The following is a 243,928-nucleotide window of genomic DNA, read 5'->3' as shown; positions in this document are numbered from 1 at the left end:
TTGTCATTTGATAATTGATAATTGACAAATATTATGGTCTTGTAAGCTAAAAAATATTACTGTTAGTAAATGGTATTTGACAGTAGTAGTAAATAAAAATTGTTCTTAAGATTCTGAAAAATAATATTTATATTTAATGTTGACTATAATTTTATTTATGTACTATATTAATTAAAATTCAAAGCCTCAAAGATATATATTTTATAAAATAAAAATTATCACTTATTTATTTTTACATAGTTGATGCAAATATGACTTTATAGAAATATTAATCATTCAAAATTATTGTTCAACATATTATTTTGAAGTTTGTACAGGATTCAGTATTATTTACTATTTGGTATTCGAATAATTATTGAATTAAGATATTATGTATTTTAAATTTACATATAATATTAAATATTAGGTACTTTTTTAAAAACATTTTATTAGGTACCTGTAACCTGCATAAGTAAAAACTTTTATAAATTATTTCAATTAAAATAATGAAATTTTCAACGTTACCAATAATAATAAACTGTAATAGTAATTATGTAATTGTAAACATATTATACTAATATTTAACATAAATATTAATGCACCGGGAACAATATAAGTAATTTATTATTTTTATATTTGTAATAATTTTTAACTATAATCCACCTGATAATATACATTACTAAAATATAAAATATAATAAAATAATATTTTATAATCAATAAAATTATCGAATGAAAGTCATAACATTGGCCTTTAATCTATATAAACTATGCGTTTCGTCATCTACTATTCATAAAACAATAATTATAAATTAATACATAATGATACCATCAGAGGATATTAAAAGTTAATACTATATTGCTGGTATCGATCGATAAGTCTCCCAGAGAAGTGAGAGATTATAGAAATAATGATATTATTTTACAATAATTATGGTTTAATTACCCATCAATACAAACTTTCTAGAAACACTGTACAGTAGGTAGTGAACACTCAAGTTTTTTTATACATGTATTTAATAACTGTTACTCTTAATCAAGGACAATATTTTACCACTATTGCAAATATTATAATTTGTTTTAAATTCGTTTAAATACATAAACATAACATAATGTAAAAATTGTAAACAATCTCATTGATGTTAAATACTAATTACATAGACACATAGTTAATTTTAAGGAAATTAATTTTTTTTTATTTATGAAATAAATATTTACTATATGCAGTAGGTATCTGTAAAATATACTCATATCTTATAAGTATAATTCAAAACTTTAATAAATCATATACTTAATATATTACAAATTTAGGGCTTTTAATTCCAATAAACAGATACAAAATCGCTTTACTTCGATACATACCAAGAAAATATGTAAGTAAATCAATTTATCTAAGACTAAAGCGTGTTATTATATCAATGAATGTCATATGAGTATAATTGATAAAACTGTATAAGTATATTATAACTTTAATCTATTCAAAATCATAATATTGTAGTAATCTAATAAATAATTATCTTTTATAGGTAGATTCTTAATAATAAGTAATAATACTTATATGATCATACTAATCTATTTTTATCCAATATTTTTTTCCTTCGTCGTTCTCCCTGACAATCCATCTCGTTTAGCTTATGCGTAAATAGCTCAGAGATTGCATATTAATAAATACATTCTAGAAAGTAATAATAATGTCAATGGACATTCTATACTCATGTTTTCGTGTGTCTAATAATAATATCTTTCTTGTATATTTACTTATTGTATTCATTTTATACGGATTGTATACAATATTCGTTGTATAATAAATACAAGAAGATAGATCTAACTAAACTAATTTATTATATAAATATATACATAAATTATTAACTGATTTATTTAGTTTTATAACAGTTAAAGTTTTTTTTTTGTCTAATAATTGGAGTCATCTTAAGAGGACACTATATATATGTATGTATCTGTGTGTGTTAAAAACGTACAATATAGCAAATTTGTTTTCAACTTTATTTGGAAGCTGGTTTTGTTTTCTAGCAATCTTAATTTCTCTGTTGTATTGTTCGTTGAATTGTATATTTGTATTTAGTTAAGTAAATACGTAATTGTCAAGCTAAATAGTATTGTACTGAAAGTTTTAAAAAAAAAACAAATTTAAGTTAATCATAAATCGATTTTGAATTGACCCACTACTAAGCTTTAAAGTAATAGAACATTATCTATGTTTGTACGTTAGTTTTTATGATATTTTAATTTTTAAGCGAGTTGTGAGCACTTTTAAACTAAAATACATATTTTACATACTCATAGCTCGCATCAAAATTAAAATATTGTGTAAAAACCGAAGTATTGCGTATTTTCACTCTTTCCAATATTTATTTTAACGTAAGTATTCTTTTAAAATACGATAAACAAACCTTAAAGAAACAAGGTCAAATATTCATAGTTTTTCTGAAAATTAATATCAAGTTACCAAATACCAACAACAATATAATTATTTTATTGTTTTAAATGTATTTTTAATGTATTTTATTTATTAATTATAAAATATAATCAGTTATTACTTATTAGTTTATTAGTTATAAGTTATTACCCATAGCCCATAGGTTTATGTTAATCAAATAGTATGTTATTTATATTTATTTACAAAAAAATAAAATTTACCTATTTATACGAATAAAAAAATAAATTAAAAAATGTGGATTTTTTTTGGTGACGTCTATATATCTAGTATTTACACGAATATATTTAAACCCTTCCTATTTATTGTTTATCTTATTTGGTTAGTTATTGGCAAGTTTACAACATAGAGTCCTTTAAAATTATTGTTTATTTATTGAAATCAGTTAAAGAAATTATAAAACTGTTCAACTGTCAAGAGCAAAACATATTCATTCGAAGATTTATATGTAAAATTGAGATTAAACATGAGTAGTTTTGTAATAGATTTCTATTATTTTTAGATTTGTTTTTGTTATAATGAGTATTCCAGATTCCATTTACCACTAATTAATATAAACTATTCAACTATTAGTTATTACTATTGTTTTCAAAGTAATATTATATAAACAATAAATATATTTAAATACCATAGATGAATATTATGATGTGCTCACAATTTCAATGAACTATAGTTTACTATTTGGAGGAGAGATGTATTTTCGGTAGAGCTTTTACGTCCTCTCGAATTGGTTACAAAATTATAACTTTTAAATATAATAGATAAGTTAACTTAAATACTTTGCATCCATGGCAATTTTTAATATATAAAAATTATTATTAAATATTAGCACAAGATCTGTTACTATATAATAGCCATAATTATGGTAAAAGTTTAAGTACAAATTAAATACACATATTATTTTATTAACCGTTATTTTATTGTCACGAAAAAAAGGGTGTTAAATGATTCGATATTTGATAAGTTTTAATTTAGATTTTTTTTCATAAATTTGATGAAAATAGTATCGATGAATTGATTCAATAATCGTTACTCATTACAATGATAGTTCCTAATTTTAAAGTAAATGATTTTATATAACATTACAGTAAATATAGGTATAGATATTGGAATTAAATTACTCGAGCAGCTGTTTTACTTAATAATTTAACTATAATTATTATGCTGGTTTTATTAGTTTTATAATTAATATATAAATATATTATAAAACACAATTTAAAAGAATCCATAGTTTTAACGTTTAAATTTTTTTTTATTAACATATGAAAAATACATATTAGTACTATATTTTTATTATTTATTGCCGTGTCATGTATAAACTTAAAAGATATAATATATTATGATGCATTAAAATGAATTATATTATAATTTCATTTATCTACGACCATTTATTTAACAATAGTAATAAATTACTGTCCTCGAGGACATTTTATTAAACAAAAAATATAAAATAATATCCTCTATTTAATATATTTATTTACCTATGTACTTGTATATAATTCCAAACAATAAACTTATATCACAAAATTATGATTCAAGTTACGTTTTATCTAAACGACTGACTAACGGGGTATTGATTGTTGTATTAGTAGGTAAATAATTAGGTAAAAACAAAAATGTTATCCAATAAATATCCATTATTGCCTACATTCTGTTATATTTTTGAAATTTTATCGAAAGTTATAAATTAATTTTAAAATCTTTTTTTCAAATACACAGTCAAATATTTCAATCTATATTCATTGTTAAATCTGAAAATCATAGGGGCACATAACATTACTCAGGAAAATGAAAATAATGTAACTTTGATCTAATAAATAAGTTGGAAAATTAAGTTTTGGTTTATTTAATTTTAAACATATTCCTTTTTGCCAAACAATTAATTTAAGTTAACTAATAATATTATATTGCATTTATATAACTATAATTATTTTATTATCTAAGTTATTTTAGTATATTTTATTATTTCAGAAGCATATCTTATTTGCAATGATCAAATTTATGATTTTATATACCTCTATGGGCATATGGCTATATATATATATATATTATAATTTCAAATTTGTAATGACTCATATTTTTAATATATTTTTGAGAATATATAATATAGAAAAATTCTTTTATTAACCAAAAAAAAAAAAAAACTAATGGCGTTTTTTTTTTTTTGAGTAGAGGAGTTGGTGTTGATTTCTAGAAAATTAATAACCCTGAGTTATTTTTAATTTAATATGGTTTTCTTTTGTCAATTTTTAATTTATATTAATTACATCTGTAATTGTAAATATATATGTCAATGATGTATTATAATACGATAAAGTATTATAAATTGTAATAAGTATAATAAGTACTAGCTATCATAAAAGTAAAAAATTACTTAAATATCAATAATAATTTTAAATTCAATTTAATATTTAAAATTTTTTGTTACATTACATTATGTTAGAAGACAATTTCACTTTTGAATCGAAGAGATTTTAAAAATAAATTTAGTAAGTATTTAGATTAATATTATTACCGTCTATACATTTACCCATATTATTAATATATATATAAACACATAAATTATATTTTGTTTTCAACACCCCATAAACCAGTACCTATACATTTTATTATTAACTGTGAAACTGTTAATTGTCTTAATCAATATATATTTTTGTGCATATAATTTATTATACTCCGAATGTCAACGTATAATGGCAGACTAGAATATCAGCGAGCAGTCTGAAAGGGCCGTTGGTCATAATAATAATATAATAATAAATGTTAGGCCACAAAATAATAACCAACATTTATTTTACTTTATCACTGCATAGTGCATATTATTAGTTACATATAGTTTATTACCAATAGACAGACAGTATAACTTATAAGTTATAATATATTAATTAAGTAATAAGTATCTACAAAATGTATAGACAGTTTGCATTAATTGTTATTATGGAGTAGCATAAGTCTCTAGGATCTAGATGAGTTAAGCTCAGTGATAGTTTATATAGACTGTACAAGAAAGACGCACAATTCAAAATTCAAAAAAGCATGAATATAATGTCATTACTGCTATCAATGTTAAAAGTAAATAAAACATATTATTTTTAGATGTTAACGATAGGTAGGTACAAATGGTACAATACATATACCATGTATGACGTATGTTATTAAATATCTACTATGTATTTTGTTTTATTTATAATGTTTAGCTTTGAATTGTTTTTTGATTGTTAATTAAAAACTTTTGATGGTTAACTGTTGTAAGTACCTATCTGACATATTATTGTTTTTAAATTTTTCTTAACTAATAATAGTTATGAACTACAGTAAAATTTAAAAGTATTAATTTATAAAGGAAATTAAATAAATCAATATTTTTTTTATCCTATCTGGTAAGTGGTAATATATTTATATTTAACAAAATAATGATATTATTTTCTATATGAAAAAAAGTATATAATTTATTTATGATGTGTAATACATTTTGTATCTTGCATATATTTTTATAAAAATACTTGTAATACTATTATGCATAAATCATAATTAAAAATATATAGCAGATGATAAAATTAATTTTTATTAAGAGATACACCTACACTTTAATTTAATACTTACATCTATCCAACATTCCAATACGTAATAAATAAAAAACTATGTTTGTATACATCCTTGACACCTTTGTTGTGGGGCGTTATTAAAAATTAGTGTAAAATAACTAATTTAAAAATCAGAAAGAACAACTATATTATACAGGTGGTAATCTAACAAAATATTGATTATCTTTTTTTTGTACTTCAGTAATATTTATAAAAAAAATAATTTTTAGAATTGCATTTTGTATCTTGAGTGGATTATTCTGAAATAATACTAATAAGCGCGTACAATTTTCGTAACTCGCGTTTAAGTTGTAATTGTAATTTCACCACATTATAAGAACGGCTTGCGATGAGGAGCAATAGTAAAACACATATCTAACCACATGGTGCTATACTTTTACTCAGAATATCGTTTAATTAGTTTAATTATTATTTTATTCTCAAGAATGAACAACATTATTGAGTTATTTCTTCCATTTATTGGATAAGTAATAATCGGGTTGTAAATATAGACTGTATAGAAGTTAGTAGGTATCTCTCTAGAATACAAGTATGAAGAAGGTATGAAATGTACCGAAGTATAAGTAGGTACTTAATCTGTCAAAAACTTATTATAATAAGGGAACTATGGATCATAATACGCTAGACTTTAGTAATTCTTTGCTGAATGTTAAGTTTAATGTTAATTTTTGTTTTGAAATAGGTTAGGACAGTCTGGTCGTTAATATTTTGGTACCTAGTTAAACGTTAATAACCAATCTATTTTCATAACTTCGTCTCGACCTCGCGGTCCACTCACCCCTAGATTTAATATCGACAATAAAAGTTTGTTGTGTATTATGCACAATCGGACGTGCTTGTTGAAACTTGATTCTTTATACTTAGTTGATATTTTGAATAAATGTGTGATTTGGGTGCACCGAACGCCTATGGTAGCATGACGACGTGTATATATATGTATACACGCAAAATCACTATACAACACTAAAAAACTGCGTGAAATATATTAGATTGATATAATTATAGAACGGATTCGGATATCGTCCACTTCGCGCGCTGCTGGTGTCCTGTCCATACGGTCGCCAATAATTCGTTTGCCAATATCGCGAGGAGAGTTTGCAAGTGGGTAGGTACACGAAGCAGACCATAATATTATTAATAATATTATAGTACAATGATATTGTACAGGCGTTATAGATCGTCGTCACCCGAACGCACTCGACACACGATATCGGTTCGTCTGGATTCGAACGCGCGCGCGTTGGACTTGTATTATTGTATAATAATAGTTGTAACGTCGTATTATAAACATTAATATATTGTATAACATCGTAAACATAATATTGTAATAATTTGATAAAAAAATAAAGTAAAATAACATAAAACAAAAAAACCGATAGTGTGTAGAGAATATAATATATAGTACAGATTACCGCGGTAGGTGAAACAATACGGTTTTCCTACATGCACTACACACGGTTATAGTATTATACAGACATACCTATAATATATTATTAAATAATATACGTACACGAATGTACACTACTATAATTTTATGATATTATATATTGTTTTCGAATCACCCGGACCAACACACCGCCGACGTCGCAGTCGGTCGTTGCAGACGACGACGGCGACGACGACGACATAATATGTATATAGTCGTATGCACAGGTCCGGGGTACATAATAATAATAATAATAATAATATTATTATTATAATATACACATATATTACGAGTCATATAATAATGTATATACCTATATACGGGAGAAGGGGACGGATGGATTCCACCGGTATTAAACCGCCTATATATATATATATATGTGTGTATATAAATAATAATAACATATATGCACATACAGAAACAAAGATAGAAAACATGCATTAGTAATTACTATATAGCCTATACGGAAAGCTATTATATTATATTATATATATATATATATATACATTTAATGTAGAATAGTGTATGGCGTCGTGGCCGTTGTGTGCGTACGAAGAGCGAGCGCGCCGGTGTATAATATTATATTGGGTATGTGTGTGTGTGTGTGTGCGCGAGCGCTGTATTATATAAATAATAATATGTGCATGTATATAATAATAATAATAATAATAATATATAATAATGGATGGAGCCGTTTCTGTTGTCAAGGCCGGACCCCGCGCGCGTCTCCACCCATGTGTACGTGTGTAGTACGTGCATGTGTGTGTGTGTGCGTGCGTGCGTGTGTGTGTGTGTGTGAGCAATGCGTTTGAAATTATCCCCCCGCCCGTCGTAGACGAAGCGGCGGTGGCGGCGGCGGCAGCCGCCGCCGCCACCGACGCCACGATGGAGCCCCTTGGGAAATTCTACCGTGCTTTGAAAATCGTTAGTCACATTTGCTTATATTATTATTATTATTATTATTATCGTTATTATTATTATTTATCATTATTATTATTATTATTATTATTATTATTATTATTACTATTATTATTATCATCTGTCCTGTCGTCTCTGCCGCCGTCGTCGCCGCTACGGATACGGCGAGACAACGAGTTGCTTTTTATATACATTAATAGACGACAACGGATTTTTTTTTTCAATCATAATAATATTTAAATAAAATAAATATTACTTTACGAAAATGTAAATAGTCGAATATCTAATACTATATCGAATTCTCAAAAATCATCACATTTACAATTATTGTTCACTTATTCTTCATCAATAAATTGAGAAAAATTAAAATAATGTTAATTAAATTATTATAAAATGATTTTGTCAATACCTATATGTATAATATGTGTAATGCATATAAATACATATTAGTATATTACGTCTCTTGTCTCTATCACACATTCACACTTATCCAGTATTTGCTGTATCCTAACCTTTAATTTCAAGTTAAAAAGCAATGATATCATATAGGTAATTAGAATAAAATAAAGTATTTTGTTTCTGTTAATAATAATAACTAATTCTTAAAAAACAAAAATAGTACAAATCAATAACAAACGAACTTTTAACGTTTCATTTGAAAAAAAAACATATAACTCACGGACTTAAAAATTTAAGTTCTAGTTCAACTAGAATAATTCTGTGATAAATAGCTTTAATTATTAAGATATTGGAGACAGGCGTAGAGAATAAATTATAATATAAAATAATAAATGGAATGTCCCGCGTGTAAAAAGGAATGGGAAATAAGAAATAAAAAGAAACTAAAATATGTTCGAAATATATGTAAAAAATAAATTGTTTTTATTTTATATTTTGTATAAGTATAATAAAAGATTGAACAACGTATAGCCATTGGTGTCTGTTAGATACAAGATTATATCAAAGAAAAATGATTTATATAATTTATATAATTAAAATATAGTTATACCAATTTGGCAATTTACGCATGTAAAATTGGTGGTTTTATTTTTATAAAAATATTTCTAAAGGTTAATAAATATAATATAATTTATTATATCTTAATGTATACATTGGTCCTTGACACGTAGGTATACAATTGATAAGAGAGTTATGGAAGAGAATACATTATTAATTTTACTATATACTATTATGACCCTAATCAGGAAAATTTAAATATTTATTTATAAATTTACAATAATCGAATAACTTTAAATTTTAGGTAACATATATTAAAAAATTATATTTTCATAAATAAGTAAATAATATAAGTATAGGTATATGTATAGTTATTTGAAATTTTTTTTTTCTGAATGAAAAAAAATTATATATTATGCGTGTTGTTCAATGATGTTTGTTTTTTCAATTCGTATTTATTATAAAAAATGTTCAGGATAATCTTAAAACTTAGTATATAGCTCAGTATTGAACAAAATCTGTAGGTACTTCGAATACTAACAAAAATACAATTATTTAAAACTAAAATATTAATCATTGAATGTTCTATTAATATTTCAGCCTCTAATCAAATTTTACATTTTATTGAAAGAAATTAAAAACAATTTGAATAGAAAAACACACAACTGCGGGTATTTATGATTTATATTTAAGGCAATGGTAAACCATCTAATGCAAAAATAACTTAAAGATACTAAAAAAAATATAACATTAATTTAAAAATAAAATAAAAAAATCATAATTTATTATACCTAATAGCCAATAGGTTACATATAATATTGTATAAATAATTGTACTTACCTACGTAGAAAATTATATTAATTTAATAATTTTTAATTGAATTCAATTTTTATTTTAGTATAGAATTGTAATATTGTTTTAACTGTTATTGAAATCTAAAATAAGGACCGGGATCAGAAATTCAGAACGCCAAAAATTATATTAAATTTAATATTGGATCTTTTGTAAAGGTTTATAGAAATAAATTGGTTATAAATCGGCATAATTAGTGTTATTTAGGTTTAATGTTAGGTTTAATTAAAAACATTAATATTTATGATCATATTAGATATACAACACTATAATATCTAAAATATTTTGGATACTAATTACTCTTTGTTATTAGTATTATTAATACACCAATAAATAATGAATTTAATAGAATAATTACATTAGGTATACATTAGGTAAATTATAGTAATAATGTCATATTCCCCAAGCCACGTGTTCGTATATAGTTACCTAACATATAAATGTCCATTTTAAAACGTATGTGTTATATAAATTCGATTGAAGAGAAATAACAACATTTCAGTAAATTTTGGTTTTAACAACATCATAAATCAATTTATGTAGAGCTGTACAAGTAAACTTTATACTTTTGAGTTTTGGTTGTATTATAGGAAAGTACCTACCTGTGTAATTACTTTTTATTATATTTTTAAACAAGATTGACTACAAATGAGAATTCTTCCGCATATTGCAAAATTCCGAGGATTATCAATCAGTTAATTAAAATATTATATTTTCATTTACACGTTTTTGTATACTGCCCACACGAACCTCTACTACTCTACGAGGTGATCACGAGTAGGATATGTGGCAGTGGCTTCATTCATGATTACTATAATATGTATGAAGTACTCATCACTCGTGTTAATAACATTTGGTTATTTTTTCTTCCTTTTCGACAATTTAAACATTCAATTATAGTTAGTAATTATCATGTGTAGGACAAGTGGGTACTCTATAGCCCTTGTCTGGTTTATTTGTGTAGGGACATTATGAAATACACTTTTTGTGTGTGTGTGTGTATGTGTGAATAGTAACGAAATTAAATTGAAATATATACAATATACATATATAGACTACTATCTTTGAAGTTGAATCCTTATTTTTGTTTCTTACATGGCTGTATTCAATCAATAATAAAGAACAATACTATCAAATAACTGTTCCAACGTATGCATTTTACAATTAAAATTTCCTTCATTTAAAAATACAAAGTTTTATTTTTTTAGACACACAATAGGTTTAATGATTATGGTGTATAATATACATACGTTGTATAATACTATCATCATCGAAGCGACACGAATAACAGAATTTATTTGTATAGGTAATATAAAATACAATACTCGGTAAATTGTAAATTAATTGCTTGTGTCATAGGACAAACATTTAATAATAATGTACATTATCCGTCAAAGCATATACTGGGACTGACCCTTTATAATAATTATTCCTTCTGACATATTTAGGAGAAAGAAGGACTTTCTATGTAGTACATAAAATATCGGTGCGCCATGTAAACGGTTGTGTTATATTGCAAAACTCACTGGTTATATATTATAATGTCTCCGTTCATTAGGCGTTATTTACCATTATGCGGTAAATTAGGCCATTAGGGAACTGACTTTATGAGTCATGTTTAGATATAAAATCTACAAGAAACATTTATTATGTTATAATTAATGTAGTTTTTCTCCTAAGTAACAGTCTCGGTTATCAGTACTGGTAGACATTTTTTCAATATTTTTTTTAAGTTATTTGAAAAAAAAAATATTATTTTAACTAATAGTGATATCTATATTAATTTTAAAAAAAGGTTTTAATTAATTATTAAAGAGCAATTTATTTTTTAAAAACGAATAGATTATTATATATATATGTTTATATATAAGTTTCCAAATATGTATGTATTAATGGCTACAATATACTTAATTATTAATTGTACAATTTTTTATCTTTTTGTCAGAAGGTTAGATTAATTTAGAAGAAGAAATTTTGGAAATTATTTTTGTATATTTTCAAAAATGTCAAGTAATTTTTTAGGGGTAATATTGTAAAGGTAATATGGTATTTCAAAATATTTAAATATTAATAAGTTTAAAATTGAAAGTACTTAACTAGAATTCAATACAGTTACATTATTCAGCGTATATAAGTTATATTAGAAAATCATTACAAGTTTGTAGAATACTGTTGTATTAAAATATATATTATGTATAAACAAGGGTAATATGATGTTGGTATTATTGTATTATACACTACGCAGCATGCAATATAAAATACCTAGATATATTAAGAGCCATGAAAAATATTTTATAATTTCAAATTTATTTGAACTAAGAAGAAAAACTATTTATTTTTAGAAACATTTTTACAGCTTTAGAAGCATTTAGCTCATCTCTTAAATACAACTGTATAAAAAATAAATGTAATATGAAATGTTCATTAAAAATTTAAGTTTTTAAACTTATAAGATACATTATATAAAAACAGCGATTCACGCAAGTAAAATTAAAATTTTCATATAAATTACTTAATATTATGATTGATTGTCCTGAATTACTGCAAAATATAAATTTTAAAATAAATTCAATACATTTTTAATCTTCTATTTAATTTAATTTAAAGCAGTCTAATACAAATTATATATTATGTATAATATATAATTCACAAGTCAACATTTTAATGCATGCAGGTAATTCAATAAAAATTATTGATTGTTTTATTAAATCTTTTAATGTTTTTATGACAAATATATTAAGAAATGCTTAACACACAACTCCTCTTTATTTTGTTTTCTCCTCTCAGGAATATTGTATAGCATAAATACTTATATTTTTCCCTTTTTATATAATTATTATTATATTACTGTTGTATATATTTATATATATATATATATATATATATTTGTGTGTGTGTGTGTGTAAAAAAAAACTGTAATTGGATATTATTTCCGTAATAAAGAAAATATTATTATTATAAATAATATATTGAATAGGTATATTATATGTGATTTCACTTCCCATTAAGTTCATGACACTTTTAATTAAATCTAGAATTTTAAGTAAGAAAAATATTTTTTAAAAATGTAATATAAAAATGATATAAATAATAATTATAGTATTAGGTACTGTAAATATAATTACTTATAAATTATGGAGTATTAATATATACTATAATATATATAATAAAGTATTAATCTAATAAATTTTTTTTTAATTTTAACAGTTTAGGTCTTCGACTAGAGGAGAATGGAATTATTTTGTGTACATCTATTATAATTTATAATATATATATATACACCGTGAATACAACGAGAATTAACAATGTTATTGGTGATAAATAGACTCAGCACTCATCGATTTTCTTCACTGTATAAAATAACGGATATAATACTATTAAGGTAGGTGTAGGCTTTATATTTATTCTGTCTGGGACGTAAGATTTAATTAGTTTTTGCCTTAATGGCTTTTCTTAATCATCGTTCTTAGTTTAATATTGTTATAATCATACCCAGTTTTTCGAATGAAAGAAATGTGAATTACAAAAAAAGAAATATTTATATTACCTAAAATTTAATAAAAAGTAATTAAAATTTACTTCTCAAAGCTTAACGGAAAAAAAATTATAGAACGTTAAAAACATAGTAGGTATAGCTTTATAAATATGATTATTTTTGAACGATTCAATGTGTATGAAAATTCAATCGTACAAAGTGTTTACAATTTGTGCTAAATATTATATGTTCTTTGAAATGGCATTTTATGAATATAAATTATAAGAAAATTGTAAAATTAAACGATAAGTGATACTCTTGACTTAAGAGTAAGAGTATTTTATGTAATATTTTTTAAATATTATAAAATCTATAATAAGAGTAATTAATCAATAAAGTAAAATTAATCACAGGAACTATATTATAATGTGTGAAAAATCGGAGAGAATTTCTTAATGAAAGTCAGATCAGATTGAAAATATTATTAATAACTATTATAATACCCAAACAGATTAATAAACGTTTAAAATATTGTGAAAACTGAAAAATATATATGATACAAAAGTTTCAATATCATTTTAACCTATTCTATATTTTAACTCTTAAATTAACGACAGTAGACAAGGGGAAGGACTAAAGGAGTACCTGTCTACTCAGTACCCACAAAATATGTTGTTAAATTCTCGTTAAATAATTAATTAGCTAATAAGTGATAAAGTATCAAAACTTTCAATAAAATAATCAGGGAACTACCTTCTATTGTATAGTTGGTTTTGAGCGTTCCTCGTCATTGAATTGGTTACTGTAAGCCTGTAACAAATTTGTCAAATATTTTAAATCAATGATAAATCATTATATCCGAAAAAACGATTCTGAGCACATTATATGTGTATGACGTACTTTTGATTAATAATAATTTCGATACACAAATTGTTTTAAATAATACTTACAGTAGTTAACTCACGTCATCTATAAATGACATGTTTTATTATAATTTAAATAAATTTAGCTTCTCGAAAATGTTATTGCATTTTTATTAATCTAAAAATGTACATTTAAGTTTTGCTCAGTAATAGCTAATTAATTATGTTTTGTGTGTACACCTTCACTTTTGATTAAATATTTGTAATTTTTTAAACAAAGTATGATTAATATAGGCAAAGATATTAGTATTATAAAACAATAATTATATATTAAATAAAAAAAAAATTAATAATATTGAATTATAAACATTTATTTTATACAATATATAGCATATAAAAACAATGAATTCAATTTTAAATTCATTTCCTGTAGAATGTTTCATCATTATAAATGTATTGTTCTAACTGTGATTTACATTTTATTTATCTTTTATAAAATTAAATACCAACAAATATTAAAAACATACAACCTTGTATCGAATTCAGTATTATAATCATAAAAATAATTATAATGTTAATATAATGTTTTTTATTATGTGCCTACTTTTATATAATTCAACCATAAGTAAATGATAATGATTATGGTTAAACATTGCATGCATGCTGAACTGATTGAGAGAGTTTTTATATTGAACTTAAATCAAAACACCGTAAAATCATGATCTTACTATAGTGTTTTCGAATACACCATTATTAAATTGAACTTATGAATTTACGAAAAGCACATATCCGGATCAAATTAAAACAAACGGATAGAATGGTAGACAAAACCTGACTGATGGCCGATGGGCACTCGCTTTGCTTCCTTCGTCTCGTTGGATAGTAGTTTTTTGGCATGTTATGATAAAAATGATTTAAAATCAATAGTAAATGATCAAATTCAAATGGGTTATTAAAACGGTTTTAAGTGGAGTAAATACCACGTTTGTTGATTAACTATAATCTATTTTTACGTACATATATAATAGGACCTTTAAATCATGTGGGACTGAGGTGTTGGTGTGTTTAGTTAAAAACATAGTAACAACATCGATGAATAATTTTCGCACATTTTTTTAAAAATAATACTGTCTATAATTTTTTAATTTGTTTTATAGTTTTCCTAGGTAATATAAAATCTTGAATATTTTAGAGTAAGTCGAAATTAACTAAAAATTATTTTTTGACATTCAACACGTATTTGTATTATAATTATTATAGTTCGATATAGAAATATGATGTCTTTATAAATAAAATAATTAATATTTGACAAAGTTTTTATCTGTTTTATAGTGAAAATGTATATGTCAAATTATAGTCTTGAAGCATATTACTATAATATACAACATATTAATATTATTATTTTGTTATTTATTTTGATTTCAAACATAGAACATTTTAATATTATAAGAAAAAAATACTCAAATTGTTATGAGATGTAGCAGGCATTAAACAATTTATACTAATATTAAACAGTTTTTCCATTCAAAATAATCAAAACTATCTACATATATAAAACTTATATTTCCTAAAAATTACCTTTTCGTTCCCAACAAAAAAATATCATAACAATTACAAAATTAGACAAAAATATAAAATTATTATTATATTCATTCCATTCTCAACCAGTAAGAATTATTATAAAAAATAGGAAAACTAGTATTCGATTAGGTAATCATTTAAGAGTACGCTACCCTCACATGTGTTGTTTCCATCTTACAAATATAATTTAACATACCTAACAAATTTACATTCCGTTGAACTAATTGCATGTTTTTAGTTTTAATATTAAAATGAATTGACTTATTATCAAAGTTCAAGGTAAGAACATTATATGTGCTTAAACTTTAGCTTTTTTCGATATTATAAATTTTAAGCACGATACGAATACTGTAAATATTACAAATTAAAATGCTTATTTCTAGCTTAAAAATACAAATATTGAAATAAGCCGATTCTTAAGCACAGATAATGTTCTTACTTTTACCTTTAGAGTCAATTCACTCTAATATTAAATATTAGATATATTTTCATCCTTTAATAGCAAATTTATATTTAAATTTTAAATTTTTAAATTTTTAAATATACTTATTACTTACTACATATAGTTTAAAATGCTTATATTTTTTTATATTAATTAATATAGGAGTATTTTATCACAATACAATTTATTTTCAAATGGAACCTACCTTATTTGTTGCAAATTTTTAAGTATATGATTTTATTAAAAACTTTGAAGCATCAAAATCAAAATTCAAACGACTGGTACAATACTTTATTAACTTAGGATAATTGTCTTTGATAATCAGTTTTGAAGATTAAGTTAGGTTATATTTGAATAAATAGTAATTTATATTACTTTATAAAACATATAATAAATATTTTAGACTAAATATTTCATATATTTTATACTTTATGTTAAATCTTCATCATTTATTAGGACTATACATTATTATTCTTAGTAGGAATATAAGGTTGAATAACTCAAATACTACTTTATACTGCTATATAAACAAACTTTTTTAAAAAAATCAGCTGCACAACTATTTACAGTAAAAAAATCGAGATGGGGGGTCTCATTAAAAAAAAAAGTATTTATATCATTTCTTGAATGGTATAAAGGATCTAACTACTAAAAAATATGGATTATATTAATCCAAAAATCATATTTTAAATAAATTCATTTTCGAACATAATAAATGGAGTGAATAATGAACATGCTTGATGAAATTTATATTAAATAAATTTACAATTTACAATAATGTGTATTTATTATTTGACAACATTGTTAGAGTGATTTATATTTATCAAACGGTTAAGTTTTAACTATCTGTTTATTTTATAGTTAATTATTTTTATGATATAGGTATTTGACATTATTTACCCAATTGTAAATAATTATAAAATTTGATCAATTTTATTACTTATCAACCCATCAAAAGAGTTATCTATCTTCATATAGACATAATTTAATGTGGTTATAAGTTATAGTCGTTATTACTTAATTTGTTTTTAAAATTGTATCTATAAACTTCTTCAATCATTCTAAACGTTTTACTACAATAAAAAATATTATTAACATAAAATAAGCAGTAGAAGTATATACCTAATATGTCTACCAACAAATAAATAATAATATACGTATGTAACAAATAAATGTAAAAAATAAAAAGCATCATTGATTTCCATAGTTCCAAGTTTTGAAAGAATGTAGATCATACAACTAAGCATATTATCATAGCTTATTTCAGAAGAGGAAAAGAAAATTCAAATATATTCATAAAGCATGCCAAACAGAACAATGTATACAGAGAATGAAGTGTATAGGTAAAAAAAAGGTAAGCAATTAGGTACCGCTCTACTGTACATTAGGTGTCAAGTGGGTCACTGTTATGGGTGAGTTAAATTTGAATTCAATGATATATCATTATATACGAAACACGATTCTAAATGGAAACAGTCTGTTAGCTTATATCACTGAGTTTATTTTGTGATATGATTTTTTTTTTATTAAAGTAGTTTATTTTACTTTTAGTGTATTAAAGTAAGTAGATACAATTTTTTCCGAAAATATTGCGTTTATCATATTATTAGAATTAAATTATTATCTTGATATGTATTTATATCATATTGTATCAACTTCTATAACTCAAAATTTAATAACGTCTTTCTGTAAATACCGTAAATTAGTAAAAATAGATAATATCTTAAAATAAATAAAAAAATCGCATTGTGTATAGTAAAGTTCATAATAATATAACATACATTATCATTTCAAATTCCCACGAATAATGTTTTTAAATTTAACATAATAATTATCATTGTTATTCATCGTATAAATAAGTAGTTTCGTCCAAATTTGAACTTAATGTTTATAAAAAATAATTGTCTTTATGTATTTATTAGATTTTACGATTTAAGTATAAGCTACTTGCGAGTAATTTTATATTACATTTTTAAATGTTAGATATTAAAAAAGTGATTATGAATTTTTAATAACAAAATAATTATCAATTTTTTGCGATTTTAATGAATTTCATATGAACATTTTTATATTCTACCCGTGCATTATAAACAATTTTAATTTTTATACAGGTATAACTATATAAGAACAACTTAAGTATTACATTTTCAAGAATTTTGACCTAACGTAAAACTTGTTATCAACAATTATAAAAAAAAAAATTGAAAATTTGTCATACCTTTAAATAGCTCAAAAAGAGTTAAAATATTTTAAAAATAATATCATATAGTGAAAGTGATAACAAACATTTTGTGAAAATGTCAAGTATCTATTGTTATTTGTTTTTGAATAATAACGAAAAATAAAAACTGTTTTGGGAAATAATAGTTATTATAAGAGTGAATATATCCAATGTCATAAAAATTTGAATATTTATTTATTTTTAAATCCAAAATATAAAAATAAAAATGTTTCTAAACAAAAAATAGTTATTTTTGAAAATCGCATCAAAATTTTAACTTTGATTATATTTAATAAAATAAATTATGCCTATGTAATTTAAATATTTATATATATATGTGTCACTTATATTATATAAAAACAAATTATGGGAGATCTTGTATACAATTCTTTAACTTTTAACCGAACTTTAACTGATCGAAAAAATATTTGTTAAAAAAAACAATTATAAAAGTAAAAAATTTCAATTGCTTATATATATATTCTACGAAGAGTCAAATTATAATCAAATTAAATGAAATGGAATATGAAAATTATACCATGTATAGAAAATTATTATAAAAATGTGGTGCATTTTTCTAGTGTCTGCGGTAATTTGTTTTTGAATTATAACAGAATAAAGAAATATATTTTAATGAAAACTTTAAAAATATCCGTTTTACCACAATTTTGTTGTTGTTGTGTTTTTCTGATTATTAAGAAGATATTTGTAAAACTTTTATTTTGAAACACATTGCATGGTGCTTTTTTAACTTATAATAAAAATATTAATTCATTTTATAGTGTCCGTAAGTAAATTTATTGGTATAAATCTATCTATTCATGGTTTGATCTTTACTGTTAAACAGTCCTATTTTTTTATTGTCTTATATACAAGGTGCAGTAAAATACCCTCCCTGGTTCACCTATTCACCTCCATTTCTGATAAAAGGTACTGTTTCATACCCACAATAAAAACGAATTTTCGAATCGGGAATACTTGCGGCAAGGGGAAATTATAAGTTGAGTGTGGAACGCACGCAGGGCAATAGTTAAAGACTCGCAAACATAGGTTTCTACAGCAAAAGCGCATTGCTGGTTTGTCCACGCCTTGGTTATGAGTGTTATGACTGCTTGGTTATGACTTTATGAGTGTTATGACTGAAACCTGTCGTACCATATAAACTTCCAATACATCTGCATGAATCGATACAATCCCCACCATTATACGACTTTTAATAGTTGTACAATGTCATGTTGAAACTAGGAAGGGAGTTGTCTGTACAATAATATTATTTCCCCTTTAATCTTGATCTGCGAGTACAGTATAAATACATGAATTTTGGATATAAAGTAAAAAAAAAAAAGCTTGACAAGAGACAGAAACAATGTTCGGCTTTCGTTCAGTCTTTCGCTTACCTCACCGCATAATAATAATAATGCAGGACTGTAGTGATATTTAATTGGGAAACACAATAATAAATCATCAAATTCGGAAAACAATTTTTAGAGTAGTTCAAGTAAAACCCTGCTTCTAGATTATTTTTAAATTTTTGGATATTTTCAATAGTTTATTTGACAACTATTCAGGAAAGGCAAAAAAAATACCTAACTTAAAATACTTCCTTGTCTCAATTTTTATAATGCTTTTTTAAGATTTCAAAGAATGTATTTTATTGAATTGTTATTTTTTTGTTATCTATTTATAAAGCATAAAATACCCGTAAGTTAAATCATTACAAAATGTTTTGAAATAGTTTATATGTTTACATGCTTTCTTTTTTACTTTCATCCTATTTACACGTGGTCATAAAAATTAATAAAATACATTTATGAAAATTTATCTAAATATAAAATAATATATATCATATGGAAATATGTAGTTAACTTCACGATAAAATTTGGTAAAATTTGTAAATATACATTTTGGTTTTAATGGCAATGTAATTAAATAGTATTTTTAAAATATGTGTTTTATAAAACACATTTTAGTCTCATATTTTAAAGGCATTATAGATAAAACCTAGTTAAAATATATTAAAAAGTTTAACTTATGATGACTTTGACAACTTTAAATGTTATAATTATGTCTTTATTTAACTCTCGTAATCCAAATAATAATGTTGAGTCTTTGACAACGCTTATAATGATTTCAGTATTACAATATAGTTATAGTTGTTATATTCATTATTTTTACAAATTTTTAAAAACAGACTATTATTGTATTGGGTATAAAACAAAGTCGAAGATGCTGAAAAAATATGTATTCTATAATTTATTTTATTGTATAAATAAAATAATAGGTAAACATATATATTATTAAAATATAGCAAAACAAACATACATAGATACAGCTATTTGTAAATATTTTCCAACATTTTAAATAACTTCGAATACTTAATTGTTGTTGTCTACATTTAATCTAACAAAAGTATTCATTATAATTTGAAAGTTGCGGGAAAAGTATCCAAGTTGCGATTGTTCAAAACTTTTTCTACCTAAATTGTATTGTTTATACCTGAAAAGTCGATCATTTCATCCTTTTGTTTATATTTTCGTAATTTCATATATTATCTTCTTATCGCCTTTTGTAACAAAAAAATTCAAATTGAGGATAGGGATGAAAAGGACGAGGTTATGAGGCAGTTATACGGGGGTGACGGAAAAGAGTATAGTGTAAGGGGTGCGCGGAAGCGTCAATCGGCGCGCATGCACTCTCAAAACAACTCCGCCATGTTGCCAAACTAACTATTAATATAATATAATTAATAGTAAAGACCGGGTGGGACGAACGTCGGGTAGAGTAGTGGACGGTAGGGAAGAGCGCCACGGTCGTGATAGGGGGTGGTATGTACACCGATAGGCGAGTGAGAGAGGGTGCGTGAGAGGAATGGGTGCAATGTGAGAGAGAGAGAGAGAGAGAGTGAGTGAGAGAGAGAGAGAGCGAAACTCTTGTTAACATTGTGTCCAATTATTGATCTGCGTAAGTATGTAGGAAGCGTTCACACTGCCTTTAAGTAGGACATGTGGGATAAGGAAATATCTGTGTGATCGCGGATCGGTGCCATTTTTAAACGACGACGAGGATGACGGTACTTTGACAGAAAATGGTCATTTTTTTGTATTTTGCACAATACAAACTTTACAATTTAAAATATATATATATATTTCTGGATAAATAAAATATATGAACAATTCAGAGATATCGAGTACTTTCAATGATTAAAACGCTTAAAATTAAAATTATTCAATTAATCTAATGTTGAATAAAAACTTGCAATTTTACATAATTTAAATATTATGATTATTCTATAAATGAAAACATGAGATCATCTGTTTGGTTAGTTTTCTTCTTCTTCAAAAAAAAAATATATATATATAATGTTTTTAATATTTTTTTGATTTTTAAAATTTTATTTAAAACCAAACCAGATTTTTCTTATAATGAAGACAATACTATACTGTAACTATTTCCTTCCCTATTAAAATTATTCATCGCTAACATAGGTGTAATAAAATAAGCTAAAAAAATTAACCTAATATCAAACAGGTATGTAAAATAACTAATTTTTGTCAAAAGTTTCGAGTTAGTTCTTTCGTGATTGCTTATTGAAGTTTCAGTTGTAAATTATTTATACAAAAGAGAAATTGAGAATTTAATTCATTAAAAAAAGTGTACATAAACGTAAGAATAAGAATTGTTTGTTTATGACTTTTCATGGTCATGAGAACAGGACTCGTTTTCTTAAAACACTGTTAAATAACATCTTAGCAAATTGTAAAGTTAGGAGACGATAGTAAATTTATTTTTAAATAAATCAAAAATTACAATTAAAATTTTACTTTCTGTTCAACTTTTTAAATATACCATACAACACGTCAAAAAAAAATGCGTTCATCTTAAATTTACGCATTTTTTTGACGTGTTATATAGTATATTTAAAAAGTTGAACAAAAAGTAAAAAATTAGTTTAATAATAGATACCTAATTGTAGTCATTTTATTAAAATATATGTATATAGAATAATATAATTTATCAATAATCGATAAAATGTAGGTTACATAGAAGAACATTATTAAACATGTACTCTAAAAAAGTTGATATAAATTTAAATTAAGTACTAAGTGTAGTGTATTTTATTTTCTCAAGTGAAAACAATGTATAGTCTTGAGAGGACACCACAACAACATGTGTTATCTTTTTTTCTTATACACGTAATACCTATTAGACCATTTTGTAATTTTATAAATGTAGGATTTAGATTAATATATTATTAGCGATTAACCTATTATAAAATACACTAAAGAAGAACTAATTATAATTAGATTAATATATATATTTTAAACTTATATATATATATTAGGTTACTTTTTAGATATCACAGATAATTAATACAATAGTAATAATTTAAACTATTATCTTATAATAATAAAATAATAAAATATATTTTATAACTGTTTTAATTATATTAGACAAAAACCAGGATTTTACTGCTGTGCTGTATAGTAGATATATCCACTCGATACTCGATAGTGTACTTCGTCAATCGTCGTAGAGTGCGTAGGCCAATGTAATGTATTTTTAATTTAATCATTGCATATTATGAAAAACGATTTTGAATTAAAATGGTATATTGAGAAACTGTGTTTTAAAGCCTACATAAACTATAACAAATTAAGATTTGACGATTTCTTACCTATACTAAAACTTGCAAAATAGTGTGATATTGACAACATTTAAAATTCAAACGAAAAAAATTGTGCTTTTATATTCTTAAATTAATTTTTTTTTTATTGTATTATTATCATTATTATGTATACTAAATATTATTATATCATAATAATATGTTTATTTATTTTTGAATTTAAACAAAATAACAAAATAAATTTGGTTGAAAATCGGTATTTCCTAAATATTCTAGTTTTCTTGTTTTTTATATAGTTTTTCTCAATTATGCAATTATTTACACATATCATTGAAAACCCATACATTAATTTACCCGCTTAGAATCTAAACAATAGTTTATACATGATCACAAAATATGTTAACAACATTTTTCGTTTTGCATATCGCAATAAACCAATAATAATTGGTATCTATATGATGATGTACTACAGTTTTAGAACTGACAAAATCTTAAGCTTACAATACTTAGTTCTAAAATAAAGACAAACTCCGCTTTTAAAAATTTCCATTAGTGTTCAAAAATATATACTAATTATGTTAATTAATAATGTTAAATACAACTTAACCATCACATACTTTTTTTTTCAAGAATAAAAAATAAGAATATTGTATTATTAAATAGTTTTGAAAATCAATTTTCTATTGATTTACACACTTAACCATATTCTTTACTTATTTTTGGGCTTTTGAAAAGTTTTTTCTGCATTTTTTTACTGAATCAAATTTGTGTAGAACTAAATGAAAATATTTTTTAATACGTTTACTACAGACAAATTTATTCCACACATATAGTTACCATTATGGATTTTGTTTGATGTAATAGTTTGCCTTCAGAAAGAGATATTATCGGGAATTTTAATTTGTACCTATATTTTTTTTTATTTGTTCATTTACAGATCACTAGACAATTCACTTTAACTTTAACTCCATTTAGGGTCTCACTGCTTGATATGGTACAATATTCTCAGTTAGGCTCATTATTACTGTCGAATACCATTTTTGAAATAGCACGCAGTCGGTATAATATATTATATAATATGCATAGAAGTTCCTTGGTACCTATACAGAGACTTTAATGCAAAAATTATGTAATTACACCAGGGTCTCCATATTAAACTTCGAAATAAGATAATTGGCTGGTAGATTTGTTCTAAACTAGACGTTTTTATTATAGTTATACTGGTTGTATTACTTAATGAGGGATTACTATTCTTTCTATTGTTTTCCGTTTTGGAAAAAAAGGAATCAATTTGTATAACTTTTATTATAAATGGCTCAGTAATAATAAACTAAATAAAGTCTATAGTGTAACACAATCAAAAAGTTTGGAATCCGAATTCGAAAATATTTTAAATACTGACCATCATGTGAAACCTATAAATAGGCATATCTATACAGCCGACTGCAGACTGCCGAAAGAACACCGCAGTCTGCAATGGTTCTTAAAGTCTTTTTCGTGTTCCGAACTGAAAATACTTTTAAGATATTTTATGAAAACATCTCGGTCGTAACAAAATATGTGAGTACTTAAATATCGTCTACCATATGACATTAGGTAAGTATACGACTTTTCCGTCTATTGTTTGCTTATTGAAATTATTAAGATGTCTCTAACATTTTCCATCATTGGCATATTATATTATCAAGTATCAACTATATACTCGTATTATAATTAATATGTCTATTCGAACACGCTTTCAATTAATGTCATCTGGTTTTCTATTTCATTATTCTCATGCCGAATTAAACTATTTACAAATTAGTCTACAAGTTTGTGTAACACCAAGATTTGTGATATTTCATCCAAATGTAGATGAGTATGATGCCTAATAAATAATTATTACGAACTTTTATAAAAACAATTATCGTTGATCGCATTACAACGTTATGTATAATGTATAAATATTATTATTTATTTATATAGTTAAACATATACGATTGACTATACACTTAACGTCTAACTTCATACTTTAACAGGGTTTTGAGCGAGAGACGAGAGCTGCAATTTTCGATTTCAAATAAAATGTAAAGTTATGTCATTTTCATAAGTGAAAATTACAATCATTATTATTTAATTTCACGTGGTTAAAGAACGTCAATATTTATGTATGACAATAGCAACACAATATATATTTATTTTATTAAAATTATTATTATTCTATGAATGGAATGTGATGAAACGCGTAAAAGCAAACGACTACGACCGCAAGGACGCTATCGGGTTGTTTTGGGATCGTGTATTTTATGCATTGCGCGTTCGGGAATAAAATACTTGTCTGAATCGTTTGTCCGTAGCAATAAATAAACATTTTAGATCACCTACCGAAAACAGTAGGAAAAAGACTTTCGTAAATATTGACTCTTCCGGTGAAACCTGTGCCGTATATATTATAGAGTGTGGTGCTTAGGTATATATCGTGTGGACGCTTTAGCACATCTTCGTTGCCTCTCCGAACTAGAAATACAGATTTTAATGGAAATATACCGAACAGAACAAAATGTACGAGTTAATTTTTATATACTTGAATATTTTGTTACGACTATTTCTCGTATTACCCTTTAATAGTTTGTTTGTTTAGTTATATAATTTTTTTTATCATTAAATTCAAAATTTAACACTTACGTTACAGTGATCTACTCGACGATCAACGATGACACATACTTAAGCAGAACAACTTTCCTAGTTTTTCGTATTGGATTTTATACCAAATAACTATTTTATTATTATTATTTTCTAACGCGAAAACAGAAAACGTTTTCTCTATTTAAATATGTCAAAACATACAAATTATGACTATTTTACTTTTTAAATGGTATATTTATAACTTCTATATAACGTAATTTTAGTAACAATCCCTCTATTTTTTATTTTCAATTTTACACAAATGTGAATGAAAAAAATAGTTAAATGACAAAAATTTGGTGTCAATTTCATAAGTTTTGGTGATTGGCGAGTTCTAACAAACTCACAATCATTTTTATAGATAATTACTTTTTTATAACTAACTAGATGATCTTCCATGGCGTTGTTTGTGACAAATTAAATAATGCCCGCGATTTAAATTCGTCTTAAACTCTATTAAATGTAAGCTACACAGATTTTTAATACAGTAATTTGGATGGTTTTAAAAAAGTTTGAATATCGCATTATTTTTTACTTTTGTGGGGGACTGGAGACACTTATACACAGCCCGGCTCCACCTAATTTTTAATACCACGCCTGACATGTTAATTAAGTGCAATATACTAAATATTTATAAAAAAAAAAAAAAAATTAAAATTAAAATGTTTGAATTGAGAAAAAAGATTGGAAACCACCTACCTACGTAGGTATTTATCAAACATAAAATGTTATATGATGTATCCAATCATACAATAATTATTTTCTTTTTTTGTACCCAATGAAAACTGTAACATAATATATGTAAAAAAATCCGTTTTTTGTGAGCTTACATATAATAAGTGTGTGTTCTTTTTTATAATATAAATTTTGGAAAAATCCCTTTTTAAGCACTGCATAGTGGTATGAAGTTACCATTTCAAGTCTCTAACTATATCATAGTTTAGGCTGTACGTTAATTATGAATTAGTCAGTGAGTCAGCGAGTCAGAACTTCTTATTTTATATATACTCATCGTATATAGATTAATTTTATTCAAGTGTTATAAGAATTTTTAGTTGAATAAATTTACCATAAAATCATGTTATTTTACGTGCCCACTCCCTCCATCGTTACTCATGATAATGAATGAATAAATCACGTGAGCAGTGCAACTGAAATTTTCTTGTCTCACTAGCAAAAAAGTTCATGTTGCCATGGTATACAATTTAAATTAATTATAAACACACATGAACATAAATATATTTACATAGAATCACAATATTAAAATATGATGCTGGTCAGTATTATTTTAACGAAAAATATATTTTTCATTTGTTAAAATCATTTCTTTCAAAATCATAAGAACGTTATATAATAAATTCCATAAAATTATTTTATTTTTTTAATAAAAACGAGTATATGTGACAACAAAATAATGTATGCTACAAACGGATAACACAACGGTCATATATTATATTGCCCCCTCCAATCATAGATAATATTGATTGCATTATAGATTTTCATCAATCCCTTTGTTTGGTTATTAGTACACACTCTCAGATCAAAAATAATACCACACTAAATTAAATTGTTTTATACACTAAAGTAACTAAAAAAAAGTTTAATGAAAATTAAATTATTAAAATTTAATATGCCTAATTTAAAATTGCAATGTTAATTTCAAAACACATATATACACTTATTTATTGTAATTCGTATTTTAAATAATATTTACATAACACTATGTATATCTTTATATCTAATGCATATGCATTGGCGTATCGTCGCCGATAATGAAAGTAATTCAAATTGAGTCAATGGCGGCCAAAGAAGTCAAGCCATCAAGGCTATAATAAAAAAAAATGAAAAAAACAATTAAATATACACATTATATTTTATAATATTAAATTGCTAAAGCTTATTAAATTGTAAAACTATTAAATGTAAGATATCATAGAATACAATTTTGCACAAGCTCTTAAATATTATAGGTACCTATATAATATGTACACGTGATTAAAATATCAAATTATTGTATTTTGTAACGCTATTAAATGCGTGGACACTTCATATGACTAGTATTATAGATTCTGAGCAAAGCATAGAGTGTATAATAATATGTTTTAGAATGAAGTATTAAACATTTTTTATTTTTGGAAAGAATGCTCAAAAATGTTCGTGTTTTAAAAAAAATATATCTAGTTTAGCTAATTAAGATAATACATTGAAAAATTTAGATTCTCTTACGGCTACCTCCAGATTACGTTTAAAATAAAATTATATATATTCCGCAACAATTAATTGAATGCGTCAGCGGTTCCTCGGCTATAGGTCCGAATGGCGTCGGCAATAATTGTTTTTCGAGATAAATAATTGAGAATCATTTATGTTGTTTAACTGCAGGGATGGCTTTTCGGTATTTTATCTGTAGATATCACCGAAGTATATATTTCTATACAGCTGAAATTAATTTTGTATTTACGTTTTAACAATTTAAAATGACACTGCAACAGTGATATTTTAAACTTTTAAAATTAAAATTTATTAATTTATAATGAAAGTTTATGAAATGTTTATTGAAAGAAATAAAAAAAAAAACAAATTATATCATACTATTTATATATATAAATATGCTTTTAAAAAGTTTTTAAATAATAATATTTAAACATGTTTGTGTACAAAACTTACATGTAAATCTTATATTTATATAAATAATAGTCCTCAGTCTGTAAAAATGAGAATGAAAATATAAAATGTTTTAATTATACGACAGAACTTGAACTTTTCATTCTAGCATCAAGGAGAAATGGTTAATTGAATTAATATGATCTCAATAGCAAATTGCAGGTTAGGATAGGCTAACCCAAAGCCAATAATGTAATGTATTACATATTTTATTTAATTAATTAACGCTAAGTGGCATTTTTAAAAGTAAATAACATAATTACATAATATTTAATAGAATTAGACTTAGATAATAACAAATAACCGTCAAAGTGCAATTATATACGATAATACTATTATTACAATAACATTAAATTAAATTTTTAAGGTTAAGACAGATATGAAGGCTCGTTATTAATAATGAAACGAAGCTATGACATAGAAGATTATTATGATCATAATAAGTTGAATAAGAAGGAATACAGTAAAAAAAGTACGATTTCTGGCACGGTAAAAAGGGATACAAAATTTCATGTTCAATAGAATGCCATTTATTACACAGATGTAAGCCGTTAAGAACAGAAGAAATTAACTTGAATTCGGCATTAAAACAACGAGATGATAGTAGAACATATAGTAGAGGTATATTTTAATTTTAAGTGTGACCAAATAAGCGAGTAATCGTGGAGCGAATGATCAATTTTTAGTATATTCGAGGCATAAGAAAGGAATCTATTTTGTACACGTTCTAATCTTTAATAATCTTTGACCAGATAAGGATTCCAAATAACTGAACCATATATATTCCAATGTAGACCGAACTAGAGCAAACTAAAGTATATGAAGACAATTATTAATGAATGTAAATATAATGTAATATACAATATTATGCAGTGTCAAACATTTTTGTTTGTTTGGTTATATATTTAAATACAATAATTGAGTCATTGAACTAATAACTTTTAAATAATATTATTTAAATGAATATAATTATATTTTAAAAACACAGAAGTTAAAATAAAACCAGGTAAGTGGCGCTGCTGTATAGAACTGCAACGAAATAACTAAAACCGTTATTTTTTGTTTTAGTCGAAGTAAAATTATTATTAAAAAATGTGCACATGTATTTTAAATATTTTCAACCTTTGTAAATTACTGTAAGACTAATTTATGACAAGTATTGTATTAAATTTTTAAATTCTTATGTCAATAAACTAAAATTATATCAAGATAAATTTTAAAAAAAAAACTTTAAATTTCTGCGAATATCTCAAAAAAGATAAATTATTTTTAAAGTTATATCGTTTCTAGAACAATATAATATAAAAATATTACATGAATGAAAGTACAAAAGTAATCCGTTGCTCATGGAAACAATATACATACAATAAACTCGTATGTTTTAAGTACAAGACAAAAATAATACATTGTTAAAAAATATAGCCATTAATGAATAATATATGAATTATTTAAATAAATAAAGTAATACCCATCACACGACTATAATATTATCGATGCCATGGGTTACCTACCATATTATTATTATTTAAAACATTATTTGTATATAGTATATTTTATATGTATACATTAAGGTAACCGTGTTTTTCCATTTAACTTTTCAGATTAACAATAAATAATTATTGTTCTTAATAATATGTATACAGAGTTCGAAGAAGAATCATCAATCAAAATAATCAATATACCTACATTTTATCGTGAATTGAAATTGTTAGTTTGATTTAAATTTGGTTAAATATTAGTAAATTATTTATAATAATAATAATTGAACACATTTTTATATACCAATAGAATTTATTTATTATTTAGAAATATAAAACAACGAGGAATAATATTTTGCATCAATTGTGTTAATATTATTGACTTAAAAAATATTCACATGTAATCTCTAAATTCATTAGTGTGACAATGAATATGAGTGTTATCATTATCAATAATATTGTTGACGGTTTAAATAGTTATGCCTGTAAACCAAAAGAATCGTTTTAAAAACATTTTTGAAAACAATTAATTAATTAGATATAAATAATTCAATTTTCGTGACTATCGTAACTATAAAATATTACATTATAGGCCATATAGGTAATTCAATCTTTTGTTAAACCTCAAATCTTAATAGGTATATTAAATTTGTCTTAAATTGTCTTTAAATAATTTTTTTTTAAAAAATCATAAATTATTTCTAACAATCTTCTAACTTATTATCATTTTTTTTTAATTAAATTATACAGATTAATATAATAGATTCATAAATGTGTTAACATAAATTTAATTGTTTTTATAGTTTTTTAAAAATATATCGGAAACTTTTCAATTTAATTATAAATGCCCATACATTTAATTTCTAAAAAAAAATGGTGAAAATATGTTTTTACTTTAAAAAATGAATAAAAATAAAACATAAAGCGAAACCTACAGCAGAGTACAGTATATGGTGTGGAAGAATAATTTTATTTTGAATTGAGAAATTGAATTAGCTAGTTTATTATGCTACATTAGTAAATTACAGAATTAAATACATAACGGTCATCAGCAGCCGCCTTCTGCTTTTCTGCGTGCCATCTATATCAGCCTCAACGTGTCATCGTATCGCTCATTAGTTCTTGTCCACGGCTGCATAGCATGTGGAATCTGAACATTGTACGAGTACTCTCAAACGTTAAACCCAGTATTTCAATGTTTTTTCACCGCTATTTGTTTCCAAAAACAGTAATCTAGAAAATATTTGTATACCATACCAAAATTTGCTAAACATTTTAGAAATATAAACAAGTCTTAAGCCTAACGGAGTCCCGAGCTGCATAACGGAATGGTACACATATATTATTGTAAGTTGTAACATTGGAAATGAACTAAACTAATGTTACTGTGCATGCCTCGCAGGGACGGCTTTTAGGGGGGGCCATAGGGGCCATGCCCCCTCACCCCAAGACATCTCACTCTTTATTTTGTCAAATATTTTCATTAGTTTAATTATGTATAATTTATATAATATTAATGTAAAAAAATATTGCTCCCCCACCCAGGCAAAGAACTAAAAAGTCGCCTTTGATGCCTTGTACTAATAACCTGCTGTTACTGGCCGTTGTGTCTTCTTGATAACGTGGCAAAAATCATGGAGCAATTACAGTAGTAATCTCAAATCTGTCTCAAATAAGTTGAGTAATTTCGGGTGGCGACAAATTTTCGTCTTATCCGGTCAGGCCACATTTATTGATTAAATCAATGTTCGTTGTCAACTTTTGTTTTCGAAATTCGGCCACCACCTACAAATTGCTTTCTCCTGTGTTAAAGTATTAGTGAAAAAGCTTACATAGTAAGTGTTATGTAATACAAGAAAAATACAGGGGATAGTTGTAATCTTAGATATTAGAAACTCCTTCACTACTCTAAATATAGTGAGTTATAACACGTGTCACACGGATTTAAAAAGGATTATCCAATCGTATCTGAAAAATCGAGCTGGAGTTATTCAAAAACACTAAAAGAGGACAACTGGTAAGTAGTGACAATATAAGCTATCTGCAGAGTACCACAAGGAATCATTCCAATAGAACATCGCTTATGAGTTATGACGTGGTGTTCGAGTTTCTCCATCCCAAGAGAATGGTAACAATTGGCTAAATTGTCTGTGGGCGGAAACTGAAATAAATTAATGCGACAATGATTATGATTACAGATCAAAATCGGTATCTGCAGGAATATAGTTATAGCAGCGAATAAATCGGAAGCTGTTACCAACCGATACGAAATCCAATAACTCAAATTAGGACGATATTTTTGAGGTAGGTAACTAAATATTTTTAAATTAGAACTGTTTATCGATGACAAACATAGTGCGATATTCTGTAATTTATATTTACTCATTTTCTGAATATTAAGGTTATTATTATTATTATAATTAAGTATTATATAAACTATAGACTATAGTACCTACGTCTTGTCCTACTTACATATTTACAGATAATTCAATGATTGCTTATATATTTCAAAATAAAAATCCTACTACTTAGGATATATTGTTTTAGTAAACACTAAACATTATCTTGTTATATTTTTATATTAACTAATAGATTAATTACTTAAATATTATTAAGATTAAGCATTACAAAATTAATATTTGAAATATTATTAAAATATGCTGCATTATTTATTTTTACTTAACTCTTAAGCCTCTTAATTATATATACAATTAAATACCTTTATAATATCTATTACTTACCTAAAATTATATTTAACATATTTTATTTGAAATACAGTTAATTAAAATAATTTTTCAACAAAGCGAAAAAAATTCTATTCTCATTATTAATGAAATTAATGAAAAATTGCCGTATCTAAAAAACTATTCACTTGTTATAAAGATTAAAAGATTAGAAGTGTGTATTTAAAACATTATTTTTCGACGTTCTGCGAATGATAGAAACTAGTATAGACTATATAGAGTTAGGAACTATTAAGTCCAGTAATTAGAGGAGTTACTCCTTTTAAAATTTTGAGTAGCGTGACAAGTATAATATATTTGGATAATGTTATCAACAATTTAGAATTTATCAATTTAAAAACATCATTAGCCTCACTATATAAATTAACAAAATAAAAAAATGATAATTATAGTTTAAGAAGGGGGAAAATGAAAATCTGATTAAGATAATTATAACAAATATTTTTACACCACAAGGCAATATTTTTTTATTTATAAAAAATGGTCACAATTGTCACTCGTCTGTATTAAAACCAATTATCTCACCTATACGGACGGCTATACTAACCTAATATTAAAGTACCCACACTTCTCTCCAACTCGTTTGTTATTATTTTTTTCACATACACATATTACAGTGGGTTAGATATATTATTATTATTATTCTGATAATCATTTTTTTTATAATTGGATTGACACCGGTAAAAATTACAGTTTACCAATTGTTCTACACGTATTCGACGATTGAAAATTTATTTTAATGAAATTAAAAGGTAGGAAAGTGAGAAAAAGAGGAGAAATTACATACAAGACCCCTAGACGGAAGCTGATTTAATTGGAAATATTATAAACAAATTGAATAATCGCCAATATATGAAAGTTATTACATTTTTAATATAAACTTTTCCATTTTATTTAGGCAGATCTGAATAATACAAAATAATAACATGCTTAAATAAAATATAATAATATATATATATATTATTATTTATATAATAACAAACAATATATTGGAAATTGAAAAATATCGTAGGTATTGCCGGTTTTTAAACCGTTGATATATTATATCTACGTGAAATTAAATAATATATATATGTATATATAATGGTAGACAATATTATGACATTGTTCCACAGAATATTTTTCAATAATAATTACTTTTAATATATAGACAGATAAAAATTTAAATTTAAAGTAGGTTTAGGCGTCTATAGTATATTTTTATGATGCATAAATTAAAATATAAATTATTCATATTCTAAATTGGGTTAAATGATGTATAAAGTTATAGCATATAATGAGTTATATTTTAAATAAAACAATAATATATTACTTTTTAAAGAAATGATGTCATTAATTTAGTATTAACAAATATAACATATTATAACTATATAGTATTTACACTCATTATTTATATTAATAGTAATAGTAATAGTTATAGTGTCATTATATACGTAATCAAAAACTATAAGTATTAAAATTTTTATAAATTAAGTTGATATGAAATTTATAAATTAAACGATTTTTTTTTAAATGAAATTATTGTTTATATTTTACAGAAATTTTATACCTTTATGACAAATAGTTTATATTATTGAAACAAATGTCTAATTTAATTATCACATCAAAAAGCTAGATTAAAATTGTCAGTCTTTTGTGAATTTTTATAAAAGAATTTTCATTCTTCTATCTTTAAAATAAAAAATGACAAAGAAAATTTATTTAAGCTAGAAATACTTCCAATAAATAGAACAAAATTAAACCAATTTTTAATAGACCATTAAAAATATAAACTTGAATCAAACAATTTGGATTAGGACTAAGGGAAAAGTGTAAATTATTTATATGCAATAAAATGCATTTACTTAAAATAGATGCAAAATATTTAAATTGCTTAGAATAATTATATAATAACATATTGTTAATTTCTAACTAACTGATGTATGTGGACAAATTAAAATATTTTGTATAATTTCTAATACATACAAATTAATAAATTTATAAATAAAAATTTAGGACCATCTACAGCAAACAATTGCAATAAAAATATTAAAAATTTAATTTATAAAACTATACTAAATTGAAATAGACACAGAAAATTGATTTTTTACTGTTTTACATAAAAATTCCATCAATCTTTGGCCTTAACCATTATTATTATTTATTAAGGTATTATTGATTCACGTGGTTTTTATATTTTAAACGTCTCTTCAAGGCTTACATTCGTATAACTTCAATACTTATCAACATATTATATTATTTTAATTAATTATTCTTTTTTAAGTTATTTTAAGTGCATTGTAATCAGAAACTGTTCTTTATTTTTAACGGTTTAACGTTTAATCAAAATATAAACATTTTTCTATTATTTCGTTTCAAATAATTTTAATTTTTGAATCACAAAGCAATAAAAAAAGATATTTCGTTTTCGTGGAATTATATAATATGTGATTGATTATTTAACCTAACCTACGCGATGTTCACCAATATTAAATAATTTGTTTATTCATAATAATGTTAATAGAATAATATTATTAGAATGAATAGCTCGAGTGTAATTGATATTAGCACAAAAGTAATTTAAAAAAATAACATTCATCTGTACATTTAACACAAAATTTGAATTAAATAACACAAAAATAATAATGCATAATTATTATATTTTAAATTGAATCTATAAAAAGATTATGTTTATATGAAAATACTGCATGTAACTATATATATATATATATATATATATATATATATATATATATATATATGAAATATTGTTAAAATCAAAACTGACAAATAGTTTGGAAATAATTTTTATAAAAGATCGATATACCTACTTGGCTACCTACGGTATAGTTCTAAATGCATATAAATAATAATACCCAACGTAGCTAGGTAAGAAAAGAATAAAATAGGAATGACATACTCATACATTATTATATCGAGCGAATCGAACATCATACAAAAAAAAATATTATGTTTTGGAATTACAAATACGACATACACCACGCCGTATTATGCATCTATACTATTCTGTATAGTTATAACTTATAATATAGTACATAATGTTATATTAGTGTATATTCTTAGTTCTTACTCATTTAAATTTCAAGGGAAATATCAAAGTTTTATGGTCTATCAAGGTCTTAATTAAAATAACTATAGGTCTTCATTTTTTTTATAATATAATATATACATACTTATTAATATATATATATATATATGTGTGTGTGTGTGTGTGTGTGTGTGTGTGTGTGTGTGTGTGTGTGTGTGTGTGTAAAATAATTATTTTTTTTTTAAATTAATATGTACAATTAGTTATAATTTAAAATTAATATAGGAATTATATTATGTAAGTAGTGGGTTATAAGATTATATTTAAATAATATTTTATTGGTGTTTATTTCGTTCTTTGAAACTAATTATAAGTAAGTACCTACCTATATTATTATGGAAGCTAAGAAAAACTCATTCTTCTAAATAATATCCAATAACCATAGAATGTACTGATATCCGTAGGGATAAATTGTACTTTTTTATTGGTGATGTTAAGATTAATGTAATAATACAATTTTGTTTTATCGTAATTAAACAAGCACTTAGTAGTATTGAGTAAAATACAATAGTTCAACTTATTGTACCATTTTTATATAATAATGTTCTACAAGATAAATACATTTATCTTTTATATAATATGTTCAAGTTTCACTGAAAAATATTTAGTTATAGGTACTTATAATATTATGTATACTATCATTATCAAAACTTAAAATACCTGCAAGAATTTTAATATTTTAAATTATATTGGGCGTAGAAATATTTTTTATGCAAATTACATGTATTAAACACAATTTGTTCAGAGATAAAGAAAACGGTTACTAATATCAGTTATTATATTACATATTAATATGTACCTATAATATTGACATTGTTTATAATATAGCTTGATACATGTAATGATGTAACCAAAATAAGTTTTCAGCGTATGAAAAAAATGACTCAAAATACGTTTAATAATAATTAATTATTGTGATTTTATACCTTTATCTCTTCTATACTTTAAATATGTGTAATAATAATTGTGCAATATAACTTATTTTTTATGGATATAAAATTATATTTTTTGACCTTGTATATTTTATATTATTTAAAACATCTTATATGCCTCATGCTTGAATCACCTCTACGTGCAAATCTTACTAAATGTGAATTATTTGAAGTCTTTTCATGAAAATGTGGGTTTTTCTGTTTTCAACAACACTACGGTATTTTATATTAATGATATGCCACCATCGATTTTAATAAAATTGTACAACGATTGTGGCACTAGAAAAAAAAATATTAGAATAATATAATATGAAAACTATTTGATAGAGACCTAGAATTTTTTAATGTAATACTATATATTTAGTTGAAAACGCATAATTTTTATTAATAAAATATAATTAATATAATGGAAAGTATATAGAATTGAAATGTATTATTATAACATGCACCTATTTTATTATGTAGTGTATAACATAATTTTACAATCAATCTATATTCTTTATTATTCCGACATGTTAGTCATAAAAAAAAATAATTACGTTAATATGTATTGTCTTGAATATTTAATTTATTATAGACTATAGTATAGGGAGCATTGTTATGGTAATGTGTTAGGAACGCTAGTAACGGATTAGAATATATTAATATGAAGGTGTTTGGTATATATTATAAGCACACACACATACACACACACACACTGCACACACAAACATAATATATTATATGTATAAAGCATTATAGCCATATAGGTTGTAGATACGAACATCCGAATATACAGAGTGTTTCTCGTGTTTAGTAACTCTTTTTCTAAATAATATTTTGAAATTTTTTTTAAATACTGTAGTAGAAACTCACAATTATTAGTATACCAGTTTTTCAGCTTACATAAACCGAAAAAAACTTCAAATATTTGGTTTTATTTATTTTTTTTTTAAATATGAGATTGTCAATTTATAGACAAAATATTTACAAATATTTTAAAAATGTATGTACTGATTTTCATTAAGTATTCAATTAGGTTATTTTTATTTTAAAGTTTAGACAAGTTGTATGGTTAGAAGAATAAATGATATTAGAAAACCTACTAGGTATACATTTATTCAGTCGTCGAGCTTGTACCTACAATGAGGACTAACTTGGCCAGACACTCTGTATAATATGCTTGTCAAAACCTTTTTTTTTTATCTTCGAAAATAAAATATTGTTATACATAGATGACTTATTCAATAAATGTGTATCTGCATTCTACATATTACATTATATTGACTTTTATTATTGTATAATATGCAGTTATTTCGTAACTGTGTACTATGTTAACTAAATATAGAAATAGATTTTATTCAATTATTGTCGTCTATAATATATTATTAAAATTAAAAATAAATTCAAAACACTATTTTAAAGTTAGTACTCTTTGTTGTAATTTATGCAAGTATAACTATATGTATAGTAATTGTTGAAAAATATATACCAACTATTAAAAGAAAAACTTCACTGAAACACGTTGTTTATATTTATTATTATTTATTTAAGCTTATAAGTAGGTATACAATATTTATTTTTTTTTATTTTTTTTTTTCAAAATTCAAAACTACGATGAATATTGCAGTAATAATAACAATATCGACAACGAGGTGGTCACGTGTCTTTCAGGCCGCTGTTGTCGTCCCGGAATAATATTATATGTATACACCGTTACTGCTCTGTATAGTATTATAGTAGTTTCAGTGGTATAATATTATACACGCTCACACACACACACACACACACACACACATACACACATATATATATAAACAATATAAAATATGATATTATATGTATGTATACATATTATATATAAATGTGCACGTATATATATATGTATAGCCAGGGAGGAGGGATCGAGTAAGAGTAAGGTGATGGGGTTATAGTGGGAGGAGGTGAGAGACAGTTTGAGAGAGCGGGTGGGGGAGGGAAAGCGAGTGAGAGAGAAAACTTCAAGTGAGCGCACAACCGACGACGTCGACGGGACTGTGTGGCCGGAGGGGGCTTGGACCCCTTATTTATTTAAGTTCGGCGTATACATAATAGATGTGCGCGTTCGCTGGATATAGAATTTTCAATAATAAACGAGATATCTTTTAATTTATTAAATAACCCCCTCTTGTTTCGGCTCGGTTTCCTTTTATAGGACACGGGCGAGGCGCTAACAGCGAAACTCCCAGAAAAGAAGCCCATCGCGATCTCCGTCCAGACCCCGCGCGTCCCGGTGAGGTCTCATAATTTGTTTTGGTTGTTTATTTTTTATTAAAAAAAAAAAAAAAAAAAAAAAAAAAAAGAGGAAAAGGAAAAAAAGAAAAGAAAAAAAAGAGAATAAAAAAAGAAATCCAGAGGCGACTACTACGATATTCAGACTTTTATAAGTAATTCATCGAGTTGGACGAGTGTTGCCCGTTTGCAATATTAGTGTTAAAATATTAATACACATTTATCCCCTAACAGCTGCACGGGGTGTAGCGTAGGGGGCGAGTGGATGTAATATGTATACGCCGATGCATACGCATATAATATATTTATATATGTATGTGTACGTATAGCGTATACGTTACATTCGCCATGTACTTAGGAGGATATTGTGTGAGAACGTTAAACATACACGCGCGTGCATGTACGATATTATTATTACTCGAGGTTCGTTTAAATTATAATGTGCGCGCCGGAGGATTAAATACGCCATAGGCCATTTCAATATATATAATAATAACAATAATAATAATAATAATATTGTTATTTCCCGGAAATCCAGTTTTAATTAAGTCGGCCGCTGCCACGTGATGGCGAGGTGGGGGGGGGGGGGGTACGGTATACCTATACGTGATGCGGATTCCTATGTACACACAGCGCGGGTGCATACAGAACTACCCATGTGTCGAAAAAATAACACCACTTATTGTAAAACATATTATATTGACCACCGTTCAGGAGCAAAACGTTTCATTGGGTATTAAAATATGTAATCGATTTCATCGAGTTGATAATAATAATATCACCAACGATAATTTTAATCTAAAAAGCTCGAATCGTTTCGTACACACAAATAATAATATTATAATGGCGTTGATGACTAATGGATTATTGGTCGATTTGGCATCGAAATTAGTGTCAAAAATACCACCAAATTTGTAATATTTTTTATTCAATAAATAATTGTTTTTGTTTTGTTTTTTTTTTAACGGTGTTAGGGTACATAGCGGGTACACGGTAAACATTTTATAGTTATTCGAATTTATTAATAATATTTATTAAAACATGACAAACATTAATTAATACACATCACTGTAGTCTACAGAACATGATTCATGATTAAATTATTACCTACTTTATATGTAAACGCAAATATTACAATATAATTAATTCTGAACAATTGATATGTAATATTGTCAAACATATTATTAAAGCACCTATGCTGTAACTTACTGTATAGGCTATAGGTAAAATAAATAATATTTGTAGGTAGGTACCATACATATTTAAATTTATTTTTAAGTCATTCTCTTATTTTTAATTTATTCATTAAATTGTTTTGGTATAATATCATGAACATTGGTTAGCTAATTATAATAATAAATGTATACAATCGAATAGCATGTGATATTAATAAGAAAATAGTTTTTTAGTAAAACTGGAGTGTTTTACTCAAGCGAAAAATAAAGCATTGAAGGTATAATTGGTTGTATATTTTATAAATTCTGAATTGAGCAACGAATATATATCTAGTGGTTTTAAAATAATAGGTAAAATCATATTATGTTAATTTATTCTTAATCAAAAATGAAAAACTGAAGAGACTAATTTATATCAGCGTTTCTTTGGGTATGATATAATTTTTGAAATATTTTAATTCTTTTTGTGCTACGCAATATTTATTCATTATTGTGGAGATTTGTTTAGATTTTATTCAATTTATTTATGATAAAATGTTTGTTTATAAGTGTAAAAGCTTGAAAATTTAATTCAAGTTCCTCTTAAGTTTCTCTTAAAGCTATTTAAAAATATTAAGAATACATTAGGGCATTTTTTTTTACAGACATTTTAAGTTGTAAATTTTACGAAATTGGAAATTTAAACAAAAAACAACATTATTCTTTTTAACGGTTATGCTATTGAGTATTGAAATTCTTAAAATATTATCTTTGGAACCCGAATCATTCAACCATTACAAAAATAATATTATAATTATTATATTATTTTATTATAATATTGTTATTTTCTATAAACAAAATACAATTCTTAGAATATTTAGACTATATTCACATCGTTATTCGATGCATCGGTGTTGACTGATTTATGCAATGTTTTTGAAAACTATTAAATCAATCTAGAGCCATAGGACTTGAATTTTACTAAAATTAATATACCTAGGTAAGTTTTAAGATGTACTTGAAATAGAAACTGACATACACCATTTTCGCTCAAAAAATGGTTTTCGTATGCAATAATTTATCTAACTTATTCATTATATCTCACATCCTTGATTCTATGGTCACTCAATGACGAGGCACACACTTGGAATCTACATCGACTTCTCCGGTTTTTAATCATGTGATATCTTCTTCGGAGAATCATTTTTGATACTGTTCAAATGTTCCTAAATGTTGATATTATCTATATAGAGTAGTCATTATTGTACTCGTGTAACAATAATAAATATTGTGATGGTACTGATGGTAGATACTTTAAATGAGTAATTTCTATTAACTTGTTAAAATTCTGAATTATAAACCACTTTTTAGTCGAAAAGGAAACACAACTTAAATATATTATATGACATTGATTGAAAATTTAAATTTATATAAGTATATATATATATGTATGAATAATGAAGATTACTAAAATATAGCAACATTATTATAATTTTGGTAAATTTTCGAGATAGATTATGAATTTAATTATTCATATTGAAATGTATATTAATTTTACAACGGTATTATTGTTATATATTTATACATTATACATTTAACTCATTAATTATTATATTAAACATCATAAAGAGCAAATGAAATATACAGTTAGTACCTATATTAAAAAGGTATAATGTATATTATCTCTATATTATATATTAAAAAAATAGCCAACTATAAGTACATTCAAAAAAATTCAAACACTAATTCGTCAACATTTTTTAAAAAGTGTTTAAATTTTAAAGAATATAAAGCGACATAATCGCTTTAATAAACTAAACTTTGCTCATAATTGTCTTTCGAATGCGATAGTAGTTGCTTTTAATTTTAATATGATAAACACGGCAGTTCACTTTGCCCATTCACATCATAGCCCTCACAACAAACGAAAAATATCCTCTTTTTTTATAAATCTAATCTATCTTCTGGTTTTTTCTAAACTTTTGTTCTGTTAATACTTAAATTAAGCGATTTTAATTATTAATTGAATTATTGTTTATTATTCCGTATTCTGAAAAACAGAATTAAAAATAAATATCATTATGTAATCTTATAAATGTATATATATGTAGTTTGTATTATGTTTAAACAACTAACTATATTGTTAATAATTTTAAAATCAAAAATATTGATTAAAAAATTATGAGTGGTAACAAGTGTATATCAAGAACACTTAATTTTTTATTTTAGAAAAATAAAAGATATATTAAACAAAGTTCCAACTATGATATTTAACAGATACTATCACTATCCCCAAAATATTTATAAATTGGTTTTTCTTTTGCTCGAGTCTATTGCGATTTAGGAACTATATTGCTTCTTCGATTTTCGATAATTTTCAGGAAAATGACTATAATATTTCAAAAATTACATTTCTAAGGTATCATCGCTGCATCGAATTTTCAATCTACAGGGTTATTGTTGAATAATATTTTATATGACATTTTTTTTGTGGAACTTCTCTTTCAAACACAAATATTACACATATTATACAATATTAAATAATATTGTAATAATAAATCCAAATCATTGTAAAGCTTCGCGCTAAGAAATAAGAATATTAAAGTTATTTTACATCTCAAATAATAAACTATAAACAAACAAAGTTTCGTTCTTGTATCTTATCACGATATCGAGTGGATGTGTGTCATTAAAATATTATTACTGTTATTATTTTATAGTTCCATCTAGAACTGTTTATTCAACCTGTGTAATTGTGTTCTAAGAAGTTTCATTACCTGTATAATAGTAATTATTATTATTATTTTTAATCTTAAACAAAATAGATGTAAATAAATACACGTCAAAACATACTTATCTTCTCAGTTATATCTTTTCAAAAAGTATTTACTCCATTAATAATTACAAATAAGTAAAAAAAACAGATGTATTATTTTCTTTAATAATTAGGTAGGTACTTTGTTTTAAACAAAAAGACAAAAACTACAATGATAGTATAAGCTACCTATATATTATACTATACACCTATATTATAATATTTCTAGTACAGTATAGTAACTATTCAATTAAATAATCAAAAATTGTTTAAAATTAGACAATAATGATGAACATTTACAGGAAAAAAATGTATTTAATACTCTTGTATCAGTATACTAAATAATTTTAATTTAAAATATTCAAACATTTTCAACTTAATAAATATTATGAAAATTTAGTGTATCGTGTAAAAATACGTAGGTATAGCCGGTAAAGGTACCACTATATAAATTTATAAAAACAAATTTCTGTAAACATAATTAATATTCTATCATATTTACTTTAACTTTACTAAAACTTAATTAAATTTATAATTAGTTATGAAAATAATTAATTTAAATTATATTATTATAAACAAAATTGTTTTAAAAATATTTTTACGCAAAAGAAGTGATTAAAAGATTAATAATAAAAATACTTTTAAAGTATATACGTTTGTGTGTATGCCATAATAATATTTATTAAATTAATTTTGATTTTTAGGGATTATTCATAAAAATAAACTATTAAATAATATTATTACTTTTAAGTTATAATCTATATAAATATATTATTTTATGTCAAAATAATAATAAGAAATCAAGAACAATAAAATATATTTTAGATTTGTATTTTTAATACTATAATTTAATAGTTTTTAATTTATTAGATTTAGAATAAATTATTTCAAACAGCTCATAGGTAAATATAATATTTTATTTTAATATTCAATTATCCAGTATCTATATGGTTATACGAAAAATAGAAATTTGATCTTATAATTTTAATTTTTAGTATTTTTTTAAGGCTATTGATGGAAAAACTGCTATTAACACAAAGCCATACAAGGACAATTATATATTATATTATATATAATATAAATAGTATATTGTAGTAAGTAATAAGTGTTATGTAATATAAATCCTTGACATTCAGATAATAAATTGTAGTAAAAAAGTCATTATCATTACATAATAAAATATATAAGTAATCATATAATAATTTTTATAATTTTTATTAAGGATGATGATAATTTGTAATTTTGTATACCTATTTATGTTTTTTTTTCAACTTTAATAGTTATTACGTAGGTATGTATCTATATAATTTTGATTGGTTAATCAAACGGATAGAAGTTAATATTATCTTCCAGTGCCCACAATCAGTTCAATAAAATTCAGTTCTTGAAAATATCCATGCGTTAATCCGTGAGATACTACATTAAGATAATACAAATTGTAGGTTCCTAAATGTCATTAAAATATGGAAAGTTATAAATACATTCATAAAAATCCATGCAATATATACGAGTATACCTACCATTGTTTAACTACAAATTATTAAGAAATCTCTAAGAAAAATTCTCAAATAATTTTTAAAATATATTATGGTTTGATCATACATTTACATTATTTAACCAAATACAACAAATTTCTATAATATAATATATAAAAAAAATGCAAATTACCTATATATCTATAACAATTTACAAAATAATAAGGTAAAAATATCATTCCTCAATCATAAAAGCCCCATGGTTTAAATAAATAAAAGATTTGTAATAACTATTAAGTGCTTAGATACAGCGATGACGCACATAAATCAACTCAACTTTAGATATAATAAATAAATGCTTAAGACTCTGAAAATTATTAATTATTTTATAATAAGGTTTATACTAACCAAAAAGTATAAAAATAATTTATATAACTCAAACATGTGTATAATTTGATTGCATTAAGTCTTTCTAAGTATATATATATGTAAGATATTCTAAACACAATATATAGTTTGTAGTAACAATTGTAAGTGAAAATGGTTATCGGTTTATCTTTACTATTATGGTAAAATAAACTATAAACTAATCTAAAGTAATTATATATTGTCAATACTTATAAGTTATAATAAATATAGGTATTTATAAAATTTATAGTGTATCAATCGTTAAAATTATACATACCTACGTTTTTACAGTACCTATATTTTAAATTGTATTTCTTTCATATCGACTAATAAATATTAAATAATAAAAAATATATTCGAAAAATGTAAAACCTACAAAAATGTTTTCATTGATTTGATCATGATCTAGAAAAAAAATGGAAAACGCCCCATACACAGAAATCACGTAGGTATGTATTTTTATATTCCATGTCTACAATAATATTCCGTAATAAAAATAATAATATAACACATTATTATTATGAGTAATAATATAGTGAGCCTTACAATAGTATATTACAAGAAGGTAGGGAAATAGAAACGTGGCCGCCAGAAACGATTTCTTTATGTCTCTGTGCCCTGTGTTATTATATTTTGATTACAGTTGGCTTGTACCCTTGTCATTACACAGCAGTTACTAACCACACAGGTCATATATTTTACAAACGATTTCCTATAAAAGGTACCAATAGAATGTTATATATTGTATAACGAACAAATAGTTTATATGTAATTTAAACATAGATACTTGTGCACCTTATATAAAATAACAACATATTTATTCATAATATGCAAGAACAACTAATAGAATACTTTTATATTCGTCCAATATTTTAGCAACAATTTATATTTGATACAAAAAAAATAATACTGAAAAATTAACAAAAAAAATTAAACTACTCGGGAATACATTTTTACAGTATTTTAGGCCAATACATTAATTGCTATAAATTTATTATATTATACAAAACTGTTCAGTAATATAATTATTAACAGGTATATAGTTACAAAGATAAAACTCACAAATAGTTTGTCATTTAGAATTACTGCAGAAATGAGCGAATAATTTTCGTTATTTAAACACTTTTGAATTTTTCTTTAGTAAAAAAAGTAGATATAATTTAAACTTTTAACGGTAATGATAAAAAATATAAACTCTTTTAATTTAATATTCCAAAGTGGAATATTTTTCTAATCATTTAAATACATAAAAATGTAGTTTCAAACGTGTAGTTAATTCCTATAACTATTATAAGTATTTAAAGTAATACAGCGATATAGTGGACATTATATTGGGTACCTTGCTTTGTGCCAGTTCACTCCGCTCATCGAAACTTATAATACTTATAACTATAGCCCGAAAGTTGATGTTTTTTCATGTTTTTACTGAATATACCAAAAAAATAACTAAATCGACTACACATTGTAATTATAATTTAAAAAAATACCTTTTATAAATAACTACACTTTTGAAATTCGATTTTTATATGATGATATTTCTCATAAAAATATTCTGATAAAAACATAACATTTAAAATGCATGCCATCAATTAAAAAAAGTAAAATATTTAAAAATTATAACGAAAAAAAATAGTAAAAATACTATAATTTTTTAAAAATGTTTTTTTGCAATAACATTAAAATATTATACAAAAAAATTTAAAAACGTTAATACTTCTTAGGATAATTAATGTCTACTAATAAAAAAGTACATATTATTAGTTCAACTGATTTTCTAGTCATGTATAAATGTATAATGATATTCTATTTTTTTCAATGATTATATAGTATGCAGTACAGTCGTATTCGTATGGACAATGCGTATATATATATATATATATATAACCTAATCACTTGCAAAAATGCTCAAATGAGAAAAAAAAGAAAAAAAAAGTGGTCTCCCAACTTTAGTCATTACTAATATACCCACCAAATTTTTATATTATAAATTAAATATTAATATATAATATACAATAATGTATAATATATATGCATACTACGTTTTAATAATAATAACCTAACTAAAGACGTTTTACAACAGAAGAAATAACCTATAAATTGTTATATGAACAATTTAGTTCCGAACCTTATTTTAAGTCTTCAAGTTTTTTTATTTAGAAAATTTTTATCAACGAAATCAAAAAATTAAATTAAAAATGTTGAAAATTTTAAATGTACCTGCCTATATAAAAAAATAGCTCAAAAGAGACTCAAAGTATTTTGAATATCATTTATAGAAAATGCTAACATAAATATTAGGTGAAAATTGTCATCATCAACATCTATATCTTAGTTTTATTCATTAATGACAAAATAACAATATAGATTTTATCGAAAACTAGTAGGTATTAAATAAATATTTCCTTTTCTAAAATTTTTACTTTTGACCTCACTCAAAATACAAACTAAATCCACTTTACTACCAGAAATCCCCCCCCGACCTTAAAAATCAAAAATATTAAGAATTATAAAAAGTGACACAAATACAAAAACAATACATTCGTCGAAAAATCAAAACACTCAAAACCATTAAGAACCTAAAATGTAGATTTTCTAATAAAATATTTACCTCTAAAAGAACCACTCTGTATATTGTATAATGTACAATGTTTATCTATATACTATCTTTCAGTGGACAACGATTATATATAAATTCAAATAGTCGAAGGATTATTTAGTTTGACGAATATTATTATAAATATAATATGATCATTTGGTCATATATAATTGTATGTTATTATAAGTAATTAATTATTACCTATATGGTGTATCCATTACGATTTATGAAATTCCAACTGAAATTAGTGCCACTGGCAGCAGGAATGTTTTATTAGTAAATTATCGTTAACAAAATATTAACTTAAAAAAGTGTTAGGTAATGTGATTTTAATCGAACAATGTGAAATCGTGTATGTGCAATATTGTAGTATTATTATATATTACCTGCTAAAATAATAAATTATAAATATTTTTGTCAATTATTATTTTACTAAAGTATTTTTTGACTAGAAAATCGTAAAAATAACCATATACCAATAACGGATTTGTTTTTATATAGGTATATATATAATATTATTAAATCATTGATCAATTCGAATAAACGATCTGCATTGCCTACACACTGCTCCATGTCATTTTGTACCTATACATTGATCTGTCCGAGCAAATACATAAGACAAGTGCCAACACCTAGTGTCTTTGCTGCTAATAAATATTAACTTAAAAAAACCGAACAAACTGAGAAGCATAATAAAACATATTGTTTGTATTTTTTACAATGATGTACTTACGCTTTATTTTTGTCATTAAACCTTTTTTTCAATCAAAATAAAAGTTTACAAAGTCTTGTGCACCACTTTGGGAACTAAACACTGTAGAATAGAGTTAATACTACCAAATAGTCTTTTTCAATTATTTTTCCGTTGGTTTTCAGATAAATTATGAAAGCATAAAAAAACACATCAGGTGAATCAATTAAAACTAGTTACCGTTTTTAATACATCAATATATAGTGTTGTCGTGTTGATCATTTTTGATAAACCTGTATTTTTCCCAAATCGTTCATATAAAAATAATGATTAAATAACACAAAAAGTATGTGTGAACACCTCCGAACATATTAATATATTAGTAGGTACCTATATAATGTTATGTACAGTACTTATATTTTATGAAATGTGTCCGGTGTCAGATATGTATAGCATGAGTGTTTATTGTTGTAAAGTATAAAACAATTACTTACGTAACTATTGTAGACACTATTTTTTTCACGAATATCCAAGACATGTATTGGGGCATTGTTAGAAAGCAATGAATTTTAAAGAAAATTTTTTTCGTAAAACAGAAAAAAAAATATAAATATTTTTTTATTTTTAACAAGAATCTTCATCTATTATCACATACGTATCTATACCATTGGAATAATAATATGGTAATCTAAAAGAATAGCATTTGGGACTCTGAATAAATCCATTTCATTCTTAGTAATTAAAAAAAAAATGTATTTCTTCTAATTTTTGTATAAAATAGGAGATATATAATCACAGACTTACGACAGTATCACTGACATACGTCTAACCAGTAACCGTTAGTATATACATTTCTGTGAACGAAAACAATAATAACTTACGGTTCATAAATTCAACTCGTGATATAATATTATTATAAATATTATAATAAAATTCTTGTAGTGTAATTAAAATTCGAAATGTTCCGTACTGTAATAAAACCCAAAAACCCGTTTTACGGGGCTCTTAAAAACAATGCGCTACCCTCCCACAAGCACCCCCTCCAAAAAGCGCAGTGTAAGTAATGCGGCTTTTAAAAATTATTTTCAAAACAGTCTGCCTAGCCAACGTTTTATATTATTAATATTTTAAACACCATTTTACTGCTTTCATTCTCGTTTTCGCCGTTGTTATTTGGAGGTTTAACCATTATGACACGAACGTTCCGTTACAAAATTACATTTGTTCGGGAAATCTAATATTAGGTCTGTGTAATTAAATTTTACAAGTTTTGTTTTCGGCTCTTATATAACTCCCTGAGGACATTGATTAAGATTATTTATACCCCTGCCGAAAACAATAAAATACATTTATACTACAGGGTTGAACATATTTACAAACACACAGGCAAATTATCATTGTTATCGGTAAGCAGTAAAAATTTTAATATGTAGACAAAAAAAAAATAATTTTTTAATAGACATGTAAATAATACAAACTTTACTTACAATTCAAATATACATTTGACTATACACATTTTTTTTATTTAAACATTTGAAGAAGGACTAATTTTGAATAACGTTTAAAAAATTCTAGTTGAGATTAATGACATTTGTATAAATAGACGATGTGACAAAAAAAAAATATCTTGTTCTTCGTTAGAAAATGCTATTAGTTTCTATTTAAATCACACTACTTATAAACAATGATCAACGATTAATTTCAATTTTAATAAAAGTGTTGTTCTTTATTGAAAATATATTAGAATGAATTATATATTTTTTTATAAAACGTTGAACCAACAATTGTTTTAGTTTTAAAATTAATAAAAATAAATAATATATATGCTGAATAATATTAATTTATACATAATGAAAGTTTAATTTTTGAAATTTTTAATTAAACTTACTATAATAGTAAGTACTATATTTTCAAATATTTAGATTTGTATACTGTTTAAAGTAGGTATGTTCTTTTTCATTTGAAAATAAAAATTGGTATCGCCATAGGAAACTTTTTTAATAGTATAAAAATTTAAGTATCTTAAAATGTGGATTTTAAGTATACTTATAAAGATCAAAAATCAGAGTTTTAATAAATGTATAACTTAGAAAAAATAGGAGTGATCATGTTTAGTGAATCACTCTGTATACTCCTATTCAAAAAATTGCATAGTTGTTTATTATTTGTTTAACTCGTTTTACAATTTATAAATACAATTTATAAGTATGATCAAACAAACTAGGAAGTCGGAAATGAGCATTAAATATGAATACTAGTTAATCGAATTCTACATTTATGACTTGCGTGTGCACACACACACACACACACAGACACACACTATTACTTGTTCACTAAATATAAATTTATTTATTATAACATAAATATGCTGATGTAATAACAAATTAAAAACAAAAATACTTGAAAAATTTAAATTAGTATTAATTAGATACAATTTTCTAATAATTATATGAAATCAAATAATAGATCGACCAAATTATTTATGTGTTATGTATAAATGTGTAGTAAAAATATATTAATTTGTCCTTAGTTTTTTATTATTATTTATTTAGGAGTAGGTTCATCAGGCATCAGAATAGCAAATTCCTGGTATTGTGTTATACATTTTTCCATTTTGACGTATATTATGTACATACTACTCTGTGCTGACTACCAAATTAATTATTTTATAACTGATTTAAAAGCGATAGTTATGTGCTCAAAGGGCATTAAATTTGATTTTAAATGCTATTAATTTATATTCTGGTGTAATAATTTTAATAAAAAATACAATTTGACCAAATGTGCCTCATCATAACAAATAAATAAATTTTTCATAAACATTAAATAAACCCAAAGGCCATAATCACTAGTAAAATAAAAAACAAAATTATACTCCAGTGGAACAAATACTATGCTTAATAATAATTTCTCATTCATTTTTTAATTTTAAAAATTAATCTAATTCATGAATATAAAACTAATTGTCTCGTAAAAAATAACTTTATGAATATGGATAGTATAAGTATAATATTATGTATATCCCGTAGCAATGTCAAATATATGCAATATGCATAAACATGCATTCATTTATTTTATTTTTGTTTAGCAAGAAATCAATTATGTCGAATAATATTATCATACCTGCCTGAAGTGTAATTAAAAAAATTCTGTGAAAAGTTCTTCTTTTTAATGTATAAAGATCTAAAAATATATATATTATATTTTAATTATTATATACATTGTTATTATTATTTTTGTTATTTAAATAAGCTGGCGGCAACAATGATTATTGGATGATGTTGAATAAATTTTTTTCACTATTTCATTGAAAATTGCTTACGTATATTAATATAAGTAGGTATTTGTTATTAACTTTGAAAATGAATGTAACAAAATTGATTTTGATAGAACAATTATAAATAATTACACTATTTATAATATAAAGAAAATTTAGAAAATAATATCTTATAAACATATTATGTTTATGAATTTTATAGCCTTTTATTAGAAAATACATTATATATCAGTTAAATTAAAGAAAATTAATTTTAACTAAATATTATTACTAAAGAAATTATTTATAAAATTATTAATTTTAAGTTGAGAAATTGTAAACAACTTTTGTTAAAAATGAAAGTAAAAAATATGTATTGTGATATTTAATTGTGTAACTAAATTAATAATTCACAGTTAAACCAAGCAAATTAATTATTAAATATTTCAAGATTTGAAATTTTAATTTCAATCAAGCATCAAGCTTTAATTATTAATTTATTTTTGATAATTAAAAACAGATATAAACAATAAATTGTCAATATATTCTTTCAGTAAAACTGTATTACTGTAAAACTGTATTGTGTTATATAAATACTTATACTAGTAATAAACTTATAACCTATAGCCATAATGTCATTCAAAAGAGAATAGAGACCAGACGCATATATTTAGGCACATTAACTCTTATGTTTAACCGTAAACTAGTTACCAATAATGTATATTATCGGAAAAACAAAATGTTACCTAATTCAAAATTTCACTATATTTTAGTTGTAGTTGATATTTTATATTATATTTATTGATTTCAATATTTTAATAAATTATTATATTTGGGTTCTAGTATAGCGTCAAATCATATTTGATGAAATATGCATTTAATTTTCAATGACCATTTAAATTTTAAAAATGGTGACATATTATTATACATTACTAATACGACTAGAAGATACAATTTAAATATGAGTTTTAAAAAATATAACCATAAAGCTAACCTAAGAATTGCCCAAACTACTATTCATACGTAAGACGTAACATAATCTTCTTATCTATCATATTTTTAACGCAACATAAAGGTGTTGACATATAACTCATTCATATCAAGTTTTTCACGTTTCATAAATCTATAGGTACTTCCTATGAAAATCCTATATTTTTAAGATATTTATTTGCGTTATAAAATGTTGAATGGATTCACGTTTATTTTGTTTTATAAAACCGTAGGTATTTATATTTTATTGTTTTGATTTTTTCTTAAAAACAACGAGTTCTTATTTTTCATTCAGATTAAGAAAAATACAATAATTTTTATATTACATTATTTTAAATTTCTAACATGTAATTTCATAACTGGCTTAAATTTATAAAATGCATTCTCTAATATTCATGAAAATATTCAAAATATAAACAATTTAAAAAACAGAGGCTTAAAAATATAAAAGAATAATATACCCGACCGATGCACTCGTCACTATGGATACATGTTTTTAATAAACTAATGTACATTATATAATATTATATTATATAAGAAGAGTATAATGACGCAATAATTTAATAACTTATACGCCAACTATTTAAAATTAATGTAATAAAATATTTTGTTAGCTATCATAGGTTTTACTAATAGCTAATAAAAAAAACATATATTTATATAAATATTGTAGTATTATAATTCAAATTATACAACGCATTAAAATTATGAATATGAAAACTATCTGAATAATCTCAACGTTTGCCTAATGGCTAATGGCTAATACAATAGAACTTTGCACCCTAAATCAAATAATGAATTCAGGTATCTGAACATCTGGTATCAGGGGTTAAAGATAAAATTGAGTATTGAATACTGGTACTGTTGACGTGCTTTTTAATATTTTGGATACCAACTGCCTTTATTAAATCCGGATATTGTGTACTTTAAAAAATGTTTGAGTATATTATTTTGTAAATTTGTAATGAGATTCTGGTGCCAATTTAATAGTTTTACTGTTTTGGTTGTCATTTCTTGTAGTTTTTATTACATTTTGTAGGTGAGCACCTACCAAATATATAAAATACACTTGGTAATAATTAAATATTTTTTTTCAAAGATTATTGGAAGTAAAGTAAAAACATATTGTTCATAGTTGTAACTTTAAACTAACTAATAATTTATAACAGATACAAGTGTTATATTCTGGCATTGAAAAGAGTTCACATTGAAAATCTTAATTCATAATGGGTTTTGACAATAAATTGACTTCAAATTTTCTTAGCACCGGTATTATTATTATATTATTTCTGTTACTTTGACGGTATCGGATGAATTCTAGTGCAATGCCTCAGTCTAGAATAATACCTACTACCACGGAGGCATTTCGTAGATATAGATATGTAATTTCTGATCGACTTTATACATAATAATACAATTCTAAACCAATGTCTGTTGCATTTAATTCGGTAAAATCCAAAAATATTTTAAGAAAAATAATATTAATCCATATATATGGATCGTTTACTTTCTAATTTCATTCGAGATTACAAAATCCATACCCAAGTGACATAAATTAAGTATTTTCTTTAATCGTGAAAAGTGCGCATCGTAATATTTAATAAGAAATGTGTAATGATTAAAATTCCAAATAATAAAGCGCGTATCACCGGTCTGCATAATAATTTTCGTCTCGTTTTGTAAGATTTTAGTGACTAAAATTTATGTGTTTTGATTGATCGACCCCGGAAAGCAAAACAATAACAGTGGTGTTTTCGTACCGGAAGGAAACGGCGGGCACACAGCGCGGCGGCGTCGGCGGCGGCGTCGGCGGCGGCGCGCGCAGTACCAATTCATACTCGTTTATTCTTACCGCCGTGCAAGTACAAGTGCATGTCCGGAACGATACAGGTTGAAGCCAAAACCCTATTCAGACACACACAATGTAAACGGCTCTAAGAAGAATATATTAGTATATTATAGCAGTTTGCAGACAAACACGAATATATGGAATTACATTTCTTAATTGCATTAAAACCATTATGCTGATAAGGTTTGGAAAGTGTAAAACATCCAAACATCGTAAAAACAAATTCCATTAACTAATTTTGCTTTTGGAGTATGTACGAATACGAATCGTATACAATATACATGCAAATTATAAGCACGCCATCAAGACGACAAAAATGTTTACACACGCGTATATATTATACTGTACAGTACCGCCTACCCGAGCATTATTAAATAATATTATTATATTTTTAAATTTATTGTGTACGTATTATATTGTAATTAAAATTATATGTACCTACAGGATTTGCACTTAATTTTCTCCTTTTTCATATAATATACAAGATAAGCGAAAATATATTATAATATGTACACGTCTATATACCGATATAGCGGGTAAGTATAGTATATTTTAATTATATTTGATTTGGTAAAACTATACTTTATTAAATTGGCGGTTTTAATAAAATACTGAAAAACGATATATTAAGGTCCCGAGAACTTACGACGTACAGATTGTCTTGAATTTTATGTTTAATATTCTTGCACATTGATCTGTGCAGGTTGACCGTATAATATGAAAATTACGAGGACATTTTTGGACAACAGACCGTAGAAATATTTTTGAGAGTTTTCGTAATTTTATGGTAAGACTATAAGGAAAAATAATTATTTCCCGAATGGTTCCAATACGATTCATTTTACCGAAACCTATAAACTCTTTGTTTCTATTCAAAATCGCCCTGTACGCACCACACAACGTTTCTACCCTTTGCATAAATTAATTAATGAATGCAAGGATAGACGGAAAATGGATGCCATTATTATTTATTTCTACACTCACACACATATAATATATACGTATACAATATAATAATTATAATACAATATATATGCGAAGGTATACAAGTATATATTATCAAGTATGATAAGGTCATAAGGCTAAACGGCTAGTTATAAATTATTTAAATCTTTAAAATGTATTATTATGTGTTTGTAAAACAAACATGAATGTAATTTGAAATTAATTTTATTTAAAACGTTCTATATATTTTACAAAATAAAGTTTGTTACCGTTTATTCTGACGAATAGTATTTACACATATGTTGTGTTAGAGCGTATAGTAGTTGTTGTTGGCTGTCAACGTCATACAACTAATAAAAATAAAAATCTCACAACTTAATGTTTTTCGAGGTTATTACATTTAGGTATACAACAACAATTACATGCAATATACTGTTAAATGTGAAATAAAAATTGCCGCTATTTTCTAAACAAACCGTTAAAACTTGGTTAATTTTTCATATTTACATAGGCATTCGTATAACTCATACCTAAGTAATGAACAAGATACATAATTAGTAATTAGTAATTACCATTATTAGATACTGAAATAGTTGTCACTTATCGTCGTAACTACTTAGTATATTATATAGGTAACAATATAATACAGTTTTACCAAGAATATAATACATATTAAATGGATGTCTGTGTACTTGATAATGTGTAAATTTAAGTTGTATTTGCTACAGTTGTTTTTGAACTCATAAAAACTCATTTTTTATCAATAGAAAAATGTATTAAACAAGTTTTTTTTTAATTTTATTTGTTATGTTTTGTACTTACTAAATTGTGCACTAAGAATCATAATATGTATTAAACTTGTATATTTAATAAAAATAACAACAGTATGTCAGTATGTTTATTATAAAATATTATACGTATTTAAGTATTATATTATTTGTTTTATACTTTAATTTTAGACAAGATACAGGAAGGTTATTCAGATCTATGTAGTAGATAATAAACAATGAAAACCATTTGTATAAATTAAAATGTAGATAATTTACAGGCACTAATTTTATCTAAAATAGGTGTATTACATAATATATTAATTTAGCTAAAACGTGTATTATGTAAAAACATTATAGATTATATATAAATTTCATATTTAAAATGTGGTTTGGAAATGTTAACCCCGAGTTTCATCATAATTTTTTTTAATAAAGTTTACGTATTTACTTTCATCCCTAGTTATTTAGAAATGGTTAAGAAAAAAAATAAAAAGAAAAATTTTCTGTAGTTTTACTATCTGATTATAAAATGGATACTGAAAAAAGCATTCCAACCAACATTTTGTTATTAGTTTCAAACAAAGAATAATAATATAATAACTGTTATTAATTATTATTTTGTTATTATACTTTTGGTATAATTTGGGATTTGGTGATTTAGAGACATCACGTTTCAAAAGTTTTACAAATTTGTTGTTCTTCCTCTGTGTATCAGTGTGTCCATTGTATAGTGTATACTGTATGTTACATACAGCATTATATACATAATATACACATACACTATATTTCGTTGTGAATACAGTTTGCTGATTTATTTCCTTTAATAATGTAGTCAGTTTCGAATCATTTCACACCATAACCACTTGTCTGCTAAAGCATCAAATGCATGCAAAAAAATAACCCCTAGAGGTTTATACAGGAAATTCAGACGAGAAAATTACTTACAAGGGTGTCAGACCCCCTATAAGGAAATTGATGGTAAATTCTTTCTGGTCCACCCCTTTTGACCACCACCAATCGTTCCCCCATTTGCTGAACCGAAATATCACCGATTTACCGACTCACCACAGTCAACGCCCACATGCTGGTTTTTTATATTATTTATGACAATATGAACAGACTTTTATAGTACTTGTATTATTTATTTTTATTCAAAATTTAATTCTAAATTGTATATACGCTAGAATCTTATCTTTATTTCATATCCCCTTTGCCTTTTTAAAATATTAACACTGTAATATACATATTTTTTTTTTTTTTGATTTTACAATTTAAATGCAAAATAAGATATAATATGCATGCAAATAAATTACATACTGTTATAGCTACAAATCTGAAAAAATGATTGTAATTACAATCACTTTTCAGTATAACTAAGTTAGAATATAAATACGCCGCTGTTACGACAACAAAATATTAAATGTACAGTACACAATTACTATATTAATGCATTCAATCGATTAAATAATATGCTACGTAAAATAATTGGGTCACGTTAACTGCCAAAAATTACTTGCTGAGAAAAAAATATAAATAAATATTTTAATACCAATATTATGTTTTCGTACCGCCGAGAGCATAAAACACAACGGTAGTGAACGTGTAGATGCCATGTTTAAAGTATCGTAAAGTATAACGCAGTAAAGAATTACTATTGAATATTACGCATTAATTTTTTTTTACCCGACGACATTAATTTAAATTTTTATTGTTTTAGATGTATAATTACGCAATGAACTGCTCTAATGTTATAGGTATATTATATGTAATAACCAATAATATATTTAAATATATTCTGTACCTATAGACGTAGTCATTGGAATTCATATCTTCCGACATTAGGTTAACAATAACTATCATAAAAATTATAAAGATGCCAAAAAAAGAAAGATAAATAGACATAAAGGTATATAGGCAGTATAACATAATACTGTGTGTGAACTGTGAAGTACATTTTCTTTTTTTTATCCGCTGTATAACTACAGGGCCGGAACTTGCCAGGCCCATCCCACTAGGTATTTTATTATTATTATTATTATTATTATTGTTTTATTATTCCTTTTCGCCACGAAACGTCTATTAAATCGAAAATTACGCCGTACAAATAATGACTACAACATTTATATTAAAATTATATACCACAACGTACACCGACTACAACTACAATAATATCATTCTGGTATAAGCTATATACATATACATAGTCACTATTTTTTTAATACTTATATTCGTTTCAGTAAAGAAAAAATATTTGAATACTAACTTACTTACAAATATAAAAGACAAACGAAATATTGCATAACATATACGAAGAATAACATCTATAATTTACCATTTTTTTTTTTTTTTGAAAGTTTATTATCTTATAACAATGTATATACTTATTCACAGTTAGCTATATCTACCATGAAATAATCAATAAACACAAAATGTCTTAAATATAAATTATTTTCATAAAATAATATTAGAACGACTATGATAAGAAATTAAGTTATTATATATAAATATTTATATTTATTACTGGTTTAAATTGTACTATTTATTAGATTTAATAAATACCAAAAATAATTGTTGAAAATAATATTGTGATTTTTATTAAAAAAAAATATATATATAAGTTAAAACTATAACTAATTTTTGACTAAACGATTTTAAAATATAATTATTTATTATAATGGGTAATATTAGTTGCTGCGTTGCTATATCATCAGCAAATAAAAATAAAAACAAAATAAATCAAAACAAACCTAATACGTATTTTTTATTTTATTTTTAGTCAATATACGATATTATAAACTATTATTCTATATTCATATTATGTATTTATGTATACGTACTATTAATAAATTATTCTCTTTATTAAAATAAAAAATGGAAATAAAAAGTAATAATAGAGTGCTAACAATATTTTAAAAAAAAAACCCTTAAGAATATTGTATGATTGTAATGTTATGTCTAAATACATGTATAAATATTTTAATAAAATCATTCGCTTCACTAGACGTGCGCCGTCACTTTTCTATGCTCTGCAAACTAAAATACTTTGAAAAAAAAACATTTTGTTGTTAGGTGTAATAATTATGTTTTTAAGTTGGGTGGTTACTGTTTTCTATTTTTCCTGTTACTTTATTTAACCATCATACTATGGAAACTAAAAACCACATGTGTATAATACAATTTATGCACAGAAACAAGTGAAACAACAAAAGATTTTTTTTTAAACAACAATTTATTTTGACTAAATATTAAGATTTTCAATTTAAAATGTTTATCACGACATGAAATTGATCATTAGAATAATTATTAAATTTAGTTAAGGTAGACTTCAGCTTTGAAAATATAAAATAAAAGTTTAATATCATTGTTGGAAATATAGACAGATCGTAAATTCTATAATAAATTGTTCACTCTCAATACAAATGTAAATTATAATTCCTCATTTTATTTTAATATTATCGTTTGTGTTGACAATTGAGACAATTGAGTTTGCCTAAGGCTAATAATTTCAGCTGTTCCATGACTAAAGACAACAGGTGTAATAATCATATAATACAATATTAATTAACAGATTATTTAATTTTTAATACGTGTTCTATAGTTCGGTAGGAATATATTCATTAAAATAATACTATGTAAAAATTATGATTTGTTTCTTATAGGTGAAATATACAGTTATTATTTTTTTAGATAGTAAATAGAAAATTAATATTTCAATTCAAAAACGAAAACTTAAATTTGATAAAAATTAAAATGTATTATTTTTTAGGTTTAAATATACTTACTTATATTACATGATAATATATTACATATGTATTATATAATAATAAACATATTATACCTAAACAAAAATAGTTATATTTGTATTTATATATGAATATAAATACGAAAATATAAATTATAACTTTAATATAGTGACTTATAAGTAGTAATAAATAATTATTATTACAATTATTTTCAACCTAACGTCCTAATATCATAAAATAATAAATATATTTAATATAGGTATTTAATACTTATAAATTATATTTATATTTCTAATCAAATAACCGTTACAATTAAATTATGTACATGGATGATTATTTTCCTTTAATTTAAATAAATTATTTATAAACAAAATGCATATTAAAAATTAAATGTAAATAGTTATTTGAAGAACTTTTTGTATTGTTTACACGTGTAAAATTACAATAACAAATTATTCGAATAATAATGCATTATTGAAAATTAAGTATTTATGAAATAAACTTAAAGCGACAGAGATTTCATAAAAAATAACGAATCCGCATTAATTTTTCAAACAAAAATCAAACACTACCATATATAGATTAGGTACGTACAAATAAATAAACGTATCATTTTAAACATGAAGTGTAAACAATTGAAATGGTTACTCTTATATATAATAACTTCCTATATAATATAATAATCTAATTAAAATTACAAGTAAAACAAATGCATATAAGTATCATATATATTATATATAATAAATATTATAGGTATAATATTGTTATTTATTTGTGCGCGTATCGAATTTATATTGTATATATTATAGGTATATATTGTTTATTATATATTTCAAGTAAAGGTATCTATACAATTTCAAAATACAATTCTGCATAAAATATTTTATTCTATAATTTAATACTAACTGTCTTTGACGTTTGAAATTTAAATATATTTATCATTTAATAATTTAAATAAATTGCTATATTAAATTTGTTTTCCATATTTTGGAATATTCTTGGTCGGATAAAATGAACGGATTGTAAATATTCCGTTGTTATTTTTTCATTATTATTTTTATATTTTTAATTTTGAATAATTTATACTGTAATAAAAACCGTATATTAATGTAAACGACCCGATCGTTGAACTCCAAACATGATATAAAACCATGGCAATATTTCGTTACTTTATGTTTTATAACAGTTTACTAGTGTCCTCTAAATAAAACTATATCTTTTGATTTTATTAAATATTATGTCATCATATTTTTACTAAAAAAATAACATTACGGCAATCGAAGTCAATATTTTAAAAACATTTTTGGGGTGGACAGTTTTAAAATTGTTCATGTATTTTATTTATATATTAAAACTAATAATAATAATATATGGGGATGGTTAGTATACCATTAAATAATACATAATTCATAATATTATATAATATTCAGAATGTTGTTATTGTTGTATAGATTAAATCTTCAAATATACATAATAATACCATGCGTTGTCAGGTAATGTGCTTAATAATATATATAGTATGTAATTATTATTTCATTTTGAATGATACAAGCAACTAAAAAAAATAAAAAAATAATCTAAGGTTACAGTCACAGAGACCAAATACCTACCTATATTTCTTCCCGACATAATATTATAGAGTTGTGTTATACCTATTTATTGTGATATTGAAAGTAACTTCAAATGAATTTGAATAGCGTTTATAAAAGTTGCGATTTGCATTGAATTAATGAGTAAACATTTCAAAATGTATTTAGTGATGAAAACGATATTATAAGTACCTAATTTGTGGTTAGTAATTAATTACCCATGTATACAAATTGTAAGTCTTGAGATTATTAGTAAATATCCAAAACGATCAATTACGTTACATTAAAATACGTAGAACAAGTTATAAAAATAATAATATTAATATTCGTTATTGTATATTTGTAATAATCAGTAAAAAATTTTAAAAATTTAAAGTACAATTTATTTCATGGATATAATTCAAACTATAAATTTATTCAAAATTAATTTGAATCATAATTTTAAGCCAAGGTTCTAACCTCTAATTTATAAATGAGAATACTTATAATTACTTTAAATTAGAATACATGTATAGTTTAACCTATACTTAATCTATTAATAAAATGTCGAGCCTAAAAGTAAAAATTTAGTGTATAATATTTTTTACAAGCATTCTTTCTACTTAAAATAGGAGATCACTAAATTATGCACGAAAAAAAAATATTAAAGTAAAACCAATAAATTTTGTTTGCTATTTTTTTTTTTTTTTTTTTGCTTCACTCAGAATCTAAAATAGGTAATCTAAGTATTGTTTTAATAAGTAATCGAATAAATAACAATGGCATTGGTATGCAACATAGAAAAAACGTTATAAATGTTCTTAAACAATATATATATATATATATATTTATATAATAAATAATAATTATTATGAGAATTAAATATTTAATGTATAAACAAATAATTTATAGAAATTTAATACCTATGATGCATTTATATTCTGAATATTTTTATAGATTCTATAAGTATAAATAAATGTTATAAATAGCAAACATTCAGATGAGTCCTCTCATAGAGTCTTATTTTTTATTGTAATATTCATAATTCATATACTCATAAAAGTCACTTAAAAATTGAAATATCGTAAAATTCCATAGTACAAATAATGCACCTATATTTACTTTTAAGTTTGATAATAGGTTAATTCACTCTAATATTAAAGCTAACAACAAAAGTTCGTACTACTGGACCAAAATTATTATGTTATAATATAAGTTTGTAAAATGGAAATACACGTTGTGCTGATGTGGCGTCATCTTAATAAAATAATTTTTTCGCCAAACTAATTAGTCGAAAAAAAAGTTAATTGAGGCATTCAAACACAAGATATACAGCACCATATACGATATACTATATGCATTAGCATGCCTACATAAAAACTAAAGTGTAGCCAATGTACTTTTATTATATTTGTTAGATAAACTATAATATTATGTATTTGAAAATCAGAAAATTAGAAAATACAGGAATATATAGTTATATATAAAATACAATATTTCAATTTGGTCGCAGTTATCAATTTCCTTAAAATATATCAGGTGATATCAGGATGTTCAATCTCATTTTTACACAAAATTATTAATATCCAGAATTATTTTCCGATCGGCGTATTACAATTTAAATTATTTATTTTCGCCGTCTGGGTTTTGGATTGGATAAGGGTACGAGTTCAGTTCAATTTAAATCAAAGAAGGAAATTAGAATCAAGAGGAGGGACGTATACGTTGATCAAAAAATACAGTTTTGGGGTATGGAAACCGTCCAATGATGGCACAGGTTTATTGGAAATATATAACCTCATCTTAACCATTGCAGGGAATTTTCCCTGTAGGAAAATAAACAATTTTTACACGGAAGTTCACGCATTGCTTGTCGTTGCATTTCCTTTCTCATGCCAGGAGAAAATTGAAAATATTTATGATTTTTAATTAAATACTAGCATAGCTTACATGCGATTTCATTATAAATACATTATTATATGAATGTATTCGTATGTACGTTTAAATTCAGGATAAACATTATCTAATAACATATACTAAGTATATTAATGATATATTTTTAGTTATGTACGATATGTTATATAGTTTATTACATTTTTTGTTCAATAGTTGTACATACTGATAATAAATAAATCTTATAGATCACACAAATCACGGAAAACATATATTATTTTATAAAAGATACTAACTTTCATTTTGAGAAATAGTTTTCAATTAGCTAAGTATAAATGTTGAAAATATTTAAACTAAATCATAATAATAAAAAGTATAGAATAATATATGAACACGGATTGTTATTCAACAAAAAAATGTAAATGTATAGTATCTTTCAACATTAATAAATTATAATATTTAATGTTATCGATTTCACGAACAAAAGTATCATTTATATCCTTCAATATAATATCAAGATAACATATATTTATTATTGGTATTCAATGAATTTTGTCTTCATATTTTAACAATAGTATAAATAATCCAGAATAAAAAATGAGGTACAAGAGTTGGATGGATTACTGAGGCGAAGATTTTTAAAATGCAATTATAAATTATTAAATTCAAATAACAAATATTAACAGGATTCAAACTTTGTCAATATTTTATTATAAAAATGGGCGCTTACCTTTACAATTTTTACAAAATATACTGTGGAATTAAAAAGTTAAATATTTGTGTTCAATTTCTAATCTACAGAACATTTTTTTTTAATAGTATTATTAAATATTTTATCGATTTATTTACTGAAAAAAACTATATAATATTTTTAAATTGATGAATATTGTTTTATACGCTAATACAGAAAATCTTAAATTGGACATGAACACCAATCTGAAATTTCAATACCCTCAATTATTGGAACAAAAAAATTATACTAATGTAGCTATCAATAATATAAAAATAATATATTAATACCTACATAATTCAAGAATATAATATTATTTTTTAATCGATAAAATTAACATAAGTTAAAAATATTAACCCAAATATGAAAACTGTACGCAATAATTTTCAATAATTTTTGTTTAATAGAAATAACAATTTAATACTCTTTTATGATCAATAATATTAGTATGAAATATTATTGTAATAGATACCGAAAAAAAAACGATGACTATTGCCAGTATTAAATTTAATTAGTAATAATAATAATATAAGCCTAAACAAATTATAAGATATTATCATTTTAGGTAAATTAATGTTTATGTACCATAAATATTGCAACTATGCCCACAGATATAAACATGCATTTTTAATGTTTATATGTATATAAAATATATACAAATTACTAATTGGACATGAAGTAAATACTATATACCTACTTGCACGTATAACGCGTGAAAAACTGACAGCGATGCTATAACCATATTTGTTAATTATTAAGAAGATGTCACACCAAAATTTGTTATTTTAATCTCTCAGGGGCCCTATATTCTTGTAAGCATACCTGCACTATATACGAATATACGTTCGCCATTTATATTTATATTTCAAGGTTCATTTACGAATATTATTCCTATGGTTTTCACAAATAAAGGCTTATAGACGCCATAACATATACTAACAGAATCGTACTATAGTCCTACAACACGTCATTTATATAAATTACAATTTATTAACCTGTTATAATAATTAAAACCGAGAAATCTTTTATGCTAGTATTGATTTTTTTGTTACTAGAACATAATGTTAGTTGAATCTTGAGTATCTAATATAAAATTACTGGTATAAAATACCCAAATTACATGATAAATATTCTATTTCAATATCATGTTAAACTAAGCTCATGGCAGTAGTCAATTTTTAAAGGTTATAACTTATAACTATATAGAATATAATATACAAATCACTAATTGGACATGAAATAAAAATTACACAGGTACCTTACTTACACGTATAACACGCGAACAACTTACAGCAATAAGTTTATGAATTATTAAGAAATATTTTGAATAAATACAAACATTTCGATTTCAAAAAATATAGGTATATCTCATGTCTGTTACTGACAGTAAGGTTATTCGATACTTGATAGAAAAAACTATATTAGCTAGGATAGTATGAAATTAAATCTTATTTGATATTGCGAAAAACTCATACTTAGTATTTTATTTTTATCCTCTAACTTATTCATATTTATTTTGTGATTTTTCTATAACCGTTAAGCTGTTAAATTAATTTACAATAAAATTGTCCAATTATATTTTATTTTTGCTTCCATTCACCGAAACATAATAAAAGTGAAACACTTATTTCTTAATACATATAATATTTGTGCAACTATTATAAGAATTCGATAAGATTTCACCACAGTTCAACGGTGGCCGGGTGACTTGAAAAATGTATTTACATAATATTCTATGAAATGTAGTAGATCATTACACCATGAACATTCCATGATTATACTCGGGTAACGTAAAAATTCTGATTTTCGAACAATGAATCAATCCCGTTTTGTCAGTCTCATGACTTACGAGGACCTCTGTAGCTTTGTATTCTATATTTATAAATATCGATTCAATAATATTATCAAATTGAAGTCCAGATGTGTTGTCGGTTTATGCTTTATGCTAAGTTCTTTTAGTAAAATTTCTAATAACGCTTTCAGATATATTAGTATATATACAACGTATCGTTTTAGCTTGTTCCGTGGTTTATGTAATCCTATATCTAAAAAAATAATATTTTCGTATAGCGAAATTAAGCTATTATACTTATTATTGTTTATTACCTACGCAGAGTATTAGATGTCAAAGTAATACATTTTGACGATGAACTGATGATAAATTGTTTCATAGATTATTAATTAGCAATAAATAAACCTTATTATAGGTAAATACCTACTATTTATAGTATATATTGAATATCTATATATTTTAAGTACGATTAATTTAAATGTCTTTAAAAAAAAAATTTAAGTATATAGTAAAATCTTTTATTTTAAAATTTTCTTTAAATTAATTGTGTGCATTGTTATTTGTTATAACTTATAATGTTATGAGTTTATGACTTATGACTTATGACTATAAGTAAACCAATATATAAATATAAGTATGACAAATATAGGTAAATAGATAATTGGAATTTAATGTAAAGAATTTAATTACTGGTTAATAATCACGTAGTCGATGCCTTAAATAATTGTCGTGTCACATGAAGTTATAAAAACCAATAAAAATAAATAAATGTTATGACTTACCTGCTTGCTACCCAGGGCCTGATTTACCAATTCGTGGGCCCTGTACAATTTACAACTTTGGGCCCCAAATTGCCCATCTTTATTTTCTTCAAAGCTAAAATAAAAATGTACGCATAATATATTTTTAAACTAATGCTGTAAGTATCTTATTAGTATATGAGTAGTTGGATCATAGAAGAGTATGACTTCATATTGTTATTAAAAATGTATTACCTGGCGATTGTGCGCTAGTAGATAAATTAGTTCTAAATGTAAATTTATCCAAACTACCGTGTAATTTTTTTGTTTCTTGATCTCGTTTATATTTTAATTTTCTCTTCATTAAACCACTTAAATATTATTTTGATATTTTAAATTATTAAAAATAATTCACAAACGACTAATAAATATACAATAAACATGATTGACGTAAATCGCAGGACTGAATACACCACGCAACTACGCAAAACAACGTATTACGATTATTAGTTATATATTATTATATTATTATTATATAATATTACGACGATAATAACGACAATGAAATTTTGTTATCGTCAATGCTGACTAAAACCGTCGTTTTCGAGAAATCCCCATTGGCCATTATACTATATACATACTGTATAACCCACCAAAATATCCAAGTAAAATTGTGTTTTCTCAAAATATTGTGATAAAACGATACCTATATAATTAATTTTATATGACTGAAGTCGGTGGGCCCCTCTTACAAGTGGGCCCAGTGCAAATGTCCCATTTGTCCTTGCATAAATATGGCCTTGTAATGCTACCCTTAGTTGCAGTCTACTGAATAACCGTTATCTCAACTAGCAAACTACGCTTTTTAGTGCTGTGTGATCTTATGCATATATGTAATGCATTCTTATATAATTTTCAATTTTTGATTATTAATACGAATTTGCTTATTTATTTGATGTGTGATACAATTAACAAATATTAGTAGATAAATGAAATTAATTTGGATTTCAAATTGCATATAATGTCTACCCATTTTATGGGTGTAGAAAAATGACGAAGCCAATATTTAAAGTAGATACTCATAACTCGTAATAAAAAAAATAAAAAAAATACGATGTCGAAATATTATTTTACATTATTTATCTTTTATTTATTTTAAACGTGATATATACCATATTAAAAAGTACAATTATTTGGATGAATATAATTTTAAGTTGTACGCTGTCTTAACAACTATTATAAACACCAGTCACCAACTATAGAAATTTTATGCGTTCCTATGCACTTAGTGTTGAGTTTGATGATAATTTCATTATATAATGAAATAATATTTCTACCTATAAATTTTCATAATTGTCACTGATGTCGGTCATCAAAACAGTTCAAGAATATTTTTTGTTTTTTTGTCGACAAATTGATTGTCATCGGTTAAAATTTATGAAACACCATAGAATTTTGTCGTATTAATACAAAAACTGAAGTCTGATGTATTTATGAGTTCTAAAGTATTTGTTCGATAAGAAGTTGATTTTTCATTAGATATTTAATTTCCTAAGCGAAATATATGATGGTTAACAATTTAAATTAGAGTAAAAGTTTCAGCTCTAATTTTTTTTTCGTTTTTTTTTCATATTTACTGACTATGTTATTTGATTTTCGGTTAGTTAAGAATGGTAAGATTATAATATACTTCTATAATTTATAGTCTTGTTATTATTGTATCTATATCATAATATACTGTTGATTGTATTTTGCTTTTAATTGACACTTGTTTTCATATTTAGTAATACCTGCCTTGGTTGACTATGAATGACAACAAAAAACGAAAATTGCAACGCCACTATCATAGAAATATTTTTTTTTAATGCATGTCTGTTGTACAAGTTGGTTATTTGTTGACGATTAAAAATAATTTCACGAAGGCTTAAATTTGTGGATTGTTTTCGTTAGTTCTTTGTATTACGTCCAGTTGTAAAACAAATAATATGTATATAGGTTTCAAAGAATTATTGATTGTCGACATAATAATTAATAAATAATGATTGTAATCTTATTTTTGTATTATATAATGTGTTTGTTTAAATCAATTTTATTATTTATTTATAAATTATGGTTAATGTCATCGATCATTTATAATAATTTGGTTATATTATGTAGATATTTTAGTCCAATTACTCATTAGTTATACATTTAAGAAAATATTTATATAGATAGATGGAATAGAATAACCAAAGTTATTTGAAGACGTTTTTCTACTTATTTTGTAATAGACATTTTAGTTTTAGACACTGTAATTTCTTATAGTCTACGAATATTTGCCAACATTATAGGTACCTATTATCTACAACAGAATATAACAATATACTTGTATATTATATTTAATATATAACTATATTATTTAAAAATGGGATAAAAATATGAATGTGATAAAATACACTATTTAACATTAAATATTGTAAGAATAACAAAATAATATTATTCAAGTAATGTTCCATTCAAAATATATGAACTATGACATGACACATTCTACAGGCAAGTCAAAAAATTGTGTTTTGAAAATAATCATAATATAATTTAATTCAGGTTTGATGTTGTTTTATATTTGTCTAATCAATAACCATACAATACAAAGCGAATATGACCGGACGACTTATATCTAAGTATGTATAGGTATAATATGTTACGTACTGTTTCAGAATAATTATAATAATTTTAACTATAAGTATACAGACATGTATTAGGCAGATGTTATTTGTATTAATATTCGCATAACCATTGTACATTTCTATCTATTTAATATATAAATAAATAATATTGCTAGTAATTGAATTATATAAATTATTCATAATTTATAATTTATGTTTATATTTGTATTCCGTAATCGTATTAATTAAACTGTTCGTATTAGTATTTAAACGCAGTTTCACAGTAATTCATAATAATATAACGTAAACTATATCTATTACCTACCTACTAGAAATGTCAATAAAAGTTACATCGTTCTCGATGTCACATACTCGGTAATAAAAATAATATATATTTTCTTACTATACGGTCGAATACTGTTATACTGTTTTAATAACAGTAATAATAATAAACTGCAATAGGAAATTTAAATAAATAGCAATGAGGTTTTAAAATAAAATGACTAATGAATTGATGAAAAACAAATGTGAATAATAACAGTTATGAGTTTATGACTAACACAACTAATATGTACATTTATAATTATAATTATTCTTGGAAAATAACTCGTAAAATATTACACGTAAATGTAATTAAATTATAATATTGTTATACAGTAGGTAGTTGTAAGTTGTAACTAGTAAAAACTAAGAACATTAATTTTGTTTTTTTTTTTTCAAATTTCAACCTACTTAAAATACATTTTTAGTTTATTCATTCATAATACGAAATATCATTAATTGGTTTAAAAGTTAAACTTGCACCGTTGCACGTGTTAAAATAAACAAAAACATAATTATTCCTTCGGTTCGTAAAATGGTTATGCCAAGATTACGTTTTTGATTATTTGCCCAATAAAACTCATTTAGCTATTATATAAGTAGAATTATAATAATTACATTTACTTCCAAGTGCCGTATATATTTTATAAATAACTCTGAAACATAACATTTTGGTATGTAAGTGTATAACAGCCATAGGTCTGAAACACTCGAATTCATCATCAAGCAGCCGAAATAATATACAAGATTAAAATAACTATACTGATATTAGGCTGCCATCCTATTATGAAACAAAATTGCATATTGTTACTGTAACCAACCTATACCTTACACAATGAATACATTTTTGCTAAAAATAATATCAATACAATATCTAAATTTAATTACAATATAAACGATCTGCCTATATAGTATATACCAGTTGTTATCAAAACTAACGCACATAGAGAAAATATAGTACATATTGAACATTCTAATATTTATTGAACATTTCAGAAAACAAGAGAATTTTTTATTTTTTATTAAAATACTTTTTATATAATATATAAATTTTTAGGTTAAGTTTGGCCGATATTAAATTCTCAATTATATAATTATAATTTATGTACAAAAATAATTAATTAAAAACATTTTTAATTTTAATCAATAAAATTGTAATAAAAAAAATAATGTATTAATACAATAAATTGTTACTTTTAAATTTGTTTTTATTAGCTATTATAGCTCTACCGTTAATAATTCGAATTTTTTTTTTAATTATAACTGTAAAATATAAATGCCTATACCTATACTTAGTTCAATGATAAATATTTGTATACACACTACACAATTGTATATGTTGTTGCATACGATACATATGTGAATTAAGCGACAATTCGATGTTTTTACAATATTTCATTTTCAATACAATTATTAATAATATTCATACGATGAAGGTAATAAGACCTTAAAACCAAATCTACCGAATGATTATTTTTAGTACTGAGCTAATATTTATAGCGGAACACCCCTGCGTGTAGGTGCTACCACTTCAATCCTCTCAATTAACTTTTAAATATTGATAACTATAAATAATTACTATTTGAAAACTTTTATTTATATAAATCAAAATTTTCAGATAAATATTTTGCTTCAAAATAAGAAACGAAAAAAAAAAACAAGGAAGTCACTCTACTGTATAATAACTGTTGAGTAAGAGGTGCATTCATTGATTAGGTCATCGCCGCGCCGTGATGGATGTGGTAGTTCAATGATAAATTATATTACATACGAAAAATGATTCTAAGCGGTGTAGATACCTATGTCTATGTCATTCTATTTATATATTTCTGACTTTCTGAGAATATTTCATTATATATTTATATTTTATATTGCTATTAGTAATTTATTTTTCTATACATAATAGTAATAATATGGCCACTGGGTAGGTTTAACAAGATATTGCCAAAAACGAATCGGTATGCGATTTATATTATAAATTATAATATAGTAAATATTATATTACTAAAGTTATTTATATTAGTATTACTAGCTGTTCTTAACTCATAAGTTAATACCGTTTATGGTAGTATAGTCCGATGTGAATAGGCTAGTGGTATAAATAACTTCAAAAGAATCTAAATATTTTGAAAATGACATCGTGTAAGGTAAATAATCATAAACGTAATGACAAATAGTCCCTACGGATAATTTTTTTATTAACAACAAAATTATTATTTATTATTTTTCACTTAAGTATCGAATTTCGTTCAAATTTTAAATTTAAATGTTAACATGAAAAATCATACAGATATATTTTTTTTAGTTTTAATATGATCTACTTTAGGAAAATCTTATGTTAAATTAGCTAGGTATATATTATATTACATTAGCCATAGCAAAAAAAAATTAACATATAATACATTTTTACTATATAAACGAATTTGAAAATTTTATCTTCAAATATTTTTTAAATATTATAAGTACACTTGTTTTAAAAATTCAAAATTTTTTGGATGAGATACATTTATAGAAAAATACTTAAAACAAATCGTAAATTTAAAATGCTCCTAAACCGTTCAAAATGTGTCTAAATATTTTAAAATTTTCTTTGTGTATTGTAAACAAAAATTTATGAAATGATAAAATGTTAAATTTTTTAAATTTACCTATATTTATAAATATAACTATGGCAAAATAACAAAAATCGTTTGAAGATAAATCACCGTTGTACAATTGAATATTTGATTTTTTCAAAATTTGAACTACAATCATCCATTAAAAACGCTCAACATGTTTTTTTGAATTGTAAAAAGAAGTTATGAGAAAACTATTAAAATTACATTCATAATTAATTTCCAAACGTTAACTTTTCAAATTAAAAATTTTATGAATTTTAATTTTAACTTTAAAATAATTTTTATAAAGATCGTAAACATTTGACATGAAATTATTTTTAAAAAAAAGTTTAATTTTATAATTTTGATATTTTTTAAGAAAAACTTACGAGAAACATTTTATTAAATTTTCAATTATTTTACTTAAAAATAAAAATGTTATCATACATTAAACGAAAAATTAAAAATGTAACAAAGAATACCAATTTTTTCAAACAATTTTTTTTTTATAATATATTCAAAAAATTTTAAAGATTTACCTATTGTTAAAAGAATCATCCTGTATAATATACTTTTACGTTTTACCTTGATCATTACTTCATAAAATATATTTTATACATTTAGTTGAATTTCATTACACAAGTGTTTTTATTTAAAAAAAAATTGAATACTGAAATACAATATTGTGTAACCTACTTTACGTTTATATCATTTATGTATATGTCAACTTAAAAGATGTATAAAGCAAGCAACTTGTATAATTATTATTGCACTACTTTTTTTGCTCTAACTTTCAGAAATTTAATGGTATATAAAATATATCTCATAAAAATGCTTATTAGACATTAGTGTGTCCAATATTGTTTTTATATTAGAGAATAATTTATACCTAATACTATATAATAACTATTATTAAAACAAAACTAATAGTTATTCATTATTTTTGAGTTAAAAAATTTAATTATACGTGTAAATGCATTTAATTTTTCAGAATTGTATCATAAAAAATTATTTATAAGAAAATTTAAAAATAACACATTCACGTAACGCAAACGCTATAATATAAATACCTTCTATATAATATTCAAATTACGAACAAGTTTATCTATTGTGTTAAACTTCTAACATTAAATTCATTCGAGTTGCCGTCTTTTTTTATGGAATAATATGCAGGGTACCTATATATTTACCTATATTTTAAATTCACGTACGATGCACTATTACATCAAATAGTATTTGCAATAACCTATGCTGAATATCTAAACATTAAACAAACAAAATCCTCGTCATAAAAAACTGAAAAATATAACTGACATAACACTGTTTACTTATGGTTATACTAGTTCGTTAGTATGTTTATTTTAGTTTGATAAACATATTTTTAAATTAAATCACATCTTCAGAGTTCTTCAACTCTTTATAAAAAGTTAAATAGATACCAGATTGTTTCTCCGAATTGTTGTTTTAAATAATTTGTAATTTAAAATACATATATCAATATTATTTAGGTATCTAATATAAACCTACCTTATTTATATTTATGAATAAATTGTAAAACAAATATGTATAGAATGTACGTCAATCTATAATAATCATTTTGGTATATTTTTAGATTTTGATTGAAGCTATTAATGTATTGGTTTTACTATGACGCGTGTAGCGTGTGTGGTTTATTTTATGACGGTGTGAATCATTCATGGTAGACTAGTAGTTTAAAACTAGTCTAAATATTTTGAAAATTTCATTGTGTATAGAAAATTATAACTTATGAAATGTCAAAAAGGTTTCAAGTGCTTATGATATAAGTACAGTTTATGAGGAACATAGTTTTAAAATTGAATATGTGTAACTATAAAATAATTTTTAAATAGAAATTTTTTTGAAATTCTAACTTCAAACACTAGTAAATAAACTTGTAACCACTAAAAAATATGATTTTTTTTTATAGAAAAAAACGTGCAATGCAAATACTAGATAGATATATAAATAATTTAAATCTTCTCGTGTCAACACGAGTGCTAGAAGAATAATTTAAATAAAACTGATTCGAAAAAACGGATAAAAATAAACAATAAACGTAATATAATTTATAATAAAAAAAACCAACTATACTAGATATAGGTAAAATTAAATTATTTGATTTACCTATTTAATTTTTTTCATTAATTGCTATATATTCTCATGAAGTAACATACAAAAATAAACTAATAAATCAATTCTCATTGAATGTTGAAACATTAGTATTACACAATTATTTTTTTTGTAAGTTTATTTTTATTATTACCTATATAGTTGACATAGAAGGTATAACAAATTTAAAATAGCGGGCCGATCAAAACGCTACTTGTAGTATTTGACTCCATATAATCCGTCCTATTGGTTTGTGCTAGCTACTAATTCCATTGGATTTACACGTAGGTAACCTGTCCAAGACTTGAAAGCATCGCGATTTTAAAATTACTTAGGATGTCTTCACGATGCAATTTGCATCGATTATTTGAATTGAAACTATTCAACTTGTATATATGTGGTAACGTGTTACCATAATTTTGTAACCAACACACGCGTCTATTGAGAAAATTATTATTTATTACACATACAAAAAGACACGATATGATACCAGACACAATTTTCTTCTGTAGTTTGAAAACCTCTCTCACGCACCTTTTAAGTGAGAGCTGTTAGCTACCAAGATTTAGTACAATGGCTACATTTTCCATTAGCAATTATTATGTGATGGTAATAAGACATATCACATGATTTTACAATTAATGTAAATGACTAAGTCTTGTGATAATATTGGTGATTAAATAAGGTGAATATCAATATAAATCCTAACTACTACTATGATGCATTGATGCTAGTTTCCTTGATGATTTGATAACCTAGCCAATCGAGCTTCGGCGCTCTTATTATACACTTGCTCTACGGCGGCACCATACCACAAACATTAAACATGAATATGCAATAAAGTATAAACAAGTCTACTATAAGAATGAAAATCGTCTATAATATTATAAACAATCGAACACCGCGGTAAATCATCTCAAACGATATCAACAAATAAGTCACAATAATACAATATTATAAATACACTAAACTCAGTGAATATTTTAGATTGCTAAGTATTTAATAGGAATAAAAAAAATGTATTATTCAGAGTAACTGTGCGAGAACTTTTCTGATATGCTCATTAGTCACTATTAGATATTATGTTTTGAGTTTTCTTTAGTATATTAATTTATTAATAATTTTCAGTCATCTAAACAAATAAGTGTAGAAATTATATGATTTATAATAATTATCATGTGTGATATCCTACCGACAGAGACATATGTCGCCATGGAAACGCAACATCAGCAAACTATATTCGTGCTATCGTTACCGCTAGATGGCAGTATATATTACATAATATTCTAAAAATATAGGTTTATATACAATAATAATATTATATTCATAGTTGATTTATTATTTTATTGGTATTTTCATTTCCAACCATCTCGTCTCCTCCGACGTCAATATTTTGGCATTTCCTCTTAAGCCTGAAATAAGCCCTCTTAAGCGACCCATATTTTGAGCACAACGCAATTCATAACTTATTAATATTATAAATATTATTTTAATTTATTCCGAAATTGAAGTCGACCAGGTTAAATATAATATATTATGTAAAATTGTATATAATTTATGTATAGTGGGATCACTGACTCTAAACGCGCATAATTATTCCGTTAAAATATTATTATTTCGTAGAAACAAAATATCCTATTCAGTCCCACATGAATAATACCTAATTCTTTAATAGGAATACCATTCAATGTTGGATTCTTATATATTATATAGACCAATAAATGTGTCATATAAGTTTTACAATTTGTATGTTTTCTGTGTGGATGGCTAACAGGTATTTAATTACAAACACCAATCGGCTATCATATTTTAACTAAATGTGATTTGTTATGATAAAAATTACTAATTAATTGTGTTAGTTAATTTGTACCTATTTTGTAGCATTCCTGGTTACAATATAATATGTAACAATAATATTTAGTCTTTTTACATTTCTGATTTTTAAGATAAAATAAACCCGTTATGATCACATAATAATATTGTAGTAAAAATGTATATAACCAAACACCTATATATTTATTAAAGTACCTACCTATACCTATAAATATAATGCTCTTTTTTAAATAAAATATAGCTCAAAATCTAATAAAGTAATAACATATTATTATGGTGACATGATGTATTTATCACAGTAACCGTGGTAATAAAATAACCAATATTATATTATTATATCACTATGCTAATATAGAGGTACCTACACATTTAGTCAGTTTCAGTTTTCAGATTTCGATAACATTATTGGTGTGGTTGATAATATGAACTGTGATTATTATAAGCGGCATCCATTGTATTTATCCAATCACATTTTAGGTTTAAGGAGAGAAAACGTAATATCATTCTCCCTCGCCCTAAACGTGACTCTGTACAACATTAGCCCCAAACGATAAATTTTTATTGAGCCTACTCTACTAGCAATTTCAGTGTCGACAAAATGTTTCCTTCGCTATTTTTTTTTTATCGTCAATAAAATATAAAAATGTTATTTTTATGGTGGGTAGGTATACAATTTATAGTTTTGTATTGTATATAATATATAATATTAATTTCTCGTGTTTATAATTAGTTCGTTAAACATAAATATTCAATAAAATATACACGTGGGAGATATGTAATAAAATAAAGTTTTGCTTAATTAACATTAAATAATTATTAATTTAATAGTTTCTTTGAGTTTTTATCGTCAACAATGCATTGACAATAATTTATTGTATTAAAATAAAGTTTTATTAGATATTGCATTTTTAATTTATATATTTATTTGTACAAATTATTTTATTTTATAGTTAATAGCTATAATAATTAATATGTTGTAGGATAGTAAGTATCAAATACCTAAACTTAATTAATTTCAGTTTTGTAGTATTAAAAATGTATGTTCTGTAGGTATCCTTAAAATATAGGCTTATTCATTATTTAATTATTAAAATACAGAAAACTAAATGTATAGCTAATAAAGAAAATAAAGAAAAATGTCTTAAAATACAAAAAATAATTTTGGAAAACTAAACATATGATAATTATTATAGCAATGAAGTGTTAGCACAATTCGATTAAAAATCCAAAAAGTACTATATTGAATAAACATAGTACAAAATATAAATAATAAAATACAATAATATGATTCGTGCATATTACACGAATGTCGAATAGAAATAATTTTTTTTTTCTAATACCTAGTAATTTTATGATTTACATTGTCATCATTATATTATTATCTTCTTAATAAAAATGAAATGTACAAAAGTATATTAATGTTTTTTTTTAAATTTGAGTAGTATTTGGAAACATGAAAAATTTCAAAAGGTATAATGATTAATGAATGTCAAAATGCATAGTTAGATTATGTCGAAGTCATACACAAAAAAAAATAATAAAGGCATACAATTATAATATATTAAATTAGCCTTCTCGTTTCGTCTATAGTAATTAATTACAAATCATTAGTTTGATCTCTTGTATAAAACCACACACGACGCAACGGTCGCAACGTCTCGTTTTATTCTCGAATAGTTGATAACATATTTCCTGTATGTTTCTCGATAAGTTTCCTTCGATAATAAAACTTCAATGTGGTAAAACTCGTAATATTTAATTCCCAAACTTAAATTCTAAATTATTATTTTATGTTTAATATTGTTTAAAATTATGGAATTCAAAATAAAACACTCGTAAAAACAATAGATATAAAATATGATATAACATTAAACCAATGGTTGGGCATTATAATAAAAATCCAGTTAGGTTAAAGTTTAAACTTTGAAAAACATACTGTACAATTATTTATTTAATACAAAAAAATGTTAAATAGGCGGTAAATCAAATCATTTAAATGCCCTATATTTTTAAAATGTTAACCCCCACTTTACACATTTATAGAAATAAAATGTATGTATTTTACAATTATTTCTATAAAAGACAAGTTTTGTTTGTTGGTTTATTAACTATATATATATATATATATTGTATTTATTAAATAATGAATAAGATACCTATGTATCTATTTTTATTATTGAATTACTGACTTCACTAATCACTAATTGTTTGACATAGGAAATTTGTAGGTACATTTAATAATTTTGAATAATAATAACATAAATAACGTTCCAAAATATATTTCTTGATTACTTAGAGCTCTTGCGTTGTCTTGTTACCTACATTGATTTTTCTAAAATGCATTATAATTTATACCTAATTAATAGCTATAGGTACATAATTTTGTTAAAAATACGTAACATATTCCTACTCATTCATGAATATAATTTCTTGTGAAAAATCAAAACGATACATACTTAAATGTATTTATTAATATAGCGTACAATATAATAAATAATATAGTTCTACATTTTGTATATAGAAATGTTTAAATGGTATTAATATATTTAATTTTTAAACGATTGGAACTATTTTAATATAAATATTGTAAACTATAAAATATATATGTTATAATAATTCTTTATAAAAAAAATAATCTCATAAGATTAAACAGATTGAGAGTAACCCTTGTGATTGTGCATGTATATTTTGAGTATTTTTAGGCTTATATTTTTGGACGTAGTATAGAACATAATATAATACTGGGCTACTGCAGGATTCCAACACGTGACAACTGTTTTCAATAGACTCTCGGAACACCGTTCCGACATCTGGTTCTACAAATAATAATAATTCTTATAGAAGCCATATCTTGTTTGTTGAAGAAAAAAAGATTAAAATGCATTGCGAAAAAGGACAAATAAATGGAACGTTTGTGCTCGAGAACCAGTATTTTGCAAATTCATAGTAAATACTAAATAGTGTACAATAGTGCCCAGTTTACACTTTCTGCACTACACCAGCCTTGAATTATCGATCAACTGTAAACACTTGAATGAACCACAATAACTACCCTCATTCTATGGCTCGAAAAGTGAAAGGAGTAACGAACTGTAACAACAATTAATTCACGATATTTCACGATAATATTATTGAAATAATGTTGTAATTGAAATTGAATTGTTTGTTTGGTATTTTTATCCCCATTATAATTATATCAACAAAATAATATTGATTATACGTATCATATTGTGTATAATAGTATTCGTTATAAAATGTATTCCTTATATTTATTAAAATATCCTAGGCCGTTTGTAAAAATTAAAATATTATTTAAAAAACTATTATACAATTTTACTGTTCACTATGTAGTCAAAATAAGTTTTATTTTTCGGAAGATCATGTGGAGACCAAATGTTTGTAAATAATTTACAGAGGACGTATTTTAGGACAAGTGCTTCTCAAATAGTCTCATCTGGAGGGTGAACCCTACACTGAGTTGCTGAGCCAGTTTTTCCGCACATATGTTTTACATGATTAACTCTAACAGTCCAACCACGGGAATGTATACAATATTCATAAATATATATATATATATATATATATATATATGTATATAAATAGAGAGAGAAATATTTATCGATTTTCTTTTGTATATTGAACACCATAGTCGATAGCAAAAAGATATATCTAAAGTTTAGAAAACGGAAATGTGTTTCTATTTTGCATAAGTATAATATATTATATATATAATATTCATAACCTTTGTATTATAACATTACATAGAAGTATAACATATATATAAACTGTTACAAGATAAAGTGTGCCTGTAGAGGTGGCGTTGGGTGACGAAGTGGAGGATGACGAGGGTGGTGGGAGGAGGAGTGGCTGTCGGGTTTAGGGACCACTGGCCGTTGGCGGCGGTCATGCCATGACATGTGTTCCGATGATCGGGAGCACGCACGAGGGATGAGTACCGGATTATTATTATCATCACCGCACCGGTCGGTGCAGCATCACCGCGCGCAATATTTATAATAATACTATGCTATACAGCCGCAGTGCACGTCCGTTCACGCAACACGTTTAGCCGAGTTACGTTCGTCACGTACCGCAGTCCGTCGTCACGCACAGCTCGGCGATGCATGCGATCGCCGTCGGCGCTTTATGGGCCCTAGTGGCGCTGCAGCTGGCCCGCCCGGTTTGGCCGGAAGTGCTGACACCACCTTACTTCAACTTGGCCGAAGGCCGCCGGATCACCGCCACCGCGACTTGTGGCGAGGGTTTGCAGGGCCCCGAGCTCTACTGCAAGCTGGTCGGAGCCAACTCGGAGCGCAACGTCGACTACGAGGGCAATCTCGTCATACAGGGACAGGTGAGCGGAAGAGACGATGGAAATGAGAATGTGGCGAGGCGATAGCCGCGGCGGACGGGACAGAATGAGAATAAGACGTACCACGTCACCTGTTATTAGACGTACAATTTTCAGGATTTCGTTCGTCCGGAAACTGCCCCGTCGCCTATTCTTATGCCTATTTAGTGGCATACTCAAGTGTACATTTTGGGAGGGGAGTAAAATTTAGAAATTGGGTAATTTTAACTAACCGAAAAAATTAATAATGAAAAATTCTGGGAAAATGTCCACGTCTAAACATTATCGGATAGGGTGGATTATTTCACCATCTCATTCCTTTCCCATCAGTACACCACTTAATTATATATATATATATATATTATACTATACTTATATACTTACCTACGCAATATCATTCATGTAAATTGTACACTCAACTGTGTTTGTGACGCGATCGATATTCAAATTATGGTAGCCTATATAGACGCGAACGTGATATGGTTTATTGATTTTTTTCTGTAAGCTTATATAAAACAATTTTTTTCTTAAGAATTTGTAGATCATTTTTTCATACAACTCTATAGTCTACACCGCATATGAATTTCAAGTTGTATGTGCCTTAATTTTTTACCACGTTTTAAGTCAAATGTTGTTAAATACCATTCGGTTTCCTACTTATATTACGTATATTATATTATATCAGGATAAATAATATTATTTTTCAAACATTCATTCTGTGGATTTTAGGATCTTTATGGTTAGTACGGATTTAAAACAGTTTCTATAGAAATATCAAAACAAATATCGATCCCTAGTTCTGAAAAATTAGAAAATGTGTAATCGGTTTATCAAAATTAAAATGTTTTGCTTCGGTTAGATATAAGTAACTTAATGACGATTGTAACCTGCGATTCCATAGAAATTTATAAATACTTAAAAAATTAACTAATCAAAATTATAAAGCCAGTAACATAGGAAAATATCTTTACAGTACTTTCGAAATATCGGTGTCAGTATCTAAAATGTTTAAATAAGATCTTCGGTGAGTTCGGTTTTCAATATTTTCAAAGGGTTCCAGTTGTAAAATCCGTTCTTTTTTCCATGATTCCGGTGCACCAAACCATGGTTGTAGTTATTTTTTTATATCTAATGATAATCATGGACAAAATTGCAAATAAAATCTTTAAACTAATCATGGTATAATATAATGGTATAAAGTTTTTTAGATTCAATGGCATTTATGCGGTAGTTAGCAAATTCAGTTCTAAATTATCTATATAAAAATAGTTTAATCTCAAATAAATAAATATTTAAATTTTATTTTAGTCATTTCCTCAAATATATAGTCCAATTATAGTGTATATATATAAGTCCTTAATTATTAGTACAAACTACAAATGCTCTAATAAACTAATTTTTAAATAATATATAATCTGAATTGGAAATCTTACGATTATTAAAACAATTATTCATAAGAAAAATACGAGTCTTCAGCATTCTGCGTTAAAAGTAACTTAAACCCAAATCTAGTTAAAAACTTTGAACAGTCTGTTACTTCTCTGTTAATCCAATAAATTATTCACTCTTAAAATGTCAAGTTTTCCAAACTTCAGCAAATACATGTTATACATATTTTGGGTATTGTCCTGTAATGTCTATTTTAATGTTTTCAATTATCATAAATAATTTTATACTTGTGTAAATAAATTATTTACATGTTTAACGAATTTAAAATATTGCTGGCCTTATCTTTAAACTTTTAATTTCATAAAACCTGTAAAATCTTTAAAACTAAATAATAACTATGTTAAATTTAATTTTAAATCATTATTTCTAAAAGATGATATTGAGAAAAACATTCTTTAATTATTTAAAATTCTTGTCCAAGTTACATTCTAACACTGAAAAATATCATACTGCATACCTTAAAATTTCAAATGTTTATGCCATATTTTTCAAAACCTATAAATGAAGTTTTAACCTAAGGTTCATCATAATTTAGTGATTTACACAATATTTACTATAACTATTTAGTTACCTACTAAGTTAGTTTATAAAATTTGCTCAAGAACAATATTAAAACTTTATTGAAAATATATTTTAATATCGTTCAAAAAGTAGAGTTTTAATTATCAATAAATGTATAATTTTTATTCTAAAATATAGCGTGACTAAAAAAAAAATATTTTAAAACTATCTATAGTAATTTATTAATAGCATGGAATTATAGCCATAGAGTCATTAATTATCGTGCAACATAATTGTATAGTCTTTCTAATTTCGCCATGAATATAAGAACATTTTAATACCCTTTTTATTTAAACATGTGACTACCGACTAACCACCCTTGATGTATATAATATTATACGTTACAACCTGTGTTTAAAACCAATATTTACAAAAATAATTACCCTATAAAAAAATACTATTATATTCTTACAACCATAATTTCATCACAAAATTCAATAATAACGCATATAAATTAAATTGGTTTATAAAGAAGAGTAATTTTGAATAAGTTCTATGCAAATTATTAAATATTGATTATAATTTTGAAAACTCGGAATAAATATTATGAATTATATAAATAACAATTTCTATATTAAGTCTTATAATTATAAGGACAAATGCGCAATTTTACGCATTTCTTTTATATTGTAGAACAAATTCATGCCTAATGAAGTTTTGTTTAAACTTTGCTGGTGTAGTGGTGTATGCCATCTATTGTGGTAAACTTTTACTTTCATCTCATACAATTATTAACCACGCGAAAGTTAAACATTTTGCGGAGGGTCATGATGGGATAGCGAGTAGAAGGTAAACAATATTCCAATGCATTGTATTACAAATTAACGTAGTTCTACTATTTCAGACCTGATTCAATTAAAAAGGCTGCTTTCTGTATATATAGTTGATCAAACTCGATATGTTGCATTTACACCGGAAGAAGTACCTGAAACCGTGTAACCTGACTTAATAAAATTTAAATAATTTACAATTGAATATGTATTAAAATTCGAAAGGCAAAGGATTTTAACTAATAATTATATTCACAACTCAGAACAATAGAATGAGTATTATATTGCTTATTGTTACTGTCGCCAGTTATAGATTTCATACATATTACAACGGTAATACTAATGTCCAATATGGACGTCGTATTTTACATGTCATCACTCATCATAAGAGATGTTTTGACCTCAAAATTGTTGAATAAGCCTTTTTTATTTCAACACCTCTTTTGAAATTGTTCTGTATACATTTTTTAGTTATATAACAGTTCATTTTATACACGGTTTGTGCTCAACTTTTGCATGTTGGATGTTCATAATGTGTTGTATAAAAAAAAAAAAAAATACTAATTGGCATAGGTAATTAATTCTACACAAATAAAATATTTAGTCATTACGGTTAGGTTATGAATCTAACTGAACTTAATAAAGTAAGTGTATAAAATGATTAAAATCAAACAAAACATATTATATTTATACGTTAATTATATAGACATTTATTAAATTTGGTTTTATAAAATATTCTGCAGGAAAAAATAATAAAAGTATTATTATTATTAATTAATTAATTTAGAACAATAGTTTTTTGTGTGTTGTTATAATATATACTTAGTGATCGTACTTAAAAATCATTAGATTTTTAATATAAAATAAAAACATAATTTTTAATAATAAACAAAATACATTTTAATTTTTGATATACTCATTAAATTATTAGGTTTTAATGTTTTATAATTTATTCAAATACAATCGATATTAACTCAATCATGAAATACCTAAATTTAAAATTTTTTTTTTTTAATTTATATTCATGAAAATCATATATACATAGATTTATCCTTATAATTAATTATATTAATATACCAGAATAATTATTCATATTACAATATATATATATATATATATTTTAAATATTAATTTATTTCTGGTTTTATCTAGTCAAAAATAGATTACTTTTACCTAAATTGTATTACTGTTGACAAAATTAATTCAGTATGGTTATATTATTATACACTGTAAATGTTTATAAATTTATACTTAAATTTTGCCAAAAATTGAATGCATATTTGTACAAATATACTTAGGCTATATTAAGGAACCTATCTTCCTCAACAGCAGAATTGAGGATATTTGATTGTTTTTTATATACAATTTTATTTGTAATAATATTTATACGATGAAACATTTAATAGGATAATAGTACAAACATGAGACATTCCCGACACTAAACTTGATTTTTTCTTATTATATTATTTTTTTTTTGCGTTGATCATGGTCGATAAATATTTTACATTTTTAAATTAATTTCTGTTATGAATAAATAATTATATTAGCAAAAAGTCATAACACCACTTCTTTTGAAGTCTTCGCCAAGGGTTTTTTAGCAATGTTATCTAGAATGATCATTTGTTAGGGAATAAAATTAGTTTAAAGTCAACGACGAAAACACGTATAGAAGATGTGCGCTTTTTCATCAATAATTTTCAAAGCAAAATCATTAGAAAGTGATAAATTAATGATAAATGGTAGCCCAATAAATATTAGCTGAAGTGGAATTGTCTAGAAAATTTGAATTTTGTTTAAATTTGATGTTTTGCTACATCCCAGAACTAGCACTATAGCTGTAACTGCAAGTCTAATAGGCTTAAATATTTTTAAGGGGGCTCTTTGATTTAAAAACGGTATATGGTGTGTATTCTACGATAATCAGTAATTGAAATTAATATAAAAAATAGTTCACGTTCATTTTCTATTATGCAATATAGTTACAGTAATGGTATTAAATGTTGCTAAATATAAATGTTATTATTTCTGAACTGATGACGTTGATAGTCGATAAACATATATTTTACTCATTAAATATTGTCACTTAATCGTTAGTTGTAAAACATTTTAGGTATTTTATCCATTACTTTTGTTAACAATAATTGGTAAGTTTTGATATGTACCTATTGTATTTATTCCGTAGGACATTTATTAAAAGTGCTTATGAAAATTACTTTAAAAATTATAATTTTATTTAAAGGATATTGAATATTATATTAAATTGTTTAAAAATACATATGTCTACCTAGATGAAAATCAATTTACGTCATTAACACAACATCACTAATAAACATTATCTATGTAAAACATATTTAATAGAAAAATATATCTTAAAATTGTTTTAAAGGTATCAAACAAACAAACAATTTAGCTTATACCTATTGAAAAATAAATAAATTATCTAAATCAATTACCTAACTAAATATGTAAAGAGTTAAGAAAAAATATATTTGCATTATAGTTTTGCTTATTTATATATGTATCTATTATAAAGAAAGGTTAAGAATCATCAACTTCAGAATAAGGTTTAATTTTAATCAAACACATTTTCTGAAATTAAATATTTTAACACGTTGGATTTGCGTCTTGTGTCAAGCAAACGAATGCACCATAAATTATAAATACAAATTGTAATTTTCAATTTTAATGTTTGACACTAGTTATAAATTAGCAATTATATTTTAATATTAGTACTTTAGAGTTTCTGTGGAAATACTTAATAAATAAAACATAATTGTTTTTCTCTTAACATTTAGCCGCCTTTGTAAACGTATTATTTTATTTTCTAAATGCATTTGTAAAATATACATCTAGATTTTAAAACTATAGTTTATTTTTGTTACAGAAAAAATGAAAAATGTAAAATATATTTTACTAGTTAAACGAATTAATCTAATATGATACCTATGCTATATAAATGGTATCGTACTTAAAAAGGAAAAACAATAGATGAAATTTATAAAAATGTTATTTTAATTAAAAATATTTTTCTTTATTTATATTGTACCTATACTAATTCTTTAAGTTTTTATTAAACAAAATAATAAATAAAATAATGTTTGATCTTTTGATAAGGAACAATTTTTTTTTTTTAAGGTATAATAATTTATTTTATTTATGTGTACCTAATATAATACATTTATATTCTAGGTGTGCGATCATTGTGACGAGAGTCGTCCAGACAAATCTCATCCGCCAGAATATGCAGTTGATGGACAAGAAACATGGTGGCAGAGTCCACCTTTATCCAGAGGAATGAAATATAACGAGATTAATTTAACAATCGATTTAGGCCAGGTATGTTTATTTATAAGAGAACAAATAAATATTGATTTAATTTAATTTTAACTTATGCTTAGCGGCAACCTCATTTTAAGTTATACAATTTCATAAAATATGTATTATCAATTGATAAAAATTAAAAACACTATTTATCAAGTGACATACAATTTTATGTTAAATAAAACAAAGTTTATGAATTACGCGGTACCTAATAATTGCATTCTCGAATAATTCGGAAAAATATATTTTATCAATTCAGAATTAGGTAATATGAGTATTAGATTCAATATGTTTCTTATTGTTTCGCTTAGATATAATAATTTAAAAATGATTATTATAACAGTTATTAACTCGATATTGGCTATACCTATACATAATATATTACTATGTATATTGTGATGAACAATCAACAAGGCCGTCAAATGTGCATAGTTTTTGACATTTCGAACTTTTATGTAACGATTTCTTAGGAAGTAGATAAAGTTATGCCGTTATACTAAAATAAATGTACATATTAAAAAACAAGGTCGTGAATATTTTCTAATTTGCTCGAGAGCAAAATTTAAAGCCTATGCATCGAATGTCCAGGTGTACCATGTGCAAGCGTATATAAACTATAAAAGGTCGTCCGTGGTTATCACACTTGCCACGCTCGTGCGGTTCAATATCCCAGGAACCAGATAAGTACGACCTACATGTCTGATAAATTGATTCGAGTTCGGTTTGAATACTAGTTTTTTGGAACACTACGACAATAATTTCCTTATGCACGAACTTATAATATAATATTAGATTATTTAATTATTATTATTAAAATAATATACTGCCGACTATTTAAAGAATGTTTTCCATTTTATAAAATACGAAAACCCAGTAAAACTAATTTGTAATTTCATAAATTATTTCTTAATATTAACGCTGTATTGCAGCGGTTTGATATTCGAGTTTATAATGTAATAAAAAATATTTATATTACAACGAAATTTTGTTTTATAATATCTAGCGTTCTTGATATGCTTTTTTATTATCAAAATCACTTCCGCCGGACGATTAATAGACTAACAAATAGATAATATTTTTATGAATGCCAACTATTTAAGCTCATTGAACAACAACTACAAAATATCGTTGTATTAATGAACTAAATAATAGATTATATACAAATTAAGATGGTATACAGAGTGATAATATTTATAGTTATTTCTAATTAAAATTGATTAAATGAATACATATATTAATTGTGATACTGTATATTGTTAATATACCTATTATATTTATATTTATAAATAAATTTAAACTAATATAAGTACTGATGCACTCCCGATTACATTTAAATGATGATCAAACACTTAAACGAGTAGTGTCTATTATAAAAATAATATTCATACAAATTTGAAAATAATTGTAATGCAACACTAAATACAATATTAATAATATTATATTAATATTATTTAATTATGTATTTGAGAAAAAACCTATATAAAGTAATGTTTTCTTGTAATATGCATAAAATATGTATTATAATATATTTATATTATACTATCCGTACACTTCGTTGCCCGTACAAAATGTATCCGTGTTAAAAATTAGGTTAACCAATACTAACATTTAGCGTAACGCGTATAGATAAATAATATATTATTTGGTGTATAGATGATATTTCCAACATATTAACTTAACATAGCTATCTCATCCAGCGTTAATTTTTCTTTTTACCATTTAACAGCATCATTTTTTAAAAATTATTTTTATTTGTTGAACAACCCAATTATGATTTCCTTTTCATTTTGGACCAAAAACCAATAACTCATACATTTTTAATAGTGTGGACTAAAAACAACGAAAATGTTTTGTATTTGTACTGTAATACTACATCAACTATTCACTAAAATAGTAAAATATTAATTTCTATTTTTTAATAACTGATAATTAGTAACACAGATGAAAAAAATATATCCTTATGTGCATAAAATTTGCGTATTCGCCGATTATTTAAAAAAACTAATAACTTTTTTTCATAAACTAATAGAATCAAAAATAAGTTTAAAATCTGCTCCACAAAGTATTAAGTAGTAATTTAGTAAATTAAAATAATCGGGTGAGTAGTTTTAGAGAACATTTTAGAGAACAGTTTTATATTCATAAATGAGTTATTCTTATTATATAATTTTAGTTTTATACTACATATAATAACATTTTATATTTTTTTAGGAATTCCATGTCGCTTATGTTGTTGTTAAAATGGGTAACTCCCCTAGGCCGGGTGTTTGGGTACTTGAAAGATCAGCGGATCATGGACAAACATACCATCCGTGGCAATATTTTGCTGACACTGTTGCGTAAGTAATATTGTAAGTGGCTATTAAAGAAATTGAATATTTATCAATATCTATATTTTTAGGGACTGCGAATCATATTTTGGAAAGGAAAGCATTAAACCCATTACAGCTGATGATTCAGTTATTTGTGACACGTCGGTTTCAAAAATTGTGCCATTAGAAAATGGAGAAGTTAGTATTCATAATTTATATAAATGACAAGTGTTAATTTTAATACAAATATACCAGAAAACTAAATCGGCGGAACCTATTAGAAAGATGGATGAAAAGCCTTTTCTAAGAAATATAATAATATAATATCATGTATTATATACCTATATATACTTTTTAAACTTTAATTTATATAAACTATTTATTTTATTATATTATATAAGATTAACAATACAAATATTCATAAAGTATTATTATTAAACAACGTATGCATTACATGTTTACAGATATTTGTGAAGCTTTTGTCTAATAGACCTTCAGCAAATAACTTTTTTAATTCTTTCGCATTACAAGAGTTTACCAGAGCTACTAACGTACGATTCAGATTGCTGAGGGTAAAAAATCTTCTTGGCCATCTCATGTCAGTGGCCAGACAAGACCCCACTACAACAAGACGAGTAAGTAAACAATTTCACGACTAATATTTTGTTCGTTTAATTCATTTGTGAATGTTTGTTTTGTTTTTAGTACTTTTACTCGATAAAAGACGTGAGTATTGGTGGTAGATGTCGTTGCAATGGTCACGCAGATCTATGTGACATAACTGATCCTACAGATTCTTATAAACTCATATGTCGTTGTCAACATAACACCTGTGGCCACAATTGCGAAAGATGTTGTCCAGGTTTTGAACAGAAAGCTTGGAGTCAGTCTAAATATGATAAGTTATTTGAGTGTGAACGTAAGACAATAAATTATATAATATTTGAATTAACTTAAAACTTTATAAATAATAATAACGAAACAACTGGTTAATTTCATGTCAGCGTGCAATTGTTATGGTCATTCGGAGACTTGTGTTTACGACAACGCAACAGACGCGTCGCATCTATCGATTGATATTCATGGGAAATACGAAGGAGGTGGCGTGTGTCAAAACTGCCGAGACCATACAACAGGTATCAACTGTGATAAATGCGTTTTTGGTTATTACAGACCCGTTGGAAAGTTGTTAAATGAAACGGACGTGTGTCAACGTAAGTCACTTAAAATTATTATGGACTAGGTATATGATTAATTTTAATTAATATTTTATTCCTTTGGTTCTTTTTAATTTTTAGCTTGTAATTGTGACAACTTCTATTCAACCGGAAATTGTACGGAAGGTTTTGGTAAGTGTGAATGTAAGGCCGCTTATGCTGCCCCCGATTGTGACCGATGTAGTGAAGGATATTACGGATATCCGGATTGCAAGCCTTGCGAATGCTTCTTGGATGGAACTAGAGGAAGACAATGTGAAAATACTGGCGGGCAATGTCCCTGCAAACAAAACTTCGGTGGGAAATTTTGTTATCAATGTGCTGATGGCTTTTATGACTTTCCGCAATGCAAATGTAAATATATATTTCTAATTTCTAATTTCTATACTCGTAAATACGTGAAGATTAATTAAAAAAAAACAAAATTTATTAATATTATAAAATACAATTTTTCACATTTGATCTTTTATACAGCTTGCGAGTGCAACGAAATTGGATCTAGAAATTCGATATGTGACCAAAATACTGGTCAGTGTTCTTGTCATAGCAGTTACGGAAATCTTTCATGTGATCAATGTAACCACGGCTACTATGGATTTCCCACGTGCTCTTGTAATTATTTTAATTTTTAACATAACAATATGATAACATTTATTAGCAAATTATTATCATTTACATTTTTTTTTTACAGATTGCAATTGTGATTTAATTGGCTCATTACCTGAAGTATGCAATAAAACGAACGGGCAGTGTTTGTGTAAAGAAGGATATGCTGGTCCGAGATGTGACAAATGCTTACATAGTTATAACGGATACCCAGACTGTAAGCCATGTGGCTGTTCAGAACGGGGAAGTGCAACATCTATTTGTGATGCATCAGGAAAATGCCCTTGTTTGCCTAGTTTTGCTGGAAGAACATGTGAACAATGTAGTCCGGGATACTATCAATATCCTGAATGCAAATGTAAATGCATTTATATCATATATAACTTTAAATTTAACTAAAATATTTACCTAATTATTATTTCAGTCTGTGATTGTAATAGCCAAGGATCGATTGGAGTATCATGTGATAATGATGGAAAATGCAAATGTAAACCTAATTTTACAGGAACTAGATGTGATAAATGTAAGGAAGGTTTATACAACTTTCCAATATGTGAAGGTAAAAATTATTAATTTGTACAAGCCATAACACATTTTTTAACTTGAAATATTAAATTTTGTAATATATTTTTTTACAGAGTGTAATTGTAATCCTGCTGGTGTTCTATCAACTTTTGTTGGATGTGGATCATTGCCGCTGGGTGAATTATGTCAATGTAAGCCGAGAGTTACTGGTAGAATATGCGATGAATGTCGAGAACTTTATTGGAACTTACAACCCACAAATCCGGACGGTTGTCAAGGTATAATTAAATATTTTTAGAAATATAAAGTAAACATGTAGTTATAATAATAAGTACCTAATATTTTATTTCAGAATGTGATTGTTTCATGCCTGGGGTACTTAGTGGTGTAGGTGTTTGTAATCCAAAATCTGGTCAATGTGTTTGTAAACCATCTGCTACTTCTAGAAGATGTGATGAATGTTCAGAAGGATTTTATAGTTTAAATGAAAATAGTTTGTTTGGATGTACAGGTAATTATTACAGATGAAATATTGTATTTAAAAATGTAACACAAATTAAAACAACAAATTTTTATTTAGAATGTGGTTGTAATGTTGGTGGTTCAATAAATGGAAAATGTGATAAGAATAGTGGACAATGTTTGTGTCAACCTAGAATTGTCGGAAGAGCTTGTACTGAACCAATGCAAGCACATTATTTCCCAACTTTACATCAACTTTTGTATGAAGCTGAGGATGGTAGAACTCCAGCATACACCCCAGTTAGATATGGGTTTGATGAAAAATTCTTTCCAGAATATTCTTGGAAAGGTTATGCTGTTTTCTCTCAACTTCAGGTAAATTTTTTAATTTGTCTTTGTAAATATTAAATTATTTTTAATTGTATTTTATTACACATGAAATAGAGTGAAATTGTTCAAGAACTAAATATAGAGAAACCGTCAATTTATCGAATAGTATTGAGATATGTAAATCTAAATAATGAAACCATATTGGGTTTAATATCTATAACACCTGAAACACCAAATAACATCAATATCGAACAAAAATTTATGGTAAATAAATTATTTATATTTATTATTTATAAAATAACCATTTATTAATATTTAATTTTATTTGAAGGTACAACTAAAGCCTACAAAAACTCCAACTTTTGTGACTGTATCTGGAGCTACTGGAAATATTCCATCACCATTTGTTATGAATCCTGGACGTTGGGCTGTTACTATAAAAATTGAACAGAATTTGTTTGTGGTTAGTTTTAGTGTTAATAAATTGTATAGGTATATATTTGTTTTAATATAATACTAAGTGAGTAATATATTTGTAGGATTACTTTGTGATTTTGCCCGCTGAGTACTATGAAGGAGATATACTTGTCGACAAGGTATTGAATCCATGTGTTATTGATAACATTGAAGTTGGTCTATGCAGACATTTTGACTATCCTAGTACTTCTAAATTTGATCAAGTTAAAAGTACTACTGCATTGACTTTTGATGGTGAAGAACCAATTGATTTCTTTGATGATTTAAAAGTAAAAAAAAAGTGCTTAAACCTTAATTTATGGAAGAATAATTATATTTTTATATTTTAGCAATTGGACATATTAGGTGTCCCAAAACTACCAGTCATTAGTGAAGCACAACCAGAACTAAAACTAGAATTATCAATTATAAATCCTGGACCCTATGTTATCTTAATTAATTACATGACACCATCTTCTATTCAAACAAAAGCAGTAATAGAAATTGAAGTTGACGAAAAGATGAATTCTGGTAAAGCAATATTATACGCGTGTCATCATACTACTCTATGTAGACAAGCTGCAGTGGATGCCACCGGAAAAGTGGCTTTATTCGATATAAATAAACCAGTTACCAAAGTAATACTAAAAGGAGGAAAAGATCATTCAAGAGTTGGGATAGAATCAATAGTCGCTTTACCATTAGATAAATGGTCTTTAGACTATATAAATCCAAATCCTTCATGTGTAAAGAAAGATGGAAAATGTATTCAGTCCTTTTACCCCACACCTCCTGACACAAAAAAAGTAGAATTTAAAACTGGAAATGAGGCTCGTCTCTCCACAACTGCACCTAAAGATATATTTGACAACACTACAGCTTTGATTATCCTTGATCATGAGGACAGTATTGTAGATTTGGCTGGAAAAGTTCCTAGTCCAGGAGCTTATGTTTTTATTGTCCATTTTTATCAACCTGATTTCCCAGGTAACTTACAATTACATAATTTATAATCACCATTATACAAAAATATTAAGATACTTAAATTAATTAACATAGTAACTTGGTTTTACATTATTTAGCTTTTGAAATGAATGCATTAATACATAATGGTCAAACATATGAAGCAGTTTTGCCAATAAAACATTGTCCATCAAACTCTGGATGTCGTTCTGTAGTAAAACAAGCTAATGGAAACATCAATTTTCAACTGACAGAAAACTTTTTACTAAGTTTAAAGGTAATTATTCTTTTTAAATATAAAACTGATGATAATCAAATATTCATTAAGTAGTTCTGAGAGTAATTACTATTTTTAAATTCTTATTTTACATAGTTATTACATAAAATAAATAAATTATTTAAGACTATCAATAATTAAAAATATTAAAATATACATTCAATTAAAAAAGTTATACATTATTGAAAAGAATGAAGTATAATTTAAATTTAAAATGTATTTACTGTTAATACATTATTAAAATAACTATTTCACATGTTAACATAATTTTAGGAGCCAAATCATAAAAGTGTTTGGTTAGAGTATGTTTTGGTTGTCCCAGCTCAAGAATATAGTGATTCTATTACAGTAGAACAACCGTTTGACTATACTGGATTATTCATATCAAATTGTGGAAGCAATCATTTTTACATCAATACTTCTACTACAGGTATTTTTCCAATACATTTGTTTTTATTATTTATTTATTTGTACATTATAATCAATTATTAACAATTTTACATGTTTTGGGCTTTATTAGTTATAATATATTTAACTGAAACCCCTCAGTCCTTATCATGCTTACTATATTATTATTATATATTTTTAAATGGCTTTTATATTTTAATATATATTAAACATTTAAATGTGTAAAGTACCCCTTACACAATTTTTGATAGTTATAAAATATTTAATTACAATCCCCAGTTGTTATATTTGTAATTTTACATGATAACTTTATTTTATTATATTTTTGTTTGTCTGTAATTCTATATCATAATTATTTACTATTATAACCATTAGATTTTAAAATATTTTCATAGGTATATATTATGTATGTCAATTAATTAATTCTTAACTAATTAGTATGAATAAATTTTATACTCTTTACATCAAATTATAACTTTTCAATAAACTTATTAACCATGGAAATTTATTTTAGGTTTTTGTAAAGAAGCCACTTTTTCATTAACAACTGCATATAATAGTGGAGCACTACCTTGTAATTGTAACTCTGATGGTTCATTAAGTTATGTGTGTGATCCTTATGGTGGCCAATGTCAGTGTAAACCTAATGTAATCGGTAGACGATGTGAAGTTTGCAAAACTGGGTATTTTGGATTTCCGGATTGTAAATCATGTAACTGTCCATCAGTTGCTACATGCGAAACTTCATCAGGAGAATGTATTTGCCCACCACGTGTAGTTGGGAAAAACTGTGATCAATGCGAACCAATGACATATGGCTTTGATCCAATAATTGGATGCGAAGAGTGCAACTGTAACTTTTTTGGCGTGGAGGATAAAAATCGTCAATGTGACTTATTTAATGGATCTTGCGAGTAATTACTATAATTTATTTTTTTATTTATAGATATTCACTCGTTATCTATTAATCTTACTATGTTAACAGCTAATAGCTTTATATTTTTATAGTATTTGTATTAATTTATTTTATATCCTGAGCGGAGCGATAAATGTATTCATTTTACAATGATGTATTTCTTTATTTTCTGTCATTTTTTTGTTGAGGCATTAAAAATGCTTCAATTTTAAACTTTGGGGGTGATTTATGATGCAAAATTGGCTCTAGTTGGTACATTGGGGAGTCAAAAGTAAAAAATTCTAATTTTTTTCAAACTAACTGGGAGAAATAAAAAAAATTTAAGGAAAAACAGTCATTTTTACACAAAACTAATACTTCATAAAATCAATTATGTTTTTTGAGAGTAATTTTAAAACAAAATAACCATAGCTATTTGAAATCTTCACAAAATGTTTTTGTTTGTATTTCTTATACATAACATAATTTTCTAAATATTTTTAATTTTGATCTATTTGTAGGAATTTTCAATTTTTTTTTTTGTATTAATGATAATAAGAAATTGTTTGTTTTGACAAAATATTTGAAAATTGAATTCATTATCTGAAATAATTAGTTCATACTAAAACTAAAAATCTAAAAACTATACAAATACAATTATTTTTATAAACACTTGAAGTTCAAATTTGGACAATATTATATATTTTAACGATGAATAAATAAATAATTTTTTTTCGGAAGAAATTAAAACTTTTACGTATATTATGAATTTTACTATACGCATTGGATGTTTTAAAAATACGTTGATTAATTTTAAGATATAACATTTTAATAGTTTATTAAAAATTTTATACCATGAACCTATTTTCACTGTTGTATAGCAAGGTGGTATTGAAACTAAAGTTAATAAAAATAATAAAAATATACCAATATGACATAAATATATTACTATAATAATTAAATACTAAATATGTAATTAATACAAAATTGTTGGAAAAAATTAAATCAACCTGCCGTAGTATTAATTGTAAAATAAATTAGTTCAATAGCAATTTCAATAAACATATCTTCAAATTTACTTAGTGATTTAAACCGACCATCTGTGCTCAGAATCATTTTTTGTTTATAATGATATATCATTGAATTTAAGTTTAACATATCCATTACAGTAACTCACTTAACACCTACTGTACAGTAGAGTGGTACCTACTAGTCCACCTTTTTTTTTTGTTAATAATATTCATTGTTTAATTGGCAAATTCTATTATTATTATTATATATCATAAATATAACTGAAAACATCTATAATAAGTATAATAATTATTTAATTTATACATTCTTATATTTTATAATTTAGGTGCAAGCAAAACATTGTTGGCCGTTCTTGTGACCATTGTCGTTCTGGACATTGGTCTTTCCCTCGTTGTTATTTGTGTAATTGTGACTACAGAGGTACAACATCTGAAATTTGTAATCAGGTTTGTTTTTCATTGTACATTTCAAAATTATAGTAAATTTTACTGATTCATAATTTTACTTATTTATCTATTACAAATTTTTAAGAACAACTCTGAGTGTTATTGTAAATCTAATGTTTATGGTCAAGCATGTGATTTATGTAAAGATGGGACATTTAATATACAAGAAAAAAATGATGAAGGATGTTCGAAATGTTTCTGTTTTGGTAAAACTACCCGATGTCAAAGCTCCAATCTTTACAGAACAGAGGTATTTATTAAAATACTTGTAATAGTATATTTTTAAAAACATTATGTGTATTATAATTGGTTTTTAGATAAATGATATGGAAAATTGGTTGTTAAAAACAGTCAATGTAACAACTAAACCAATTATAATTGAAGATGTAGAATTTTTACTTGAAAAAATAGAGGATGATGAACTTGGAGTTGATTTAACACCTAAAGAGCTACAAGGAAAAATTACATATTTCTTTGCTCCAAAAAAATACTTGGGAAACCAAATAAAATCATATGGAGGATTTTTAAACTATTCCATTCAATATACTTCAAATCTTTTTGGAAGTGCTGTTGGTGGTCCTGATGTTATTTTATATGGCCATGATACTTATTTGTTTTACTTTTCATTGGAACAACCAGCATCAAATACTTTGTTCCCAAGTTTTGTTGAACTTGTAGAACAAAATTTCATACTAGCTAATGGATTACAGACGACTAGAGAACAAATAATGCAGGTTTTACAGAACTTACATGGCATTTACATCCGAGCTACTTATTGGGATCCAACAGTAACAACTAGGTTCTTATTTAAACATTTTAATTTTCACTTTTTTTTTTTACAAAGTATTTAAATTAAAAATCTACATCATTTTAATGCCCATATTAATATGTAGCACAATATAATAAGTAATAACATTATTCAGGGTATCAAGTATATCATTGGAGACTGCTCAAGAAGAATATATCCAATCAAAAGAAATTGCATTGTCTGTTGAACAATGTCAATGTCCTGCCAACTACGTTGGATTATCATGTGAAGATTGTGCTGATGGTTTCTATAGAGCACAAACAGGACCTTATGGAGGTTTCTGTGTCCCTTGTCAGTGTAATGGACATTCAAATACTTGTGACAAGGCTACTGGAATATGCAATGTAATCTCATTAAGAATTTAATTTATTTTTAATTTAATTGCTTATGTATTCTTGAATAATTAATATTTAATTTATATGAAATGTCTCATGATGCATTCCATCCTATTTCTTTAAAAAAAAAATAAATCATCAGGTTTGCATAAGGATACTGTTTTAATATAAATTATGAGTATTGCTGTACTAAAATAGTTAAATAATTTTTAAACTATTTACATTTTTTTCAAATTATTGCTTAATTACTAATTAGTACTATTATAGCTAATTAACTAATATATATCTATATAAATAGGTGGCATAATAATTAAATAAGTTTATTTATTAAATACTGTGATATTTTTTTTTATTAGAATTGCAAGCATAACACTACAGGTGATCACTGTGAAAAATGCATTGTAGGTTATCACGGAAATGCATCTATTGGCACTCCTTATGACTGTCTTATATGTGCCTGTCCACTACCAATAGCTTCAAACAAGTAAGACAATATGTAATTTATATAGTCTTTATGATATAATATATTATTATAAGATTAAATAAATAATTCAATATGAAAACATGTCATAATAAAATGAAAAAAATCAATTGTTTTAATAGATAATATATATTTTATTTTTAGTTTTGCGACAGGTTGTGAAGTTAGCCCAGATGGTAATAAAATCAGCTGTGACTGTTTACCTGGTTATTTCGGAGCAAGATGTGAATCTTGTAATGCTGGTTTTTATGGTAGCCCTGAAACTCCAGGTATACATTTTTTTTCAAAGTTTAAATTATTTACTCAATTTAACTTACATATATTTTTCTGTGATAATCATTATTAAACAATATAATATTCATAAATAGTATGATTCACCAAACATAATTACCCAAATTTTTTCTTCAATAATTAATTTATTCAAATTTTGATTATTGGTAAGAATAACGACCATATTTTCAATTATTCTTAACTTTTATACTAAGAAAGGAGTGTCCTGTGGTGATACAACTTCGGTTTTTATTAGAACCATGTTTTTTATTGTTAATATATATTATTTTTTAAATATTGTTGTGTATAAATTAAAATTAGAACGATTAGTTTCTGAGTCCTTATACACTTTAAGTATCTATATTTAATATTTCCTTAAATCACTAAATGTATTAATAAATTATTAAGAGAAAAAATGAGGGTGAGTATAATTGGTAAATTGCCCTGTTTATAATTATTTAAGTACAAAATTTATATTAATTTAAGAAATACACATTAATTAAGACCAGCGTTTCTCAACTATTTAGTCTCGCGACCCCCATAAAAGGTACAAAATGTGCTCAATCACTTTGCGACTCTTCTTCCTATCTATATTAAGTATAAAATTGTATCATATCATAGGGAAAGTCAAATTTTAAACAAAAGGTTCATTTTGTAAATCGGTGTTTTAGTATTTTTGACCACCAAGACTCCCAGCCAAGACAATCGGGACCCCCAGGTTAAGAAACGCTAATCTAGATATATTAAACAGAATATAATTACTTGGTTTATTATAAAATATTATTTAACTTCTTTAAAAAAAAAAAATTTACTTTTAAAACAGCATTTATAATTCCTAAATGGGATTTCCTTGTTTATTTAAGTTAATTTATTATTTAATGTTATTGTATCAAATTTAATAAAATATGAATTAATTTATGTTTATAGGAGAAGTATGTAAAGAATGTCAGTGTTCTGGTAACATAAACAAGGAAGATCCAGGATCATGTGACTCAATTACTGGAAAATGTACACGTTGTTTAAACAGTACCTTTGGTGAATCATGTCAATATTGTAGACCTGGGTATTTTGGAGACGCTGTAAATTTGAAGGATTGTCAAGCATGTGATTGTGATAAATGTGGAATGGAAAAATGTGATAACTATAATGGTCTATGTGTCTGCCATCCAAATGTAGAAGGAGAGAAATGTGATAGATGTGCTGTAAATCATTATGGTTTCGAAACTTGCAAGGTAAACTTTTAAATTATCAAATATAATTAAACAATAAATATAGTTTAATCAACAAGTATTTAATATGTAATATTAATCTGATAATCTATAGTTATGCTAATAAAGACACCACGTCATTTTAAAGTTAAATCAAAATTACTCACTTTTTAAATTAAATTAATTATAGGTACAAATAATTAATAATTACTGATTAGATGGTTTAAAGTTCAATATTTAAGGAAATATAATATTAGAACAGCGGTTATCAACCTTTTTATGCTCATGGCACATTTCTTATAACCATACATTTTGGATGGAACACTATAGTAATAAAGTAATACTATACGCGTGTACCACGGTCACTACTTGCGGAACACTGGTTGAGAAACACTGTATTAGAATGTATTATGAATTATATAGTTCTTGAATTTAATATATTATACAGAGTGAGACACTATAGGTTTCTGTTTTTTGTGTTGAACTTGCAGAGAAACTAGGATACAATATCAATATGTATATAATTATTCATAAAATATTCCAAAACAAATAAAAAATGAATATCTAGCTTTAAAATCTAAAACTTACTAATTCATAAAAACATTTATTTTTCTCAATTGCATTTAGGGTTGTAAGGCATGTGAGTGTGCTTTAGCTAGTGAAAGTTCTCAGTGTGATGATAATACAGGATTGTGTAGATGTAAGCCTGGTGTTGCTGGCAGAACCTGTGATCGATGTAAACCTGGATATTGGAATTATACTGAAGAAGGATGCATATGTAATAAAACCTATTTTTAATTTATAGATAATTTATTAAATAATTCAATATATTATATTATATTTACAGCATGTGGTTGTAACTCTGAATACAGTGTTGGTGTTAGTTGCAATCCTCGAACAGGACAGTGTGAATGTTTACCTGGTGTAATTGGAGATAAATGTGACCATTGTCCTCATCGTTGGGTATTAATACAACCTGAACCAAATATGGATCAAATGACTGGAGTTGGTTGCTTTGAATGTGACACTTGTACACATTCTCTTTTAGATGTAACAGATAGTTTATTTACTAAACTATACTACGTCTCCAATGAATTTAAAGTATAAGAAAGAATCCGATAAAACAATTTTGATGTTAATAATTTAATGTTATGATTTTCTAGAATGTGGAAAATGGATATTTCACTGCTCAACGTTTATTATATTTAAATGATACAGTATCAAAATTGAAACCAAATTTAACTAACCTCATATCAAGTAGTACTGATTTGTTCCCCCTAAATAAAAATTTGACTGATTTCCAAAAAGACATCACAAATCTAAATAGAAAGGTAATTTTATTCAGTAATACAAATAACAATATTAATTATTTAATACAAAAAATATGTATTGTTTAGTCAAAGTCAGCTTTATCAGATGCATTAGTATTAGAATCAAAAGGTGATATAACAAATAAAATGACGATCGAAGTGGGTTTAGCATTAGATGAGGCAGTGTCACAATCGTCTAAAGCTGTCAGTGAAGTAACCAATTTAGCACAAAGTCTTCAAGATGGCGCAGGTCCACAAATTGATACAGCATTAAATGAAGCACAAACATTGTTGGAAGACATAAAAAAATCGCTTCCAGACATGACAAATAAAAATAATGAGTCAGAAAATTTACTTATTAAATCAAATGATATTCATGACAAAATGATACAATTTGCATCGCCGTTAGAAACACCTTCCCAATCAATAAAATCTTTAAAAAATAAAAAAATAAAGTTCTTTGATGACATTATGGATATTAAAAACTATACTAATATTGCTAAAGATAAAGCAATGCAAACTGGTGTACTAAATGATGCAAATCGGTGAGTTAAAAATAATTGTTATTTAACTTAACAAAAAAAAAAGTTCAATACTAATTTATATTGATTAATTTCAGTGAATCGTTATCAAAAGAAAATGATCGAATAAATTCATTGACAAAACTAAAAGATTTAGCAAATGATGGTATGGAAATGTTAATGAAAACAGTAAAAGAGACTGTTGATGACATAAAACAATCTAAGGATGCATTTGCTAAGCTTAGTGCAGAAAATGAATTAATGAAAGCCACTAAATTTAAAGTAGAAACAGCAATTGAAAAAGAAACACGAGTGCTGGAAGAATTACAAAGAGGTTTAGATAAAGCGAAAGAACATTCCAATAGACTTAAAGAACAGGTATTTTAATTTTATTTTGCAGAATGCATTGGTGTATATATGATTTAGTTTTACATTGGCAATTAACTGGTGATAGGAATAATCAAGATAAATTATTCAAAATACTCGATTGTTAGATTTAATAAAATATTTCGATTGTTTTGAAAATTCTTGACTGATTTTCTTGGTATTGAAATCAGCTGAATAATTAAATGAAAAATTATTTGGCTAGTGATTCTCTCGAAATTAAATTGACTATGTTTAAACTCTATAATATAAAATAGTCAAATGCAAATTAGTAATTACTAAATTCTTATAATATACCTAAAAACCTTTAATAACCTATCTTATTTATCCTATTTTATTACTTTTTCGCACTTCTCGCTCATACTTTCGAAGTATTTGCATTCGAATTATTCATAATCATTCATAGTTAGGTAATCAATTTATAATTTTTTTGGTAGCATTACACAAATTAAGTTATTTTACAAGTCGTACAATCTAATTTTTTTTTTTTATTTAATCATATTAAGTAGGTACCTACTACCAGCACAGATATTTTAAAAATAAATAATAAAAAATAAATTTTAATTTTTTTTATACTTTTTGAATTTAAAATAACTTGTGATAAATTTTAATAATTATGAATTTATAAAAAATATTGAAAAACCAATTGAATGTAATATGTTATTCTATTTTTTTTCATATATATTATATTAAAACAAATCGTATACTTGTGTACCTACACGTTATTATATTTCTTTTATAAAATGTCTAATCACAATCATTAATTTAAATACTAATTGTCTACCGAATATTTAATAATGTGAGTTGTACTGAGTGTCGAGTAAGTTCCCATCACTATAATTAACAAATTGATAAACAATGGGTAATCAGTCAATTACTATTTACTAGGTATTGATTAAATGCATTATGTATATTTAGACAAATTACTATCATATTATGTTTGTTTTTATACTTGAAACCCTAAATTTATTCCAAAATATAGAATATAGAATAAACACTTGGATCTAGTTAAAAAATAATAAAATTTAATTCTAAAAATATTATAAGAAAGAGGGGGTAGTATGTCCCAGATACATTACTCCTCACACGTATATACACCACCGTTGTAAAGGAATTTAATTATAATTGTTTTAATAATAAAATATCTATCATTAAAATAGGTATAATTATAATATTATATTAATATGTTAATTACAATGTAAATAATAATTTTGTTTTTTTCCAAAGGCTGATTTGATGGAGTCTTTAGTCAAAAATTCAACCTCTGCATCTGAAACAGCAATTGCAGCTGCAAATTCATACAAAAATATAGTAGCAGAAATAGAAAAATCATTAAATGCTGCTAAAAATGCAAGTAATGCAGCCAAAGAAACCATTAATAAGGTATATATCATGTGTTAAATTGTATGACCAAGATAAATTCTAAAATTATTTTCCTTACTATATTTATTATTACTGATAAATATTATAAAAACTGTTTTAGTCAAAAGGACTTGATGAAAGAGTTGCTATAGCTGACCAAAATTCAACAAAATTACTGCAGGATGTTAGAATGGCTTTAGAACAAGTACAGGGAGGCTTAGAAGAATCATTAAAAGATGCTAAAGATAAATCATCAATAGTTTCAAATTCAAAAAATCAATTTGACCAACGAATAGACGAGATATTTAAGTTAGTTACATTTACTCGCTTCACATAATTGTTATAGTATTAATATAGAGCAGATTCAGTTACAAATTAATTTCTTATAATATAATATTGACTTTCAAATAATTTTTTTTTCATAACATTTAAAATTGCTCATTTTACAATTTGTGTATATTTTGTTATTTTTAGCTCTTATAGCTTCTAAACCTAGTAGCCTATTATTTGATAATAATTTAAAATTTATATTGTTTTTTTTTTAATAGACAATTAGAACAGATTGCATCCGAAACTCCAAAATCAAAAAATAACATGGAAACTGTTATGGCCAATGATGAAAAGTCTCGACAATTAATCAATAGTCTTGATAATGTTGTTAAATCATTACCAAATCATCTTATTGCAGCCCAACAACTCAATAAAGACACGGACAAAGCTATTAAAGATGTCACACAGTCAAATAAGCAATGTAAGATTGTTTAAGTAATATAATAAGATTCTTCATTATTTAGTTAAAAATTTGGTAATTTTGTCATTTAGTGGATAATGCACTATCACTTTTACCAAATGCAACTGATTCTGCTAATCGCCTGAAAAATAAGCCAGAAATACTTCAAAAAGAAATAGAAAAGTTGAAATCTAATGTGAAAACACTTCAAACTAAGGTTATTACGTGCAGAAATATGGTGAACAGGTAAGTTCTCAACATAATTAATTTTATTAATATTTTTGTAATTTAATAAAATATGTTTTCAGGATTAAAGTAGGAGTAAATTTATCAAAGAATTCAACTCTTGAACTTCGAAATCCTGAAAATTTAGCTCAACAAAGTATTAGCACTCTTGCATCGATATATATTAAAACAGATCAGCCAACAGGTCTCATATTGTATCTTGGAAACGAAGTTGGTACTAGTCGTCGAATGAGAAGATTTAAAACTGTAATTATATCATCATATTTAATTTAATATAATTGAAAATAATTTAAGTATATAATTCATATTAGGATGATTTCATGGCATTACAAGTTAATAATGGATATTTAGAATTGTTAATGGATATTGGTTCTGGTACTACAACACTTTCTAGTGATAAAATAGTATCGGATAACAAGTGGTATAAAGTCGTTGTTGAAAGGTACCTAATTTAATGCAACTATTAGTAAAATAAAATTATTACAACAATTTGAATGTTTTTATAGAACTGGTAAAACAGTGAAATTGGTTGTACATGAAGATGTAGGAAAAGGTTCAAATTCTAATGAAATAACTTATTCCAAAGAAACAGTTCTTCCCGGAAATTCTTCTAGTTTGAATTTAGATAAAGATCATTCAAAGTTATTTGTAGGAGGGTTACCTGCTACATTCCAAGCTCAAAACGATATAGTAGATCAATCGTTAGAAGGTCGTGTTGAAGATTTAATGCTTGGAAATACATTTGTTGGCCTTTGGAACTTTGTAGATTCTTCAGGTGTAAATAGTGGATCAATTGAAAGGTACCTATTTAAAAATACATTGCTGTTTGTAGATAAAAATGTACAAATATTTATTTTATTTTAAGGAATAAATTTATGAACACATCTAGTTCTGGGCTTCGTATGAATGGTGAAGGATATGTTGTTATAGAATCTCTTTATTACCAAATGAAATCTAAATCATCTATTCTTTTAAGTATAAAAACCACATCTACTGATGGACTGATATTTTTAGCTTTCAAAGACAATACTTTTATGTCTATTGAACTAGAAGGAGGAAGTATTGTTTTTCGAGTAAGTATTTCATATTAACTATGTAAAATATGAGTACTTATTAAATTTGTGAAATTAAAACAGCTAAATTTGGGTGCCGATACCACATCATTTATTTCTCCTCTTACGTATAATGACGATAAATGGCATACAATTGATGCAACTAGAGTAGGTAAAGAAGCTATACTGAAAGTTGATGATAAAATCATAGAAACAGGAGAATGCAATGGAAAAGGAACCGATCTTCAGGTATGTATCACATTAATTACATTAATTACATCTATTGTAATTTATTTACATGTTGTATATAGTTTCATACCCTAACATTTAACACGTCATGTTCAATAGGTTTTAAATAACAAAAATAATAATAATTAAATATTTGAAAAAAAAATCTTGATTACTAGGATTATAAATTAAATTTAAAACAATTAAAAATATTGTATACACAGGTTTCTGAACATTTGTACATTGGTGGTTATCCAAAAGATCATGGAATTAGAGAAGTAACTAAGTTCAAGTACGACGGATGCATAGACAGTGTACAAATTAGTACAGTCCAAGTAAATCTCAACAAGTATGTCGATGCCCAGGGTATTATTTCAGGATGTCCAGAAAGGGTAAAATGAAAATATTTAATTCATATAAGACTTATTTAATAATTTGAGTTAAATTTTTAGATTACCAGCCTTGTATCATTTAAGGCAGGCAGTAGAGGCTATGTTAGATCGCCAAATTTGTTTGTATTAGATAATTCAATTGAATTGATATTAAGATTTAAAACTACTCAATCAAATGGTTTACTAGTATATGGTAAAGATGGGTCATCTGTTTTTTCATTGCGTATTAAATCTGGAATTTTAACGTTTAAAAGTGGGGGAATTCATGTTTCTTCCACACAATCTACACGATATGATGATGATCAGTGGCATGATGTATTTGTTGCACACACAAATCAAGAACTTTTGCTTCGTGTTGATGATTTTGATAATTTCCAGTAAGTATTGTCTATTCTAAGATTAAAAATTGAGAAAAAAACTCAATGTTTTAAATGTGTTGAAACTCAATTATTTAGATCTGAAAATCCTCCGTCACCAGTGCGGTTCCTTTACTCTGACTTTTTCTTTGGCGGTGTTCCACCGGAAGTCGATGCTGAAACTTCAATGTCCGACTCATTTGTTGGTTGTATTAGTGATGTAACATTCAATGGGAAAATAATTAATTTTGCTCAGCTTACTGATGCACCAAGAGCTATAATAGGAAGATGTACAGAACCATCACTAACTGGATTTAGTATACCAGAATTCAATAACACAAGTAGTTTAAAATAATTAAATAAAACCATGTAAACATATTTTTTTTAATTGTAATAATTCTGATATAGTGAAACCAAAACCTCCGCTAAGAGATGAATTAGACATGAGCATGCTGGCACCCATTTTGCAAACTACCGCCTCTTCCACACTTGTCCCAGATGAAATAACCACTAAACCTACTCTCCCGGTAGGATTATGTGCACTATCAGTAAATCCACAAGTAGATACTGATATAAATAAAGATAGTGGATATAGATTTGGTATGTTAATTCATTTGTAATATTGAGTCATATATTTCATAATTATGATTTTTTCCAGGAAATCAAGTGGGAAGTCGTTTTGAATATGATTCAATGATGATAAAAACTAAAAATGACAGAAACGAGATTTCAGTTGACTTAAAAACTTCTAGCACAAATGGAATAATATTTTTTGCCTATCAATCCGATGGGACGGACTTTATGGCTGTTTATTTAGATTATGGAAAAGTAATATAACCATATATTACAAATAGGGTCAACAATATTTTATTGATCAATAATATTTATACATTTTAGGTTAACTATCATTTGAGCTGTAACTCTACACCAATGACAATTAAAGCTCAAATGCCAGTTAATGACGGAGATTGGCATTCTATTAGTTGGACCAGGTCTAATGCAAATGCTGAGTTATTCGTAGATAGTACACCAGTTGGATCCAGTTTGTCAAGCTGTAAAAACACAAATTCCATATTCTATTTTGGAGGCACTAATCCAGCAGCTTATCAAAAAGTCATTGAATTTATAGTAAGGACAAAATATTTGATTAAAACTATTATTAAAAATGTGTTTCTTTCAACATTTAAAAAAATATTTTTTAATTCATAACTTGGATACAATTATTTTTAGGGAATGAATGAAACATTTGTTGGTTGTTTACGCAATTTCAAAGTCAACTCTAAAGATTTAGGAAGTCCTAGTCGTAAATATGGTGTAACCAAATGTTCCGAAAAAGTTGAAGAAGGAGCATTTTTCTACGGAAATGGCGGTTACATTAGATTATGTAAATTAATAATATTAATTTGTTCATTACAAATTTTATTTTACATTTAACAAACACTTTGTTTCAGTGGAAAAATTTGTTATTGGTAGAGAAATTGAGATTTTAATGGATATAAAACCAAGAAGTGTTGATGGAATTTTGATGTCAGTTCAAACAGTTAAGAAGAATTTATTAATATTGGAAATGAAAAATGGAACAATATCATTTTCTGTGGATACTGGTAAAGGTCCGATTTCTGCTTCCTTTACTCCAGCATCTCCTTACTATCTATGCGATGGCTTATGGCATAGAATTAAAGGTTAGTTTAGAATTACTAGTATTTTAGTATTGAACGTAGATCTTATATGGCGTTGTGTGGTTTGGTGTTTTACATATTTTATCTGATTTTTTAATGAATTAATTGAACTGGTGGATAGGTCTTGGTTAGAATTGTATTAAACTTAGTGCCTCTAATGAAGGATATTGATTTAATTTTTAAAACATCAACTAAAATATTCTATTTATAAAATGTAACTAGTCAATGATTTATTATTATTATTATTTATTTTTGTTAAATTCTTTTACAGCCGTGAAACTGAAAAATGTTGTACAATTGGGTGTAGATAACATGTTTGCAACACCAGACCAATATGGTAAAGGAGGAACATCCAGCAATACACCAAGCAAATCACTATACCTTGGTGGTAATCCAATATACAACAATCGCCAATCCAATGGATACTTAGGATGTATACGGAATGTTGAGATAGTTAACAATAATTTACATGATAAAATTTTATTTAAGAAGTTCCCAACCCAGATGGTGCATGGCAATGTCACATTAAGTGTTTGTCCAACAATTTAGAGTTACTATTCCAATATACTGTATAGATAAAAAGCAAATATCATACATAATTTTAAATTTATATTTTATATTTTTGTAAATAATATTTTTACTTCATGATAATTAATAATAATAACTTGGTCATTTTTATATTGTATAATGTAAAAACATAACCGATTAAAATATAAAAGGTAATTGTACAAAATATGAGTACCTACTTTTAAATCCAGTAAGACTTAATTCCATAAAGTTATTGCTTAATAGTATAATGATTAGTTAAAAATTATATAATAACATATTACTTACAATATATTATATTATATAGTACAAAAGTGTATTACACACTGTATATAAAAATTCAAGTATATTATAATACATATTTTAATATATAAAAAAGTATTTTTCTTGTTTTTTTATATTATATACAAACTAAGATTTAATAGGTAGTTGTATATTTTAATGCTTCAATACTGTTATGGGATTATAATCAGTTGTATTTTTCAACAAGTAATCTATAGTGTGTAGTATTAATGCCGAACATGCATAATATTACACATGACTAAAGGGTATCCCATAAAGAACGCTTTTTTTAAATTGGATATAAAAACACTATATTTTTTAAACAAATACAAAAAGAAATATATATCATTCAAATGACCTCCCCTGTCTTGTTGACAAGCTGTAATGTGGTCAAGAAAATTAGCAACAACTGCATCAGTTCTCTAACGTGAATTTTGCAATCACACGTCAAATTTCTTCTTTCAAATTGTTGTATAGTTCTTAGTTTTGTTGTATAAACCTGAAATTTAACAAATCTCCAAAGGAAAAATTCACAAGGAGTGATATCACATGATCTTGCTGGCGAGTTCACATCACCTCAAAGTGCAATGAGGCCATTAGGAAACTTTTAATGCTACAGTGTAGCGAAAGACGCTATTCTGCTGTAACCACAGCATTATGGAATCCACATTATAAAGATAAGAGACTTTGCTCTCAAATCTCAATACTTCAATATTCTCAGCAGCCCCACTTACAAAGTAACAAATCTAATCCAATTAGCCAGCATCGAACTGGTTCCAAAAGGCCCCATCAGCAATATCTATAATGGGCCCCCAAGCCATTTTTTAGATAAAAGTTTAATCTGACACATTTTTAGTATGTGTCCAAAACTTTCATGACTTTAAAACATGTTTCATAAAAACCATTTTTTTTAGAATCCTTACTAAACTTAAGTATTTGTTGTAGTTGTATAATCAAAAAAACAATGAATTTTCAAAGTAAACAATTAAATTAAATTAATGTTTTGGAGCTATAAGAAAATGCATTTTTTAAATTATTTTTACAACTTATTAATCTTACTAACTACTTATGTTAAACTATACATAAGTAGTTACTATCTTACATTAATTGACAATAGAACAAATAAGATAACATTATATTATACCTTCTAGTTTTATACATATTTTATTCTAGAATATAATTTTTTTTTAAAACAAGTCAAATTTGATCATACTTTTTTTTAATAAAAAAAAACATTACATAGGTATTAAGGTATTCATAACAAAATTTAAAAATATTTAAAAAAATTGCCATGTTCAAAAATCAAAACACTAACGTCTCATCTGAACAATGAACTTAGCAATTTAATATCTTCAGCTTTTATAAGTTGTATTCAACACTTAACAGTAAACCGTCATAACCGACATAAGCACGACAGCGTGCGGCACGTGAAAGATCGTTTCCTTCGAGTTTACGTCAATTGGTCGTGGACTCGTGGTATATTTTCGTCGTGAGACGTGAATATTGGTTTAATAAAGTTATATAGGTATAAGTGGACAATAATAATAATTATTATATATGTACATAGGTACACGTTTTGCGATAAAAAGTTTAAAGTTGAATAACAGCATGTACAAATGTACAATCAGCATTTTAACACAAATGCGATTATGGTACGATAATAAATGTTATCAGATGCCACTTATCTGGAATCCAAATATTATGTTTAATAGTTTAATATACAATAATAATTTGCTTATAAATATTTATTAATTATTAGCGACGTTTGCTGGTAAAATATTATTTTACAATTTTCAAAATAATTAACAGATAATTATTATTAAAACAAAAAATAGTAATATAATAAATTAATAACATTTAGAATAGAATTTTGATTTTTGAGGTCTAATGAAATATTTGGGGGGGTATGAACTATAAACATTCCAGGGTTACTGTGTAAAGTATTACTTTCAAGTCTTTGATGCTGCCGATGCTGGTGGTGAAGGACAGTTTTGTGACCAAGACCAATTACATATCGTAGTACATTAGTACCTACGTAATATTTATTAATGGATGCAGCCTGGTTGGTAGATACATTAATATATCAATAAAAATAATTAGCTAAATAAACCTCATCTCATACTTAAAAACAATTTTATAAAAATCACTAAAAATTGTCTCCGACAATACCACTTGATACTGCATCAGTTTACTTCATCATGTTATACAATAAATGATGCTTACCTACTTATTAATATAATGATTCCACATACTTGTATTAGTTGTATATTAAATGAACACTAGGTATCACTATTTACAATTGGATGAATTTACCCAAGTTGAAGTAATCCATTTGTCAAACTAAATCATCCTCTTTTATAACTTTCTAGCATCTTATATTTTAATGTCTATAGGTACTCCATATTATGTTGTTAGATATTAATGGAAATTACTTAGTTGTGTACTTGAATTCACAATAAATACGCCACACACATGGAAAGTAATTATTAATATGATAATTAAGGTAATTATCAATAGATAGTCTCCTAATGAGCTTTTGGTTGAAAAATGTTAATTCTGTTACCAGTTTATTGCCTTCAGTGTGTTCATCCATTTATATTATATATAAATATATAAATTATTAAATGAACATTGAACATATCTAAGTGACAGGGTCGTGGAAATTGACGAGGCTAATGGATTTACATTCACCCACATTTTTACGATTTTTGCATCAGATATACCTAACCTTCGCTCTTCCATGACAAAATTGCCGTCTACGCCACTGATGTAAAATACCAATTAATACAACGTGAATGAGTGTTTCGCTTTCTCTCATCACATTGTTTGAAAATTTAAAACGAAAACGCTTTATTACAACATTCACATATTGTACGCTAAATGCTGATCGACGGAATAGTAGCATACTCGTACGATTACTGCATATTATTGCCGTCTGGCGGACACGACTAGTCTAAAATGTGAACCAATATTATAATACATTGGTCAAAGCAAATACTGTAAATGATTTACAGTATTTGGTCAAAGTGTTGAACGTCCTCGTAGGTGGGCAACACTATCCATTTGACACGTAGACCGCCTTATACCCTTATAAGTTATAAGCAATAAGGTGGATCCACCGCACTTATGACGTCTATGATTTAACACTGACGTCTGACAAATTGTCACCGTATTCCATGTAACCTGTTACATGTTAACCTGTTAACACGTTACCATAGTCCGTAATAGGTAGGTATTAATGTATTATATACCAAAAATAGTTTAATATATTCATCGTATGTATACTTCAGTGGTGCGAGTAGGTCGTGCGGCTTTTTAGCGTATAATGCGACTTAAGTGATAAAGTACGACGCTTTTAAATAACAATAATAAAAATAATAAATAATGATTTGCAGTCGTCGTCGTCTGCAGCAGTGATCGGACTCGGCGGCGGTCATTCGCGCGAAATCCGAGCTGAGCCGTCGATGGACGAGCGGCAGGTAGAGGCGACGTTTGTTTTGCTGCGCGGCCGGCCTGTTGTGCGGTATTATAATACATGTATATACATATATTTATATATAATGTTCATCTCTTGTAGTAGTCGTGTAGGTATATACACACTTTATTGGCAACGCGTCAATATACCGCAATGGCGGCGGCGGCGAAGGACGCGTAAGGGTACTCTCGTATACCCGCGCGTAACTCAGTGCCATTTCGTCCATCAAATCCGCAGCGGAAAACTACGTTTTTTGCTATATAGGTAACCGCCGCCACGCAATACACGTCGCCGCACAGCACGCCTATACCGACGGCCTTTGCGCTTTCGTCACGAGGTGAGTCCATCAACTGCACTGTACACGGTACCCGATTTATAATAATATATTATATAATATTATCGTTGTTATACATTGAAACGCCCTACTCTGGCTACTCTGTAAGTCGGCCGCGGTCCCGTCGATAACGTTCGGTTCCCGTACGCGTTCCAAAATCGTTCCTACATAATATATTATAATATGGTCGTACCAGAAGCGGTTTGAAAGTATATTACATACCTGACATTATTGTGTAGGTATATTTAGTGGTGCGAATCAACCCACTCCGTCAATGGAATTTGTGATAAAAGTAGTCGTTAATTGCGTTAATTGATAACTTCTATACAAGTGAATTTCGACCACGATTATCATATCTCCCCTTTAAAATCCTTATAAATTGCTCATTTATATCATTGAAAATTGAAATTATACCATTGCAGTCAGCAAATACGCAATAATCTACCACCATTCCTACCCCTTTCCTGCTTTCTATAGTAAAAGTTCAAACTGTGTATTCAGACCATCTCTATATAGTCATTCCACGTATATTAAAATAATTGTACAACGTGTATCATCACATTGCGTTCATCTTGTTCGTGATGCTTTTCTCATTTCTCGCAACGGTTCCATGCAAGCGCGACATCGACTCATTAGTCATTACTCATTATTATCATGTACCTACTGTGTAATACGTCGGTCACGTCTTTAATTATGTAGTAAGTACGTCGCTTGGGCATCTAAACAATAATCAGCAGTGTATGTCACTGTGTCCTCTACGATTTCGCCGCCGCCGAAATACAAATATATTTTTCGGACCACACCGGTGCACTACGTATGATGTGTATAAAATATGCACATATATCACCCGGGTGCGGTGTGGCCTACACCGCACCAGGGTGGAGGATGTTATTTTTTTATCGTCGCGTATAAATAGCATTCTGTATACTAGTGTACACGCCGCCGCTGCTGACTGTTATAAATTCGGACTCGTGCGCGAATTTGGCAAACTTTCCGGGTCAAATCGCAGCTGCGCATCCTCGTCATTTTAAAACCAAAACTATTCAATTCCGCGAACACACGGTATAATACTTCAATGCACATAATACAGTGAAACCTCCCTTAACGGTCACCTCTAAATAACGGACTCTTTCAATTATAGTGGACATTTTTTTGGGAACGAGAACGTTTTCATTACTTATCTATAGAAAAACCTCTAAATAACGGACACTCATGGCTAGATCCTGATAATTAATATTAATAACACACAGGTATAAGTAAATTCATACATTAAAATATTATAAATATGTGTGTAATTTTTTTGATAATGTTTATTTTTTCATTTCTTCTCTCACTTTCTAAATAGCAGATAAAATTTCGTCGAGAGTGTTCATTATTTAGAGGTTTTACTGTATTATAATATTATTCTATATATTTCCTACTAGCGATTTATATAGGTACATTCGCACTTCAGTATACTGCTATAGCGCCCCCAATCATTTTTTGTATGTATAGCAAGATAATATATGTACTTGTATTTGTGTATAGTTTTGCTCGCTAACCGTTTTTAAAGATAATTTTTTCCTAGTTCATAATTTTGTTACGGTAATATTAAAATCCCATATAGACATAAAGCCTATATATAGCTAACAATCAAATTAAATATGAATGTGTAAAATTACACAAAAAAATTAATTGTGAATCTGCTTTAGCTCGGAATAGTTAAATGAATTAGTTTAAGTTTACTGAAGCACAATGCACATGGTTACATGGCAAGTTTTAATGACTATTATGCAATGCTTATTTCATGAAATATTCATAACAATAGAATTACGATACACTACAATCGCTATCATTCAAATGTTAGAGTTTTAATTAACGTATATGATTTAAGACTAAATTGATCATTAATAACATATTTATTAATTATGATCAATATGTCGACTTGGCGCTCACAAGATATTTTAATATAATACGTCATTAAAACCAGGTTCATACACAATGATGGTTTTAATTTTAAAGGTTGATCCTCCCCCTCCCCCTAAAAAAATGTTAGTAAATTATTAAGTATGTTTTTATAGAATAAAAGTGATTTCTGTCAACGGACTTATTATATAAATATGAAAATGTATAACCTTAACCACCTCCTAAAAAATATAATATAATTTATATACGCCCTGATTAGAAAAAAGTCTGTCATTAAAAATGTTAAATTATGGCTGTAAAATGTAGTAGTTGTTACACCTATAATAATAATGTTGAGCGCCACTGATTTCGCAGTATGTATTGTGTTTTATTTATAGGGTCACACGTCAGCCACGCGACCATAATATATATGTTGTGTATGTATAAATATAAAACACGAATCATTTGACGACAATTAACTATAACCGATGGATATATAATATATTATGTAATGCGTTATAGACTAAACATAATATTGTTAGTCGAGCATATTCATGGCCGTACCTGGGAGGGGGGGTTCAAACCCCACCCGAAATTTTTTCGTGTACCTATAAAATATTATAATAAAATTAGAACACATTTTTTTTTAGTTTAACCCCCTCTTCTTTCAAGGGTGGTATTCTTTGAATCCTGTCTATAATGTCTATATGTGAAAATATCACCGGTCCTGGGTATTTTATAAATTTAATGTAATTTTCAAATTTTTCATTTTAGAGTACAAAAATACCTATTGGAAAATCAATGCAATTTAAGATCTAGTTTGTAGATATAGAATAAATTCTGATTTGATTTTTATTTGATACAGGTTAAAATAATTCATCATAGATAGTTTATTAAAATGTAGATTTATATCAAACAATAAATTTCGATTAGATTTACGCATGTATGCATTTTAGAGACCGTATTGATTTTTTTTTGGTTTTTGTTTATTTATATTTTAATTATAATAAAAAAGATATTTTTGACCCATCAAATTTAAATATTTTTTATACATTTTAAAAACTTAAAATAAAGTTTATTTACATGAATGCAGCTTGTAAAATTTTTAAGACGTTTTTTGAAATTGATTCCTAGACATTTTACCAAGATAAGTGTAGATAAGATCCCTACAGTATCTGAACTGTTTTGTATTATTGTTATTATTGTATTCAAATATGAATATTACACTTTTGTTTATCATTTCTGAATAATATACAACAAATTTATGTTAATTTAGTATTTTACTATTATAATATTACCTACATATTTATAAATTTATAATATTATATAACGTTTTAAGGTTAGGTAATCGTTTAAAGATAATATGTTTTGGATGTTTTGGTTATTTTCTTCAATGAGTTTATTCATTTTAAAACATAACAACACGTTTATTATATCTAATACTTTATCGGTGTATTAACATATTATAGTGTAATTATGTTCTAAAAATGTTTAAAAGTTATTTTCTTGAATCATTAACGCATATCAATAACCAATTAAACTTTAACGCACAAATGTACCTATTATATACTATATCACTCCTTGTGATGAAGTCGTGTTTTGCGTGTTACTATCATATTTCATTTTATAGGTACCTACACAGTAAAATGGTATTTTAGAACTATCGTGATAAGTCTAAAGTTATTATATAAACATATTATTATATAAGATACGTTGTTTAACATGTGATAACTCATTATAAATCTTATAAAGTTCATAACATATACATTAATGCATTTTTTAAATATCATATAATAAAAAAGTGAAATAAAAAGTTATTTTAATAACTTTGTATAAAACTTCATATTTAATGAGGGCTCTATTTATCTGTACATACTATAACTTATGATACTTAGTACCTAATAGTTAGTATATTTTTATAATAAATATTCCAAAGTATAAGATATAGATATTTTTTATTTAAAGTAAAACATTAAGAACATCATACCCTAATAATATAAGAATAAAAATATACAGGTACATGTTGAAATAAAATTACAATGCAGGGTTACAGTATATACTAGTAGAATACACATTAGAAACGGGTTTTTGTATAAATTAGAGAGAAAAAGTGGGCTTGTTAATAGTTTGTATTTGTTTTATTCGTTATAGGAGTATACAACAGTATTAGAGTAGGTATAAACGGATAATATAAAAACTATACGGAAAATAATAGATATGGCACATGGATATGAGACCAGTGAAGTGTGAAGACTGAAGATATACTAAAAAAAATAGAAGTATACAAGAGAATCGATTTTACCAGACTCCAGTGAGGATATTGGATATGGATGGAAAATTAACCACATGTTTTTCGTGGTCTGTACGGCTTGAGAGGCTTGGGAGATATTGAACCTACTGCAAGGATGTAATCGTTGGGAAAATAAGGGATGTTGATTCTTGATATTAATGATACTTGATGTTATATCTTGCGTATATAAGCGAAATGATCTTTGGACTCTAAACCATACCACTTTCATATGCAGTACAGAATGATTACAGGACCCGATACCGTTTTGAAAATAGGGTAAAATTATATTTTAATATAGTCAAGGTCAAGTGATAAATTATTATTTATTTGTTTCATATAATACATATTGGCATAACATTATTCTTAATTTTTATATTCAATATAAAAACCCTTAAAAAATGATCCTTTATTTGGAAATTATAACTAATAATTTAAATCTTCACGCATGTACAAAAATTACAGAATTGTAAAAGAAAAAAAATCTTTAAAAATAATATAATATTATTATCTACTATTAATTATAAACTATTAACCTTGAATAGTTGAATCTTGATTAAATAAACCGCAATAAAGATGTAAATGTAGGTTTTTTGTGACAGCTTGAAATACGCCATACTGTGTTATACTTATAACAATGATGTAATATATTACAACAAATTATTACGTTGATGGTTTAATCATAATATAATAGAAAATACACAAGTGCCTGATTTAATTACATATAACTTAAGTTAACCAACTAAAACTATTTATTATTTAAAGATCTATACAATAATAATTTATTTGTCAAAATAATAAAACTTTTATAAATAAAGAGATATCCAATTTATTTTTATTTACTTTTCTAAGTGGTGTTTATACAAATATTTTATCTAGCTTAAATTTACAATTTATTTCCTTTTACCAAATTGTACACATTTTCTACAGCCATCTTATCTTACATCCATCTCATGAAATTATAATTTTTTTCTCGAGGCATAAAATTATTGATAGTTCTAACAATTTACCACATCATATTACAATTAAATATTAATTATACTGTAAATTATCTTCTAACAATAATTATATAAAATAAAAACACTTTGTATTATTATAAATATATAGCTACTATGTATTTAAATTAATATCTATATACATATAGTTCTATAACTTCTATACTAGAGTACTATAGACAGTACTAATATAAATAATTTAGTGACTACTTACATTATTCGTTTACAAAAAATTAATAGACGTATAGTATTGAAAAAAAGTATTTTGATATGTTTTGAAAAATATCCTCAAATTTATTATATAATTATTATTAATACTCGAAAAACTTTTAAACTCCTCGATATATAAAATTAAGTTCTTATTTAATTATATAATCCTGTATGGCTGTACGCCATTACTCATTATAGTTTTATCGCTTATTTAATTCCTACAATAATAATTTAATTTAAAATATTTTATAGTATATAATAGTAGTCTTTTTATTTTAAATAGGTAATTAAATACAGAATTTCAACGAACAAAATATTAAATTAAAATGTAAACTGACACATGGCTTATAATAAAATGTTATTGGTATAAGTATAGAATTTAAATTATGCTTTTACGTTTCAGTGTTTTACTGAAACTAAACGTAGCATTTGTAGTTTTTGTTGCACTACACTACTGCAGTCTACACTACTGTAGTTAATCGTTCGAAGTATTCGAGTAAAAACACACAAATAGGCAATTGAAATACTGGTGTGATTAATTTATTTTATTTTAACTGTATAAAATTGCCAAACAATTAATTTAATGATAATGACGATAATAATAAGTTATTTTTAAGTGCTTGACCAATAAAATTAAATAAATTAAGATAAGACTATACCTATTATAAAAAAAATGTATGTATAGCTTTATATCAATAGACGGAGGATATGGCTATACATTTTGGCTATGGACCAATTAGTTTAAAAATTCGTAAATTTTATTAATTGTAAATACATAAAATATAAATTATAACTATAAACTAATTGTGGCGTATATAATCACGAGTGGTTATTCAAAATAAAAAAATAATGAAATATAGATAGTATAATCGATAGGTATCTATTTATTTTATATATTGAATTTATGCTAATATTTATTATTACTACTATCACTATTCACTACATACCTTCTTCACCCACGCTCGCTACCACAGATTTTCTTATTTTATGTTTATAGGACTTAGGACTATAGCCAAGGTGGATACTGGATATATCCACCATTATATAACAAATTGTAGATTTATCAAAATAAAAAAAAATATATGATAATAAATCGATAATTTCATAATATTTTAACATATTCGTCGCTATTGTGCATAAAGCTATATATACATTTTTTTTTATAATAGGTATAGTCTTATCTTAATTTATTTAATTTTATTGGTCAAGCACTTAAAAATAACTTATCATTATCGTCATTATCATTAAATTAATTGTTTGACATAAAATTTGAGTCCATTTCAGGACAGCTTTTTAATTTTTTTTATTGATATAATAATTTGCAAGTAGTTTTAATAGCCTATAGATACCCAGATTATTCAGTATACCTTACCTAACCTATATTACTGAATATTTCATAATTGTTAAAAAATATATATATATTTTTATACTGTTTAGTAACAATTAATTAAAAAACACTTGTTTTTTAATAAAATAAGTTTGTTATGTATAATGCTATATATTTATTGTTCACACAGTAACCTACATACATCAGCATGTCAGAAAGACGGACACTTTTGAGCCGTCCCCGGACCCGGGTGTACGACTGCAACTATAACATTGGCGAGGGTTACTATAAGCCAATGATGGACCACCTAGACCGCAAGTACTACGGTTCTTCGACCACGCCGGCCGCAGCCAAACCCGCTAGTGGATTCTTCGACTCTAGCCCAAAAAGCCTATTTGGTACGTCCGGAACATCGGCCTTTGACGAGTACAGATCTTCATCACCGATGCGGTCTCGGCGCAGCGGATCCGATTCCAGATTATCATTGCCCGACGACGAATTTGAGCAAGAGGTAAATTTTTCTGATAATATTATAGATATAGTAATATAGAATATAGAATATAGATCAATAAATTGTTATAATTTAAAAACGATTATTTTATTCATTACATTTGTGGCATTGATTACATTTGGTGCTTGAGGGGTAGTGGTGGATCCAGGACTTAATTTTGTTTTGGGGGGGAGGCCGCCCATAGTCCAAAACGCAAATCTTAAATTTCTTCAGTAATTAACAAATACATACAAATATACAATAATTTTAAATGTGTATTTAACTTATGACAATGGGGGGGGGGGCGAGGCCCTTCGGGCCCCCTTTAAATCCGCCACTGTTGAGGGGCAATGCAGTGGAGTCCCCATTTTATAGGGGAAGGGGTGAGCTTCATATATACATATTTATATAAACACACAAAGTACTAGGTAGGTGATATAAATTACGAAAATTTAAAGGAAAAAAGGCCATGGGAAATTTTTATTTTTTTGAGTTTTTCTGTATGTCAAAATTTGAAAATTTATAATCAATAACGAAAATAACAATTTATATGATGCACTATACGTTTATAATAGGTCCACTGGTGAATTTTGGTAACTGGAATGTATATACGTATACCGATATACTGTAATTTTATACCTAAATTACGAGACAAAATCTTATATATATATTAGTCAAAATAGAAATAGTTTAAAAAACCTTGGCTTGTAAGAAAATAGTAAACTGATAATAAAATCGGATGATTTAACTATGCAGCATGTACATATTACATAAACGACCATATAGGATATAGCTAATTGTATAATTTACACCTTGGCGTTTATCCAAAATTAAAGGATGTCAAAGTATATGAAAATCTGATATGTATTTTTAACATCTATTTTTGGCATTGTATTTTTTCAAACATTTAAATGAGAATAAAAATAATCAAAGAATGGCTTACATTGTAATATAATGGATGTAATTTCAATAATATTTCTTTATATCGTATATAATAATATTAATATATATGTACCATTTAAGTTGTACTTTAACATAGACTTTTACTATACTAGAGTGTTGGATAATACTCACTCTTAATGATAATACTTATTAATATTATCTTCTATATTATTTTAGTGGATAATACAGATGATATCTGTACAATATACATATGTAAATAAATTTAAATTATAATTAACTGAACTTGGACTTTTGTCTTAAAATATGTTGTATACTTCTATGACTTTGTCTTATATTTTAGCTTATCCTTTTTATAGATACTAATATACTTTAGTACCTATACAGTGGCGTAGCTAGGGGGGTGTTGACCCCCCCCCCCCTTCGGCCGTATTTTTATCAAAAATATAATGTTTATAATATAGGAATACAGTCATTTATTCGTGGTGGAATATATTCTGTTATGCCGTATTCACGTTATCGTCTGCACTGGTGATAATAATCATTATCATTCAATTATTTTATTATTTTAATTTTCTACTTTGTTTAAGATATTTAATAACATTTTATTTTCTATATCAAAAAGTCTATGATTGTAATACAAAGTTTCCCAATAGTATCCATACAACAATTAAAAAATTAAAAAATATCAATAATACGAGACACGAGTATTGAATCCCAATTTTTTTTTATAAGTGTTATAAATATTTATGCAAATTTTTGTAAATGGTGCATAAAATAATGAACATCTTTTTAAAGCTTTAAAGCAATTAAACATATGTATTTTAAATACCTAAAGTACCCATAAGGGCCATATGCAAATTAATAAGGTTTGTTAATAATTATTTAAATACGCATAGTATTATATACTATAATATATAATTTAATAAAAATTCAATTTTACAGCTCAAATTCTAAATTTCTATTTTTTCTTTAGAAAAACTCAAAAACGGTTGATTACTTCCTCGGGATCGACATGAATATATAACTATGTACACTAAGTAATGCTAAACCGGTTAGTCTATTGTCAGCAGTAGCATTTCGCGAATAGCTCTTCATTATTTCTAAAGAAGAAAATGTCCTTTCGGGTACTGGGTAGTATGGTTGACACTGGTAAAGTGATAAACACTTAATACAAATTAAATAACTAGTAAAAAGTTTTGGCTACAGTTAGAATATGCTTCAATAAGTACTTCGGTAGGCCGTTCTGGTATGAATTTATTTAACCACTTTCATTATCAAAGATTTAACTCGGTTAATAGTGAATCTAAATCCGAAAAATCTGAGTACAAATTTAAATCACTTGTCTTTATCGGTGAATTATACATTTATTCGATAGTAATAAATATAAAGATAACATAATTTTTATGATTTGTATAAAGTGTTCTTTTAATTGATTAATAAAATCATAGAAAATGGAATCGTTTTAACTGTTATAAGCGTTTTAGCAGTAAGTATGGAAATATTTTTCAGGACAATTAGTTTTAATATTTATACACGATTTTGTTGACAACTGACAAGCAATTATTATTTTGGTTTTTATTTTTTTTTGTCTATCAAAAATTTAAAAGAACAGCTTTAACTAATTTAAATATTTGGTCCATATTTTCGTGTAAATTTTCAAGCTCGTTTAACATTATTTTTATTTGTTTATAGGGTCAACTTAATCACAATTAATTCATTATAGATTTTTATTTATAGAGGTTTCATTAAAAATAGAGTATTTATATTCTATTAATTCTCATTTACTCGTTATTAACTTATACATTAATATTCATAACTTACATTTTTATTTAAATATTGTCCCCAATGTCATAAATTTTAAAATATTTTCAGATTTATTAGACGTGTGTTTACTCTAGCTTCGTACACACAATATTTAATAATATATTTTATCTTTTAGCTATTTTATTTGAAAAAAAACTCCGTGAAATAAATAAATTATTCTAATGAATAATTATTATACAAGTACGCACACGACACACGACACAACCATCATACTACAACACATAGCATAGATACATTTATCAATTATTAATTATTATCATCATTCATCACACTACATACCAAATATTATGATGGCATGATGTACTATTATGTATTTATTTATGCCACTATCATTAATAATAATAACAATATTGTCAATATTACTATAATATTGAAGGTAATAATACCCATATGATTAGAGTAGATTCTTTAGAATGTGATTAGTAAATATTATCATGATTATTTTTTATTATTATTATAACACTGGCTCGACAACTGGGGCTATTGGCTATAAGAAATTTAATTTACATTGGTAGGTAGATTCTTACATTAGGTTGAGACTTATGACTAAATTTATAGAGAGAAAAATAAATACATATAAAATTAATATTTAATAGTAATACATTATAAGAGAATATATTGTAAATTTATAGTATCAGTATATTTCTAAATTTTCGTATGGAGTTCACTATCCGACTATCCTTGAGGATACCGCATTGAAATGTGAGAAAATTTTGGTGTGAAGGTTGAACCCCTAATCCCCATCCTAGGTACGGCCTTGATTACAATTAATAATAATATTATTATATAATTAAATACTTTTAGAAATAAAGGCTAACACACTGTATCCGCTCGTTTTTCATATGGTATGCTTTAGAATTGAATTCAAATTCAACATACCCATTAAAGTGATAAATCAATAATGAGGTATACTCGAAACTAGTATTATACAGCAATGCAACTTAACTGTTTTTTTATATTTTATCTTAGTAAAATGTATGTCAATTTTTATAATATATTGAGTATCTATATTCTAAATATAATATGGAGTCTTAAATGATTTAGTAATAATAATAATAATAAATAACCTATACATTTAATCAACCATTCTAGTTATTATGTTATACATAACTTATTGTCTCTTTTCACTTGGTAAATTATATTAATAAGGTGTTCATTATCTTATTTAGTCCTATAAATCTAATACATAGATACTGATTACTTTAACTAATTACTCATTAATTTTACCATGTATAAACATATCACATAATATATTAATATACATAACGTATCTAATATGGTTATTATTCTGATAATTATTTTTTAAGTTTAACACATACCTATAAGCCATTTATATAACGACACTAAATATCCTACTATTATTTACACATACACATCCAACTATCCAATAAATCCACAGGAAAAAAATGTAACTTTGTATAAATATAGTACTATAATTAGACAGTTGGTTATTTAATAACATTAATGTCCAGGACACAATAATATAATTTATGAAGAATAAACAATAATATACGAATAATTGTATAATGTATATAGATACAGTGAACTCTGTGCAGTGGTGCTCAGCTATTGGAGTTCAAAGGCAGATGTGGTGCAAGGTGTTCAATATAATATTTGTTTTTTAAAAACAATCATATTGTTATTACATAAAACTATAAAAGTTACACACTTAAAATCTGTTTTACTGATTTTCGATGTTTACCTTAACACGTCCAGATGTTTGGAGCGTTCTCGAGGTCATGTGTTTGGGAATTGAATGAGTCGTCACTATATAAAGTACAATCGTATACTACAATTTATGTATAAAATATAAAAAAATTGTATGTTGGTCACTCATATAAAATTGGATCTAATTGATACTAGAACTATAAGGGAATTTTATAAGCTTGTAGAAATTAACAACTGTAGATACTTAAAATATTCACCAAATGTTTATATTAGTATTTTCTACACATAGTAATAGTATAATACATATAATAAATAAATACTTTTTTTTTTAATCTGATCCTTTTGAAGTATTTATACTTACAGATATTTAAAACTGTTGTTTTTATTTTAGTTTTTTTATTTATGTTACTGATAATATTTTATTTTCTTAATCAAAAAGCTTGAATATATAGTAAAGATAATTAATTCAAAAACATTTATGCCGATTTAAAAATATTGATAATAATTAAGTACTATAAGTCAATACAATTATATAATGAGTGAATTATAATTTTGTTTTATGAACGCTTAAAGTTCAAATTTAGACAGAAATTATGAATGTTTTGCAATTAAAAATATATCAACTATAAAATATAAAATGTTTATAGCTAGGATTTGAAAATGTTAATGTAGTACAAGATTCTTCATACTTTATTTCTATAGAGTGATGAAAATATAAAAAAATACCTAACAACAATTTTTTTTAGACACTTTAAAGTTTAGTTATAACATAACGAAATTTTATATTTAGGTAATCAAAACATAACGATATTTCCTATAACAATTTTAGTTATATGTTGTTACTAAAAAATATATATTAATCGTAGGAACTTAAAACATTTTTCCATTACAAAATACAAATTCATATATTATATTTTCAAAAATTTTATCTGATAAATAGGTTAGTTAATACAATATTGACAAAATATTGATACTTTAAGACAAAATAAAAATCATGATTCATATTCGAATGTGCGTTATTGGCATATTATGAATGTACTTGGACCCGGGTCTTCATTATTTTTTTCAGTCATATATATTAGTACACTAATGATCACTGACTACACAGTACATACACATTAATACGATACGCACTTATACTAACTGTCTGCGACGAATTCCATTAACTTATAATTTATTATTACTGTCGTATAATTTATTTAAAGTTATAATATTGGCGTAGTAAAGTCTGCCTACGAGAGAGGTACCCTATACAAAATGTTGGTCTATACTATTTCACTCATTCATAAAATTTAAAAATACTTATACAATTACAAGTACCTACATACATATATAGTAAGTTGGAACGAATTATAAATTTGTTTGAAACTATATGGTTTTTATGTATACCGACGAGTAATACGATATTTCCCTTACTATGTATGATTTAAATATAATGTATATACTATATAGTGACGAATGTATGTCGGTTGTGCTTCAGGTAGCTGCAATGCGTCGGGCTCGGGCCGCAAAGGTGGCAGCCGCCCGGACGGCGTCGCTGGAAAAGGAATTTGAGTCAGCGTTCAACGGGTTCGCGTCGGACGGCAAGCCTAGGGCGCGACTCAACTACACTGAAAAACTGTTGGACACGGTTGGGCTAAACAGCAAGTCGCAGGAGGCGTTAGAAGATGAAATCTACAAGAAGCGGACAAAGTCCTTCTTCCAGGATGCGGAGGACGTGGTGGCCTCAGCCGAACTACACGCCAACAACCGACGGTCGGCTGCATTTAAAGCGCAGTTACAGGATGCAGCTGACGAGCGATCCGCCGATCAATTAGCGGCCGCGGCCAGGGCGCGCAAGTCCAAGGCCCGCTTGTTAGATATACAAAACGAGATTGACGGCATCGCCGAGCGGGACGCTGCCCGCCAAAAACGTTCGGCCGACCTGAAAGCGTTGTTCGCTGACAACGAAGCGCTCACAGAATCGGTCAGCACTTACAAGAAGAAGTCGTCGAAAAAAGTGTCGTTTTAACGGAATTTAACGTCTTTAATAATATTGAATAATATTGTTATTAATATAAATATAATTTATTAACAGAGAGAAAAAGTGAGAAAAAGAGAGTCGCATAAATTGGTACTGAAGCAAATCAGACGACACGACCGCTCGCCATCATCTTTCATCATTACATCTGTTCTCTTTTTTCCCTCTCTATCTCTCTTCTCCTCTCCTATCTCTCTCACTCCGGTATAATTCTCATCTCCTGACTCTTTTTCTTTTTTTTTTGGTGTCTTACAATTATTGTTTATCCTCCATACTAAAATCTAATTGGTCATTAGAAATTGTTAAAATAATGATATATTTTATCTAGCGTTGGTTTTTTTTTGTATAGATATTATAGAAATATAGAACATAACTATTTTGTTCGTCAGTTTTGTAGGTATTTGAGCAGGATAAAACGAAATTTAATCAAATTTATCTTAATATAGTCTAAAACGATTTGCGTTCAAATGTTGTTCGATATTTATTTATTTTGTTGCATTTTTGTGTTATTATATATTTTACGAACAACTGAATATGTATTATATGTATTACCTTTAACGATTGGTTGTATCTATATCGTTCAAATATATACAATGTAATAATATATACGTTCAAATCACAAATAATATTGTTTTGTAAATACTATACCTATTATTATATCTTTCGTTTTTCCTAGTATATTGTTTTCTTAAAGATTAAAATGATTGAATATTATAGACAAGAACCTAATTTCATGAATTAAAAATTATTACAAGTTATGTTGAATAGTCAAAATAATTATATTGAATATAGTTAAGGACTTTTTATTGAATTGCATAACATTATTTGGTTGACAACTCAATATTTTTAATTGTAGTCAAGGTCGTAATCGATGGGAGGATTCAAGCGTCCAGACCCCCCTGAGATTTTTAAAAGTAGAAACATTTTAGTGGTGAATATAGTTTATTAACTATACATTTTCACTTTTCAGTATTTTTGTTAAAAGAAATGTTGGACCCCTGACATTTTTTTCAATTACAGTTTTGATTGCAGCTGCTCAGATATAAATTGTAACGAATCTCCGTTTCGACATTATTTAATATAATGGTCTACACCAGCGTTTTTCAACCTGGGGGTCGCGGTGGTCAAAAATAATGAAACACTGATTTACAAAATGAACCTTTTGTTCAAAATTTGGCTTTCCCAACGATATGATACAAATTTTTACTTAATATAGATAGGTAGGGGGGTCGCGAAGTGATTGAGCATATTTTATACTTTTTTGGGGGTCGCGAGACTAAAAAAGTTGAGAAACGCTGGTCTACACGGTTACATCCTAGTATCCTACCAGTTATTATTACTTTAAACAGTGAGTCGTGAATTCTATTTCTATTATTCTATACCTTAGCTACTTTGTCATAGTAATAGGTATTTTTGTTATCAAAATTATACGTCAATTTTTTGATACTGCTATAATTCATACGTTTACAATTAATACAATACTACTAGTCTAGATAGGTATGGTCTAAATAGGACTTCAATTTTTAACTAGAAAAATTAACTACCTTTTAATTAAAAAATAATTTATTACTTCTCAATTATTTAGGTATTATTATAATTATTAAAAAAACATAACCAGTAATGTTTTTCATACTTTTTTTACAATTGCACACATAAAATAGAAAATAATATACTTTATAGGAAAACAAATTCAATAAATATAAATATTATTTATTAAAATAGTATTTTTTAAATTAATAATTTAATTTATTGTTATAAATTTAATAATGTCTTCTTAAACAAACAGGCAAATTAGAGGATTTAGATATTTTTGGCTTATTGAAGATATCTTCAACATAGATATCTGTACAGCCAATTGAGCCAATAGTTTTAAATAATGCCTTTAAAATACATATTATATGTTTCATGTCCGATGGGGGAGATCCCATTAATTATAGCCACTGTTAATTATACTGATTCACAACAGGCGTCTACGCCAAATATTTATTTTATACACGCAATGTATTTCATTCGTGATTAAGTAAATATTATTTTCCGATTTTAAACAGGAAATTATTACTAAATCAGTTTTGAGTATAATAGTTTTAATATGACACACGGGCAAGTAACAACATTATTATATTTAAAACCAGTGTTACAGTATTGCGCTTGCCTTTTTGTTGTACAGACGTAATCATGAATATATTTGTGTTCAATGTAACTCCATCAAAATTGAATTTTCATATATATTTATATTAAAATAATTGATAATTAAAAACTTATAAATTAGATTTGACTATTTGAGGACCCTATTTACTTGTATGTAAATAATATTATTTAAGAGTCAAACGCTATTATAACTATTAATTTACCAAAATATTAAATAGGTTTATACATATATTTAATGCAAAATTGAGACAGTACCTATGTCGATGTGGTGTTAACATTGATTATATAATATATTTATAAATCAATGACGTTACCTATTGCATTAGTTAGTCTACAGATTTTACAGCAGTAAGCCGTATTAGATGTACAATTATATTATTATTTTCAAATTTTTAATATTATTCATAATAATTTGATTAATTAAATATTATTATAATTTTGAAAAATATAATTTCATAAATGCCATTAATGGTATTGTCTTCATTAAACCACAATCCATTCAACACCAATCGCACAGCACTCTCACACTTTTGTAAGTAATTATTTTATAGATAGTAAATAAATAATAAATATATATACAAGTATATAATGACAATATTAAAATAATTTTTTAATTTTTATTATACAACATATTAATGATTAACATGAGATTGTAAACTTCGTTGATCATTGTGGTAGCCGGTAGGTCATAAGTATCTATGTGTAATGTGCATAATATATTTGAAAAAAAAAATACTGTAGAAATTCAGTTTTATTGGTTGATGGTTCTATAATACATAATATGTATATTGTACAGCAGAATTTGTTGTAAGTCTAATTTGTCTGCAGCATCCAAAATAATAAATTTAGATATTTTGAGCATGCAATCGGTCTTTAATGGTTGGCCGTGGTACACTCAGCATATTAGGATTACGACCTAATGTTGACAACGTAACCCTGAAATAAGAATATTAAATAAATAAATTGATCTCAATAATAAACAGATACAAAGAATAAACAAAAATCGTATAATTATTTGGATTCTATGAAATTCTAAAACGTATAAATCAATAATAAATTTATTAATATATGTTTGGTATGTTTATTTTGACGATTTCCGATTGAACAATAATGATAAATGTAATCTATGAATATTATTATTAATTATTAAATTTGGAAAAAATTCTTAATTTTGTGAAATTATGTATGATTATAGGTATACAGAATTAGATACATACCTAATTCAATAACTGATTAAGTATGAATAAATTATAACAACCTATATAATTATATATTACCTATATTTATTTATTTATTTATTTGCATATATGACCTACATTTTTGGGAACTGATAAAAGAAAGGAAAAAAAATATTCAACTGTTACAAAAGTAATTTCTTATCGTCTTCTCCAGTGACAAAATAATTATATATATATATAGTTATTTCGGTTTATGCATTATATATACTAACTCCGTAGGTATATTCTGTACAAGTGTACATTATTTCTACAGTGTATATATTAAATTTCAATATCACTGCAACTTACCAAGGTGTACCGATGAGTTGGTCGTAGTACTGTCTGTAGTAGTAATGCTTGTCGTGATCAGCCCGGCACACGGATGGTATTACCATGTAGTCGTTGAGCTTGGACTTAACCAGCGGGAAGTCAGACGACGACAGACGGCGGCCGTCTTTGGTACACGTCCTGAGCACGCGTTCCTCCCACGTCTGCGGCACGGGCACCGGGTCATACAGTCCCCTTTGTCGCCTGTTCATGTACGTTATGTAGTCGTCGTAGTAATTACTCTGGTAGTCGTACAGGATTTGATACTGAAGCCTGGTCGGTCGGGCCCAGTGTCTGAAAATCTTGCGCCTGTCTTTCTCCTCGATCTGCACAATCAACAATGCGATCAATATCGATATTGTATACAATATATATATTATATATATATATATATATTTAGCGCCACGTATAATAATATATAGTTAATAAACGTAATGAATTATTGGTTAAGGTTATACCAGCTGGTACACGGATTAAGTATAAAAGAGACGATCAATTTTGAGTAGCCATAAAAGTATAGTTATGCACAATACGAAAAAATAAGAAATTGTTATGATAATAATAAATAAATTCAATTGTTTCGAACATGAATATCTATATTCAATTATAATTATTTGAATGAAATAATAGTAAAACGTGATAACATAATTTCGAAAATGTGTATTATTATTATAATTATTATTGTTATTGAATACATTTAAAATCGTTACGTCTTACGTTAGTTGTAATGATCAGATTTTTCAATTCACGTGAAAATAATTGTATTAAATTACTTACAGCGAGCTTATAAGTTTTCCTCCATTCAGCTGGTGGTTTAGGCGCTTCGACTTTTTGGACCGGTGCAGTATCCTCTTCGACGACTTCTTCATCACCACCGACATTAGTAGATTCGTCTGCGACGTCATCGTCGAGCATCCAGGCAGGTGCATCAGGATCAGCCATGTTAGATGTATGTAATTTGACTAAAAGAGAATAAAAATCTTAAGCGTTTATAAAAACTAAAATGGAATAACACAATAAAATAAATACTGTAGTTTGAAATGAAATACAAGTATATATACAACACAAACCTTAACTGAATTCCAATCTAATAAAGTACCGACTGAAAGCTTAAATGAATCGATCACCCCTTTGGACCATACAACTTATAATTTGCTTGTGACCATGAGTATGGCTCATGCCCAATATTTCAGGGATCGCAAAATGTGCCATTGAATTCCTGTATAAAGCGCCCCCAAATACGTCCGGGAGTATGGTGACTGTATGTAAATAGTGTACGTATATTTCGTATCTTCGATTGCAATATTTGGAACCATTGAGAATTCAGATCAGATGTGTGTCTTTCTTGGCGCCGATACACTTATAGATATCTCATTGTGTCCTAATTGTCATTGTCAATGGTGAACAATGCCAATATTTTGTGATGAAGAAACTTGTAACGGTTTTTGTTTCATTGAAATTTTTTTTTTTTAATTTTAAATTATAATATATTGCCATATTGGTTGAGAAATGTTTGTGTACTACCATTTACCTTGTGTACATGTATAGCCTCGAGTGTTGTATGTAAAATTATGTAAAAATATCTCCCTGGTATGGGGTGTATTCATCAAATGCAAAAAATATGTAATTAGTTTAATTAATAAAAATAATAAAATTATTTAAGTATGATGACAAATTAATATTCATAGTTTGGCGTAACTCATACGATGTCTAAGTACAATGAATAAACTCAACAAGAGGAATTCCTAAAATATGTATGGTAATTTATTATTTAAACACTGATAAATAAATAATTATATTTTATTAATACATAATTTCCTTTACATTTGGCCAAACAAAATGTTCTTGACCCCTTTATTCATTCATTGCCATATTGAAAAAAAAAAGTTGGCCCCGGTGGTCAATCTTATATAAAATTGTTTTAAAAATAAGCTGTTTAAAAACAATAATTTGGAAAATATGAAACTAAAGTTTTTGATACCATTTATCTTTCTTTTCAACGTATTATTTAAATGGTTAAATATAAAATGTTTAATAATCCACTTTTGGCAAATTTTGTTTGAAATTTCAAGTACAATATTTATTATTAATGATATAGATTTATTTAAAACTACTAATATTATAACTTAAATTGAATCTTATGATGCAAATAATTAAGTCGAATTTTCTGATTTGATAAAAGAAAATAAACTATTTTATATAGCATTATAAGTTGAATTGTGGAATCTGCGTATATCTAATACAATTTAGGAAAACGGCGGAAGCACATGAATTGCGTCCCGTAAAAAAAGGTTTTAGTACATGAATTACTTCCCACTATATTGGATTGGAAGTAGAATTTTTTTTTAATTTACATGAGTTTTTCATAGTAAAATAAAGGACAAGGGGTCCTGGAGCTTTGATATTATTTTTTGATATATTGGGTATAATATTATAAATTACGATAATGAATGGATGTTTTTCTCGATTCCTGGTTGATAAGTAATAATAAGTAAGTTGTCGTTTATCGTCATCACTCATCACGTTCTTTACGCATTTATTTTGATTAACCGTTTTATATTCAGTTTTTTCATTAAGTTTTTCGTCAAAAACACGGTTTCCTCAAAAGTGGCTACTTCAGTATCTTTTAAAATTAATCGAATGTTATACCGACTGTCTGCAATGAAAATACGAAAAAAATTTTCTTCCATTACCTTCCATGTATTTTCTTATGTATTGTAATCATAAAAAACAGCTATCATGTCGTATGCGCTCAACCCTCTCTAAGGAACATATCCAAAGGATTGAAATTTGAAAGTTTGTGGCGCCCGAATGCCGTCGCAAATCGTAATGCAGTCGTAATGTTGCCATTAGAACGCATACGACAAGATAGCCTAAAAAACTTCTGCCTTTAAACCTGTGTTAAATATATTTTTTTCTAATTCACGTGATCGTGTGGATTGCACCGTGATGATAAAAAAAAATTATTGGTCGTTTAAATATTTTTTTTGGGGAATCAATTATATTTTGCTTTTTCGTTATGCGGGGTTAGAATTAGAAATGTTATTAGAACGTAGGAATATATATATTTTATTATCCATTAGTCAATGCCAGCCGACAGCCACGACCTGGGTATCTGACGAGTGATGACTGTCGTCTGGCGCAACAGATATAAAAACAATAAAAACAAAGATGAGTCACAGTAGTCATACAGATTCGCACAGAATATAACAATTAATATTACTACAGAGTACAGGGTAATGTAATATTACAGTATTACATGTAAAAATGGTGGGCAAGTGGATATTGCTCATGGAGATGAGTATAGGTCACTATAATGGATGTGTTAAACTTGAATGCAATGATAGGTATATCATTGTACACGAAAAACGATTCTGAACAGAAATGATTTGTCGGATAATTAGTAGGATATATTAAGATTATTAGCTATATTTAAATTGTAATACGTAATACGTATATTGTGTTATTTTACGCGATTTTGTAAAAAATTAAATTTTTTTTTCTATTTTGACGCAGGAGTTTTTTTTTTACTGTTAATTGAAGAAAAAGTTATGGGGAATCTTGTGTTAAGTTTTTTAACCTTAGTTATAAATAACAAAAATGTTATGAATTTTCAACTTCAAAATTCCTTGCAAATTTTTGCGATTTTGACATACTTCGTAAACATTTGAACTTTAAATGCATATAAACAAAAATTGTGACTAACGATTTTTGATTTATTTTTACTGCGATAAGTACAACTTATAATAAACCTTGTATTAAATTTTAAAGATTTTTTGAAAAGCCAATTTTTTTCAGCATTTCAAGAAAAAAAATTTAGAAAAATCGAAAATTTAAATTGTCTACAAATAGCTTAAAAAAGTCAAAATATTTTTTTAATTTAATCGTAAATAGATAACGCTAATATAAACATTTGGTGAAAATTTCAAGTATTTACAATGATTCATTTTTGAGTTACAGCAAAATCAAAAAAATCGATTTTTTCGAAAAGTGGTTATGCGTAAAAATTCCCGTTTTTCAATTACTTCTTCAGGGTTTTTCCTGACGCTTTGAAAACTACTGGAAATTTTATACTTTTGACCCCCCAAAGTACCAACTAGATAAATTTTCCTTTTCAAAGAGGGACTGAAGTCAAAAATCAAAGCACTATGTCTATTACTACTCCAAAACATGATGACAGACACAAAAAAATAAAAAAATAAAATACATCATTGTAAAATCAATACATTCATCACTCCGTTTAGAATCTAAAAGGTGAAATAACATTGTAATCGTAAACAGACACATCACAGTGAAATCAATAGAAAAATAAATAGGTAATGCATTAAAATATTATAATAATTTTATCAGGATGGTAGACACCACTACACCTGACGGTAATGACTAATGACAATTGATCGGAAAAGATGAAAAGCGATTCGCCACACGCGTTGACTGCAAAACAAATTATATTATTATTTTTATATTTCTTATAGTTGTATCATTATTATATTATTATTAATATTAATGTTGTTTGAAAATTGTAGTTTTGTTTAACGGAAGTCAACGTTATCGGTTTTAGCAAATCCGTGGCGGTAGTGCTATTTTTAATTATTATCATTATCGTAGAACGAACCGGTTTCGATAACGTACGTCGAGGCCTTGGCGCTTGCGCCACTGCCGTTGGAATTCAACTGCACCGTTTCGGTGTCTCACTAGTCAGTACCTCACTGTCCTCTGTTCAGTTGAGTCAGTTGTCTCACTAGTGACTACTCGCTAGTCGCTAGTGTTTAGTGATTTTAAATAATTTCATAAAATTCTTTTCCGTTCTTCAAGTACTATTTTTCTTTTATACAAATGCATTAATTAATATAGATGAGCAGGCGAACATTACGTTAATAATACAATATCTTATATAATAATTAATAACTTGTAAATTGTAAATTTAGAAAAAAAATTACAATTTTAAGTAGGTATCTAATTCCTACAAAGCATAGTAAAAATGATCACATCTATAATAGTTATTACTTAACACCACGATTTAAGATATCTATTATTATTTATTAGAGTATTAGACTATCTTAAATCGTGCTTAATACTCATCATTTCATCAATTATGACGTTATATATTTTACTATTTTTGAGACTTCATAGAATTTGAAATACAAGCGCGCTATTTTTAATACAAAAATATGAATATGGCGTCTTCTTAAAAAAAACACTGTTGACTGTTCCATAACATGCAATTTTAATTTGTAGTAAATACCTATGTAGTAATTATTCATAATCAATGTTATTACTTTATGAAGTTTAAATATAGATTGCCTAAACGACGGTATAACCACAGAATAGTTAAAATTGTTATTATTTTTAATCTATTCTGTGGTATTGTATAATAATATAACAGCTTGCAACACAAACGTCAGAAACAGAACCAGACAAATTTATTAAATATTATAATCTTTAATCATTACAAAATTACATAACAAATAACTAAAATAATAATATAATAATAGTAGGCTACTACAATGATCCCGATTTTTATTTCTATATGAGCATAGGCGTCAGTGAACCGGTAGATAGCGTTACGGTTGTGTGTGTTTTAAAAGTCAATGGTTTACTCCATGAGCCGTCCAACGGTTTTTTTCGACCAGCTGCAAAATTGAAAATTTATCGTTATTTGGATTTTACTGATTTCAGTGATTTCAGACATTTCAGTTGTCAATAACTACTGCTTATTGCGCTTGTCGTTTTCGAGTTCATACCGCCTATTTCCAACTAACAGTGTGATTAGTGCAATAGTTCGACAGTGTACATCATCTATACTACTCTATGAGGTGGACGACCATTTCGCGATGGAACCGGCAGCCGAATCAATATCGGTGCGATCTATGCGCATTAGCGAAGTGCTAAGTGGTCCGACAATTATGGCCACGACAGCTCTAAACAAGGAACTGCTATTCGACGCCATCATATTGCTGTTTGACGAATGCAACAACGAATTTATGAAAAGCGATCCACTGATCACAAATTTCGTGAACAAATGTAAGCACCCCCACACTGGTTGTTGGTACATTAGAGAGCGTACTATGTAACATCGTCGTATAAAATCCGGCGATTATACTTATATGTATGTGCATCTGTTGATTGACATTATTTTACATTATAGTTAAAATGGCCATACCTGAGTTGAAATCTCTCAGAGTCAATCGTTTGGATTTTGAATCTAAACAAGTGATCGGTAAAGGGCATTTCGGAGACGTAGAATTAGTGGTAGAAAAACATACCAAGGATATTTTTGCAATGAAAGTGTTGAAAAAGGATAATTTGCTTAATCACAGAGATGTAATTAAAATAACTATTACTTAGTGAATAGTGATACCTATATCATATTATATTAAAACATCTAATAATTTATTATTTTAGATTGCTTTTTTCGAGTATGAAAGAGATATTATGGCATCATCAAGTTCTCCATTTTTAACACAATTGCATTATGCTTTTCAAGACTTTCAAAATCTTTACCTGGTTATGGACTATCACCCTGGAGGAGATTTTGCAAATTTAATTGATAAGTTTAATGGTACATTACCAGAGGAAACAGCCAAGTAATTGTCAAATTGATTAAAATATTTTATTATTAATGAATGTGCTTATATATAAGTATTATTTTTCTAAAGGTTTTATATCGCTGAACTCTTACTAGCTGTTAAACATCTGCATACAATGGGCTTTGCTCATCGCGACATCAAGCCTGAAAATATGATGTTAGATCGTGTTGGTCATCTGAAATTGGTTGATTTTGGTTCTTCAGCAAAACTTAATCGTGATGGAAAAATTTGTGTCCGTATGCCTGTTGGTACTTCTGAGTATTTAGCACCAGAAGTTTTAATAGTAAATATTTATTTTTTAACTTAAAAAGATATTTTAACTAATGAGCATTTCTGCATAAATTAAATATATAATAAAAAAATTAGTTTTTAAAAAAGAATTTGAAAGTTTTCATTCTAAATTTGTATATATTGTTTTACACATAGTTTATGCAGTCAAATTCAAAATCAATGGAGGGTTATGGACCCCAATGTGATCTATGGTCTGTTGGTATTGTTGCGTATGAGATGGCAACTGGGGATACTCCATTCAATTCTGAACAACAAGCAGTTATTTATTCAAATATATTAAATTTTGACAATATTTTGAAGTATCCTCCTTATTTGAAAGTATCTTCATGTAAGTACTTTAAAATTAAAATTAATAAGTATTTTTATCACTTATTAACACTGAAATCAATTGGTTTATAGTAATAAATAATATAAAAAAATATTTTTTGTTTCAACATTTAATTTATTTACAATTTTCAGCTTATAGACAGATGATTGAGTCTTTAGTATGTCATGTTGACAAAAGATTTACTGTTGACATGATGCTAGATTTGGATATTTTTTCAAAAATAAATTTCAATAGCTTACATGACCAGGTACCCCCTTATATTCCATCACTTTCGTCTGATAATGATGTTTCTAATTTTCCAATACATGAACGTGTTCGTCCAGCATTGAATATTAATGATTTTAAAGTAAGTTGTTAATAGCTTTAAATTTATACTGTTTCATAATATTACTTTTTTGTTGTGTAGAAACAAAAACACTTCTCTGGCAGAGATCTTCCATTTATTGGTTTCACATACAGTATGCAAGTATCGAAACGAAATCAATCTTATTTTATGACCAACAATCCTGAATTAGAAACATCTATAAGAGTAAAGCGTAAGGAATTAGAAGACGCTCAAGTTTTAATTCAAGCATATGAAGAAAAATTAGCAGAATATGACTCATTATTTGTTGAAAATGACATGAAGATTAAAAAAATGGAAGAAGAAAATGTATTATTACATGTAGATGTGACTTCCTTGAGTAGTGAATTAGGCAGATTAACCAAAATCAGTGAAACTAGTGATACTAGTCATGAGGATATTAATATTACACAAAAAAAACAAGCAGAAATGGTTAAAGTAAGTGATTAGTTAGTACATTTTTGTATATTTATTTTAATAAACAATATTTTCAGAATGAGATTGATAAATGGGAAATCAAAACAATTAATGAGTTGTATAATATAGAGGAATTAAAAGTACAAATTGAAGATTTACAAGCCCAGAACACTGAATTACAATCACAGTACAGTTTTAATTTTTAGACTTTAATTAATTAAATACAAATATTTCATTATTAATATTATTTTTCAGACTATTTAAACACCAAGATGATATTAAAATATATCAAAGCAACGAAGAACAACTTAATAAAAAAGTAATTAAGCTTAAATCAAAATTAAAGCACATGGTTCGTCGATCAAAACAGTTGACCGAAGAAAATAGTATTGATAATCATGTTTCTGCATTAATATCTGAAATGAAAATTAAAGAAGATGCATTTGAAGTTGAAAAAAATAAATTAAATACTGATAATCAATGTCTCAAAAAAAAAATTGTTGTCATGGAAAAAGATTTAGATAGTTTAAATTTCAAAGTAAGTATTGCTAAGCGCTTAAGTTTAGTAATCATAAGCATTATTTTTGACTACTTATAATTTTGCTTAAATGTATTTTTGTATTCTTGTTTCTTAGATATCTCAGTATGCTGAAAAAGAACTTGCTGTATTATCTGAACATAAAAATATTTGTAAGAAAATGGCTTCTGATTTCGAATCAAAATTGAATTGTGTAACACAAGAAAAAGATAATGAAATTGAAAAGTTACATTTGCAAATAGCTCAGCTGCAACAACAAAACTGTTGTCTAAACAGTGAATCTTTACTTTCTTTTGAAAAACATGAAACTGCTATCTCTGCAAAAGAAAATGAAAAAGAAGTAAATATTTTAAATTTTTATAATTATATTATCTTAAATAATTTAAAATACTAATTTGGTGTGGTTTTAAGTTGCTAAAATGATTTTTCATAAACATTTTGAAAATTGAGAAATATTTTTATAATTTAATCATTGATATTTAGCTAATATTTTTAATAAAAATATAAATTAACATCATTATTAATAATTTTTAATTTCTATGAGTTTTAAACTATAAATTAATTTATTTGTTCTAGTTTGAAACAGAGTTGCGAAATAGAGAACAAGAAATTCGTGATTTAAAATTAGACTTGAGAATACTGCAAAGAAAATATAAAACAATGGAAGATAATACAAGTAGTCTTAGAGTAAGATTAACTTTCAATATTTGTTCAGTGATATTTCATAAGTTTCCTTTGTAAAAAAAATATATCAATGTGTATTATATTTTAGGAATATCATAAAGATGCACGAAATAATTTCAAGCAGGAAATTGCTAAATTACAAGAAGAACATAATTTGCTAATTAAAAAAAAAGAAGATGAACTGAAGTTATTGCAGGATAATATTACAAATCTCAATCAAGCAATAGAATCATTACAATTAAAGTATGACAAAGAAGTAGCTGAACACCAAAGGCTAAGTAACGAATTGAATAAGATAAATAATGAATCTAAAGTCCAGATTAGTGAAAAATCTTCTCTTGAAAGACAAGTAAGTTAAATAATCATAAGATACATTGCTTTCTATTAACTAAAAATAAACTTTGCATTTCAGATTCTTGAGTATAAAACTAAATTTAATAAAAGTGAAACAAATATTAAGACATTGCAAGAACTAGTTACTGTTCAAGATGAACAACTTGAAAGCTTTGAAGAAACCGTTTTAACTTTTAAAAACAAAGAAAAACAGTTTTTGGAAGATATTAAAACCAAACAGGTGTTTATGTGTTTGTTTTGGATTTCACTATCATTAATATAATTATATAACATTTCATATTGTAAGTAATAATAATTAATATTAACTTATTAAAAATGTATTTTTTTTTTTTTATATAGAATGAAATTGAAAAAATAAGAAACGAAGTACGTGAAGCAAAAAAAATGTATAATGAAGAAAAATCATTGAGAATTTTAGCTGAAAGTAGAGGAAAAACATTTGAAAGTGTACAAGATAATGTTAAAGCAGAATTAAAATTATTGACAGATCGAGTTCATGATAAAAATGTAGAAATTGATACAATGAAGAAACAGGTATTTTTTAAGCATTAAATTATTTGGAAATGTATAATATAGTTCTATGATTTGTGTTATAGTTAGATGAAGTTAACTCTGATTTAAGAGATAAAAGTACAATGTTTTATACATTACAAATTGAATCCGAAAAGGTCATTAAGGAGTTGAATAGAATGAAAGCGGAAATATCTGAAACTATAAGTCAAAAACAGTTATTGAAAGAAGCCAATGTTCGGTTAACTGCTCAGTTAGAAGCTATGGTTGAAGACTCAAATGTTTGTTCAAGATCTAGTTCATTTATGTCTATACTTTGTATTATCCCACTTATTTAAATTAACTTAAAATGTATATTCTTTTGTATTAGGTTATGCAAAATGTAATTTCAAAATATAAGAATGGTTTAATGGAACAAAAAGTTTATTACGAGGAACGTTTAATAAAGGCAGATGCTACTATTCTCCAACAAACCAAACTTATTGATTTCCTGCAAACAAAGTTTGATGATGTGACCAAAAAGAAGAGAACATTGGGTGATATGTTGTTCAGTGGTAAAAATAAAGAAAATATTGATCAAAAAGTAAAGTAATTTTTTATTTCTTTCCTCTTAGTTATTATTTTACTAAATGTGTTATGAATTTATATAGGAAATTGAATTTCTATTGAATTCTGAAAGGAGTAAATCTAAAGATCTTGCGAATAAACTTTATCAAACTCAAGCTGAACTGAATATGGTGAAAACCCAAGGTCCATTGACACCTTTAGTCCCCACACGTCTTAATTTTGAAGCTAATTCGCCTGCCTATAAAAAATTAACTTCTACTACACTATCACAACTTCAGTCATTTCATAAGCAAGTTATTTATTCAAAAATGCTTAAAACCACAACATAATAATATTTATTATTTTATAAAATAAATTTAGATTTGAAGTAAAGATATGCAAACGTGATGGATTACAATGTTCACATTGCAAAACTGAAATTGTGAGTAGGCAACAAATAAGTCAATGTCAAGAGTGTAGGGTGTCTACACATGTAACATGTTCACATGAGTTATTACCTGATTGTACTCCAATAAAAAAAGAAGAACAAACTACTATGCCTGTTCTAAGTGACAGTAAGAAAAAAACCGAGATTGAATCATGGGTTACTATTTGGGAGTAAGTATTTAATTTTTTTAATGTTATAAAATTAATTATTTTACAACACTAAATACTTGTTATTTGATAAGTTTTACTAATTAAATAATGTAATAATTACAAACTATATAATAATTATGAAGCAATTACTAACATATGTGTAAAGAGTGTATTATTGCTCATTGTGTTGTTTTATCAGATTATTAAACCTAAATAGTCGTAATATGTACTAAGGGAGGAAAAGATAGACTCAGACGATAATCAAAAAGGGAACGATTCTTGTAGAATATTATATTATACTATTTCAAATCTAATATTATATGGTCACTATGACTGTTTACAAAGGGATCTGTCAAAAGAGTTGAGCAGAATTGTTGGCTTTGTACCACAATTATCAGATGCCTGTTACATAAATTTCTAAAAATTTTTCTTTTTAATTATATTATGTTTCACTCTTGAGTTCTTAAGTATATTGGTAAGACTACAATCTACTTTTAGTTTTTGATTAATCCATTAAAGTGATGTTATTAATAAACATAAGTTTTCAATGTTACCACAGTGAGCAAGATTATAAAACCATTTTTTTTTTATATTTAAACCCTGCTAATAAAGTAGCTTTTAATGATTATTATAGATATAAATGTTCCTTTAAAAATATTTATAGTTTTTCTAACTATCTTTATTCTTTTAGCAATACAAAACAGATTTGGGATCGAAAGTATGCAAAATTTGATCAAGGGGTGCTACAAATTCTCAATGACAAACATGATACTCAACCATTTTATACTCTACCATTGATGATGTCATCAAATATTGTTAAAATTGTTGATGTAGCAGAATCGAATGATTCAACATTTGATAGAAATTCTAATGAAGATTATGATCAGATGTTGAAAATTGAAGTGTACAACTTGAACACTGGATGGATGACCTTATTTTTATACATTATTGTGTCTAGCGTGTCTGAAAAACAGAATTGGTTGAGTATAATTAAAGAGTTCTTAGAAAATTGTGAATGTGTTGCTCAATCACAACAAAATCATGACTACAAAGATAATATATACACCTTCCATAAAGATAAATTACTTAATATTAACTGCATTCATCAAATATCACAAAGTGTAAGTCTTTAGTATACTTTTATGAATTATAAGTTTTTAACCTGTTATCTTGCATTCTGTAGGTATTCTTATTAGGTGCTGTTGAAGGATTATTTTCAGTCCACATAAAATCTGAGAATGAACAAGTTAAACATGATCTCGTCCCTATAGTTGGACCAAAACTAGTCAATGACTTTGTCTTCTTGCCCAAACTTCAATTAGTTTTAATGATTGCTGGTGAGTGCTTAGATAACAATTTTATTTTATGCTTTCTCATTAATTGTTGTGTGCATTTATATTATGTTTTCTGTATTTCAGGAACCACAAAAGAACTATTGAAATGTAATATGAGAACTGTTGTTCTAAATTCAGAATTAAGTCAAATGTCAAAGCCAGTTATTGAAGTGGTTCGTATTGTAGATGAAATACGTAACAGTCAACCATCCAAAACGACTATGTCTGAATTGAAAGAAATTAACTGTATCGCTGTTTCTCGCTGTAATGAATTGGTAGTTATAGGATCTGAACATAGTGTTACGTAAGTATTAAAATTATTAATATGTTATAATATAATCATTAATAATATAATTTGTTATTTCCATAGTGTTTTAAAATGGCAAGATACACAGTTTGTTGTAACTAAAATATTAAAAACCAATGTTCCAACTAATTGCATTTGCTTTACACCCAGTGGAATTATATTTACTACCAATAGCTTTTACAAAATTGATACAGAAAATTTTAGTTGTAAAAGTAAGCAATTTTAAACTTGTCCAGTATTTTGAGTAATAAATATTTTTGTTTTTTAGGATTTTTCACAGATTCACTTGCTAAATCACATGACTATCGACCGATGTTTGTGTGTGAATTGACGAGAAATAAGGAATATCTTTTATGTTACAATGTGTACGGAGTGTTTGTTGACTCTGATGGGAAAAAAAACCCGTGGTGGTGAAATGAAGTGGCCATACAGCCCAAATAGTTTTGGTGTGTATAATCCACAAATTTAATTTTGATCAATTAGTTAATTTTTAATATTTTGTTTTATTTTTAGCATTCAAAAAACCATTTTTAATAATTGTATCTGAATCCGAAATTTGTGTTATAAAAATTACCCAGTCTTGTTGTGTGGATGAAGACACATGGAGTATCACATCAACTAAACAGCCTAAAGACAAAGCAGTTTTGACCATAAATCGTCCTAAACTTTTAAGTAAATAAAATATTAGTTTGTGTTACTTAAATCTGAACCCTAAAAATAGATATAATTTTTATTGATTACATTATTTTTTTTTTTTAGGAGGTAGCGATATATGTTTGACAAACACAAATGATTTCCAAGGTACATGTAGTGTCTTTCAGTTGGATCCATCTAAAATTATTAGAAACTCACTAGCTTCAAATGATACCTTAGACACATGTGGCACACAAGATACATGGTAAGTGTTTGTAAAAACAATATGTTTTAAATTTTAAGTGTACATGCATGACTTAGCTTTTTTTTTTAAATACTCCCAACATAAATCTAATTAAATTCCAAATTGCAGTGATGAATCAGAGTTTAGTTTCACTTCTTCCATGTTGGAAAATTTAGATGAACCAGAAGAAAATCAAAGAAAAGTTTGCTTCAATCCTAATATACAATTTAATAGTAATTAAAGAACTTGTTTTTATAAATATTCATTATTAATATTTTGATAACTGTTTTTAAATCTAGATTTATTTTTGTATTATTTATTCTATTTACTATTTATAAGTATTCTTTGTTTTATCTTATTAATTAACAAAACTGATTAAGTTTTGTTTCAAAAGTATTTTTCACAATGATAGTGAACCATTTGTTTTTCGTTTTTTTTTTATATATATGTAACACACATATTTAAATTTTTAAGTAAATCACGTTTTTGTAATAAACAAATTAATTCTTTTTAAAAAAAGTTGCTGTTCTCTGTTTATTGAACTAATTGGTAATTACTTGAAAAAACCTGATGATATAATGAATCAAACAAATCACTGTTTTGATCTAACAAAATTAACAATTTTTGAAATAACTTGCAATCTAAACATTCTAAACACTGGAAATTAAATTACTTTTCTAATATTATCGATTATTATACTTTAAATATTACAAGATATTACAGAAATAAAAATAAATAGAAAATCAATATTATTTTACTTACATTCAAATATATTTATTACACAGTATTCAATAGCATACAACAGAATTAATACTAAATTATTTTGTATGAATTTCGAGAGCAATAATGAGATAATAATTTTGGATTTGAATACAAATCAAAAACAATACAATACAAAAATATTTAAATTTGTACAAAAGTAAAATCAATTACATATTGAACATTTTATTTTTGTTATTAGTTTATGTAATTTTAAAATCAGTACTTTAGTACGATCAACAGAAAGTGAGCTGTGATTGCCATTAACCTATCTGCTATGTTGTTGGGACTACTTCAATTATTTTGCCACGTAAAATAAACCATGTATCACAGGAGAAAAAAAATAAAATGTATTCCTAAATTTAATGAATATTATTAATGTAAAATGATGTACACATTATTGTGTTTATATATTTATTTAAGATGTATGGTAAGTTAATTTCGATCACTTTTTATTGACTTCACTAAAATTGAAAAAATGTTAATTAATGATTATTTTACTATTAAATGGAATTTGAACTATAAATAACTATTCCCTTCTAAAATGTATAAAAAATAATAAGTTATGTTTTATACACAAGTTGAGAATGCTATTAATTGATTGTACAACTAAAGTTATAAATAGGTATCAATTAATTTTTTACATATTATAGTTTAGAATAACAGTGGGTTCACAAAAATAGTATACTAAACATGACGCAACATGGCAAGTTGTAAGAGTTAAGTGAATAAACAAAATATATCACTAACAAACGGTTTTATTTAGATAAATAAAATTAAACTGTTTTAAAAATTTGTAACAAATTTTTATTTATAAGAGAATTACTAAAGTAATTAAAAAGTCTTATGATTTAAATAGGTTAAAGATCAAACAAAATCAAAAAATTTTCACTTATAAATAAACTTTTTAATTGTCCCACCGGTTTTTTTTTGGCTTTTCGTTCTTTTAATGGACCCGTGTGCACTTTTACCGATGAATTTGAGCCGACTGTTTGTTCCCAAGTGTGATCTTCACTGGCTTTAAACTGTAATTACCATAATAAAAAGTAATATATAAAAAAAAGCGTTAATGAATTATAAATAAGTATAAATATTTTATTACTCACTTGATTTTGGTATTGCATTTTAAATGCTTCTTTCAGTGCTAATAGTCGTCCTGATCCAGGACCACCTTTTGGTGCTGGCGGTGCTGCAGCTGGAGGTTTTGGGCACTGATACGAACTCGCTGCCTACAATTTATAATTAATACTTAAATTAATAATTAAAACTCATTGAAATAGAAAATTACTAACGGAAAAATTATTGGAGCCCGATGGTTCCCGATATCCTAGTCCAGCACCTCCGGCATTGACTGATTTACCCTTTCCACCTTTGAAACGACTTTTTCTGAACCAAGAGCTCTAGAATAATATAATATGATTGAATAATAAATCAATTTAATTTAATTAAGAATCTTAATAATATTTTAATTTAAGATGCTTTTTTACCTGCATGGCAAGATCCATAAGTGGTTTGGGAACTTCCTGTCCCACACCTTCAAGACTTCGTACCAAGTGGCCAGCAAATTCATGATCTTTTGGTGTGACTAGAGTAAATGCTGTACCTTTTTCTCCCGCTCGACCTAAAATAAACATTTTAATATTAAGTAAGTATTTAAATCTGCTAAACAAACAAATTATGAATATCTTACCAGTTCTTCCTATACGATGTGTATGTGTGTCAATATCTCTAGCTATGTCGTAATTCACCACTGTTCTAATATGAGCTATATCTAGACCTCTGGCTAAACACAAAAAACAAAATAGTGATCAAAATATTAGTTATAAGGATATTGATATTTGAATCAATCTTTAGAGAAACCAATTAGTCAAAAAAAAATGGAATCATGTTTTATTGCAGTTTTTAATAATTCATATAATGTACATCTAAAAATTTCAAGAGAATACCAACTTGTTAATCATTAAAAATAGTTTTTTAAGGGGGTACAAACTGTAGAAATTAAGAGAAACCTTATTAATTCAGGACGATATGTTATTTTCATCAAAATTGGGGTTTCGACACAAAAATCTGGTTTCACAAACTATTGATTCTATATTTTATATGTATTATTATAGACAGTAATAAATATGATCTTACCAGCAACATCAGTGGCTACCATTATATTAACTTCTTGTTTTTTGAATTGTGTTATTACTTTGTTCCTTTCGGCTTGGTCCATGTCACCGTGTAACAGTAATACTTCATACTCTTTTAGAGCAAGTGTACTGGCTAGTTGTTCTGCATCCAACTATAAATTATGGTTATTTACATTAATCATATTTTTTTTTTTTTTTTAATATATTATTTCTTATCTTAATTTAACTGACTTTTTTAGTAACGAATACAAGAATTGATCCATTTGACGTAAATTGAACTATATTATCCAACAACCATTGGCACTTGTCACTCTGTGGCATCACCAACATAATTTGTGTTACATCAGTGTTTGCTTCACCAATATCCCCTTGAACAATTCTTATAGGATCAGTAAGAATATCGCGTGCCAACTTTTCTATTTTCTTTTTAAATGTTGCCGAAAACAGCAATGTTTGACGATCTGGTCTCACGTGGTCACAAATGGAACGCACTTGAGGTTCTGAAATCAAATTTTTTAGTTAATAAATGTCACATTAATACTTAATAAAAATCACATTCATACTTACCAAAACCCATATTAAACATTCTATCAGCTTCATCCAATACAAGGAATGTTACTCTAGTTAAATTGGTTGCAGCCATCTTAACTAAATCAATTACTCTCCCAGGAGTACCCACTATGATTTCAGCACCTCCTTCAAGTGCCTTCGATTGTTCCCACTTTGAACCTCCACCATAACAACATACTACTCTCAAGTTATAGATTTTTCCAAATTTTTTTGCTTCTACATAGATCTAGACAACAAAAAACATTTAGAAATAATTTCTAATAATCGATTTTTGACTATTGATTTATACTTGTTGAGACAATTCTCTGGTAGGCGCTAATATCAAACCAACTGGTCCATCACCTTCTTTCAGTTCTGGCTGATCCATTATGTGTATCAACATGGGCCAAATGAATGCTAACGTTTTACCACTACCAGTTTTTGCAATACCTATGCAAAATCATAGATAGTAAGTTAAAAAAATTATTTAAAAATATTACTTTTATAAAAAGTTTTTTTGAAATATTTTTTGTTTACCAATGATATCACGCCCAGCAAGTGCAGCAGGAACTGCTTGACTTTGAATTGGTGTGGGTTGTGTATAATCAGACTTGCGAATAATTTTCATTAGTGTATCGTCAAAATTAAAATGAGCAAATGACGTGACTGGATAAGGTAAATCAGCACCATTTACTCTGAGACCAAGAGTCTTACGTAATTGAATAACTTTATCCACAGTTAAAGATGATATTTCACTGTGTGGAGAGTAAAAGTTCTTTTCAAAGTTTTGGTATTTGATTAAAGAATGATCAATGGGAGGTAATGGATCTATTTCCTTTGGAGAAAAAAAAAGAAGAATATTATTAGAATAATAAATAGATAATAAAATGTTTAAATAGTTTTAAAATTAGTCAATTAATATTTGGTATAAAATATAAATTAAAATGTAACTAAGGCTTTTAAAACAAGTGAGTACAAAATTGTTATTGAATGTAAAAATTGAGTTTGATTAATGGTTTTATTTTATTAATGAGTTAACAATTAAAAACAAATTAATTAGATATTTTTAATGGGCAAAATAAGGGGTCAGAGCTTAGTAACAAGTAAAAATCACTTGGAAACTAATGTGTTATATAATAATGCATGATTCCTATAAAAAAAAAATTAACTTCTAACTTTTAACTAATATTTGATTAAAATAGTACAAAACCAATTTTAAAAAAATAATTACATAAGAAAAATATTAATTTGTATGCTTCAGATTACTTATTTTAAGACATCGTAGATACTCTACAGCTCAAAACTTTATGATTGTAATATTTTTTTTTGATGTATTGAAAATTTAAATACAAGTATATTATTAGTTTATCAAGCAAAGTAGATTTGTTTTTAATGATAATTGTGTTGAAAATTGAATCACTCATTATGGTACCAACTTTTTTCTTTGGTGGAGCTATAGGATTACCGTCTTCGTCATAATCAATTTCAATGTCTGAAGTTTCATCGACGAGACCTGCTGTTGGATTTTCTTCCATATACCTAACAGTATATGAATAAAAATGATTATTTCTATATTCCGGCAATGTTAATTCATATTACGGTAAGATATAAGGTAATGTTACACACCTGTAGTATGATTCTTCTATGTCCTCTTCTTCAATATCTTGTCTAATACCTTTTTCATCTTCTCTTTTTTCTTTTTTGTCAGAAGTTTTTGCCTTTTTTACCTAAAAAATGAATTTTTTTTTTCTTTATTCTGAATAGGGAATCAGATTGGAGTATCTACATGTTTTTCTACATACTCAAGTGAAAAAAAAACAATTTACATAACATACTTCTTTTTCTAATCCTTCCATGAACGCATCCAATGGATCTTCAGACGAATCAGAATCGCAGTCAGATTTTTTATTAGACGGACTATCGGGTGCAGGAATGTACTCGAGTTGAGGTTGTTGATGTTCATCTTCGTCTTCAAAATACCTTAAACACCACCAAAGTTCACAGTCAATCTAAATGGTACAACTACAACCAATATGAGCGCGAGTGGGTGCACACCACTTACTCTTCTTCGGTTTTCGCTCGTTTTTTTGGCACGCCCCAAGTCGAGGAGATTGCCGAATGGTTTATGGCGTTCAAAGTGGAGTAGCCCTGCTTACTGAGTCCGCTGTTTGACGGTGGAGGAGGTATGGCCACCGACCGGGACGTCGACGTCCGTCCACCGGAATTGAACGAAAACGATATTTTATCATTCGTCTTGTTGTTGTGCATGGTGTTGTGCGGCGGATTCACCAGATTACCATAACGGGCCGAACAAGATTCGGTAACAATTAATTATTATTGAACCGTCAAACGACGATAATTTTTAATTTAATTGTTTCGTCGAGTAGTGTGAATACAATCTAATACTAAATAATATAATATATATAGACAGTCTGTTAACACAGTAAACGCATATCGCCGGGACGAATCGCGCATACTGTTTGACAATACTGTTATCACGGAAAACAAACGAGTTTCTAGTCCGTTATCATCACAGACCTTGTAAACTGTAAAGTAACTACTAACTTGTATTTAGTTGTAAGTTTGTAACACGGAAGACCGTGACTATACAATATATTAATATTTATAGTTACTTTATAGTTTGTAACCTTTGCCATACATTTCTTTTTAAGCGTAGAATATTTTCAATCTATGGCGGTGGCTGTGGTGTATTGGAGTGGCTAAATCTACGGGAACGGTGTCTTCATTTTCAAGATTCATTAAAATTGTATAGGTAACAATTTATTATTCATTCTTCTGCATTCGCACTTTCACGGACATAATCAAAAGTCCTACGTTTGTTCTCATACTTTAAACAGTTAAGCAGTATGGTTTTTACTTGGTTATCAATTGAGCATCATACTAGTAACTTTGAATTAAGGTTGTTACAACATTAGATTTCTGAATACTATGTAGGTATTAATTAATTATTATAATAAACAATGGTATATTTGAAATAAATTACATATTATTAAAAAATAATGCAAAATTGTGATATCCTAGATACCATAAATACCACCCTTATTATGTTTTTTTTTTAAAGTATATTCATGTCAATCAATTCTTTTAAATTTGTTATTTTAGTTGATTTTTTAATTATTTTATTAACTAAAAAACACAATACACATAAAATGAGAATTAAAATTAAAAAATTATATTATTTAAATAATAAGTTAGGGTAGAATAGAACAGTTAAAAACTAATAAAAATAATCCTACTAAATTTTATTAAATCTTATTATAACCTCTTGCTAGCATCATTAATCCAAGACCATAATTCAAAATACATCAATGTATTTAAAATTCTTTCACCATCCCCAGATTAGGTAAATTATACCAATTTGGAATTTCTAGTAACAACCATAATAATATAGATTCATTATTTGTTTACTAATCTTAAGTGAAACAGCGAAATTTTAATAATAATTATTACAACTTCAATTTTTTAATTGTTGAATGTTCACATTATATTTTAAAACTGAAGTATTTATTTCAAACCCATTACAATAATATAAACAATATGTTATTTATCATGATTAATAATCATGCATTTAAAATTTTCAATCAGTAGCTTCTAAGATTTAAAGTGAAACATATTTAGGGTCAATAGGTATTAGAAATATTTAACTATAAGACAAATCACAAATTGTATGAGTTATGATTATCTGTTAGTCATTAAATTGACATTGGTTTTATTTCATTATATTATTATTAAATTAAAGTTATTGATTATATTTAATCTTAGTGAATATAATATTAGGTAGTATTTACTTTTCTAACATTATTGAAATGCAATTAAATTTTAAATACTACATAATATTATGTAATTAGTAAAATATTTTAATGTTTGTATATTTTATTTTTCAGAAAAAAAAATGTTTGTAAATAAGTAAAATTTGTATCAATTAATTTATAAAATGGATAATTTACCAGGTAACTAATAACTATTATGACTTATAGGGTTACCATACATCCGGATTTTAAACATCTGTCAGGATTTGAGAAATATCTGAATTTTAAAAAGTTAACCGTTTAACATGGTTGAAACAAACATGATACAAAAAGTTATGTCAGGTGACAGATTGTTGTGTTCACTCAATATAATTGTATAATATACAATTTATATTTTTATTCATATTTTTTCCCGGAATGTTATGATAAGCGACTAGGTCCCCATTATTATCACAAAAAAATCATTAAAATAACATATTTAACCTGATCACTCTTATGCAGACATTTTATTCATAGAGCTAAATAAAATAACAATATTATTTATCTTCAATTTTACTCCCCTACCCACTAAAACAGAACTGATGTTCGGATTTGGTCTAAAAACATTATGGTAACCCTACTTATAGTTTAATAAAAATAGTTATAAATAAATTACGCAATTATACATTTATAGAAATGAATGAAGAAAATGCAAAAACCTCAGTAAAAGATGAAACATTATTGCGATTTGAACCATTGTCATCTTGTCTTGATCCTAATTTTTGGTTCAAAGTCTGTCAATTAAAATTAGAAGTTGATAAACTAGATGAAGTCCATAGACCGTTGATTGGATATTATACTTCCAATAATAATCCATATATATCACTTGACTGTTCTTCCTTTAACCAGTATGTAATTATATTTTTTATTTTATAACCTTTAATATGTATTTACCTAACATTTATTTTATAGAGAAGTTAATGATGAAACATCTTTTAAATATATTGCTCGTGGCTACTGTTTAAATAAAAACACAATAGATTCATTTAAAACATGTGATAAAAATGAGTTGTTAAAAGGATTTGGTGAACGGTTATTAGATGATTTCCAATCTGGTAGAGCTATTGAAGACCCATCCATAATTCTAACTTTTGATGTATTAATGTTTACGGTGAGTTGTTTTGTTATTATTTATAATAATTTTGTTACTTAATTTAATTTATTATTAATTATTTTAGGATTTAAAACGATATATTTTTTACTATTGGTTTGCTTTCCCATCATTTTCCGGGCCAAAGTATTGTCTAAATGATGCTCCTACGTTGCTTAAAAATATATTTTCTCCTACACAGGTGAATATTTATAATAGTATTTTATTCTATTGTTAATATTATTATTATATTTTAGTTTGATTTATTGGCTTTTGGATTTAAAAATCTAAAAATTGACCAAAGAGGATTTTTTGGAATTGCACTCACAAAAGAAGGAAACCTTACTGTTATGACTCTAAAAGAATACATAGATTTACTCAAAAATAATACAGAAAATGATTCAGTAGGTTATTTAGTGTTTGCTGATCCATCTGATTTATTAAATAATCCTGGATGGCCATTACGAAATCTTCTGTATTTAATTTTATTTCACTGGTAAAATATATAAATTGAAATATTATTTTAAAAATGTAAACTCTTAAGTGGACATTATACCCGCATGTGTTGTCTCTGTCTTACTAACGTACGTCATAGCAAATTTGCGTTAAGCAGAACTCAATTTTTGAAATTAGCTTTAATATTAGAGTAAATTTACTTATAATCAAATATAAAGGTAAGAATATTATCTAGACAATGTCATATGCTTTTATTTATATTATCATTTTAAAGTGAAATAATACAACTTTAAAATGTTCATAATTCCTTTTAAAACGATAATATCAATAAAAGCATTTGACATTGTCTAGATAATAATCTTACCTTTAAATTTTATGATAGGTAAATTTACTCTAATGTTAAATCTAAGATCATAAAATGTGTTCTGCTGAATGCAAATTTACTATGATATACGTAAGTAAGACAGAGACAACACACGCGGGTATAATGTCCTCTTAATTAACATAATAAGTGACCCGGGCAGCCAACTAGTATACACGAGTGAGTCTTTATTATACAACTGGCCTACAGGTGATTAACTCAGTGAGGGTGACAAGCAGTATGATCTTGGTCACATGGGTTGCTTAGAAATGCTATACTAAAATAGTATAGTAGAATATTAATTATTAACTAATCATAATGTATTTTGGTAATAAAATAAATCACTTTATGATATAAGACACAGATTAGTTGAAAGCATTTCTTCGTTGCTGATATCATTTATTAAACTCACTAATAATACATTTTATTTTTAGTCCCTCTATAAGAACTTCAGTGTTGAGAGTAATAGCATTACGAGGTTCTCCTACTACTAAATTTTCAGCAAGCATGTTATTTAATATAAAACTATCTTGTAAGTCTTAGTAATATTATTATGAAATAAAAAAATTTCTTAACTTGTTTGAATTTGTTTTTTATTTAGCTGAAATGGTTCTTAATCAAGATGCTATTAAATTTGTGGGTTGGGAAAAAAATTCTAAAGGAATTTTCTGTCCCAAATATGTAGACCTAAGTAAAACCATGGATTCTACAAAGTAAGTATATTTAAAAATATGTCAAAGACTTTTCTTGGTACTTTATTAATTATTATTATTAATTTTTTTTTGTAGACAAGCAAAAGCATCTGTAGATTTAAATCTTAAGTTAATGAAATGGCGCATTGCTCCTGACTTAAACTTAGATATTGTTGCTCAATCAAAATGTTTAATTATTGGGGCTGGCACACTTGGTTGTTGTGTGGCTAGAAATTTAATGGTTTGTATAATATTATTTATAATATATAATATTGATATTTAAATAGTATATGATCTAATTGAAAATTTACTCTATATTGGATAAAATTCCATAACTTTTATTAAAGTCTATATTTTTTTAACTAAATATTAAAGAAGTATAAAATATGGTACAACAAACAAATATAAATATGAAATTTTTATTTTATAATATATGTCATTGTTGATGTAAACAGTATTATTGATGCCAGCATTGGTGTGTAGAAATCTGATAAGAAAGTTTAGTCAATATCAAATTGGTATGAATATTGATAACTTATTATTGTTTCATATTTTATAAGTGCTTAAAGTCTGATTAGTTGAGTGTGACTAGTGTGAGTACCTCAAAATATTATATTTTTTTATATTTTATGTATACATTTGGTAATTCCATGATTACTTTTTCAAACAAGTTGTTATTGATCATCAACATTTACAGTAACCTATTTTGTTTTATATAAATAAAAAAATTAAAATAATGAATAACGAACAGTTTTTAAAAACTATTGATTTAAGCAAATAGGTAATGAAATTTTATTAGATTCAAACAAAACTAAATCTCTGTACATCTCTAATCAAATAATATTTTGTATAATATATATTTTCTTATTGTGGTTTTTATTCTTTAGGCATGGGGTGTTCATAACATAACATTTATTGATAATGGGAAAGTATCATATTCAAATCCAGTAAGGCAGTCATTATACAGACATTCTCATTGTATCAATTCAAATACTTACAAAGCATTAGCTGCCGCTGATGTATTACGTGAAATACATCCAGAAATTGTATGTACTAGTAAATAATAAATATTAAATAATTTAATATTGAAACTTGAAATCACTGAATAGAATTGTGATTATTATACTTAATATATTGATATTAAATTTTTAGAATAGTACTGGTATTGTCATGAGTATTCCAATGCCTGGCCACGCAGCAAACATTGATGATCATAAAAATGTAGATTTATTATCCAAATTAATAGAAGATAATGATGTTATATTTTTGTTAACTGATTCTCGAGAAAGTCGTTGGTTACCTACCATGTTATCTACATTGCACAATAAGGTAATTATTTTAATTATTACATATATACATGTATATATTATATATTTTTTGATCAAAAACTTTTTTTAAGTACAAATATTACAGTAAGTTAATTTATTATTTATTTTCTAGCTTGCCATAACTGCGGCATTAGGATTTGAATCATATTTAGTACTCAGACACGGAGTTGAAGTACAAGATGTTTCTTCTGTAGAAAAAAAGTTAGGCTGCTATTTTTGTAATGATGTCACAGCACCTGGAAATGTAAAGCTTAATTATTTTTTATAGAGATCATTAATTGTTTTTTTTTTCATTATTTTTTTATAATAAAAATTATTTTAATGAAGTCACTTGTAGATAAGACACTTGACCAGCAATGCACAGTTACCAGACCTGGTGTTTCCAACATAGCAGGAGCTTTGGCTGTTGAGTTATTTGTATCGTACATTCAATTGAAGTATGTATATAAGAACAATAATAATTAAACAATAAATTATTCATGTAAGATTTGTTTGTTTAGGTATAATGTGTTGGCAAATGCTAAATGTTGTTTGGGAATTGTACCTCACTCCATTAGAGGATTTATATCTGATTTTCAGCAGATAATACCATTTACTTCAAGTTTTTTTCAATGCATTGCATGTTCACCAACAGTAAGTTTTAAAAAACATTTTAACTATTTTGCAGTTTATTCAGTTTTATAGTTTTATTTTTATTTTTTGCAGGTCATTAATGACTTTTTGAAAAAAAAAGAAGAGTTTTTAAGCAATGTATTTACAAATCCTAACTATTTAGAAGATTTAACTGGACTAACAAGTCTTAAAAATGAATTTGAAAACATCCAAGTAAGTTAATTTTGAAGACTATTCAACAAATATTTCATGTTAATTATATTTCTAGATTTTTGAAATGAATGATTCGGATGTTGAAGATTCTGGAACTTATAGCGAACGGGTGTGATATTTTTTAAAATTTATAAACTTATTTTGTTTTATTGTTTTTGTTATTTTGATTATTTATTCAAGAATTTATATTTTTAATTTAAGAAAGTAAAAAAAAAGTTATTGTAATTTTTAAAATAAAATTGTATTCAAATTTTTTATATTTTGAATAGTGTGTAAGTAATAACTAATAAGTATATAATTATTTCAAATTTTAAGATTTGCATTGTTTTGAATTTCAATATAATAATATTATATCATATAAAATAAAAACATATTGAAACATGAAACTAATATTATTTATTATTTTATAGGTACAAATTTAAATTACAAAATAGACTTGAACAATTGTACGCATACTAGTTTTATATTTTAACAAGTTAGTCATTTTATATATCTACAAATAATTATATAAGGTACCTATTAACTACATACAAAATATAAGCTAAACTGTAAAATAATTAATCCTTTTCATAGATATCTGTTATTTGAGTTATTTCTATGTATTATAGGTATTATATTTTAATTTATAAGGAAACTAGTTTCAATAGCGCTTCTAATTTACACAGTAATCAAAACTCTTAAGTCTTAACGACTCATTACTATTAACCATTAAGTAATTTTTAAAATGCTTTCTTTTTTTTTTAAATTAATAGCGTGATTGTGTATACACTTATGATTTATAGCGGTAAAGATTTCAATAAATTGTGTTTCATTATTTCTATTTATTTGAAAATAAGATGGGCTCTGCGTCTCTGCCATCCTTTATAAATATGTATAAAAACAATTGTTGATGTACCTATTGATGATTGCATAATACATATCGTACCCATAAATAACAGGTATCGACAGAGACGTATTTGGGGGGGGGGGAGCAGACGGGGCTTGGGCCCCGGACGCTAAATTTTGAATTTTGTAGAGCATTTTGATGTAATACAATACCTGGGTCGCAAAATTCCTAAATACTTCTTTCATCTTTGGTATCGAATTGAATATCTCAGCGGTGATCTCTCGCTACAAGATTAAGTAAATTCTATACAACATAATATATACTGCTGCGGACCACATAACAAAAACATATTCTTTTACCTCACTCCACGCAGAATTTATTGTATCATACATTCATACGGCTATAATTTACTGTGCTTAAACAGTCAAACCTATCTCGTACTCGTGTCTCTAAGCATCTCTTTGAACGCATCAACCATCAAGATCCGTTTATCATCAAACGTCAACATCATCAACCACCTCCCCCCTTATTCGCCCGTTGTAGCACCCTAAAATTTTCATCTGTTCCCAGCGTTCCCTAAATCGAAAGGATTTCTGGGTGGGAAACGGCATTCCAGTGAGTAATGACGACGAGGTTAAGCAGAGGGCGGAGAAATGGCCGCGAAGGAGTTTTCAGTCGGAGAAGCAGTCTATGATACGGACATACATACAAAAGCTGGTCACCCGACTACGAAAACGCATTGAACTCAAAGGCGATTGATTATTTCGAAAAACAATTTATTATATTTATGACCAGGGCTCTCGGGACTTTATACACTTAAAATCATAAAAATATATTCGCATAAGCATAATAAAATATTAAAATATGTGCTTAAATATGTTTATTTGAAAAAAAATTTAAATTAATTAAAAAAATAAGGCCAAACTATTGATCTCTTTGGATTTTTTTAACATTCAGCATCTCATTATATATCTAGCAATTAAAATTAATTAAATTAATTACCACATTTAGGCATATTTTTATGTTTAAAAAAATAATCATCATTTTATAATTCTAATTATGTGCTTACTGTGTTTACTCTGGGTTATTAAATGTTTTTTGATGTTCTTGACTTTGAACGATCTTCTATTATCTGTTAGTAACGTTTTATAGACGAAAATGATCTTTCTATACTTTTACCGATGTGATTAAATAGGGCATATTTAAAATGTGTCAGATCATTAATATCCAAGTCTTCTGGTAAGTCTTTCATGTCAATTAATTCACCATTAAGAATGTTTTTAATTTTCTTTAGTATAAGAAGACCAACATTTTTCTATTCATTTTTCCCTAATACGGAGTCACGCTATCGATTATGGACTTATCAGATTTATTGCAAACAAAATCATATAGATAAAATTAATTTAGAACGCGTCAAAAATGAATATTTTGAATATTTATTATTAATCGTTAATAAAATTAAAAAAAAAAGTATAGAATATGCAATAAAAACGAATAAATCTTTATAATCTGCATGTGAAGGAAGAAAAAAAATCAAAAATATGCAATAATATGCAAATGCATAAAGATTAAAGACCAGAGCCCTTTTATGACATACCTTATATGTTTCATTAAAATATATGCATTTTTTAAATTCTCATACATTTTTTTACCTCACGTTGTGGATTATGGTACTCGTGTGTGCATGATATTATTTTTTTTGTCACTCAAGTCTGTTGCCATTTTTGTTGCCCACAAGCGTAATATATCGTTATTGTTATTTGTTTTTATGTTCGCACCACAGCATGCAGATATTATTATTAGTGATGTAAATTTTCATGAAAATTATTTTTTGTGAAAAAACATAAAAATTTTGAAAATTGTTTAATTTATCATAATAATTTCTTTTTAAATAAATCTTTTGATATTAAGTGCCTATATAGTTATAGTTATAACTTATAATTATATTATTATTCATATATTCATAATTATATTTTAAATTATGTACTTTTATTACCATTTATACCCATTTTAATATTATTTTGATGTTATTATATTGAATATAATAATATAGTAAATTCAAAATACAAATCATTAAATATATATTATATATTATACATTATTATACCTATATCAATATATTATATTATATAATAATATTTAACTCTGTAATAAATGTGCATTTTTTTTCTTTTATTAAAAATGTTGTATTTTTACTTCATTATACTTTTTACTATGTAAATAAAAATGAAACACAAATTTTATAAAGTATTTGAATATATTAAAAAAATTAATTAAGTTAAGAAAAGAACATTAGAATTAAAATTTTCAAAATTTTCAATAAAAAAAAAAAAATGAAATTGAAAATGTTCAAGCTTACATCTCTAATTATTATATTACAATATTATACAACCCATGAAACCACTAAAAAACCGTGTACAATATATACGTTTATCGTTACGTTATTGTCGAGGACGCGTGATGCTTACGATGAGTAAAGGTACGAGTCACGAGGTGCGTGCGTTAGTCAAATAATATTAAACATTTAACCATTACGTCAAGTTTGGTGTTTATGTTGGGTTAGCGCAAAAATATTTTATTACTTTATGATGAGTACCAGCAGATTAATGCATTTTTGTATTTATTTATTTTCACTAACGGGATCAGCTAGTTTTCTTATCGCCAAACGTCGACAACCTATATAATACGCAGTATACCCGCGTTTTAAAACATTAAACTGTACGTATACCTAAATAGTTGTGACAACCCTTAGGCCAAATGTTTATAATTTTGTATCATTAAGTCATAATTGCTGTCGTGGTATATCGGTATTACATATACCTACAATATGTGATCTCGTATGCACGAGTGTTACAGTGATGAAAATTCAGGTACATAAATTACGAAATCGACATTTTTAGCATATTATCTCACTTAGATAGTTGAAGTTGTGTATGAATAGGTACAGCAAATAGATTTTTTTCAACATTGACTGCGTATTAGGTCCTTTAAACAGTGTTTGCGTTACATAATAAGAATGTGGTTATATTATTAATTATTATTTCATATTATACGTAACGCGTACTAACGTTATTAGTTCGATCGTTTTGCACTTTAGTGGCAACCCATACATATTATAGTGACATAACATAAGATCATAATTCACGATATAAAACAATTATTGTCTTCGAAATATCAACTAGACAAAATAATTAAAACTAAATTAGGATAAATAATTTTAGTCGAGACTTAATTAATAAGAGGAATAAAATACCGTTTAACACTGCGGGATAAGCGAGTTTAAGTCGTAGGTGGACAAATAATTGTCAAACGATTAGGTATATACTCGCAAATTTGACATATTTTTGTACATTAATAGTAGTAACACCTCTGATGATATTTCCTAAATAGGTTTAGTCAATAAAATCGATGTCGACAATGTCCGTCTATACGATCTTAATAATTTACAAATATTTTTAACTTTGTCCTCTTAGGCATATAATTGTAAATAATAACTAGTCAATTAAGCAATTGCCTTAACAAATAATACATGAGACATAAATTGTCTAGGTCACCAATCTGAGAAAATTTTGGCAGTCTAGTAGACTACAGTCTACAGTGCGTGCAGTGGTCATCAAACTTTTTACAGTGGATCGTATCCGAGCTACGACATCGCGGGCCGGTATATATAGCTTGGGAGATGTCGCGAGATTGAAAAAAGAGAAAAACTATTTTATCATTTCGTAAGGAAAATAAATCTTTTACCGATTTCCACATATATAATAACTTCGAGTATATCATAGATACATAGATATGATGGCTTGGTCGAGATTAAAACATCGCAGTCAGCTTGACGGGCCGCAGGTTGGAAACCCCTGGTCTACAGACAAATCTGGACATTACCTATATTTGTGTGGATCGCCGTGGATCCGCCCGGCCGCAGTAACGTAGTCGTGTACAGGTTGATGCGGTGGACACGGACGGTCATCATCGGGTGCGTAAAAACCTATACCTTAACCTACCCACAATAACTTGTAATTTTCTCGTAGAGCGTTGATTATTTTTCGAATCGTCTATTACCGTAAATAAAATCGCAATACAATTTATTTACGAACGGTTTAGAAAAATAATTATCGTGTATTTGTGAAACATAAGAATTTCGTAATTACGCAGGTCATTTATACCTACCGCAATAACGTTATAATAATATTATCATGTGTATGCCAGCAAATTTATAATCAAAAATCTACTGCGATAACGAGTACCAGGTACACCAGGTGTTATCATAATGCGTGCCTACAGCGGCATAATGTGGAGTGCGCGAGATTTCGTTTATTTTCCAAATTCGCAATATCGAGAATATACGAATATTATATTATATTTATAAATATAATATTCATATCTGAAGGCTACAACTGCACTGGTGTGGTTCAGCGTTTAGCGACGGAGACGTATTTTTTATCTTCCTTAAAACATTCGTATAATATAATGTTATTATAAGTAGTATGTTCTATAATATGTTATGCGTTCATACAGTGGCGAGTCTATCGGGTCTGAAAGGTTGGCGACCACCGGTCAAGGATAGGTACACATAAATATGTTAGCTATGATTGCTTTTCAAATTTCATTGGTGGCAACTCCGCGAGAACCAATATACTGTCCAATTGTAGAGTGCAATCATATTAGAGACACCGTAAAGGTACCTACACAATTAATTCAATTGTGATTTTGTGATTGAAAAAATTTAAATACTTTTTTACACTAATAGTGAAAGGTATATATTATTAAAATCAATAACATGATAAACTAATGGTCATTTCGTGTATATTCAATATTCATGCAAAACAATAACATTTTTGGAAATAATTATAATTTGACAACAATGTTATGTATATATGAAGTTCATATATATATATTTATATAAAAAAAAAAAGAAAAAAAAAAGAAAATCTTACAGCAGCCCTGACCCATACGTTTGTTTTTTTTTCAAACAAAATTACAATTAGGTATTATATTTTATTAAAGTATTATAAAAAAAAGTAACTATTCACAAAATATCAAATATGATCCTTAGAACAAATACCTTAATATTCTAAAGCCTAATTAAATAATCCTATGAAACAATAAGCGAGCTGTCAATAATCATTTAAATGTCTACAAATAAACATTTTTAAAAATCAACACTTAATTGCTAAAAAAAAATAATAATAAAGAAAAAGATAAGTATCTAATCAAACAATTAAATAATAATGGTAAAACTAAACATATTAAAAACGCTCGTCAATCATAATGAGGAGGAAGGATAATTATATAATATATATATTATATATTTAAGAAATCTATACATATTAAAATAAAACAATTAATAATTAATTTGTGATGATCTTATGAATTAATTGACATGTTATACAATATTGGAAGCATAAATAAATAAAACAAATCCCCACGCAACGATATAGATGTAAAACGAAAACAGATCCCTTAAAACTTCACTAAAGAAATCATATCGTCCACTACAGTATATTAACAATGTAATGAAATAAATTGCATCTTTAGGGTCAATTTTCAATATATTTTAATGACCAATGCAACTGATAAAAAAAAAAAAAGAATAAAACGAAATTAAATCCTGTTTTTTTTTTCTCAATTAGCATTATATAAAGTCTTATCTTGTACCTATGAATTATTTTTTTTACGTTTATAATATTTTTTTATACTTATCAAGACTATATTAATATAATATGTCAGGTTAACACGCATTTCATTTTTATAAAAACATATAAATAGGACGATTTATAATAATAATAATAAAATAAAATAAAATAAAATAATAATAATATAATTAATAATTTAATAATTGTAGACCTATTTTATATACAGAACAACAAAAACCATGTACATCGACTTAAAAGCTATTGTAAGTTTATACTCGGGGGAAAATTAACTTTGTTTTACATGTTATTATAGTATCCAGTGTTGTTGTATTGACAAATTTATATATTGTTCTTGAGAATCTGATCAATTGTTTGATGATATTGTGTGTGGAATTTCTTTCGTATTTGGAATTGAGATCAGTTGCGTTATAGCAATAATATTCATTACATATTATTGTATACATATATATGGTTATACGCATTTTTAATTTTTTTGAACTATAACGTAATAATAATATAACTCATTTCTATACACAACTCCTTTATAGGCGACCACCGCGGTGCGTTAGAAGAGTGATTGCAGTTTATTAACGAGCTGACTGTCAACGGTGCGGTAAATAGTAACGATAATTTGGGTAAGGTATTTCTTTTTTCGAAAACACAGAGGGTAAGGATACTATGGTGCATACAAATCCACGGGAAATATTTTAGATCTCGAACTTTGAAAGACGATCTCGGAGTGCTAAATTTTCTTTCTTTAAACGTTCCATCTCTTGTCGAAGGCCCATGTTCTGTAATGTACAAGAATACATATTTCATTATTTTTATACTAATAATCGGTTTGTTGTTTTGTTAGTAAAGCATAAATACGATTAACCACCCAAAAATTTAAATATACAGTTTAGGTAAATCTACACAGGTTTAGAGTCGAGTATATTAGCAGTTTAATAGAGATGATTTGGTGTCTTAAACAAAACGCTAAATAGTTCAACATATCAATAATTAAGTAATAACAGAGTAAATTATATTAATAGCCTAATGAGTAATGTAATGAATAATGATCAACGAAAAATATGTATTTGATTATTTAAATATTAGGTACAGTGTACACTGTACACCATCATAATATATACATATACGTATAGTGTCAAATTACAAGATTGAAAATAAATTAATAGGTATTTATATCAATGATGATAAATTATTAGGTTATATGGAGTATAATGTGATGTAACATGATTAATTAAATCATAAATGAAATATAACTTGGTATAATGGTTTTTTTTTAATTTGTTATTTCAATCCTACTTAGTTGTGGTAACTCGATTTTTAAAACGACGAGAAATCAGCACATTGTTTTAGTGATTTTCATACAGCGTTATTATTATTCTATATTGGCAAATATTATTAGATGCCTGAAAATATAGGTACTTTGAAATAGGCCAGATGAGATTGTAAGTAGATTTATTTAGATTCTACTTTAAATGTCTGATCAATTCGTCCTATCAAACCTACTGCATTTTATAAACTTTAAAGGTACTCTTTTAATAATAATCGTCCCATTGTGCGAGTTAAATAAGTACCTCTTTTTCTAAAAACCCTGCTCTCAATGCAATTTGGTTCTCTTTCATTCGTCTCGCGTCTCTCGATCGCTTTGCCGCCATGTTGTTTTTTCTACGTCTTGCCCAGTATTTCTCATCTTTCAGCCCATCCGGTACAAACTAATGAAAAATTATGGTCAATGGGGTGTCACTAGAACCGCGACTAAGTTCGCGGTATAATGACATTATAATGAATAAACCAATCAAGTTAACGAGGCCCTTCTCACCTGTTTCCTTGATTTCTTTACCATTGGCTGCGGCTTCAATTCTTCGTCGGAAAACGGCCTTGTTCTCGGGTCGAAGTCTCTGCTGGACGACGCGAACGACAATGCTGTAAAAACAAAACGCACATCATAAGTACACGTAGGACTGGGTTTAATAATAATATGTAATGACTGTGTTATGTATTGAGTCATACAGTTTACATAATCATAATATTATCAATGCGACAGCGTTAGGAAGAACATATAGGTATGATAAACTCGTATAGGTTAGGTAAATCGGATTTTTTTTTTTAAATTATAATTCATATTTTTTTTTTCTTGCCGTTCCACCGCACACTCGCAACGATGATATTATGATATTAACAATATATTAATAAAGTATAAAATTTTAAGACGAAACTCACTTGAATCTGCTGGTGATGCCGGGTTTATGGTGATCGGGCTGAGCGGTTCGCTGGGCGACGGAGACGGTTCGCGCTTGGTCAGTATGACGCCCACGCCCGCCACACCATTTGTCTGCAAGTGTTGTATCGGATGTATGGAAGCCGGTGGCGGCGGCGACGACAAGCGGTTGTTGGCGCCTGGCATGATGGGCCCACCCTGGTGGTTGACCGCCACTACGGTGCCCGGATTGACGTTGCCCGCGGTCGTTCCGTTCTGATGGTCGCCTTCCACTGGCAATCCGTTTTCGGACAGGAATTCGTCGAGGTCGCAATACTGAAACCGAACGCGTCACAAGGTTATAGATACGCGCGGGCACAATTATAATATATACAAATAATACGTATATGTATACGTACATGCACAGTGTACGCAATACAGCGGGATGGTCCACTGTGTTTTCCCGTTTTATGAATTCACCAATGCGAGAAAACGGGAAATCGCGATGGGCCGCCCTGCGCGCATGATATATTCTTATAACTTAAGTCTTTAATTACTTTATACGAATATGTGTGACTCAGATGAAAGTTTCAAATAAAATTATTAAATTTTATAACTCAATATTTTTTTCCGTATTAATTTTAAAATTTAAAGTGTAGTTTGTTTACTAATTAACTTAAAGCTTAATATTTACAACGATGATTTACTTTCTCACCTTTGAATATATCATGTATTATACGTATAAGTGCGTATAGTGACGAAACGAACTGATGAGTGGCGGTGTGAAGCGTGGTTTAAATCCGATTTTTATGAATTAAAGTAGGTGATGGATGTAAATATTACATAAGTTATTAGCTTATCATAAATGCCTAAACGTTCGTTTCGCCAGTGCTGAAGATAATGACTACTGATTGGTCTTGTAATATAAACGGTATATATAACATATATACATACAAATCATAATAATGATCTAACCGGTGTTTATAAACGCAATTCATATAGAGTTTTGGTAAATCAGTAAATTTAATATGAAAAACAAGTTTATTTTATATATTTAGACTATTATAGACAAAATAATTACCTTGAGGTCATTGTCGTATGGTATGGTTTTGTTGTCCCATAGGTTCGGTCCCAAAAATGCTGACTGAGATTCTACGACGTTAGTCCACAAAAGCTCAGTTTCTTCTTTTTTATCGGTATTGCCATCTCTGGGCACTCCACAAGCTTTACCTGAAAAACGAAACAAATCACCCGTGAAAACCTCGTTAGCAGAAGCATAAAATAATACTAATTGTCTTATTGTATAAAGAAAGCTAAATTGGTGATTAATTAATGCCGTTTTCGAACACGAGTTAATGAAATAATATGCGGTATTTGGATCACAACGGTGTAAGAATTGGCCTTCAGCGTAATCCAAGGTAACTTCGAGTTGACAATTAAAAAAGCAACAGACATCAAAATAATATTTAAAAAACTGTACGAATTAGCGTGATGTGGGAGGAAGATGTATACCTCCGTTTGAAACTATAACGATCACGTACATCATATTGTATAATATTATGTTTATATGTTTTACGCATACAATTATTAATAAACGAGATTTTTAAGATGAGAATAATTATCGACTTTCTGAAACTTGAATCAGGAAACACAGCGGAATACAATGAAAACACATTAGTTCTGTCATTGAAATTCATTAATCAGCTCATGGTATAGACTTAAAACCGATTTATAGACATAGATTTTTGTAATTTTGTTCTGTATACAATCATGCAATACGGGAAAAAACTTTGAAATTTATGGAATCTACGAAGTTATAGTATATACTTATCGGACAGCTTTAAAAATATAGAGTAGTCTGATAGATATTTATATTATATTATATATGTATTATAGTATATAGGAAATGCCGTAAATGGATTTATATCATTACAAACGACTATATCAGCAAATGATGGATAACCACTCAAGGCTAAACACCGTACTTATTCGACGCAATTAAACGACAATATCGTATTTTTTTTTAAATGCTATTTTCGATTCGCTTTTAAACATTTTTGCATCGTTGGCGAGTATTGTAGAATTAAGTAAAATATGGATTTATAGTCGAATCAATCTACGCGGGGGTTCTAAAATAATTTTTTTTTTTACCATACATTTAATGTTCTGCTTAATATAATATTATACAGGAATAATTATCGCTGCCAAGACTGTCGTCTTCAAGTAGGTATAACATGTATCTTAATCTTAAATATATATTATATATTTTAGATGATTCGTTTTTTTTCCGCTCGAGATTAGTTCGGTTATTTAGAGTTTCTATAACATGTGTGTATTTGTTTATTTTTATCATAAGGCGACAAAAATTTAAAAAAAAAAACCACCGTCCTTGTCGATTACAGAAGAAAAAAATGATTAAAAACAACCAACGACCGCAGGCCAAGCCATCAAAAACACTCTCGCATAAAAAAAAATAATAATAAATAAAAAAAAAACGTTAACGAGATACACGCGCTTTGGTTTTGGTACAATGAAATAATAACAAGGTGGATACAATTATTATGCATGTATATACCAATAAGATACAATTGTGCGAAAAATACATAGAACCAAAGAGAGACTGCGGACAAACCTACATTTACCGGTCTGATAATTGCACCGCTACCGCGGTACTAAAGAAGAGGTATTATACCTGAACATGTACAGTTGTGATCGTTTCGTAATGCAGGAAGTAGGAAGCCGTAACAGATTTGACACGTTTTTGCTTCCATTACGATTCGTTTTCACTTTCGTCTTCATTTCTCAGACATCAATCTGCGCTTTTCCGATTCGTCTGTCTCTTTTTACTTTCCTCCCTCTATCGAAACGCTGTAGACGCCCAGTATATTATAATATATTCTATTATGTGTGTGTGTAATTCGATTTACTTTTTTCATCCTCAGAAAATCAAACCGATGTACGGGTATTGATACTCCGGTGTACCTACTTGTGTTTCCCTAATATCCGGACATTTATTACTGGAGAAATTATACATTATTCACTTGGAGTCGATAATACAGTGTGAAGGCAAAAATATTTTTGAAATAAAATTAACTAGAATACTGTGGCGGATTCATTGTCGCTTATTACACTGCTGTTCACCGACTATATACCGATACACTTGCATACGATATATGTAAATAGGTTTATCACTTATTTTCGTAACACAATAGATCGCATTGCATACATATTTTACTTAATATTTTTACCGTTTACTTACCGAATTATATACCATTGATGAGAGATTGAGAGATATATTATGTAAAATTTATTTTAAATATTTATAACACGTTTTAGGCACATTCGGTATATATGGTACCACCGTTAACTGTCTAAAAGTATTTATTTGATTAATATTTGATGATGTTGTATAGTACCTACGTTTAATATTGTTATAATTATAAACGGACTAATAATATATTATATTTTATGTGTACAAAATTATATGAAATATTATAGTATATAAACGATCATTATTCAGACTCCATCTACAAAAAAAAATAGTTTATTCAGAAATTATGCATTACTTTATATTTTATCAGTGTTGAACTATGACTGAGATGACTGTATAACTAAATAGATTCGACGTATTACTGATAGATGAATGATTTTATTATACATAAATTATCATAATTATCTACACACATAATAAATTTATTCGATTATTTTGTTTCAATTTGATGTATAAATTAAACATATTTTAATATTTACACTACAGAGGTAGACGATGGATTTATCAATCATTTTTTAACATCATTGACCAGTGCAAGTCTTGCAGGTGTTGAAAGATTGCTGTGTGTAATATTATTATTAAAATATAATATTCATTAATAACCTTTATTCATTATAGTATATCGCAGTATCGCAGTGTTTTATTTACTCGATAATTAATTACCTAGGTATTTAGAAAACAGTGCTAATGTTATAAAATATATCGTATATAATAAACGCGGTGTAAATTACAAGTGGTGACAGTCACTGGCCAGTCAATTTTTCGATAAATAAAAAAACCATCGTAACTTATGCGCATATAATAATGAAAAATGTTTATAAGATTAGCTAAATATAATTTCCATTTTACGAAATTGGCATGCGAAGGTTAGGTATATTTCAAAGTGATAAACTATATAATATTAACATAAACTAGTTTGGACGATGATAATAATAATATGCAACGAAATACCATATTTTTTGCAGGATACATCCGATTGGGATAAAGTCGTTTAGTATTTTTTTTAAAAGGTTCAAATAATAAGTACACACGGCGGCATATGAAAGTGTAGACTCAACAGTGCCGTTTATAACGGTATCTATATACATAATAATTAATAATATTGTACAAACGATAATAATAAATTTTATAAATAATTTCAACCGTTACACTACGTTTACTTGTTTATTATTCCGTGTTTAATATATCCCACGGGCCATTCGAAACTTTCTATTCAAAGTAGATTTCGTTCGAGTCGACGACGCGTGTGCAAAATTTTGAGATTATCGCGTCAAAACGTGTGTGAAAATTCAAATTCCATTAATTTGTTTAATATATTATTTGCTGATAATCCGTCTAGATAAAGCCGGTCGGAAACGGTCGGGCGCGTTTCTTCTGAAAAATGAAATATATATCGTCCGCGAACACGTATTACGTTTTATTTTATTTTTTTATCTGATTCGCAGTGTTCATTAATAGTAGCGGTATATCGGCGTGCAGTATTATATTATTATATAGTATAATGTGATTATATGCTGTACTCGCAGACTACGGCGGCGGCAGTTTGCGCGAAGTGAAAGTGCTGCTCGAGAGTCCGGATATATAATATTATTATTATTCCGATTGCGCAACACTCTGCAGAAGAGCAAGTCGTTCGGCCCGAAGAACTTAACTACGTCGCTACTATTATCATCATTAAATATTTTTTATACATCTTTTTTTCGCGTTAACTGGAAGTATAAAATTATCCGTTAGCCCGTCAACAATGGGTTTTTGACTTTCTCGCATCTTTATTTTTTTTCGTCGCTAAAAAAATCCAAACCAGTTTTAGAACAGAAATACTATAGGTACTACTTGTAACGCAAATATCGAATTCACTAGGAATTTGGATGACGAATATCGTTTCACTCATTTATCAACACCAGTTTCTTCGGTATATGGCTGTTTGTTTTTTTGGTCAATATAGTTTTTTAGGTTGCCATAATTATTTTATGTTAAGCCAATATGTGAAAATCGAAATCATCATGTGCTTTAGATCACAAAAGTATTGGCCAACAGGTTTTAGATATCCAAAAAAATGATCAAAGTGAGAAATACACGTCATTCGTAATTTTCACTAAAAATTGTTATTATTTTCGTACACGAGTACATGTCAAGTCGTCAATATAAATATATCATTATATTATATTATAGCTATTAAGCATAATATTACTTATTAACTATTGTTATCGAGTGTGTAGTTTATACGTCTTCGTCATTAAAATGCCAAAATAAAGAAGTCGTTAATAACAATACAACGAGTAGGTAGGTATATTAGGTATATATTGTTTTAATTACATCAAAATAAATAAATAATTCAAATTGTGCAATACAAATATGTACAATTAAATAACACAACAGTTGCAATATTGTCTGGACGAAGCTTCGTAGATAACAACAAAACTATCATATAAAATACAATATTATGGGCAAGAATGGATAGCCACATGTCAACATTTTCAAAAATACACCGTAAAAATGTGTCTTAGCCACCCTCCGCGAAAACTATATGTTTTTGTCCCTAATTGTAACATTTACATCGACGTTAATACGTCGTATAACGATGTACTTTTAAGTAGTTAACATCGTCAGCGGTGCAATTATTATAATATATACCATATAGGTCACTTTGGTGCCACTCAATATTGAACCTCGTTACTACTTAATTGTTATAAAAATAATAATTTTAGTCGCATATTTATTTTTAATTTGGTAGTGTGTACTTATTATAACATTAGTACTTATATGAATCGGCTATTATATTATATTATACCGACAGAAAACCGTAGGTACTTAACATTAAACCCGGCGCCTATTTTTCTATCAGTGGCGATACACAGAAGGTACAAAGTGTGTACAAATGCATTCAATTTTCCGGAAAAGTGTTTAAAAGCCGTTCGCCTCCCAACGAGTTCGAATTTTGTATACGCAGAGGGTGTCGTTTCATGAGTATATGGCGACCGCGCGTCTTATACATAGGCATAAAGGACGTACAAAGCATACGATGAGAGTATATATATATATATATATATAGGTATATCATGGTATTATATCGTCGGCCGTGACGAGTATATCTATATAGAGTCTGAACCGCGTGGCAATTATTTTTACCGTTGTGTTTTCTATTTACTGACGGCAGTGAAAAAAAAAACTGTTAATAACGATTCCGGGCTCGGTAGGAGATTGGAAAAAATAAAAACGAATCACGCAAGGCGGCGGCATGGATTCCGGAAGGACACCGGTTGCGTCGGCGTCGTCAAGCGGGTATTTCCCGGCGAAAGTGGTTCCCATCTCACTTTCACCCGTCGCGCCACACCGCCGCGTGCGGTATAGTGTGACCAACGTACCAAGACCGACCGAACGTCTTTCTCCGTCACCTTCCCCTCGCATCTCACCGGCGGCCGAATGAAAAAAAAAACGAACGTCCCGTTATTTTCTGCAGCCGCGTTTTATTACATTACTCAACCGCCGGCCGTCCGCGTCCGTCCGCCCCCCCCTACCAATTCGGAAAGTTCGCGACGCCGACAACGTTATAATATTAGTACATAGCGCGGTAAACATTATTATTATTATTTTTTAATAATATCTTTACCGCTTATCCCGAAGACCGGGCCGAACTGTCCGCCGCCGCCTCTGCAGCCGGACGGTGCGGGATTCGCGCTCTGGTTTTCGCGCGTGGGCACACAGATAAAGCGAAGAAAGTGAGAGTTTTCGTACGCGCACCGATTTACGAGCGGACGTCCGAGGGGATATACGATGTAGACTAATATAATATTTTAGCAGTGCGTGTGCGTGCGTAAATACACTAACGGACATACCGGCGCGCGCGTGCATAAACGAAATATATATACCTATATAAAAATACACATATTTATAGACGAAAAAAAATTAATAATAACACTTTCACTTTTGCGGTGACGGAATCGTCAATATCACAGACGACTGTGTGCTGCAGGTCCGTGGTGGGCGGCCATTTCTAAGTAAATGTATACACGCATACATACATATATATATATATAATATTTATATATGCACGCGCGTATACGCACGGGCACGATCGAATCTCGACGTATATTATGATGACAACGTCGTCGGATAATGTATATAGAAAGACGAATATTTTAAGTGTATTATTTTTATTATTATTAAAAAGTGACTGCGTTTGCGTGTTGGTCGCGACAGGGGAAATCGTATAATAGGCATAATATTATATTATATACACCACCAGGGCATAGCTATAAATATTATTTTACGCTGCCCGCGCGTGCAGCGTTATCCCGATATTACAATATATCTATACGTGCAGCTACACATTGCTAAGTATATAAACAGAAAAATGTAGATGAGTATTTTGCCATCCATATATGTCACATTGACAGTCGTCAAGTATTCCGCTTTAAATATTACTATACGTTCGGGTTTCGTTTAACAGAATTTAATTTAATTATTGCAAACGCCAATTATTACGATTGAAGAGTTTAAAAAATGATTGACGTCCGGAGTAGAGTTCAAAACAAAATCTTGGTATATATATAATATTATTCTAATTGGAGATAAATATGTTAGATATCAAACATAATAAAAGAAAAATCACAAATAATAAGTATTATAATAAAGTGCTACTATGATAAATATAATATAATACTTATATTATATATCCTCGCGTCTACATAATATACGTGTTGTACATTATCGTCGAAAAGTAATTTGTAATTTCTATTCCAGTAATATCGATCTTGAGAAAACAAACGAAATGAAAAAAAAATGTAGTTTATTCTATGCCCACGTCGTTGATTTGTTTTTTCTTTCTTTAAGGCGCTAACCGGTCGAACAAACAGGCTACCCCGGAAATAACGGAACGACGCGCAAGTGAAAGTAGATAATACAGTCGGCTGGCTCCTTGGCGTGCAGTAATATATGACTACAGCGAAATACTGTTCGAATTTAACGTTATTTCTGCACGTGACTACAAATATAAAAAAAAACCGCATAATAATACAGGTATACTTTTCAATAGTATTTTTGCATTTGTGGTCTATCGTTAAAGTCTCCAAAAAACCTATATATAATTTAATATTATCGTATCCGTTGAGTATGAGCCGTTATAGGAGAAGAAAAAAATCAAAAAAACCAGAGGTGTACTCATCTACACACACATACACGCATATACATTACAACGTTTATTCTATACGCGTTCTGACGTGAGCGAATATATTATTATATAGGTAATAGGTTTGCTTTTGTTGTCGCAGTGTTAAATATCGCTTTCTGTTTTCATTTATTGGCCAGACAAAGGTGTGAAAAGCATATGAATAAAAAATACATCGAGAGAATAACGTGTATGCGTACATCATAAAATGTATATTGTGTAATAATAAATAAATTGATTAGCGTCTTAAAATCCCTGCGATCATTAATGACGATTATAAAACTTTCGAATTTCACTCATTAAGATTCGTTAAGGACGTTCTCATGTGCATATTATGTATTATACAAAAGTAATTAGCTGACCATTGAAATTGAAAGTGCGTGCATATACCGTGTATATATGTATATATTTTTTTAAACGGCATATCATAGAATAATTGTCGGCAGAAAGTCCAACGGATTTAGAATAAATAACTGAACAACTACACGTGTCACTGTGAAGGTGTGAATATTTTTTACGCAGGGAATGGGAAAAAAAAAATTTTTATTACATTTACATGGCGAACGCATTAAGTGCTTATTGTTATTACTATATTCTTTTTTTTATGATCACAAGTGATATCTATTTAATAATCTCGAACAATGTAAACACCGAACGGATTAGAAACTTCAGTAAATGTAATTCAAAGATAAATTACAATAAATTTCGTTAGCCGAGATAATATGACACTCTGTACGTTACTATTTATTCGTTTTTTAAGGCGATAAGTGTATCTACACAAATAGTGAATAAGACGTGTTTACTTTCATATATTCAGTTTAGTTGCAGCGGGAAATGTGCTGCTCGCCCGCGTTCATGGATAATTCACTCGAATCTCAATAAATTTGTCGCGACGTACAATTATATTAATATATTATTGCATGTATGGTGTACACGGACGTATAATAAATAACATGGCGAGTAGGGGTTGTAGAAGAGAAGAAAATCATTTGTAATGACCCAAATGTATTGTTGTTCATTATGAAAGCTTAATCACGTGTGCGCTCGAGAATCGAATAGAAAGTGGTGTGCGTCTCTTTCAAGGTCGTCTTTACAGACATTTCACTTTTGGGTATTCAAAATGTGACGATACAATATTATCATCTGTTTCGTTTCGTTGCGAAAGAAACTCATCGGTTCTTTTTCAATTTTTTCTTTCTTTTATAGTATTCGTATATAATGTAGTTTAATGAATATGGTTTCATTTTTTCAAAGGTGTATTTATGTTGATAACATTATTGGATTATAGCTTTGGAAAAAAATATACATTTGATGTGTTACCTAATGTTACCAGCAAAATGAAAAAAAAAAATATCTACATTTGCTGATAGATAAATAATCAAATCGTTCACTAACAAAAACTTTTTTTGTTACGCAAATGATAACTTATCGCACTGTCGACCTTTAGTAAATTTTTTATGTTTAACCCTTAAAAATGTCACCTTGAGGTTTGAAACGTGGTGTACGTGACCACAAAAACTTATCCATCAATATGGTGTAACATGGATATCATAAACTATAATATAATTTAGTCATCATTAAATGAACAATATTGGAATTTACTTTATTTTTCTCTCCAGTATAGTGTGGAAAATAAATATAATAAAATAAATTAGTATTTATTATTAGATTGTAATTTTTATAATAAATTTATATAAATACAATAATATATACTTTGAAGTTTGACGGTATTAAGTAAGAGTACTTCACACTAATGCGTTAATAATTATAATAAAACCTTTTTTTTTTATAAAATACACTTATAGAGATTTTTAATATTCAATATGGCGGAGTTTTTTCCCACCCAACTACCCAACAAATAAATATAATATAATATGTATTATTCTATTATTATAATATATACTCGTACGTTATTTTAATAATAGTTATAATAAATATAGTATGTAGATATATGACGGGGATAATGAAAATCATAAATTCAGAAACGCATCGCATATGTTCAACTGCGTTCAATATTATGCTGTGCGTATATGGTAGCATTAACATAGTAAATTTAATACGATACACCTGTCCCGCAGTTGTAGAAAACGCGTAACATAATACATAATAATCGTTCATATAAAACACTGAATACCATTCATTAGCATCTGATGTCGCCAAAACTGTTGGTACTGGTTCCATCTGGTCGAGTCCGGAGCTAAAGATTGGAGTTGCTGTAGGTGTTGCTGTGTCTGCGCCTGTAGTTGAGCATTATGGTGCTGGTAGTCCATTACAATACACTTCGCTTCGTACATTTTTGGTTTATATACGCGAAATAATAATAATTAAAAAAAAAAATCGAAAAAAATGCGAGCGTAAAACAGTACGATATTTTTTCGGTGGACAAGGAGGACAACTTTGTCAAGACTTAAAAACAATAATTGCTCAATATCCGTAAAAAAAATCCGTCGGAATTCGAACGTTCAATCACAACATGTTCACGTAATAAATCGGCTTTGAAAACAAATTTCGAAAAAATAAAATAACAACAAAAATAAAAATCGTCTTTTATTTAATATTTCTGGAAACGTTTAAGCTTTACTGTGCTTCGACTACCGACGGGGGCACGCGTGTTCTCGGGGGAACTGATCTCGGCACGCAGCACCGGCGCTGACTGGCAGTCCCGACGCCGCCGGTACCGTCTTGGCGCTCGCACACCGCACGGCCCCCCACATCTGCGGAACCACGGTACCCCTCTCCACGCGGCTTCTCACCAAACATTATCATATCAATTTCGTTCCTTATCTGCTTCTCATAAATAATAATAACGATAATGATGATGATAATAATAATAATAATAATAACACGAAGAAAAAATGCATGTATAAATCGTTCCCGAATTTACATTTGTCCACCATTCATATCCGGACCTTTCTTAATCGTCAATTTGAATTTCGAACAGTTTGTCGAACAGCCGTCTATGCTCTATTGTGTCCAATTTAATATACGATATTGTTTCCATCGGGTTCATAATATTATGCGAGCTGCAGTATATATTATAGCCAACATATTATTATGCAGTAGTGATGGCAGACACCATTATAATATTATAGTATTAAACGAATATCGGAAAAATTATTAGTTAGTACCTTCGACCATAATCACGCTTTAAATACAGTATATATATATATTTTTTTAAATTTGTTTGTTGCAGAAACCAAAGTTATATTAATTAACCGTCTAATAAAATAAATAATTATTTTTTAAAAGATGCATATAATACAAGTATACTATAGGTCCGTTAATAAATGTTTTAGTACTTTTCACGTTTATATAATATAATAACTATTTATTAAATTAAAATGAACTAAAAATCAATAATTTATAACCCTGGAAATTTTATATTTTTATACATGCAATACATTTTTTGACTATTATAATTAAAATTTAATTCAACACAGAAAATTACTAATTTTGGTTCCATAGCACGTAATATATCAATATACCAGCTATTATAATATTATATAGTTTTTTTTACATTACTCATTTAATATTTTAAATTAATTTTCTTCATTTCCGACGTAATAAAATATTAATATAGCTGTAACGTATATAAAACGTATAGCTATTATTTATAATACGAAGGTTTTTAACTAGGTAATATAGGTAAATCTATGTGTAGGTTATATATTATTATTATATTATATTACTTATAGTACATAAAGAGTATAACAAACAAAAAAATAAGAAAAACAATTAATCACCGTTTCAAATTTAAAATAAATTGCATCTGTGGGATGATTATTTTACAACTAACTCTTAAAATCACGAAAAATATTGTTTGTAATATGTATTTTTGAAATTTTGTTTTTTTGTTTCGAAGCATTAAGTATTTAAAGTTTAGATTAACTGAGTAGCGGACATATATTTAACTAAGTATTCCTAGTACTTTACTTACATCTAAAATTTAAATACTTGTAACTTATTAGTTATTAACTATTCGTTTGAAATTTAACTGTTATACTTCGAAATTCCCAGAAAAATTTTCTGCATTGAAATATGAAGTTAAATATAAATGTTGTCATATAAAAAAAATAAAACAATTAAAATTATGTTTATAAAATATTAAATACTTTTCGAAACGAGTATCGCCCTGTATACTTGCATTATACTTTTATCACGATAACTCAGTGAAGGGTTTTACGTTAACAACAGTAATTATATTTATAATGCAAATGAAATATATGTAAGTATATCAAAGTTCAATGGGAAATTCGACAATTATGATTTACGTTTATGTTGACTTTAGTATGACTTTATCGGTAGTAGTATATTATAGTATTTTACGCACATTCATTCAAAAACATTAATGCTAAGCTAATAAATGAAATAATGCTATATTATGTCGAGATATGTTGTAATTGATTCATTAATACAAAACATTTTATTATTTACACATTTATAATCATGAAATAGTTGTATTGTTGAAGTTAAACAGACTGTTAGAGTACCACATAGTAATGTACTAATGTGTTGATTTGGATAAATGATAAATCTAACCTAATTTTACATTTGAACCATCATTATATTAATATAAATGACTAACAATAGTTCAATAGTTCCATGTACACATATATACTCATAAATACATATGAAGTTACAAAGTATATCGAGTAATTAAGTTTGAAAGAAATTAGGATACGATTAGTAAATACAAATAATTTGTTACAAATGGTATAATATCAATATAAGTAATGGCCGTTACAAAATATGATGCTTTTTAATAAAATTGTTATAACATTTAGCAACGTGAGGCAATCGTTTAATTTTTCTTCGTCGATCTGATCATTAAAAATGTTTATGTTAAAAAGTGAAATTGTTTTTCTACTCTTACAAATTGAACAAGTCTAAACCGGTGGTAAACGTGTACCGGCGAAAGAATGGCGTGCGGACCGTTAAACAAATTTACAATTCCAGTTTAGCGAAACACATAATAATAATTACTACATTGAATTTTGTAAGGTGTTTATTTTTGTCCGCCTTGTTTTGTTTATATCCTAATGTCAACTCATATATGGTGTTGACGGTTGTTTAACGAGTTTTGATGTATCTGCTGTTAGCGGCATATAGGTAAATAGCCAATATTGTCCTTGTAAAATATAAGAAACTATAAATACTATAGGTACTATTATAGCTTGATCAAGCTGTATAATGTTAGAACGTATTCCAAAAACGAGTGCATTTTTCCATAGTGTCATAAAAGCATACACGGAAACAATGGTCTGCAAGTCATATAGGTAAACTGCCGTATAATTCAGTTGTGCAAAAGACTCGCACACAATATTATTATTTTATTTTTCAGTTATGTTCGGCGTGCCAGCATATAATATTAAGTGCGGCTAAATAGCGTGGGCAAATCGTCACGACATGTTCGGCTGGACACACTTGCACTCTCTACTGCGAAATGCAAACACGATATCTTGTTAGACCAGTTCGCCTTTCCTTTGGTGTACCGTTTTTTTTAGAGAAACCTCTTTACGCATATCTCGTTTACCAACAATTTGGACACCCTCTGAATGCATTTGAAACACATCCGGTTTTAAGTCGAGTTAATTGAAAATTTACATTGCCAATATATTTAGATATTGGTTCATACCTATATACGTATATACCTATTATAGTCCACAAAGTGTACATATAATTATAATGTATATTAATATTGTATTTGTTTTATTTATAAACCTACTATATGGTTTAGCACGCGCAAATGTTTTTCGTACGTGAAAGTGAAAGAAACGAGAATAATGTAATAATGTAATCTAAAAAAACATCATTAATAACACGTGGTTTTTTTGGAATTATGCAGCAATAGTTGGAATATTTTTTTATTTTAAATCCGTCTTGTAATACACAAGTAAAATTGACAGTTAAAATTTATAATAAATAGATAGGTTGTAACGGTTGTTTTGTATTAATTGTATGTTTGTGTATTGACAGAATGTCTGATATAATGCAGTAAATCATAAATTCAGTTGGTTTACAACACGATGACCACATTTGCTTTACTGTTTTGAGTTTTAGAAAACTGACTACAAATCATCTATTATACCTGGTGGTTATTATACTACCTAAAGGTGACTAATATTGTAATAAATGCGTCAAATCGTGTACGTTATACGATTTAATCATTTCGTCAAATAGATATTAAAGATCCACAGGTATTAATAACACAGTAATGAATTTTAGGTATATTAATGAAAAATGAAAATTTAATCAATGTTTTAAATGTTCAAATGTTTGTGATAAACGAATCAAACGACCGAATTATAATAGTTAAGCTAAGCACAGTTGAAATTATTAAGATTTTATTAAATACCGGTTTTAAAGATCAGCAAATAATAATAATTATTAGGTATTATATGTAGTTTAGATATAAATTGTATTGTCTAGTATTTCGTTAAAACATTCAAGTTGATGTGCACGACCGTTGAAATCTTTTATTTGTGACAAGCCCGCGTTATTTGTCGAAAAATTATAATTCTTAAGAATATTATGTTCATTCCTTTTCATTTCCGCAGACAGTTGTCACAATTAGAAATTAAGACGTGTAAACGTATTTTGGTAACCAATAGTTGCGGAGAAAATTACACGACGCTTGATAACAATCACGCCGCACACTCTAAAACAGTTATATTCCACTCCACAGTCCACAGACAATCTAATACGGAAGTGAACGGTATATTCGCGATGTAATCCGCAGACAAGCAGCAGTGCGGTGGGAAAATAAGGATTCGCGAAGATCCTTCTTGTGGTGTTTTAGAGCTAATTACCTAGAGATTCGGAGGAGCGAACCAATTGGTACAGGCGACATTCAATAAAGTGTGGCTGTGCACGGTAGTTTTGCGTAGCAAATACAAGATCAAGGATTTCCTATACCTATACATCCATGAACAAGTGCGCGCGGCCTCTATAACGAGATACCGGCCGAGAACAAGGCTGTTTTGAGTCATTTATAAGAAAGAGAGAGAAAAAATCCTAACCTTGTGCAAAAACGTTTAATACTAGAATTTATATTACAAAACTCATCTCCATATTGACATAAATTTTCACAGTGATTTCTTAACGTATTCTAATAATTCAAACAAACGAGACACTAGGAAATTATAAAACATAAATAATAATAATCTTCGAAGCTGTCGAGTAGACACTTTTCATGGAGGTTTCCATAAATCAATTGTTTTAGCGAAATGTGAATTATAATGATAAATAAAAATTATATGTATTAACGCTAAATAAATCTAAATTCAATATAAAAATTTAAACGGTATTTTAAAGATTATATATAATCATGTATAGTGTATACAGTCGTTGTAATAGTAGAAGTTTTATAAAAAAATATTGAAATAATTATTTATAGGTACTTATTTTTTGATTAGTGCACCTAAAAATTAATAATTCATATCAATTTAAATATGTAAATACACAAACAAAATAATTTGTAGACATATATACTATATATAAGTATTATAATATGATCGAAACGTATATAAAATGATACTTCTTAAATACTGAATATTTTTCTATAAACCATTAATGGAATTTGTGACATTAGTCTATTAATTCCTATATTACAGATACTTTAATTGTAAAAAAACTAATAAAATAATCAAAAACATTTCCTGTAAGATTTTTTTTTTATTAATTTTTGAATCATTATAAATGTATAGATAATTATGTTCGCATTCAGTGAAGATGATGTTGAATAGCTATCTATTTCCCAATTATTATAATAACTATAACCAGGAAAAGAATTATCGTGTCAAACGCAGTCACCGTTAAAAATATGCATTATATGTGTAATAGCGGAGTAGGTAGAAATACAAAGAAAGGAAAAAACATTTTGGAAATTCAATCTTCAAAAATGAAAATTTTCAAATTAAATACCGATATAATATGTAAGTTTATATTAACTATACATTATATTGATAATTAAAATCACTTTAACAAAAAAAATATATATATATATATATATATATATATATATATAGTTAAAACTACATAAATATACAGAGTGCTCAACTTATTTTTTTCTTTACATTATGAATTTATATATAATCTGATTCCTGGAGTTTCAAGTATAGTAAGGACTATGTTTTCAATTACGTATTATTTTTCCACCTTTAATAGATTAAACTGTAAATAAATTTATTTTTATTTAAACGTTGATACCTAAGTTGAAATTTAAATTCAAGAATTCAGAATTATTATTATAAAATATAAATTATAAGTATAATATTTAGTCTAATAATTAGTTTTAATAATCCAACCAAGTGGCTTAGTGGGAAATTTGGTGGCCCTAGGGAGACTCCTTATAAATACAAAAATTAAATTAACGAACAGCGATATTAGAACCAAATAAAAAATATATACTTCTAATAATTATATTAATTGTTTTACGAGTATCACTAATGAATTTATTTAAACCTATAACGTTTTATTATACATAAAAACGAAACCTTGGTTGATTTTAAAATCATCATGGCTTCCTAACCTATTATTATGGATATAATGGATATTATCTTAAATACGTTCGAAATATCAGTTTAGATATATTCGGTTTTTAAAATTATCTGTTTAACAACTTATAGAAAGTAGTTCTCATAAAAAAAGTTTTTATCATCATATGATACTCCTATTTTATATTAAAAATTTAATGCCGGGTTGCATGAACAATTGATTAATTTAATGAACCAATCACAGGCCACTAAATTATGTTAATTAGAGATCATTAGCTTACTAAATTGATTTATTAAAAGTGTTTAGTTGTTTTTACAACCAGGAAAAGTACTAAAAAATTCCAAAAACAGAATTAAAAAAAAAAATCATTATCAATGGATAAATAATAGGAGGAGCATGCTTACTATATAAGTAAATATAATAAACTATTATTCGCTGTATTTTGTGTGGAAATATTATTATTCGTCGTCTAGACTTATACGTTTTAAACTGTTCAAATTAAAAAAAAAAAAATCTTACTAAATTTATTTAACACAACTAAAAGTATTTTAAAAATAAATAGTATGTATTGATAATATAGTACGTAGTATGTAGAAAAAGTTATAAATTGTACCAAACCAGAACGATACAAATTAATTAACTTGTACTTGGCACACATCTACATTATGTTTATATAGTGATTTGAACACAATCCAAGTCCAAGTGTGTATTTAGTTTAGTGTAGGTGATTACTGATTTCGAATTTAACAACATGAATACGTAATCCGACCAAAATTATAAAAGTGATATGTTTTATGATGAGAGATCCACTACACTAATATTAGTTAATATTAATTTCGAACAAAATACGATTTCATTATATTTAATATCGTATTCGATTTATTCAACAGCTACATATAATTGCATTCGATACGTTTATAGTGTATTGTAATTAATTTATAACTTTCTCGCGCTTAACCATTTTTAAATTGTCATTTTCGAAGTAACGATTAGACGACGCTCATAAGAACATTGATATTAATGGAAATATACAATGTGTGTTATGATAACACATCAAACGTGTACAACATTTTTATGGTCAAAATCATAACGTTTGGAAGTGAATTTAAGATCGTGCCATATGATTTCGTATATTAATTAATACTATGTAGCTAATTTTAATACGTAAACGTATATTAAATATACTTTTTTAACGCGGCGATTACAATTAAGAGTTTAAAGCGTACGTACGAGTGACCAAGTAAAAGGATAATACAATTCTTCAATAATAATGCACATTATTTGTCGTTCATTTTTAGAAAGTACTCAATCAGTCACGACAGTATAAGGGCCATACACTCGAATTACAGATATATATATATATCATCACTATTCAAACTCAAAACGTACACATTCGGGAGAAAAGTAACGTCGACCATCGAATTATTATTAAATAGTTTGATTACTTATAGATAGAACTGTTTAAAATGTGAAGTTTTCAATTACCGATATCAGTTATTGTAACGTTTAGGCAAACGAAGCACAATTGACGTGTGGTTAGTATAATGTTAGAACCTATGATATGCTATGGGAAAAATACCTGAAGATTTGCGGTTGACTCTTTTTGGGACGTTGGCCACTGATTGAGTTTTCTTACCTGTAACAAAATATGTGGAAATTATTAACATGCAATTAAATTTGAAACTATTAAAATGATAATATAATAATAATAATAATATATCTAATAACTTAATTTTATTAATAAGTAATATTGTATAAATAATTATTATTAAAGCTAATTATTATTATAGTGCAATACACTAAAAATCATAATTTATAACGATCGAAGTGCATAAAGAATGTACATTATTTTTGCTGTCGTCCGATCGTTAATTTACTCCTAAAATACTTTCAAGTAGTTAATTCGTCGAACAAACAAGACAGTTGTGTTGCTCGCGCGTTCGAGGGGACATCGAACAATCACCACTGACCGGTTACGCGTTTCATCAAGCGGTTTAGTAAAATGTCTCATATTTTGTACCTTTGTACCACACTTGCGTAAAAATATTATATATATCAGATGTTAGCAATCCTACCAAAATACAAAACACTAATGATTTTCATTTATTTGTTACAGTTCTAGTTTGCAGCAATACCGCGATGATGTCATGCAATATTATTATAGTAGGCACATTTTGTCTACTATATATTTCAACATTTTTGTCGTCAGTTTGACACAAAAATATTAATTTCCATACATTGTGTAATATTGCTTTGTATATATTTTTCTTCTATACGCGCTTATTGCATTATTATTTTGAATAATTTGTCCCTTTTGAAATAATTTCTGTCCGCATTACACGACGTGCAATACAACTACTATATGGAACGGCCATTATATACGCATAAATGATATATCTTTTTCGGTTAAATGTTTTATAATAATAAAAATAATACCTAATGGTAACAACAACGACAACAACAACAACAACAAGGTATTAAGTACTTTGTTTACCAAACCAAATGTTCCCGTATACAGAAATATTACACTTGTGACTAGTTATGTGGTATATTAAAAACGATAGTTTATAAATATATATATATACATGTCTGTTTTACATATTTATAAGACGTTCGCCGCTCCGTATCATGTCGCAATCCATTAGGTTATTAAAAACATGTATTATGCTCGCGCGATTTTAGTACATAAGTTGTGTGCGCTGGAAAAAAATCGTTTTCTTTTTCCCTTCGTTTAGGGTTCCCGGGTGCGTACGAACGAATCGAAAAAAATGACAGAATAATATAATAAAAACCGCCGAGGGGATTTCACTCGGTGCTCGCAACGTAGAAAACGGGCCGGAATACGCTTCGCCGGCGCCCGCCGTACCTAACCTAATATTATTATAATAACGACGGGCGCCGGTCACGCCAATCTCGGGGGACGAACGTATCGTTTTTTTTTTTTTTTTTATAATATTTTTCTCCCGTGTCCAATAATATATATGTATGTACATATATACACGAGCTGGGCCTCCAATGGCCGATCTATCCTAGGTAATATAGGTACCTTCGTTAATTTGTCTTCGTCGTCACTCGTCAATCACTTAAAAACGTAATGTAGTTTTTTTTTTTTGTTATATATTTTTCAATGTTTAAGGGACGACCAAGGGCAGCGTGAATGTGATGTTTCGTATATTGCTATTTAATATTAATAAAACCTCCGCCGCGACATTATAGTTTTCGTATTTTACTAATTTACTATAGCCCCGCATGTGCGGTCTCCGTCTTACTAACAGGCAACAGCATATAAAGGTAATATAACCATGCAAGTCTTACCTTTAGAAGAATTCATTTTACTTAGTTATTTTTAATATTAAAGTGAATTGACCTATGATTATATCAAGTTTAATGGTACGAATATTATTCAAGGCTTCACGAATACTCTTTACGTTATTTAAAACTGTAACTAGTATTGTTGTACGTATTAAAATGTCTAAAACTTTTGCTTCAAAATTATAATATCGTAAAAAGCCTGCGCCGAAACCCTGTACAATATTCTTACCTTTCAATTTGATAATAGGTCAATTCACTCTATCGTTAAAAATGACGGAGTAAAGTAGATTTTTCCGATCGTAAAATTGGCCATGTTCTGCGTTAGCGAGACGGAGACGGAGAACATATGCGACGATGCCGATCCGGTCGACCAAAGAGGAGTTTTCCCGTCGGTTGTGATGATGAACGCACACGTTATAAGCGTACAGGTTAGGATACCTGCTTGCTTCACACACAACCAACACACACACACACACACTACCCGCCTTACCCGCCAATCTACACGGCACTGCCACACACATCACCCGGCACCCACTCTTCCCAGTCCGACACACCGACCGCCCGACCGTTCGCTAACCTAACCAAACAGGACACGTGTCCCGTACGCACGCATCATTGTCTGAGGAACCCCACCCCCCACCCAACACCAATCGGGCCAAAAAAATGTCGATCGGTTCGAAGAATCACTCGATACAATGCATAATGCACCAGCCGGATTATTGCCGTCGTCGTCGTGTCGATAAAATAAAATTATCGCCGTACATATTTTGTTGTGCGGTAGGAGGCAAGAAATTTGTTCGGTTCTGAAACGCTGTATAAATTATACATTGTACCCGCTATTTGTCGTGTGTCGTCCTTGCAGCGGAACGCTTTTCGAAACACGTGTCGCCCGGAAACTCATGATGCCACACGCACTACGACGCGCAGCAACTAGCTGTTGATACGATCCGGAGGAATGATATAAATTCAATTCTGATTCGAATATTTTTTATTGTCTACTTTAATAGTTAAACCATACTTCAGCCATTTTCTGTACATTCTGTGTTACGATATCAAAAAACTCCCGAAACCCGAGTTAACCGTTGTACATTATTAAATTTACTATGCAATGCCGTTAGGGATGTATTAGTATATTACTATGGATAATATAATATACTATTGGTATACACCACACTACACGGTATATGAAATAAAATAATTGAAATCATTTTTGGATCAAAAATTTGTTGGATCTATATCATCGCAATATTAAAGTAATTGATAGTACATGCACCTATAGTAGGTATATATTATACATTATAAGTGGCACATATTTGTAATATTATTAAAATAAAAGAATGGTTTTGTCAATTGTACTGGATAATTGCTGACTAATGTACAGTTATACTCGACAAAAGAAAATGTCATTATTTTAATTTTAAACAAGCACTGTCGTTATTAAGTAATACTGGCTTATGTTATACTCATAATTTATTACAATATAGATATTTCAGCATCGATAGGCGATTACTAACACAGCACATCTTACCATGTATCTTACCATGTACGACTAATGAAACACATTTATAAGTTAATACCGGTTGACACCTTAAAATTAATAAAAAATGTTTAGTTACACAATAAATTTCAACCATGATATTGTTGGTTTGAGAGATTAAAATTTATTTCTAATTATGCGAGTATTTTAGTAAACGGAATAAAAATCCCCAAGAAAAAAACCACCAATAAAGAATCCAGAAAAAAGATCCTCGAAATAAAATATTATGTTTCCTAATACTTTAAGAACTTTAAACTATTTTATCGAGGTGCACAGTGTAGTATGTAGGTACATTTGATAATATAATATAAGGCGATATTACGTACACCACCCATATTATCTGTAATACTCACAAATACGATTTAGATGCTCACTATCTTTAAATAAATAGGCATCACCATGTTTTTAAATATTGTACAGTACAATAAAAATTAGCAACGATTTTAAGTAGATCACAATAGGTAATCACTACTAATCAGTATACATTTTTGTTATACACGACACACAAGAACAAAACGACAAGGGAAATTTTAAAAACGAATAATAAAAATTTTAAAATTGCACGGAAAGGATATATATTACCATTTTCAAAAAAATTTCCAATTTTATACATTAGAGATATTCTAAATTTAACTCTTAAAAGTACCCGAGTGTATTTAATACTTGTTTGAATATTTTAAATCCAGTATTTGTTGGTCTTGTTCATGAGTTTGTACATAGTACTAATAGCTGCGGTGGTAACTATAGAGTTAAAAATATAATGAATGTAAAAGCACAACTATCCTGTACAAAAACTGAGTCAAATTTAAACTAAGGCTGTGAATAATGTACCAAATGAAGTATTAGTTTAATTACCTAAATACCACGTAAGACGGACAATTCGAGACCACCGAAATTACAAAGATCGTTCTAAACCAGTGTGCATAGAAAAGATTTTAGTTATTGAAGGTGACTATAATAATATTATACATAATGTTAATTAGTTAGAATTAATAGTTTTAATTTTAAATACAATTTATACCATATCATACCAGGTGATTGACTTTATATGATTGACTCACTATTTATATAAAACTATTAAAATTTTTGAAAATATATTTTTTTTTATTATAATTTTTAAAATATAACATTAAAAAAAAATATAGAATATTATTCTCATAATTATTTTTCTATTACAAAATTATAATAATATTATAATTTATATAATATATAATATACTTTCTTCTGTAGTTTTATATACACTATGCTTTGTTTATAATATATTTGCATTTATTTGGAAAAAAGTAAAATTTATAGTTATGTTATTTCAAATACAAAGTTAACTATTTTTTCTAAATTTAAAATTATTAATCATAATACTATGTTTAATCTTAAATCAAATAAAATAACGGATAAACATAAGAATAATTATGTATAAAAAATAATTGAATAATTGTAATAAAAATTATTTAAATTGCTTTTTATTGAAATAGAACGCCCTAATCTGCTACCTATAAATTTGTTATTAAATATTAATAATATTTTAATAAATGCAAGTGTTTAAAACATTTTTATTCAATAATTTTCATACCATGGTTGTGTGATATTGTATTTTGGGGATTTTTTTTCAAGGGTCTAGGATTTTCATTCCGCAATTCTAATTATGCGAGTATTTTATATCTATATTATATTAGCGATTATTGAACATTTTACCGTGTAAATTTCTGCGTCAAATCATGTACAGCCAAATATAACATATTTATTGAAATACCAATTTACTAGTTATTAATACACTTTTATTCGATACGTTTGTGGCATAGAAATTTTAAAATGATAATTTAAGATCTGATATAGGTGCAAGTGATTATAGACTATAGTGGAGTTATATGACTCAATATTAAGGTTACATCTTTAAGTTCTATCGCAATATCAAATAATTTCAATAAGTAATAATGCCGTCGTAAACATCCAATTTCTTTCTATAACGGCTAAACAACTCAACGATTATTAATATTTTACAGTACCAACGAAAACAATTGTAGTCCTATGTATTAATTGTGTATAATATAATTACAACATATTAGGCTTAAGTTTATTTATTTATGAATACTAAATGGAAAATTTAAAATTGTAATAACATGGTAATACTGTAATAATAGAGAGTATTACATATAATAGTGATAATAATAACAAAAATAATTGTAAAATAAAAAATGGTAGATAATTTAGTCCAATTTTAAAATATTACTTATTATTATGTGTATTTAATAAAATAATCATGTTTAATTGTTTTTATAACAAATAATTATTGATACATTTTATTGATACAAGTTATCTATATACTATAGATTCTATGGGATAATAAAGTAATAATAGTTTTTAAAAATCTAAATCACAACCATAATACAACTGGAGAAAGTAGTTGAAATTGCCAATGACTTCATAAATTAAGAAAACAGTTATAATATAAGCGATATTTGTCAAAAACCGGCAAAAGTTATTCATTAAGAACTTTCCAATTATGATATATTATATTTCCTACACTAATGATATATAAATTAAATTAGAAAAAACCATCTGTTGTGAAAAATCATTGGCATTATTAAATTTGCCTACATTATTTTATGGCATTTTTAAGTGATTTTAAAAATATAGTCATGATGTAAGCATATATTGAAATTGTTTTTTATTCTAAATAATCATCGTATATTACAAACTTATAATTTTATAAATGTAAATCTAAAACATTTTCAAAAATATATTTTTTTTTTTTTTATTAAGATTAATATTTAATTATTATAATAGTACATTTAAAATTATTATACTGCGGGTGATTCATCATGCATGGTTGCTCCCATATTTATTTATATGATAATGAATTTATAAAATTATAATTTTTGAAGTATTTTAATTTGGACCATTTTCACAAATTATAAATGTTGATGGGTTAATATTAACTATTAAAATGTTTTCCCATACAAATCGTGTAATATATATATATATATATATATATATATATATATATATATATATTATTTTAAGATAATCACTCTGCTCAGAATTGTATGAATTTGGACGCGCAATATAACTAACTTTAAATGAATTAATAACAACAATTAAAATCAAAATACATAAAGCATTTTAATATTATTATTTTTGTTTGTATTTAAATTAATTTTTTTAAATGTTAAATTACAATTGATTAACTATCACAAGTGTTTTTCTAATAATGGAAAACATAAGGTCAGTTAATGTATGATTACTAAGTGCTTTAAAATGGTAGATACTATAATATCAATTAACAATTATTGGTCAATTATTTTTTTCAAATTTATCAATATGTTGGAATTATTATCTATATATTGATAACATATTTAATAATGTACACATTTTTAGAAATAAAATTAAAAATAAATAATAAACTAATAGTTTTAACTCTTAATACAATATTTATGACTAAATATATAATATATAACTTAAAAACTTTTCATTCATTATTCTTTTATAGTACAACTTATAATACCTTTACCATATCTTTTAGTGTAATTTTTATTTAAAAATAAGTTGTAATAAAAATGGTTTTATTTAAATCGAAAATATACTTTTTATCACTATTTTATAACATATAAATTATAGTGATAAAAGTTTATTTAAAATTAAACTTAAAATATTATTGATTTTATGATATTTGAAAAGTTTATAAATCCCGTGGGATATTTAAAATTATAAACGCCGCAATTTGTTCTTAAAAATATTATTTTTATACAACTAAAATGTGTAAATATTAATTTATTAATTATTATCTATAGTTTATCAATTAAAGTCAATTTTATTTTACATAAATAGCTGTATGTTCAATGAACTTATTTTAGACAATAGGGTTTTATTATAAATAAATTATTTATGTACATAAAATATTATCTGTACGTGTGGATTTGAAATGATTTTGCTTATCATTGGATACTTAATATTATACATTCTAATAATTTTAATTACCAATCTCGATATTTAAAATGGAAATAAGACGCCAGGACGGTGTATCTGTACCTAACTGTTTTTCTAAGTCTTTAAAAATCCCATTACTTCTTATAATAGTATTCCTATTTTAAATATACGCTATGCTTGTAATTGGGTTACAGTTTATTACTATTCAGTGTTAATTAGCTAAAAAATAATGAAGTACGTACCTATGGGTACTATTATAATAGTAAATAGGAGAATATATATATATATATTATATTTTTATATATGGGATAATAGTGAATGATTATTAAATAACATTATTAAAGATCCAAAATAGTCAAAAATATTTAAAACATTTCATTTTATGTAAAATATGACTCATAAATTTTTAATTAAAAACTATTCAATAGCTTACAAAACACAAATACTAATTAACTAAACAAATACAACTGAAAACTGATCATAGACTATATAGTAAAGTATATAGTATATACTATGTTATAAATTGTAATTAACTAATTAGATAAAAAAATAAATAAATAATGTTTAACGTTTATAGTCCATCTATTACAGCATAGTTATTTTTTTATTAATCATAATACCATCATATTTATTTTTAATACTTAAGTACCTATATGGTTACATTGATAAATAAATAAATGGTATATGTAGAATTTTAGATATATACGTATAAATAAATAATAATGAGTATGTAACTTGTGTAGATTAATATCAAAACAACATAATATAGTTCTGAGATTCAAACGTTTATCTGATATATTTAGGTTTAGTTTCCTATGTGATACGAATTGTAAACTAGTTAGTTTTTAGTTCTGTAAAAGTACCCGCGGGACTGTATTATAATACCAATCATACTAGTGTCGGGCCACACTATCCGTTTTCACCGGTTCGGCGTCTTATATTATGATTAAAAAATAATATTATGAACAGAAAAAATAAAATGTCTATACCTAATAACCATAAAAAAATCATTTATAAACTTTTTGAACTGCGTTAAAAAAAAAAAATGTATACATTATTATTATATAATATATCGTGAGGCAATTATATACCTGGTATGGGTATGAGGTAAGTTTTTGACGGGTAGTACTCGTGATTGGAAACGGTCCATTGGTTATTTGACATCGGTGACTGTTGTTTGACTTGACGGTTTTGTATCATTTCGAACGTTTTAATCAAACATTAAGAACGACACGTAAAACAGCTTCCGATCGTATAGATGATTGTTCGTTTTGTACAGAATATGTATTTATAATTACGGTAAACGCGGATAACAACGAAACCAACAGGGAAATATATTGAAACGGCAGACGACGAACGCACGGTGTGTTTAGACTGGGCTACGGAACGTCAATCTGTGCGGGACAAAACTATTCAATTAATAGGTAATTATATTGTTACGCGTATTGGTGTCATTGGTGATATCCGTATCGGCCGATTCAAGTGCGCGTATATGTACAAAATGTCGGTGCCGGTCCTAAAGTCGACGCACAGACGAGATTACAAAAAAAAAAAATGTATAACAAAATTATTTTATTATATCGACGCGTGTTTATTTCGTAGAGTAATGCTGCTGTTTGTGCGGATGTCTTATAGGATAAAACGAATCGTGAACGCGCGCGCCAAAGAATAATATTTCGCTAGAAGAATATCGGAAACCGACCAAAAAAAACAAAAACAAAAATAAGACGGAAAACCGCGACGGATAAATGGGTCGTCGATCGAGTGTGATTAGTTATTTCGTAGTGATATATGCGCGTGCGATGTGATACGGGTGCCGCGGTTTTTTTAAATGATGCAACTTGCGTAAGAAAATGATATCATTGCGTGTCATTCGCCAATTGTTACGATTGATATTCTTTTGTCGCAGGAAAAAAATATAAACTCAGCGTCCGTAAGCGCAGTGTACATCCATCGCATGCACACAGACTTGACTAACTATTGAACTGAAAACCTGGGCTGTATATCCCAAATGACAGAGCAGGGTGCACGGACCCACGTGCTGTGCCGTTATGTCACGTGTACGCTCAACGTGAATCGTATTCTAAGGATACAGACTTTTCTTTGTCGACAACTTTCTATACTGAGTATCGAACTTAAAAATTCAATTATACGGTTTATGAAAATACGATTTCCCATACCGGGTATTCATAACGTTTTTCTTTGCGATTTCGCGCTGCAGCCCGCAGACTACATTAATTAATAGCATAACAATAAAACAAATACTATCGACTGGTACACTACACAGCAACGCTACTATATTATTGTGGTACACGCTTTATACGGGTACACTGCTAAACACAAGCGGCCATATAGATGCATTACAACGGCTTATAGAAAAACTCTCAGTAGGTATTCGGATACCCGTAACGCAGTTCTGCCGTTTAATTAACACTGCTTAATCTCAAGCACAGAATTGACGTTCAAACGTGTATTTTATTTTACACACTCGACGCTTGTCGTATAGTCAAAACGACTAAATATTTCCGTGCGTTATTATTGCGATATACGTATAACCCGGTCACCAGAGGAGATGTATATACCATATCACGTATTATTTTATTTGCCGTTGGGTCGGTTGACTCGGAGAGTAATGCACCTTTAACTGCGATGATGCAATGTTTCTCATCATTACGTAGGACATACATTATTCTCTATTGAGTTTTTTTTTCTCCGCCAATAACTTTTGTTGTTATATTATCTATATAATATTGTGTAGAAACATTATATACAATTTATAACTAAAATCAATTCGGCGTTTATAATTTAAAGTAAATATAACGGAATGAAAGAGACTGCAGTTGAAGCTGTGTCATATCCAACAGTCTTCCCAATAATCTATGTATATACATATATATATATATATATATTCTTTAAAGAATAACGTGTATAATGTTAAAACTGACAGGTGCACATCTTTTTTTTTTAAATCGTATCGATATGCCTAAGACTGTTTCAGTTTAAATGTCGTATTCGTTAAATACTATACTCCCACGCTGTAAATTGTATTACGGACAAGTAATTTTCGTGATATCAATCATCTTCTTAATAATAAAATCTAAATTTCTATTTTTAGGCTTATATACCAGTGTCTGATATTTTGTACAATTATTACATAATTAAATAACTTATTTTTTTTTTTAAAAAACAAGTCAAAATGATATAAAACAATAATTATCCTAAACTATTAAATAATTTTGGTTTCTCGTTTATAAACATGAAAATATTGTGGAAAAAATCTACGTCTTTTTCATTAGATCGTTGTAATAGTGCGTACATAGTACCTACATCTACATATTACATTATTTCAGGTCAGCGAGTTACAAATATGACATTACTCATTATTATTTATTAATATATACTCTAGAATAAATAAATATTATGTTGGTACCTATACGTATGCAACTGAATTTGAATGTATCCATACTGGATAAATGGATTGCGCCATTTGATGTCGAAGAAATTTAAATATATCGCTATTTAAATTGAACACAAAGGGTCAATATTCTTTGTTAGTTGGGGAAAATAATGCCAACACCCCCTTCCATCACTACACACATATTGGTAGCAATAACACAATAAAAATATATATTTTAGGAAAACATTTATTAACAGAGATACATTAGTATTGCCTTTATGTTACATCTCATATTATACATTTTCACGAAAATATACATATCATAATATATTATTAATTTAAGTGTTCACGAATATTTATTTTCTCTGCAGACATGATAATCATAATTCATAAATATACAATAGTATAAATAGGTATACCACACGCGCGATTTCTAAATGAACATGGTATAACGTAATATTATTAAATTTTATCCTATTATGATATGCTTGGTTAAGGATGTTGTATTATCAATCACTATAGTTAATAGAAGAATACACATTTTGTATCAAAGTATCAATAAATACGAGTAGTGCGTGTACGCCTAAACTTAATTTGAGTAATAGTTGAACATTTTAAACCTGTCATAAAATTGAAATATTCGTTTCTTTGAGTGTAATTCGAATATAAAGTATATAATGTATTATAATGTTTCCAATGAAAATATTATTCAAACGTATTATGCAGCCAATATACATTTGTCATACACTCATATGTATAAGTTAATTCTTATCCAATGATATAACAATATAATATATTACAAGACGTATGCGTGTATGTTTCTGCAACAAATGCAACCTTATCACAAAACAAACATATTTTAAAGCAAATAAACGTTTATTTATTTTATAATAAATAAAATGTTTGGTTTCGAATTTTAAACGTAAAATTAAACATTATAGTAATTTTATTGTAGGTATTTCAATAAAGTTGACCGTATAGAAACTTAAAAATATCACTTCAACTCATATTATCATTTCAATATACAATACAATTTTCAAAATATTTGGACCAATTTTAAGTTATTGATACCATTTTACGATACTTCAGATCTTCGATATATTGACTATGATAAGTTCTATATGATATTTTAGGTATAAATTAGTTCAATCTACCGAATTAAGAAAATTCGAATAATAATATACATAAAATACACGATTTTCAAAACGCTGATTTGTTAGATGACCTATTCTGATTGATTTATTAAGTAGTCAGCTATAAAATTTACATTACGTTAACACAGTAGTAGTGTAGTTTCTAATGACTACATTAGAGGTAGTATATAGGTATTTATATTTTTGGTTGTATGTTTTTAGTACACAAGGTCTTATAGTCTGTATACATTTGGTTGTATTAGTTAATAGTTAGTAACGCCTATTATTGTAAGAATTATAATTTCAGTACTTTGTTGATTTTATAATTTAAGTCTTTAACAAAGATAATCAATAACCATTGTAAGAAAATTATTTATTGTATAATATTATGTACCTCTATCAAAATAATTTTTCAAACATAAAGTTACTCGGTATAATCATTCAAATTCGAAAAAAAAAACAATAGCCTGAACACTATTATATTGAAAAATATATTATTTATCTCATTGACTAAGGATAGACATACTATATTTTTCAAATCTTAACGGTTACCGGGTGCCAAGACGAACTGGACCGGCTATACCTACGTCAACTGACTCGAGATATGGTTTACATATTTTCTTTTATTTAAATTTAATAGAAATAAAACTAAGTTGAATCCAGTTTTATACACAATAATATTATGATACATTTATTTATTAAATCATAACTGCATACGTCATAGAAATTAATATTTTTTTCCTAATAATGTTATCATTAAAACCTTACTAAATTATATGTTAATGTACATAATTTCAATGTACCTGTATTATGTATTTTGTATCTACCTATACTTCTAATCATAATATTATAATGTATATAACCTGTTTATTTTAATCAATTATAATAGGCCTGTGCGTTTGTTAGATTATCCATGTAATATTATAAAAGTATAGGTATATTGTAGTTTTATGTTCATTTCGTTATACGTGATATAGATATAGTAGTTAATGACCACGATAGTGTATACATTTTTGTAATCGTGAAAAAATAATATATTATGTTGTTCGATGATTTATTACTTGATATTAGATTTTATACCCGACATGTCGCTAAACTTTAAAACCAGCTTGGCCAATATATCTATAGTAGAAATTGAAACGTATGCAATATTTATTAATTGTCGGATATGTATACAGAATGTTTTAGTTGAATAGTGTTCGATCTTACATGGAATACCTGGAATTACCTTTTGTTATTTTATATTCTGTAACTTGAGTGTGATTTTCACATTGAAGATTTGTGTGGTTAGATTATTATACTAGTAACATAATATTCTTTATAGTAATTTATCATACTTTGGAAAAATATTCTATTTCGTCTATATCTATTTCTATTAAATAGTTCTTTTTATACAATTTATTGTGTATACTGAATACAATATAACCAGTACATAATGTCTATCTAGCTATTCAACTAATAGAGAACGTGTATAAGATATTTACATTTTACTCGGATGGTTGAAATATTTTTTAGTACCTGTTTATAATAATAAATTATTCAGTATAATTGAAAAAATTTAAATAATCGTTTCATAAAATTAGCTTACTATATTAAAAACACATAATATATTATGAATATAAGTAATAATATATACATAATATAGTAAAATTTTAATAATATTGATGCTTTACTACTTAGTACAACTAAAATCGTGTATACGAAAATTTAATTAACAATTTTTTACTTATAAATTTTAATCTTGCAAATTTAATAAAATAGAAATATATTCTTTTAGTTATATTTGATATTTTTAAAAGTTTAGCATAAAAATTATTTAGGTAGGTAAAATAATTATTATAAGCTATAAAAAAAAATATATATAAAACATTTTAAATCATATAAATCGATATCATAGTAATTTATATTAGGCATCTACCCAAGTCCCACGGTATAATATTATGAGTTTTATAATGCGTATCTCAATGTCTAAACCTGAACACGTTGTATTCTAAACAAAACTATTATCTTACACATGCGAATGAAAAAAATAAATAAAATACGCATTTAACAGTTAATGTGGCACGGCTAGTTTGCCTTGAAAATTATTCTGGGCCATAATATCGTCATCGTATGTTTGGCCGTTGTATGCCGTTGATCTTCTTTCATGATTTTTTTTTTTTTTTATAATTCATACAAATGTTATTTATGTGTTGTATAAATTGACGTATGCTATTACGAAAGTTAACATTTTTAACAGTGTATCGCAGAAGTATAAATTATGCATGTACTCTGTACATATTATAGGTATATGTATAATAATGTGTAAATCCATACAACATTACAATGTACAAATATTATACACGTATAATGCAATATATATATATATATAGTTAATCACGACCTGATGATGTTGGACTGCAATGTGTAGGAAGAGAGAAACTACTATAGAGGCATAATATATATAACGGCCAAACGATAAAGATTTATTCAGTAATCTCAGAAACAAAATGTGCTCTCTCTCTCTCTCGCCCATATTACTGGAAATCAATATTATATGTACATACCATTTGCGTGTTGATATGTGAAAGAGAAACCCCAGACGTACAGAATGTTTGACACGGCGAGGTCAAAATTGTGCTATTGACTACGGTATCATAATATTATATTATACTATTATATTATATATAGGCGTATACATTTTAACAATATTTCCTATAAAGAAGAATATATCTCAATACTTAATAGTTGTGTCGTTATAATGGTTCGGCTGATACAGTGTAGGTGCGTTTAAAGGGCATAGTGGTTTTTTTTTAAACATATTTAAATTATTAGTACAGTATATATGCATTGTATGGGCGCACAGGTAAATAAAGTGAATCAGTAGGTATAGTCAGTATTGAATATGTAAATATTTAAGCTGTACAATGGAATATCGACATCCTTAGTACTTGTAACTTGTCTAGTGTTATTCTTTAATAGCTATTAAACGCTTTTGATAGATTATTTATATTTATTAACATACTCGTCTTCGTCTAATAATAATGATCTTAATTTTTCTTTTTTATCTTTTATAGTTTTATAATGATGCCTTGCGAGTGTTACTTCGTTAACACTCATAGTGTAATAGGCAATAACTGATGAGAAGGAATTAAAAAATATATTATTTCTCCCGCACTAATCACTTAATCTTAGTTATCGTTATTACTTATTACACAGCGGTTTTCACATATTCACCGATAACGCGTTGCTAAATTGGCATTTTTTCTCAAACCATATATATTACCGTGTACTAACACATAAGTAAATAATACACACATACCAGAATTGATCATAATCTAATAAATAATAATCAGAACTTGTGTTGCGCCAAATATTTAGATTTTAAGACGGTACAGGTATGAACAATATATTATACTGTAGTGTTTTGGATGGTTGAAGGACTGGATTAAAGCCTATTAGCCGCATGATTTTTAATTGTCTATTGTAAGGCCATCTAGGCAAAATGTTTAAACATGTTAAGCTTTTAATATTTTTTCTATATAATTCAACATAATAGGTACAATCTAATATTTTAAGTCTTTTAATTTAAAATTAAAATTATAGGTACAATATGTATAAAAAAACATCTAGTGCGCTACACTTCTACCTTTATAATATGTGAAAAAAACTGGTAATAATTCAAATTATTTATTTAATTATATTTTAAATATCAATTATTTAGCTTTTTGTGAACTATTAAGTGATTTTTATTTCATTAAAATTAATGGTATCTATTGATAAATCATTATAAATTATTAACAATGTAAAGGTATCTGACATAATAGATTGCAAGTACCGCGTTTTATTTGTTCATAAAATTGTATTATGCATTATAGTTTATGAAAAATGTTATTGGTTAATATTATTTGTGTTTCCAAATCATATCTAATAATCGATAACAATATACTACTAATAATACTATTTAAATCAGGGTTATTCTTTAACTATGACTGGTATTATTGTCTGCAGGTATTGATATATAAAATAGCCTATGATAGTAATTATCGATTGATATACTTACGCTAACAATTATACAATTTAAAGATGTTTAAATGTTACGTTTTTGAGTATTTATTATTATTCACTACTAGAAAAAAATTCTCCATTCGCACATTTTTAAGCACATACCTACTTCGTATATAAGCGTTAATCCAGCGTTGTACACAGTTGAAAGTAAGTGTATGTGTTTGATAATCGTTATGAGTTATGTGTACATGTGTACAATATATTATTATATATTTATACAGTGTAATTATTTGTTTAGCTAATGTTTACAAGAAAGGTAAGGTTAGCATAAAAAATAGCATGATATACTTAGAAATTGGTGTTTTCTTACTTTTGAAATATCTAATGCTAATCTTGGTGAGGCTATGAGAGCTACAACACTCCATAATATTATATACATATTATATACGCGTAGTTTAATAAAATAAAAAAAATACATTAGTTATCTATATGCTATTATTTTTATAATATTTTACATGTTAGTTATTACTTATTTGTATAAAAGGGACAATGATTTTTAATATTTATCAACAAGACGGTTATTATAACGCAATTCATTAGATATTTCGTATTTAAAACATATAACTTTAGTAGTCGTGATTGTGTACTAACCCAGTCAGTCAGTTGCAGGTAAATATTAGATTAAAATGTAAATTACCTATCTTTGAATTGATATAAAGTAGGTAATATTATCGTTAAACATATAAATATGTATATTTATACTTATAATTTCAGTCAACATACATTTTTATCGTATACCTATTAATATAATTGTTTTTAACAAGACTTAATGGAATTATTCCTTATTAACTATTTTAAGTGTTTACGAAACCGAGTTACTCTACCTACAGGCTATGACCATATTGTGTAAGGTAGGAGAAGCGTATTAGTGTATTACCAACATCATTATAATATAAATTTTAAAACGAGTACTCGCATTACATCAGTGTTAAGTGATCAAAATATTATTGGTTCGTTCTTGACACGTTGTCGCCACTTACCATTACAATATTATATTATATTATAATGGACCCATTAAAAACACATAGTAAGAGGAGGTTCATAACTATAAAATATCGTATACAACTCCTCACCACGCGAGTATTGTAGAATCATTTTCTTTAGAAAATTATTATATCATTCAATTCGTACATGTAATATAATTACCTATGTGAGCGACGTTATAACCTATATATTATACGAGGTACGTTTTGATGATCTTACAAGTGACTAGTTCGGCATAATTCGTTCGGTTTAGCGAAAAACCACCAAAAACGCATCAAGGCAATAATCATTCTCTATATACTCTCTTATCACTCATCAGTTATCAGTAATCATGAGCGCGTGCAAATGATATTTATTGAACGAGCGCCGCCGTTCACTCTCGACACTCTCGGACTCAACCGACCGACATTCCGGTTTGCGTGTGCGTGCGTATAAACGTGCGTATGCGCGTGCGCGTGTACGGCAAGGCTGATGAAAAAACATATTATAATATACAATGTTGAATGTACGAATGTAGGATGAACGATGACAGTCAGACAGTAATAAAACGACTAAATCGAGGCACACTATCGCAGCAGACTGACAATTTAGACAAATCACGTCATGTTTCCCGCTATCATAATCCACAAATTATCCACATTATATAAATATTACACCGTCGGGTTCGAACACCATAGAAACCACAGTGTAATTTTCATACTTCATTTTTCTCTCGTCGGCCGTTCGTCGTGAACGTTTCGAACCAAACTTAAAGCAGAGTCCACGTGTCGTCTTTATTAACACGATATATCTCACCGAACCATCATCTTACACATACGTCAGTGTCTCGAGTGACGCAAAGTACACGACGCAAAAAACGTTGTAGTACACAAAAATTGTTTTTTTAAATTATAATATATTACGAGACGTTTATTTCTTACCCATTTCTACCGTTTCTTCAACGAAACCTTCTCTTAGACTCGGACGGTCCATACATTTATCGTCGATGTTCCCGGCAATCGAAAAATGTAGTAGACAAAAAAAAAAAACCGCACGGATATATCAAATGATGTGTATTTTTTTAGCCGTACACTTTAGACAAATGAATTTAACATTAACAAATCATTATATTCAATTATTATTATTATTATTAATGAGTTACGATAGAGTGTGCCGGTGACGATGACGACAACGACGGGCGGCGGCGGCGGCACGAACGCAACACTATCTTGAAACGAGAAAACGCGCGAGGAAAAGAGCGATCGGATCGCAATGTATTCGGCCGGGACGACGGAACACACGGTGCACGCAAAACGACTACACGCGATAGTCGCCGCGTAAAATATTATCCGGACGGACGACAGTCAGGCGCGTATACCTATATCTATAGTGTGCAGCACGGCACGAAATACGTTCTATCAAATATTCTTATTTCGTCACGGCTAATTAAAAGATAAACACGAAAAAAAAAAAAAATGGAAAAAAAAAAAACCAAATAAAACCGGTTCGATCGAGAACCAGATAATATTTTAATATTTTATACACGTTTTCCCCGCGCCGGCCCCACACGTCCACCGCAGCGGTACGCCTAATATCATTGAAAAAGCGCATACACGCGTTGTATTATGTACTACTATTATTACTATTACTATTATTACATTATAATAATATGCTATCTTTACGCGCTCAAGGACTCTTCGACGCCCATTATATTTGCGTATCGGTGGCTGGCGATGTGCGATGTGCGCGGCGGCGGCGGTGACTGCTGTGCAGTGTTGTAGTACACTGTACACAGTTTGCGTACTGTATACGTATATATACATATATATATATAATAATATTATAGTATACTAGTCGTTGTTCAAGTTGTTATACGGCATAGACCATAGAGCGATGATAATAATTAATAATTATTTCATTGTTTTTGACAATAATAACGAACGCACACGTACGCAATGCAATACAAGTGGTCATATTATTATTATTATTATTATATACGCGTTCTGCCGGCTACGATAATACAGTATTGCATGCACGCATATTATTATTTATTTTATATCCCGTCAGAGTAGTAGATTACGATGATGTAAACCCTCGTGCTGTAACAGTAATAGTAAAAATAATCATTATGGGACATCGTCGAAAACACTCGTCGATCAAGTCTGCGCCAAAGTCTACCGTTGTAATTCTCGACACCGTTTTCATTCCAAAACGAATAAACGCTGTGCTGATGACTTTTTTTTTAGAACATTTTAGGCCTCACCAAACACCTGCCGTAAAACTCTGGCCACGCCTATATAATATGCAAGTGGTAATAGCGTTTGCGCGTGTACCCGGCGACGTGTGGCGTCACAGCGGAGTATAATATTATTTTAATATAATAATAAATTCTAAACGAATGTTAAATATTTATACGCCTATAGATTCGTTTTTATGTGGTACACACAAACACTATCGGAATTTCTTCAAAATGTTGCCGTTGATACAAGGCCGCCGACCTCCGTGTGGCGTGTAATATACATATATATATATAGTGGTTCCAGTGAAGTGCGAATAATATTATAATATTTGTTATTTGGAATGATATCCACAGTTGTTTTTATAATGAGATTTTAGATTGTTTATATCTCAACAATTATTTGAAGACAAAATGGCCAGAACAGCAAAAATATTAGCAAAAAAAAAAATAATTATAATCGACAACAGCTGGTGAATATATAGTAATAATAATAATATAAAGAAAAAAAAGATAAACGACTTGCGTATAAAGCTCATACAGTTAATTTTTAATGCAAATTCAGAGAATAAAATTATCAATGGCTTTTCTTATGATGCCGGCAAGTGAATTAAAGTCGAAAAAGTTGAGATTAAGAGGAGAGAAGAGGTAATTAAGATGAATTCTATGGGCGTGAGAAAGAAGGACAATAGTGTTTATGCATTCTATCGTCCACAATTTGTATAGGTAATAAATATTATTATAAATAATTTTACCGATCATATGCATCTAGGGGTGGTTTTTATTATTCAAATTATATTATGGTCAACGCGTATTGTTGTGGGCTGTCGGCTGTCATAAATTAAAATTTAGTTGTGACAAGAAGTAGTATAGTTATATTATAATAATATGCACCATAGAAAGATAGGTGCGTAGGCATCGAAACAACACACAAGCCGTCGATGGTATACGTATATTGGCTATTAGGAATAACTGATTATTATTTTTTCAAATAATTATTCAATAAACTCGCCTTGTACAACACCACTTTAGAGTAGTTTATTATTTAAATTTGAAACTGGCGTTTGACCATGAGTCTATATTTATCACATTTTACTAAAAAAAAAGAAGGATATTATAATATGTATTCAAAAGTAAAATGGTTGTTTTAAATATGACCACCATTTCTTATTTATTATTATTATATTTTTATTATTGATTCAGCATTAACAACTAAGGTGTTATATACTATAACTTATTAGGTTTTATATACTATTGGTAAAAAAAGTTTTAAATGGTTAAAATATACATTTTAATAGATGTACAAGTTATACGTGTTAATAAATTTTATAAAAATGAGTATTTTTTACAGTTGTCCTAATACGGGTTAAGTCATGTACAGGTTATTCGGAGTTTCAAAATGTACTCAGGTTTGGATAGTGGACATCAAGAAGGCGTTTTAGTATAACAATTATGAACAAACTTTAGTAGATTTCGTCTTTATTACAGTGGTACAGTCAGGATTTGAAGTCTGAACTAAGACGGCAGTTAAAGTATTAGGTCTTGAAAAACGCATTAGATAATCTTCTGATGAGACGGTTATTAATATTTATTATTATACTTCTTTTGAATTAATTTAAGTCGCGTTTATTCAGATGAAATCTATATTATTAACATAATATTGCCTACAGAATATAAACTTAATAATAATTAATAGAAAGATCAGTATCATAAATGGTAGGTAATTTATTTTTATTTACTAATTAATTATTTAATTTTTCTTTTTGTGGTATTAGCGGTATTTTGCTATAATATATAATTATGTTATGTATAATATATAGTATAGAAGTTTTGTATGTTGTATTTTACACTAACGTTGAATGTTTAACTTAACAGTAGATCAAATTTCATTCTTATAAACTAAACTTAAATAATTATTAGCACATTTGAGAAATAAATGTGACGAAATGGAAAACGATCAAAGGAATACATAATACATTATGATTCCTGCATCATATTTACCATAAATATTTTTGATAGATAAAAAACAATATTAAATGGATGTGAAAAATCAAAAATAATCTGCAGTAACGTATTTAAAATTAATAATATTTCAAAATAAATAACTGCATTCTGTGGAAAACGATTAATCAGGATTACAAATTTTTCAACTAGTTACTATAGAACTACATACCTGTAGGCTATAGGTAATTATTAATTAATTATTATATAGGATGAGTATTGAAGAACATATAATTAGTTTTTATTTAGTTAATTCTCTTAGATTATCTGTATATTTAATAATACATTTTAACAGTTTTAGGAAGCGAGAGAAAAAAGTATAAGGACACATTGATATTTTGTAACCGCGGAGTTTTAAATAGAAACTAATTAAATCTCCATGGCAGTATAATGATGGCATAATCAGATATAATATTATATTTTTATAATTTATGTTGTATTCCACAATAATTGCATTTTACATACAATAGGTACACACAACATATCAACAGTACAAATATCCTTGGAATAGCTCTATGTATTCACAAAAATGTTAAAAATTATATTTTTGTACTTCAAATAGTTTGATAGTTAGAGAAATTAATTAGATACCTGTTTTTAAATTCAAAAAACGGGTAGTTAAACTTCCGTAAAATAACACAGGTTCTTATACCACTTATCACACGGGAATTATAATATATTTAAACATTATATACCATAATCTGTCAACTATAAAATAAAATGTTAGATCTTTAACTAAGATCACATATTTAGCCATTTAGGTATCTATATACACTTAATGTTTGTGAAAGTAGTGAAATGGTCGACTGAAACGACCTTTGTTTCAGAAAAAAAAAAAATGGTGTCGGCTAATAGTCTAATATCATGTTTATGAATAACGTTTTTTAAAACCGGAAACCTGTTTATTGTGAAAACTGGTCATTTTTTAATTCTCCTCGAGAGGATGCCCAAGAGTCTCACAAACTTCATTTTAGTGTTTAAACTTGTTTTGATCGTATATTTAATATCACAATACATAAATCTATTTTTAAATGTTAGAAATCGTTTTTAAAATACATAATAATAGAATATCTATCTATTGACGTATTTTAAATAATACTATCCTCAGAGAGAAAAACCCTAAAGAGGCTAATAGACCCTTTACTCATACGATACCGAAACCCATGAATTCAAATCTGTAGTAGTGCAAACAGGAAGAGGTCTATAATTATATATTAAAGAATAAATATATTATAACTGCGTGCGTACATATCATATTGTGTCAATTAATCACGCCCTCTCTAGGCTCATGGTGCATATATAAAAATTGATTCATTTATTAGTTCAATCAGATTTAATAGACCAATCATGAGCCACTAAATTATATTTAAGGGAAACTATCTATAGTTTTTTCTAAAGATCATCGTATTTTTAAATTATTTTAATAACTACGATCCGTTTTTGGATTTCAACATTCATTTATAGGCCCTTAGCTCATCGAGTGCTTTTGCCACAAACATTTGGTAGCCAAGTGTGGTTTTGTAGTAAAAGACGTTTGAGTGCAACATCACTAGACTTGAGGTAAAATAGTTTCGTTATTGTCACATAAGACATAAGTGTTCATCGAGATGTTAAGTTCCTATCGTTGTTAACGGTTGTTCTTTTATTATAATTATTACTTATGTGTTCTATTCTATAATATAATCAATTAATGTGTAAATACTATATTATTCTAAAATTCATTATACAAACGTATATCATCTCCAATGATTGAATTATTTCTCTGAATATATTCGACTTATTAATTTAAACATATACATATCATAATAATGATGACGATTATAACAATTACATTTTTAATCATTTTATTAATATTGAAAAATTCAAAATTTTATTACGTTACTAATAAGAATGCTCCTTTTTTATTCCTTTATAAAATAACTTACTTTAGATTTTGGGCACATGACGTTTCAATGTCATTATCGTTTGAGTTTTGACCAGATACATGTGCGTATTTCTTCAAATTTTAAATATTACATTATACTATAAATTATAATATAAAATTGCAATAATTTGGAACTATAATGGATACATATTTATCGGAACTACACTAACTAGAGTCTAAGGCGAAACCTTACTCTTGCAAATGATCGGAGACGAAGATACAACTAAACAAGAGGTATTTTTACTGTAGTCTCGATAAATGTAAAAACGTTGTATTAATACTTTTTTTTTAGATAGCAAAAAATAAATACTTGGTTTATAATATAAATAAAGAATGTATTATGTATATCAAACTTGGAGAGTATTTTAATACCTTAACTAAGAACGGTTCATAAATGATTTTTCATCCATTTTAGGATTACTAGAAGCCACATCGCTGCCAAGAGTGTCTGCGGACCTTTACAAAATAATCCTAACATCTAGTGTTTTAACAATAATATACGTATAATTTTACCAATACATTCATGGTACATGAAAATATTGAAAACCATAAAATTAAAATTTGATTTAATGATCAAATTAACTACAAAAGTTGTTCTTGTCGTTTTTTACCTACTTTTTTTTTTACCTCGTTTTTTTGCCGATTAACATAATTTTCGAACATTTTAAGTACTTTATTTATATTAATTTATTCTTGTGTATTATTATTATTATTATTATTTTTTTTTATTCTCTTATAGTTAATATTCCGAGTTTGCTTCTACTAAATCATTTTAAATTCAAAAAAAATAATAATATTTTTTACATTATGAATTATATACTTGTTTTGATTTGTTTCAAAGAAAATATGAATGTTAATAATGTTTACATAATAATAATAATAATATTTGAATCTTACAATTTTTTTATATCTATGCGAAATCCTGAAATATTGAGGACGCTCTTTGCGCCCCAGAGGACATATATCATACTCTCGCACGTGGCATGTATTGTCTCAGTTTTAAAAACGTACGATACCAATATGATAGTATACTTGCGTTTACAGAATATATTTTAAATTTTATGTTAGTTTTAATATAACAATAAATTGACATAGTATATTATCAAATTTAAAAATTGTTCTCTCGTTGGTTTTTTTAGTTATTTTAATATTATAAAAGAAATTATGAGCGTTTTAAAATATAATATTTTGCTTACTTATAATTCGTTTTAAAAAATGAATACATATAAAAACTGACGAGAGAACACGGTTAATATTCTTACCTTTAAATTTGATAATTGGTCAAAAAAATAAATATATTAAAACATTTAAAACTAACAACACATAATGGATTCTGTTGAACGAAAATTTATTGTTGATCGTTTATAAGACAGACAGTACCGCCACATACAGGCATCACATCCTCCATCGTGTTTTCTCAAGTCCTATCTATTTAACCATAAATCTATATTGCCATATTGTAAGTAATAAGTATATGTGTGCTCATTAACTAACAGAACATATTATTTTAAGATCTTTAAATCATGCAACGTAACATCATATTTTCCACGCATCATTTCTCAAACAATGTATATTTGGTGTATTTCAACTATAGAAATACATTTTTTTGGTAAATATATTTTAATTACAATGTAAAGGGGAGACGTATTTGTGATGTTTTATTCATTGTGTTAATATTTAATTTTTCCAATGGCAAAGTGCAGTCAATTTCACAAAGTTATTTGCTATACTTTTATCATACCGTTGAAGTCGATCAGATTAAGTATGTGTGAACTCGAACTTAACACCATTAAATGAAAATAAATTACATGAAATGTAAAAAGTATTGGCTAATTTTGAAAACCGATTTGCTATTATTATTAGCTACTTTTTTGGCACACATTTGGAGTCAATCAGACGAGTAGACGTATTTTACGTATCATAAATTTTGGGTTTAAAATTAACAATAATATGATGTGTTAAATTATATATATATATATATATAGAATGATTGACGTACAAAACGTTATTAGTTTTATCAAAATGTAGTATAGCCACGGCTATGATTTTTATTAAAATGTGCCGATTGAATGATATGACAAGTAACTAAAATGAACTTGTACATTAATTAGAAAATGATCGGAAAACAATTTTTTACGCGATTCCTATATGGTAGAGATAAAATCAAAAAAATAAATAATTCATTCACGTTTCGTTCTACAAGTCATATAAAATGTTTTTTTGTAATCATACCGTTTCTCGGTGTAATATTTTCGCTACGGGGCAGAATGATAATTATTAATTACACTTGTTAGGGTTTTTATTATTTCTATCGAATTTCAAAGTTTCTTTCCGCTCCTGCTTTAAACGTTTCCAAACCGTAATGACCACACGTATTTATCGAATAACGCTGACTCGACCCTATAATATGTTTATATTTTCTACGCGACCCTACAACACGCGTGTGTCAATGTACGCGTGTCTTTTTTTTTTCAAGGGAGGATTTAGTTCTGTGCGTATATTACTTTCACTAGCTGCATGTTCTTTCCGCCCGGAGAAAAAACGGGGGAAGCCGGAGAACTGTTGTTTAAAAAAAAATTTTTTCCTCATAGGTACACGGGGGGTTAGGGTCACTGAACGATTTGTCAACTGTTGGGAATATAGCTATGTACATATAGTTGTATCGGGTGCGCCACATATCGACGACAGCAGACACCCAGCCGGAGAAGCCCGACACCAGGTTTCTGTGGTCACTATATCGTATATCACCACGCTCTGCGGAAATATACCGGCTGCGAACACACGCGTATATTATGCGGTATAGGTACTTGTCGAGATACTCGTACACACACATAATAATAATAATAATAATAATGATAATAATAATATGTAGTTATAGTCGTGTAGCGTAGTGTACTGCAGGTATACATATACACTGCTTTTTATCAACACGTTCCTACATGTCGTTTAATTATATTGTACAATATCATTATATTTAATTTATATATATTACGCGCGTCCTCTAATCAGCACTTTACTGGACATGAAATAACGAGGGAGGAGAGGGGAAGGAGAGAGGGGAGTCCACCTTGCCGATTTGTACCCACCAGACCACCGACAATGTAACTGTTATACTGTTATTATTTTGTTTAATAACATATAACAAATGTTTAAAGTAAAAAAGTTACGGTCACTAAATTATTCTTAGACTTTGTGATAGCAGGTTACAAGTCGAAACGTTTTAGAACTTTTACAACTTTTTTTTGTCAGTCCCGTGTAAAAACGATAATAATATAGGAATTCATTTTTAAATGTATATATCTCTAACTACTTAGGTATAAAAATATATAATACAGACCAACTCGTTATGACGTATAGACATAAGCATACGTGCATAATATAAAATATATAATGTATAAATAATGCAAAACGTTGGTTAGAAATAATTCTAATTATTATAATAATGTACATATTTAATGTGTCTTAACATAAATATCTCAGTTAATTAGAGTTTTTTTTTGGAAGCCTTACAATATAAAAGAACCGCGTTTATTAAAACATATTTTATGTCCCTACTGTTTTGATTCACCTCAATTGGAAATGAAAAAATATTCATTTTATTTTATGTTAGACACTAAAACCATAAGAAGTATGCCTAATTGTAGACTGTAGTATTCGTGGTTCTGTATGCTGTAAGACGTATATTTTGGTAGAAGGCGGGTAAGACATAATATATTTATACACATACATATAATAATATAGCGGGAGATTTCGGCTGGAATGCACGAGGACAAACTCGGCAGACATCCTATTATACGTATTAAAATAAGTACTGTATATAGGTAGTAAATATAAATGTATATATTCTAATGTTCAGTTAACCTTGAACGTTTTTCTGATAATTGTAGTTTATCATTCTGAACTTTGATATTAGCATATTAATTATTATGTACATAAAAATAAGTTGTTAGATGTTGTGTAAAACATAAAATAGGCAACAACAAACTCCATAGTATACGCTGCAATCATTTTAAGAAAAAAAAGAACGATGGAAGTTAACCTACAGGACACATGATGATGTGACTATTGGATAGCGATCAGTAAAACGTGCGTGGCGCAGTAAAAGTGAACCGCATTCAAAAACTATTAACGCGTAAAATAATAATTATATTACAGTAATAGAAAATTCAATGTTTTTACGACATTCTGATAATAAAGTAATATGTTTTTTTTGTTTGCGCTCAAGGTACGGCTTTTCAAGATATGTATTCGAAGACCGCTGCTATTACTGTAGTACACAGTGTACCTACTCGAATATCATATCTAGAAGACCACTTCATTAATCCGTCCATATGACTTAATACTATCTACTATTTATTGGGGTCCATAGCAATCGCTGGGCCGCGTTCGATTCATTTGGTTCTATAATTATTAATCTTAATGTGATTTGTGACGTACTGATATTGAATTGTCAAAAGGGTAATTTTAATAGATTATAAGACTAGTCTTAGAGTATTAGAACAATATTTCAGTTAATTTGTTTTAAATAATATAGATACAAAGAATTATAAATTAATAATCGACATTTAAGAAAATAAGATAAACTATAAATTATTCAATCATATTAAAATCACTTACAAAATATAAATTACTATTTGTTTTCTGCAAACGAAGAACACGAAGTATTTTAAATTAAAATAATTTTAATAATTTAAATATTGAAATTTAAATTGTGAGGGGAACGAACCTTTACAGTGATGTGTATACGATAAGTGGTTGAAAAAATACATGGATTTTCAACTTTAAGGGTAGTTTCTGATAAAAAATTAGATCTAATTTGTACTTTTTTTCTAACATAATATGCATCATTTTCAAAATTATTCGACCCTTGAATTTTTTTTTTCATCATTACATTTTTTAATCATTATTTTGATATAGTCAAAAACGCAATATTTTAAGCAAAACTCAATTCAGCCTACATTATATTACTAATAGTAATAATAAATTACTTTTTATAATAGCAATAAAATAATATAAATATGAAATTTATATATACTTAGTGATATAGATTGATAAACCGCCTCTACGCCTACTGTACAGAAGAACGATATCCACTTGACCGCCTCTTTTTTTAGTTGTATACAAAGATAAATTTTAAATGTTAGTACAATAGGTTAACTTATATTTTGTTTTATTTTTTCTTTACGTTACATGCAAAATATATATTATATAATCTGCAAAGGTTAGGTAAATCTGGAGTCTCGAGTAAAGAAATCGTTCATCGATGGAACTTCATGGCATTAAATGGTTGATTTATATTTTATAACAATGTAAGTAATATTGTAATTTATAACTTATAGAAATGTGTATTTATAGTTAACATTATATATATTATTTCATTATCTATGTATTATCCGTAAATTCAATTTAAAGTAACTTAACAAAGCTGGATGATAAGCACATACTATATTATAGTTTTACGACTAATATCAACAATTAAATAATAGTTTTAAAAAATAAATGGTTTAAGCCGAGTCAGAAAAGCATGACGAGTAATTTATTATTATAGTGATTTTAAAGAACATTTCGTCGAGATGAAATATTTAAATAAATGAATAATAAAAAACCAGGGAACTCTCTGTTGTATGTAGGTTTTCTAGTGTACATCATAATTATTGAGTAATGAATGTGTTAAATTTGAATTCTATGATAAATCATGAAAAACAATTCTAAGAATTATTATTGGTAATTTAGTTTTCTATTGGTAATACGGTAAGTTAACCTAATTTTTGACAAAAATATTGCATATATTACACTATTAATTACTAAAATATATTATTGTTGAGTAAATTATTAATTAAATTAAAATAATTAAAATTTTATTTTCAAAATATGATTTTTAATATAGAAATCAATAATAATCAGCATTTACCACTTGTGTGACAAAATAATTTATATTTAATAATAAGTAGGTAATACCTAAAAATTGTTTTTAAATGAAAAACATAAAATATAGACTATTAGTAGGTACTATGTTTTCATTTAACCTAACAATGTACACTAGTTCTCGTTTTATAATTTTTTAAATATATTTTAAATATTATGTTACTAAACATTTACCTCTGGTAATAGTTTATATTGATTTACAAATCAAGTGTAAAATTTACACGTACCTATAAAAATGGCAATTTAGTTGGTAAAATTATTATATTTTCAAAAATGAACTTTCGTGTATTATTATTAGTTTTATTTTGATGTTATTTGTTACTTAATTGTATTTGAAATGCAATTTAAGTATGAATAATTATTATAATATACGTTATGCAAATTAAAAAAGTATATTTGTAAGTACTAAAATATATTTAATACGGATACTTGGTTAAGCATGAAAGCGGAGTGATAATAATTTTTAAATAGTTAAACATTTTGACTGTGCGTTAACCTATACATTTATTTACCACTAATTATTGGAGGTTGGTGCAAAAATTGTGCATACAAAATACCAATGACCAAAAAAATAAAAAATACATCATTTATTTTGCTTATCATAATTCATATAGGTCAGTATCATTATTTTATCATCAATATCTTATTTCATGTGAAATAGTAATCAAGAAGTTGTGAATATCACGTATGCTATTTTAATAATCATTACAATATACATTTTTTTAATTGTTTTTAACTGTTTCCTTGTCATTTTGTTTGTGGCACTCTGAGTGTGATTCTCGAGATAAACTAGTTTCATTAGTATCTAATTTTTAATAAGAAAAACCACATCTGACACGAATTAGCTCCAGAACACTAGCTACAGACTCTTTAAAGATTTCAATTTTAACTTGTTCAGCTAGATGCTTATGTGTCGCTTTGAGTGTGGTGTCAGTTTTATATATTGTAGAATGGAAAATAGCTGGACAGTTCAAATAACTTTTATACGTCTCTATGTGTAATAGTTCTTTCCTAGGTAGGTACGTATGTTTAAACGTACATACAACCATTGAATATTAATTTGTCTTGACTTAATTTTATGTAATAATTTCCAAGATAAAATAAATCACAAACATTTTAGAAAATAAAAACTTAAGGCAGTTTTTATGTAATAAAAAATATATAATTTAGATGATTATTATTGAATTTGTAACTATATAAGCTAATATTTAATAAAACCTACGAATTTCGTTCTTTTTTCGTGATTCGACTTCAACATAAAATATATAAGTAGTGCATTATAAACTATCTACAGTATAGATAACTTTGTTGTCCACTAAGGGTCGACATTGATGACACCCATGACACAAATGCAATCAAAATAAATTTTGTTTTGATTTCAGAAAAAAAAGAGTAATGCCTATATATATTTGATATACCTATTATGAAGAAGTTTGATGTATTATTTTAACATATATACTGGGGCATGCTAGTTTATTTTCATTATTTTAAATGTACGGATTCAAAAACTAATAGAGACTCGAAGCCTCTGTTGTTTATATACCTACAACCTACACGATTTTATGTTCTCGGATTTCTTGAGAATTGGTGTAGAAGTATCGTGTTTCGTGGGAATCCATTGATGGCCGACCAATTATACACACGTCATTCGTTTCGTTTACGGTTAAGAGGACGTTGTACCTACATGCGTGTTGACTCCGTCTTACTAACGCATATCATGGCAAATGTTAGGTATGATATCCTTTCAAGAAGAAGTAAAAAACACTTCTCTACGCAGAGGAGAACCCGCGTATAGGTGTTAAGTATACAGCTAAAAAGGTACGAATCGCAAGTGCCTACAGAGTACGTATACTGAAAGCCAAAAAATAACAAATAAACCTATCATACCATACTTGTCGAATGCGAAATTTAATCGTAATATTCCGTTCATATTTTATTGATATATATAATAAAGAAGTATAATCACGTAGCCGTGTTATCAGTCAAATTATTTCGTGAACGAAAAATATAGTTTATGCTGTTCACAGTATAAACATATTATCAACATCGCCGTTGGCCTGTGATTATACTCATTCGCCTTTGACCCATTTAAACGGAAATGGTTAGGCTATCGGATTATTTTGTATCAAATAACCTCGGTTTTCAATTAGCCTAAGCCAGCATTCGACCAAAATAGAACATTTTGTCGTTATTTGTATAATTTACTCTTTGTCTTAAATATGTCTATGTATTATAATGCGAACATTTTATAATATTATTTGTATTTACATTCATTTTTTCATTACAAACAAATATTAAATGTAAAAAACATCGTGTTACTCACCATAGTTACCCTTAATAGGTTGTATTCTCCAATCAATCGTAAAATATAAACAAAACAGCTCATACGTCTACTCGACAAAATATATTGTAATACGTCATATACCTATATAGTGTCGGAGAGTGGTAGATACCCAGAGGCATTATTTCAGAATTTTGCATTTAATGCTAAACAATTTTATAATCATAATCAGAACCGCTCTAAGGTTAGGTTCAGATTAATAAAACTATTATTAAACATAACAAAATTTTAATAATTTATTGTTTTTTCTTTAAAAAGAAAGATCAAACAAAGTAAATTCAAAAGATAATCAGAGATGATTAATATTTGAGTATATATAATAATGTTCAATAAAATATATCCAACAAACAATAATGAAAATTATCATTAAAAATGTAATAATTTGTATTAAAAAACCGTCTAATAATTTCAATGAATAATCTGTAAAATATATAGTGTCCGTGGAAGCAAATGCACATCCTTGTATATATTCACTATATTCCATAAATTACACAAATGGCTGTACCCTACTACGCCGCTTTAGATGACAATTTACAACTAATCCAAGTTTCGTTTCGACTGGCCGCTGGCGTATACTGTAGTAAACATTAATATTATAAACTAATAAACATTCCTTGTTTGATCGAGTGAAATTAAAAAGAAATGCACGTTGTAGGTATACGCGCATAGTTTGTAAACATTTTAAAGTAGTCGTTGACCATTGTTTTAAATATTATACTTTAATACTTAACGTTTAATATTTAAAGGACATCTCGCCCGAAATTGACAACATCTACACGTGCGTAGCAGTTTTCACTTAGATGCGTTAATTTTAAGACTACAGGTTACTGGTTAGATTCATTAGGTTAGTGTTCAATATAATTTCTGTGGTTTATTAAATGAGAATTTTTCGATATTTTAAATTTTTAAGCAAATTATATAATAAAATATAACAATTTAAAAATGTTCACAACTCACTTCAAAATAACTTAAATATCAAAAAAGATATTTGAAACGAACCATGGGAAATGAAAATGTTTTTAGTGTTTTTTTTACGTCGAAGTTAAATAATAACAGGTAAATTAAATTTAATTATAATACCAATGAATCTAAATAACTAATAAGAATTACATTTTCTGTTACGCACTTGTAAGACATAGAACAAAATATGCAGATGATTTGTCCTCATCTTAAACGGTATTATAAAGACTTAAATGATAAATTATGTCAATAGTTCGAGCTGACAATGAGCGAATTCTAGTATGTTTTATAAAATGTGTTTACTATTTTCTAGTCTTCCATAGGATTGCACCTCATGTATTAAAGACATCTATGATATTAACATAATATTATGATGTCTACCTAATAATTGTTAAATATTTATATAAATATCTAATAATTACGTCTATATAAATAAAACAACAAATAAAAAAACAAAAATTGAAGGTAACTGCGTAATAAAAAAATGTATTCGTATATATATATATATATATATATTATATATATTAAAATATTGCTATACACGACATGCTCACCTAAACTTAGACGTAGGTTGATAACTTCCTATTTATCGTTATTTAACTATTATATTCTTCGTTGGTTCAAACTGGTTTTTAAATAAACGATTCCTGCAGGCAAATGGATTTTGCTATTGCGAAGTGTTTCAACGACAACATAAATAGTATTGTGGTGTAGCATACTAGCATATAACATATTATATCTACTATCCATTAGATGTGTATTAGCAATAGCCAAATATTTTTCAATGAACTAGTTTAGGCATAATACGGTACACAAATATTATGAAACATCATAATCATGTGCAATGTCTAATGTAAAATTTGGAAAAAAATATACTTTTAGTCTAAACAATTACATAGTTTTAATACGATTAATACATATTAATCAATTAAATTATAGAACACAATTTTTTTTTTTTAAAACCAATATGATAGGTAGAATAAATTAATTTTAGACAGAGTAATAATATGAGAAAAAAGATAGCTTACTGATTTATTGGTATATTAAAGAAATTAACTAAAGCGAGAAAACTTGGGTTGAGATAAAATTGATGGACCTTTAAACATAAAGTGTGGAATGTTGCTGATTGGATGGAAAAATTAAAATTAAATTTTTATCTGTAACGTTTAGCGTGTAGACAGTTTAAACGGTTAGAATAATTCAAGTGCTTCCTATACAATTTTCGATTGTGTACCTATTAGAATAAACAACAAATGTTTAAAATCTTTACAAATATAAACTAATTACAAAAACTTCTGTGTACAAGTGTTAATAAATATTATTAAAACTGCTATAACATGTTATGGTTTAAACTTTTGCATACACGTACGTAACATTATAATTATTAGATTAGGGCCATTATCCGTACAATAAAATAAATTATAATCAATTTAGTTTGTTATTAGATTTACATTTACGCAATTTGATAAAAACGAAATCGGTAGATAATTAGTTTTTATGGTGTACCTTTGGTTTAAGATTATTTGAAACGTAATTTTGTATATTAAAATACAGAACAGTACATTACTCAACTATATATTCATTGGCAAAAATATCAGTGTAGTCAAGCGAATTGACTATTACAAATTACGATGCATATATTAGAATCAAATATAACTATTATAATTGAAGTACAAAATTAAACGCAGTTTACCGTGTAAGCAGTTAACAATAATTATTAATTATATAAATAACCTATACCTCTATACAAATCACATATAAACTTCAGTTCTAAGAATATTATTGTTGTTATTGTCAAAGGTATGTAATGGGCGTTTTAAAGATAATAGTTATACCTATTTTTGGTGTTCTAAGTATCGAATTATACCTAGTGTTCACGTACGATCGATGGGATTTCAAAACCAGTACAATTATGTTTCGGCGTGTATAAATGTATCAAATTAAACTAACTACCATTATGTATGATTTGCCCATGTTAGAACAGCATGTACAAATATTGTATAAACTATAACAAGGCAGTTATTTTTAGGAGTAAACATAGACAGAAATTAGACGAACAATTTTAATTGGATAGCGAGACATTGAGAATTTAGGTGGTTGTTTCATCGAAGTGATAATATTTTGTTCTTTTTGGTTTTCGTATTTTTATTATTAAGATTACCATTCGAACTTTTATTTTATAAGATAATATTGTTATGTAACAATGATCATAGTGATTAATAAATAGATATCAATAACTATTTTCTTATTCGATTAATGCTATCATTAGTTGCAGAGCCATTAAATAAATGTATTTAAATCAAAGCTGATGACTTAATGAAGACAATCGCGCACCACGTGGTTCATAAGTTCACAACGTTCATACAATTTAAGTATTCCAATTATAATTTTCAAAACGCGCGATCACTTTTCGCATTACAATAGTTAACATTTATATAAAAATCCTACAGAATTTTTTATTATTAAATACATTTTAAGAGTACCTACTTATTAAACATTAGAAAACCTTTATATAGATATTAGTACTTATATAAAATATCAATATTGTTAAAACTTTAGTATTATACTTAGAACCCAACTTTGGAATATGTATTGGATTTTAATTATTTTTTTTGTATAATAAACTAATTTAAAAATTATAATAATATTCGATCAATATATTTAGATTCATTAAAAATATACAATTATCTATTATACAATACAATATTATAATTTATATCGTAATAATATGTTGAAATTAGAATTTAAAAATATGTAAGAAAATGTTTTTACTTACCCGGGAAAAATGGATGGAATGATTCGTCTAGTATAGACTTAAGTCCCATGTCAATGTCATCGAACATGGACTCTCCATTGTTGGTTCGTAAATCGCACATGTTTATATGATGATTTATATCCTCAATGTATGAACAAACAAAATTTAATCAAAAAAAAACCGTCGTCACCAACATACAAAACGACTGTTGTGATCACGTGTGCGAGACATGAAAAACCCGTACAATTGTAAAAAAAAACAACGTATACTGTATTAATATTATTTTATGTCAGTAAAAACCACTTAATGTTTTAAATAAATTTGACGATTTATGCGTGTCCGTTGCTATTACAATTAATAATACTGTAAATTAACTTCGTTTTTGTTTTGAATGAAAATTAAAAATTAAAAACAAAACAAACGAATGGACGAATACAACCGAGTGTAATAATACTTTTAAATAAGTCACACACACGGAACATCCGACACTTACCAACCTACTGAACGGCCGAACGGGGCGATGGAACGAACAGTCGACGGGTCGACGTGCAGAAGCGTCTGGTATATCTAGCTATGACGTCATGCTAATTGGACCGGTTTGTTTTTGATATTTTTCATTAACCGTGTTTGGTCAAATTCAAATCATTGCTCAAACGCCAATAACACTGATAACTTTACTACGAGACGGTTTGTATTTTAATTTGTGATTTCTGTAACACCAATGCATACAACTTAACTGTGTAAACACGTATTCCGATAAGGTATATATAGGTACTTACAAAACATAATCGCGATCGACGGAGCGACGATTGCAACAGCTGCTGTATAATATTACTGTTACGATTAATAGCAATCGTCCCAAAAAATAAATTTTTGATAATTTGATGATGTAGGGATCTAATTGATTGTAGTTTCAAATAGAACGTACCTACATGTGAATTATATTTTAGGATTTATAGGTACCTAATATATTATTAAGTATCAAACCCGAATTATTGCGTTTGATACCTATGTAAAAATAATGTCTTATGATTAAATGCACAGCGGCAGTTTGACAGATTTTGACAAATAGGATTAAAACTGGTCAATAATAAGTTACTTTTTTTTCTAGAAATTGTTCATATTAACGATACTATTTTTCAGCGTTGACAGTGTTGTATACATACTTAAAACTCGCATCGACGTGTAAGTCAAACGTGATATAGACTGTAAAATATGTATTAACATAACGTTTTTTTTTTTACTACCTATATGATTTATTAAAATGTATAAAATCTAATGAACCTGATATAATTTTTAAATTGTTAAATCGTTATTTTACATATTAGTTAATACATTAAACATTAATCAACCCATACGGCCATACATGTATTTAATTTTAAATTGATTTATTTTTTCTAAAAATATAAAATGTCGGATCTCACTGTTGTAGTGTTGTCTGTTGCTAAAAAATCGTCTATTGTACTTCATTTATATCTATAATAATATGATATTTAAATTGTCAATAAAACGTTAATGCTAAAATATTTTTATGGGATGATGGAAAACGATAGCGTATTAAATTTATATAAAACGCATTAAACATACATATATTTCATAATTAATTTTTCGAAAAACAGGAGAAGTCCTTCAATTGTATTCTATAGAATAAAAAGTATATCGTTCTTGACTAGGTGTTTATCCCGGCTTAGGTCACTGATAGGAATGTATTAAATTTGAATAATCATAATCATAAATAATAATCATTGAATATGGAAAACAATTCTGGACGATTTGTCTATTTTTTTAAATATTTTTTTAATTTAGGTTATATGTATTATGCATAATAATTAATAATGTATAAATGTATATAATAAATACAATTATACTACTTAAAGTTATTTTTTTTTCTTTTATAAATTGTTCTTCTATGGGTTCAACTAATTTTTATATAATATATTGAATAACTTATATTATTAATTATTATAATATTAAATATTTATATCATGTATGGTTATTATTAACTTTAGTTAGTAGTTTAGTACATAACGAATAGCAATAATATTGTAAATATTACAAGTAGGTTTTCGTAGCTAATGAAAGGTATTAGTTTAAAAATAGTTTAAATTGTCATTGTATATAAAACATAAAAATAAAGTATGAATTTAATTAATTGATATGTATATTAAGGAAGATTTTAGGATTTTGTAATTTTAATTTATTAAATTTATGTTGAAATTATGTTCATATCATAATTAGGTTAGAATAATTTAGATCTGACTCGTTAATGCTCATTAGTTATCAGTTTATTTAAATTAACATAATATGTTACACTCTTAAAAATGATTAGTTTTTTAAGAAAAGTAATTTAGAAATGTAAAATTATTAACAAAATAATTATAGTACAGTGGCTTCTTAAACTTTGAGCTGTGGATATATTATGTGATATATTATAAATATATAATATATACCTTCTCATAATCCTAAAATAATTAATGATTTTGATTAACGGAACTTTGACAGTTTCAAATTAAATTTATGACAAAAAATTTTGAGAAGCATTGCTTTAGTATGCTACTAAATGCTGCTATGGGCTATGGTTAACACATTGCCTCTACTGAATGACTCTATATTAACAGTAGGCATAATCATTTGTTTCGAAAAGTATACAGCTTTATAAAATTATTTCTTTTACATGTTTTTAAGTTGTTACAAAATATATAATTTAAGAAAATATTTTTTAATATTTTTATATTATATATTTTTTTGTTAAAAGACTAATTTTTATTTTATACTAGCTTATATCTTACACGGCGTTGCTTTGATCGTGACAAATTAAATGTCCGTGGAAACTTCGTTAAATGGCATAAATGTATAAGCTGCACAGATTTTTAACACTATTATTTGGATTGTTTTAACCAATTATAAAATACAGGTCTAAAATTATACACAGTTTAATAACTATTTTATTTTTTTTATAATCAGTGGGAACCCTATAATACAAACAAAAAATATTCATTTTTCGTGATTCAATTTTTAAAATTGTTTAAAATCTTCTAACGATATAGATGAAGCTGTAAATCTCCTAACCAAGTCAATACAAGAATGTCCTTGGTCCTGATGTTCCCCGATCCCAACTACAAACCACACTAAGAATCTTAATATCGGAAAAACAAAGAGCCCGTGTGACTTGATAGAGAACTAAAGATTCCTCAGATATAAAAGTAAACTCAACAATTTAACTAATAAACTCAAAAAGACTCCTATAGCCTGTATTGGCTGTATTAGATCAGAAAATTTTACCAAACGTCTCGTCCCCCTCTCATTTACTGACAATAGTTTCTGGCAAACAACAAGGAAAATCCTTAGGACTCAACAATCTGTGTGGGATTTACTGTCATACTTTCCTATTCTACAGAAATTCTCGATCATCATTATGATCCTCAAGCCTGGTTAACTCCCCGGCTATTCCGAATCATTTAAGCACATTAGTCTTCTTCCACTATTTTCAAAGATTTTTGAAAGAAATACTAAAATGTATCCTTTCTATCATAGAAATTAGCCTATACCTAATACCCAATTTGGATCATAATTACTCAACAATACATCAAGTCTAGTAGTATAGATAAAATATCGTATATACACTCTAGAAAGATATTTTGTTAAAATAAATTCCTATATTTTTCCTAGAATTTCAAACGAGTAAGTAATATAATATTATAAATGTATATAAATATAAATATTTGGTAAAAATATCAAGTCTGTGGTTATTCATTATTTTTTCTCGTTTATTAAAAAATGAGCATTTTCAACTACTGATTACTAATTACAATATTTTATACTAGAAATCACGCTCAAATATGAAAATTGAGTAGTTTAAAGAAGCAATGAAGGACATAATAAAAACTTATATTGTTAATTAAAATTAATGAATTTGTCTTAAATATACCTAAGTAAATGTTTATAATATTTGAAACCTTTTCTTAACTCTTAATAAATAATTAAATGTAAAATTCTATTATTACTTTTTGTTCATCATTTTTCAATTAATTAATTTTTATACTAGAAAAATATTACCATTATTTATTGCCCGTAATTCGAGCAAGTTGATTTAGTCGATTGGGAAAATCAACATAATTATAGGATGCCTTAATTAACAATTAATACACACGCATAATAATTATTATAGGTTTTTCAAAGATGAATTTAAAGCAAATCATAATACTTATTCAAAAATGAATATTGAATAAAATAAAATTAGTCGTTTTATATGAGTTAAAACTAAGACCTTCGTCCTTCAGACCTTCAGTGAATGATTGTCTCCTATCAATCCTATTATACATACGTTATTCTTCAGTATATTATGAGATATAATTTATAATCATAAATAATTGTGAAATCAAAAATTATGATATGTACCTACGCTTAAATTATTTTGTATTTCAACAAACATTTTTCTAGTTTTCACAATCAAATATAAACCAATTATAATTGTGCGATGTTATCATCGTAAAAATTGTATTATTCTCACACATGTCACACGCGACATAGGTACGTATATCAATGTTTCATTATTCTACAATCGTCAACCATGTTGTTTTTTGAAACTTTTTAGGGAACATAATCCCATTATACATACACGATATATACAAATAAATAAACTAACTTGCAATTATATCCACGATGGTCTTTAAAACTATATAGTATACATTTTATAAAATAATTTAAAATCCAAATACACTATATTATACAATGTTAATATTTTATAAATATTATTATAATGGTAAGGTCGACGTATGCTGTTTTGAATAAACAGAAGATGTTTCTGAACTTAATTAGACTGTTTTTATTTTATACATATTATAATCAGTCGTCTAGGTTTACGTTTCGCTGTGTTAATTAGTTACCATCACGGTTGCCATATTATATGTAAATGTTATGCTTAACACAAATATTGAGTTGTCTAGTTACTTATTAGTACCTAATCTAAACACCTTATTATTTTGTACATTATATTATTATATGTTTAAGTATTTAACTAATTCAAGATTCTACTGTTATTTACTTAATTTATAATTATATTAAATATATTTTTACATTATACAAATATATTATCCAACACATATCTTATGTAAAGTTAAAAAATAATTATTTTTTAGATTCTGATGTGTTTTTTAAATTTTTATAATTTTTAAAGTATAAACTTCAGATATTTATAAAACAAATATTTACGGTATTACGCTTTACTTTTTGCTAATTCTAGTGAATATTTAAGAGAAACTTTAAAATAAATTTTCAGCGTTTTTTAACAGAACAAAAATGTTTTGACAGAAAAAAAACCAAAAATTTTAGTCTATAAGTATCTCAAAAAGAATCAAATATTTTACCAAAATTGAACTATGTGTAAAAACTGCCATTCAATGAAAATTTCACATATTTATACGATTATTCGATTTTAAATTACAACAAAATTATAAAATCGATTTTGTAAAACGATGGGGTAAAAGTACTTATTTTTATTTAAATATTTTGATTCTATAAGTGGAGTGATTAAATGTATTTATTTTATAATTGTGTGTGTTTTTTACTGTCTGTCATGATATTTTTATGATTCAAATTTGGACCAAATTAGATATTTAAACAATAATAATGATTTTAATTATATATTGTTATACCTCATTCAAAAATATTATTCGTGGGAATTAGAAACTGTTATGTACCTATAGCATATTCTAGAATCTAGATAAAGTATAATGTTTTTGGGCTAATTATAGAGATATTTGCAATTTTCAACTTTTTTATTTTAAGTTTAGTTAAGCCAAATACATTTTTTATAAACGATGAAAGTTAAATTTCGACGATATCAGCCATTAGATAATCTAACATAATATTCTGTATAACGATTTCTCCTCAAACAATTGTTGTTGTTTTGTTATTATTCCTTAAAAAAATATCAACCGTAGAATCTTTATACATTTAACAACTACTTAAATTATAATTTTTTGTATACAACGAAATTTTAAAAATATTTAGACTCATTTTAAATTATTTATATTTATATGCAACGAACCAATTTACGCCATTCTACGATACGTCGAAATTGACTTTTGAATTAATAACAGCTAATAATATTTTATGAAATAAAAAAAATTATAATATTATAGGTACAATTTTATTATGTAAAAAATATTTTAACCTACCATATTACTAATAATATAATTACATTAAAATATTCTTACACGCAGGTTAACAGATATAGACTGATGAGCCGTTTCCGTATAGTATCGTTTTTTTTACAAGTACTGATTTATCATTAATTTAAAATTGAACATACTCATTACCTACTTAATGACCGAAGTGCACTGATTACCTGTACTAATACTGTACTATTTACAGATTACAGAGATAAATTTACACGGTTTTTAGTAGTGTTTTTGTTTAAAATATTCTATTCAAATAACATAAACATATAAAAAGACTGTGAAATCAAGCATGAATATAAAATTTGTTTTTCTATACTTTGATTTTTTTCTATATTATTGTAGTTATAAATAACCGAATAATTAACTTCCTATACACTTTGTTATGCGATTATTCATTGAATTGATTGTTAATTATAAATGCGGTGTGATAAGAGATCGTTTTGATCTTGAAAGTCTAGTGAACTCTACGCGTTCATAGTTGCAGATTTCAGACAATTAAATATATATAAAATATGTTCAATGCACTTATTATTATATTAACACATATTATTCAAAATATGGCTACATAAATAAAACTTAATAGTTTATAATTATTACATTTAAAATGAACATTACATTACATAGCTGTATAACAGTTTTATATTATATGGAACTTTCAATTTTAAATGGTTAAACTATTTTTCATTTATATTATACTATTTTATTATTCTGTTCAACATGAAATGACTATATTTTTGTGATTCTATATTCTATTTATATATAATGTTCTAGATAAACAATGCGACTTTGATTTACTAAATTAATATTTATTTAATATTATAGGTTCACGTCAATTCAAAACGTTATTCGTTACTGATTGTACCTTCATGTTTATTAAAATATTCGATAAAATGCTGAATCCATTTTAAAACGAACTTATTATCCAGCGTAGAATAATATTACAGTGGGTACGATGTACATGAAAAAATACGGGCACGATTAACAATATTTTTGTCGTGCCTGTATGCAGAAAGTCAATAGAGTTTTCGATATCGGTAAAAACGGTGATAAATATGACCTTTTCAGTCTTCATTTTCGATTCAGTTATTCCAGCGATACAGCATTGGGAAAAGTCAAAGATACGGTTTCCCTGCTACGTCTAGCGTCAACTACCGGTCTATCAGGACCATAGGCGGAAATCGGGGGGGATCGAGGGGACTAAGCCCCTCAGAAGTTTAAAGTTCAAGTCTTAGCATTATATAGGTGTAATGAGCATATATTGCTCGCCCCCTCAGTAATTTCACCAAATTTCCGCTTATGATCAGGACACACAAGTAGGCGTCTAGATGCAGCTTCGTGACGTCTTGCAGCTTACTCTACTGTTTGACGCCGCAGTACCCCCGGACACCTATACTGTTCAAATCGGATTGATGTATATGAACGAATCGATGCATTTTATTCTGATAAGTATATCAAATAATAGCTGGTAGGTACTTGAGTTATCCCTGTGCTGTTCTATGCAACTGCAGTGGTGAACCGGTGAATCTGAATATCAGTAATAGTAAGTATAGTATAAGAACTGTTTATTATTCTTAAAATGTTGTTAAAGACGGTTTCGGAGGCGTCAGATGCGTGACAAAAATATAGTGTGTGTGACTCAGTGGCTCGCGGGGAAAGTAACTTCAGGTTTGGCCGAATTGCATGTTGCCCGCGACTTAAATAGCTCACTATTCTTCCTTGCTGCACAATGTTATATAGACAAAGGTGATTTAATCAAAAATTGTATCTATACCCCCTACTAAATATTTGATCTAATAATAACCTGCATATTTATAAAGGCCGCAAATGACTGGCGTAACATGGACTCTTTTCACGTGGGAGCAAAAATAATTTTTACGAATCTTTACACATTTTCATAATCATATTTAAATTTAATTTTTATAATAAAACTGTTTTATCATTTTTACAACCATTTTTCATTTAACTCATTTTAAGCAAACATTTTTTTATTATTATTATATACTATAAGTTGTATACCAAACAATAATAAAATTATTACTTTTTTTTAGAACCATAATTACTATTTATAATTATATAAGAATTACAAAGAAACTTTATGCTTGCAGTTAACTAATAGTATAGTTCAGATGGTGGGGACAATTGCCCCCATTCGCCCCCACCAAGTTGCGCCTATGGACTGGTGTAATGGACTTATTGATAGTTCTTTTGTAAGAGCAGAAATTTTATTTTTTTCTATAGAAAAATCGTTTATCAAGTATTTACAATCTATAAGTCTATATATTCTACACAATTTGTAAATTTGAGAACAATTATAAAAATACAGTGATATCGCTTATAGGAAGATTTTCAAATCATTTTTATATGGTAAAGAAATACGTACATTTATTTTTATGTGATGATGGACCAAATGGTAATTTAAATGTTTAATATTGAGTCAGACCTTCCCAAAAAATTAAAATATGATATTAAAAACAAATTTAGTTTCATAAAAACTAATGAAAATGTGTAATATTTAAATATTTATTTAATTATTGTACTTTTAATTAAATATATACCTATATTAACGTAAGAATTAATACTTCATTTTTATTTATGCAATATTAATACAGAATTAAAGAAAAATGATAAAGATTCAATTATATTAATAGTTATGCCATGTAACTTATAAACTAATGGTAGTACTTAGTATTATTTATGACCAATGGTACTCTGATACCAACGCTATCAAAGGTAATCCATACCTTACCTTTAGCAAACATCTGCGACCGGTCTTGTGTAAGGCGTCGCAGTCAGCACGTGCCATGGGTCGGCCTCAGGGCCTTTTGAGTTCAAGAGGTTTTGATGTTCGTATAGTGAACCGCGGGCTGCTGTAAGTACGCTTTGCCGACGTGGGCCGACAGAGATCTAGAAATCCGAGCGCGATATGCTTTGTTTCGCGGGGTTGACCTTTCTAAACATTATCGACTCTCCAACATTTCTCTTCGAGGCGCATAGTTGTTTTGCAATATGGCAGAGGACTCTCGCGTCGTAAGAAGCAGCATGAGAGAACAATAGAGGCGGAAACAAGAGTCAATTTATTGAGGACCGCTCTAGCCAATTGAACGGACTTTTACAGAATTAAGTTTCAGTCGAATGAGAATCCAGATAGGTAGGTCCATGTGACACTGATCCACGAAGATCATAAGACTTGGTTCACTCGCTGAAATTATATAATATAATAATACATAAATTTGTATTCAATTTATTTTTGTTAATTTTGATGTTTTTATTTTATTTTTAGTTATACAATAGCTATTTATGCTTATTAGTACCTATATTTATACAATTTATAATTTTAACGGTAAATCAAAATAGTTACAAGTATGTCATAAAATGGTAAATGGTTTATTTTATATTTTTATATAGTTATCGTTCCATCATTAACTAAATTTAGTGTAGTTTTATCGTTCATCTATATGATGTTCTGCATAAATGTGCCATAAAGAAAATTCATTATTTTATCAGAAATTGATTAAACTTATATAGGTATTATTCAAAATAAATAATATTTTAACTATAATTAGAAGTATTTAGATCAATTAAATAGTAGTTAAAATGCCTTAAAATACCTATTACAACTTATAAGTAAGTAATAAGTAACCTACTTACTATGTATAATAGAGTACCTACTACTCTAATAACAAAAATATTTTTTATTTTTTCGACATCTTATTCAAATTAAATGTACCTATAATATTGTTGAAATGGCCCAACACAGGCGACTGTACGTTATATCTTTTTTCTACTTAAATTTGTAATCAAGAGTCGAATTATTAAAAATTAGAATAATACCCAAAAGGCTATAAAGGGAATTTTCTTTTAACGTGAAAGTAATATAATTACTTTTCGTGTTAAAAAATATAATGTTAATTTATTATTTATATAAATAGTAGCTTAATAATTTTTATCTCTAAATAACGAATAAAATAATTTAATTACTAGGTTGAGTGACGGGTGGCATATATCTGTGCAAAATACTATTTTAGTCATAGATTTGCTGAACTAGCCAATTATTCTCAGTCAGTCATAACGTTCCATACGAAAAATAAATTTTCAAAAGGAACTTTTTCAATATCGTTGTTTATTTTTCTTTATTCAATTTGTTTTCCCGTTCATTAATCATTTATACAACACTATATCATAAAATTATTTTTTTTTATAAAAAATTGACATTTATAAGGTGTTGGACAGCAAAAATAGATAAAATGAAATATATATTCTTGCACAAATACATTTGTAACTTAAAATCGTATGTTTGACGAATTATAAGTACCATAATATGGCATTATGTAATATATATGTATTAATAAATAGGTAGATTGTTTTATAGAGATTCTGATATCTGATTCAGTTTCAAGTATTGGCTTCGTACATAAATAATTTAAATTATTAGATATGGAAAGTTTGGTTTTAGATTCTGAGTGGAATCATGAATGTATTGATTTTACAATGATTATGTAAGTTTTTATTTATTTATTTTCTGTGTGTCGTCATTTTTTGACATGCTTCGATTGTCAACTTCAAAGGTAGTTTCTAGTATAGTGAATTTTATCTAGTACCTATCCAGTAGGTGCCTTTAAACGTCAATAGTAAAAATTTATAATAATACATGTTTATTATTTTTCTTAAAAATTAGGACAAAAATGAAATAAAGTAAGCGATCATTTTGACGCAAACCAGTTTTTGACAAAATATTTTATTTTTTTTATTTTGCCTCGTAATTTAAAACAAGCTATTGTAAATACTCGAAATTTTCACTAAATATTTAAACTATCATTTTTTATAATCTATACATAAAGTACATTTATTGTAAAATATAAAATAAATTATGTTGACTCTTTTTAAGCTATGTAAGACATTTAAAAAAAAATATATTTTTTTTTAATATTTCACTACTACAAAATAATTAAATTGAATACAAGGTTCCTCACAAGTTTTTATTAGTAGGATTAAAAAAAAAAGTTGAATATTGTTCTACAAATATTTTTATGAGTACCTATCTGAAGTTTAAATTTTGACGAAATTGGATGTTCAATAAAAAATATTTTAGATTATATGCCGAATTATTATCATAAGTTAATTTGAGTTAAGTTTTTGACTAAAAAATCACGAAAATTTGTAAATTATTTTGTAGTTAAAATGACTCAAAGTAAAATAAATTATTCGAAAAGCAATATAAATACATCATAAAATGATAAAATATACATTGTAATATATAGGCAGATAGACCGTCATCTGTATATTTGCTGAACAGAAGAATGGTATCCACTCGCCTAACCTTTTTTTAGTTGTTTGCAAAGACAAATTTTAGATGTTATAGTATTTTAATATTTATACTTATAACTTGTTTTATTTTTTATTTATAATATTTATATATATTATATTTATTTAATTTTAATTTCATATAATGAAATATATATTACGCAATCTGCAGGACCCGTCAGAAGAGCGGTCAGTCTTCGCTTAAAATCATATTTCACATGCAATGATGTATCATTAAATTCAAATTTAACACATCCATTATAGTGAATTACTCAATGACGAGGACATTCAACGCCCATATACAGCAGTACATCAGAGCGATTACCTATTATATTTGCCCACTTTCTATACACTATTTTCATTTTTTTTAACGTATACATTTTACAGTTTTTAAATTAAATTCAGTTGTATAGTTATGTTTCTTTTATAAAATCAGCTATATTTATATATTTATATTTTATTATATAGATTGGGCCCCAATATTCTGGTAATTGATTTATATGTTATAGGTTGTGCCTATATGGTATTTATTTCTTTTTTATATTTTCAATATGATGATTTATTTCGGCTTGGTATTTACTTCACTTAATTCATTGATGGGTAGTTAAGTAGTTTGTTTTTTACCATAAGGTATAGTTGTGTGTTAAGAATACGTAGGATCCTATTCTTACGCAGTTCATGTTCATTATAGTGTCATCCTTTCTCGTGGAAAAATAGTCACAACAACTATTTATATGATTATCACTCATCTGTATACCCTAATATTAGTGTTAACATAGTGACCACTAAGTTTTAAGTTAGAATTACTATTGTAATTTAGTTAAATTAACAGATTTATTTATTGATATGCTAACGGTTTATCTAACTCTAGTAGTTATTGAAAGTAAATTAAAATATTAAATTAATAATTACCTGTAGTCTGTACTATAACTTTTAGTAAAAAATTCAGTCATCCTAGAGATTCAAACCGGTGGCCAGTGAATAATTAATCCTACTTATGTGAAGTCCTAACTAATCTGTTTATAACGAAGTTTCAAAGGAGGAAAATGTTGCATATACAAACGGTAATATATTTATGTTGATTACATTAGCAAAGATTTGATTTTGAACTATTAAAATATTTAAAAATTTTCCAGTGGTGAGAAATTAAAACAATTCATTATTTTTATTCTTAAAAAGTTAATAGGAAATTTTAAAGTGACTTTTTTCTGCTGGTAATTGCATTTACATCACATTCTTTATCTTTTGTTCCGGATTGTATATATGTTACACGAGATATTTTAATATTTATGGTACTGTTTGCTGCAAAATCTTTTTCGAATCATTTGTTTTATCTAATAAATAAAGTGGCGTTCTAAATATTAATGAAAGCACCTTATTGTATCTACACATTTAAAAAAAAAAAAAAATTATAATAAAATGGTAATTTTTCTCCGAATTAGTTTACAAACCAAGGTAACTCATTTTTATATTATGTTCATGCATTAGTTTTTTTTTACATAACGCTCTTTAATTATTAATTAATTTTAATATTAAATACGTTATTGATATAAAACGTAAAAGTTGGGAAATAATACACTTATAATAGGCATTAGAAATATTCTGTTATATAGATATATTTGTTATTCAGTTACTTGGCTACATTTTTAGTAATTTTTACTAAATAATGTTGTTAAATCTTAAATTTATATATCTACAGCCTTTTTTTGAATAATTGCAATCATTTCATTACCTATATAGCTAAACATGTTCCATATAGCCAACCCAATCAGTTATGCTTAGCAGCAACAACTATATATAATTAATGACTAATGGTTAATAACTGCAGCTTTTTAGTTTATTAAACTGAAATACAATATAATATAATATATAATATTATAATAACTAACTCAAAATAATTTATTCCCTTCTTATTATAACTATATAGGTAGTACTTTTGGTTTTTCAGGTGTTTTTGATATTTGTAGTTTTATGTATTTTGTACATTTTTTTTGTGCCTGCGTTCCTATATATGTTGCTAATATTTTACTGAGGATTTTTATTGCATTTTATACTACTGTGTCCAAGTATACGTTAATATACTTTATTTTTATATCATAATAACACAATACATAAATATTAAAAAAAAAAATCAATTTATAAAAAATGTTTTCACTTATTGAAGAGTTTTACTGAAACTTCCGCGTTGTTATTACTCAATTTTCAAATGAGATATGTATTATGGACCAGTTTTTAAATATTAAGTGAATATCATATAGAAGTTGTACTATATGTACAAAAATTATGTATTCATTCAATGAATACTCGTTTTGTAATAACTTTTAACACACATTTTATACAGCAATGCGTGGTAATACTGTATATTGTATGCTTATGTCTTTATATTTTACAATTTTTGATTTCTGCAACTTCTTCAATAGATATCTAGCTATTGTCTCACAACAGCTAAATTGTGTGTTTACTGTATTCGGAGTACTATATAATAATCCTACTATTGCAGAACTGCAAGTAAGCATAAAGCATATAAATATAGTTTTGTTATGTTTTACACATAGAAATGGGGTAGTTGTTTTAATTCCGTACTATGATGGTCTCAAGCATTATAATTGATGTGAACTGCATTTGTCAGTTAAATTAACTATAATAGAGCGTTGATCTAAATATAATATTTTGACATTTTGAAGGTATTAAAATAACTCATTAAAATTGATATTTTGAGAATTCAGGATATTTAATTTAATATGTTTGTTGGATTAAAATGACTACAAGTTTATGAGTTATCCTGAATTATTTTTACACTTAAAATAAGTATCAACGAACGTTGTTGTGACTGTCCATCCAGTTGATTTGACTACTATGGTTTGAAGTTATTTAATATTTTTACTAATTACGTATATCATTAACTATAATATTATATTATTTTAATACCTATATATTTTCAATAAATATCAAATAGGTATGAGAATTATAATTTAGACAAGTCTTATCACACGTTTGTTCTGTATCCTGTATTTCTTAATTATTCGTGTTGCTAACGATACAATTTAAGGTACCTATTATATATTGAAAGGCAATTCATTTTATTTTACCTCAGTAGTCAATTACAAAACTTTGTTTTATAATATCTTAGTTACATAGATAAATATTGTAAATTTGTCTCTATTTAGATAACAGTGTTTCTCAAAGCATAAATACATTAGATAATGGTTCAGTAGGTTAGGCGTTAGATTAGGTAACATTAAGACACACCCCCAACTGTAGTGTGAACCCCTACGGGTTTCTATAATTTTTGCTTTAAATTTACAAAATAAAATTGATTTTAACTCCTTAAACTAGTTGAGATAACATTAGTGATGTAAGTTGTGTCGATGCTTTTTATGAAGTTAATTTGAACTGAAACTTTAAGTTATTTTAACTAACATAGATAAGTAAAAAACAAATGGCTACTATTAACTACATAGCATAGTAAAATCAACACTCCTTAAGCCTTAAGTGAAATCTAACGTTCGAATGTGCACGGAATTGACTTGTTCGGTGGTTAAAACAACTCCACAGTTTTATGTTTTTATGTGCGCTTTCCTGCACCTTTTCCAATTTTTCAATATGATGGTCTTAAAAATATACATTTAGTTTTAAAATTTGTCGTGAAAATATAATTAAATACAATATTAAATTATCACAAAAAGCCACAGAAGAATCTATAAATAAAATATAATATGCTAGCAGTGAGTGAGAGAGCACCCACCATATAAAATTTGAAATTAAATAAAAATAAAAATTGAATGATATATGTTATTATAACTTAGTCTGCTCCGTTAATTTTATCTATTCGTAATAATCCGACAAAAATATGTATATGAGTTATATCATCTTATGCATCATTAAAACATTATCAATAATACCGGACGCAGATACAAATTAAGACATGGATTTAAATGAATATTTTTTCCGAAATAAATCTGTCTAATTAGTTATTTTACATTTATATTTTTTTATAAATATATTAATATAATTTTTATGTATATAATATAATCTATAGTCGTGGTATCATAATTTAAACTATTTTGTTCAATAATTCATCATTAATTTATAAGAGCAACTTTCTTTCATTTAAAAATAAATAATTACATTTATTATAATTTTGTGCTAAATAAAATGTTATTTGAATTAAATTTTAAACTTATATTTTATTTCACTAAGATTATATTATTTATTATTCCAGGTGTACCTACTCTTTTTGCACAAATACTAAAACCATGACTTTTCAAATCAATATACCTATTAAGAATACATTTAATTTAGTTAATTAATTTTTTTTTTTTTACTCGTCATTAGGCAATATAAATTAAAATAGGTACATTTTGTCGTGTAACATTTAGTTCAAAAATAATTTATAGACACCAGTATTGTAATAATCATATAATTTTAATACTTAATATTAATAGGTACTCAATAACCATTAGTAGTTATTATGCAATCATTCAAATATGAGTAAACTACTTAAATACTTTATTACTCGTATTATAATGTCTATTTGATTATCGAGGTAAGTATGTAAATGTATCTACAATCTGTTATCTATCAATGGCGCTCCCAAGGAGGTGGATTTTGGGTTCGATCTCCTCCTTTAAATTCCTAGAATACTGTAATGGGTAGGTACTATCAAAGTATCAAGTTAATTTAAGTATGTATATAAAATATCAACATTTTATTTGTTGAAAAACGCATAATATTTTTTATAAATATTTAAATTTATAAATTTAACGTTGTTTAAATGTAGGTAATTAATAAAAATGTTTAAAATAATTTTAAAGAACGTACAATTATGAATTAAGAAACTCTGTTTCGTTATTTTCCTCATTTGCTTTTGTATCATTAAATACTATATTTATCCATATAAGTACAATAAATATATCATGCATTTTTAAAAAAATTACAATTTTGTTTTTGGCATTAAAAAATTCTAGTTGAACCATCACTGTTATCTAAAATAAATTTTCACTTTGAATCGTAAATATTAACTTGTCTATGATTATAAATAATCTACATTCTACAATAATTTATTATTGTACAATGTACTGTCGTATAGTATTGATCAAAATATAGTATTTTATCAGGTAGTAAGGTAGTTAATAGTTTATTGCTTTAGATCGTTTAAGTAATAGTTTAAATACAATTTAATACGAGTTTAATTAATTTAATCATAATATCATGTTCTTTGAAATTTTAAAAATGCTAATAGCTATAATATAACTTATACGATTATTTACTATGTATTTGGACATTTGTGATTATGATTTATGAACAAAGCAGTTAAGTTATTTGTTTAAAATACATTTTAGAGTAAAATTACTGAGTATTATAAGTTATAACCATTAAATAATACCCTTTTTAATAGTCTGTGTTTGTAACCATATTGACACTTAGATTTAATCGACTTATTAAGGTATTTGGAATGATTATTACTTAAATGAGTTCGACACCTATATCCACTGCTAAACTTCTAAACTTACTGCAGTCATTCTATTCATTCTAAGTATTTATATTTTATAATTAATATTTCAAACCTTAAACAAAATTAAATAATATTTAATTATCATATTATGATTGTTTTTTTATAGTTGAGCTAATATTTTATAATATTATGATTATTTACATTTATTTTCTTTTGACATATATTTATAAATATCTGTAATTTTCATAGTTAACATAGTATGATAAGGTATTCTTGATTTTTTATCTATTTTTATTATTATTTTCTGCGATTACTTTATTTGAATTGAAGGAATGCTTAAAAATATAGTTTTATAAAGAAAAATATAATTTAATATTAAATATAGATAATATTTTATTAAAGAAGGTATTTTATATCCCCAGAAACTATTATTTAACAAAACGAATGGTTTCAAACAAGCTCCACTCAGAATTATTTTTAAGACGATATTTATCATTGATTTCAAACTTTATTTTTCACAATATTGTCATGTCCCGAGATTAGAAAAATAAAAAAATACTCTGTCTCAGAATCTTGTCCGTATTGATATAGCATCTAATTACAATATTGTGGTTTATCTAAACTAAAAAATATGTAGTTTGTAAGATAAAGTAGGTAAATATAAAATTAATAAACTGATAAATGGAAAAAATCCATTCTCATTTTATGACAAAATATGGTGTACCGAGTGTACATACCTATAGCAGTACCAAATGTACATATAATAATTGCAATATTATAATAATTATATTATATTTGTTACAATGGTTGGCTATTGTGATTTATAATACGATTTATGATAATATACAATATGATCACGCAAAGCTGTAAGATTTAGTTTAACCATAAGCGATTTTAATTTAATATTATGATTATATTTGGTATGATAAACTATTATTAAGATAACGGTCTTAAAATATTGAAGCTCAAAAATAAAATGTATACCTAATATTATAACATGAAATAAAGGAACAAGGTACAAAATACAAATTTACTTATATATACAATTTTTTTATTATTATTCAGAAGTTATTAACAATTTAACAACATAAAATTTTGATAAGATGAGTATGCGATGAGAGTAATATTGATGATTGACTGCTAATTATAGATGAGAAAGAAATCGATTACAGAGTATAGACACTTTCTGACTTTCAATGGGAAATAAGGAATTAAAGGCACAATATATATGTATATATTTTGTTATATTATTCAATTTAAAAAATTATTATTTGACTGGATGACATTTTTAAATTATGGTATATAATAAAATATACTTTTTATTATATAAATTAATAATTAAAATTTTCAAAAACGTGAAGTATGTTTTTTTAATGACCCTGGTTTTTCATATTGTTTCGCGTTAACTATGTATTTAAATATTTAACTTAGTTATTATATTTTAAAAATAGCATTTCTGAATATTTAACCAAACGTTATAAAATATTAAGTATTATTTTTTGTTTAACAATATTACCTTGAAACGCTTTCAAATGATTTCAGGGTAAACTGTATAAACCTTATACACCGTCGTGGCAAACCGGAATTTCGGCAACTGGAACACGGACGAAATTCGACTATACGTTTCGACAGACGGCCAATGTTTAAACAGAAATATTTTGTAAATCGCCAGAAGAGATATTGTAAGAGTGATGATGGAGGCAAAACACAACGCAGTCGGTTGTCGCCGACTTTGGTGAGCTACCTAAAAACATTCGATAGGCACTATACATGTATTATACATGGGTGGGCGTGATGAAAAGGCGGTTTAACCATTGTTCAAATTTTTTCTTTAAGCCTAAGATTTCTAGAATGTGGTCTTTATTATGGTTTTTATTTATTATTGACGATGTTCAGAATAGTGTCAATATTAAATGTACAGCCAGTAATTTAAATCATTCAATAATATTACCCCAGAAATTCCGTGTGAACATAATACGGTATAACAACCATCACGGACGTAAGAATATTAACGAATGACTGATATAATAGATAGTATTAATTACAATTAAAAATATTTTAGTGTTTATTTTCCATATAACACAATATACCTACATCTACAATAGGTTACAAAACTGTAAAACAATTATTTCCATTTAAAAATTAAAACATATTGTACATTGAAATTCCTTTTTATTAAAATGTTTGTATTTCATAAATATAAATTATGTGTGTTTTTTAATAAAGTAGAAAACAAAAAAAAAGTTTCTATGTTACAATATTGATTTTTATGTTTTTTTTTTTTAGAAATATGATATTTAATGGAAATATTGTAATATGTTTTTGCTGCTCACATAAAAAAATAACAAGTCTAAAAAGTGCTGTAATTTATTTTTGTAAGGGTATAACACGTTCATTTAAAATAATATTGTAGAACTGTATAGAGGCAAATGACATATCGAAATTAATATAATATATTATATTATAATATTACCTTATAGAAATTTAATATCAAGCACTTATAGGTACATTTATTTTAATCCGAATTTCTAATATCAACTCTAAACTATTTCGCTCTGATTGTATTTAATATTATAACTAATCAGTTACCATACGATATGGCATAATATCATTTTTAATGTTCTTATATTATTTATCATTCGTGGCATGTACCTACCTAGTAAACGATTAACGGATAATGCGTATTATAATTGAGTTGGAAATGAAATTGCTAGGTACTCTATATACTATATATATATATATAGGTTTAAAACGAATGCATATTTCGCTTTATTTATTATTCATCATAATGTGTTATTTGTATTCTCTTTTATACATTTCTATATGCATACAGAAAAAAGTTTGTGTAACGTCATTAAATTTTAATTTTCACATTTAAATATCTTTAAAGAAATTTCTTAGTTGTAGTTGCTTTTCTAGTGTGTCAGTTTACGTTTATAGTTTGGTTAGAACATAAATAGATGCATATATGAACTAGTAGGTATTTACTATTTACATATACCGTAAAATCTGATTTAAATTCACGATGTGAGTCGAGAGGACAGATAAAGGATTTGCTGGTTTACCAAACTGCTATAGACGGAATCAGTTATAGAGCACTAAAATACATTATTATTATTATTATTATTATTATAAATAGAGATACTGTATTATATTATATTATATGCTAGGTAGGTATATTAGATTCATGTTTATAGCTGAAATTTAAATAGTTTCCAGTATGGCGTAATGATGGGATTCTTAGGGTTAGATTTTGTTGGTTTTATCTTCTAGTCGCGATCAATGAAAACTTACTAGGTATATTATAAGTAGATGCAACGACTACGTGATACAATAATAATATACTGACAGGCTTATGTCTACACTTCTACAGTTAATGAGCCCGGTTACAGTGAATAAGAAATAATATTATTTGGAAAATATATAGATGAGATACTTAATGATTATATACTTGCTACAGGGGTCCCTAATCATTTCCTACTTTAATTACAATATAGATGATTCAAATGTCTAGTGAGTAACTTGCAGGTGTGTGTTTTCGTTCCAGTTCGCAGCCGACATATACCTAGCGAATACATTTTTAATCGTGAACCGTGAAATTTTTCGTGAAATTATATATGTTTAATACAACACTATTATATGCTCCAAAATATGTAAATATATATTATATACTATAATTTATAAAATATATTATATCTTTCATTATTATTCTAGTTTACGGATATACTAAATTATATTAAAGTTAATTAAATATTTTATTATGCATTGTATTAAAAAAAAAAAAAAACAATTTGGCATTGATGGTACATTTTGAAATGCTCTACTCTTAAACTGGGAACCTAAAATTGTTATTTATTATTTTCATTGGTTGATATTATTTACAATTGAAAATTTTGATTTACCTACATAAAGTTGGACCAAACAATGTAATAAGCACGAAGTTGGTATCTTGCAAATGTTTGTGTTTTTTATTAAAGCACAATTCTAAGACTCACAAGTTTTGATAGACTTTTATTTAAGGCCAAGTTGTGGACCTTGATATAATAGGCAGCTATGGGTATATATTAGCCATCATACGGAACGGCCAACAATTTTGACACGTGGACTAACGAAAATACATAAATTATATGCAATAAAATAGCATACATTATATTATTGCTATGTATATATACACGTAGCTGTAGTCCGTATAGTAACTAAGCAGCGGGCGGCTGAAAGTCTCGGCACGTGGACTGACAAAAATACATAAATTATATGCAATTAAATTGCACATAATATTATATTATTATTGTGTATATAGATAAACGATCTGTTGTATTTTTTTTATTTTACTATTTTTTAATAGACAGCAGAATCAGTAGTGAATATAATATATTATATACTATTAAATTGCTAAAATAATTTCAAGAGCACAGAATATGCAGTTCAAATTTCTAAGACAAGTTTAACAGAAATTACTCAATAATGAATAAAACTCCAAGTTTTATGAAATTACAAATACTATGCCGCTATGGTAAGTTACATATTAGATACACATTTCATGTGTTCATTAATGTTTCTTTTTTCTACTTATATGATATAACAATGTGCGCCGAATGAGTATGGGTAATGACTTAACGTTATTGTTATTTCTTTTAAGTTATACATGGTGTTTACTACAATTTACAATGTGTTTTATTTTATTTAAAAGAATATATATTCTCTTTACAATTTATACTAATAAAAGCACAATAGGTGCATTAGATGAATAATGAATAGAAACAAATATATACATTATACATGAAAACGCGAGAGAGGGGGCAAACCCAATAGTAGCAACTCGGATATGTGTTTAGATAAAGAAACATGATAAAGTGATCAACCAATAATGTTTTTTTGGAGATTTTCCAGAATTATTTTTAAGATAAATAGTGATCACTGATCAGGTAGAGTTGACTTAACGCTTATTACTTATATGTATTAAAGTATACATTCGTTTTAAAGCATATTAATTACTTATAATAATAATAATATGTCATGGTTGACTGTTCTGTAGTTTTTGTTATTAATAATATCTAGTAGCCTATTCGGGAATAGTATGTATACATTCTATTTTATTTTTTAATTTATAGTTTTTTAATTGTGGAGGGTGTGTTGGATGTATTATGGGGGGGGGGGGCGAAGTATATTCAGAGATCAGAGTCTGTGCATTCCAATTAATAAGTAAGCTGCAGTGTGAGATTTTCAATATATTAGGCCCTGTAGGCTGTAATTATTATATGTATACGTGCATATAACCTAAATGTTTGTTATATTATATTTTGTATACGACGTTGTATACTAAACTGTATACTGGTAAAATAATACACCGACGATGTTTTTGTCGAATACTGATATACACAGTAACAGTCAGATAGTATAATATAATAGGCTTAGTTGTGTTCTTTCTTCTTGTGTATTGTTCGCTGAGAATTTTTTCCAAAAGTGTTATCTATATAATATATTATATGTTATTCCTTGGCGACCCGCAGAGATCTCTCGACCACGAGTCGTGTTTTATATCCTCTTATTGGATCGGCTACATTTTATCATATCCCAATATTACCTACATACCCTATAATATGGAACATATATTATATACTTTATAGATAGATATATGTAACATGTTGGTTGTATATACGTTTGAAATATGAAAATTATGTTTTAAACCGCATATGTCCATGAACCGATGGAATAATTACCTTATAGTTATTATATACTTGACATTTGACGGACGCCACCTCACAGCTTAACTGAGTGAGTAATATCATATTTCGCGTGCTGAAAATGAATAATATTCGTGTGTACAAGACAGTTTTTTTTTTGTGTCGATTATATAGGTAATCAATTTGCAGTACTGAAATATTCTAGTGCATTTCCATTGATTCATATAGAGGACACGTGCAGCATAAATACGTTTTATCTATATATTTGTATACCCAATGCATTTTTATTGAATACATTTACAATAAATTATCATAGTTATCGGCTATCAGTTTATATGTTATAATATTATGTTAAAATTATGTTAATATAAGTGTTCATTATTTACATAAGTAGATATTATACAGGGTGATTCACTGTATTTGTCCCGTCAATAACTTATTTTTGAAAATTATAATATAATACTGCATATATAACAAGCCATATTCACCATTAATTAAGTTTAGATACCTAATTATTTAAAATCGTATTATTTTAAACTAAAGATTTAATTGGTCAATTATTAGACTAAATATATATAAATGTTTTAAAATTGCAGTTATTAAATATTAATAATTTTAATTATTCAAATTTTTGTATCAATTATTAAAGTTTAGATAGAAGGCGGGTTAACGAGTAATGGATATATCCTGTATATATAGTAAGTGGGTAAAGTTTATATGAGAACTAAAATACCAACATACACCCTAATAGACTCTGTCTGTTAGACGTTAGTACATTATATATGTATATTAATTACGTGAAGTTTAGAAATAAAACATTAATAGTGTTTTTAAATATATTGCTTATACATTATAACTTATAACAGTTATAGATATAATTATAACCTATATAAGCATATGTATTACCCAAGACTTATAAGTGAATGTGATAGGCACTGTCCGCACTGATATACCATTTCATTTTAAGCTGAAATCGGGCAAGGTTATTATATGGGCTTCTTAAAAAAAATCATTTAAGACAAAATAATTAATATAATAGGTATAATCAGAGTCCCTTAATCAACGACTTATATTATACACTTATCGCTGTAACTAAAAAAAATAATGACGGATATGTTTTACTTATTAACTAGAAAAGAGCATTTATCGTATTGATTTAAATTTTATATTTACTTTGAACATTTAAATAACGTTTATCCATTGACTATAAATATATACCATATTATACATTCATGTATTTACCATGTCTATCACACCACTGATACATGGTTATATTCACTTATTCGTCTAAATAAATCTCGCTCTTACATTAGTTTGACGTGCCTTATAACTCATAAATACCAATATATATCAATAATATTGAATTATATAGTTTATATAATACATATTACGTCATATACAATTCAATTTTAAATTCTGAGTATAACAAAAAATATATTAGTTTTACAATGAATGAGTTTTGTATTGATTTTTTATTTATAAGTGTCATCACTTATCACGTTCTGGAGCAGCAACAATTTTCAACATCGGGGTTGATTTTTGTTAGAAAAATTGATCTTATTGGTACTATAGAAACGTTTGAAATAAAAAATGTTCAGTGTTTTTTCTAATATTTAGGAAAAATACAGTATAGGTATACTACTTTGTAACCACGATGCTGCATTTGTAATCGATATGATAAAATATAATCCGGACTACTCTGACGGATGAGAATCAGATGTTTGATCATGTTCAGATGATCAATTTGAACAGGCTATATCAAATAATATTTGTTTTATTCACGAAGATAAGTATTATCGCTCAATTGAGCGCAGTTATAACATTTTCGAATTATAGTTTATATTTATAAAGCCTTTAATTTCCAGTTGTATCTATGTTTATCATTTATTATATTATTATATATTGTAATATATGCAATATGCATACAAGCGTATAATTCATTTAGGTATACGTTAAGTTTAAACATTTAAATTGTCGTTCCAGCTTCTTTTGTTAATAAATGAGTTATTATTAAGTTCGTAATGGAAGTGAAAAAATTAGTATTTAGTAACTGGTAAAAGTGCTCAATTGATGGTGGATAAAACTATCGATTAATTAAAACTCTTAAATAAATAATATCTTTTACTAACTAATTGTGTTGAAAAATTAAATAAAAAGGCAACAAATGGATCCCGCTTGCTTTGGTTTAGGTACATAAGGTTTCGAGTGGGTCACTATTATAAATAGGTGTGTTAAATTTGAATTCAATGATGTATCATAAATATATGCGAAAAAACAATTCTCATCGAAGACGGAATGTCATAGTGTCAGCCTATAGCACTATAGTCTATAACTAACAATCTATAACTAAATTTCATGATATATTTATTTTAATTTCAGTATTACCATAGGTTTATAAATTTATAATGTTTATTTCGAAAATATTGTATTTATTATATTATTAGTATTTCATTGTTATAATGATATATACGAATATTATTATATCATATCATATCAATTTATAGGTATAACTCAAAATTTAATAAAACTTTCTGTAGATACTGTACAACAATGAAAATAGGTTCATAATATATATACCTCTTAAACTAAATCAAAAATTTCATTGTCATATTAAAATTCATAATAATATAATATATAGAAAAGTTAAAGCCCCCACGAATAAAGTTCTTGAATTATAACAATATAACCAACATTATTATTCATCGTTAAAATACATATTTTTGTTCAAATTTAAACTTCTTCAAATGTCTATAAAAAATAATTGTGTACATATTTTTTAGACTTTTTAGCTTCAGTACAAAATATTAATGAGGAATAGAATACTCAATTTTTAAACTATACAAATTAAAGATTTTATAAATTTTTTACTACAAAGTACTCGTACTTATATTGTAGTTTGTAATTTTCGTAATTTTGACAAATTATGTAAAAATTTGAATATCAAATGCATACATAAATAAATATACCTTTATATAATTTTAAAGTTTTATACAGATATAAGAATAATAATTTATATAATGTGGTGTATTAAATTTCCAAGAATTTTGACCTTTCGAATATTTTTTTATTGATATTTATAGAAACAAAAATCGTTGTACTCATAAATAGCACAAGATTGTACCATAAATATAAACATTTAATATAAATTGTAAGTATTTACAGTTATTAATTTTTGTATAATAACAAAATCAAAAATCATTTGGGAAGAAATAGTTATTTTACGGGTGAATTTTTTCTAATATATTTAGTATTATTTTTTTAGTATAGGTTGCATCATGTGTAAAGAATATTGTATTATATTTTCAAATTTTTGATATAAACAGAAATCTGTTAATACATTTTTAAGTATAAAATAATTTGTAATTTTCAAAAATTTGTCAACATATTAAATTGAAATACATATAAATTAATTATGTTACTCAATCATAAAATAAAAAATTAAAAACAAAATCGAAAATTGCCTATATAAACAGCAAAAATCAAATCAAAATATTTTATACAATACATAGAAAATGATAATATAAATCCTTGCAGGTGAGAATTTCAGGTTTTTGCTGTATTCGTTTTTTAATTATAACAAAATAAGGAAATCAATTCAGTCAAACACTGGCTTAGCATAATAAAATAACTTTTTTTAAAGTTATTCATAGAGCTAAGCCAACATTTTCTGTTCCCTTTTTTGTATGCTTTTTAT

General features: G+C 26.6%; 7 protein-coding genes and 1 long non-coding RNA gene across 15 annotated transcripts; 4 read left to right on the top strand and 4 right to left on the bottom strand.

The window, feature by feature from the left end:
• Window positions 1–14,288: 14,288 nt before the first annotated feature.
• Window positions 14,289–67,100, bottom strand: LOC132930890 (uncharacterized). Its single transcript, XR_009662294.1, has 3 exons — window positions 66,888–67,100; window positions 66,675–66,768; window positions 14,289–14,476 (listed from the first exon to the last, which is right to left on the bottom strand). It is a non-coding gene; the product is annotated as an uncharacterized LOC132930890 (long non-coding RNA).
• Window positions 67,101–80,096: 12,996 nt separating this feature from the next.
• On the top strand, window positions 80,097–108,634 carry LOC132930075 (laminin subunit alpha). The gene is made up of 51 exons (XM_060995740.1): window positions 80,097–80,512; window positions 86,479–86,625; window positions 88,822–88,949; window positions 89,012–89,120; window positions 89,387–89,557; window positions 89,628–89,841; window positions 89,927–90,136; window positions 90,221–90,493; window positions 90,614–90,751; window positions 90,831–91,103; window positions 91,170–91,304; window positions 91,384–91,548; window positions 91,623–91,781; window positions 91,851–92,107; window positions 92,177–92,326; window positions 92,394–92,525; window positions 92,602–92,808; window positions 92,869–93,505; window positions 93,601–93,758; window positions 94,032–94,188; window positions 94,681–95,080; window positions 96,419–96,539; window positions 96,625–96,789; window positions 96,857–97,338; window positions 97,463–97,691; window positions 98,039–98,166; window positions 98,308–98,432; window positions 99,361–99,665; window positions 100,269–100,419; window positions 100,489–100,742; window positions 100,805–100,972; window positions 101,039–101,496; window positions 101,571–101,850; window positions 103,084–103,239; window positions 103,340–103,527; window positions 103,767–103,969; window positions 104,041–104,194; window positions 104,257–104,440; window positions 104,506–104,636; window positions 104,701–104,994; window positions 105,060–105,267; window positions 105,331–105,495; window positions 105,699–105,866; window positions 105,927–106,243; window positions 106,322–106,563; window positions 106,631–106,822; window positions 106,881–107,050; window positions 107,120–107,350; window positions 107,453–107,606; window positions 107,674–107,904; window positions 108,173–108,634. Exons 1-51 carry the CDS (start codon window positions 80,279–80,281, stop codon window positions 108,448–108,450), a joined length of 10,986 nt encoding a protein of 3,661 aa, XP_060851723.1. The 5' UTR covers window positions 80,097–80,278; the 3' UTR covers window positions 108,451–108,634.
• A 3,745-nt stretch (window positions 108,635–112,379) lies between these two features.
• Window positions 112,380–126,772, top strand: LOC132929129 (uncharacterized). Of its 2 annotated transcripts, none has more exons than XM_060994239.1 (3): window positions 112,380–112,541; window positions 119,432–119,752; window positions 125,607–126,772. In XM_060994239.1, the coding sequence occupies exons 2-3, from the start codon at window positions 119,450–119,452 to the stop codon at window positions 126,135–126,137; spliced, it is 834 nt and encodes a 277-aa protein (XP_060850222.1). In that variant the 5' UTR covers window positions 112,380–112,541; window positions 119,432–119,449; the 3' UTR covers window positions 126,138–126,772. The 2 variants fall into 2 exon arrangements, with proteins under 2 accessions (XP_060850222.1, XP_060850224.1); XM_060994241.1 differs by having other exon boundaries at window positions 112,393–112,568.
• A 2,108-nt stretch (window positions 126,773–128,880) lies between these two features.
• On the bottom strand, window positions 128,881–131,064 carry LOC132929130 (flightin). Its single transcript, XM_060994242.1, has 4 exons — window positions 130,909–131,064; window positions 130,616–130,800; window positions 129,821–130,164; window positions 128,881–129,230 (listed from the first exon to the last, which is right to left on the bottom strand). The coding sequence occupies exons 2-4, from the start codon at window positions 130,778–130,780 to the stop codon at window positions 129,140–129,142; spliced, it is 600 nt and encodes a 199-aa protein (XP_060850225.1). The 5' UTR covers window positions 130,781–130,800; window positions 130,909–131,064; the 3' UTR covers window positions 128,881–129,139.
• A 4,397-nt stretch (window positions 131,065–135,461) lies between these two features.
• LOC132929283 (citron Rho-interacting kinase-like) lies at window positions 135,462–144,046 on the top strand. Its single transcript, XM_060994534.1, is given in 27 exon segments — window positions 135,462–135,862; window positions 135,987–136,162; window positions 136,244–136,425; window positions 136,498–136,711; window positions 136,855–137,047; window positions 137,179–137,393; window positions 137,454–137,828; window positions 137,885–137,994; window positions 138,063–138,345; window positions 138,443–138,685; window positions 138,922–139,032; window positions 139,118–139,378; window positions 139,442–139,603; window positions 139,723–139,917; window positions 139,980–140,174; window positions 140,264–140,476; window positions 140,544–140,749; window positions 140,821–141,057; window positions 141,728–142,157; window positions 142,220–142,373; window positions 142,455–142,674; window positions 142,741–142,889; window positions 142,946–143,067; window positions 143,069–143,123; window positions 143,191–143,349; window positions 143,437–143,575; window positions 143,684–144,046. Coding segments are annotated over 27 exon segments (5,301 nt in total). The 5' UTR covers window positions 135,462–135,672; the 3' UTR covers window positions 143,796–144,046.
• Window positions 144,047–144,303: 257 nt separating this feature from the next.
• LOC132929036 (ATP-dependent RNA helicase DDX42) lies at window positions 144,304–149,463 on the bottom strand. Its single transcript, XM_060994069.1, has 14 exons — window positions 149,060–149,463; window positions 148,833–148,977; window positions 148,624–148,724; window positions 148,434–148,536; window positions 147,535–147,832; window positions 147,308–147,447; window positions 147,016–147,244; window positions 146,680–146,948; window positions 146,450–146,600; window positions 146,004–146,096; window positions 145,801–145,934; window positions 145,606–145,713; window positions 145,420–145,542; window positions 144,304–145,338 (listed from the first exon to the last, which is right to left on the bottom strand). Exons 1-14 carry the CDS (start codon window positions 149,263–149,265, stop codon window positions 145,174–145,176), a joined length of 2,265 nt encoding a protein of 754 aa, XP_060850052.1. The 5' UTR covers window positions 149,266–149,463; the 3' UTR covers window positions 144,304–145,173.
• A 73-nt stretch (window positions 149,464–149,536) lies between these two features.
• On the top strand, window positions 149,537–155,944 carry LOC132929037 (ubiquitin-like modifier-activating enzyme ATG7). Its single transcript, XM_060994070.1, has 16 exons — window positions 149,537–149,770; window positions 150,903–150,968; window positions 151,441–151,654; window positions 151,719–151,917; window positions 151,985–152,098; window positions 152,154–152,392; window positions 153,148–153,245; window positions 153,315–153,426; window positions 153,502–153,646; window positions 154,293–154,451; window positions 154,558–154,734; window positions 154,846–154,977; window positions 155,061–155,170; window positions 155,234–155,366; window positions 155,439–155,558; window positions 155,614–155,944. Exons 2-16 carry the CDS (start codon window positions 150,953–150,955, stop codon window positions 155,671–155,673), a joined length of 2,028 nt encoding a protein of 675 aa, XP_060850053.1. The 5' UTR covers window positions 149,537–149,770; window positions 150,903–150,952; the 3' UTR covers window positions 155,674–155,944.
• Window positions 155,945–161,170: 5,226 nt separating this feature from the next.
• On the bottom strand, window positions 161,171–218,121 carry LOC132928883 (hepatic leukemia factor-like). 7 transcript variants are annotated; one of them, XM_060993818.1, is made up of 7 exons: window positions 217,634–218,121; window positions 182,737–182,793; window positions 165,305–165,453; window positions 164,247–164,559; window positions 163,846–163,949; window positions 163,601–163,738; window positions 161,171–162,808 (listed from the first exon to the last, which is right to left on the bottom strand). In XM_060993818.1, exons 1-7 carry the CDS (start codon window positions 217,731–217,733, stop codon window positions 162,725–162,727), a joined length of 945 nt encoding a protein of 314 aa, XP_060849801.1. In that variant the 5' UTR covers window positions 217,734–218,121; the 3' UTR covers window positions 161,171–162,724. The 7 variants fall into 7 exon arrangements, with proteins under 7 accessions (XP_060849801.1, XP_060849803.1, XP_060849805.1 ...); XM_060993820.1 differs by lacking the exon at window positions 217,634–218,121 and adding an exon at window positions 200,412–200,820; XM_060993822.1 differs by lacking the exon at window positions 182,737–182,793.
• Window positions 218,122–243,928: the final 25,807 nt, after the last annotated feature.

This window comes from Rhopalosiphum padi, chromosome 4 (assembly GCF_020882245.1).
Source record: "Rhopalosiphum padi isolate XX-2018 chromosome 4, ASM2088224v1, whole genome shotgun sequence".
Lineage (NCBI taxonomy): Eukaryota > Metazoa > Arthropoda > Insecta > Hemiptera > Aphididae > Rhopalosiphum > Rhopalosiphum padi.
Note: the sequence above shows the minus strand (reverse complement) of the source record. Positions and strands in the feature narration are given on the sequence as shown.

Coding starts and splice junctions, on each gene's coding strand:
- LOC132930075 (XM_060995740.1), top strand. CDS start 80,279: ATGCATGCGATCGCCGTCGGCGCTTTATGGGCCCTAGTGGCGCTGCAG. Junction 92,809..92,868: donor ATTTCTTTGATGATTTAAAA/GTAAAAAAAAAG, acceptor TTTATATTTTAG/CAATTGGACATATTAGGTGT. Junction 100,743..100,804: donor ACGTCTCCAATGAATTTAAA/GTATAAGAAAGA, acceptor ATGATTTTCTAG/AATGTGGAAAATGGATATTT.
- LOC132929129 (XM_060994239.1), top strand. CDS start 119,450: ATGTCAGAAAGACGGACACTTTTGAGCCGTCCCCGGACCCGGGTGTAC. Junction 119,753..125,606: donor ACGACGAATTTGAGCAAGAG/GTAAATTTTTCT, acceptor GTTGTGCTTCAG/GTAGCTGCAATGCGTCGGGC.
- LOC132929130 (XM_060994242.1), bottom strand. CDS start 130,780: ATGGCTGATCCTGATGCACCTGCCTGGATGCTCGACGATGACGTCGCA. Junction 130,165..130,615: donor GGAAAACTTATAAGCTCGCT/GTAAGTAATTTA, acceptor TTGATTGTGCAG/ATCGAGGAGAAAGACAGGCG. Junction 129,231..129,820: donor CAACTCATCGGTACACCTTG/GTAAGTTGCAGT, acceptor TTCTTATTTCAG/GGTTACGTTGTCAACATTAG.
- LOC132929036 (XM_060994069.1), bottom strand. CDS start 149,265: ATGCACAACAACAAGACGAATGATAAAATATCGTTTTCGTTCAATTCC. Junction 147,245..147,307: donor CCAGAGAATTGTCTCAACAA/GTATAAATCAAT, acceptor TTTGTTGTCTAG/ATCTATGTAGAAGCAAAAAA. Junction 145,935..146,003: donor ACATCGTATAGGAAGAACTG/GTAAGATATTCA, acceptor TGTTTATTTTAG/GTCGAGCGGGAGAAAAAGGT.
- LOC132929037 (XM_060994070.1), top strand. Junction 151,655..151,718: donor GACTGTTCTTCCTTTAACCA/GTATGTAATTAT, acceptor TTTATTTTATAG/AGAAGTTAATGATGAAACAT. Junction 155,559..155,613: donor ATGAATTTGAAAACATCCAA/GTAAGTTAATTT, acceptor TTATATTTCTAG/ATTTTTGAAATGAATGATTC.
- LOC132928883 (XM_060993817.1), bottom strand. CDS start 174,955: ATGTACGAAGCGAAGTGTATTGTAATGGACTACCAGCACCATAATGCT. Junction 163,950..164,246: donor GGCATCACCAGCAGATTCAA/GTGAGTTTCGTC, acceptor TTGTTTTTACAG/CATTGTCGTTCGCGTCGTCC. Junction 163,739..163,845: donor TAAAGAAATCAAGGAAACAG/GTGAGAAGGGCC, acceptor ATTTTTCATTAG/TTTGTACCGGATGGGCTGAA.